We start from the raw sequence: 252,878 nt of genomic DNA, 5'->3' as shown, positions 1-252,878 counted from the left end.
GTTCTCACGAGCTATGGCATTTAGCTGGACAGGACGAGGTGGTGGGTTATTTTTTTGCCTTGGTGCATCGCACTGATTTGAGAAATGTCCCACCTTCCACAATTGAAACAAGATCCTAGAATGCGACGTGGCTTTGGACAAGCATTAGACATGTGCCCCGTTTCTCCACAGTTGAAACACCGAATTGGGCCTCTTGCTACCTCCTTTCCTTGTTGAGTTAATGTTGTCGGCTTTTGAAATGCGTCTCTCCTTGTTTGCTGATTCCATGGTTGTCCGCTTTTCTGGTTAGACATTGGATGACTTCTCTTTCCTCGGAAGCCATTCTCTCGCTCCTTCTCCATGCGGTATTTTTGATTTTCTTCCTCTTGAGTTAGGGCTTTGTCCACAGCTTCCTCGTACGTGATTCCACGCTGAGTGACCATTCTTCGAATATTGGAGTTCAGTCCTCCAATGAATCGTCTTGCCTTTTTGTCATCGGTATCTACCATGTGTGGAGCAAAACGAGAAAGTTTAGTGAATTTGGTCTCATACTCAATCACAGTCATCTTTCCTTGGGTAAGTTGAATAAACTCTAATTCTTTCTTGTCTTTCTCAACTTGTGGAAAATATTTTTCCAGAAATTTCTCTTTGAAGACAGCCCATTCCATGAGTTCCATTGTTGCAGGGAGTGTGACACGTTTGACTGTGTCCCACCAGAAACGAGCATCTCCTTCTAAAAGACAAGTAGCCACTCTTCGTAGCTCTACTTGGGTACAGTCCATCATTTCAAAGTGGATTTCCAGATTGTAAATCCATTCTTCAGCCTCGTGAGGTTTCCCTCCAGTAAATTTCGTTGCTCCTAGACTCCTTATGTGTGTTACTAGTCGTCCTAGCCTCCCACCGACTTGATTTGCCTCCATCCTTCTTGCGAAGGCTTCGACGAAATCATCTGCGTCGACAGGTGGATTTCTTCTATCGGCCATGGTCCTATTTAAAGAAAATGATCTACATGGTTATACTCTAAACCAAAATATTCTTAAATCAAATATTTTATATTAAACATATTACACATAGGTCAGAAAAGGCTTCTAAGAGCTATTTTCTAACATCAACTTGACTACAAGCATTATTGAAACACAACGATCTTTTCATGAAATGAAAATACAAACAACAAATTTCTAGGGTCTCCCCTTATTTTAAGAACTACCCTTCTCCAGAACCACATTAGGACTAGAGGTATCTGTTTCCTCCATTCCGTCATTTAAACCAGGAGTAGGCATAAAACCAAAAGGAATAGACACATGGGGGCGAACACTCATGTATGCTTTGATCTAATATGTGTATGAACATGAGAAGATGATGGTGCAGCAACATCTTTGACATGTTTAACACTAGGAGATTCTACTGACTCTTCAGATTGAGCTATTTGTTGGTAATTGGGTGGTCCCCAATCTTTCATCCTAAGCATCCCATTTGCAATGGCCTCATCATGTAGAATCATCGTGTTTTCGGGATTACTTAAAATCCATCTAGCTTCCATGTATAGATTAATTCCTTCATTAACATACAAAGTTGCCATGTAGTACTTATCATCAAGGTTGATGCCAGGGTTGTTTTGGGAGATGTCAATACACATGTTATATGCTAGTTGCCTAGCCTTGGCATGTAGTTCCGAATACTCATTCCCATATTGGACATCACTTCGCAAAGCTTCTACGTATCGATAATCCATACTGTTAAGTGATCATTGATAAATAGATACATAAGTAACAAAATTCAAACTAAAACATTAATGATATTAATATGATTCAAACACAAAACTTCAAGATGCAACAAACTATATATAAATAAGAATTTATACACAACTTTTACGTGCTGAACGATACACATAAATATAACCCTCCCCGTTCTTGTTAAGTTTTCCAAAACTAAGTTAATTTTTTTTTTTTTTTTTGGTTGGCAAAACTTAAGAGAACGAAAGCTCTGATACCAATCTGTCACACCCCAAACCCGAGACCAATATTATATTGAAATATGGTACCCGAATTCGTGATGTGGGTTGTTTCAAACAAAACTTCCTCAAAGAATAAATTAAAGTAAGAGAATTTGTAAATAAGTCTGAATAGTGCTTTTATTAGGAATTGAAATTATTATTTTTACAATACTGAAGTTGAACAAAAATATATTACATTATTTCTCTTGAAATAGTAGTAGAAAATAAAACATTCATTTATTTAGAGAATCACCCCACTTTCCCCAAGCGTCTACTCGTTACCTGAAAACAAGAAGGTGTAGCATCATGAGCAACACAAGCCCAGTAAGTACACAACTTACATTCTTATATTAATGTGTCTTATAAGAAATCAAACTTGGACAACCAAGTTAAAATGTACCAAGAACCATTTATAAGTTAATACGAATTCTTAAATATGTATATGTATACACACAATACACACACACATATATACAAATATATTCATTCGTGTGAATGGTTTATGAGACTGGTAATAAATCACTTAATCACATCTCCTTATTGAACCAACAAATATTGCAGCATTAATATGTGAAATAAACTTTAAGCAATACATGCTTGATTCTCTTTTCACTTAGCATCATAACATATTGATAAAATATATCGCAGACAGATATTTGATCAAAATAATATAAGTACACTTCTCTTCTTAGTGAATTTTCGGATTAACTGGTAACAAAACACAAATCCACGTGTTAGGGTCCGACGTACTATACCCAAAACACGGGAAAACCAGGTTGATTGGTATCAAATCATAAATCCACGTACTAGGGACCGACGTACTATTCCCAAAGTACGGGTAAGCCGCAGCATACCAAGGACACAACCAAGGCATGTATACTCAAAGTAAGCACCCTTCCTAAGAGTATAATAGTGCACTATCTGTAGGGACTAGGGCCCAAAGCTAACTTCCACATAACACCAAAACACGTTTACCAGTAATTCACTTAAGCACGGGGTAGTACTAATCACCCGGCTTCACAATTGTACTTCTCAAACATAATCAAATTCACAAAATACAATCTTTATGAATTATATATCGTAATATATATGTATATGTACGCACACATATAGATACATATATTTAGCAATAATCTCATATGAAAACATATGTAACATAATTGTATAACACAAATAAGTAAATTCACTTGCAAGCAACATATATAATAAAATAAATAAGCTTATACATAATTGAAATCAAGTAAAATAATAAAGCACAAACATTAAATGAGTAACTATACACAATTAATAAGCTTGTAAATAACTGAAATAAAGTAAAATAATAAAGTGCAAGCATTAAATAAGTATACACAATTTAACAAAATTATATTATAGTTAGTATTTCAGTTCTTATGTCCAAATCCATTGAAGTTCATCAACCATGTTCATGATTCTCCGATTAGAGTCATCAAACTTCAAAATGTGTTATATTGTCCATCACAAGTCCGAATTAGTCAAATGAGTACACCATTTCAAAGGATTTTTCACAAGGAATTCAATGGAATAAGTCATGTAGTCCAGATCAGAGGGATATAGTCCAGAAAGGGTGAAGAACCATAACAGTACAGAAACCGATATTTTTGATACTGACCTTTGATGTTTAAGTCTTTACGTACGGTGTATTTTACCATTAATTCTCAAACTTTCCAGATCACAAGTAGAGGTCCTAAGCTTCAAATTGATATAAAGTTTGTAGAAAACGGATAAGAAATGAGGGAGATATGAATTTTTGAAGTTGTGATGGCTGTATGAGATTTCCAGCGAGTTTAAAAGTTGAAAACTTTGATTAGCCATAACTTCTTCATTTCTTAACCTTTTTGAGTGATTCAAAAGCCTAAATTGAAGAACTTTTGATGAGGAATTTAATACTGTAATTATTTTTGACAAAACAGAATTTGTTATATACGAAAATACGGGTTTGCAGCAAAGCAGATCCTTTTCCATTTTATCATTGATTATGCAATTTGATAAATCTTAAAGACAAAAGAATATAGGAATGTAATCATGTACTTACTTAAGGAACTCAGAAGGTGAGGTGAAGATTTTGGTCTTGAAATCAAGCTTGGACTTCTTTGACAAAAAGGGAATTTCTTAAGAGAAAAAGAGTGAAGGATTTGTGTGAGAATCTTGAGTTTTCTCTTCAACTAAGGAGGCTTCAAATCAGTTTTGCACTTGATTGTTAAGCTTGTAGGAAAATATGATAGAGATCATGTGTTTATATAGGCTAGAAATAAGCATAAAATAAGTAAGTGACTAATTATTGTAAGGTGAATGGCTAATCCACTAAGGTGAGTGTCTAATTAGGATAAATGAGAAAAATAAAATTAAAAAGATAATAAAAGAAAGAAAGCATAAATCAGCTTGCTATATATATATATGTATATATATATATATATATATATATATGTATGTATGTATGTACACACATATCCATATGCACATTTACCCAATTAATAAGTAAAGAACTTTAGTGCTTTCTTAAGGTAAAAAAAATAGCAATAATTAGTACTAAAATAACATGCATCACAAAAATAACATAGATAATAGTCTTGGGTTTGAAAACAAATATCGAGTGTACACAAGTAATACGAACTAACGTATTTTAGAAAGTTTACTAGAACTCTAAAAATTTACCTATATAACTTGTAAGTATAGCATGTGGTATCATTGGTTTCTAAAAAAAAAGTGCTTAGAAGATACTTGGATTACTTCTAAGTTTAAGGTATCTTAGAGTGCTCTACAGTGATACTAAGTTTCGGGTTATTACATACTCAACATCTGTGACATGCTCTAAAAACACAGATTCACATCAGCACATGAACAATTAATCTGATATTAAATTTGAAGGCATAAAACCCATGAAAGCAAGAGTTAGAGATCAGTTTTTAATCATGGACAAAATCGAATATTGTAAAATTATAAAGATACAAAACATTCGTTAAAGCTTTCTCAATCGAAAGCTTTATATATATAGTCTGCATACCAACAATAATATTAGCAAATAAAAAAAAACAATTGTAATGGGCATAATTAAGTATAAGAAACAGTAGCCATTGATGCCCATGATTAATAGCTAGTGATGGTATGTAAAGGAAACATAGGTAATTATGAAAACCTAATGAGGTATGGCGGAACCTCAGTAATCAAGGACGTTTCATTGAACATGAACGCTAACGGGTCATCATGGTATCATGTATATCCAAGCAATTCGATAGACACACATATATATAAGATCTACGGGTATACTCATATACTAGATAAAGAAGAACATGTAGATGATAAACCCAATAAAACAAATCATATGTATCATGCACTGAGCTATCGTTATTGATAATCCGAAGGTTTGATCAAACGAGTTTGCGATAAATAAAATCAATATACAAGATAAAACTCATAGATCAAAGTTATTGGTCAAAGCAATAGAATTGCACCATTAACCCCATGGATCATCATAGAGTTAAATAAAAACAAAATAGAGCAAAGCGTGCTGATAACGTGTTATAAAGTAGAGAAAAGATAAAGAGAGAATAGTTGGGAGGAAGTAAAAGTATTCTCATTCAGTCTCATTAGCCTCCTTTATATAGAGGTAGGGTTTACATCAAAGTACACAACTAATGAGTATTTACGTGCACAGCCATATAGATAATAATATTTACAACAAAAAGAAAAGATGTCCATGAAAGATCTCAAATGAGAATAAATCTCTTGGATCAAATCTTGGGCTTTGATACTATAATCCATTGACAAAAACGATCAACCCAACCCAGACCCATTTGAGCTAAAAAGACGCGAAAGAAGCAACTACAAGACACGGCTGTTTTTCATTACACCGCCTCGCACTGGAACACCCGCTGCAATTAGGGTTTCCAATTCGTCCCCTTTCTTCCTAAATCCCCCAAATTCCTCAATTTTTCTCAATTCCTCTCGAAAATGAAGAATCGAAACCCAAAATACGCTGCAATCAACAGAGAGAAATCCGACGGCTCGAAATCGGTGTACAATAAGAAGAAGAACCCGAGGAGATTTGGTGGGCAAGGCCGTTCTCTCGAGAATTCAACGAACAGCTACTACAACCCAGCCATCATAAGTATGAAAGCTCTCTCCTTTCATCAAATTTCAATCATATTTTCTCAAAGTTTGAATCTTTACTTGTTGGGTTTTTGTTTCTTATTTCCTCTGTTTCTGTGTGTGTGTATTTTGTAGTTATGATTTATATGTCCTAGTGAGACTTGAAGAAGATAAATGCTAAAGTTTTGGTTGCTTTGAAAGCAAGTGTAGGAATAGAATGAGCATATAATTTGAGCCTCAATGCAATAGGAATAGAAACTTGGAATGATTAAACATTTTATGCTTCTGTGAAGTTGGAAACAGAGTATTTGGATAGCTGCCATCAGCTTAAAAAGTGAAGAAATGTACATTCTAATGGCCAATAGTGCATTGGAGTTGATTGCACAATCTAATCAAATTGGATACTGGAATTCTCTTGTCGTAAAAGTGGACAGGGGAATTAATTCCCTCTTCTGTTTTGCCCTTAATCTTAAAAGGTTTGCATTCTGTTTTCTTTCAGAGAAAAAAAGGGAGTTCTACGATAATGCCAAGCACGTGAAGAAGTATAAGAAGTTGGTAAAGCAACAGCCGACCGATGTTCCATCAGCTATAATACCACTCGAGGTTTGATACCAAATTCGGAATGTGTTTTTCCATGTTTGTTTTGTTGAATTTTCTTTGGAAACAGTTTGACAGATAATAAGATGTTAGCAAAACTATTGGAAAATTTTACTTATATTTTATATACATACTTGGTGGCTGGTGCAGGAAGAAAATGAAACTGAAGATGGTTGCAAGATGAGTAAGAATAACAAGAAGAGAAAAGATAGAGAATCACGTAATTTAATAGAAATATATGAGAAGAAACATGAAGAGATAGAGAAGGCAAGAATGGAGAAGGAGGCTAAATTTCAGGCCAGAAAGGAAGAAAGAGAGAAGTCTGAAGCTCGGAGGAAGGCTATTAGGGAGAAGATGATGAAGAAAACGCATAAAGGTCAGCCTGTTATGAAGTACAGAATTCAACATCTTTTGGAGACTATTCAAGGCTCCATGAATAAATCATAGTTTGCGAATGGATCAGACTGTTTGAGTTATGTACAAGTAGTTATGTACAAGTATACTATTCTATTGCTGCTTGAATTCTGAAATCAACTTAGCTTGATAAGGGCAGTTTCAGTTCCCCAAGCAATGCAAAACAATTTTGGTACTATTAATGTGGCAAATCTGTAGTCTTCTTGTAGTTCTTATTTGCTCTTGTAATAAATTGAAACGTGCACTTTTATTTCATTCAGCTCTCTTTATAATGAATTAAATTGGCACTAGCATAATGATAAGATACTTCCACTGCAGTTGAGTCCTAGTGCTGAATCTGATGAAAGCCGAAGATTGTGCAGCGTTTCCGAAAGAAAACTCTGCACAGATATTGAGTTATTGCCTTATAACAGTGGTTGGTTGACCACAGTAGATCTAGTATACAGTGATTGCCATCATCTGAATGTAACTCTGGTGAAACCTTTCAAAAAAGAAGTGGCACCCATTCTCCCTCTTTTGATATTCAGGCATTTTGTATGGGTAGATCAAGACGAATACTGCAGGACCAGGGGGTCGGTTTCCAAAGGTAGAAATGGACGATGATCCCATTTTGAATCCTTGCCGTTTTGTGGTTGTAGCAATGTGTAGTACTTCTGATTACACCTTGGCTTTCATTAAAGGACGATGATCAAAGAAATCGACTTGTATCAACGTAGAAATGGACTCATCTATTTAAACCTGGAGGTAAATTATTTGCATGTTGGGTCGAAGATATGGTTTATCTTGTAGAATCAATAACGGGAGATCTATACCATGTTCGAAGAGCTATTTTGATAAGTACTGCACCAAGAGCTTCCTGGTTAACAAGGTGGTGTTCAACGATAAAGACAGAAGGTCACCATAAAATTGGAGTGGTTGGAGAAGCACCATTGGATATGGGTATCTTCAATTTAGATGATAAAACCATTACCCAGCTGTCCCAACATTACTCTGATCTAAATCTTTGGCACGCATAGGTGAACATCCCATCTGCAATTTGCACTATCCCCCCATTTAAAGGACTGTAGATCAAAGCTAGCTAAGCTAGTAGAACTATAAATTATCAATTTCCTGGCGGTAACTGTGTATTTGGCGAATATATATTTTCATTTATTTTCTTAAAATATATAGAGAACTTTGTTGTTTAACTGCAACGCTATAGTACATAACAAAGAATACATTCAATCCTTTATTTCACAAGTACTATGTAACTGATTAATTTAGAAGGGAACCATAAAACAGTGTTTATGAAACCATTGATCACTTTCATAACTCAAATTTCTCCACTGGTTACAATTGCCTCAGTATACAACATCACATCTCACAAAGCAGGTTAAGGTTTTGACTGAGATTGATATGAGCAAACAGAACATACTACAGAAAAACTGGGATAGCAAGAAACAATCAAGTGTGGGAAACTGTAAGCGGGCGATGTTGGACAGCAACTAGACAGTACTTTGGAGCTGGTTTGCAGATGGTCAGGACCACAAGAGCTACAACAATCACCACTAGAAGTGTAATTAGATCGGAACCGGCTTCTTCTTTTTCTGAGCAAACCAACTTTCCCATGGCCAAACTTCAAGTTTGAGCTTTGGCAACAACAACTCTTGTCGCTGGCTCGCTGCTAAAATGGTGAGAAGGGAAGGATGACAAAAACCAGGAACTTGAGCCAGTATTTAAGCTCTCTTTTCAAGTCAAGGGACTCAAGTCTTCTCGGAAAGTTCTAGTATGGCCAGTTTGTCTTACATCAAGTCATCAACGGTTTCTTTCCAAGGTTAGGGCTGCACGGCATTGACTGCAATTCAGTGGGCTAGTTGGGCCGACTACAAATGCATTAACGATAATCAATTTTGCTGAAAATAGGGCCCTTTTAGTAAGGGATCTTTTTTTTTATTCTTTTCTAGGGATAAAGCATTAGACCAACTTTTCGATCATATTTTTGTATCTCAACCGTTCATTTTTTAGGTCTTAATGTGTAGATCACTTCTGCAAATTTTCAGTCAAATCGGTAATCATTAAGGTATCGAACTAGATTAAATCAATGGACGAACCGAATCTGTCCAACCTAAACCGTTCATACATATAATTGTAAATCGCAGTTTTGAATGCCTTAACGATAATTTAGCTGAAAATTTGCATAGGTGATCTACACATTAGGACCTAAAAACTGAACTGTTGAGATGCCAAAATATGATCGAAAAGTTTGTCTAATGCCCTATCCCAAAAAATGAATCCCTCACTAGAAGGGCCCTATATATATATATAGGTCCTAATGTGTAGATCACCTATGCAAATTTTCAGCTAAATTGATTATCGTTAAGGCATTCAAAAATGCGATTTACAATTATATGTATGAACGGTTCAGGTTGGACAGATTTGGTTCGTCCATTGATTTAATCTAGTTCGATACCTTAACGATCACCGATTTGACTGAAAATTTGTAGAGGTGATCTACACATTAAGACCTAAAAACTGAACGGTTGAGATTGTGAAATGTAATCGAAAAGTTGGTCTAATGCTCTATCTCTAGAAAAGACCAAAAAATGGATCTCTTAGTGGAATGGCCCTCTATATATATATATATATATATATATATATATATATATATATATATATCAGATAATCAGATCATATCTATAGCGGAGCTCCGCTTTGAAATTAACGTGTGAAGTTCGAGTTTTTGGTCATTTTTCTGTCACATATCCACATCTCGACCGTTCGATTTTTAGGTACTAGTGTATAGATCATCTCTGCAAATTTTCAGCCAAATTGATGATCGTTAAGGCATTGATAACTGCTTTAAAGCTAGTACGATTCAGGTTGACAAATTCAGTCCGTCCATTGGTTTAAGCGAGTTAGATACCTTAACGATCATCAATTTGGCTGAAAATTTGTGCAGAGATAATCTATACAGTAGTACCTAAAAACTGAACGGTCGAGATGTGGATATGCGACCGAAAAGTGACAGAAAACTCAAACTTCACACTTTAATTTCAAAGCGAAGCTTCACTCTGGATAGGATATATACATATATCCTATCCAGGGTGAAGCTTCGCTTTGAAATTAAAGTGCGCATTTAGAGTTAGGGTCACTTTTCGATCGCATATCAACATCTCCACCATTCAGTTTTTAGGTACTAATGTATTGATCATCTCTGCAAATTTTCAGTCAGATTGATGATTGTTAAGACATTGACAACTGCTTTAAAGCTAGTACGGTTAAGGCATTGATAATTGAATCTATCCAGCCTGAACCGTACTAGCTTTATGGCAGTTATCAATGCCTTAACAATCATCAATTTGGCTGAAAATTTGCAGAGATGATCTATATATTAGTACCTAAAAACTGAACGGTCGAGATGTGGATATGTGAACAAAAATTGACCCCAAACTCTAAATGCGCACTTTAATTTCAAAACGAAGTTTCGCCCTAAATAAAATATATATATATATACACTTTAGTTATATGTTTTCAAATTATCAACTCACTTTCTCTCTATTTAACTTTAGTCAAAGAGAAAAAATTCTAGCCCACCCCATTTTTCAATCCTAGATCCGCCACTGACTGCAAAGGCCTATATACAATCGTTGCAAGATAGAACGATAGTATGCTTAGTCTGACTTGATGAATGTGAAAGCCTCATTTTGTTTATGTTGAATGACTTTGCATATGTAAAGCCTCTAGGCTTTTGTCTTGTGGCATGACTACTAAAAGATGGGTGATCACTACAGTTTAAGGGTTTGTTCGACATTGCTTCTTGATTTGTCAAAAACGTTTCAATTTGTGTCTTAAAATAGTCGGATTGTGTAGCTGTTGGGAAGCATAAAGATCAACTAATGTCCAAATTGCAACGCATTTAGATGAAGGTGTTTTGTAGGTTACAAATTTTGGTTCCATAAAAGTTTCTTAGACGCATTCCGAACTTGGATAAAAGTTTATGAGCTTCTGATAAAAGTGTTTTCAACAAAAAACTATCCGAACGAAGCACTTTTATAAAATAAATTACATAAGAGACGGTCCAAAAGTGAAATTCATAATCCAAATCTACTTGGGCTCAACTTAGATTTCAAAGTTCTAATAACCTATTTAAGACAAAGCCCATTCTTTTAGTTTTATATTTGAGGGCTTTCTGCACATTTGGAACTTAGATGAAAGTCTTTGTGCTTCAACGCTTCCAACTCCAAAGTACCACGTGTTCGGGACAATTATTATGTTGTCTTAGACTATCACGTGTCTGTGGTTTCGATAACTAGATTACTGAAATACCTACATGGAGGGGAAAAAAATAATGAAAATAGACCAATCATTAGTGAAGACCACATGAAGTGATGAAATAATTAGATTGTCATGAACCACGGACACATAGTAATCTGAAATTGCTAAATCTCGCAATGGGCCCCTAGATATGCACAAGGGTTGCTCCAAACGCAACTTCATAGTCCAAATTCTTTTTGGGCTTGACTTAAGATTCAAAGTTTTGAGCAAACTATTCAATATGAAGCTCAATTCTATAGACTATAGTTACAGATTTGGAGGCTGAGGAGAGAAAGAACTAAAGCAAAGAGACTTAGGATGCCTCAATAATTCAGTTTGCTCATTCCCTTTCCCACTAGGGTCACTTACTTGATGTTCTTGGGAAGAAGCATCTGAGAGGTACATTACAGTTTCACCATATTAGTACAAAACTCCAAACTCCAAAAGAGCTTGAGGGCCAGGCCACATATTGCACACACTGATGAAGGCACCAACTTTAACTGCTGCTCCTCACAACTTTATAATCATACAGTGGGGGAAGCTAAGTTAGATTGCTTTGAAATCATGATAGGCTGAGGATGCAGAAACAGTAAAAATCAGAGAGCATTATCATGGTAAATAAAAGGAAGAGAATAAAAATGATGAACATCATCAATACCCCTCCCACAAAAACGTGTGGTCATCATCAACCAATGAAAAAATCCTGCAAATTTTCATTGCCCCACAGTCACATTCATCTCATCCCAACTAAATGAGTAAGTCTTCAACGCAGATGCAGGAGTCGTGCCATAGAAATTAGAACATGTTCGCTAACCATATTCAAAATAAGATAATACCTCATAACTAAAAACACCCTCCCATTTTATTCACACACACTCAATCTTTAGTATTGGCCGTCTTGCTTGGTGGCATGAAACATCACACTAATTACATTGCATTAATTCTAATAACATATCTCTCATACTTAAAACAGCTCATATTTTACGCACAGAAAAAATATCTAAAATATCATTACTTTTTATGAACTTATACGCGTCATGATCTTTTACTTAATAATTGTACCATAGATTTGTCCGACCACAATGTGAGATCTCCTCATCTCATCACCCTCAATCTTTTTTACCAACATCTCTCTTTATTCATTTTCTAGGGGTCAGTTTTCAGTAATGTGGTGGTGGGGAAGAGAAAGGGGGTTGTGTCTGTGTTAAGTTGTTATCAATCTATCTGTCTTTATTATCTTTTCTGTGCCCTCTTTTGTATTTGTTAGCTTATTATATGAGAAAATTAATTTAAATAACTATCTGATATTCAAAGGGGGTACTGGGTTCTTCTTCTTCCTCCTCCTCCTTGGGTTGCTGGTACTGGGTCATCAGGTGGACTAGAAAAGAGAGCGTGAATGAAGCAAAAAGTTGTGGACACCATCCAATGTCACCGAATCTAGCACGTGGCTCATCAGTCGAGGTCTCTCTCTCTCTCTCTCTCTCTCTCTCTCTACCCAATGATATTAAAGCTTTTACCAACTTACTTGCCAATGGTTACTGCGGCTACTCTGAGAGGCCATTTACCAAAGGACTTGGCTTTTTCCCTATTCTTCTACTGAACTGCCTCTGTCAAGTTTCCTTTTCTTACATTTTTGGGTTGCTGGGTTACTCAGAATCTATGGTGGACAGTGAAAGAGCATAGTGATTTTGCTTCTCCATGCATTTCTTTTCCTCTTTTACTTTCCAATCTACCCAATGGGAATCGTCAGGACACGGGAGGAAGAAAATGCAAAAGCTTCCATGGCGAATCAAAGCAAAAATTCAATTATTCATAGTCAAGAACAATTAAATTAGTCACTGTTGACAGTGACAGTGTGTTCCAACATTCTGGAATTTCAATATAGAACACCGGAAAGATGAGGCTCAATGCTCGCCAGATACAGAATGAAGATGAAGAAGTGAAGTGGAATATGAAAAGCTTTATTTGATGAGAAGCTAATAATGATGATACAAATGGGTTCCAAATTACAACTTCCTGTTGAAAAACAGGGCCACATAAAAATATACATAAACATGCAGCAAAAGGTCCTCTGCAGCTAGTATACATGGTGGCTCTGTGCCGAAAATAAATAACTCTGTTAATACATTACAACAACAGGAGTCTAACCTCTAAATCTCTCTTTATTAATAATAATCACTAGAAGCAAAGCTGGTATCCCATAAGCTCTCAGCCAATGGTAAAATGAATGGCAGTTGAGCTCTCGAGCCTCTGTATACCTCTCCTCCCATAGCTACGATTACGATGATATTTAAATGTGAAACAATGATTGCCATATGAAGCATTTACCTGCTATGCTGCTATATACCCATCCATGCATTTACCAGCCATATTCAGGTGTCATGAAAGGTAAGCTTCAATGCCGAATCTTGAATCATGGGAATATAAATAATAAATCCAAGGGTGTTCCATCAAGTGATCAAGTGAGCCTCAATGCAGAGTTTTCATCCATGGTCCAAACAAAGCCAGGCATGTCAAACCTTGGACCAGCAACAGACCTGTATATATAGAGCTTCTCAACAGGACAGCTCTCCGGCCTCGATTCTGGGTGTCCCCTCTCGTCAATAACTTCCACATTAAGCCGGGGCAACTTCTGACCTAGCAGCTTACATGCTCCATAACTCACTGAGCAAGAAGACATCCAAAGGGATCGCATTGTCTCCAGCTTTGCAGCATTGGCCAAAAGAGCCTTGTCACCAAAAGGACAGTCCCTAATCTCAAGTTTCCGAAGATTATCACACCCCGATAGCACATGATGAAGTCCCAGGTCAGAATCTCCAGCAAAGGCTAGCGAAAGCATCTCCAACCTTTTGCCATAAGTACCAATGTACTCAAATGCGCGATCAGTTAACAGACCAGAAACAGACAGGCGCCGGAGATCTTTGCAGTGCTCAACAATGGCCCCGAAACCCACATCAAGTGGCTCATGCGTGAGATAGTCCGGAGTTCGGGGCTCAATAATACAAAGGCGAAAACAAGTAAAGTTAGGTTGATTCCTGGCAATGGTCATCAATGCATCATTAGACATTTGTCGGCAGAAGTACAGAACTGACTGTAGCTTTGGACAGCCCTCAGAAACAGAAATGAGGCCTCGTTCTGTCAAGGACACATTTGCTTCCGCCACAAACGGATCAGATGGAAACACCCTCAACTCTCGTAGATCCTTGCAAGACGCCGCCAAGGCATCAAGGCCAACATCTTCAATATAATCCAATACCTGTAGGCATATTACTAATTAGCAACATAATGGAATTGGCAAGCATATATCTGTACGCTGAACCATAAGAGAACAGAAATTGAAAAAATTGCCAGGATAGTTACAAAAACAATACATGAAATTAAACATACCCAAAGGCGCTGCAAATTTGGGCATTGACTGACAAGCTTTATAAGGTCAGGACTTTGAATAATGGCATAGCTCAAATTCAGTGATGTTATCCCAGGGCAGATAGAATACACAGCTGGAAGATAAGTTGGGACCACATCCCAAAACCCAGAAAGGCTCTTGAGTTCCTTGCAGGCCGAGAGGGCACTTGATAAGTTCGACAACACATCAGACCGCAATTCAGCTGAGTAGGCCCCTGTCCCCAACTCAACCAGCTGAGGCGCACGGTTAAGTAGATTAGATAGCCTGTCAAGGGGCACTGCACGGTTGAGCCTGAGACTCCTCAGGTTGGGACACCTACCCACCAGGCGCTCGAGGGCAGAGAAACTAACCTCAGAGCCCAAGCATGCAATGTTAAGGGAGACGAGTGATGTGTAGGTATCAGGAAAATGGCTCAGCCAATGCCCACTCAGGTCCTCCACTTCACTCTCATGCAAGTCCAACTCCCGCAAATTCCTGCATTAGAAGGGAGGTTTCACAATATAAGCAACATTAAGAATTGTACCTAATGCAGCTGCTTTAAGTAATTTAAGGAGACTCGAGTGCAATTATTCAACTAACTTTCCACAAATCAAAGTACATGAAAATAACTTGACCATTTTGTACCAAAAAAAAAAAAAATAACTTGACCATTTAAGAAAGAAAAATTCACAATTCTCTGCCAATCTGAGTTTTCCAAAAACAAGAACTAATAATGAGAAAGTAGATCAAAAGAGTCTTTGACAAGTAACTTGAAGGATCTTCACAGAAGCTTACTCTATCAACGAAAAGAGGCCTTCCTTTACTATAGAAACAAAAAGTAAGAAAAAAAAAAAAAGAACATGGTTGAAAAATTCAAAATGAATCTACACTGTCCAAAGAGCAACCATCCAAAATTTGAAAAGAACCTTACACCACAACAGTCCAACACAAACAAAGTATCCAAACAGAAAAAGTAACCCAGGTAATCTTGCCTAGATTTTGCACATTAACAATTGACAGAACAATGAGTTCCACTCAGATCTATGAAAAACAAATGCAGAAAATGAGGGAAATAACACAAGCAACAGAGCTTCACCTTCATTCCAATCCAATCACTGAACGTCAATAACAGACCAAGGAATACTAGCAAAAACTGGGATAATACCCCCACTAACCCATCAAAGGCAACAATGTGAAGCTCAACTCAAACCAAATCTGATACCTTTACTATCATTGACCCCTTAAAACCATAACCCACAAGTACAAAAAACCGCTGCATCAAAATGTAGCAGAAAAGTTAAGAAATTTTATCATCTTCAAATCATGAGTTTTACTATTTGAGGTCTTTACTAAATTTGGAAATTAAACTCCAGCAGACTGTACTTAAGTGCTTAATTAGTAAAGTCCACCCATTTTCCCTAAAGGAAATCCACAAGATCCAAACTTGTATCATTTTCCTCCTTTTCCATCGTCCTCGGAATCCAAACATAAACACCAAAAGCTCAAGAAAACCAACCAAAATCAAATAACACCAATAACACACAAAGAAGCAAAAAAACTTTGGAATCAAACCATACGCAGTGCAATAGAGAGAGATGAACCTGCAATTAGCGGCAATGGAGGCAAGGCCATCGGTACTGAATCCCTCACAGGACGAAAGCACGAGGAGCTTGAAATTCTTGAAAGACTTGGCAATCAGCTCCAAGCTCTCGTCGGTGACGACCATCCTCTTGAGCCTGATCTCCTCGAGCCACGGATAAGCACTGGCCATGGCGGCGATCCAGGGATACACGTAGCCACCCCAGCCCTCCGGGACCAGATTGAAGTCGGCGAAGTGAGGCTTCCCTTTGAGCGTGATGGATCTAACGTCTGGGAACCGTCTGATCAAAATCATAGGGCTCACAGCGTAGCAGTTCCCAACGAATATCCTCCTCCTGCACCACCGCTCGATCTCGTACCACGACTTGCACACCAGCGAGATCGAGTTCCGGTCGCCGTCCGACTGCAGGAACGAGAACACGTGCTCCAGCACCTCCTCCGGGAACGACCTCTCCATTTTCAGCATTTCCCAAACCTCGAAAATCGATTTCAAATCCGAACGCTGAGGGCAGAGAAACAGAGAAGAGGAGGAAGAAGAAGAAGAAGCAGGAGGAGGAGCTTAGAGACTGTGTTTAGGGGTGGGTGTGAGATTTTAGATCTGAGACTCCATTGTTGAGACTTGAGAGCTTATTGGTTCTCACAGTCTAGAAGAAGAGAGAGAGAGAGAGAGAGGAGAAAGAGAGAGAGGATAAGGATTTTATGTTGGGGCTGGGGGCGAGGTTAGCTTTTTAACCATGGTTAAAAACTAATGGTGGGGTTCTGTGCGACTGGTGCTGGTTCACTCCCGCGATCTCGACACGTGTAAGTCATGATTTTCCAGCCGTCGGATGCGCGGTGGCAGTGGGGTGGTCTTATCCGCTGGGGCGACCAAGGGCAGCCGCAGAAAACGGGTGTACGTAAGGGAGTGGAGCCAGGGAAGCGATATTTTTTGGAGGATCTCGTCGTCTCGTGAAATTATCGCGAGAAAATGGAGGAGGAGTTGGGTTGGGGTAAAGTGTTGTGATGTGTACCGTAATGGGTAGTGTGTGAGGGCGGGGGAATCTCATGATTCGCATTGCACGGCTGGATCTGTGGGAAGAGTAATATTGTGGGGACCACGATTTCGCTAGGGTAGAGATGGGGGTTAAAATAATAATAATAATCGTTAATTGGTCTAAAATAATAAGGAATGATTTGATGTGAAGTCGCCTGGTTATCATGACATCACGGCCGTCCAATCATGTGTGACTGTATCATTCTATCAGTTCCACAAATCAAATCCACAGTGTACCCCCTTGTCAATCATATGTATTATTACTAGTTTACCTTCTTTCTTTGAATGTGGATAAATAGTAACAATTTGGCTCCGAGTAAAATTTTACTATTTCTTGGAATTTCTGTACCGGGAAGGATTCAGTGCACTGACGTGCACTTACACCGACATAAATGAATAGTTAGATTATATTAAATACACTTTTAGGTTATTAATAAAAATATTAATTATAAATATCAAAGATTGAAATCATCTTATAAGTGTTGGGTCATTTATACCGTCGGTGCATAAAATAATTTCGACTATTCTACTAGTATATACTTCAAATCTTTCTAATAAGATAATATATGCGCAGTTTTATTCTCCCATTTTTACTTAACTTCCGCTAGACTCAAAAAAACAATAGTATTTATAAGTATTGTAATTCACTAAATTTAATTTTTCGGTGTTACAGTGGAAGCTTCCTGAACTAAACCAATAATAAATGCAAGTGGCCAAGCTTTTGATTCGCGAAATTAGAGCATCGGAAAATAAAATTTAATTCTTCACAAAACTTGTCTAAAATGAAAGTTGTCAAGTTTGGCTAAAATGAAAAATAAATACACAAAAGTTGGGTCTTTTTATTCTTCATATGCGACAAGACACGTATAATTTGTTTATGGAGAAAAAAGAAAGGATAACCGAAATAGGAAAATTAAAAACTGTAGAGATATAATAGTAGCTAATAATAGCATATCACTTATTATCCAATTGAATGGTCATGATGGGCAGGGAAATTGTTCAGAGGTACTTCTACTAAAAAAAACTCCACGTGGCATGTTAAACAAAGACCATTCGATGTGGACGTTTTTAACGGTGTACGGTAAAAAGACGAGTAATACATACGGAAGCTTCTGTGGGTATTTAATTTTGCGTACCGTAAAAACGGTTAAAAAGCCGAATAATTTCACTAACGGCCGCAGCGTACGAAAATACCCTCCTAGGATCACAACCCAATAACTATGCTCGCGAATAAATGAGGGGTAGAAATGTCAGTTCAAGAAAGGACATGGTACTATTGGGATCCACTGCCACGGCATGGACTACATAGACCTTGTCCCTTTTCGTGTCGAGTTGGAAATGAACGGTTCAAATTTGGAGAGAGGTTAATCTTGACCGTCCGTTGGCTGAATGGTAGAGCTTGTCTCTACTCGGTATTAATTTATTACAGGAACAGCAAAAAGCGTTTCCAGAAAAATAAATAAATAAAAATAAATTTCGCTCAGAAACTTAGGTCTTAATCAGTTAATTAGTTTTTTAATCTTCAATATTTAAATGGTTAGCTGAGTTGTCATGCACGTAAAGATGATTTTTTATTGGTGAAAAATCGTGATTAAGATTTAAAAAATAATATATTTAATAAAGAAATCAAAGGATTTAATTATTAACCCCACGCTCGGTTCTCCGGGAATCTCTCATCTTCTCAAGTGTAATTGCTTGCTGTATTTCGGTTTTGAAAACATTTTTGCTGCATCAATCACTCAAATGTTCACGTATTTAGTTTTATTTTCTTTAAATAAATTTAATACAATTCTTGAGTCTTAAATATTTATGAACTGTATGATGTTTATCTTAATATTCAACAATATTTGAATGATATAATACACAATTTTTATCATGTTAACGTAATGACAGTTAGCCCCCCCCCCCCCCCCCCCCCCCAAAACCCAATTTTCCTTTCAAAATGTTTTCTCTAAGACGAATTCTAGGAACTATAAATAATGCAAAGATAAATAATGAAGAAAAATTGTACTCTTCCCCAATTCTCAATGCAGATGTACAATTATAATAATCCAAACTTATGACTTTGTTATAATGTTTTGGTACTTAAACTGATAGTATATTTCCAATTTTCACCTACTAAGGTTTTGACGTATATTTTTTTTTGTTAATACCCATACAAGTGAAGCAGCACGTTCAATGGGGATGATTAAAGAAACCAAACTATGTAGAAAAAAGATTAGTAATAGCATGATACTATGAGCAAACCTAAGTTGTGACAGCTGAGCGAAATGTATGCTGGCACATATAATTCAGGTAAGGCACTGTAATTGTTTGTATATTTTAAATAAGTTAATGACATATTATTCAGCCAAACTATCGTTATGATTTAACAAAGTAAATTTAAATTCTCAAACAATCTAACAATAATTATTTTTCCAGTGAAGTTAAAAATATGAAGAAAGTAATTATTTCATGTATAAATGTAGGCCCTTAGATACCCATTTTTGCATAGGAATCACCTTTACTGTCACACTGTGCATCTCCTAGGTCCTTTCTCATGTACGCTATTCTACTGTTTGGTATCGATCTTTCCCCAAGTGGGTAGGCTGTGGACACTGGACAGAGAGGTTCAAAAAAGAAAACTGCCATATCCCTCTAACCTCGTACACAACTACTAATAAGAACAACATTAGGCTTTTAACATTTTCTTAAATCCCAGTAATTATGAAGGATTATATTGTAAACCTTCTTCTTCTTTTTTGGACTAGTGGCCTAGCTATCGCTTTCAATTCGGAATCCAATATATTTGAGGTTGATAATTTATTTATTTTCTTACGGGAATAAATAAGTATTGTGATGAACATTTCTTTTAAATATAATAAAAAAAAAACACGCAATAAGTAACCGTGCACCGAATTCTCACATGTACTTTCAAACACTCATATTAACTTTCACAACTTGTATTTACAAAATGCTTTTCACGTTGATCACAAGTGTAACACTCCCTCTGGTCTAATTGTGTAAATCTGTCTTTTATAATTGAAAATTTTAAACTCAACTCATGATTCATAAACATCCAATTGTTAAATAATGATAAAGAGAAAAGCAAGGTTTATTGACGTATGAAATGTGAAGCAAGCCAGTAGGATCAAATGGCAACAGAAAAATCTGAGGGACATGATTTCATATGGAGATACTTGGTCTAAATTAATGAACACTTTAATGTAATTGAAAGCTATGATATGATGCCCCATGACTTGTTTGCGCATCAAGTGATTCATATCATAGATATAATTATACCTCTGCACGTGATGGAAACCTAAGTTCGATAATTTGTTAATGACATTTGATAATATTGTCAATTTCTTATATGTTAGTGGAAGAGTCTTTATCTTATCATTGATTAAACTTTAATCACCCTCTCCATCTATTTCATGACCAATCAGTGCTTCCAGCAAAGTGTGAATCAGTATACTATGGATGGTATGTAACACAAGACACCAATCGAATTCGAGCTATATTTTTAATAGAAATGTATAATTTTCATCGAGCTATATTTTTAATAGAAATGTATAATTTTCATTAAAGGAAAAATTATATCAAGAGAGACAATAATAAATATTGAGAAACTCAGTTGTTATACATTTTTTTACTGGGAAAATTTCAAGAAGAGTACATGAAGTATCGGCCATTCTAACCTTTCGTGAATCAACTTTCGAAACTATCAAAACGGTACATCAAGTTCAAATTTCTACCCAATTTGAGTACATGCTGTTACGGACACCGTTAACTTTATATAATTATTCATTGATTAAAGGGTAATATAGTATTTTTACAGTTTCCTCTCTCTCTCTCTCTCTCTCTCTCTCTCTCTCTCTCTCTCTCTCTCTCTCTCTCTCTCTCTCTCTCTCTCTCTCTCTCTCTCTCTCTCTCTCTCTCTCTCTCTCTCTCTCTCTCTCTCTCTCTCTGTCTTCCTTCTCAAGTTCCTGGGCTTTGTCTCTTGGTTCTCTCCTTCATTGCTAGTAGAGCGATGGAAACCAATTCCCCATCATCTTCTTCACATCCCTCGCCCAAATCTAGGGTTAGCGCTCTTCCAATTTCCCTAACCACTCATTTACAAACCCATAATCCCTATTCACTCCTCTCTTCTTCTTCTTCTTCTTCTTATTCTGCATCAATTTCATCCCCACAGCTTCAACCTTCAACCACATTCCTAATCTTGATCAATTATACTCCAAACTCTGCAACGAGGTCGTTCCCAAATCGGAGACAGTCTCCAAGTGGTTCATCACCACCTTCTCCATCTAAGACATCGTAGTTACTGCATCGGAGATTGGCTTCTCAATCAGACCCAGAAAAGCTTCGATGACCACAAAGCTCTCATCTTTCTGCCCAACTACATAGCTCGACAGTTCCTCACCACCTTCTTCCTCCATGCTGCGACTACCGCATCTCCTCCACTTCCAAATCCACACCCACCAAACCAAACTACCCTATGTAGGATTGGTTGACTTGCTGGCTCCTTGATAGATCAGATTGGGGAGATCGCGGTGGCTGTCGGTAAGGTGAGGGAGATCGCGGAGGTTGGCTGGGATTGGTTCGCTAATTGCAGGCCCGGCCGGCGGCCTGGTGTGCTATTGCAGATTCGGAGGCGGTCTGATGGGGACGAGGTCGGGGCGACGTGGCGTGGCTCTGATCAGATTGTTCCGATCTGGGTTGGCTCGTTTGCCTACGATCTGGGTATGGATCCGATTTATAGGGTTGCTGCCTCCTCGAGGCGTGATGTGGCTGCCAGAAAGTTGATGGTGGCGGTCCAGCTGAAGTGGTGTGGTGGTTTCGGTCAGTACAAGGGAGGGAGAGAGGGTGCTCAATTTAGTTGAGTTTTTTTTTTTTGTTTTTTTTTCATCATCCTTGAAAAGACAGATTTATCCTCAGAAATTTGACAGAAAACATATTAATTAACGGAGCATGTAACGGCATACACCAAACTTAGGTCAAGATTTGAAATTCATGTACCATTTTGATAGTTTCAAAAGTTGATTCACGAAAGGTTAGAATGGCCGATACATCATGTACTGTTCTTGAAATTTTCCATTTTTGACTTAAAAAGGCTCAAACCATAACCACCGAAGTTGATTATTTGCATAGGTTATCAAAAACAAGTACTTCCAACAATCTTGAACAAGTTCTCATAATTAACAGCGTCCCACTTTTATATCGTGTCCTAATAGACTACATTATGTGTGAAGACCACTCGTCAACATATTGTACAACAAGAACATATGAATGATAATACAATTAGTCTCCAAGAATAATAACATGATCATGGCTCCACACTAAAACCAAACCCTAGCTCGACTGAATACGAGTTTATTTGAACTAGACAACAACTAAAACGCAAATACCTCAAAAAAAAAGAAAAAGAGTGAGTTAACACAATCTGCTTTACTCTTCTAAAATGACGATTATAACCTATCAGAAAGTCAGAAACAACCTTGGTAACACACCACGCAGTGATCTATCGATCACATGAAATTAGTTGCCGAAACGCTCACCACCGCCATATGAGATAAGGTTCAAAACTTGACCAATTAACAACCTTGACACCTAAAAACCAAAAAAGAACAAACAAAATATATTTGGTCACAACCACCACACGCTGACGAGGCAAGATGTATATGAGGGATGTGATTAGGTTTTTTTGTTGTTTCCATTATAGCTGGAGTGATCTTAGTTTATATTTATTTATTTATTTATTTTGTTATGAAAAGAAAGACATACTCTTATGAATTAATTCAAATGAAATGTTGAGGACACAAAAGAAGTTACAAAATAAACTAAACAAGAACATTGTGATTTTTTTTTTTTTTGTTCAATAGAGCTTTGATACCTTGAACCAAGTTACTAAGATGTTGACACCCCAGGAAATGGAGCATGCACCTATTGTCATGGCTATAGTGTCTTCCTAGAGCTATAGGGCTCGGATGTTAGTGGCATCAAATAGGAAATGTGGCAAACTTTTGTTGACCACAACTTGCAAAAGAACAAAATGTGGATAAGAATTGTTAATCGACTCTGGTGCATGTTAGATGGCTCCGACTAATAAGGAAAATCAGAAAAAGTAAAGCATGTATCATGTATGTGTAGTTGACTGGCTATGAATTTGTCCTCACGGGGGTTAATCAACCATTAACCATGGAAAAAATGCTTATCCAATGAATGAAAGTTCTTGTTATTACTTAACAACGTGCAAATATAGGCTAGAATGTCAATCTCTGCCCACGAGAGATATAGTACTTCTGGTTTAGAGCATTGCTCTAATAAGCAACTAAGCTCTCTCGATCTAGTCTCCCCTAGAATTCCGGATCCTCTAGTAAATGTTAGATCTAAGACATAATTAGATCTGTGTTATTTTCTCATTTCTGTAGAATTTGGGTGAATGTACGGCTCCGATCAAGTCATTATGGACGGAAAATATTATCAGATGTCAATTGATTATAAAATAAAACAAAACGAACTATGTGCATTTAGAAAAATGAAAAATACACAATTTCCACAATGCACTAAATATAGTCTAGGGCATGGGATCCCATTGAGGGTAAATACCATATCACCCGCATTTGCGAGGTAAAGGTAAACTGGTAACTGGTAAACTGATAAAGCGCGCAAAGCACCAGCTTACACCGGAGACAAGAGACAAACAACCAAAGACCTAAAGACCAGAATTTGTGGGGGGATGGGGGGGGTCCCTAAACAAGAGCTGGCCGCGTGAGTAGTACGTACTTTGTAGTTTTAGAGATAGAAGAGGAGGAGACTAGAGAGGGGGCGGGGTGGCCTCCAAAGTCCAAAGTCGGCCTGCCCTAGTCGTGCCGGCCTGCACTGTCTAATCAAAACTTCAGTGACAGACACGACCTTTTTCCTTTACCTCTCTCTCTCTCTCTCTCCCCTCCTTGGCGTGAGCTTTTTATCTTTGTGCATGATCTGGAGCTGTGGTTTTGACGGGTGCAAGAAAAGCAACGGCACACATAGAAAAAGCAAGGCAAAGAAGCTTAGCTTAAGCTTAGAGCTTTACGAAAGTAATAGCAACAGTAAGTCAGTAACAGTGCTGCTTTGACAATGGCTATATCATCACCGACGGCGATAATCTCTCTCCTTCTTTTTACGTGTTTACCAGTACTGACGTGGCGGCTGCTGGTTGGGCGGGTCTATCTACTTAATCTGTATGGTTGACTGTGGTTTACGCTACGTCCAATTTAATCGTTATCATTGTAAAATTCTTTTATACAGTGATTTTCCACACTTACGTTGAGCTTTTGAAAAAGAAGGTTGCAATTTTACCTAATTTTTCGGCCTTATGAATGTGTGTTTGGCACGTGGCATAGTAGGTATAACTTTTACGTAAAACTAGGATTTGATTGGATGTTATAAGTACACGATTAGAATGTGGCTTTTGTATTTTCTTAAAGCGAGACTTATCTTTGATTTTTGTACGAAGGTGTTGTTTTCTCCGGGTTAAAACAAAAATTTGGATAGAGATGATGAGAAACCTTTTATAACACGCCGGATAAAGCTCTCATTAGCCCTGTCATGTTGACTAATCCTACAAAAAAGAAGTTAGATGAAGGAGGGCGGATAAAAGTGCATTTATTCGTAATTCCGGATTTTGTAATCATATCAATAAAGAATGTTAGTACTAAAAATGAGTTGTTCAAAGCAAATCGACACACTTCTTATCCTTTTTTTTTTTTTTTTTAACTATAAAATTTTTTACTCTTTTAATGCAAGATTTTACCTAAAAAATATTTTTTTACAGACCACGTGGTGAAACTTGAAGTCGATTTATGAGAACATGTGCGGCATGAGTGCTACGTCAACTCACGAACAATTTTGTTCTAATATCATGAATAATTTCAAGCATCAAACTCAAAATCAATTAGTAATAATAGATCGGCTCAATTCTTATAAACTCGATCCGTTGCAAGAGGTATATATGACAATACTTCCGATAATGCAAGATATTACTCTCGATACTTCTCCATTCCCCTTAATGATTTTGTCTCTAATTCGTTAATTCCTACGTACCTCTTTCGCGTCACAACTTGACAATGTACATCTAAACTAAAAACCCTAGACAACTGAAGATAGGTACCGAGATAAACGACAATAGATTCCCCCAACAATGCAGAACTTACGTGATCGAATACAATTCGTACCCAACTATCTGGTATGCATGGAAACGCTGCCATTTTCAAGCAAGCCGGCCAGTCGTACGTACGAACTGGGATCCAATTAAGTTAAGCCATGCAAGCTTGCATTATTGCAGTTGCGCATGCAGACATATAAATACATGTTCTACATATTAGATCGATATATGAATTGGTTTCCATCAAAAGTAGAGGCACCATGTTATATCCGCAGCCTTCCTTGAACCTTTCTGCTCAGTTTCTACAAGAAAGACAAACTAGGATTCGACACGCATGCTGCACGCAATAGCTAAGAATAGCTTGAGCCCATGAAATTCATGGTTTAATTGTTTATTTGGAAAGGAAACAACATTAGCCATCAATTAGAGATTATCTTTTGGCAAATCTGTTCCATTACGCCATTGCTTCGTTGCTTCGTGATCGATACTCATTCGGACAGTGCATGTATGCCATAAACTTTTAAATTTGTCCTATATGTGAAGAAAAATTAGGCATCTAAAGAAACTTGCGTGTTCTTGGTCAACATATACAAGTCATCGATCATTCCTTATGAAAACAAGTTCAATGATAGTTATTCCAACTCGTGATTGTTATCGTCTCGCATTTATTGCATAAATTATATTTTGTTTCATACTTCAGATTATTTAATGACTTTGGATTTGATTAATTTATTTTTTTGGATCTGATTAATTTATTATTGCAGCGTATATGTCGACACAAACAACTAATTATTCAATACAAGTGCATTGAGACTAAAAAGAGAGGGATCCACAATAAAAATAAAATCTTTTTGCAAGCGCGTGTTTTTCTTACATTCAATATTTATTCATAAATTCATTAAATAAGATATGAGATTCATTCTAATTCAATAACTCAGATATGAATAAGAGATAGTGTTTGAACAAAATATACGCTATATCTCATTTACACAAAGTAGGAGCTATGCATGAGCTACCATGGAAACACGTGGGTACAATTTCTACCACATTCAAGAATGTTACAGTCAGATCTAGCCAACGACAACAACTTCTCAAAATTTTGTATTCGTAAGAAAGCTGTTTGAGTTGTTCCGAACTTAAGCACTTTAAATTTGGGTTAGCGATCCACCTTACTGATCAAAACTTATGGCTCTCAGCTTGCCCTCACTTCTCGCATCCCGGCAAAACCCGACAGCGGAGAACCTGTGCTAGCTAATACTCCCAAAACCATAACTGGTACCACGATCTCCAGCTTGCTCCTGCAATACGTTCGTACCATATAGCATGCTTTGTGGGGTAAAAGAAGCTGATTAATGGGCAGCATCATTTGCCATAATGCTCATGTTCTTCAATTAAGGACCACTTTGGTGGGTGAGATCAAAACCTCACTCACATGACCAAGCTTGCATCTTATATTACACATGACTTTGAGTTATCAATTCTTATCTCTAGCGTTTCGATCAGTTCATTTCATGGGCCAGCTGCACCTTTTTGGTTCTAATTACATAGCTGTCCAGGTTCGTGGTCCTCACCATGGAGGGTTGATATTGATGGGATCCCGCTAAACCAGTTTGATCAGATGGCTATAGTTCATTGATTGAGCTAGCTAGCAAGGTACGAACTTCGTTATTAGACATTTGATGGTCCAGCCAATAATGGACCACCCATTCAAGGCTTAACCTGTCCCTCAGCTTTGCCGAATCTGGGACCATATTTCTGATGTTGATATTGTTCTTGAAAATGAGAGATAAATTGAATTAGGGCAACTAAGGTTGGGCCTTTTGGGCGCCTATGTATCCAGGTCTTAAAATATAAAGAGGCAAGGACCGTAGCATGGAGGGCCACATTACAGGGCCTTTGCGGCTCTCTCAAACACCTCTACATTTTTAGGCCCAAAATGTTGATTAGTTTTTTTGGGTCAATAGACTGCGGTAACCAAAATCAACCAAAAAAAAGAACATCCTCTTTGTCTCCAATGATAACAAGAAGGGAGAACTTTTTATGTCTAAAATACTTGAACATGGCATTTCTGCCTCACTAAAGATTTTTAGTATTGTTATATCAGTATTCAATAAGCAAACAACTGAACCAAGTCTTATGGTTAAATTTTAAAAAACTCAAATTTTGCCCTTACTTTATTAAAGCTCTATAAGGAGCTAATATAATATAAAAAGGATAGGGTGGACAATTGAAAAATATGAAAAATTCAAAAATCAAAAGAAAGGATGAGAACTGCTATGCAGCTATTTCTCAAAATCTCAACTGCAACTGCAGTTTTTCCTTTGTTTTTCTTTTCTTCGTTGAATTTTAGTTTGAAACAGAAAACAAATTATCCAACTGAAAAATAGGAAATAAAAAAACAAATTTACATATATGTGAGCATGCATGTGTAAAGAGGCTAGTAATTCTTTATGCTAATATTGAAGATAATTTGTCAAACATTAAGGACCGAGAAATATTATTTGTGCAAATTGTCTCTAGAGACCTTAGAAGCAGCAATGCGGTTCTAAACAGATAGGAAAACCATAAAAATTAGGCATAATTGCCAAAATACTCCCTAAATTTAGTTATAATTGTCAATTTGCACCCAAATTTGCAATTCCGAAAATTAACCTTATGAACTTAGCGAAGTATCCCCTCCATTAATTCTAACTTTTTCCATCCAAATGTGAGGGATATGCCCATACACATAAGGAGCAATATGGTCATTTCATTATTTTTATTTAACTTAATAACAAATATAAATTAAAAAAAAATAATGCGGAGATTTATGGCCTTTCACCTATTATTAACCAACATACTTTGCAATTTTTAGCAATTAAATTACATTATATTATGTTTCTGTGTGAGAATACGGAACGGGAACTAAGTGTGGATCATGATGGGGAGAGAGAGAGAGACACACAAGCATGTATAGTGGTTCACCTTGCCCTTGAGGCAAGGCCGCAAGGCTACGTCCACTTAGATATTTCTACTATGAGTGAGGTCAAGTAGCCTTTGTTGTGATACAAGTATGGGGATCATGGATCCCTCCTCTCTAAGAAGGGGAGGACTTCCTCTTATAGCTAAAGGAAGTCTCATTCTATTCTATATTTCCAATGTGGGATACAATACATATATTGCTTCTCTTGAAGTCTCTTGGAGAGCATGGGAGGGTGGCCTCCTAGCAAGGTACCGGCCGACCTCCACCATAGCGAGGTAGCTCGAGTGTCGGATTACCAGATGCATGTCGTAGGCGGGATTAGTCATGTAGCGGGGCCCACCTAAGAGGTCGTTGCTTATGCTTGGCGGTATGTGGTATAAGTGATATTAACAAGTCCCCCAAGTCCCCGAGTAAGAGGCGCTTCTTGGTTGGGGAGTTTAAATATGATGCCGCCAAGTATGAGTGATGACCTTGTTGAACGCCATACCCATATTAGTCCCCCAACTCCGTAAGTAAGAAAGGACTCTACGGGTATGTTGGTGCCCCGGGGCCCTTATCAAGCTAGTACCTGCAAATAAGATGAGTGCACACAAAACATATTGATTGTGCTAAGGGCAATCTAAGTGACATTTGAGTCAAATGCATTGAGGTGCATGAATGTTTATGTGAGATGCATGTTACACATGGTGTGGATGCTCATATTATGTAATGTTGACATACGACGTATAAGTCAAAAATGTATGTGGTTGTGATAGCATACAAAGTGCATATGATGCAAAGATGTGTGATGAACACGATGACACTTAATGATATGTAATGTTGTATGCACGTGATACATATGTGTTGGGATCGGGAGTGTTATTACTCGCCGAGTCCCCCAAGTCACGTAGTTAGTAAAATCGAAGTTTGGACTTGAGTTCGCTCGTGTTCAGCGGGTGATAGATTTTGTGAGTTTTGTCCTATGGTCTTATTAATGGGATGTAAAAGAAATTTAATTGTTGCGAGCAACAATAGGCGAAAAAATTTCAATATTTCAATTAATAGACCGTAGCACGAAAAGTATGAGCGTGAAGCTCAATGATAGTCCCGGTCGGGAACTACCTCTACTTGTGATAAGTGGTATAAATAAGTCCCCCAAGTGTAGAGAACGCTCGGGAGGTGGGATGACTCAAAAGCAAGGGATTGGACCTTGGCTTACCCCTTGGGGGTATCTCGCTCGGGGCAAGGATTATAATGCAAGGGACTGGACCTTGGCTTATGTAAGGGAGCTACCCTCTAGTGATCCTGTTAGGATACCTCGCTCGAGTAGAGGATTTATGAGGGCCTGTGGGCCTCGTGTACTCGGTGGAGTAGATAGGCTTCGGGCCTCTTGTACCGGTTGAGGTGAATGAGGGTTTGAGCCTCGTGTACCCGGTGGGGTAGATGAGGGCTTGAGCCTCCTTAACCCAATGAGGTTGAATGAGGGCCGGTAGGCCTCCTTTACCCGATGGCGTGGCCCCGGGTAGAATGATGGCATTAGCCTCGTAACCCCGTTGGGGTGTCCGGTGACTTTGGCGTCCAGTACCCGGTGGCGTGGCCCCGGGTAGAATGAGGGATTGTGCCTCATAACCCCGTTGGAGGTACCAGGTGGGTTTGGCCTCCGGTACCCTATGGCGTGGCCCCGGGTAGAATGAGGGATTGTGCCTCGTAACCCCGTTGGGGTACCTCACATGGTTGGAGGATTTTATGCAAGGATTTGACCTTGATTTACCCCTTGGGGGTACCGCGCTCCGGGCGAGGAGTTTAAGTGCCGCACGTAACATGTTGTTTAGTGTCACATGTATATATGTAGCAATTTTAATTGTTTGCAATTAAATTAAAGCATGACATTTGTGAGGGAGTTTTTTGCGTTTTAGATCTTTTGCAGCAGGGCCCTCTTGATTAAGCGAGACTAGGCCCAAGATTGATCAAAGGTTGGACCTGAGAACAACCTCGTTGTGACCAGCTAGATGATAACGACAGTGATTGCACTAGATAATAACAGCAGTGATTGGATTGGATGATAACAGCAGCGATTGGATTAGATTTCACGAGAACATAACTTACAGGTAGATGTGGTGTGGGAGCTAGATGCCTGGGAGTTTAGTAGAGAGAGAGAGTTCCAGCAATGACATGATTTCTGGGTTTTGGGTTAAGGTTGATTGGGAGGAATTGATGGCTAGGGATTCAGAGATAGAGCTTGATCTCTTGCTTGATGTTTCTCGGTTGTTGTGGCTTGGTTTCCAACGGCAGTGAACCCGCCTTTTATAGCGAAGGTAGGCGAAGAAGATCGGTGATAAGGACCAAGGGTTCTGAGGGAGTATTCTCAATATTGGGAAGATGATTCCCAAGCTTTCAAGTTTTGTTTTCCCCATGGAACTAAATGGGTGAAAGCATGTTCAGGCTATGAGGGTGAAGGTCGGTGGTGTAAGCATAGGGTGCTGAAGATCCCAGATTTTGTGCTGCTGTGATCTTTGAGGGATCCTAATCCCTTATTTCCTGCTATTGTAAATTGAAATCACAAAGTTTGAGGGCTATTGGAAATTGAAATGGGATTGTTGGGTATATGAATCAAAAAGCCTCTCCATGGATTCTGGGTTCTTGCCAAAAATGGTGAAGCATCAATCCCAACAGCAATTTTGGATAGAACGACATTTTGGTTTGGGAAGAAGATGGTTTCAACTGGCTTGGGCTAGAGGCTGATGTAATGGGCTTTTGGTAAGGAGGTAATTCTAATGGGCTTTGAGTTTTGTTGGGCCTGTTTTCATCTCTCTACTAGCCCATGTTAAGATTTTGGTCCATCAAGCGTGAATTTTGGTTCCCAAGTCCAAAATTATCTATGAGCCTTATCGTAACAATGGGCCTCACAGGATCCATTACCTTCCACACCACATCCCGCCTTATAAGCCCCAAACGTAGCTTGGGCCTACGTGTATTGCGTGGTAATTAAGCGTGTCGGCTGCTTTCAAGAGGCACATTAGTTGTTTGAGAATTTGGGCTTGTTGTATTTCTTGCTAACTAGAAGGCTTCCTTTTGGCATGAAATGGGCTTGTTTGAAGGCCCAACTAGGTTATGAGGTTGATGACTCACCTTCTTCACGTGTCACTTATTAAATTTGAACTCGTGGAAATTTGGGTGTCAACAACATTAATAAATAGGCATAATGAATATGCTATTGAAAGTATCAAATGTTGTAGGCATATGCTTAGATTATAGAAATCGTTATTGAAGCATGTAAAGCATTTGTATTAGCTCAAATTTAAAAGTGTGAATGAGAACTTATCTTTTGCTGATTGGAGAAGTTGAAAATTAGGATTGATCCGAATACCAAATCATGTTGGAGTTGTCCAACCTCATGGTACCTGATGGCTCCCTGGAGGCTTGGGAAGGTGAGGGAAGCTCATGGTACCCGATGGCTCCTTGGAGGCTTGGGAAGGTGAGGGGAGCTCATGTACCCGGAAGCTCATGGTACCCGATGGCTCCTTGGAGGCTTGGGAAGGTGAGGGAAGCTCATGTACCCGATGGCTCCTTGGAGGCTTGGGAAGGCGAGGGGAGCTCATGTACCCGGAAGTCATGGTACCCGATGGCTCCTTGGAGGCTTGGGAAGGTGAGGGGAGCTCATGTACCAGGAAGCTCATGGTACCCGATGGCTCCTTGGAGGCTTGGGAATGTGAGGGGAGCTCATGTACCCGGAAGCTCATGGTATCCGATGGCTCCTTGGAGGCTTGGGAAGGTGAGGGATGCTCATGTACCCGATGGCTCCTTGGAGGCTTGGGAAGGTGAGGGAAGCTCATGTATCCGGAAGCTCATGGTACCCGATGACTCCTTGGAGGCTTGGGAAGGTGAGGGGAGCTCATGTACCCGGAAGCTCATGGTACCCGATGGCTCCTTGGAGGCTTAGGAAGGTGAGGGGAGCTCATGGTACCCAATGGCTCATTGGAGGCTTGGGAAGGTGAGGGAAGCTCATGGTACCCGATGGCTCCTTGGAGGCTTGGGAAGGTGAGGGGAGCTCATGTACCTGGAAGCTCATGTACCCGATGGCTCCTTGGTGGCTTGGGAAGGTGAGGGAAGCTCATGGTACCCGATGGCTCCTTGGAGGCTTGGGAAGGTGAGGGAAGCTCATGTACCCGGAAGCTCATGGTACCCGATGGCTCCTTGGAGGCTTGGGAAGGTGAGGGGAGCTCAAGTACCCGGAAGCTCATGTACCCGATGGCTCCTTGGAGGCTTGGGAAGGTGAGGGAAGCTCATGGTACCCGATGACTCCTTGGAAGCTTGGGAAGGTGAGGGGAGCTCATGTACCCAGAAGCTCATGGTACCCGATGGCTCCTTGGAGGCTTGGGAAGGTGAGGGGAGCTCATGTACCCAGAAGCTCATGGTACCTGATGGCTCCTTGGAGGCTTGGGAAGGTGAGGGGAGCTCATGTACCCGGAAGCTCATGGTACCCGATGGCTCCTTGGAGGCTTGAGAAGGTGAGGGAAGCTCATGTATCCGGAAGCTCATGGTACCCGATGGCTCCTTGGAGGCTTGGGAAGGTGAGGGGAGCTCATGTACCCGGAAGCTCATGGTACCCGATGACTCCTTGGAGGCTTGGGTACCCGGAAGCTCATGGTACCCGATGACTCCTTGGAGGCTTGGGAAGGTGAGGGAAGCTCATGTACCCGGAAGCTCATGGTACCCGATGGCTCCTTGGAGGCTTGGGAAGGTGAGGGGAGCTCATGTACCCGGAAGCTCATGGTACCCAATGGCTACTTGGAGGCTTGGGAAGGTGAGGGAAGCTCATGTATCCGGAAGCTCCTTGGAGGCTTGGGTGAGGAAGGTGAGGGGTGTTTGCGTATACCCGGATGACTCATGTACCCGGATGGCTCCTCAGAGGCTTGGGTGAGGAAGGTGAGGTGTCCTGCGTGTACCCGGATGGCTCATGTACCCGGATGGCTCCTTGGAGGCTTGGGTGAGGAAGGTGAGGTGTCTTGCGTGTACCCGAATGTCTCATGTACCCGGATGGCTCTTGGTACCCGGATGGCTCATGTACTCGGATGGCTCCTTAGAGGCTTGGGTGAGGAAGGTGAGGGGTGTCCTGCGTGTTCCCGGATGGCTCCTTGGAGGGTTGGGTGAGGAAAGTGAGGGGTGTCCTGCGTGTACCCGGATGACTCATGTTCCCGGATGGCTCCTTGGAGGCTTGGGTGAGGAAGGTGAGGGGTGTCTCGCATGTACCCGTTGACTCGTGCTACCCGTACATGACCCTTGCTCAAGCTGCGGGGTGTCTTGCACATACATGATTGGTGGTACCCGTACATGACCTTTGCTCAAGGTCGGAGGCTCGTACCCTAACTCCTAGGGGCCCTCCTTCTAGCGCCAATGTTTCTGTGTGAGAATACGGAACGGCAACTAAGTGTGGATCATGATGGGGAGAGAGAGAGAGAGACACACAAACATGTATAGTGGTTCACCTTGCCCTTGAGGCAAGGCTACGTCCACTTAGATATTTCTACTATGAATGAGACCAAGTAGCCTTTGTTGTGATACAAGTATGGGGATCATGGATCCCTCCTCTCTAAGAAGGGGAGGACTTCCTCTTATAGCTAAAGGAAGTCCCATTCTATTATATATTTCCAATGTGGGATACAATACATATATTGCTTCTCTTGAAGCCTCTTGGAGAGCATGGGAGGGTGACCTCCTAGCAAGGTACCGACCGACCTCCACCATAGCGAGGTAGCTCGGGTGTCGGACTACCGGATGCATGTCGTAGGCTGGATTAGCCATGCCGCGGGGCCCACCTAAGAGGTCGTTGCTTATGCTTGGCGGTATGTGGTATAAGTGATATCAACATATTATATTAAAAAAAAAATTACATTATATTATCCCAATAAAATAGTTTTATTAAAAATTAGCACGTAATCGGATGAATGTTGAAAATTATCTAAACTTTTTTTTTAATTAAATTAGTAGTTTCTTGGTGCATGATAATATCAATTTGATAATTTTGAACTTTTATTCGTATTGGGATCATATAATGTAATTTTATTAATTAAAAGGCGGAAGCCATAAATTTCCACTCTAAAAAAAATCTTTTTTTTAAATATTTATTCTTAATTAGAAAAAATAAAATATTATTATTATGAATTGACCATATTATCCCTCATGTACAAGGCGCATGCCTCATAATTGGAAGGAAAACATTAGAATTAACGGAGATGTTGTAAATTGGCAATTTTCGTCAAGTTCAGGAGGCTAATTTTCGCAATTGCAAGTTCGGAGTGTAAATTGACAATTATAACTAAATTTACGGGGTATTTTGGCAATTAAACCTAAAAATTAACAACACTAGGTATACATTATAAAGTGTGAATAATTCTTCTTCCTATACAAAGTTGAAGCAAATTATGGAAGTGGTATTCTTTGCAGCAATAACAGTATTGATGTTCATAATACTAGAAGCACAGGAAGTCTTTCTAGTAGGAGAGGACTATGGTTGGACTGTGGTTGGACCATACCTCCTTTATCAGACTTCTACATAGTTTGGGACTTTGGGCTAAGCAATATGCTACTGGAGATGTATTAGTTACAAAACTCTGTGAGTTATACGCTTACTAATTGAACAAAAAAGAAAAAAACACTTAGTCCAACCAATTCATTCCGATTATTTAGTCTTTAAATAATTTTTTCTTGTTAGTGAAAGAAAAGTTATTACACACATTTCATTTATTTTGAAGAAACCAATTTGTATATTAACTCATTTCCACAAATTTCTACAAAAGAAATTAAAAAACCGATGTGGCTAGACTCAACCAGAAAGACTATGAAAATTGTACTGTTAGTAATAGATATCGTTCGAAGTTTGGACAATCTATGATACAATTGAAACACGTATACCAATATTGTTTTAGTAGCGCCTTTCTAGCCCTTTGCAACAAAGGGCAAAAGTTTTATGTTTCTATCGAATGTTATCCACAAACTTATGTTCACTTTTTCAACAAGAAGAAGAGGTTTCATTAATCTCATAACTAGAACATCACATACAATAATTTCTCATACTTGCACACTGTATCACTGATTAAGTAGTTTAAAAACAACTAATATCATCTACTAGAACATTGACGCCTACAAGACTATGAGTTTATGACTAGTACTTCTCTTACATAAAATTAAAATTAGTTGTAACAAAAATGATTCAAAACCAAGAAGCAACAAAACAAGACCCAGAATTTCAAATTGAACAAAAAAGAAGAAGCTAAGATTCAATAATTTCTCTAAAATATAAATCGAAAAAGAAACAAAAACTTTTGAATTGAAATATTCGAAGAAGGACAAAAAGATAAATTCACAAAATAAAAGAAAAAGAAAAGAAATTTAACAAAAAAAATAAAGGGTCTTACTAAATGTATCCAGCAAATTTCTTAGTATACCCAGCTGTGAAAATGTACTCATTAATTTCCAACTTTACCCTTATTTAAACCTAGCACTCACTCATGGTGCTTACCGACTGCCGCCAATCGACCAACTTCAACTCATCATCCTCTCTCTCTATATGTATATATATATATGGCCGAAACATAAAACTTTTGGACAAATGTGTGTATGTAATGTGAACCAATTTATATATATATATATATATATATATATATATATATATGTGGCCGTTTCACTATGACCTCGTTTGGATGCAGAAAAGAAAAGAAGAACTATAAATGAAAAAACCAAAATATTTAAGGGTTAAAACCGAAGGAAATAATGGGCAAAGGGCATCAGTGTAAATCTGCAAAGATATAAACAGGGAAAGCTGCAGCCACAACAGAAGGCCTCAAAACCCTTCGACGGAGTTCCTAGGCTAGTTGGCTGCTTTGGGTTCTAAATTTTCCGAAAGATCCAATCTTTTTTCGTATTTTTTTTTGTATAGAATTGATGTGTGATCTTCTTTTCCTTTCTTCTGGGATCGAAAGGGTTTTGCAAAGGTGTTGTTTTGGGTCACTGGAATTGTGTAATCGCTGATGATGAGAAGCGTTGAGGCCATGAACCAACGACGCCGTTTTTGCGCAATTGTGTGGATTTCCTCCCACAATCGGTTATCGTTGGCGTGAGGAATGTGCCAAAATGCTAATCTGAGGCCTTCTTTCATTTCTTTTTCCCCTTTCAGTTCTAATGAGTTATTTGGTTCCTCAGAATTGCACAAAAATAAAGAAAAGATAAGATCTTTTTTTTTCTCATTAGTAAATTGCAGATAAAGCTACAAATTTATGCACTGAATTCACGTGAATTGAGCTCCAGAAGGCTTTGAATACCATCATAACCCAATTCTGATAATAACTTGGCCAAATACATATAGGGTTGGGCAGGCAATTTTTCAATGCATATGGCAATGACACCATTGGACCTTTCAATTTCTTTAGTGTAGAATCTTCTGTAGACTTGAACACCATCTTCAATGGTTTTCACACCAGGGAGACCTTTCTCTAGGCTCTCTGCCTTCAGCATATCAGAGAACGAATCATACGATCGGACTTCCTTAACCTCGACAATCAGGCATTTGTTGAAGAGGATCAGTGCTCCTGATCCGATTCGACTATAGTTACCAACGTTGCACCTTCCTTCGACTGTCTTTAGGCCGTCTTTGATTTGTGTGAAAAAGGGCTCCTGAACATGGAGTTCAAAGTCCACAGACTTGAGAGTGTCTAGTAATTGTGAACTCTGATCCCAACTATGTGTCCCTGAAAATGCATTAGAATTGATGGATTCATATAGGGCTAGTGCTAGTTGCTTGTATAAAGGATATGGGGGTTCTCCCTCTGTAGAATTGGTGCCTATTTTCGGGTTGTTGAGGAGGCAGAAGTCAGTGGGCAAGGCTAGATCGATAACCAGGGTACCCTTTATGTGAGATTCAAGGGTGAACTTCAACAGCTCTTCCATGCACTCTTTCACATTGGGTTCAACCATTTTTATTGCTGGGTTACAAATGTGAAAAAGCTCAATACAGAGGTATACATACAACCCTAACACCAATCAAATACCATAACTAACCCCAACTTTTAATTACTAAACTAACCTTGATTCTCTAACACAGATGGCACACACATGTTGTGCAATATTTAGACGATGATTGTTCTCTCTGCAGCAGAATTAGTATGAATCAGTAGGTACATCCGTACATGCATGAACTCTGTGTTTGTTTCTGATCGAAACTTAATAAACTTTGATGAGTGATATGAACTCTTACTATCCTGGATGTTATTTCAATCAGTTGGGGGGGTGGACTTGTACTTGATGTTGAATCTTTAAATCAAATGTTCAGTTGTTTGTTAGTACTGATATAAGTTGGAAGGGTAAGTAGACTTGTTGAAAGAAGGGTAGGTGTTGTCTGGTTTGACTTACAGGTTAGAGTTCGAGAAGTTGATAGAAGTATCTTTATGTAGGATTACAATCAAATGATCTTACCCTTGTAGCTCAAGCTCTGGTACTCTTTTTAGGATCAGCTACATCCGGAGTAATCTGGGAGAGGTTCTTTTGCTTGCTATATTCATGTCACTTGGCTACCTGGGTATTTTAGCTGCGGTGGTGCCAACATTCTGATAAAGGGTTAGTGATGCATGGTCCGGGTGGAGGCGGCGGTCCAGGAGGAGGAGGGCCTGGTGGAGGGGGAGGACCGGGTGGTTGGGGTGGAGGTCCAGGACCGGGAGGGCCGGGAGGACCAGGCTGGGGTCCAGGTCCCGGAGGACCAGGTTGGGGTCCAGGTCCTGGAGGACCGTGGGGTCCTGGGCCTCCGGGACCTGGCGGACCTTGGGGTCCGGGATTTGGCGGGGGGTGGTGGGGCGGACCTGGTGGCTTCTTTGGTGGGTTTGGCAATGGCATATGTGAGATGATATCTTCTTGGTAAGTATGAATAATGTTTGTGTTTCTTGTGATATGTTTTTGTTACTGCTGGCAATGTGTCAAGTACATTAGACTGAAAACTGAATTGTGTTGTTATTGGCGGAATTGCAGCTTCTACTGCTTGTGTTGCTGTTGTTTGCTAGATGAATGCTTTGGTGGACCTCGTGGCGGATATGGACCTCCTGGAGGACCTCCTCCTCCATTCTGATACAGTTTGTTTTACTACTGAGGTTGGCTGCATCTGTATTTCAATGTAGTACCTAATAATTGAGAGCTCTATATATTATTAGTCATGCAAGTTACAAAGTCTCATGGACACAGCTTATTAAGACCACGCTGCATTTTGAGTCTTGTTAATGTCAACTTATTATTACCATATTGCATTTCGAGTCTTGTTAATGTAGAGTTTAATGATGAAAGTTGGATTGTGAGCTTTATGCTGAGTTATTCAGTTACACTGTTTCGAGAACCCTTGTTGTTTACTTCCAAATTGAAATGAAACACTTATTCATCCCTATAATCAATCCTTTGAGAAATGATTTGATTATTCAATGAGCACCTGGAGAATGATCTTATATTGAGCTATGCAAGTACCAAATTTTGAAGACTAATACACGCACTACAAAATCTACTTCCCTTTCTGTCAAAGCAATCATAATTTGGAAATGAATCAAGTCCAATTACAATTTGATTGCTATTTACAGTATAGTATATTCTTTTCTTTCTTTGACTCTGCATAATGTTTGCATATGTACAATACTGGTAAGTAAAATGAGACCCCATTGTCGGTGCTTCAGACTCATGAGGATCGAAGTCGACTGCCTATAAGTTATAGTTTCCAACCATTTACAGAAAACTTTGGCCAAGAAGTATACATCTACAGTGTAAGGCAAACAAAAAGCCTGACCAATAATACTATTAAGGGTTAATATATACTTTCTGCAATGTTTAGATGATAATTGTTCTCTTGCTGCAGAATTAGTATGATCAGTAGGTTGATGCATGAACCCTGTGTTTGTTTCTGATCGAAACTTAATAAACTGTCAGTCCATTGATAGAGCAATTTGGGCCTAGTCCACTCCCAATAAACTTCGATGAGATCCGAACTCTAACTATCCTGGAAGTTATTTCAATCAGTTGGGGGGTGGACCTGTACTTCTTGTTAAATTAAAAGACTCATTTATCAAGTGTTCAGTTGTTTGTAGTAGTGATAGAAGTTGGAATGGTAAGTAGACTTGTAGAAAGAAGGATAGGTGTCTGGTTTGACTTACTGGTTTGAGTTTGAGAAGTTGGTTGAAGTGTCTTCATGTAGTCCTAGCTGGGATTACATCAAATGCTTCAAGGGTAAGCAAGCTCAAGCTTTTGTACTCTTATTAGGATCAGCTACATCTATAGTACTCTTAGAAAAGTTCCTTTGCTTCCCACGCTCATTACACTTAGCTGCCTGTGTTTGCTAGCTGCGGTGGTGCCAACATTGAGATAAAGGGTCAGTGATGGATGGCGGAGGTGGAGGTGGAGGTGGCGGTCCAGGAGGAGGAGGGCCTGGTGGATGGGGTGGAGGGGGAGGACCGGGTGGTTGGGGCGGAGGGCATGGAGGGGGAGGGCCGGGTGGTTGGGGCGGAGGTCCTGGAGGGGGTGGTCCTGGTGGATGGGGCCATGGGCCAGGAGGACCGGGAGGCTGGGGTCCAGGTCCTGGAGGACCATGGGGTCCTAGTCCGGGAGGACCTTGGGGTCCTGGGCCTGGCGGACCTTGGGGTCCGGGATTTGGCGGGGGATGGTGGGGCGGACCTGGTGGTTTCTTTGGTGGGTTTGGCAATGGCATATGTGAGATGATATCTTCTTGGTATGAGTTTTGGTGTTTCAGTATTTCTTGTGATTTGTTTTTGTTACTGCTTGCAATGTGTCGAGTTTATTAGGCTGAAAACTGAATTGTGTTGTTATTGGCGAAACTGTAGCTTCTACTGCTTGTGCTGCTGTTGTTTGCTAGATGAATGCTTCGGTGGACCTCGTGGCGGATATGGACCTCCTCCTCGTTTTTGAATTCTGATACAGTTTGTTTTACTACTATACAAAGGGTGTCTGCATCTGTATTTCAATATAATCACCTAATAATTGAGAGTTCTATATATCACTAGTCATGCTTGCACAGCTCACAGCTAGATGATGTTATTACCACATTGCATTCCATTCTTGTTAATGGGAGTTTAGTGAAGAAAGTTGTATTGATTGCTTTATGTTAACCTTGTTATTCAGTTACACCGCCGAGAACCCTTGTTGTTTACTTCCAAATTGAAATGAAAGACACTTATTCATCCCTGTAATCGATCCTTTGAGAAATGATTTGATTGTTCAATGAGCTCCTGGAGAATGATCTTATCTTGAGCTATGCAAGTACCAAATTTTGAGGACTGATAGACGCACTACAAAATCTACTTCCCTTTCTGTCAGAGCAATCATAATTTGGAAATGAATCAAGTCCAATTACAATTTGATTGCTATTTACAATATAGTTTATTCTTTTCTTTCTTGACTCTGCATAATGTTTGCATATGTACAATACTGGTAAGGAAAACGGAGCACATTGTCGGTTGTTCAGACCGATGAGAAGGGACTGCCTAAAAGTTATAGTTTCCAACCATTTACAGAAAACTTTGGCCAAAAAGTATACATCTACAGTGTAAGGCAAACAAAAAGCCTGACCAATAATACTATTGCTCAAGAACAAGGGTATGCTATTCCCACTTTCGGTTTGTTATCCTGCAATCCTTTTTGATTAAAATAGTGTTGTAGGATGACAAACCGGGAGTGTGAATTGCAGCTGCTGAGTTATATATTACTCTACTATCGTATGCTGTTCTGGAAGTAACCGTTCATCAAGAGAACTTTGGTTTGGTGAAGAAATATGTGGAACAAATCCTCTACCCCCAAATACAGGACGCATGAAGGAATCATCAAACATTCGCAAATAATAATGTAACGATCGAGTTGGTCTTGTCAAGAGCATACACAGATTAGGTGGATGGCGATCACTCTCAGACATGCTGTCCTGTTTTGGATCTTCCCTATTAGTGAGGACAGGTAGAACTAGAGACATCTCAGATGATAATTCCGAGGACATTATGTTACTCGATTGTTTAAGTTGCGGTAACAAGAACCTCATAAGAGGCTTTGTCAGTAATCCACACACCTACAATGGGCAAAGACCAATTAAGAAAAATGTTAATAATAAACTAGATTATGGGATCAGACCGACAAGTTAATTGTAAAGCGGGATGAAGTCTTTTACCACATTAGTGAAGAGAACTACTGTAATTGTACTGGTGATCATAATAGCATTTCCAACCTGTTTAGTATGCTTTTTTTTTTTTTTTTTTTTTTTTTTTTTTTTTTTTTTTAAGAAGGGGTTTGGAACCCAGCCTAACTGGGAGGCTCAGCCCCACGCCCGGATTAAATTATTGAAAAAGAGAAAAATTACAAAAGGGAAAGGGGGACTAGACCAAAACCTTTCCCATAAAAAGAAAACAAAAGAGAAAAATCCAACCAAATCAACGATAATGGAGGACTCCTAAGGCATCATTACGAAGCTTAGAAAAAATCTCCATTGGAGGCGTAGGGAGCCAGCAAAGAGAAGGAAAAGTCAATCCCAAAATCGCCAAGCAATCTGCCACTGAAATGCCTTCCCTATGAATATGAAGATCTAAAAGTAGAGACAAGGAATTAGCTGCACTGTCCTGGTCTTCATGTAGATGCTGATGAAGCTAACTTTGCGCACAAATTCCTGGGGTTCCTGGGAAGGAAGCCTCTGAATATGAATATGACAGGCCAACATAATCATCTCAGCAACCTGTGAAGCGATAATTTGGGAGTCCCAAAAAATCAGCCTGCAAGTACCTGTGAAGCTCTGCAGGAGGGCTAGGATACCAAGTAAATGAGTGCTTTGAAACACCTAAGTTTGCCATCTTATCAGCAGCTGCATTCCCTTCCCTAAAAATATGAGTGCTCCGAAATTGCATTTGTTGAATGTTCTTCAGGCAGTTTTGCCATCTAACTCTCAAGTCCCATGGAGGAGAGAAAGAAATGGAGGAAAGAGATGCTAAAACACTAGTAGAATCGCTTTCCAACCACAGAGTAGTCCAACCTCTGGTGAAAGCAACTTCAATAGACACAATAACCGCACAAAGTTCAGCATAGAAGGATGAATTGCGACCAAGAGGTTGACAAAAACTCCCTAAATAAACCCCAGAGGCATCACGAAAGACTCCCCCACAAGCTGCAGGACCAGGATTACCTTTCGCCAGACCATCAGTGTTAACTTTGACCCAAGGAAAGAGGGGGGGATGCCATATGACACGTTGAATCTTGGGCGCATTACGGGGCTTGGGGCACACCCCAAGGGAGGATAATAGGCGGGAATCAAGGACGCCCTTAAAGTGACCAGGAACAAGGGAACCAAATTGCCGAAGCCATGCCATAATTGAACAACACAGTGTAGAAAAGATAGGAGATCGATCATCAAACCTGAGTCTATTTCGCGCCTTCCAAATTTCCATGAAAGTAAGCAAGCCAGCTGCCAACCACAAATTATAAAGCTGAGGGGAGAAAACCTTGTGACAAAAGCCAACCCAAAAATCCAACAGAGAGCTATAAGCAGGAAGTGAGGTTCCAAACTGAGTTGCCAGCCATCCCCAAAGATGTTGGGAAAAAGGACAATGTAAAAATAGGTGCAACGCTGACTCTGCCGAACTGTTGCATAATTGGCAGATGGACACAACCGGAATCCCACCTCTTTTCAACCGATCATCAGTGGGCAAGCGATCAAGGAGAATCCTCCAAGCCAAGAAAGAATAGCGCGGAGGAATGAAGGAATGCCAAATAGTAGAAGCCCAGTCTCTCAAAATAAAGTGACGTCTAAGCAAGTTATAAGAGTTAGTGAAAGATAACTCTCCAGAGGCTGTAGACTCCCAAATTAGCATATCAGGTTCTGTGTCTAAAGGGAGACAAATATCAGAAATTTTTCTGTACAAGTCTGGAAAGGTATCTAGGAAAAAAGAGGGGAACTGCCAAGACTGATCTGAGATGAAATCTGCCACTCGTAAATCACTGAATCCTGACCAGTCGAAAAAACCCAAAATTTTCAAAATTGGATCCTGAAGCCATTTATCTTTCCAAAAGGACACTGAACGACCATCTCCAATAATCCAACGACAATTGTGGGTGATATGAAGAGCAATAGAACGGAAGCCTGGCCAGATTGATGATTTGCGATAACTCACTTTGGAACTAGATACAATAGGGTAACGAGTTCGCATATAATCACCCCATTGATTCAAAGAAGTGAAAGAGTTCCATGCAAACCTTAGAACAGCCGCAGAATTAAGAGTTGCCAGGTCACGAATACCAACCCCGCCCTCTTTTTTCGGAGCACAAACTTGAGTCCAAGCAACAGTGACAATTTTCCGAGTCTCAATATTTCCGGACCATATAAAATTACGCGCCCAAGTAGATAACTTCTTCACAAGGTAAGCAGGCCATTGATACACTGAAAAACTATGAAGAAGCATACTTTGAAAAACAGATTGCACAAGTTGAGTACGCCCAGCCATAGAGAGAAGCCTCCCCTGCCAACCCATTAACCTTGACTTAGCTCTATCGGCAATAACTTGGAGATGACAGCTGCGGGGTTTTCCACAAAATATAGGAACTCCTAGATAAATAAAAGGTAGACGCCCTGCATGAAAACCCAAAATACGTTGAACTGTACCTTTCCTATGACGAGACCTAACTCCAAGATAGAAAGTACTTTTCTCCGCATTAATGAATTGCCCTGAAGCTGCACTATAACGGTCAAAAAACCCACGCAGACGTTTAAGAGAGTTTTTGTCCCCACGGCAAAACACCATGAGGTCATCTGCATATAACACATGAGACGGTGCAGTGCAATTTCTGGGAAAAGAAATTGGCTTCAATTGACGGGTTTGGAGAAGTAGGTGAAGACCCCGGCTGAGAGCCTCCTCTGCAAGGCAGAATAAGAGTGGAGAAAGAGGATCTCCTTGTCTAACACCACGAGCACACTTAAAAAAACCTTGAGGAGAGCCATTGATTAAAAGAGATAATCTAGCTGAGTAAAGAATAGAGCTGACCCAACTAGTGAAAGTAGGAGAGAACCCAAAATTGCTTAAAACTCGGAGCAGAAAATCCCAATTCAGAGTGTCAAATGCCTTTGCTATATCGACTTTGATTCCCACATTTCCACCATAAGCCTTTCGGTCCAATAAGTTAAAACATTCCGAAACCATACCAATACAGTGATTGATACGTCTACCAGGTAAGAAGGCAGATTGCTGAGGAGAAATTATGCGTGCAGCAATAGACCCCAAGCGAGAAGCCAAAATCTTCGGAATGATCTTGAAGAGAAAATTGGCTAAGGCAATTGGGCGAAACTGAGTAATAAGTTGAGCATTTGGGACTTTTGGAATGAGAACTAAAAAATTGCAATTCATGTTGGGGAGGATCCAGTTTTGAAGAAAAAATTGACGAACACATGCCACCACATCAGTACCAACAATATCCCAACAAGCATGATAAAAAGACCCTGAAAAACCATCAGGCCCTGGAGCACTAGAACCATCCATAGAAAAAACTGCGCTTCTAATTTCCTCAGATGTAGGAATTGCAGATAGCACCACATTTTCATCGTCTGTCACCAAAGATGGGATAACAGAACAAACCTCATCCACGTTTGTAGAAGGGGAGGAAATATCATAGAGATTCTGATAAAAAGCCACAGTATGTGCTGCAATGTCTGAAGGGTCAGTAAGTAACCGCTCCCCCACACGGATAGAAGACATTTGACCCTTTGCTGCACGAACCTTGGCATAAGTATGGAAAAAAGATGTACTTCGATCCCCATCAGTAAGCCACTTAACTCGAGCTCTATCTTTCCAAAAGGTTTCTTGCAACCTGAGAGCATTTAAGACTGAAGACTTTGCAGCAATCTCATCCTCAAACTTTTGATCAGTCATGCCACGGGTCGCGATATCATGTTGTATGGTGACTAGATTTTCGCGAGCAGCAGCAACATTTTGATGGACATTACCAAAGACCGCTTTGTTCCAATCACGCAGACACTGTTTCAGAGCCTTTAGTTTCTGCAAAGCAACAAACATTGGGCAGCCACAAAGTTGAAAGGAACTCCAGCAATTAGACACTACTGCATGAAAATTTGGATGCTGCAACCACATAGACTGAAACCTGAAAGGCTTAGGACCACTTGGGGAGAGTTTTGAAGCAGAGAAAATCAGTGGAGAATGATCAGAAACAACACGGGGAAGAGCAACACAGCTAGTAAAAGGCCAAGCTTCAAACCAAGTGGTATCACAGAGACATCTGTCCAGACGAAGCTCAACATGGCCACGGGTGCTCCAACCATTTGACCAAGTAAAGAACAAACCTGAAGTATCCAAATGAACAAAATCACAAGTATCTGACATACTTTGAAAATCTGCACAAGAGAGGCGAGAAGGAGATGGGCCTCCCGATTTCTCGTGGGCTCCTAACACAGCGTTGAAGTCACCAATTACCATCCATGGGATAGACGTTTGAGGACGAAGAGCATAAAGATGTTGCCATAAATCCCTGCGTTTGATATAAGAGGTAGAAGCATATACAAAAGAAAGTTGACTGGGCTCATTATCAAGAGGAACCTGAATTGTAACCTGCTGCTCGGAGTTGGAAATAATCGTCGGATTAGGAATATGAAAACTCTTCAACAACCAAAGATTTGGAAGAGCCGCACCACAATCATTAGTTGCAACAAGATCCAAATTCAAAGAAGACCAAAAAACTGCTGAAATTGAGGTGAACTTTACCTTTGGCTCAGCAATGCAAACAAGATCTGGTTTGTGAATACGGCAAATATTGGAAAGCTCGGATTGAGAGTCATTGTTTCCTATTCCCCTAATATTCCAGTAAAGAACCTTCATTGATTGTACTTTTTATTCTTTGTTCTGTCCCTCTTTGGATAAGGGTTTTCACGAGCAAGAGCTAGAGTAGCTTGTCGTCTTTGTTTCTTCTGTTGAGACTTAGAGAGAACCGGTGTGAAACCATTCTCTGTATCTCCGTTATCCCCATGACCAGTAATTAATGAGACATCCTTGGCTAAAGTTGCAACATGTTCGAATCCCGGGGGAGCAAGACCCGTAGCTAAATATGCCAGATCAATAATATTTTCCTCTTCCACCATATCATGCCAACTCTGACCACTATGTGAAAGGGGGTTGGTTGGCTGTGCAGTACTATAAGCATTTAGCTCCATGTTGGAGCTCACATCATCATCACACATCTGAACTTCATCATCCTCATCAGAAATATTGACCGAAGGGTCCTCCAAAATAGTTGGACCAACAACTACAACAAAATCATTAGGAGTAGTGTCAACCCCTGCTTCAGTTTCCTTATTTGCAAGGATGACAGAATTATTCATATTGATAAGAGGAGTTATGTTGCCTCTACAACATCCAGCCTTCCCGTTGGTTATGGGTTCAATAATGACCAAATCTGCAATACGATCCAATTCCTGGTCAATGGCCTCAGTGAGAACATCTTCTGCAAATTTAGTAATCTGTTCATGGTTTGCAACATCAGGGGAGAGTTGCACCTGAGGAGTAGTGTCCAAGTTTTGCTCAGAAACATTGTTTACAGCCGTCCTGGGACGATACTCTTGACGCCCAATGAGAGAAGGCTTTTTAACTGCCTTTTGTACTTGAGCATATTGCTCTTTGTTAGAGCTCTTCAAGGCCCTGCATTGGTCAGCCATGTGGCCAACCCTCCCACAATGAGTACACACATTCTCATAGACTACTTCAATTTGAAAACAATGAGTTTCACGCTCAACCATCAAAGAAGGTGGTAGTTCACCAGCAAGATCCACATCAATTAAGACTCTAGCAAAGTAGCCAAATTGTCTTTCCCTTGTGGCTTTATCAATTTGCAATGGAGTTCCGACCCCCCGAGCAATCTCCATAAGATGTTGTTGGTGCCAATAATCTTGGCTCAGACCATAAAACCTAACCCAAATTTGAGCATGAGTTTGTGGAAAGGAAACTCCAGGTACAAAATCTGGTTTCCACTGAGTTAGGCGAAAAATTCCATCCGGAAGAGTACAAGTACCTCCACTCCATACCCTACGCAGATCCTCTTCTGTGGCAAAATGAATGTCAAAGTAGCCTTTACCAAGAGGCACAAGACGCCATGGCTTTGAAGGCTGCCAGAGAGCAGCTAGAAATCCTTTTAGGGCATCAGCCTTAAGAGGTCTAGAACCCTTACGTAGAAGAAGACGACCAATAAGATTGGTTTTGAATTGCTTCAATTGCTCCTGATATAAGGATTCATTGATCTTGACATAAATTTTATCCCCGCGAACAACTGGGGATGGTAGTTGGCAGAGAGATATAGCAGCCTCTGTTGAGTTGGCGAGAATAGATGCAAAAGTGCGTGATTTTGGGGCTGTTGTAGGAGACGCAGAGGCCGTGTCCAGGCCTCCCAAGAATGCCCAGGGACATGCAGCCATATGATGCTTGAATACTCAAATTATATAGTTTTCCCAATGCTCCCAGCAATACAGATGCATTCAGTTTCAATTGCAGAGAACACGAAAGACATCCAAGGAAAAATTAAATTTCATCCGGTCACCATCTACGCTAGCCTATGTGCACGCCGGGAATGCTACTAGAGTTGTTGTGCTCCACATTTAATAGAAGGCGAAATTGAATCTAGTTTTTCTGGAAACTAACCTGACTGCAGGTCGGTGGTGTGTCGCAGATGAGCAGTGCCGATTAGCAGAGACACATAAAGCCTTTGCGAAGTGTGCTCCTAGTGAAGATGATGGTGTCCATCTCACCAAGATTGGAGGCCGGACGGCATCAGGGGAGGTCGCCTGAAGGTGACGAGTCGGTGGCGGCGAGGATGGGATCTGATTTGGGTGTGCTCAGAGCCGAATGAAAGTAGGAGCTCGATCCCTTCCTGATATACTTCAGCCCGGGCGCGTCTGCTTCTTTCTCTTCTCTCTTCTTCCGCCGTCGTCTGGATTGCAGGTGGTGGCAGGGCTGCTGGGGCGCTGCAGCTGGGATCGGGGCAGAGGCACCGGGGAGCAGGTCGGGTCGAAATCGGTTTGCTGCTGAACAGGACGGAGCCGGTGTGGGATTGGGGTCCCCGATCTGGACGGAGACGGTCCGGACGAGCTCTCAGGTTTTTCCTTCAGGAACCCCCTATTGTAAACTGCAAAACAAAGTATTCAAACTTTGTTACATGAAAGCACATTTGCAGATGAATAGCAAGAGCCCACAAAGTACGGTTAAATTACCCTAACATCCTAAATAAAAAGGATTGCAACAGACCCCCTAATCCCCTATGCAAAATTTACTCTCAGGTGGACAACGATCCAAAGGGTCTTTCTCCTAGTTAATCAAGGAAATTACTGCTAAAGGGGATTCAGATTCATGATGATTAATTGGGTGGCATGGAAAATGGAGTTCATTAAATTTGATCTATTCCTTACCCAGTTATAAGCTAGAGCCACAGATACGGCACCTCGCATGAGTCCAGCCCACCATACTGTTATCTGTTCGAGTCATTGTAATGAAGTCACCAAGTAATTTAAGAGATGCAAAGTTTCAGTGACAGACGGCAAAAGAAATCTACCTGCTGCTTAAACCCAATTTTGTCACTCTGAGATTTCCTAGTTAAGTTTGAAAGGAAACACAGAGGAAATACAGAAGTTGCTCTTCCAACCAGAACCAGGAGAAGTAATATTGAACTGACCCCAATTGATTTCCCAGGACTGTAGAGCATGAAAAATACGCCAAATCAAAAGAAAATACAACATATGTTCCATTTGCAACGACCAAGTTATGTTTAACAAATTGAATGGTCTGCAATCTTTCTAATACGACTTTTTTTAACAGGTGGAGGGCTTTGGGATGCAGGGCAGTTGATCAACAACACACACACACACACAAAACAGGGAGATTCGACTACCAAACTATCCATTCATTTGCATATTAGGGCGCTACCTCTTGCTTCCACTTCCTCGATGTCCAAGGCATCCATACCAACGTACAGAAAGATGAAAATCTCTGAAATAAATGACAGTGTTGCAAAGCCATGCCTGCAGATGTGAAAAAAAACAGATGAGAAACAGACATGAATTCTCTTTCGACGTGTGTGTACATGTCACATGACAACGAAAAGTGAATTCAATTTTCAGTGCTTTGAAAAACCATTGACGGGGTTCACTTACTTGGTTGTAACACGAGATTTTTCAGTTACATTATGCCAGGTGTAGTGTGACAAGACAATCCCACAAAAGAAAACAGTAAGAATGCTGCTTAGATCAAATAGCTGAAAGACAAACAGAATTTGTCAACAATGTCTAGACAGTGTAAATCTTTCAGTCCAAAGGGGTAAATAAAATCCTTACTTCTGCCATGTATGAAAGATAAGCCATTAGAATCATCAGTTGAACTTCATGATCAGTAGAGTGCCTGTAAAAAAGATAAAATCCATCACAAGATTAAGTTGAGCAATCATCAATAAATTCGATGCAAATAACCTTATTAGTATAAGCTACCTGCACCCAAAAGGAAAACGAAAAACCAAAAAAGAAAACTAAAAAGGAAAAGAAAGAGAGTGCAAGCTGTCCGCCAAGATACAACCTTTTTATATTTTATGCAGTAAGCAATCCAACCTGCAAGAAAACAAGATGTCACCAACTCACCATAACAAGTAATGCCAATTCATTTGATACACACACACATCACATAAATAAATATACCGTCGCCGCTCGATCGAGGCCGGAGGAGCGACGTCCGCACTTTTTCTGAGGTTGCGGACGTCCGCTCTCGAACGGCTCCGTATATATATATATATATATATATATATATATATATATATATATATATATAGAGAGAGAGAGAGAGAGAGAGAGAGAGAGAGAGAGAGAGAGAGAGAGTCACAACTATACCAAGCACGGTGCTTGTTAGAAACAAATAAAAGAAGTTGACAAAGAGCTCCATGGCGACAGTTGAGGTAATGTGGGAGAGATCAAACCGCTGGATTGCATTGAAGAGTACCACAGATGTAGCATCATTTACAACACCTTCTCCAAAGACTAGACTGTACAGTAAAGGTGTCTCATCTTGATTAAGCACCTGGAACATGACATGCAAAGTTAACAATGAAAAACTGTTTTTAGTATCCACTCATATTTTGCTTCTGTAATCCCGGTCGTGGGATTGAAATAATACATACCTGCAGGGTGCAAACAGTATCTGTAGCCGAGAAGATAGCTCCTAGTGCTACAAGTTGTGAAGTGAAACATATATAAGAGCACATAAAGGGAAAAGCAACAATGTGATACATGTCTCAAATACATCACAAATTATGAACTACTATTGAAAAGGCTCTGCAAGAGGCAGGACCTTTGTTTCTAACCAAACACAATATAACCAACTATTAGACGTAAAATGTTGATCATGGAAAAAATAACAATAATAATAGTACACATACAGATATTCTTGATAAGAAACACGTATATAACTGCAAAAGTCTTCCAATGGAATTCATCATCATAACATGTATATGTGTCAACATTTCAATTTAAGTCATGCAGTGAGGCAGAACATGGAACTATATAGCAAAGTTTAGGGAAATTCGTAGAGAGATTACCAAGATAATCCTTGATCTCAAGGAAACCAATGTCCAAGTTTTTGAATAAGAACGTCGTACCTGGATCAATATTTTGAAGGTTAAAAACCATGATAAACCATAGCTTTGATGAGCATCTGTTGTAATATACACTTACCCAGCCATATAATAACAAATGATATCAAACTGCCAACTGCACCCAACAAGGAGATTGCGATAAAGTTCTGGAAAAACTGCTTTTTTTTCACCTGGATTCTGGTATTGGAGAACAGAAAAACCAAGAAACTAAGTACATACGAGTGCTGACCATAGCAAAACCATCAACAACGCATCATGTAAATACACATATCAGAACACAAAGTGAAAGCTGAGATATGAAATAGCATTACTCACCCGGCTTTAAATATAATAGGCGGCAGAAGATATACGAAGAAAAGATGTTCATCAAATACAAAGAGGTGTGAGCTTTTCCCCTTGGTTGTTACTAGAATTAAAATCCCAGTACAAAGACCCTGCAATAAACCATAACAACAATCACCCTCGTTCTTCTAAACAATTATATTGTATATGTTTGCATAATCTAACTACAGAAGATCATATACTCATATACAAAACTAAACACTTACAATGAAAAGTGCAGTAACAGATTCAGTCATCCATCGACTCTTCTCCGGAAGATGACCAATCAACATGCACAAGTATAGAAGCACCAAGAATAGAGTAATAGGGATTAACTGAAGCATCCATCTTCATAAAAAAAGTGGCCCAATCCATGGCTGGGCTCAATCTCGACCCTGTCCAAATAAAATCCCCACTGTCACGAAGACCCAACACAATTCAAAGTCAACAAAATGTTCATATCTCTAATCATAAAACCCAGGGACGTGTTTGGGGCAAAAGTTGTCAAGTATATATATAACCCAAATAAAAAAAAAATTATTATATAAGTGTTAGGCCCATCAATGATCGACTTGAGGAGACTAGGTCTCAACACTTTTTGTCTCAGTCATCGTCTGACTGTCTGAGTAAGTGAGAATCACTCCTGCAGTCGCTGCGACTCTGTCTGAGACTCAGTCCCGCAGCGACTTCCTCAGTCCCTCACCGCGACTCCCTCTGACTCTCTGAGGCTCAGACGCTCAGTCCCATCAACGAGCCACCTCAATTGCTCCACGCAGCCATGCCTAGCTCCTGTCTCTAGAGCTCAAGGTTCTCTTAAATCTTAATTGATTGTTTTTCCATCTTCGTTTGGAGTTATTTGTTGTGGCAAGGCCGCCCTGAGGGCCTGAGGGCTGCCTCCTGAGGCAGCCGTCTCAGGCCACAGGTCTTCGGGGGCCTCCAAGGTTTATATATATATATATATATATATATATCATTTTGAAAGAGAATAGTCTTATAGCAGCGGTAGCCCTGTTACTTTGATTGCCTCACGACCTGGGTTTGAGCCTCAACTCTGATTTTTACTATTTTCTTCTTTTCAATGAATCAATAATTTTCTCCTTTCCTTTTCTTTTGACACCTTGCGGCCCAGTTCACCTATTCCTTTACCATATTTTTCTGAGAAGATATTCCTTTACCATATGAACCTTGACCAATAGCACTAAAATGAGCTAAAATTATCCCACTTACCACAACAACAAATTTTTATTCCCACTAACTCAATTTAACATCAAATGACCATTTTGTCCTTAATTTAATTAACAAACTACGTCATGCCACTCTCTATCTCTCTCCTCCCTCCGAAACCCCCTCTCTCTCTCTCCCTCCCCACCCCAACTCCGATCTATCTCCAACAGTGACAAATCCGGCTCTCTCTCTCTCTCTCTATTTCGCTCTTGTCTTCCTCCGATCTCCAGCTCCAACAGTGACAGATCCGGCAAGTTCCAAAAGGCATAATCTCAGAGCCGGCTGCTCGTGATTGCCTGCGCTTCGGACAACTCTGACGATCTGATACGTCAACTGGTCGGCGTCCTCGAGTCTGATTCGATTGAAGAGCAGAAGCAAGCGGCGATGGAGATCAGGCTTCTCGCCAAAAACAAATCGGAAAACTGCCTCAAAATCGCGGAATACGGAGTTATTCAGCCGTTGATTTCACTCGTCTTCCTCCATCTCCGCCGGGCATTCGACGTCTGTGACGCCAACCTCTATAACTCCGATCTCCTCCCCAACGACATCGTTTGCTTCAGGTATATCGTCCTCTTAACCACGTCGACGAGCTTCCTGTCGTCGACAATAGCGTTGTGCACGCTTCCCGCCGTGGGCCGAAACCCGACGAACAGAGGTAGGTTGTCGCGCTAGGTTCCGGATCTGAAACCGGAAAGAAGAGAGAAGAGGACCTGGGTGCCCAAATTTTTTTTTTTTTTAAGTAATGGGACAGAAGGAAAGGAAAAAAAAATGTTTTGAATGTCTATTAGGGGGCAATAGACGTTTTGAATTGATATAATCTCCTTGTTTTTTTTTCTGTAATCAAAGTTTTATTTGTCTAAATTTAGGGAGATTAGTTCCCATTCTGGCGACTGAAAGTTCTATTGGGGGGGAATACATGGCTGATAGTCCGTCTATTGGGGGGCAATACATGGCTAATAGTAGTCTATTGGGCGGCGGCTGGTGACTGGAATCCGGCGAAAGTTGGCCGGATTCCGGCTGCAGGTGACCGGGCTCCGGCGAAGTCTCCTATGGTTTCTCTCTCTTCCATTTTCTTTCTCTCTCTCTCTAAGTAACAAAGGGGTGAGGGTAAAATGGTATTAAAAAAAAATTAAAAACAAAAAAAAAATCTTAATGGGGTATTAGGGAAGACCTCCTTAGAGTGTTTTTGGTAAGAGGGAATTAAAAAAACTTAATGAGGTAAGTGGGAAAAAAATCTCTAAAAATGAGGTAAATGTACAAAAACCCTTTTTATATTTCAAAAAGTTATGTATGAATAAAATTTTAATATTTTCGTCGTTTCAAATTTAATCAGAACATGTCTTTTTTTTCGATTGATTGAGTTCAAAACACATGATTTTATATTGTCATTTTTCAAAGAATATATATATATATATATATATATATATATATATATATATATATATATATATATCTGGCAGGCCACATTTTAATTCTTCACCTCAAGTCATTAGAATCTCAGGACCGGCCCTGTGTTGTGGGTTTACATTAATTGAATACCTCAGGCTTAGTTGCTTAGAGGCAGAGGCGAACTTATAGTCAGGCCTGGGAGGGTCCAGACTAGGGCTGTCAATGGGTCGTGTCGGGTTGGGTTCGTGTCGGGTCAAGGTATTTATCGTGTCGCAAGAGACAAACCCAAACCTAACCCATTTAATAATCGTGTCAAAAATTTAAACCCAAACCCAACCTATTTATTAAACGGGTTACCCGTTTCCAACCCGCTTAACCCAATTAATAAATAGGTCGTGTAGTGTTAAACAAAATGACCCATTTAAGGTTAACAATACGACCCATTTAACTAAAAAAAATGCATAAATTGATTAAATTCGCTAAAAACTCCACAAGACGAAGAATATAAATAATTATATATAATTCATAAATAATTAAATCCAATAATTATAAAGCAAAATATTTCAAATTGTTTAATCCTATGATCGATCAAATACTCCCAATGTCCAAAATTTCAAGAAGAAGTACAGCATAATTGGGTTATACGGGTTCACTTCGTGTTGACGGGTTGACCCGTGGCCGACCCATTTATTAAATGGGTCATGGTGGGTTGACCCACGGCCGACTCGCTTTTTAAGCGGATTTCGAGTCGTGTTATCGAGTCGTGTCGGAATTGACAGCCCTAGTCCAGACCCCCCTTGGTTTCCTAAACAATCTAACTAAGCTTCATTGTTTACCTTAATTATAGCTTATTTCTTGCTCAAATTCATTAATGGACCCCCCATAGATTAACAAAAACACATTTGTTTCCAAATCTAATAAAGAATATCTATTAGATCTTTCCTTTTGTGTTACATTATGTTAATTAATTATATCAAATTTGAAATGTTTATTTCATTTTGTTTTTCCTATTTGTATTCCTTAATAAACATAATAGAATTGATTTTTCGTTTTTCATATACCACATTTTGTATTCTATCTTAAAAAAAAAATTAATTTGGACCCCCAATCCTAGAATCCTGGTTTCGCTCCTGCTTAGAGGAACTGAATACATTAATTGAAGTAAGGGTCAATTAGAATTGCTGTTCGTTTGGGTTTTAATCGATTTTCTTTGTATATGATGCATTGATGTTTGTATAATCAAAGAATCAAAGTTCGATTTCCTTTGTAGCCATGGCTTCCTCCACGGTTTCATTTGGGTTATAATCAAAGTCTGTTTGTATGATGCATTGAATACATTAATTGTCTGTTTCCATAGACTCCTCTATAACTCCATTGGTGTATATAATCAATTAGAATGCCTTACATTTGTTGTGCAGATGGTGGTAGTATTCAAAGGGAGCACTGGAGCAATTTAGTTGGGGATTTTATCTCTTTTTTTTTTTTTTTTTTTTAGGGCAACGGCAGACTAATCCATTGATCGAAATCATGACGACCTCACTCGGTCAAGCATGAAGGGTACAAGCACCCCTCATATTACAATGCAAGCTCACGAAGAGTACTAAATCCAAAAGAAATCTATACTTGAAAACTAAAATCCTAAAGGAACTGCTGAAAAAGAAAATGCATAATTGAAAAAACTCCCTAATCCTACACTGCCCGAAAATGGAACCAATGTCCTGAACATCTTGACGCCTAAGACCCTTTTGGTGTACGTCGCAACATTCAACACACCCATAGCAACATTCTAGGAACAGATGCAGGACAAAGAGCAGGACAGACCACCCCCAAAATGCCCAAACCCGACCCAAGTGGGAGAAAAATAGGGGAATTGGGCAAGACCAATTCTCTAGACTACATCCCTGTAACCCAGAAAGGCAGAGGCCCAAGGCCCACTACCCACACCCTACGCGCCTCACACCCAGCCGCCGACTCTGGCCATTTCGAGAAGCCGCCCGTCACCGCCAAATCAGTCCGGCGGCCTCCCCAGGCAGGAGACCTTGGCAACCATCTCGCCGCCCACCAAAACATGTGCTAGCGATTGCACTAACCGCCGATCCGAACTCCGATCTCTAGCAGGGAAACGCCGACCTCGCTCCTCCTCTAGTCCCGAAACCGCGACCGAACTCCTCCTCGTCAAACTCGATGCCACCAACGTAAAACGCCGATCGCTTTTGCAAACCCACACCAAGGTCTGTGCTTCGCCTCACCAATCCAGAACCCGACGTCTACACCCGTGCGTCAAAGCTCTACCTCTGAGCCACGACCTTGGCCTCTCCACCACCAATCGACGGGAGAAGTCTTCCCCGCCTACTTTATCGAACCGAGAAGGCGACGCCGAGCGTCACCAGCAAGCAGACGAAGCCGCCGCCCTACTTCACGAAACTAGGGTTTCGGAATGCAGCTCCGTGAAAAGTGGAGCGATTTTAATTTTTTATCAAACTAAATTAAAAGCGGGGATTTTATCTCTTTAAGTCTTCATCTTATGAGTTTAATTTGGCACTAACTTATATTCCCCCATTGTATGTTTTTAATAATAAAGGCGTGATGATGAGTCTAGCACTAGATTTTAAATAATAAAAAAATAAAAAAAAGTTTTTTCGCACAATTTTTATATAGCTAAAATTAGTCCAACCCAAACTCAATTCCTGACTACGTCCCTCATAAAACCCATCTGAAGCTCAATTTCAGACACCAAACTAAATCTGCATCAAATAAACCATATAATCCTAAAACAGGAAAAGTTTGAGACTTAGAGCCTAAAACCTTAAGGCTTAAGAATGATGAAAAGCTGCAGACTTTGATTAATGAACAAAAAAAAAAATAACAAAGGGCTCACCTGTGATCGCTACAGTAGCAATCCACAGCGAATTGGGATGTCAGTGACTTTGTAAATTAAGCTTGGACTTTTGGAGAATGAAAGAGTTTTCAGAGAGACAGAAACTGAGAAGGAGGAGAAGCCGAATGGGATTCCTTGATTGGCCAAGCAAGGAAGGAAGGACTCTCACCTCTAAAAGACCCTCTGAAAAGGAGCGAAAGGTGGTTTGCAATACACGGTGCAGTAGCAGATACCGTAGGCTGTGGTGCGTCGTGGTTAACTAGCCGTTGATGTTGCCGGCGAAACTCAGGAGTCTCTGTGAAAATGCCTTGTTGTAGACTCCATGCTACGGTTGACACGGTTAGAAAGTAAGTAGGGTTCTTAGGAAGGGCGGGTGTCAGTTTTGGAGTGGCTTTGAACTCTTTAACTTGGTCGTTGTTGTTGAGAGGAAGACGACAAAACTTCACCGAGGTTGAAGTTCTTCAATTACCCGCTCCGGTTTTTTTCGTGTTTTTTTTTTTCTTTTTTTGAGGAAGAAAGATAATATTATAAGGAGAAATACTAAAAAAAATCAAAATTAAAAGCGGATAAAGCTGAAAGATACAGCTTGCTTCCAACAAGAAGATATCTTCTTATTAAAAGTCAAATTACTTGCCTCGGTTTCTGTTTCCAACTACTAATCTTCTTATTTTATGAGACTAATCTTCTTTATAAATAAATGACTTTTCTCTGTTTTGGATTTTTGGTAATTGTCAAAGCCTCAAAGGTTATGGATTGTTGGTCTTTTTTATTTTCCCTAACACATAGAATTCTATTGTACGGAATGAAATTTTTATTTGTGTATCGTTCTAATGTTATCGGATGTTCCCGTAAAAATACATAATAAAAAATTTCTAGACATATATGCTTCTCATCTCTTGATTTTATTGAAATATTAAATGATGTTATTATTTTGTTCCCAATTGATCATCGTTGACATGCTATTATGTATCGTTTCAATTTTATCGGATGTTCCCGAAGGAACATAAAATGAAAAATATATAGACGTACATGTTTCTTATCTCTTAATTTTATTGAAATATCAAATGCTATTATTATTTTATTCTCGATTGATCGTCGTTGACATGCTATTGATGTGGTATCCATCTGGTAGCTTATTTTCATGCTAGTTGTGCTCCTTATGATATTGATTTTTCCTTTTTGGAGATGGTAAGCTCAATTCAAGGTCCTTCTAATTGTTGAGTATGATCTATATTTGTTATGTCATTTGTTACTAGGCATGCTAGTTTAAGAACATTGCTACAAGGCCGTTCAAAAAAACCCAAATATAAAAGATAGAATTAAATTTAAAATAAGAATTGAAACTTTCAAACCTCCAATAATGTAGAAATAAATTTAACTAGAAAATAACAAAGTGATTGAAAACAGCACACCAAAATCTTTTTTTTTTTTGACGAAAGGAGGTCAGCCCATTATATAGATTCAGCAAGCAGTACAAAAACGAAACACCCCTAAGGGGTCGACAGAAAGAATCGTTTCTCAGAGTACCCTGAGACTCCTATTCTAAAACAAGAACAGGAACCCACTATACCCCCAGTACACCCACCTTTTAGACAGTTCACGCACTTTAATTCCAAACAAAAATCAGTAATCTTCGAAGCAAGATAAAAAACCCTCAGAGATTATGAAATTTGCGACCTAACAAAAGGAAATAATAATTCGAGGTTGTCGTCCTGGATCCCAAATCTTTATAATAAATCCACCGGGATCCCAAATGCGAATCCAGAATAGAAGAAGCCCACATTCTGCAGCCTTAGACAACTCATTAGGGCCCAAGCCCAAGTCAGAAAAGTAGAGCCAAGCCCAAACCCAGTTAGGGTTTACCATTGTAGCCAACGCATTAGTGACTCTGGTCGTGCCGCCATCGCCGCATCCACCTGCCACCATGCCTCCGGTCAACCTGCCCCAAGGAACCAGACAACTCCCTACTCCAACGCCACCAGATGACAAGTGTGAACCAGTCGATCTAGCCAAACCAACGACCCTGACTTCCATAGCAATAGCCAACCCAGACAGAGAGATGTCGCCTGCATCAACAGCTTGGGGAGACACATAGCCCCCGGAAGAGTAAGCCTCTGGCTGCCCTTCATCTTCCCCACAACTCCGGTAGCCTTGCATCTTCTCCACATGTCGGACCAAGTGAAAGTGCCTTCGTCGCCATCCCTGGAGAAAGGACTCCAACCAAACCCGATCCAAATCCGGCTCAATTGAAACCGTGAAAAGTCCTGGGTCCCAGATCCTCCAACCACCAGCAACCACCAGTTCAGTTGGCCGCCGAATGGAACTCAGCCTCAAGCCCTGTTGTGAAACAAATTGAGACGAAGGGAAAGCCCCCGATCTCACCTTCAAGGAGAAAAAAGAAAAAACGGGAAGGACGGCCTGGACCGTACCCGAAAACTGCGACACCAAGGGATGGGCCGGAATTTTTCTCCATCGGAGATGGAGGCAGGTACAGAGACGCCTAGCCATGGTCGGCGCTCCCTCAAACCCTAGCAGAGAGTTTTAAGTTTTGGAGTTACTTAAGAGATAAAATGCACACCAAAATCTATAGTTAGTGATAAAAGTATAGTTGAACCCCATTAATTTTTATTGGATTAAATACTTGTTACTCCTCAAACTTTTGCCTGAAAAACAGTTTAGTCCTTCGCCTTTCAAATTAAACTGGATAGTCATTATTCTTTCTAATTCTCACACAACAGGTCCAAAACAGGTCTAAAATGACTATTCTACCCCCAATATCATTTTTTATATTTTTTTCTCTCTCTTTTTTCAATTTCTCTCTCTTTTTTTATTTATTTTTTCTGCTTTTCTCTCTCTCCCTCTCCACAGATTGATCTTCTCTCTCTTTTTTCAATTTCTTTATGCTTTTCTCCTTCGCCCTCGCCCTCGCCCTCGCCACTAAATGGGTCTTTGTCTTCCTCGCCCTCGTCTTTCGATTCAACTCCCTCAACCGGCTCAGCAGCACCGCCGCCTCCGACGACTACTCTGATGAACCCAACCACCAACTCAGTCAAATCTCCACCGCCTTCTTTGGCTCCAACTGGCTCGGCTTCAGCTTCTAGTACTAGTACTATACAGAAGAACAATAAGCTTCAGCTGAATCCGGAGAAAGAAAGCGATGATCGGAAGCAGGGTCAACCGACGGTGTCTTCTAACATTACGAGATTGCCTTTTGGTTAGTTCTTCAACTTTTCCGACTAGTTTTATCAATTGTTTGTAATCTGGTAGTTTCAGTGTGTTGTTATTGCTCGATCTGATCTGGGTGTTTCTGATCATTCGTAATATGTTGGATGATGATAGTGAGGTGGCTTATTGGTGGGAGTGGTGGAGGATGAGGAGGAGGAGAGGTGGCTGAGCTTAGTGGGGACGACGACGGAGGTGGAGATGGAATTGTGGCGGCGGAGCTTCCATGAGGGGTGCCCTCGCCCACCAAGCGCTACAGAGTGGTAGTGAGTGCGGTGGATCGAGTGGATAAACTCGAGGTCGGATACGAGCTTGGAGAGAGAGAGAGAGAACCAGCCAGAAAAAAAATAAATAAAAAAAGAGAAAAAAAAATAGAGAAAAGATCGATCTGTGGAGAGGGAGAGGGAGAGGGAGAGAGAGAAAAGCAGAAAAAATAAATAAATAAAGAGAGAGAAATTGAAAAAAGAGAGAGAGAAAAAATAAAAAAAGGATCTTGGGGGTAGAATAGTCATTTTAGACCTGTTTTGGACATGTTGTGTGAGAATTAGAAAGAATAATGACTATCCAGTTTAATCTGAAAGGCGAGGGACTAAACTGTTTTTCAGGCAAAAGTTTGAGGAGTAACAATTATTTAATTCATTTTTATTCAACAAGTGAGATAACCCCATTAAGCATTATTCCAATCACAAATTATTATGTTTGCAAAATAGTAACAACCATTTTATGTCAAAACAAGTTGAATTGTGGTATAAACACTATGCCAAAAAGGCCTTCAGACGACACGCATCAGACAACATAAGTTTTGTTTTATGTCGTCTGAGTTTTTCAGACGACATAATTTTCTTTTCTGTCGTCTGAATATACACTAAATCATACTGGTTTAATTTGGAAAAATGGTGAGCATTCAGATAACACATTTGTGTAGTTGTAGAAGGTGGTGATTTCATATCTCAAATTTGGATAAATGGTAAGCATTCAGACAACACTTATATGTTGTTTGAAAAGATGGGAAAAAACCTAGCAGAAATTTTAGATTTCCCTCCAACAAGTTGAGTCTTTTCCCTCTTAAGCGCCCAAACCTTATAGTTGACTAATTAATAGGGTGATATTCAGACAACATATAAGTGTTGTCTGAATAAGGTGAGTTTGACTTTTTTTGTTTTAGGTCTCTTTTGGCATAACATAAACCTTTCGTGTTTTTTTCATTCCTACAAATTCTGTCTAAAACTCTCTGTCCTTCAGCAAAACCCCGTCTTCCTCTCCATCTCTCTCATTTCCTTCCCCAAACCCCGCAACCTCCCCAACAGCCACCGCAATCACTCTCAATCAAAAACCAACATGCCCCAAACTCCGCCTCTTCCTCTTCCGGCTCAACCCTCCGTTCAGATCCAATCCCCAGAAGGCTGCTCTCCCAAAAACAATGGTTTTTTTAATTTGGGCATTTAGGGTTCTTCTGATTTTGGGGTTTGTCTGGTTTCTTACATTTTTCTCATGATTTTTCTTACTGCAGATTGAAATTGATGAAATCTCTCTCGCAAAGGCAATGCTTCGAGGCGTGGCTGGAGGAGGTGCGACCAGGCCTGGACGCGTGGGGCGAAGGGAAGGCAAAGTGGTGAGGAGTGTCGACCACTTTGCTGTTATTCATTTGGGCCTTGCTGACCGTTAAAACTTGTAACTCTCTCTATAGTCTGGAATTGAAACAAAAGAAAAACAGAAAGCCGGAAACTCCGTGCAGAGGCTGTAAGGAGGATCCTTAGCCTCGCCTTCGCTCTGCCATGGATTCTCGGCACGCATCTCTAGGCCGCCGAACGGTACCGACCTCTTCGCCGTCAACTTTTTTGATTCTCTATTCGTTATTAAACTTTTGATATATGGATTCGGAATATCCTCTCTTCCTTATTTGCATTTGGTTCAATTTTGCATTTGGAAGAAATTCGTCAAAAGCGAGCTGCAGAAAGATTGAGCAAAACTTCTTCGGGATCCGATCTCAGCCAGATCCCACCTATCGGTCCGTTATTTATATTTTCTTCAACTTCTCTGTTAACTTTGGAATTGAATTTTACCTTCTATTATCGCTCATAATTTTCTGTGCACAGATAATGGAGGAATGAGAAAATCGGAGAGCGCAAATCGACTCTCTGAGGTAGGAGAAAAGAACCTTTTTTTTTTTTTTTTCAAGTTTATATGATTTGATTAACAATTTGCAATTCGCTGCAGAGATAGAGAGATATTCGTATAGAATCTTTGCATAATTGGTAGTTTAAGGTAATGGTTGAGTTCTATTAGTTTGAATTTTGATTTTGACTTGAATGTGTTCTTTTTATGCTTGTTTTAGATTAGGTTTGCCAACCTCAAGTAGTTATTACAAAACCATACTTATGTTTGCAAAGTGCTGCCGTGATGGAAACTTGGCCTTTTGATTCTATGAACACGGATCACCTCCTTTGGAGTCTGGGATTCGCATACATCAGTTTTTGAAGGAGTTTTGAGCACCACTTTACTTGACAAGTCACCCATATCTATGCCATCCAGTAGATGGGTATTCTGCACATCGATATTTATTGCGGATTGTTTTGCAATTTTAATGTTCCCGGATTTAATTTATTGAACACTTAAGTGGGGTTATATACACTATCATATCTATTTAGAAATTAAATTTTGTGTACGAGTATGATTAATTAGTCATTCATGATATAGTTTTCAAAATGATACAAGAACGGTGCTGATGTACATAGATATTAATCACTATCTTAAAACTTTATTATTCTAATATTTATAACTAGTATATAGAAAATTTTGCTGGTAGTTTGCATTAAACTGAGTATGTACTGGACTTGCTGTTGGACCTAACTACTTCATGACTTCAAATTTTACATTTTCTTTTGTTATAAATGAGTAATTGAAGGGAACAAGTTCTCAATATTATTAGCTCAATGGTGGATATCAAGGCAATATAAACTGTCCCTAAAATCATTTGGCCAAAATAAAAAAAGTCGCTTCATTTTTGTGATTTGTAAATATTCTACTTTTACCAGTGTTTGTCTTGGAGTATAGTGCAAATGTGGAAGCTATCTAGCTGCACAAGGTATATAACAACAAAGTTTTGTCCCCTTTTCTAGGGCCACAACTCATGTATTTTTTGCATTTGAAACATGCTAAGAAAACACTGAAATTCTTTTTTTTTTTTTTTTCTGGTATCTGGTTAATAGTTTCTTCATAGGAATTTGAAATACAGTCTCTTTGATGTGCACTGATATACTCATGGTCATGTTCTTTTTCTCTTTTCCCTTTTCTTTTGCAGTTAAATGCTGATAAAAGCCCTTTCCAGCTAACCTTTGTTAATCAGGTATCCACTCGATCTCTTTGACTACAGTTGCAATGTCAATGTTTTGGACAGCAGCATCTTGCTTAAATAGTTTCACATTTTCAGTTTTCAGAATGTTTGTATATACTTGTATGTTAAATGCTCGGTTTTTGCAATTTCCTTGGTATTGAGTGTAACAAGTCTACCAGTTTTTTTACTTGCATGACATGAAGTTTAAGTAGCGATCTAGAAGAATAAGTAAGCGATTGATTACTCTGTTGTCCAACATTTAAAACTTGATTGTGTATGCTCCCATTGTGCTTGTTTAACAAAGATAACAATTTATGGATTTTAAACTAGGGCATGATTCTATAGTATGTTTTCTCCACCTGCAATCTACACTAATTGAAAAACTGTTTATGTACTTATAAAATTCATAATTCTGATGACATCTGGAAGTTGAAACCAACTTCATTGAAAAGTTACTGATGATTGTTTTATCATCATAATTCTATAGTTGGTGGCAAAGTTGTTCACAGTTAGCAATATTATTTATTTTATTTGTTTCTATTTTTGTGAGGATTTCCATAGGTGAAGCGATGTGCAGAGATGTCAAGAAAGTTGCGCTTTTTTAAGGATCAAATCAGTAAAGCTGGTCTGCTTGGGTCTATACGTCCAGTTTCACAACCAGATATTGAGTTGGAGGAATTAGAGGTCTATTTCTATATCGCTGCTCTAGCATTGTTCTTCCTCTTTCTCTGTCTGTATTCCCTCCCTCTGAGTTTTAAGTTTGCAAGAGTAATAGTAATGTTAAGCTGGAACATATTGTTTAAAATGGCACTAACCAATTGCACCCTTATCCATGGAGCAATTTCTTGTAAACTGATAACATTCATGTTTGTATTTCTTAATTCCAGTTTCAACTTGGTGAGCACGAACATGAGCTAATTGAAATGAACTCTAATAGTGAAAGACTTCGACAATCATACAATGAGCTCCTGGAGTTCAAGATGGTATTACAAAAGGTAATTTTCCTTTTTATTTTCTCTCCATATTGGTGGTGTATTTGCAGCCTCGCATCAGCTGTTCTGTTTTTAGTAGTTCATAAAATATTTGTGCTGCATGTGTGTGCATGGGTTAATTGATTTTGTTTTCCGTTTCCGTTGGTTTTGAACTTTCAGGGGTTTTAATCTTTCAGGGGTTTTGTTTGTGTTGGAGTTTCTGATCGTAGTGATCAATTGGCCTGGTTTGAGGTAAGTTGTTTGCTGATTTGAGTTTGATTTTCGGTTGGTTTTTGTGGTAAAGTTATAGTCTTTGGCCATTTGAAAACTTTCATTGATTCTATAGCTCAGAGTATTCAGATAAACAAGAAGCCTTTGATTTCAAAGGTAAACTAATTAGGTCATTGATGTGTGATCTGTGCGTGACCTATGTAGTTTCGCAGCAGGAGATAGTTTCTCTGTACGAGATGTTCTGTCAGCTCGATCATAGTGGCGGAGGTACGTGACCTAAGGTAAAATTCCAGTTTCTTGCTGTCTAAACTCACTCAGTCCTTGGCTGCTTTAAACAATTTTAGGCTATAACTTTAATTTCAGTTTTGTTTAGGTGCTGTACTCTGTATACTAACTTTCTATGCGAGTTTGCGTCTTTCAATATAGCTAATTCTATCTACTTGGATCATTCTCTTATGACAAGGCAATCCAAATATGGTCATGGCACTAGCTGGGAATAAAGCAGATCTAGTAGAGTCAACTCTCGGTCAATATGCACTTGTTGCTTTATTTTAGCATTCTTACTATTGTGTTTGAAAGCTTTTAAATTTTTTATTTTATTCTTTTCTTATAAGGGAACACGTAAAGCCATGAAAGATGTTTGTTTGAAATATAATCGATGTCAAGATTTTGCTTCTAGTTAGTTTGTTAGTCATGAGGTATCATCTTGTTTCTTGCTATGTTCTTGCTCTAATTGGGCTCGTCGTTTGAAGGTTTTTGTTGTTTTCTTTCAAGCTAATATGTTCTCTAATCTATTCTCTGATTTGCTTCAAAGGGCTGTAAGACATCATTTTGCTCTTTGTGCTGGCTTGCTGTAAGAAAATGGATCCTTATTTACTGGCTATCATTTTCATGGATGCCCACAATAGCAAAGACAAATTTAATCATGCTTTGGTAAGCTTTTTTCTTTTCTTTTCTTTGGTAAGGACACTTGAGTAATGTGGCTTGATGTTTTGCTATTTTGTTTATTATTCTACTAAACTGCTTTGTCCTTGGTTGCATGATATCTGATCCAGCAAAACAAGGATATAACTTCATTCTATGTGCATATTATCTGCAGGGTTATGCATATATACTCACGCACCCCGGAATACCTTCCGTCTTCGATGACCACTTCTATGATTCGGGTGATTCCATTCATGATCAGATTGTGAAACTGGTACAGCAGTATGGCTAGCTAGTTCTTTTATTAACTTGTGTCTAGTAGAAATTCTTCATTCTTTAAGCATTTGGACTTGTCTGCATGTCCAGATTAGTAGATATGGGTCATTTTGAATTGATATTCATGATTAGGTTTGTGTATATGAGACAATGGTGGATTAATGGAAATTGTAATGAATGATTTTGGATGTAGATTTTATGGTTTCGTACTTTCATGAATGGGCAATTTTAGTTTCCAGAATGTATGCATACCAATTGTAACGGGGACAACTAATATGTGTTATCTCAAATTGCAAGCTACAACAAAAGCACACCAAAATGTGTGGTTGCAACTGCACACAAACAACACAAAAATCAATTAGAAGTGTATTGTCTTTTTGGCGTTCGTACAACAGAAAATTGTAGTCTGAATGGAAAAACAACAGTCCCTTTGATATTCAGACCACAAATATTTGTCATGTTAATAACCTCAGACGACAGAAATATGTCTTGCAAATATGCTTCACACAATAGAATTTATATCAGAATGTAGTTGTTTTGTTTCTCATACAACACAAAACTGTTGTGTGATTACTTTTAAAGATACATATCGCAATGGTCCTGAAATGCAAAACTCATCAGACGACACAAGATTTTTATTTGTTTATGTCGTCTGAAAAATCAGACGACAGAAGTGTTCTGTCGTCTAATACCCCCAAGTTCTGTCGTCTGAAAAATCAGACGACAGAAGTGTTCTATCGTCTGATACTCCCAAGACACGACACCGTACTAGACGACATATTTTGGTTCATTCAGACGACAGAACTGTTCTGTCGTCTGAAGGCCTTTTTGGCATAGTGAAAGTTGCAAGCGCAGTGAGAGAGTGACAAAGGAAGTGCTCGTGCTGCTCAATGACAATAACGCCACTCATTCTAATCACATCTAAAGCGTTTAACGGTCAAAATTAACAGTATTTTAAATTTTCAAATTTAATTCATCTATTTTGCGCTCGACCGAATTTTTTCAGCGCTATATTCTTTTCATACCAATTCGGTATCAAATTATTGATCAGATGTCACCTTACAACTTGCATCCATTGCTCAAATTTTTCGTATGGTTCCTTCTTCCTTTGATATAAAACCATCATCATTGCTTACCATTTCTTGTCTTTGGGCAAAAAGTATACATCTACAGTATAAGGCAAACAAAAAGCCTGACCAATAATACTATTGCTCAAGAAGTAAGAAGTTATAAGGGTATGCTATTCCCACTTTCGGTTTGTTATCCTGCAATCCTTCTTTATTAAAATAGTGGTGTAGAATGACAAACCGAGAGTGTGAATTGCAACTGCTGTGTTATATATTACTCTACTATCGTATGCTGTTCCGGAAGTAACCGTTCATGAAGAGAATTTTGGTTTGGTGAAGGAATATGTGGAACAAATCCTCTACCCCCAAATACAGGGCGCATGAAGGAATCATCAAACATTCGCCAATAGTAATGTACTGATCGTGTTGGTCTTGTCAAGAGCATACGCAGATTAGGAGTAAGGCGATCACTCTCAGACATGCTATCCTGTTTTGGATCTTCCCTATTAGTGAGGACAGGTAGAACTAGAGACATCTCAGATGATAATTCCGAGGACATTATGTTACTCGATTGTTTATGTTGCGGTAACAAGAACCTTACAAGAGGCTTTGTCAGTAATCCGCACACCTACAATGGGCAAAGACCAATTAAGAACTAAACAAATGACATCATAAGAAAAAAAGTTAATAATATACTAGGTTATGGGATCAGCACGGCAAGTTAATTGTAAAGCGGGATGAATTCTTTTACCACATTAGTGAAGAGAACTACTGTAATTGTACTGGTGATCATAATAGCATTTCCAGCCTGTTGAGTATGCCCTGACATTGTAAACTGCAAAACAAAGTATTCAAACTTTGTTACATGAAAGCACAGTTGCAGATAAATAGCAAGAGCCCACAAAGTGCAGTTACATTACTCTAACTTCCTAAATAAGAGGATTGCAACAGACCCCCTATGCAAAATTTACTGCAGGTGAACAATGATCCAAGGACTCTTTCCTAGTTAATCAAGGAAATTACTACTAAAGGGGATTCAGATTCATCACGATTAATTGGGTAGCATTGCCAAGGAAAACAGAGTTCATTAAATTTGATCTATTCCTTACCCAATTATAAGCTAGAGCCACAGATACTGCACCTCGCATGAGTCCAGCCCACCACACTGTTATCTGTTTGAGTTATTGTAATGAAGTCGCCAAGTAATTTAAGAGATGCAAGCTTCAAAGTAGATGGAAAAAGAAATCTACCTGCTGCTTAAACCCAATTTTGTCACTTTGAGATTTCCTAGTTAAGTTTGAAAGGAAACATAGAGGAAATACAGAAGCTGCTCTTCCAACCAGAACCAGGAGAAGTAATATCGAACTGACCCCGATTGATTTCCCAGGACTGTAGAACATGAAAAATAAGCCAAATCAAAAGAAAATAGAACATATGTTCCATTTGCAGGGCAGTTGATCAACAACACACACACACATAACGGGAAATTAGACTACCAAACTATCCATTCATTTGTATAAAGGCGCTACCTCTTGCTTACAAATTTCCACTTCTCAATGTCCAAGGCATCCATACCGACGTACAGAAAGATGAAGATCTCTGAAATAAATGACAGTGTTGCAAAGCCATGCCTGCAGATGTGAAAACAACAGATGAGAAACAGAGATAAAATCTCTTTCCATGTGGGTACATGTCACATGACAACAAAAAGTGAATTTAATTTTCTCTTTGAAAAACCATTGACAGGGTTCACTTACTTGGTTGTAATTCTTGATTTTTCAGTTACATTATGCCAGGTGTAGTGTGACATGACAATCCCACAAAAGAAAACAGTAAGAATGCTGCTTAGATCAAATAGCTGAAAGACAAACAGAATTTGTCAACAACGTCTGCTGTCACAATGGATTTTTCAGTCCAAAAGGGTAAATAAAATCCTTACTTCTGCCACCATGTATGAAAGATAAGCCATTAGAATCATCAGTGCAACTTCACGATCAGTAGAGTGCCTGTAAAAAGAGATAAAATCCATTCACAAGATTAAGTTGAGCAATCATCAATAAATTCAATGTAGAAGAGTCCTTATTAGTAGGAGCTACCTGCACCCAAAAGGAAAAAGAACAAAAAAACTAAAAAGGAAAAGAAAGAGAGTGCAAGCTACCCGCCAAGATACAACTTTTTTATAATGTATGCAGTCAGCAATCCAACCTGCAAGAAGACAAGATGTCATCATAACAAGTATTGCCAATTCATTTGATACAGAGAGAGAGAGAGAGAGAGAGACTCACAACTATACCAAGCACGGTGCTTGTTAGAAAGAGATAGAAGAAGTTGACAAAGAGCTCCATGGCAACTGTTGAGGTAATGTGGGAGAGATCAAACCGCTGGATTGCATTGAAGAGAACCACAGATGTAGCATCATTTACAACACCTTCTCCAAAGACTAGACTGTACAGTAAAGGTGTCTCATCTTGATTAAGCACCTGGAACATGAAATGCAAAGTTAACAACGAAAAACTGTTTTTAGTATCCACTCATATTTTGCTTCTGTAATCCCAGTTGTGGGATTGAAATAATACATACCTGCAGGGTGCAAACAGTATCTGTAGCCGAGAAGATAGCTCCAAGTGCTACAAGTAGTGAAGTGAAACATATATAAGAGCACATAAAGGGAAAAATAACAATGTGACACGTGTCTCAAATACATCACAAATTATGTACTGTTGAAAAGGCTCTGCAAGAGGCAGGACCTTAGTTTCTAACCAAACATAATATAACCAGTAGCCAACGACTTGACGTAAAATGTTGATCATGGAAAAAATACCAATAATAATAATACACATACAGATATTCTTAATAAGAAACACGTACATAACTGCAAAAGTCCTCCCATGGAATTCATCACCATAATATGCATATGTAAACATTTCAATTTAAGTCATGGAGTGAGGCAGAAATGTAACTATATGGCAAAGTTTTTTTTTTTTGAGAATAACTATATGGCAAAGTTATGTACATTAGGATGGGAAATTTGTAGAGTAATTACCTAGATAATCCTTGATCTCAAGGAAACCAATGTCCAAGTTTTTTAACAAGAATGTCGAACCTGGATCAATATTATGAAAGTTAAAAACCATGATAAACCATAGCTTTGTTGAGCATCTGTTGTAATATAGACATGATAGCATACCCAGCCATATAATAACAAATGATATCAAACTGCCAACAGCACCCAACAAGGAGATTGTGATAAAGTTCTGGAAAAACTGCTTCTTTTTCACCTGGAATCTGGTATTGGAGAACAGAAAAACCAAGAAACTAAGTACATACAAGTGCTCACCATAGCGAAACCATCAACAGCGCATTATGTAAATACACATATCAGAACAAAAAGTGAAAGCTGAGATATGAAATAGCATTACTCACCCAGCATTAAATATAATAGGCGGTAGAAGATATATGAAGAAAAGATGTTCATCAAATACAAAGGGGTGTGAGGTTTTCCCCTTAGTCGTTACGAGAATAAAAATCCCAGTACAAAGACCCTGCAATGAACCATAACAACAATCACCCTCATTCTTCGAAACAATTATATTGTATATATTTGCAAAATCTAACTACAGAAGATCATATACTCATATACAAAACTAAAGACTTACAATGAAAAGGGCAGTAACGGATTCAGTCATCCAACGACTCTTCTCCAGAAGATGACCAATTACAATGCAAAAGCAAAGAAGCACCACAAATAGAGTAATGGAATCAACTGAAGCATCCATCTTCATAAAAAGAGTGGCCCAATCCATGGCTGGGCTCAATCTCGACCACGTCCAAATAAAATCCCCACTGTCACAAAGACCCAACACAATTCAAAGTCAACCAAAATGTTCATATCTCTCTGCTAAAATCATAAAACCCATCTAAAGCTCAATATCAGATACCAAACTAACTCAGCATCAAATAAACCATACAATCCTAAAACAGGTTGAGACTTTGAGCCTAAAACAAGTTCATTTGTTTACAAGTCACAGAGCGACACAAACCTTAAGGCTTAAGAATTTATGATGAAAAGCTGCAAACTTTGATTAATGAAAAAAAAAAAAACAGAGGGCTCACCTGTGATCGCTACAGCATATCAACCCACAGCGAATTGGAATGTCAGTGGCTTTGTAAAGCTTGGATTTTCAGAGAAGGAAAGAGTTTTCAGAGAGAGAAAAAAGGAGAAGCCGAATAGGATTGATTCCTTAACGGGAAAGCAAGGAAAGGACTCTCTTCTCTGAAAGACCGGGAAAGAAAGGACTCTGAAAAGGAGAGAAAGGTGGTTTGATACGGTGCAGTAGCGGACACCGGAGGCTGTGGTGCGCCGTGGTTTACTACACGTTAGATGTTGGCGGCGAGACTCAGGAGTCTTTGTGAATGGTTAAAGAAAATGAAGATGCCTTGTTGTAGACTCCACGCTACGGTTGACACGGTTAGAAAGTAAGGTTCTTTGGAAGGGGCAGGTGTCAGTTTCGGAGTGCCTTTTGAACTCTTTAACTTGGTCGTTGCTGTTGTTAGGAAGACGACAAAACTTCAACCTCGGTGAAGACTCCCTTACCTGCCTCCGGTTCTTGTTTCCATCTACTAATCTTCTTATTTTATGAGACTAAATCTTCTTTATATCGAATAAATGACTCTTCTCTTTTTTGGTAATTGTCAGAGGTTATGAATTGTTGCCCTTTTTAGATCTTCCTTTGACCAAAAGCACTAAAATAAGTTAAAATTATTCCACTTACTCAATTTAACATAAAAAGACAACTTTACCCTCATCCTAATTAAAAAATTACATCATCTATCTCTCTCCCCCCCCTCCGTCCTGCACAGTCTCTCTCTCTCTCTCTCTCTCCCTCCTTCGTCTTTCTAATTCTCAGTTTCCGAGCGAATTAGCAAAACGCAGATCGAAATGGAAGAAGATCTGCACCAATCGGAAATGGAAGAAGTTTTGTCTGTCCTGCACAGTCTCTCTCTCTCTCTGCTGTCGCCGTACATCCTGCACACCGGCGAGTTTCTCAGGGACATCCGGCTCGTGTCGTCGAGCGTGGTGGTGTCCGGAGCTTGAGCGACGTCGTTCAGGAGGAACTTCGTGTCCGGGCTCGAGTTCGTCGACAGCCAGGGGATGGACGCGGCGGTGCCGGGCTCCGAGATGGTGAGGAAGATCGAGACCTTTCTGTTGAGGCCGAAGATCAGGCCTCGTCTTCTCTTTCTCTCTGTCTCTCTCTTCTGTGGAGTTGTTGATTTAAAAAAGTTTTTTGTTTTTTTTTAGTTCTAGTTTTTTTTTTTTTTTTTAATAGGGGCTGAAGGCCCAGAAAGAAAGAGAAACCCAAAGAAAAAAAAAAAAAGTTTTATCGGTGGGCAATACAAGGCTATTGGGGGGCAATAGAGGTCTGTTAAATGTCTATTGAGGAGCAATAAATGTTTTGAATTGATATAATTTCCTCTCTTTTTACCTTAAATCAAAGTTTTATTTGTACAATTTTACGGAGATTAGTTTCTATTCCGGCGACCGAAAGTTCTGTTGGGGGGTAGTACGTTTATTGGGGGGCAATACAGGTTTCAGGGGGCAATAAACCTCTCTGGCTCTATATGAGATCTCCGACAACCTGTTTGGTGACTTCCGGCGATGTTTCATAAACCTCTATTGCCCCCCAATAGACATCTATTGGGGGGCAATAGAAGTTTATTCACCCTCTATTGGGGGGCAATACAGGTCTATTGGGCCAATAGACGTCTATTTGGGAGCAATAAACCTTTCCGGAGACCTATGAGATCTCCGACGACCTCTTTGGGGACTTCCGATGAGGTTTTCAAAGAAGTCCGTTGGGCGGCGGGCGGTGACCGGGCTCCGGCGAAGTCTTCTATGGTTTCTCTCTCTCTCTCTCTCTCTCTAAGTAACAAAGGGGTGAGGGTAAAATGGTATTAAAAATAAAAAAATAAAAACAAAAAAAAATCTTAATGGGGTATTAGGGAAGACCTCCTTAGAATGTTTTGGGTAAGAGAGAATTAAAAAAAACTTAATGGGGTAAGTGGGAAAAAAATCTCTAAAAATGGGGTAAATGGACAAAAACCCTTTCCAACACATTTAGAAATTCTATGCAATATAATGAAAATTTTTCTCAATATCGTTCTAATTTTATCGAATATTCCCTAAGAAAAATTTTTCAGTATTGTTATAATGAAAAATTTATGAACATATATGTTTATCTCTTGATTTTGCTATTATTATTTTATTCTCAATCGATCATAGTTGACATGCTATTGATGAGCTACCTATATCATAATTTCATGCTAGTTGTGCTTCTTGTGATGGTGATTTTTCCTTTTTGAAGATGGTAAGCTCAATACAAGTCAAGGTGTAACGTCCCGAACTTGAATTTACCCGTTTACTAGTCATTTGGACGGTAAACGACCTTTACTTTCACTTTTACTTTCGGTTTAGTGCTTTTAGTGGCCCTAAAAATTGACTTTTTGTTCGAGTCAAAATTTGAGAAAATGTTCTTCATGAAAGTTGTAGGGGACGTTAAACCGAGCGCGTGCATATGTGGTTCGTAAAAATCGGAGCTCGTATGCAAAAGTTATGAGCGAAATAAGGAAGTTACTGTTCATGGTAAATTTATATATATTGAAATTTTACTGTGGTAGGTTTCCAAAACCGGAAACCCACCCTTTCTCTCTCTTTCCCCCGATCTCTCCCTCTTTCCCTTTCGGCCTCTATCTTCCTCCTCTCAATTCCCCGCCGTCCGGCCACCTGGGGACGAGCACCGATCATCACCGGCGCGCCTACTCCCCCTCTTCACGCTAGTACCCGTGGGTCACGCCAATTTGGCCGGAGAAGCGAGAATCGACGGCGAGAAGCAAACTGTAGCAGATTGGGGTTTTCTGGCAATTCTTTCGTTTCCGGCCACCATATTAACATCGAAGGTTCGGTTTTTGACATAGATCATTTCCCCTAAGGTCTTTCATTTCAATTTGCATTGTAGATGTCGAATTGACAATTTTTCATTTCTAGGGTTCTTGAAGTTTCGGGCTTTTCTTCACCGGCTTGATTCGACCACTTCGAGGTAAAATTGGATTACGTTGTAGTTGAGAAAGAGATTAGGCTTGTTGAGTAGGTGGTGCTGCCAAAATTTGGTGGCCATCAGAGGTGATAGCCGCCGGCGCGTGGGCCCCACTCGCCGCCACTGTGGGTGGCGCGTGGTGGCGCATAAGGCTGACATTTAATTCCAATTTTTAGCCCATTAAATCCTATAATTTGAGTAGAGCTTGTATGTGAAGTTTGGTGAATTTTGGAGGGGTTTGGAATTATTTGTGAATTTCCGAAGTTTGAAGTTTTGTGATGGAATTGTGGGAAATCCGGCCGTTGGATTTCCCTCGTTTTCATTGTGGAATATGTAGATTGAGGAATTGGTATTGTGGAAGAGATTTGGGTGGAATTTGAGAAGTATTGGAGATAGAGATTTTCGGGTTTCGTTTAGGTTCGTATTTATTTTATTCGAATTGTCGTTTATGGAAGTGTACTTGTGTACAGGACGATATATTGAGCTACCGCTTGACGAAGGAACTCGTTTGCGTGGTCGCCCATTAGTACAGTGAGTGGACTTTTGTTTTCAAATAAGTGATGCATGCATTTATTTAATTAACATATTATTTTCCGAGCATATGAATTGATTTTGGAATTTGATTTCGATTTATCTCGTGGATTTGCTTTCAATAATGATTTTCATGAAGTAATTATGATTTATACCGGTTGTGAATTTCGGTTATTAATTTGTTATGCTCGGATTCGAATTTATAATTGATGTTGAATTTCGACGAATTATTTTTCCGAGGTGATTTCCGGAATTAATTATATTTCTATTCGTTGTTTTGAGATTTCTGGAAAGCTTTTCGAAATGGGATTTCGATGCAGTTATTTCTTATTTATTTATCGATTTACGGTTTTGGCATTGGGAATGCCTCATTGATGATTCTGGATTCAGTTTTGTTTCGGAACTGCGATTTATAATTGATCTAATTATTTTCTTAGCGTGTGGGACACGCTGTCGATTTATACGACGTTTTACGAGAATTTCCGGGTACAGTTGGGAATCGTACCCGCGTTTTTCTTTATTCGTGGGACATGGGGAAGCCTTAAGGATTTATTGGATTTTATTAGTTTTTACCCGCCATACCTGGGTCGTCATATTTATTGCTAGCTAGCCTATTAGTACTCCTCCCTGCTTACTATGTGTTTGTGGGTGAGTAAGAGCAGAGCATGGGATGCTCCAGAGTGTGGGACACTCCGACCCGAGCCTGGGAGGCTCCCTTCTTTCGTATGGTGAAACTTCTTCCCCATATTTTATCGTTGCTTGACTAGCGGGGCTAGTTCGATTTTCACTGTAGCCAGCGGGGCTGGTCTTATCTTTTTGAGAAACGAGATTTCGGTTTTACGATATAGTTTTCGAATGTCGTGACTAGCGAGGCTAGTTGATTTATCGTTTTGGAATTTTTGGATTTAAAGCTAAATGTGTTTTTCTAATTGTTGCATGCATCGGTTTTTATTGAAATAAATGAGGGAAAGTATGAAATCCTTTTTCTTTTAAATTGTTTAATTTTGTCCACTCACGCTAACGTTTTTCGTCTACTTTCCCCTGGGCCTTTCGGTTTCTAATGCCCAGTTTGCAGGCGCTATTAGTTGAGGTCGGACGTACATGGATCGAGGCATAGTTGACGAATAGCTTCCGCACTTCTTTGTTTGGCTCTGATCTATTGTGGGTTACTATTTTGGGTAGTCCACTTTAGGGGTGACTCGACCAGTTCTCGGTAGAGTTATCTCTAAGGTGGGCCCCGCAGGGCCACCTCGGATTTCAGGGTGAAATTCGGGGCGGGTCCTGTCACAAGGTCATTCTAATTGTTGAGTATAATGTATATTTTTTATTTCATTAGTAACAAGTTTGAGGCACGTTAATTTAAGGACTAGTTTGGGAGAGCTGTGATTAATTTAGAAGCAGTTGTAGTTTTAGCTTATAAAAACTGTTATTTACTAACTTCTATAAGTAGCAACTTAATAACTTTTAAAATAATTTTTTTTTTAAAATTTCACTAAACACATTTTGCTACTTAACTGATAGGTTAAGCAGCTTTTTGCACAGCATAAGTTGTGCCAAACTGGGCCCAAAAACATCACTACAAGTCTATAAGGCTGTTGAAAAAAGCCCAAATATTATATATAAAACCAAATTTAAAATAAGAATTGGAACTCTAAAATGGTAAAATCTCCAATAACGTAGAAAGAAATTTAACTAGAAAAGAACAAAGTGATTGAGACACCACACCAAAATCTATAGTTAGTGATTAAAAATATAGTTGAATCCCAATTAATTTTTGCTTAACAGGTGAGATATACCCATTAACGGTTAGAATAAAACTCAATCATAAATTGCTAAGTTTGTAAAATAGTGGCAACCGTTTTATGGCAGAACAAATCGAGTTGTGGCATAAAGTCACAATCGCAGTGAGGGAGTAGCAAAGAAAGTGCTCGTCCCGCTCAATGACAATTATGTCATTTATTCTAATCACATCTGAAGCGTTTAACGGTCAAAATTAGCAGTATTTTAAATTTTCAAATTCAATTCAGCTATTTAGCGCTCGAGACAGGAAACATCTGTGCCATATTCTTTCCATACCAATTCAGTATCAAATTATTCATCAGATGTCATCTCACAACCTGCATCCATTGCTGAAAAATATCTTGAATGGTTCCTTCTTCCATGATTTATGATGTCTCCCATTTCTTTAATGTTTGTCAAAAAAAGGAAAAAAACAAAACGAGACCAATTCTTTTTGTTGGGCCAAAATAGCACAGTTGAAAACCTTTTGAATCCGAACCCAATCCTGCCAAACTATCCAAACCCGGCACCAATTGGATTCAGACAAGTCTACAAGATAAGGAAGAGTGCATTGGTATCAGGACCCATTGAGCCATCACTGGTCTTGGGGACTCCAGCACAGAGGAGGCACACACATACATACACGCTCAGACCACAAACCCTAATTTACGGACCCTCCTCTTTGCTCGCATTTCACACCCAACCCCTTAGCAATCGCCTTCACCCCAAAACCGGTCTTCATTTCCTGACCTTGTTGTGGACGCGGTTTTCCGAGGGTCTGTGTGGCTCAATCTCTTTCATGGGTTTCCGAAAGGTTAGCCCTTTTAGCCTTTAGTTTCTCTTAGACTGATTTGGAGAGAGATCCATGGAAAAAAGTATCAATCTTTGATTCGATTTGGCGGTTTAGTTAGTTGATCCTTATCAGTTTGTTTCAGTTATTGGAAAATTAGATCTTAGACAGTGTATCTGTGGCTGAGATTGTATGACATTTCGGGAGTGATAGAAAAAGGGAAGAACTTTATGTGCTTTAGGTTGGTCTATCTGAGAAAAAAGTATAGGGTTTGAGCAGTTTAGTTTTGCTAGTTTTGTGATGAATGTGGGCTAACTTGGAAGGATTGGAGGTTGTTGATACAAGGTTTGGGGTTGTTTGAGGTGTAGATAGGTGAGGGAGAAAGGAGGTTGTGATGTCTTTCAAGAGTATACTTCAGGATATGAAAGGTGAGTTTGGGAGCATTTCGAGGAAAGGGTTTGATGTGAAATTTGGGTATGGGATGAGATCGAGGTCTCACCGGGTGGTTCAGGATACCTCGTTCAGGATTGATGCTTTGAAGCAGAGTTGTTGGGCTAACATGCCGCCGGAGCTTTTGAGGGATGTGTTGATGAGAATTGAGGCGTCTGATGATACATGGCCTCCGCGGAAGAACGTGGTCGCTTGTGCTGGTGTGTGCAAGAATTGGAGAGAGATCATGAAAGAGATTGTCAAGTCCCTAGAAGTTTCGGGGAAGCTGACGTTTCCAATCTCCTTGAAGCAGGTTTGTGATGCTGTGTCTGATTGTGTTCTGTCTTTTCCTGGACTTTGATTTGTAGATTAAGGGAAAGATTCTTATGTTGAGTGTAGCAATTCTAGTGTCAAATAGAATGTATGCCTGATCATGATGTAAGGGAGCCTGTATGCTAGGATGCATATTTAATTCGAGTAAGGTTATAAGTTATAAAGCTCGAATGACAAGTTCAATTAGATAGGATAAGCTTAGACTAACTGGCTCAAGTATTGATAGTGTGGAACATTTTGGATCTTATTTGTCAGTTTTCAGAAGACCATTCTTTTTGTCGTTGTGAATCTTAAAGTTTGGCATATATTGGGATTGTTGCAGAATGTTGTATGGTAAATAACTATGAAAGCTGCTTCACAAGTCTTCTGTAAATTGTTGCATGGCATTTTTTTCTCTTGATTAATATCTCACTAGGGGGCTGACATCTTGTTGTTATCAATAGATAATTTTCAGTTGTATCTGCCGCTTCTCCATTGAACTAACAATTGAAACCTTTTTGTTTATAATCTGCAGCCTGGTCCCAGGGATTCCCTTCTCCAGTGCTATATAAAGCGGAGACGTAGCAACCAGACATATTATCTTTTCCTGGGCTTAAATCAAGGTGAATTACTGAATATTTGTCCTGTCTGATTGCGCTGATCCAGTTTTGCTCTTCCTGGGATTAATATGCTATCATGAGTCCAAGTGCTCATGGTAAGAGGTTGATATGGTTTTTAAAGTTGATTTGTTTGTGTAATTGGATTGGTAACAAGTTTTTAAAACACATAGAAAACAAGGTCAGGTGTAGTAAGACTCCTTTCTGTGAAGTGAGATGTAAATTTTGAATTTTTACCTTTGTTGTCTGTTCTTGCCAGCTTCAACTGATGATGGGAAGTTCCTTCTTGCTGCGAGAAAGTGTAGACGCCCAACATGCACAGATTATATCATCTCTCTGAATTCTGAAGATGTGTCAAAAGGGAACAGTGCCTTTGTTGGAAAGCTCAGGTATGTTTATCTGGCCTGACATTACTAGCTCTTGACCATCTTTCTGGGTTACATTCATCGTCTTATTTTCCTTTACAACAGATCAAATTTTCTGGGAACCAAATTCACAATCTATGATGCGCAACCAACTAATACTGGAGCCAAAGTCACTAAATGTCATTCCTCCAGACTTGTAAATATGAAACAAGTGTCACCCAGAGTTCCTGCTGGCAACTATCCTGTGGCCCACATTGCTTATGAGTTGAATGTCTTGGGTTCCAGGTATGAAAATATTGTTAAATTGACGTTGAAGATAATTACCGAAGCTTTAAGACATTTATTGTTGAAGATATTGTTCACTGGCCAATTTGTGGTTGATCATTGTTCAGTTGCTAGTTTCTATAGTAATATTTATTATAAATACTAACATTTGTATCATCTTGATCAGAGGTCCAAGGAGAATGCAGTGTGTAATGGATGCCATCCCTGCCCGTGCTGTTGAGCCAGGAGGTGTGGCCCCTACGCAGACTGAATTTGTTGATAGCAATTTGGATAGTATTCCATCTCTCCCGTTCATCAGATCAAAATCAGGTCATGCAGAGAGTGTCCAATCTGGACTACAATCTAGTCAGAATGAAGGCATACTGGTGTTAAGGAACAAGGCACCTAGGTGGCACGAACAACTCCAGTGCTGGTGTCTGAACTTCAATGGACGAGTAACCGTTGCTTCAGTCAAGAATTTTCAGCTGGTTGCTTCTCCAGAGAACGGAGTAGCTGCTGGCCCAGAGCATGAGAATGTCATTCTCCAGTTTGGAAAAGTTGGCAAAGATGTATTCACAATGGATTACCAGTATCCAATCTCAGCCTTCCAGGCATTCGCTATTTGCCTTAGCAGCTTTGACACCAAGATTGCTTGTGAATGAGTGGGAAGCAAGTTACAATCTAGTACCAGTGTTTGGACTCACAGTGTTTCAACTCACAGTAGTTTGTACTTAAATGATGAAAACAAGTTCTTCTCTCATTTCCGTTTTCAAGAGTGCTTTTGTATTGTCTAGATGTTTGATGACTTGATCTTACATTCGCCGCTAATGATACAGTCCCTCGAGTCTCCTGTATTTTCTGGTTTTCATGTAATATGGATAGCAGACTCAGAAACAGTAATGTCTTCCAGAATGTTGGAAAGAGAGACAACGGTTATGCAAATTGGATATTCCTGACATAGAAAAGGCTTCATTGTAATTATCACAGTTTTGGGATTTCTAATTTAGCGTTTTGGGTATATGACTCATATGAGAACCGAAAATATCTGAAGATGATCAGCAAGGAAGCCTGAACTTGATGACCAAGAGTGCCTTGCATCCAGGCTTGGTTGGCTACTGCTCATACTGTCGTGCAGAAGCTCTCCCCTCCTGTTACAATCTACTCGTAGAAGAATCAATCTCCCATACTGCCTTTGCCGCCCCCACACCCCAAAGAAAAAAAAAAAAAAAAACTCCTATATTGCAACACTGCTGTCGGCACCACAGCATTTGCCCTCTGACCTCTCCCGACTGCAGTGTTTTCAGCATCAGGTCGTACATCTAGTTTCCCTAGCTGGCTTCTGCCAGTCGACCAAGAAAGCTGGACTTCAATGTTTTTGCAATTGGTCCAAAATTGTGTGGTGTTCAGTCTGTTACTGATGGACCTTATAGGCTCTGTTTGGTTTGTGGAAAGGAAATGAATCATTTTCCTTTCCATTGAGAGTGAATCCTGAGAGGGGGGGGGAGGAGGAACCAATTTCCTCCTCTTTTTCCTTTCCTTTGGGAACCAATTTCCCTTCCTTGGCTGTACACGGCCTTTGGATTGATATGGATGAGTGGCCGCTTTCAAGTTTCAATGCCGGAACTGGGATTAGGAATATCCTTCCTAGTGATAGATTCAGGACGGTTTGCACCCTTATGGAGTAGATGAGAAAACACTATCAAAAATTTAAATAAAAAAGTGTAACCTGACTCAAGTTGGTCGAAAATAAGAGCATTTATAACTATAGGAGGCAAAAGGTCTCCCAAAAATCTCCATTTGAGTTAGAATATCCAAGGTTTGTCAAAGCATCTGCCATGAAATATGTTCTTCTAAAAACATGATTGATTAAGGTTGAGAAAAAAACTCTCGTTATACGTCTTATGTACTCCAATACAATAAATTTTAATTTTGAGGAACTTTACAAACTCCCTTAACGTAATCAATGATTAGCTTCGAGTCTCCTTCAGTAAAAATGTTCTTAAGCATCTTCTCTCTGACTTTAAGCAACCCTTCTCTTAAAGAAATTGCCTCAACTATTGGCATGTTTTCTTACCTAATTCTTCTAAGACCAGCAGAGATAGATATGCCATTATTGTTTTTAATTATAAAACCAAAAGCTATAGACTTGTTTTGAGAAAACAAAACCATCAAAGTTGATTTTTGCCGAAATGGTTATAAATATTATGAAAATGAGTGTCTTATCCATGATTTGACACGCCGTTGGATTATATAGCTAGTGGTATGCATCGATAGTAGATTCAATTAATAAAGTTTTATTAAAAACATTATTTGTTGCGCTATCAATGAAATATCAATGAGGCTAACAGTTTTTTCATACAATTTAAAATTTAACAAATAATTATGTCTCTTGACTTCAAGGCAGTCCCATCAATTTGGGGCACGATTACTAGCTCATAATGGGAATTGAAATAAACAGAATGATTCTCATTCTCCTTCAATCATGTATTAATTAACACACCAAGAAAATCTAATTTTCAATCAGGTCCACAAGAAAATCTGGAATAACTCATTCATTTTCATTTTGACGAGCAGACTAGTTGTGGATTCGGTCCTAGCGATTCTTAGTCATGAATGAATCAATTTTTCATATCAAAATTATGTCAATCCTAGACTCCAAGAACGCAAATTATTTACCAAACAGACCCTATTTTCTTTTCAATAATCTAAAAATACCCATGTATTCATACTCCCATTTTGGATACTAGTAAATTTTTTCCATTACACTCTAGCGTGGCTTCCATTAAATCAGTGGATTAACAAATATTCCACTAACACATTGATTAACTATCCATAATCTCCATCCAACATTCAAAAAACTCTGACTCCCACTCTCACATGACGTGGCATCAGATCTCATACCCTCTTCAGACCGTTACAAATTTATGCACCTTCCTCTTTACACCATATGCGTGCTTTATACGTGGGCCCCACACGAGGCTCCCCCCACCCTCGATTCACTGGAACCCAGTCCACCAATACAGTGAATCTCACCCGAATTTCCAAAAATGCCCCTCCACATTCCCGGTAGAGAAAGACAAAAATTAAGCAATTTCGTAAATTGCGAGAAATTTGAATCCTTCCACTATCCAAATTTTGGAATATAGTGATAACTCCAAAGCAGGGGAGTACTACGTGTCGCGGTGTGATTGGTTGGGGTGATAATCTAAGTAAGTAAGTACATAATGACAACAATTACGGAGGCCGAGGATTTCCATTTAAATTCTCGCTCACTGTTTCTCTCTGAGCTGAGAAGAAGGTAATGAGACAGAGAGATTCAAATCCCTAAGCCCTCTTTGAAATCCCAGGTACTCTTTTCTCTGCTTATTTTTCATTTCTGGAATCTGGGTTTTTAAATTCGGTGCTTTTGAATTCTTGGGTTTTTGATTTTTTATTTATTTTGGGTGGTTGGATTTTGAAGTGTTTTGGGGTTTAATTTGAAGATAAGGAGGAGGAGGAGGAGGAAGAAGATGAATAGGCAGCAGCAGGCGTCGCACTACTGGTTGTTTGACAGTCGCAGCAATTCGAGGAGGTCACCATGGCTTCAATCGACTCTGGCTGGTACGCTCTCTGTTCTTGTTACTTGTTCTAGATCAGGGAAAGGGGTTGTGGTTTTTGACCGTTGCTGTGTGTTCTGAGCTTCTGAGATTTGAAAGTTGGGTTTTTTTTTTTGAGTTTTTGTGGTGGGGAATGGGGGACCCTTTTGTGTAAAGTTTGAAGCTTTTAGGGAAAATGAGTGAACAGAATTGGGGGGACTGGTGGGTAAGATTGGGAATTGAATACCCAAGTGGTATTGTTTAAACTGAACGGTGTCGAATTGCTCATCTTCAATTCTGTGTGTGAGATTCATGATCTGTGTTCTGAGGTTAAATAAAATGTGGAATTGTTCAGCTTTTGTGAAATTTGAGTGAACAGAATTAGGAGGACTGGTGGGTGAGTAATTGATTACTCAGTGTCATTGTTTAAACATAAATATGTTGAATTACTGGCCTTTGGTTATATAAGAAATTAGATGCTAAGTTTCATACATTAGTTTATTGTTTACCAAGGGTTAAGACTTAAGACTAACTGACCACCTCTCCCAATAAAATATGTGAAACAATAAAAAAAAGATTGGTGCAGATGAATCCAAAAGGTGGTTTGAGCTCTGCGATATGAGAAATGCTTAGTTATGGTCACCGTGGCAGGCGGGAAGTTCCACCTTTTGTTTATAATACGTTTTTGTAACTTTCAAGCTTAGTTGAGCTTAGGCGTTTCAAGGTTAACTTTCCCATTGACAACTCCCAATGAGTGCAATAATCAATTACAGAAATCTTTTGATGAAATATGTTCTTTGACTTAAATGTCTTAATAATTTGTAAAGACACAAATTAATAACAGTGCCTACGGATGCTTAACTTTGTGGTTGGCCTAATTGGCTACACTGCCTATAATAATTCATCATTAAGGTCCTCTTGTGGTCCCCTACCACAATGGAATGGTAGACTAGGATTGTTGGTGATAGGTCTGGTAAAATTAACGATGGTCCTTCAACCAGAGGTGTACTCTGATCTTCGTGGCTCTGGTTCTGGCCTTCTGGGTTCTCTAGTCAATGTTTTGATGATTTTATAGAGTTCATCAATAGTGGGTTATCCATAGTGTTTAAATAGTGGGTTATCCATAGTGTTCTCCATGGTGGTCCTCACTGCAGTTAACAGAGGACCACATTCCACAGTAAACCCTTTTTGTATTTACCTTTTAGTTGATCTCTCTTTAGCTTGAGATAAGATATCTATAGCATCCTCATGTTTTTTAAAGAACCTACAGGAACCTAGTTTTTTTAAAGAACCTTCCTTAGGCACACATTATTGATTCCATTAGAACAAAGATAAGGTCTGTGGGACTCAAAATTAGATTTATTAATGTGCCCAATATCATTTTCTCTCTCTTTTTGCTTCCTGTTTTATTTTTATTCAGCAACTTTAAAGCTGCAGGCCTGAACATGATTTTATATATCTAAGCCTGGAGGGCTTTGCGCCCATCAAACAAAACTAACTGTATATCTAGGCCTCAAAAAGACTGTTAGCATCATATTGATGCATGCACCAAAATGATGTTACATTAGAATTTTGATGGCTGTTGCTAAGAAGGTTGTATAATACTGTATCATTTTCAATTTGTTCATATGCACCACTATCACTTCACTGTATCATTTTCAATTTGTTCATATGCACCACTATCACTTCACTAAACGGTCTTTTTTCTTTGATGGCAGAGCTAGAAAAGAATACGGAGGCCATGCTAAAGCTGATTCAGGAAGATGCAGATTCCTTTGCCCAACGTGCAGAGATGTATTACAAGAAGAGACCACAGCTAATCGGCATGGTTGAACAATTTTATCGAGCTCACAGGTCATTAGCTGAGAGATATGATCTAGTTAAGTCTGATTCGGGAACGCGCCTCCTGACAACATTAGGGTCTCCATTCTCAACCAAATGCCATTCAGAGAAGTCGATGAGTGTGGTGGACGAAACCTACGACAGCCTCTCCGAAACCTGTGAACCTGAGGAGTACACCGAGTCTGAAGTTGATGATCCCGACCTAGAGGATGAAACTTCAGTTGATAAAGTAACAGAAGAGAAGGTTTCATGTGGGGTTAGTGACGATGAAGTGAGAAAGTTAAGGGAAGAAATAGAGAGGCTTCAGGAAGAGAATAGAATTCAAAAGGATCAACTAAAGCAGAAAGATGATGAGAAGAGAGAGGTAATAAGACAGTTGAGTATGGCTGTGGATGTTTACAAACAGGAGAATGTGAAGCTGAAGAAGTATCTTGCCCGAGAATCAGCAGATAATTCGAGTCCCTTCTTCGAGTTTAACAAATTAAAGGGTACATTTCTAGGGAAGTTGTTTAACAGATCCCCACAATCTCATGCTCCCATTGTTGCACTCTAGGTGTCTGTTAACATGTTTTCAATTAGTATAAGTTATAGGACACAGTTTATATAGATGTCTATATCGGGGAATTTCCCCTGTAATTTATATTAGGATTCTAGTATTTCCTTTGAAGACTGCTTCTTAGACTTCCTATGTTGTTCGTGTGTTATTCTGCATTGATTGTAACTCAATTACATTGTTATAAATATAGTAGCCCCAAGTTTGTCCTTGTTATTTATTGTTAATTCAAGGAACTTATGTGAAGTGCATCTATGCAGCAGATGCAATGGTCATTTATGCTTTCATAATTCAGATTTTAATTCATGGATGTTCCAATAGTGAGAGGTTGATGCAACATAAACAATAATAATCTCTAGAGATGGAGATGAAAAGAAAATAAGGATAGAGAATGAGATTAACAAAATAGAAGACTGATAGTATCACAAAATAGAAGCTTTTATTTTTCTAAATTCTTTTGGATACAATATCCTATCACAATTCATAGGAATGACAGAGACTCCATTTACCCTAACATCACACTACAGCATTCTATATACTACCAGACATAAAGTGAAATCACTATTACACAATAATTGAAGCTTTTCCAGTTCCACCAAGATTACAAAAATGAAAAATCTCTCAAACACCAGAAACCTGCATTACATAGAAAACCAGAAACCCAAGAAAGAAAATTCCATGTAGAGGCAGAGATGAAGTAACAGAAACTGAATGAGAAACTGGCATTGGAGACCCAGATGGTGAAAAACCCAATTCTGGTTCAGGAGCAGCAACAGTAGCTTCAGGGTTTGGTGGGCTTGGGCTTGATGGAATTGTGGGCAGTGATGACTCACTTGGAGAAATTGGCACACCAGAAGGTGAAGGAAACAAAGGAGAAATATCTGGGGATAAGGTTGGAGAGGAAGATAGTGGGGCTGGAGCATCTGGTAAAGCTGCAGGTGCTGCAGAGATTGAGGAAATCTTAGTAGCTAGTGAAGAAGAAGAAGAATAAGCCATTAAAACCATGAACATTGCCATGAAGGACCAAAAGGAAGCCATAATTAATGATGATATGGTAGTCAATCCAGTTCAGAATAGTAGAGCTTCAATAAATGTGTTTTGAGTTTGAGAAGGAACAAGGGAGATGAAACTATAGTAAAGAGTTGGGGGAGAGGTATGTAAAGCTTAAAAGGGTGAGTGTGATGAGAAAGTGGTTGGTGGGGACAGAAACAACACAAAGGGCCAAAACACACAAATGGAACCTGCAGCTGCTATTGGTAATACAGCTCTACGTGTTTTGCTAAGTGACAAGATTGGTGTGTGATTTTTCTTCTGTGAGAACATGAACATGAACATGAACATGAACATGAGGTGTCTAGCTTCCTTTTCATCTGAATATGTTTAAATTTTCTACAGTTGGCCCGTGAAGCTTTTGTTTTAGGCTTTTAATTAAATCTTGGCACCCAGGCATTAATTAATTCATTGTGTTGGTGCCTTGTGATAACTAAAATGCCAGATGGGTAAGTACTTTTATACTCTTTGTTACTTTCAGAAATACAGTAAAAAAATTGGGTTTAGGTAATTGTTCTAGTCATTGAAGCAAAAAGTTGTAAAATTTGCTGCTTTAAGCTTTCTGAAAGGAGCAAATATGTTATTGTTGATTCTGAGGTTAGCCATAGGATAAGTCATTTCTTTATTGGAAATGGGGTCAGAAGCTTAATAATGAAACAATGATCACTGAGGAGTGAGGATTCCACTTGATGGTGGTTCTGAATCTTTCTGGGTTTGTTTAATATTCTGATGATGGGCGTGGCTTTGCTTTTGAGACCGTTAGAGCAACCGTAGCTGATTCCGGTAGTCACTAGCCAGTAGTGAATAATTGGTATGGTGAGGAAAGGTGAGTAGGGTAGAATGATGGGTTGTGTTATTTTGGAAGGATATTGGAAGGGGCAGACAGCTGAGAATAGTAGAGCATGCATGTGGTCTTCTCTTTAAATTATTTGCCAGCTCCTTTAGAATGTGAGATGCCTTTATGAACACTAAAATCTACGTTGCTTTTGTAGTAGGGTTGGAATAGGCTCGGTTGGGAGGGATTTCTTTTACTACAAGTCTATAACCATGAATCAAAAAGATCCAGTTAGCTGAATATGCAATAAGCTAATGTCCAATATACATTCTACGGTTGCATTCTCATCAAATTTTATAAGAGAGAATGGAGAAGAGAAATGATTTTGTGGTTATAATGGTTGGTCTGCTCAAGCCAAATCATCGACTAAATCAAAATAATGGTTTCACAGAACAACACATTTCTCAATGAAAAACGTCACCACTATTTTTTTTTTTCCTAAGAAAAAAAATGTCACCACCATGGAAGTTGAAATTTGAAAATGATAATAGAAGAATTGACAATGATATACTGAGTACCAAATTGCTAGAGATATTTCTTAATTGAACCACACACCTAATAAAAACTCAAATATGTACCATGAAATTACATATTCCAAATCCAAAATTGACTAAAGGCATCAAACTGCACAATAATCCAAAAACGGTGTTGGCTTGTGCAATTCGAGGTTTCGGATACTTGCTTTAGAGAGGGCAATGGAAAGACAGGTGATGGTGGCTATTTATTTATGTATCATGCATAACGACCATCGATGTTGATATGGCCGAGTTGGTCTAAGGCGCCAGATTAAGGTTCTGGTCCGAAAGGGCGTGGGTTCAAATCCCACTGTCAACAATTTATTTTTGAACTTTGTCAATACAATTTTCCCTTTTCCTTTAATGGGCTAATTGGGCCTCACAAATATCTGCACTCTCCAGTTCTCCAAGTACATACTAAAGCTCAATGATCATTGATCCGGATGATCGTGTTTGCAGTTCGGCTTTTCCTCGATCATGTTGTATCTCAGAAGCTCACATTTTGTGCAAGCCGACTAATATCACCCTTTCAGTCGAACACTTTGCCTTACTCACATTTTTTTTTCCTTCAACTTTTTTGTATTGAAATTTCCCTTTTTCTTTTTTCTTTAATGGGCCAAGTTCCACGTGCCTACTTGTACATAATTGGACCTTAAAAATTTCTGCACTCTCTACTTCTCCAAGTACCTTAAAAACAAAAGAGTACCTACTTGTACATAATTGGGCTTTACGTCAATTATAGGGTTTAAATCATTCCATTTTGAGAAAATTGGATATAGACTGAAAAATATAAGCTTCTATTAAAAAAAATTCATAGATATTCTTCTTTCAATTTACACCCACTCTACATATATAGAGTATATGTCTACAATTAATAGTTTTTCTCATTTATTTGATATATCTAATTTGTCATTCTGATTATAGAGAGTTAAATTAAGTATTTTCCTTAATCTTAGTGTCGATCGAGGCAGCAAAAATCGACTCATGATTCATCAACATGTCAAACTATAGAGATGAAAGAGCTTATAGTTAGCACCAGACTTCCTTCTATTACTCTACCACAAGACCAGTGATAGCTTTTCAAATTAGAAAGGAAATCGCAATACAAGTTTAACTTACAAAAATATACGAAACTTAAATTGAACTGAAACAAAGTAACGTAGTCGAGTAAATTATGGCATATTCATCAATACATCTTGCAAGAAAGAAAGATGACATACAGCAATACACAAACTAGAAAACCGTGTAGGCATTATTGTGAGATTGGGAGAAAACCGCTAAAGTACAAGTTGAATTTAAGTGAAGATGTCAGTAACAGAGTAAAAGCCTCTAACGCTACCGCCATGGCCCAATCTGGAATCGGTCGCAGCGCCGAAAGAGGCGTGGTAGCACCACTTGCTCAGGCTTGATACACATTTATGTATCCTCGGTCATGTTGATGTCCACCTTGCCAAGTGAGATTTTTGGAAGATATGCCCTATATGAGAGTGCTATTGTTGCTTGATTTATGCTCCCTGCAAGCAAGTACCATTAATATATCCTCTTACCCCCACATGCAATACCCACAACAAAATATTGTCTCAGATAATTTTGTGAGCATTGCATGCATGGGTAGGGCAGGATCGATGGTGATGCGAGCTTATATATCCATGGTGGCACCCACCCCCGCCCAAGGGAGACTGTGACTGTCACCAACTTACATGCACCTCATGTTGGGGTATATTTGCAGATCCTTCACTTTAAACTCGAAGCTACCATACAAGGCGAAATCAACATTATTACAGTATTTGGCGGTAATCAACTGATAAAAGTAATTTCTTGCTTTGTTCGACGCTATACAAGGCGAAGACCTCTTTGGCTCTTTGCATTCATTGTTACCATACAAGGTGAGGTGATGGTAAGGTGAAGTCAATACTATTTCGCATGTGGACGTTTTTGGCGAGAATGAACTGATAAAGTAATATGCAACTGAAGAGCAACTTGCAGATATACTTACCAAATGAGTTTATGCAACTGCAAGTTGCTAAAGGAGTTTCCAGGACGGCATTTTATGACTCACTAAGCAAGTTGGGCATGGTTGATGTGTATGCACCAACTTGAGGGGGAGTGTTAGAGTGAGTCATGGTGTAACATTAGGAATGCAATATATTGTAATTACAGTGTAGTTAATACTTACCTATTCTTTGTATGGTAGAGAATAGAGACGTAAGTCAATTGTATTCCTTTAATCCACTTTATATACCTCCACTGTGAGATGAATAAAATATCTGAAAATTCATTCTCTCAATCTCGTTATATTTGACTAGTTTTACATCCAAAATCAATTGATAATGGATGGAATGTCACAAATTCATATAAGGAAAAAATACAGTTTTAATCACTCAACTTTCGCTTGATCTATACTTTGGTCACTTATGTTTATAAAATCTCACTTTAGTCACTCAACTTTAATTTCGACTATCACTTTTGTCCGCCGGTGAATTTTTCCAATAAAAAAAGTCACATAACGCCTCACATGCCATTTTTTAAGGTTATTTTAAGATGTTGAAGAGATGTGAGACCTTTGGTTTGAATATAGATTGAAATTTTCTGAAATTATAGGACGAAAATAACCCTTAAAAAATGGTATGTGAGGCGTCATATGACTTTTTTTATCAGAAAAATTCACCGGCGGACTAAAGTGATAGTCGGAGTTAAAGTTGAGTGACTAAAGTGAGATTTTATAAACATGAGTGACCAAAGTGTCAATCAAGAGAAAGTTAAGTGACTAAAACTGTATTTTTTCCTTCATATAAACCCATACGCAAGGTTTGTCTTTTCCGATGTGGGATTCATACCCTCAAACACGCCCCCGCATGTGTGGCAAATTTTCAAGCCATACACGTAGATAACATATATGTACGTGGTGACTTGGAGCCCGTTTGGCTATGAGGCATAAACACATGGGATAGCATGCTCTGATACCATGATAAAATAATCTGAATTTCATATATAAAACTAATTGGCAATGGATGAAGTTATTCAAATCCTTACAAATCATTATGCAAAGTCCCTTTTTTTTTTTTTTTGAATATGCAAAGTCCCTATTTTTCCCATTTGGGATTCATACTCTCAAGTTTCAACATCAACAACATGGGAAGCTGCTGCTTGTTGTGACATGATGTAAAGCGGCGGATTGCCAGTGCTTGCAAACTGCACCAAAGCGAATGTTGACGGTGATCGGTATCACTTTTTCTAGAACCAAATTCAGAAGGCCGCCTGGAACTCTGGAAGCCATGGCCAACAACTGCCGGTAGAAGCTACGGTTAATGGTATTGAATTTTCCATAATGATTGCTGGCATGGCTAAGCCTAAGACTTTTGGACGTTAATTTTTTCAAAAGAGAGAGAGAATCTTTGCACTTCATGTAATTTTAATTAATCTCACACAAGCCCTAGATCACTTTCAGACTTAGAATTCCCAATAAACTCTAACAAACTTCAACGCATATGATTTCTTATCTGTCTAATCCTACTTTTGAATACGATTGATGAAATAGTGAAACTGCAACTCTATATTTATGTAATATTGAAACGCAAACAGTATAGTTTATATAGTGAAAAATCACCAAACTGGCAACATAGTTGATATGGCCGAGTTGGTCTAAGGCGCCAGATTAAGGTTCTGGTCCGAAAGGGCGTGGGTTCAAATCCCACTGTCAACAGACTTTTTTTTTTTAACTTCTTGTTGGTTTATAACTGTCTTGTAGATGACTATACATCGGTATTATTGGGACCCAATATGTGGATAAAGTTATTGGGCTTCAAACAGTTTTATAGATAAACTATATTTCGGAATTAACGGGTGCCCCAAAATGTGGATTAAGTTATTGGGCTTCAAACAGTGGATGAAATTAGTTTTTCATTTTTATCCTATCTATGTAGAAAAGATTTTTCTTATTTCCGAGTTGCAAACCATGCATAAAACTTAGACAAATACAGATAAATTCTTTGGCTTTTGGTTGCCTTAATGAGCAAGAAATAGAAGTCATTGGACTAAGTCTTTGTCAAGTAGCTGAAAATTAAGGGACTGAAAATGACTAGCTACATTCTAACGAGAAGCGCGTGAGACCGAGTCATTTGTTTTTTTTTTTTTGATCAGGTGAAATATCATTCATTAAAACTGCAATTACAGCACCCAAAAACGGGCTTACAATCGAGTAAAACAGCAACTGACTAGTACTGCGCATACTTACTCTGAAAACACTAAACTGGTATGTCAATGAATCCAACGACGAAGACTGAATTGGATGGCTAATCGAATTAGCTAGGCCAAAATAAGTCGCATTGACTGGGATGGGGTCAAGCCACAATAGATAACTATTGGGCGGGCCATCCTAGGATCTCCCGGAAACCTCAGCACAGGCTGATAATAAAATGCACGGCCAAAAGCCGACAAAAGACTGGATCCTATTCACCCTAAACCAACCATCCAACTCAAACCATTCGTCAGAATCCATGACACTAACCCTAACAAGTAGGGACTTATTAACACTGCAAAAAACTGAAAAACACAAACCAAACAAAACTAAAAACAAATAGAGGCCCAAATAGCCAGGCCCTAACACAAAGGCCCGGCCCAACCACCACTCCCCACAAAACTCCAGCGCTGCAATCCACCAAGGCTGCCGCCAGTGACTGCACGCTCCGCTGTCCCTCCACCTTGCACTGCCCCGCCGCCGCAACGCATCCCAATGCCACAGCACCGTCACACCATAAAGCCAACCACACGAGAACCTGGCTGGCGTCCGAGATCGAACCTCGAGAAGAATCAGAACCCCACTGGGCTCGATTCCATGAAATCGAGAACCCAGCCACCGTCCAACATCCATCCTTAGCCGAGACACCTGCAATAACAGACAAATCGAGCCCCGCCGGCAAATCGCACCACGCCGGAAGTCCTTGCCAGCTCTCACCCACGATCGACGAAGAAAGGAACCAGATCGGTTATCTCCGCCACGATCCAAGCTGAAGCCGTCTACTTCCATCCCTGAGCCAGGCCTCCGCTATAATGTATGATAAAAAAAAAAATCTATCCCTCTCTCTAACATTTCAGAAATAATTAGAAATACTTTTTTAATTAGTTTTGTGCATTTTGTTTGTCTTTTAACTAGAAATATTTTGGTCAATTACCATTTACACTTAAATCCAAATAGGGTGAAAAGGAATATTTTTAAGTTTGACTTGATTTATTCTTCGTATTTGAAGCTAGACTCTAGTCTGTAACGAGCTAGAAGATATACCACTTGAATTGTAGAGCCGGTCGGGTGCATACTTTTTTTTCTTGTATACAGATTTGGTAAAAATGGGGATGCCCAATTGTCGTAACCAGGCCAGGGTGAACACCCATCTCGCCTAAATGCGATATTGACCACTCATCATATCTGTTTTTCTGCCTGTAGGATCATTGACGGGGTACATAATTTCTCTCTACTTTTTATTCAAGATAGGAACAATAAGATATGATCGTATTTTTCTTCAAAAATACACAGAAATCTTCAGCAAGTGACATTGATGTAGTGATCCTAATATAAGATTTTCAAGTCAATGTACCGTAGTCAAACTATTTATACGATGTATAAGTTTTCAACTTTTCAAACGCACTTGAATAATATGATCGAGGCTTAACCATAGTTTAATATGGAGAAACATCAATAAAAACATAGAAAAGCTTTCCCTTGTTGTTTCTAATTGGCCCCAGTGCAGGTAGTCGATTAATGTCTAAATTGTTTAGAGTTATGCTCTTCTTGACGCTAGCCTCTTCAATGCTAATACTATTACGCTAATATTCTAATAACAAACATTTTTCTAAATTATTCGTTGAGAATGATTCAAAGATTAACCAGACTACCTATAGATGCATATGTCATCATCATTTTTTTTTTTTAAGGAAAATATGTTAGCTAAGTATAATCGTGGTCCATGATTTCATGTATTCAGACTTTGAAGATACTCAACAACTGCTGCATTACTTTGTCATAATCATTCTTGATAGAGTATGAGTATGCAACAAGAAAAGAGAGAGAGAGAAAAAAAAAACAATTATGAAAAAGAACGACTAGCTAGGTTTCATGAAGAACAACGTAGCGATCAAACACAATTATTACTTTGTAATTATATGTTGGCAGGAGTGGCAGAGATTGCTATATTTGGAATAAAGGAGCTAGTCAGATCGGAATACTATATCATATCTTCCTTTATGGGTAGGTGAAGGAGTTTATTGCTTATTATCATAACACTGGATCGACGCAACAACAGTCGATGTTGCCATCCATGCAAGCACCATATATTGATGCTTTCGTTAAATCTGCGAATGCAAGCTTCAACACACATCTGTTTTGAGTTTTGAGCAGTTCATTACGTGGATACGATATTCATCCGAGCATATTTCTTCAGCATCTCCTCCACGATATTCATCCGAGCATATTTCTTCAGCATCTCCTCGAAGTGTACCTAATCTCGATCACCAAAAAATTAATTAACAAACCAATTAATGCCAAATTAGGGCGGAGAAATTAGTTTTAGTATACAAAGAAGCCCTTCTATATACTACAAGAGCTTAGCAGTTCTAACAAGCAGTAAATCTCGATCAACCACGTATATTGGCATTTTTCTTCACATGCATGGTATTTTTAACAAAGGATTAGGTAAAATTAGCACACAACATGTATTGTTGTTTTGAATGGCGGTGCTTATTAGTCGCAACTGTGAAAGGGTGACCATCAATTCTAGCTAGTGCACCATTACCCCATTGTAAATTAATTAACAAAAACCAATCGATCAATAAGCAACCACACGAGCTAGGGTGATATATATATATATATATATATATATATATATATATATATGATTTTTCTCAGGTAAGGATGTCCTTAGTTTTTCTTATGGAACGGATTTACTGTTTTCACCCACTTTTCGATCACATTTTCACATCTTAACCGTTCAGTTTTTAGATCCTAATGTATGGATCACCTCTGAAAAATTTCAGCCAATTTGGTAATCGTTAAGGCGTCCAAAACTGCAATTTACACGAACGAACCGAATCTGTCGAACCGGAACCGTTCGTTTACATTGTTGTAATTTGCAGTTTTGGATGCCTTAATGATCACCAATTTGGCTGAAATTTTGCAGATGTGATCTATACATTAGGACCTAAAAACGGAACGGTTAAGATGTGAAAATTTGATCGGAAAGTGGGTGAAAACCAGAAATCCGTACCTAAAAAAAACTAAGGACGTCCTTAGTGTAGCCGGACTGATATATATATATATATATATTCCTAGCCTAAAAGCAATCATACCTTTATTGATTAGAAGTGCTGTTCTTCCAGATGATTTTGGTTCTTGTTAATGGAAAAGGACAGAGTCGTCTCAAACTTTTCAGAGGCCCTGTGCGAAAGTTTAAGATGCGGCCCTCCAAACTTCAATCTTATATGAAATTTATAATCAAACAAACTCACAATGTAAAATCAAATAACCAATAATATATGATCAATATAGCCTACAAAAGAGGCTAAATATTCAATACAAACATAAAGTTTGCAGCAAAAAATAATTACAAAAAGATGCTTTGATCTGAAACCCTCAAAATAACACATTCTAGCAGTGTTGATTGATATTCATTTGAAAATCCATCTCCTTGCCTTCTTACCTGCAAACTGATCAATTAGCTTATTACAATTTTGTGTTCTAATTTTGAACCGTGCAAACAAGAACAAAAATCAAGATTACTCTTTCAATAAAATTAGTATCAAAACTCGGAAATCTAACTGTAAACCTAACCAGGTATCCAAAAGATCCCCAAATTTAGATATCGGAAAATCAGAAATGACTAAAGCAACAAGCTTTCAAGTGAGTTTGAATTTCCAAAAACAAATCAAAGCATTCATCCGAGCTGTAATTGCAGGAAACAAGATCAATAAGCTTGAAATCAAGAAGAGATAATCAAATTCATCGGAAAACCTAACAGAGTGAAAGAAAGAAAAGATGACCTGAGGCGAAGGAGTCAATGAGGGAATCGTCCTCGCAGGAAACGTCGATGAGGCTGAGGAGTCTGGGTTGGGTGTCGTTCTTGTTAAGCAAGTCGGAATCTTTGATGAGAGGCTAAGTAGAGAGGTACTAAGGTCGAATGGTCGATGAGAATTGACGAGAGGATAGCTGGAAGAGAGACAGAACGCACAAAAAAGAGGAGGATAAGGTTTGGTCGTGTGGCACGGTGGCACCTAATTTCATCTTCAATTTTTAATATTAATTTATTTAAATATAAAACCATGAAAAACAAAAATGGGCCCTCTAAATTGAGAGGTAGGTGTCAGGTGTGTGAAGTTTTTTTTTTTTTTTTTTTTTTTTTTTAAACCCCACCCCAACCCACCCATAGTGGGGCTCGAACTCCTGACCTCCCAAATGAGAGTTCAGAGCCTTACCACCCCACCAACACACACACACATCAGGTGTGTGAAGTTGTGAACGAAGAAAAAGGATTATGGGTCCTATTTTATATTATTTATAGTTTTTAATATTTATTAATATATACATAAAACACATAAAAAAAAAAAATTGGGGCCCTCACAATTAGGGGCCCTGTGCTGTTGCTCTTGTTGCACATGTTGAGAGCCGGCCCTGGAAAAGGAAATAATCAAGACATGGGGACTAGGTCTCTGAAAAGACTTGTCAAAAAAGAAAAAAAAAGGTCTCTGAAAAGTAGCTGGAATTTAAGGGACTGAAAATGACTAACTAGCTAGCTACAATTTTTATTATATCTTTTATTTATTTATCAAGTTGCTAGCTACAATTCATACAAGCGAGATCAAACTAAACTATCTCATTGTGAACTTCATTTATCTTTGTTACACAAATAACCAAAGAGACTTCTATGGACCAAGGTCCACCTGCACCTAGGCAAAAAAATTAGATATTTTGCCACCAAATGCCCCATTTTGCCCTTTATTTTGCCTATGGTCCACCTACACCTTGGTCCATATTAAAATTTTTGCACAAATAACCTATATATATATATATATATATATATATATATATATATATATATATATGTAGAGGCCCCTTCTAGTGAGAGATATCTTTGTTTGGTCTTTTCTAGGAATAGAGCATTAGACTAACTTTTCGATTATATTTTGATATCTTAACCGTTCAGTTTTTAGGACAAGATTACTTCTGCAAATTAATTTTCAACCAAATTGATTATTGTTAAAGCATTCAAGACGATGACTTAATATTATAAGTATGAACGGTTCAAGTTTGACAGATTTAGTTTGTCTATTGATTTAATCTAGTTTGATACTTTAACGATCACCGCTTTTGCTGAAAATTTGCAGAAATTATCTACACATTGAGACCTAAAAACTGAATGGTTGAGATGCCGAAATGTGATCGAAAAGTTGGTCTAATGCCCTATCCCTATAAAAGACAAAAAAAAGGGATCCCTTAGTAGAAGGGCCCTTATATATATATATGTGTGTGTGTGTGTGTGTGTGTGCGCGCGCGCGCGCGTTTGCGTGGAGGACTTAGCTAGAGAGGACTTTCTCAAACTTGAAAAGTGAGAATGCTTTTATTTTTAGCATGTAGTTTAATAATTTAAACCATTTATTCTCTAGTTACATACAAATATGAATCATGCAAAAAATTAGCCAAATCGGAAAACGTTTACCCATTTTGATCAGCACAATGTTCGCTTTAACTTTATCTAACAGACTACATTTGTTTACACAATTTTGATGACTAAATGAATATGGATTTGGTCGATTTTTTTTAGACACAATTCTTACATAGGAATTTAAAGAATCAACAGTTTAAATCATTGAGTTATGTCATATATTGATGTAAATAATAAAAATCCTCAAATTCTTAAAGTAAGGAGGTGCACACACACACACACGTACATACACTCATTTTATGAAACTACTACTTTCTTACCTTATTTATGAAGAGGAAAATAACGAGTACAATGCAAACCTATTCTGATTTACACCGGTGAACTGCCGTGTCGAAGGTAGCAATAGTAGTCGTGGTCAGCCAATCGCAAATTTGACTACATGATCGACATGCTATCATCGACTCTGTTGCAGACCAATTGATACTATTTCTATATTTCTATACATGATAGGAACAAAATATTATATGATTTTCTTTGTTTTTATTTCTATTCAATTAAAGAAAAGGAAAAATTTTAAGAACAGTACATGAAGTATAGGCCATTCCGAAGTTCGGTGTATTTGGTTTCAAAGAATTAACTTTGGTACATGACGTTACAATCCCGACCCAAAATCAGTGTATGCCGTTACGGCCCCCGTTAGTCAATATGATTTTAGTCAAATTTGTAAGGGAAAATTCGTCTCTTCATGAATTAATAAAAAAAATTGCAGAAGAAGGAGAAGGAGGAAGAAGGAGAAGGAAGACAAAGAAGAAGAAGAAGAAGGAGGAGGAGAAGGAAGAAGAAGAAGAAAAAGAAGAGGGAAGAAGGAGGAGAAGGAAGAAGAAGAAGAAGAAAAAGAAGAGGGGAGAAGGAGGAGAAGAAGAAAATCATATTTGGGTGTCCAAATCAAATCGGGGAGGGAGGGAGGAAGAAGAATGAAGAAGAAGAAGAAGAAGAAGAAGGAGAAGGAGAAGAAAATTAGATTTGGTGTCCAAATAAAACTTGATATCGGAGAGTGTCACATCCCAATTTTTTTTTTTTTTTTTTGAGATGCAACTCATACTCCAATCATGGAAATAAATTTCCGAGATCGAAATGTGAATAATTGGAAAAGAACGATACTAGACAAGTTTCCGAAATTGAAACACAACCTTTATTACAAGGGGGGTTTACACCAACATTTACAACAAAAGGTCAACTATATTCCAAGTTCTTGTCTAGGAACCCAAGCATGATTAACCATAACACACATGTATATTACATTATTAAAAACACCCTTGCAGTAAAATAACTTCAAACTTATTTATTCGTCACCTGCAAAAGATAAAAAGGGGTGAGCAAACATTGCCCAGAAGGAGAAATAAACCTCTTGGAGAAGGTTACGTGGTGTACACAGATGCTTCTTTACGCGGATTGGGATGTGACAGAGAGGGAGGGGGGGGGGGGAGGAAGGAAGGAAGAAGGAGGAGGAGGAGAAGGAAGAAGGAAGAAGAATAAGGAGGAGGAAAAATCAAATAATTTGGGTATCCAAATCAAATCGGGGAGGCAGAGAGGAAGAAGAAGGAATAAGAAGAAGAAGAAGAAGAAGAAGGAGAAAAAGGAGGAAGAAGGAGAAGGAAGGAGAAAGATACCCAGAAATGGGTGTCTGAGAGAGGGAGGGAGAGAGGAAGAAGAAGGAATAAGAAGAAGAAGAAGGAGAAAAAGGAGGAAGAAGAAGAAAGATACCCAGAAATGGGTGTCCCAGAGAGAGAGAGAGATTAAAACCTAAAATTACCCTTTGAAAATTGAATAATTTCATAGGTTTAACGGTGTTATTGACGTCATGTACTAAAAGTGGGTCGGGATTGGAACTTCATGTACCAAAGTTAATTCTTTGAAACCAAATACACCGAACTTCGGAACGGCCTATACTTCATGTACTGTTCTTAAAATTTTCCCTAAAGAAAATGTACATATTGAAATCTTCAATATGAGTTGATGCATGATGTTGTACGTGAATCAATTTCAAGAATTCGAAGTCAACGTACCATAAAATTAATCATACATATTGAGACGACTATTGATTCATTGTTCAAGATTAGTTTAACATTGGTGAAGGTTACAGAAACTTAGAAGATAGAAAGTAGTACTAAATTATTATCTAAATTATATGAAGAGGGTAATATTTTAAATTTTCTTTTGACATATATTGTAAGTTATCGTATTATCAAAACATAAAAGTCTCAAGTTTTTAGCCAACTTATTTATAAAAATTAGATTTATTCGTGTACTACCGTGCATGTGCTATAGAAGAAAATTTCTTACCACTTTGGGTCACCATTTGTTTTATTTCTATATTTCTATACTCCTAGCTCTTCCTTTAGTCAGTTGGCTTCCATTTTTTTTTTTTGTTTCGATAGCTGAAGTAGTTTTTCTTTTTTTTGGGACAATCGATGATTAATTAGTTGAAAACATGTAGATGGTTTGTAGTGTACTCTTTTTTCTCCATGAAGAAAAGCTTGAGTACGTAAAAGAGTAAAAACTATATATGCAGAAGGAGTACATCTATCATTACATAAACTGAAATCAATTATTGTCAATTATATGTACGATCGATGGAAAGCGTGACTGTATATGAGACACAATTATTAGAATCAAATGAATAATTGTCGATCACGAATACGGTTGCTTCTAACAATATAAATAGGACTGGGAGCTGGCATCTTTGACATCATCAAAAACACGTTAATTTCACGGTTTAAGCCCAAAATTTTTGGTTGAACCAAAAATATCTTGTAAAGAATACATTTTGTTGTTCTTTATCAAAAGCTAGCACAAGGATCAAATAACATCTTAATATACCTGTATTCTTTAAATTTGTTCATGTACGAGATTGTCTGGTCGGACAAGTACCTAATAAATCTAATTAGCTCGACCACTTCATTAATATCATACCCTTGTTTTATGCATGCTTATATGATAGAAGGAATTTCATGATCTTCACGCGCAAATGATTTTTTTTTTTTTTTTTGAAAAAGAGCCGGTGTACGTGCTGCTCTCAAGGCTTAATTAATGAAACAGCACAATGTTTTTCTTAATTGAATTTAGTGATTTGTTTAAGCATTGTCATGTGATTAATTTGGTAAATCTACCTAATCCAAACTCTAATAATTGGGAGATGATTCAGAGCACCGACGTGCACTTGCACCAACATGAATGGATGGTTAGATTGTATTAAATAAACATTTTGTCTTTTAAAAATAAGGTTGATAATTTGCACCGTCGGTGCATTGAATAATTTCTGTTATTTAGAAGCTTTTCATTTCTTATAAACACAGTATATATATATATACTTGCACACGAAATATGCTATATTTAAACACAGTTGTCGGCAAAAGCACCCACAATTCTTTCTCTTATTGTGATTTGTCGATCATGGCATGGTATCCAAGTTGAGAGAGATAAATTGAACAAGTATGGACGCCCCCTATGGCCCCATATTATAAGTTTTGTTTCAAATTCAGAGGAAGATACTCAAAATTAAGAACAATTTTTAGGTTCACTCTTAGGGTGAACGAGCATATTCACTCCCATTGTCGATTAACATATTCTTACTTAATAAATTTATAATCCAAATGTCCATATCTTAAATAAGCCTTTAAAGGTCCTTTTTGTAAAAAATCAATCGAATCAGAAATCGTTTAATTATCTAATTGAATCAAACAAATAGATGGTTCTAACTTCTAACAACACTTACTATTATTATGATGAACCGTCCATATATTTCATAGAAATGAATAACTAAAAGGTCTTCAATTTGATTGATTTTTTACAGAGCTAATCTTTGTATTACGTTATACAACATGAATTGTCGGATTATAAAATTATAAAGTTATTATGCCTTAATCGCAAGAGATGATGAATATGCACATTCACCTAAGAGTCACACCTAAGACTTGTCCCAAAATTAAAGACTATGGTATAATATAATTGCTTCTTTCTGTAGCTGTATTTATTAAACCCTAAATAGGAGCAAATATGGCATGGACAAGTAAATGATGAGGGTGAGAGCCAACCATATGAATCATAAATGAAGCTTTTGCAGGGCTTCAGAGAAATCAGGGTACGTTTGTTTGGAAAAGGAGATAGCAGGCATCTAACAAACGCTAGAGTTTTCAATGAAACAATAAAGAGGTATGGTATGATTCAAGCCCAACAATATTTACGTAGATTATACTCCTGGACAAGTCACCAGTATTAATGTCTCTCATTCCACACCACATCTTCCTAGACCCTAGTTTCGTTTTCAATTAGAGGAGAAAAAATAGTGATAATACGCGAAAAATGATATGATGCGACATATAGGGGTGTAAATGAGCCGAGTCGGAGTGAATACCGGGGTGATCATGTTCGGCTCATTTGTTTTGGGTGCGGCTATTGTCACCCTACTGACTACTTTGTTCACCCTACATGCTTTTCCTCACCCTACATAAAATTTTTAAATTTCAAGTTTACTTTGTTCACCTATTTGCAGTACCCAAAATACCCTTGCAGCCATTGTCACCCTACTAACTACGTACTTTGTTTACCCTATATTCTCTTCTCACCCAACATATATTTTTTAATTTCAAATTTACTGTAATATTCTCAATAAATTTTAAACGTATTCTGAATACTTTTAGTCTGAATGCAACTCTCAGTTCATTTATTCTGAAATTCTATCATTATATTGCTCATCAATCATCAATGATTCTTTATAAATTTATATGTAATTATCACTTTTGTTGTTTCAAGGAATGGTTGTTTTATGGTTTACAACAATAATATCCAAGCATGGCCAGTCCATTGTGATTTGCTATTCGGAAAAAAAATGTGTTTCACTAAAGCCAGCACAACCTCATTTGCTCTCATGCCATCAGATCCAGTGGTATCAAACCTTGTTCGATGGCTTTTGGTGCAAACTAATTGGAAAATCCTGAAAACCCGAAAAATGCAATCATGCATCATGCATAGCTTCTTCAATTGTAATATATTTTACTTAAAATCTCAGATTCTCTTCTAATTGAAAAGGAATGTAATAAAAAAAATTCAAGATTTGAGATTAGAAAAATTATATTTTTATTTATACTATAAATTTTCATGAGTCGAGCTTTAATAAATTCGAGCTACTCATGAGCTAGACGAGCCGAATATATCCTTGTTCAAGCTCAGCTCGTTTTTTTGTCGAGCCTAATATTGAGCTCATACTCGGCTCATTTATCTTACGAACACGAGCCGAACTAGCTAAAATCGAGCCGAAAACGAGTCGAACACGAGCTGTATCGAGCCTATTTACAGCCTTAGCGACATATTATCTGTTACATCATTCAATTTAAAATTTAGAATTGAAAGAAAGTGATTAAGCTAATTTAGAATTTGAAATTGCAACTTTGCACCCAAAATATCCCAGTCGTTGATGTTGTGAAACATATATATATAGGATTTTTCTTAGGTAAGGATATCCTTACCTAAGCTTATGGAACGGATTTCCAGTTTTTAGCCACTTTTCGATCACATATTCACTCTTAACCGTTCAGATTTTAAATCCTAATCTATAGATCATCTCTGCAAAATTTCAGTCAAATTGATGATTGTTAAGGCATCCAAAACTGCAATTTACACGAACGAACCGAATCTGTTGAACCGGAACCGTTCGTGTACATTGTTGTAAATTACAGTTTTGAATGTCTTAACGATCATCAATTTGGCTGAAATTTTGCAGAGATAATCTATACATTAAGACCTAAAAACTGAACGGTTAAGATATGAATATGTGATCGAAAAGTAGCCAAAAACTGAAAATCCGTACCTAAGCTTAGGTAAGGATGTCCTTAGCCAAGAAGGACTGTGTATATATATATATATAGGATTTTTCTCAGGTGCGGATGTCCGTACCGAATTTCGGTATGGATTTCAGGTTTTCACTCACTTTCCGATCACATATTTTAATCTTTACCATTCAGTTTTTAGGTCATAATGTATAGATTATCTCTGTAAAATTTCAGCCAATTTGGTGATCGTTAAGGCATCCAAAACTGCAATTTACACGAACGAACCGAATCTGTCGAACCGGAACCGTTCGTGTATATTGTTGTAATTTGCAGTTTTGGATGCCTTAACGATCACTAAATTGGCTGAAATTTTGCAGAGGTGATCTATACATTAGGACCTAAAAACTGAACGGTTAAGATGTGATCGGAAAGTGGGGGAAAACGGGAAATCCGTACCGTCCGCACCGTAGCCGGACCGATATATATATATATATATATATATGTATGTATATTGTTCGTGGCAAATGATGCAAGTCAGTGAGCACATTGATGCATATTACGCATTTGCAAGTCAGTGAGCACATTGCGTTTTCTCTTTGAATAATTAATAAGAATGTGGTAAAACTAAATTCGGTGAATCATGCCTTTAATCGTGTAGGATTTACCTTTAGGTAAAGTAGTGTAGGCAAACTAATTACCACATATAATGTAGGTGATTAAACTTGCTAATTACTTCAGATAAAACTATTACCTAATTATAAACCCTTAAAGGTAAGGAATTGATAACTTTTATTTCTAGTTTGATTAATATTCGATCAATACTAGATACAAGGTTGGCCAAATGTATGTTTCCATTGTTTTCACAGTGTAGTTACGTTTCATGCATTAATGCAATTCATTTGAATTTTTTTTTTTTTTTGAAAGGCTTCATTTGAATTTATTTGTTCCTAATTCAAAGTTGCATCTCATTTTTACCACAAAGCATCGATACATATAGTAAAAAGATAAATCAGAATCTGGTAAATCTTCCTTTTGTTTAATAAGAATATGGTTATTCTCACCTTTAATAATTAATAGTGTAGAAGCCTTTAAGACTTTCCAAATGGTGCCTCTACTAAAAGTAACCTACTCCCAATCTTGCTGCTCATGTTAAGAAAGCTATATATAGAGACTAAGATTAATCCCTTCCTTGCTAAAAGTGCACACTACTACTACACACAACCGAAAGATGCCGGAAGCGGTGGTGATAATAGTCGGGGCCGGCCCGTCCGGCCTCGCCGTGGCTGGCTGTCTCAGCCGGCTCGAAATCCCATACCTACTTCTTGAAAGAGAGGACTGTTTTGCTTCTCTTTGGAAGAAGTACTCCTACGACCGTCTCCACCTTCACCTTCAGAAGCAATTCTGTGAGCTCCCCCACATGTCATTCCCGTCCTCTTGTCCCACGTATCTACCCAAAAAACAGTACATTCAGTACTTGGATGACTACGTTGCACATTTCAAGATCAGTCCCATGTACCAGAGAAATGTCGAGTGTGCAAGTTATGATCAGGATTCTGAGAGATGGGTTGTGAAGACGATGAACAAGGAGGAGGGCTGTGGTGGTGAGGAGGAGGAGTTTTTGGGAAGGTTTTTGGTGGTGGCTACTGGTGAAACAACAAATCCATATGTGCCAGAGATTGAAGGGTTGAGTAGTTTTGATGGGGAGGTTCTTCACTCGACCCGATTCAAATCCGGGGTTGAGTTCAAGAACAAGAATGTTTTGGTTGTCGGCTCTGGGAATTCCGGCATGGAAATTGCTTTGGATCTGGCAAACCATGGTGCAAAGACGACTTCAATCATTGTTCGAAGCCCGGTAAATAGTCAAAATCTGACTTGCCTTCATTTACCATGTATGATATTTTGTGGTTAAATATACGATTTAGCTTTACATTATATGAAATGATCGATGTGATATGCAGGTTCATTTTTTGTCACGGAGGATGGTTTACTTGGCCTTGGTTTTGTTGAGATATCTTTCATTAAGCAAAGTGGATTCTTTGATGGTTTTGCTTAGCAAGCTGGTTTATGGAGACCTGACCAAGTATGGGATAGCCAGGCCAAAAGAGGGCCCTTTCTTTATGAAGATCAAGTACGGCAAGTATCCGGCCATTGATGTCGGCACCTGTAGTAAGATCAAGTCCGGCGAGATTCAGGTAAACAAAACAAGATCCTCTGCTCCATATATACGCATTTTTCGGTTTTATTGTCGATAACAAGATAATTAAATAGAACTTGCAATGCTTTTTTATCCATGCAGATTTTACCCGCAGAAATAGGCAGCATCAGAGGAAACGATGTGGAACTCAAAAATGGGAAGTCATACCAGTTTGAGTCCATCGTTTTCTGCACCGGATTCAAGAGATCAACAAGTTTGTGGCTCAAGGTGATTATACTAATCAATTACAATAAACAAAGTGTAGTTGTTTTTTGGCCTCAATTCATATGGATTTATTTATTTTGACTAGGGGGATGATTATCTTTTGAAAGAAGATGGGATTCCAAGACCAAGTTTTCCAAACCATTGGAAAGGACAGAAGGGTTTGTATTGTGTGGGACTATCAAGAAGAGGACTATACGGATCTAGGGAGGATGCTCAAAACATAGCCAATGATATCAAGTCGTCTCTGTAATTTTCAAAAGCAAGACAAAGTCAAGGTCAAAGTCATAGCTACCTTCAATATATTTCTCTTCTTTTTCTAATGTTCTGTGGGGGTATGTATAAAAAATAAGATGAATGTTAATTTCTACAAAATCAAAGAATGAATAGCTTATAACTATTTTGTTACAGTAGCAATTACAACAAGGATCTCCAGGCTGACTGGAGCAACTTATGGATACAAAATTACAATTTATGCTACCTCAAGAACAGATGGGAAAATTGTTACACTCGGCTCTAAGAAAGCTCAACAATCAATAATAAGAATAATGCTAATAATAGAAGAGAATAATATAGGCCTCAAACTTATAACTATCTTCCCACTGATGGCTTCACTTGCATTGGGAAAAATCTGGTTTACCAAGGAGATATTAAGCCCAAATAAGTCCATCAAAGCCAATTTCCAGATTTGAAACCGGACTGTCACCCAAATCCTCCTGGTCAGCTTGGCCGTCCACAACTGAATCTATGTAGGGCTCCAACAGATCGGAAGATCTTTCAGCTGGAATCCCGTAATCTTTGAGAATGCTGGTTGAAGAAGCTAGTGCAGCTTCTCTTTCTAGAACTGTTATGTAGTTGTCTTCAAATTCAAAGACCAAGTACTTGTGCTTGCATGCTGATTAAAAGCAAAGCCCCAACCATTAGAATCAGAGTGGGATAAATTGAACAGTAGATACTTAAAAAAGGGTGTTGCTACTTACAATCTACAAGGTGCGCTAAATGACGAATATTCTTTATTGGAGTTCCATTTAACTTCAAAACCTGAAATTAGATTTTTGTTAGGGTGAACGCATTGGTTGGCTGATTTGTACATGGTAACAGAAAACTTGCCTGTTGATTGCTCATATCTTCATACCCTATATTTACTTCATTTGCTAAGACCTATCAATGAGAAAGACTCAAAGGATGAGAAAATATAAACTCAACTGAAGAAAATTGCATCAAAGAGAAAAATGTATAGATAGAGTAACGTAAAGGAATACTTCTCCTAAAATCTTATCAAAAAATGAAAAGAGAAGGGAAATAAATTCTCCTAGACAGGGGAGGCCCAGATGGGACAATAACAAGGACATTAGACATTAGCTTTGATCAACTCTAAAGCAAAACCCCAACATTAGTTCAAAAATTCTATGCAGCTAACCTGTGATAGGATTACAATCTGTTCTCCTTTGAATCTAGCCAAAGAGTAGCGTGCCTTTGCCAAAAGTTTCAACTGACCAGAAAAGAAACCAAAAGTAATCAATTTTGAAACCATAAACATGCATCTGGTGAGAGAAATTAAAAAGTTAAACAGAGATTTTGTCATCAAGAGTGTTCTCCGCAGGTCGTAACTTACTCCTATAGAGTCGTCACACTCCTCACTGCCAAAAGAACATAAGAAATGGTTAGTTTGAAATCATCACAAGAAATTCTTTACAGCAAAAGAAATAAATAAATAAAAATAGCATGTTTCTGAGTTTCAAAGACGCGTGTGACATACTCTATTAATGGTTCTGAGAGTGGGGTAAACACCAAACCAGCAATAATTAAGTAAGAGGGCTGCCCTCCATCAATATGATAAGGAACCTTGGTGGGGAAAAAGAAATCAAAATAATTAGCATGAAGATAGTAAATAAGACTGTGGGACTGACATTATATAACTTTATGGGAAAAGGAGCCAAATTTCTATTAACTTACCAAATGCACTCGTGGGTTCAACTCTGCTTTGACTTTCATGAATTCTCCGGCTCTAATAATACCAAGATCTGCAACATCACCTGCAAATCTGTATAGAATATAGCTTATAATTGTGCCTATAAACAAACAAACTAGAACATGGATGCATACTCTACAGTAAGGAATCAAGATGAAGAACATGACTTGTAAGAGATGGGATAAGGCAAATGTGGAAGAACATGACTTCCCGATAAATGTAAATAACTTGCAACAAGCAATCTAAAGAAAACATCAGAGGCTAATGATTCCTAGCAATTGGGATCAAAGTAGTGACAAAGTCGAAGAAACATTTAGGGAAGGCGGGGCATGTTTTGGTTTGTATGGGTAGAAAGAAACAGGGGGGTTGAAGCATTATGTTGCCATCACATGTTGGGAGTTGGCTTTCTGAGTGGTCTAATCAGACCCTCTTGCTTCTTTTCTACTGTTGGACTTCATTTTTACTTTATATTTATATTCTTTAGTTTATACAGTTTGCATACATGGATCCGCCATTAGGCCTATTTAGTTCTCTTTCATTTATATAAAATATAAGGTAGAGCCACGCTCCACTGGAGGCAGTACAATGCCAAAGCATTTTTTTTGGTCTGGCATAACTGTAGGAGTTAGGAGCTAAACAACAGACCAAATATCATTACTGAAACAAACAGAAAGCATATGAAAACAAAATGCAGTTTTAAACATAAATTCTTTTCATAGAACCAGGCCCTTACTTCTGGCTAATAAGGTAGCGGAATGCAATGCGCTCGTTTGATCGAAATGGTACTGTTCCTTCACACCCTACATGCACATCATCGAAGCTTACAATCACGTCACCCTGGAAAAGCACAGGTTCCATTAGAGTTCTTAACAAATTTTCAAAAGTAAATACGTGTCAAATTCCAAGAGTGTTCTAGTGAAAACGTGAGGACAGATAGTAGTAGTCAATTTGTAAAGCATACCAAAATTGACTATGGAGAGAACATTTGCAAATTAACTCTTCATTTATGATAAGCTTTTGCCTCTCCAAAATTAGTTCAGGAGCCTTTCCTTACAACACATGCTATTGCTGTCAATCTATTTCCAATTCTATTAGTTCCCACTTCACATTTTTGCTCTCCTATTTTCATTTTCATCACATAATATACTAACAACAAATGATTTCATAAGCTGATTGACTGAGAAGCACTGAAAAGTTGCTTAAAAGTTTCTGTTCATGGCTGTTTAACAAGTATGCAACTCAAGTAAAGAAACTGCTCAAGATTCAAACAGCCAAAATACCTCCTTTAGTACATTATGTGCATCACAAGTGGGTTCTACTCTTCGCACCAGTACACCCTGCGCAAGCCAGATGAGATGGGGCAAATGCCTAAGAAAATTAACTAATTAACAGATCACAAGCCAGATGAGATGGGGTAAATGCCTAAGAAAATTAACTAATTAACAGATATGAAGTTATCATTCTACAAAACCTAAACATGGCCCGAGTATTATATTCTTAAATAGTAAATTACTACATGCTTTGCATGGTCCTCATGAACCTTTAATCAAAGTCTTTAATATTTGTTGTTCACAAAATTATTTAAAAACATTTTCACTGCCTCTTCATATTCAGCTGCAGTTACTCTGCTTATCAAAGACAAAAGTGAAAAGTTCAAGTAGATGACAATTTTATATGTATAACAAATGTCTATTATTACACTAGCTGATCCAAGAAACACTTAAATAAACAAAGAGACATACCTCAATAGACTCTACTTTTAAGCATGCTCGTAATGCAGGATTCTCCAGCTTTTGCAACATAACACCAAGGCAAGGGAAACCTGGACATCAAAGTGTGACAAATGATTGGGTTAAGTCCGCATGAGTTGGCAAGATCTAGATAAGTGTTAGGTTGTAATCACAATAATCACATTGCGGTGCAACTAATTAAATTAGATAAAGCGATAACACTGTATGCCACCAAAGAAGGCAGCATGTATTATACATTCCTGACAGAGTGAAAATGTATCCACAATCAATTTTTACTCTAGTATATTAACACCTTGTTTAGGTCTGTAGCTTGTGACATATCTCTAACCTTAAACAAACTAGATCATGGTTTGAGAATAAAGAGAACCCATTATATTCAGGCCAAACAATAGTTCTGCTTTCTTGATGCTTGATGCACCGAGCATAGATGAGCAGAGGAAGATGTTGTCAAAACCAATGCACAGACACAGCATAAATTCAACAGAATACAAAGTCCATGCACCGAATAATTTTGCTTCACACAGATGAAAGTTAAGAACAGTCCTCACCTGTGTACTTCCCGTTCCTCTCATAATCATTCAAAAAGTGAGAGACAACTGTAGTAGGAATCACATATCCAATATTCTCGGCCTCTTCAGATCTGTAGACCTAAAAGAAGTGTGTTAAAAAGAAGAGATAATTTTTGACACAGAATTTTCTTGTATAGCCAAAAAAGTAAGACCAAGTGGATAAACAAACTTTAACAGCAAGCCAGCAAATTTACCTGAAATGCCACACCAATGCACTCTCCTTGGTCATTGAATGCAGGACCACCACTATTACCTACAATCCAGAAAATTGACACAAAAGTCTATGAGAAAGATACAAATAGTCTGTAAAATAAGGATCTTAATCTTCAGGCAGCCAAGTGACTTCCCAAAGAACAGAGAGTTCAATTGTAAATTTGAGTTATACACTGACCAGGATTTATTGCTGCATCAATCTGAATGCCCAACAAATCAGATGACCCATGAGCATATGACGTAACCTGAAGATATAAACTGTAAGAAACTTGGTGCCTTATATATCTGTAAGTCTGTAACACAGCTTTGAGAGATGGCATAATTAACATCAAACTGATTATCAGACCTAAAGTACCATCAGCAAGCAAAATATCATACAAGTTCACTCAGGTAGGGAAAACCAAACCTCTATACGCGATACAACCCCCTTCGTTACTGAAATGGTATCTCCTCCAAGGGGATATCCTACAACAGTCACTGCTTCCTGATAATTGTAAAAGCCCGATGAACAGAACTTTAGAGGTTCATCCAAGTGATGGTAGAGCAAGAATGTAGAAAATATGACACTTAAATCTAAACCTTCAAACAAAACACTCAACTTCTGCAGTTTCTGAATAGCCGAGCTACACTAGCTTGGTACAAGTGGTAATAAAATGGATGACATCAGTAATCAGTTAGATTGTGTAATACTAGATCTGAGATTTAATTCAGGTGGATGGTCAGTTCACGCTAATATCAACAACTGGAGATAAAATGGTCACACATGCATTCTAAAATTGTTAATTATGAGACAGAAGTTAGTTTCTTTTGACACAATTTTAGCAGTCACAGTCGCTACCTCCATAATAAGTCTAATTTTGTTTTGTTAAAGGTACCTGACAATAAATTCTTGTCAACCAAGGTATCAGGTATATATATATAAAAACTTCCAAAGTTCATGTATTCATATTAGTTAGTTCATGGGCTATTGCAAAATGAACTAACCAAATTGTCACAAGCACTGAATAATACCATACAAGACCATTACAAAGGGAAAGGGGTCTAAACCTGAAGATGTGGCAAGCTTCCGAAATGGAGTGGCTCTGCTCCTTTCCAAAATTCCTCACTTTCTACTGTAAGTAAGGCTATATCACAATCAACACCTCTGGCCAAAACCTGCAAGTTAAGTCACTAACAGTAAAGCTACATCACAATCCCCTCTACTGATAATAGGCTGTGGCATCTTAATTATCTCCAAGATATTGAGAAACACAATGTTAATTTTATGAGGATCAAATACCTTAGCCACGTATTTGGTATCATCTCCCCTTCTCTTCACTTTAACCTGCAATAATTAAGAAAAGGAATGATCATAAGTTGAAAACAATGATAAATGAGTGCATTTTGCACTCTTGTACAGAATATGAATAGTCGTTGTATCCTTCAGTTTTCTTGATACATCACTTTCCCTGCAGGTCATATTTTCTACACACTAGATAGATGATATGATTGGAATTTTTGATTATGAGAACCTAAACCCTTAATAAGTATCACATAAGATGCAAATTTTAGCAAATGTGTATGTCATCTAAAGGCAAAGTTGATATACATGCAACTAGAAGGTTAAGCTCTTCAGTAACCAGAACAATTTTCACCATTTCACATTTCTAAGGGTAATTTAATGAGATCTTGTACCTATTTTACTAACTATACACAATTTCAGACAATTAAGTACCTGAGTATAATGTTCAACACAATGGGCATTTGTCAAGAGTTTACCATCACCAATCATAAAAGCACTGCATCAAAAGATTCAGATGATAAGTTATTAAAAACACACACATGATAGGGACATGGAAGACAGGAGAAGAGTTTGAAACTTGCCTGCCTGTACTTGTGAATTGTCTTTGCTTTTGCCAAGGAAGGGAATAGTCAGGAGCGGTATGGGTGCAGTACACCTAAAGATGCATTGAAACAATCATTAGCTACGAACCAAGTGCAAAATAGATACTGCAAATTTTGAGATTGACGTGATGATACAACTAACATTTTTTTAACCGAATCAGCATCTAAGTGAAACAGACATGCACCAGCAAACTCCAATATGAATATAAACCACACCAAACACCAATTTACCAAGAAGGTACAAAGTTAGAGAAAGATACAATGTCTGGCTTCAACACTGGGCAAGATGTTACAAAATTATATAACCAAACCTGAAACAAGGATAACAGCATTTACCTTAACGACGGCATTGAGAAAATCAGCATCCTGAAGATTTCTCGCTTCAACCTGAATCAAACTCAACCACCTCATCAACACAAATAACTCAAAAATCAAAAGGTTAAACAGTGAACATTTCTTTTAAACCGGTCCGTCAATAGCGAAAGACAGTCAATAACACAAACTGAATCCTGAAAAGGAATCTAGCATAGAGAAAACCATACCTGCTTCTCCTTTCGATCAACTACAGACTCTTTCTTCTCTTTTCTCTGCGTTCCGAATGGCTTATAAGCCGCAGGCTGGGCCGGCCCCTTCTTCCCTCTACCACTCCCAATGTCACCATTTCCAATAAGCTTCTTAGCAACACCTTCTTTCTGCATTTCCGAAGCCAATACTCTCGTAAATCACCCAATCCTAAAACAATTCACACTGACACAGAAATTAGGGTTTATATTTTTTTACCTCCGACCGTGATTTATCCCCTTTCCGTGAATTCGAAGCTCCGCTACTGCGGCAAACCGGTTTAAGAGTGTGGCAGCTACTACTTGACCACAGCGACGCGGAGAAGCAAGGTTGGGCGGCGGAACGGAATTTAACGGTGGAGGTGACAACGGAGAAGTAGCAGTTAACGACCGCAACGGCCATTTGGAAATTGAGAGCTCAGTAGTCAGTAGCTTAGTGCTTAAAGAAAGAAGGAAAAGGGGTCTGGTCCTGCGTTTCCTTATCCGTAAATAATCGAACGTCTCCTATGGGTTTTCTCTGGGATGTTTGGCGCCTATGGGTTTGTACTTCGAATGGGCTAGAAAGGGTGTGGGTTGGTATTGGGCTTTTTTCGAATTCGAGGGGTTAACACGTGTCGGCTTCTGAACTGTCTGGTTTGGTGGGTGGGACCGCAGCAGGAACTTGAACACGCGTTTATGTTGCCGGGTAAAGGAGCCAACGAAATTAATAGCTCGAGGATGCTTAGGAAGACACGTCGTTGTCACTGTCTTAATTGCTCCTGCCTCCTGACTGTGTCAAGTTTAGAATGATCTCGATCCAAGAAATTAGAAAACGAAAGCCCCTAGTTACCAAATATATCAAAATTAAAAGTGAAAAGAGCCGAAAGAGGGAGTTCATTCCTCTAAAATCTAAATACAGCGCTCATGAAGGACAAACATGTCTGAAGGAGATTGAATCAAATCTTCTAGCCATGTCCGATCCTTAATAATGGATTGTGTAATGGTTGCATTGGCTCGTACTTACCCTTGAAAAGTATAATAGGATCATCACCCTCTATGCTTTTAAAATTGATCCTCTTAGTTATATATATATATATATATATTGAAGTAAATACTAACATATTAATCAAAGTAAGCTGTGAAGCTCAGGTTAAAGATTGATTCACCATCCAACTTTTATCATAAGGTTCTTGGAAGTGACATGCATATCGTGGTGGCGTATGTACATTCTATAGTTTTGTTCGGGTTTCGTGTTTAGGTTTTTGGTTAGTTCAAATTTCTACTCCATTGATCGAATTAAGGTCTTGGGATATTTTATGGTGTTATTTTCAAGGATTATCTATTGTAAGCTTAGAGTTTTCTCGTTATTAACATGCTGGTGAGTCGCTAATGTAAAAGAAATGGTGAAGTTCATCTTAATGTTGGGTACGTGAATGTATCGCAACTCTTAGAATCAGTGGTTTTATCACTAGCCCATAGATATCACTAGCCCATAGATTGTGGTTAGAGTACCGTTGGTTTCATAATAAGAAATTTCATATTCTATTTTACTTATTCTTTAAGTTTTAATCATTTAAAGAATAATTTTTTTGTTCTTAAAAAAAAAAAAAACATTATTAAAAAAAATAAAATAATAATAACAAAACTTACTAGAAATGACCCAACAAGAATAGAGTAGAATACTAAGAACTAAAAACCAGCGGATCCAAATTTATTATTGATGTTCCCCCCGCCAAGTACTCTAACATCGGTGTTTCAGTCCAAATGATTTGTTACCAGCTAAAACAAACCAACATACAACACATCGAAGCAACCCTGTCCCAAATTACCCAAGCTCCCTGCTCCCTTAACCCCTCCTCATGCACACATAAATCCAAACCCCGCCATGATTCCCTACGCCGCAGCTCCTCCTCCACCCCCGCGGGCCCCACCCCAACCAACGGTCCCGATAGCCACACGACAAATCCGCAGGCATCGGAGTTATCGTCGCAAAAAGTAGCGAAAACATCGCCACCAGGCGCCAGTACGTACGACCCCTGCCGCTACGTACCGGTACCACCCACCACTATATCACCCCCTTAGCCCGCACCACCCTTTCTCTCCCTCCCTCTCTCTCTCTCTCTCATTTGGAGCGTTACAACAACATTGCTCACGCAGCACGTACCCTTTCGGTTCATCTCTCTGGCGTGCCGAACGGAAACGGAGTCTAGAGAGAGGGAGGTTGGGTGTTAAAAAAGACGTACGGCTGCACCTGGTTCTCACCGCCCAAATTTGTCCTCATCATATCCTCCGTCATCTTACTATTCCATTTCCATCTTTCTGTTTTCTCCGGTCTTCTGTATTTTCCGATTATTATTACGTTCTGTAAAGAGAAACAGACATATGGCTGGTTCAGTCAGTGGGGAGCAACAGAGCGCCTACCCTGTTAACAACCGCCAAGGTAGCATCATTCATTCCCCACTTCTTTTTTAATTTCTTTCTTTCTCACTAGCTAGTTTTATTTAGTGTATCATTTTTCTGTGTCTTTACAGTTGAACCAGCTCTAGTAAACTCTGCTCTGAATAAATGGCTTATTTCGATAGGAAAAAATTTATTTTATATTGGGCTGGGGGGAGAAATTTGTAGCTGGGCTCTGTTTTTCAGTTCTATTTTTTGTTTTCTTTTTCATTTTTATTAGAGAAAATGAACTCAAAACCTTATTATCAATAATTTTTTAGTATAAAATTATTTTATTTCTGGGTAATGGAATTATACCACCTCTAAAGTCTGAACCTTTAATAGGCTTCAACTTGTGATTTTTTCTGGGCAGTGGGATGAGTTAATATTATCTGCAGAATCTTTGTGGTTTTTACTGTTGTTGTTTTTTGCTGAATTTATTTTGGTTTGTTTTATGAATCTGCTCTTGGTGTTTAGGTGATAGAGATGATTTGTACACCCAACTATGGCATACATGTGCCGGGTCTAATATCTATGTCCCACGCCCTGGAGACAAAGTTTTCTACTTCGCTCAAGGCCACATTGAACAGGTTCTGTTCTCCTCCCCTGACCTTTATTACTTGTTAATTATGGTTGCTTCACTCTCCCTTACTCTGTTTGAGAGCCCAGAAATTGAAATAATAGAGGATGTGCTAGACTTATTTCATTGTGTGATAAGAGTTCAATGTCAACATTGAATTTCAATCCTTTTGGTTTTTGTCCGAGGCCCCCATATGTAAGTATGTAACATATTTGCTTGTTGATCTGGAGCAGGTTGAGGCATATGCAGACCCAGACAGTAATGCGGCCATGCCAAAATACAATTTGCCTCCCAAGATTCTCTGCCATGTTGTTAATGTGCAGCTAAAGGTATATCGTTTTTCCGTGCTTGTATTTTACCAAAGACTAAAAACTGCATTCAATATGTGTTCTGATTGAAAAATTTAATGGCTCACAATTTGTGGGAGTTACTTTATTGTATTGGATGACTGATATGCAGGCCGAAGTTCACACAGATGAAGTCTTTGCTCAGATAACCTTGCTTCCTGTGACTGAGGTTGTTTTCTTGCCCCTTATTTGAACTCACATAATGTCATGCTTTCGAAACTTCCCCATCTAAATGAACTTTATCAACATAACTTTACTGCTTTGCCACCTTGCAGCAAGACCAGCTAAGTTTTGAGGATGAAAATGCTCCATCTTTGCCTCATAGAACCAGAACATGCTTTAGCAAGATACTCACTCCATCTGACACAAGCACCCATGGTGGATTCTCTGTTCCAAAGCGACATGCCGAGGAGTGCTTTCCACCTCTGGTTAGTATCCTTTCATGGCTTCCATCAAAATAAACACATTTTAGAATATGTATGACATGCATCTCATTAGGAACTTCTGTAACCAATGGCAAGGCCAGAATAGAAGAACTTTTAAGAATATAACCAATTAATTTGGATTATTCCCTCAAAAAAAAAAAAAAAAAAAATTGGATTATGGCTAAGTTTACACATCCCAGATTGGACAGAGGAGCTTCAATTATTCTAGTTTTGCTTTGATCTCTTGATAATGGAAGAAATGAAATTCACAAAACCAGCCAATGTACAAATCTACCATTTTTCTCGAGTATTACGTACAATGCTGGTTGCCTGGTCCTTTTGATTCAGAGTGTCACAGGCAATCTACTATTTTATTCTTCACCTTTTTCCAATCACATATATTTCATAAGATATCCATCAATGATGTGTATTTGAGTTCAGTATCTCCGATTAATTTGCATATAGATGTTCTTGCAGGAGATGTTTCATCAACCACCAGTACAGGAACTCACTACAAAGGACTTGCATGGAGTTGAATGGCACTTTCGTCATATATTCCGTGGTATCTTTACACTCAGACACTTGTAAACATCTAGCAGTGAAATTTATATAAGCATCATCACTAGGACTTAGAGAATCAGAAATCACATCTTAAGTTTAGATGTTTCAAAACATAAATTTGCTCATTGGTCCAACAATGCAATAATATGCATCACATCTGTGATTATTACATTAAATAGGACATATTTTAGGATATCCCAGAAAACCTGTTATCATGGAAGGCAATTGCTTTGGTCCTACTCATAAATGGTCACTAATGCTATGTTCTTTACATTTATGATTTTATTTCTCATCATCTTCTTAATCTTGGTGAACATTGCTAGTCCTTGTGCATGGTCATCCTGTAACCTTCTATGTTGAATTCTAAGCTGTATGTTCCTCAATAAATGTAGGTCAGCCAAAGAGGCACTTGCTTACTAGTGGTTGGAGTACATTTGTGACTGCCAAGAAACTTGTTCCTGGGGATGCATGTATCTTCGTCAGGTACCCTCTCTTGCTCTCTCTCCCTTCTCCATTTCTGATGGACATTCTCAGTTTTATTCCAGACGTTTCATTTTAAAAGGTATCTGTCTTCAGTTCTAGGTTTCTAACGATGGTAATATTGGTTTTGCAGAGGAGAAAATGGAGAGCTCCGTGTTGGCATACGCCGTGCGACCAAAACACAAGACAATGCAACAGCTTCCCTCATTTCTGGCAATAGCATGCAGCATGGCATCCTTGCGAGTGCCTTCCACGCCATTTGTACTGGAACCATGTTTACCGTGTATTATCGCCCTTGGTAAGCTACTTGAAACTCAGAGCTGTAGGGTTTAGGTTGAATGTCTAGCCGTATCTCTGGGTATACTTATATAGCTTTAGGTTCTAAGCATGAAACCTTTTTGTGCACATACAGGACCAGTCCTGTGCCATTCATAATTCCATATGATCAATACATGAAATCACCCAAAGATGAATATTCTGTTGGGATGAGATTCAGAATGTGGTTTGAAGCTGAAGAATGTGCAGAGAAGAGGTAATAAATCCATGACTTGTGAGTGCAAGAATGGATGGACAAAAGTGCAGGAGGCATTGTTCTTTTTCCTTTTCGTTCCAAGTGTTATAGTTAAATGAATTTTTTTATTGTTTGAACAGATGTGAAGGTACCATAATAGATATTAAAGATAAGGATCCTGTTAGGTGGCCCAGTTCTGAATGGGGGTGTCTGAAGGTACCAAATCCCTTTTTATGACCCTCAAATCTCCAAATGTGCAATTTCATAGTTGAGATCATTGTCTCTTTATGTAACTAATTATTTGACCAAGCATTATTCCCTTGTAGGTGCAATGGGATACCACATCAGCTACGCTCTTGCATTCTGAAAGGCTTTCTCCTTGGAACATTGAGCCTGCAGAATCCACCAAGACGAAGAGGACTTCTTTCCCTGTCCCACCTCATAAGAGACCACGTATACCTGATCTATCATTACCTGTGTTTTCTGGGTTGGCCAGGAATGGTGGGTAACTCTCGTATATCTCCTTGTGGAATCTTTCGTCAGATTTTGAGAAAAGAAGTGTCCCTTCATTCATCATTAGGTCCTAATATGATATCCAGTTCATTCATGTCAAAACTAATCAATTTCTCTCTCCCTTTTTCTTAATAGCCCCAATTCCATTAATAATGCCTCAAAGACGAGAAAAGGTCTTTCAAGGTCAAGAAATAAGCGAAACATATGCTAATGAACTAGGTGCACCAATGTATGATCCGCTACACCAAAGTCCTCGCAGTTCAATAGCATTTTCCAGTGAAAATATGCTGACTCCAGGCCACATTAACCAATGGTCATCACAGTTGACTACTTTTGGGGTCGTTGACAGTGTTCCATTTAGCAGAAGCATGTCGGTTCCAAATATCAACTCCTCTGGATTCCAGGAATTAAGCGCCTCTAAACAGAGGAGTGAGACTCAAGGGCCATTTGTTCCATCAAATACCCTCATGCTTTTTGGAGTCAATTTAGATAACAGTCACTCGGAGCTCCCTTCACCACAAGTTGCCAATTCTAGTGGACACTTAAGTCCTTGTTCTATTCCTCCAATTTCTCAGTCAAGTGTTTCTGAAACTGTCCAACTTTCAGAGACATCTAAGAGTATTTCTTGTGTTCTTTCTGAGACACAATGCAAGAAATGTTGTTCTGTCAGCAACAGGAGTTGCATAAAGGTAAATTTCATATAAAACTTCTTCTGGCTGTCTTTGCAAGAAAATTCAAAGATAAATTGCTGCTAATTGGATCACTTCTATTGCACTTACATTCTAAAATATTCACAATAGCTTTAGGTGATTCCAAGCTACTTACACTAGTCATAACATAGCAAAGGTCTCCAAGTAATTTTCTACAAACTTACAGAGATCTGTGTTTGGTGTGATTTTGTGCAAGTTGTTCATGACAAGCATGTTTATTTATTTCAAGTTGCATTGGCACTAGAAGGGATATGCACTAAAGTGTAAAGCGATTAGTATCCTCTTAATGAGGTGAAGCTAGTCTTGTTAAAATGTCAGCATTCTTTCAGGTGCTCAAGTATGGAGCAGCCCTTGGAAGATCAGTGGACCTCACACGCTTTGATGGGTATGGTGAGCTTATTTCTGAGCTTGACCAGATGTTCGATTTTGAAGGAAGGTTGATCGATGGAAGCAGTGGATGGCAGGTAACCTACATGGACGATGAAGGAGACATGATGCTGATAGGAGATTATCTGTGGCAGTAAAGAACTTGGAACTCAAACTGTGTCTAAAAGTTTTTAATTTCTGTTCCACTCTAGCATCTAATCTCTTATTGGTCTTTGCATATGCAGTGAATTCCTGTCAATGGTGCGAAAAATGTTCATCAGTCCAAAGGATCAAGAAATCGACAGTCAGAATCCAGGCTCTCCAAATGCAACATCCCTCTAAGTTTTTCTTCATCCGTTCATATCAGAGAGAAAGATGTGTGTATCAATAAACAGGCCTGCATCAAGGCCCATTTTCGTTTTGCATAATGTGTGTGTGTCAATGTCACCTGTACAAATTAAAGGTGCAGCTATCCATTGTATAGATCTGTGTCTTCTCTAGAGGATGCTTTTGTTTTTCAAGAAGGGAAAGCCTAGGATTGCTATCCTATAAATTCCAGATTAAAGTTGCAACCTTTTCTGGTAGAATAATTGGATGAACCCTTATGATTTTATGGTACACTCTGGCATAAATATGATTTGAGCCTCGGGTCCTGGTGGGCCCCCACAGAGCCTAATCCAAAAGGAACCAAACATTGCAGGTCTAAAACCATCAACAGGCTCTCACCTCACCTGTGAATTCCAGGCAAAGAAAACACTTGAGTTTATTTCCCGCCACCAAAAGCCATGAAATCCTTGTATGGAGCTCGAATAATTACAGCAATTCCAAAGCTCAATTCTGCCTCTACCAATAAAATTCCAGCAAAAACCAATCTTGCTGTGCCTGCACTCAATTTCTTGGTTCCATCGCAGCCAATTCTCACAAAGACTCTTGTTTTCAAGTCACAAACAGCTCCAAGATCTCAGTCTGCCTCAAACCCAGAAACCCATGAGCAAGAAATGGGTGAAGAAGAAGACCCAGATGACCAAGTTCAAGACTTGACCGTCCCAGAACATTACTTGGTCCCTTCCAAGGCCTTGGAGGTATATGACTTCCAATTTCCTCGGTACCCTTTTTGTACTTTACAAAATTGAAGTTGTTTCCAGTGTTTATTTGATTGTTTTGATATGATTCGATGTAGGAATCAGAGTGGTTGAGGGTGACTTTGCATAAGTGGTTGGATGATGAGTACTGCCCAGAACCAACCAACGTGGAAATCAGCAAGATTGCTGCTCAATCATACTACAAGGCTTTGCTAGAGAAACAGACTGATCTGGGTGAGATTTTGTTGAAGATGGCAATGGACTTGGAATCCATTTCTTATCAGGAAAGTTTTCATGGGGCATTCTCATCAGCCAATGCAGCTGTGAATATGATTGCCCAGAGGATAGAGCAGGCATAGTTGTCAAAACCCATTGAAGGTTTTTGCTTTTCGTTCACTCAATTTATCTTCTCTGGCATTTTTGTATGTACCAGTAAGCTTTGATAATTCAATGTTGCTTGAGGGTTTAGCTTGTTTCTTTATTCTCTGTGAATCTTCATAAAATAGGAGAAACTAGAAAGTGGTTTGAATTGGGAACTTTGATCTTTGCATTACAAGAATTGACATGGAGTGCTTAAAGCACCTGATCTGGTGCAGGGAAACTAAAAGTCTTGAAAGATGTAAAACCTCCATCTACAACCAAATTATGGCCACTAACATATTTAGCATCAGCTGAAGCTAGGTAAAGTGCAGCATTGGCAATGTCATTGGGTTCACAGTTTGCTCCTTCTAAGGCCCCAGAGCGATGTATAATTTCAATTAACTTCTCTTCATCAGCTCCTGGATAAATCTGACTCATTTCTTCGATTACAAATGGGGTTGGAATGGCAAATGGGGATATGCAATTGACCCGGATCCCATGCTGGCGTAGCTCTGCAGCCAGAGACTTGACAATGCCTATTACAGCAAACTTGGACAGAGAATAGGTGTGCTGTGCTAGTCCTCCCATTAGTCCTGTGACGCTGGCTGTGCAGAGAATTGAGCCAGTTTTGCGCGGGATCATCACACGTGAAGCGTGCTTAATTCCTGCCAGGACTCCTCGCACGTTGATGTTCATGACACGATCAAACACTGCCAGGTCAAGGTCCACAATGCTTGGAGGAGATTTACAAGCTACACCTGCATTGCTGTGCATAATATCAAGCTGGCTGTGCTTAGAGATGGTGAAATCTACAGCATTGGAAATGTCGGATTCTTTTGTGACATCACAGGCAATGAAGCTGGCATTAGGACCAAGCTCCTTTGCTGCATCTTGGCCAAGCTGGTGTTGGATATCTGCAAGAACAACCTTGGCACCATTGCTGATGAATTTTGATGCAGTTGCCTTTCCTATACCACTTGCTGCTCCTGTAATCAGTGCCACCTTTCCTTCAAGTCTGCTTTGACAAGCATTTGATAAAATGTAATTAAATCACGAAAAGACAATACGTACGATTTAGCTCATATCCAGTCAAATTGGCTTACCTTCCACTCTGGGATGAATACCCCATCTTGAAGCAGCTTGGAGAAACCAAAGCTCTTGTAAAGGTAACATGTTTTCTGTTCAAAACTTCAATTTACATCAGTTCTCAGTTTTGCTTTCATCAATTCAGTATAATCATAGTAATACAAAGCCAGCAATTTACTATTCACTCATCAAAAGTTTAATCGAAAGAGAATACCTCAACCACAGAGAGAAGAAACTAGTATAGCTATCAACTGTAGTATATGACTAAAAGGAGAAAATCAAAATGGTAGAGAAGCCAACCTTAATCCAACCCCGAACATACTTTCTTTAATTGTTGATGAAAGATGGATTTTGTTTTCTGGTTCTAGCTTCACCCCACTTTCTTCAGTTCTTGAGCTCTCACTATTCTTGGTCAATTTGTGTCTTTTCTGGTGCTTAATATTATGAGGTGAGAAGAAGGAATCAAAAAGGATTTAGAAATAGAGGACAGGATGTGGGTCCTTCTTTGCATATGACATTACACGCACAACATTGCTCATTGCTCTTGTTGGATATTATCACGTGTGACAGAACTGGTTTGTATAATACATTGCTTCTGTATTCAATTATGTCGACTATGGAACAGTGAATAGATTAAGATTGATGTGAACACAGAATAATAAACCACCTACAACTCTGCAAGTTCCATGTACTAGGTTTTTTAATTTTTTTATTATAGGTTTAGTCTCCAAGTCATTTTTTTTTATCACAACAGTAGCAATACATTCGCTTGCAAGCTGCTTTAATTTCTGCAGATTTGCAGGAATATCTGGAATGAGAACTTTGGAAGTTAATATAAATCCAGTCCTGTATAATGCTAATAAGGAAATTTGAGTTCCATTTGGCAAAGAACCAGTAATCAAGTTCACCAATAATCAAAAATTAAGACCCCGAAAAACCAAAAGCTTGGAGTTCTCAAGTGATCAATCGAGTAGGACTAGTAATCCTGAAAACAGAAAATGACAGACCAGAACTATTATAATTCCCCTTAAATACTTAATCCAAACAAATTGATTAGGCACACTCTGAATTACCAACTCAGACTTGGTAGAACCTGGGGTGGATCCAAACCCCTTTAAGTTGACGTCTCTTGGATTGGTTGTCAGCAGCATCAGCAGTAACGCTCTCACTGAAAACAAGTGTGCCATCAGTCATCTGTGTCCCACAAGTAGAAAGTGAAACATTCTCTGCCAACTCGAGCTTATTCTTCAAGTTCTCTCTCTGAGAATAATGTATGAAATATTTAAATGGTACTTCTTCTATATCTGCTGTTCCGGGAGAGATTATGTTAAAATAGCGCCAGCGTAGGTTCTTAGTAGAAAATGTGAGTGACTTGTCATCTGGATCGAAAAAGTTGAACTCTCCGTCCTCTTTGTGATAAGCAGCACCTTTGATTGTCTTCAGTTTTGAGTAACCAGAATAATTATGTTTGGTCCATTCATTGGCTCCCCGACGAAGTAAATTCAGCTCCCATTCATCATTATTGGTACGGCTAATGACACAAAGGATGCAATCTTGGGAATTCGGAGGAGATGAAAATGCTGCAATATGGTCGGAGAGTTGTGAGGCTGGGAAGTTGGGAAGGTCTATTTTCGCACGAGAGAAGGGGCAAAACAAAAACAATGAGCCCGAGCTTTCTTGGAATACAAGCAACCATCCTTGGGATGAAGCAAGACAAGTTGCTCCATCCAGTTCTGGAAGACTGATGGTGTACTTATGATCACTTTAACTCAGCAACTGGCACTCAGAATTGTTTTCCCCATACAGTAGAAACCAGGGTTTAGTTGAAGATTGAGCTGAAGCTGTGGATGAAGCAGACTTCCAAGATTTGCACACGCTGACACGCCACGAAAACCCAGAAGATCGATTAGGTCTACGGACTCTGCAATTGGAGATAGAAGTTCAGGAGGAAGATCAGACCATTGTGACATACACTTTTTTCTCCGGTCGGTCATTGCTACTTTGCTAGGATTTGGATATATAGAGTGTACTGCTGCAAAACAAGAGATCTATGTCACATTCCAAGGTACTATTAAAAAATCAGAAAATTAATTCCAGATATATAACCCGTACAAATGACAGTATTTGAAAGAGGCTAGGGTTTAGGGTTTTGAACTAAAAATCTCGTGCCGCGAGGCTTTAATACCATGTTTAAAGAGAAGCTTAATCTATTAGAGAACAGGCCAAAACTGTTTTCTCAAATTTGCAAAACCCCTTTTGCAGATTCATTCATTCAATGGAGCTTTTTATTTTAAATCTCAAGAATGATTAGATATCTTTAATTGGCAGACCACATCAAATTCAAGATTGAGAAAACAACGACGACCGGTCATGGCAAGTTTGGAAAGGATGAGGAAAACAAACATCGCCCAAAAATCGGAAATCAAAACAAGAGAGATAGAAAAACATACTGATACCTTCTCAAATCAGTTGAACAAACGCCCTTCTGAAGAGAACATGAACTTTTGAAGTAACTGTATGTGCTATTGTGCTTATACATACAACTTAATTAGAGTTCTAATTTTTAAAGGGTGTTGCTAAATGAACTTAGCAAATATTTTAGTATACCCGGCTCACATTTTCTATTATTTCCTACTTTACCCTTTAACAAAATTGTTTATTCACCTATTCAAAAAAAAAAAAAAGTTTATTCACACCATACAACCTACCTCGACTACTCCATCCCTTCGATCAGATTTTGCCATAGCACCGTTTATTGTGTCAAGATGGCATAGAACCCTTCTTTGTTTCATCACAATGTTTAATTGTTCATAGGTGCCTTATTATTGCTAACTAATTCAGTATAATCCTAGTAATACAAAGCCAGCAATTTACTATTCACTTACCAAAAGTTTAATTGAAAGAGATTCAACAAAGGTTCCTCTTCTATACGGGGTCGTTTTTCTACCCGATGATCATATACTCCCTCATCTATATGGTCTGGTGTACGTCAGTTTTGGTCTACTGTCGAAAAGAATTCCCAATGGTTGATTGGCTCGATCAGGTGAAAAAATTTCTTTTTGGAGGGACAATTTTCTTGGAAGGCCTGTTATTGATTTCTTTGGGGATAATGCTGCGTTGTTTGGTGATATTGACAATTCTGTGGCAGACTTTGTTGATAATGGTTATTGGAATTTTCCTGAGCTTTTGGAATTACATTTTCCTGGTTTGTGTGCTATGATTAGACAAGTTCCAATTGCTACTAATCCTGAGATGGAAGATAAGTTAATCTGGTCTTCTTACTCTTCTGGGGAGCTAACGGCAAAGCAAGCTTTTCAGTTTATACATCAACCCTCTCCTTCTTTGCCATGGGGTAAGCGTATATGGTCCAAATTTATTTTGCCTCGAATGTCCCTTCTTACCTGGAAGGTGCTGTGAGGTAGAATTATTTCTGATGATTTTTTACAGAGAAGGGGAGTTTCATTGGCTTGACGTTGTGTTCTTTGTGGTGTTAACACTGAATCTATTAGCCATATTTTTCTTCAATGCTCATTTACTGCTACAATATGGAACAACATATTTTCTTTATTTGAACTAGGTTCAGTTCCTTTATCCATTTTGGAGGCTTTTGCGAGGGGTCTGGCTAATGGACGTAGTTCTCAGCTTAAAGAATTATGGTTGATTGGCTTTACTGTAGTTTTATGGTTTGTGTGGCATGCTAGAAATAAGAGCAGATTTGATGGAAATAATTTCTCAATTGCTGAGATTGGCAGGCTTATTTCTAGCCATATACGTGCTGCAAGTGGTTTGGCCTGGGGTACCATGCATAACACCATTAATGATCTGCGTATTTTGAAAGGTTTTGGGGTGCAATGTAGGCAGCAGCGTGCTCCGGTAGTCTGGGAGGTTAATTGGCATCCTCCTATAATTACGTGGGTCAAGATCAATATTGACGGAGCATGGAAGCATGAGACAAGCAAGGGGGGTTATGGAGCAATTTTCAGGGATTATAGAGGTGGCTTTCTTGGAGCTTTTGCTTCTAATATTGATATTCCTAGCTCCGTGGCAGCAGAGGTTATGGCGGTTATTAAGGCAATTGAGATATCTTGGGTTCGTGATTTGTAGATACCTCTACTAGCATGACTAGTTTGCTACTTTGCTATCTCACCAAGCATAAGTAACACCCTCTTTGGGACACCCACAAGCCATGGTGAGGCCCAACCGCTACTTGCATCTTGTAGCCCTATGTTCAAGCTACGCTACGGTATCCGGAAGTCGCAAATACGTTGCCGGGAAGCCACCTTCCCGGCCTTGCCAAGTTGCCTCCATAATAGGCCTTTCTAAGACTAGAATAGTGGGTTCTTGTACCACATCTAAGAAAATGTAAAGGAGATGGCTTCCTTCACCTATAAAAGGAACTCTCCTCCCACAACTCAACACACTCCATTACATCTTTTGTAATCCCCTTGGGCCGCAAGGCTCAACACACTAGTATAATATTCAAGTGGACGTAGTTTCCCGCTAAGGCGGGAGACGAACCACTATACATCTCGTGTCACACACTCTCTCTCTCTCTAAAGCTAACTAGAGACCCCCTCGGTCACTAACGTTAACATTGGCGCCGTCTGTGGGAAGCCAACACAAAGGCTTCGTCACTTACCATTGAGTTAAGTCATTTTAACTGAGCTCAAAATAATTTCTTTCTTTGAGTCATATAATTGATATTCTTAGCGGCAACTTATGCCATCTACCAAGTCAACGCCGGTCAGGTCTGGTCAACGCCCATCAGCACCGGTCAAGGCTTGGTCAACTCTGATCCAGGCTAGTCAACGCTGACAAGGTTGGTCAACGCCGAGCTAGCTTGGTCAACGCTGATTACAGCCGGTCCAACGCTAACCATGGATGGTCAGCGCCAGCTCAGAGTGGTCAACACACTAGTGTAACATTCAAGTGGACGTAGTTTCCCGCTAAGGCGGGAGACGAACCACTATACATCTCGTGTCACTATCTCTCTCTCTCTCTCTCTCTAAAGCTAACTAGAGACCCCCTCGGTCACTAACGTTAACATGATTAGAAGCATATTTGGTTAGAAGTAGACTCCTCCTTGATAACTGCTTTAAAGCTAGTACGGTTCAGGCTAACAGATTCAGTCTGTCCATTGGTTTAAGCGAGTTAGATACCTTAACGATCATCAATTTGGCTGAAAATTTGCAGAGATGATCTATACAGTAGTACCTAAAAACTAAACGGTCGAGATGTGGATATGCGACCAAAAAGTGACCCAAAACTCGAACTTCGCACGTTAATTTCAAAGCGGAGCTCCGCTCTGGATAGGATATATATATATATATATATATATATAGGATTTTTCTCAGGTGCGGACGTCCGGACCGAAATTTCGATGCGGATTTCCTGTTTTCGACCACTTTCCGGCCACATTTTTACATCTTAACCGTTCAGTTTTTAGGTCCTAATGGATAGATCACCTCTGCAAAATTTCAGTCAATTTGGTGATCGTTAAGGCATCCAAAACTGCAATTTACCATTATAAATACGAACGGTTCTGGTTCGACAGATTCGGTCCGTCCGTGTAAATTGCAGTTTTGGATGCCTTAACGATCACCAAATTGGCTGAATTTTGCATAGGTGATCTATACATTAGGACCTAAAAACTGAACGGTTAAGATGTAAAAATGTGACAGGAAAGTGGGGGGAAACGGGAAATCCGTACCGTCCGCACCATAGCCGGACTGTGTATATATATATATATATACACACAGCTCGGAGTTCTAATTGCAGTAGCTCACAAACAGTTGCATTGTAGAGATACGAAAATTCCCTTAGAAATCATTAAAAAAAACAAAAAAACTCTCCAGTCATATTGGGGATTATTGGCTAGAATTTAAGGGGGTGTATTCATTTAAGAGTTTACAAGTTTTTTTTTTATATTTTGAAAGTCTATGGGTATTCAATTGAGATTTTAAACAATCCTTTAAAATCTTGATGTATTCAATTAAGATTTAAATTTATCCATTCAAATATGCAGATATCTAAAAGTATACAGATTTTTAAGGATTTCATTAAATGCTGGATTTTGGTGGATTTTATAGTGCTTTTTATACATATCAAAACTAAAAAACAATCCAACCACTTCCCAAGAGATCCATCAAACTTTCTCACTCAACAAAAAATGAAGAAGCTCTTCACCAAAAAAATAAAAACAAAACAAAAAGAAGAAGAAGAAGCAGCTCTCAATATGTGACACTCATTCATTTTGTCTTAGACCTATCTTCCCACTATCCTCCCCTGCCTCTACCTCTGCTCTCATCTAATAATTTATTTTTATTTTTATCACTATAGCTCTGGAAGTCTTAATCCTTCTAGCTAGCTAATTAAGCTCACTTTCAATGGGTATTGTTAAGATGATACATACACACATGTTTCTTCTTTTTTTTGAATCAAACCGGAAGCCGGGTGTAGATATATATATATATATATCTAAAGCCAGAATAGGCCGTTACATACACACATGCTTCTTTTGTAAATTAGATATGAAATAAATAAATTATGTCATTAGTTTACTACTTTATTTTTTGTGTAACATTTTGGTTGATTAGTTTTCTCTTATTATTCATATATCATTATACACAACATAAAGAATGGTAGATTGCCACACACACACACACACACACACACATCGGTCGCATATCCACATCTCAACCGTTCAGTTTTTAGGTACTAGTGTATAGATCATATCTGTAAACTTTCAGCCAAATTGATGATCGTTAAGGTATCTAACTCGCTTAAACCAATGGACGGACTGAATCTATCAACCTGAACCGTACAAGCTTTAAGGTAGTTATCAATGCTTTAACGATCATCATTTTGGCTGAAAATTTGCAGAGATGATCTGTACACTAGTACCTAAAAACTGAACGGTCGAGATGTGGATGTGCGACCGAAAAGTGACCAAAAACTCAAACTTCACACATTAATTTCAAAGCGGAGCTCCGCTCTGGATAGGATATGTGTATATATATATATATATACTTTTTTGTCACTGATATAGCATTATAGTTGGATCCATACATCCATTGCTTTTAAAGAAGAAGAAAAAATTAATCTACCAAAAACATCATAAGTACTTGTAAAATCTAAACAAATACCAGTAAATCAATTTATTAGAATCAATCATAGTCCATATAGAATTTTTTTTTTTTTTTGGTCCATATAGAATTTAAATAATACGTGGATTAAGTAAATCCATAGATTATAAAAACTCAAACAAAAATTTTTAAAATCTAAATTAAATACACCCCCCTTAGTTCTCTTTTTTTTTTTTTTTTTTTTTTTTTTTGTCCTTCTGATTTATGCCTACGGATCGACCAAAATGAAAAACGATACAGAAGAGCAGTGAACCTTTTTTTTTTTTTTTTTTAAACCGATAGGGGATTAGGCGATATTAGTTCCTCGGAGGTAGACAATGTAGGGAACAAGTCCCACCCTCAATCCCAAAAGAGAGGGGCCTACCACACTCTGGAAACCCACCCCCCGTCCCCTTATCGTAAAATTTTATTAATGAAAAAGCTAAAATTACAAAAACATGGGACAAAAAAGTACCCCCAAGTACAATGCAGAAAAATAAAATATGGAAAAACTGAATTCCATCTGCTAGTGTAATTTAACCATAAACATGTGGTGCTGCAGTAAATCCTTGCTTCAATGGAACCATGAGTCCACCAACTTTTAGGAATCACGCTGATAGGGAAAACCCAAGTCATCCATTCGAAGAAAAAGAGAGAGAGTAGGCGGTGGAACCTCATGCCATACCAACGAAGAAGAAGCCAAACCCAAGTTTGTCATTATGTCTGCAACAGTATTCTCTTCACGAAGAACATGAGGGCAATAAAATGATATCAATCGGATGCGTGATAAGCAATTTAACCATGCAATACGAATAGGCCATGGTGGAGAGAAGGAAGAGGAGGTAATGCATGCAAGAACACTAGTAGAATCACTCTCAAGCCAAATATAGTGCCAACCAAACTGAAAAGCATAGTCAATCCCAAGGATAACTCCCATTAATTCGGCAAAGAAGGCAATTTGGTTACCTAGTCCATGACAAAAACCACCAATGTAATGACCAGTACTATCTCTAAACACACCACCACAAGCTGCAGGCCCAGGATTACCCTTAGCCAAGCCATCAGTATTAAGTTTAACCCATGGAGAGACTGGGGGATGCCATAGAATTACCAATCTTGAAGCAGTGTGAGACCTTGAGGTAGGCTGAATACCCAACCCAACCCAATCAATAAATTATTATCTAAAATACCACTTGAGTGACCGGGCATGTGGGGAGCAGCGAAACGAAGCCAAGCTTTAGTGGACCGGAAAACTCTCATAAGAGAAGGAGGTTTATCATCAAAGCGTAGCCTATTGCGTGTCTTCCATATAGCCATTAATACATAAAGACAGCCACCAATCCAAAGATTTTTCAGTTGAGAAGAGCAGTGAACCTTACTCCAAGTTGTTTCATACAATATAGTTTTCAGTTGTAATGATCGAAAATAAAGTCAGAATTAAGAAACTCTGCAATGTGCTTCAGTTGCTGAAACTTTGGGGTTTCCTCTAAATCTAGCTAGCTAGTCTTGTTTTGTATAATTTTTGTTAGCTGATTTCTGCCTGACTGAGGCAACCAACAGTTTTTACTGAATGGGAAATAGTCATGTACATTCTCACCAGTATTTTTCAATTTTGATGTCTGTTGTGAATCTCACCAGTATTTTGCATCTCTTTGCAAAACCGGCTTCCATGAAAGGATAACTAGGTGATTACAGACCTTAAAAACAACCAAATTCTCATATCATGGTAAAACAAAATATAAAAAAATGATAAACAAGTGCCGGTCAACACAACTCGATCTCTCAATATGGTTGTTAGTATTGTTTGAGTTCAATTCTGCATGCAGCAAAAATAAAAAGTTCACGAGGAAAAGAACCCCAAAAACATAAAACGAACTTAAAACGAATTAAGAATGAGAGTCAATCAAAGTTTACTACAATATATAGGAAGAAATGATCAAAGAACTCATATTAAGTTACCAACTCTGCTCTCTTGGAGAGATTTGATAGAATCTCGGGTAGATCCATACCCCTTTGAATTTCCGCGGGCTATTGGACTCTTCATGATGATTACTGATACTATAAATCTCATTATATATAAAATAGTCGGTACCATTATACTCTGCTTGTGTTCCGCAAACAGAAAACGAAACATCCTCATGAAGATCTGCTAACCCCAGCTTGTTCATCATGTCAGTTTTCTTGAAATATTCCATCTGATAATAAAAATTTCCTGGTAAGTTATCTTTCGCCTCAACTACTTTATTATTCTTCCAGCAAATTTCTCTGCTGTCTGTAACTGATAACTTGAGTTTGTTATCACTATGGTCCAAAAAGGAGAATTCTCCTAGTTTGCTATAAGCAGCACATTTGATTGTATCAATGGAGAATCGCGGACAGTCAAGCTTGTGTTGGATCCATCCATTGCCTCCTTCGCGACAAAGTAGATTAAGCTCCAACTCATTGTCATTGCTAGGACTGCGGTTGATGACACAAATTGTGCAGTCAGGAGATGTGGGAGGAGATGAAAATGCTGCAACATGGTCAGTGAGTTCTGAGACTGGGAAATTGGGAAGGTCTATCTTTGTTTTTGAGAAGGGACGAAAGAAGAACATTGATCCGCCTTGTTTAAATACAAGAAGCCATCCTTCATACGATGCAATGCAAGTTGTAGTTTGATCCAGTTGCGGAAGATTCATGGTAATGTTACCACTTTCAGTAGTTACCAACTGACATTGGGCAGAATCATACCCATAATGTAGAAACCAAGGTTGATAGTTTAGTAAAGATTCAATTTTAGCTGAAATTGTAGAAGAAGCAGAGTTCCAAGCCTGGCATATGCTGCGGAACCTCACAACCTCGAGTAGGCCTAGACGTTCTGCTACGTCTGTGATAAGTTCAGGAGGAAGATCAGACCATTGCCTTCGCCTCATCTTTGACAATTTTCCACAGCAGTTGCAGTATCTGCTGCTACCAACACACACAAACACATATAAATATAATAATCTAGGAACATCGAAACCAATGATTTAGGATTACCAAACAACATAAACATATAAACACCTCATCTCTATACGTTCATACAAAGCATAGTAAACTCCATCTAGCTAGCATTGAACATATGGTCAAATAACTTTTCTAACATGCAAGTCCAGGAGAACAAGTTAGTGTATCGATCAGGGGCATACATATTACTAAGGACAAGTGGGGCATGAAATTTTCTAAGAGATGCAGAATTTCATCATCATCATCATATGATTCACATATCACAACATTAAGGTTGAAATAGATAAAAGTGATAACAGAAAAGAAAGGAATCAAATGATACATATCAATAATCAAGGCAAGTTGAGAAAGAATGAGCACACATCAGAAACCCTACAAGAATGAAATCAACTACTACTAAAACTTTTGAAATTGATTAGGGATTCCTATGAATTAGAATAAAAACAAATGGGAAAGGAGCTCGTCAGAAAAATATACTAGTACCTTTAGAGCTTTGTAGATGAAACACTCCCAAAAAGAACAAAGGTCATTGGAAGATGGATTACAGAACTGTCTAGCTAGTACTTTATATACAGATCAGAGTTCTAATTCCAGTAGCTTACAAACAGCTGAACTGTAAAAGTAAATAGATAAGCATTAACTAAAAGGATAAATCACAAGGTTGAGATAGATGATACATATCATAATCAAGGCGAATTTGGAAAGACTGAGAATGAAATTAACTACTGCTGAGAATGTTCAGAAATTGATTATGGATTACTAAAAATTAGAATAGAGAAGGAAAAGAGCTTCAGAGATTGTAGATTCTCCCTCGAAAGAGTAATAGGCCATTGGAAGATGGATTACAAAACTATCTCGTACTTATATAATACAGCTCAGAGTTCTAATTTCAGTAGCTCACAAATACGTACTGTAAAAATAAATAGCTAAAACTTTAAAGGATAAATTATAACAGAACTCTAAAATCATTAAATGTGGCTAGGATTTGGAGTATTTTTGTCTTTCTAGTCTACGCTTATGGATCAAAATTAAAATCAAAATGGAAGATCAGTTAACCTTAATCCAACTGTGAACTACATTCCTGAAGAAAGGTGCATTTTGTTTCTTTAAACGTACTAACTGAATCTTGGTTCTACCTTGATTCCAATTCTTTTACAATTAAATATTGGAGTTAATGTAAGGGTTAGTCATTATTGAGCAATGTTTAGTGCATGATTAGTTCCTCATAGTAGTGATGTTGGAAAACGAAGTCATAAGAACCTGTGCAATGTGCTTCAGTTTATGCAGCTTTGGGTTTTGCTGTAAAATCTAGTCTTGTTTGTATGATTTCTTTAGAGAACTATGTTGTTCACTAGCTGACATAAAAGATTGTAAACAGAAGCAATTATTGTAACCTGAGAGATATTTAATAAATAGAATACCACTTTCAAAAGCCATCAAAATGGTTATCATATTTTCTTATGAAGAGGAGTACTCAGTATTACTAATTCTGGGCTTCATTATCTTTTGTACGTTGATGGGTTTTGTTTAAGTCTTGGTTGCATCCATACCCCTTTGAAATGGTTTCTCTTGGATTCTTCCGCATGATCACTAATGATCTCATTAAAAATAAACTTGGGCAAGCCTTCAGATAGTGTTATTGTGCCACAAGTAGAAATCGAAACACCTTTTGTCAAGCCCATCTTCTTCTTCATGTCATCGAACTTTTTCTTCAGCTCACCCCTGTCAAACAATAATGTTCCTGGTCTCGACTGATTTTTCGGGGAGAATATTAAGTTAATGACACTCCAGTTGTGAGCTCGATTTTCAGTAGATAGGGTGAGAATTCTATCATTTCTATGGTCGAAAAAGCAGAATATTCCAGTGTGATATACAGCAAATTTGATTGTACCAGTGTAAACTCGGGAACGAGAATACTTGAGTTTTGTCCATGCCTGGTCTTCTCCAAGGTATAGTACCTTGGCTTCCAATTCAGCATCATTGCTACGACTAATAACACAAACCATACAATCCTGAGACGTTGGAGAACATGAAACTGCTGCAACATGATCAGTGAGTTCCGAGTCTGGGAACTGTGGAAGGTCTATTCTGCGACGAGAGAAAAGGTGAAAGAAGAACATGGAACCACATCCTTGTTGGAACAGAAGAAGCCATCCTTGGTATGTTGCAAGGCAAGTTGTTCTATCCAGTTCTGGGCGACTCATTATCAACTTCTTGCCACTTCCAGTTAGCACCTTGCACTTAGGACTTTTATCATCATATAGTAAAAACCAAGGTCCTTGGTTTAGTTCTGTCTCAAGTATCTGAGGTAAAGCTGCAGAAGAAGCAGAGTTCCAAGCCTTACAAACACGATGGAAACTCTGAAGCGCGAATAGGCCTGCACGTTCTGCTATGAGTGAAAGAAGTTCAGGAGGGAGATCGGACCAGTCCCTAATTTCCTTTTGCTTCTCTGGACTTCTGCGACCTCCTTTGATCGCATAGAATGTTGCTTTCTACATGTGTTAAAATTAGGAACATGGAAAAGAAATACAGTTTAAGAACTGAGATATTAAGGTTAACAAAAACTAGCTCATTCTAGATGTATGATGTTGAGAAGGATCTGAAGTTTTTATGAATATGTCGTTGGGTATACATTCTGGATTTGTTGGACCAAAAAGAGAGAAAAAGAATACCAAATTAAAGGTAACCTAAGATACAAGAATTTTTTCAAACCAGGAGAACCAGTTTGAAATCAAGGAGTCATTAGTACTCACAAGGCTAGGGCTATTTCAAGTAGGACGTACATGAACTGAGATATGAATGCAAAATCAGTTTAGTCTACCGTCTGTTGATTCGAAACAGAGTAATTGGTAAGAAGTAAAAAGGAAAAGAAAAATGATCCAAAAATATAGCATTAATTATATTCAAGTTTAATTTTAATCAATCATCAGTTTGCTTTTATTATATACTTCTCCTCAGATTCAAGACATCTCTGTCATCATCAAATCATATTCAAGGTTTTCATATAGAAGTGATGTTCAAAGTTCAGGGTTATATATTAAGCGTTTTTGCTTATGGTTTGGTATTGAGGATTTATATTTGAAAGACAATCAAATGAAGGTCTTCACAAATCAACTACAGAAGATCAACCACTGTAATCGAATCGGAACTTCGGACTCGATATATTCATTGAAAGTATAGGAAAAAAGATTTACACAAGAAGAAAAAATCAAAACTGATTCTAAGCTTTTTGAAATTGATCATGGATTCCTAAAATGCAATAAAAAAGGAGATAGAACAAAATATATACTATAGTATTAGTGCAGAACTGATGATTACCTTTAAGATTCTTGTGAAGAAACGGTTCCCGAAAAGACCCGTCATTGGAAGAACTGGATTAGTGCAGAACTGTGCACGCACTATACTCTCCTCTTATATATAATTATACTACTCAAGAGTTCTAGTTTCAGTAGTTCACTAACAGCTGATCTGTAAAAATGAATAGATAAAGCTTAATTAATTAAAAGGATAATATCATAAAATTTTCCTTATAAAAAGTGTTTTAAACTTTCAATTAATCTAGTAGTCACAGAACATAACAAAAATCAAACGAAAATCTGACCAATTCCTACTATGAAAATGCAATGCTTTTAATCCTTCTCTTACTAAGTTACTTCCCTATTTTCATGTTCTTTGGAAGCAACACACGAATTCAAAAAACACACATTATAAATAGCAGATCAACAAGATGTGGGGGAAACAGAACTGTTTAATTAATTAGTGAAAAAAGCCATATTCAGAGGAAATGCCAGTAAGGAAAAGGAAATTGGTTTTAGAATGCTTGTAGCTTTACTGGATTGTGCAAGAGTGCAAGACACTGATTCATGTGCAAGATTTTTCTTGTTCCTAACCAGTCTGAGCTCCTTCCATCTTCAGCATGCATCAGCACAGTCTTGTGTCATGTTATTGTGGCAGGGTGTGCAGGACTAGATTCAGGAATTTGGGCATTTATATTGAAACTATCACAGCTAAGCCTCTGCTTTTTGAAGCCGTTGGAATAGGTTGATACATCGGGGGTGTGGCACCGGCCATTTGAAGCATTGGGAGGTGCACTGGCTGGAACGTGCAGGTGGTGGAGCTTTGCATCATGGATTGGTATATATACTACTGCAAACACCAGGAAAAAAATCAATGCAACACATGTGGCCTCGTGAGAATCGCATCGATCATGAATCTCTGACAAGAACAATAGAATCAAGATTAAATTATGGACCCTTTATACAAATGCAGACCGCCATAGGATATTAAGTGTGCCAGATTCGCAGCAAGTACTTCAAGTCAATCACCATAGAGTTGTATGTATCAGAAACCTAGAAAGCAACATGATATATGGAACAATAGTTCCAAGCACAGTGGAATGAGATACGAAAACAATGTTGTTTTATACTGCAGACAGAACAGGTTACCTGGAAGCACCAGGAATACGTCTTTGCTAAACAGAACAAGAGAAATGTTACCAATTCCTACTAGGAAAAACAACTGCTTGCCCTTCTGTTACTTGACTATTGTTTTCTTTTAACTTTCCAAAATGTTGGTGGCTGGATATCTAAAAGGATTGGGAATTTATACTCTTGTTCATTCCTATAAATACACAAACATCCTACAAGCAGCTAGCAGAGTACTTCATAACATAGTCTTGCAATCTTATTCCGCATCCTCATCATGGGTCTGAAATCGATGAACATTCTGGCAATACTTTTGCTCTCATTTTTAGCATCCACCGCTGTAGCTGATCAATCCAATGTCTTCGATGTGACAAGCTCAAAATATGGTGGAAAGCCCAACTCGGATATTTCAAAGGCATTGACAATGGCATGGACAGATGCGTGTGCATCAACGTCAACGAGTACTGTCCTTGTTCCGAGGGGAACATACAAGTTATTACAAGAAGCAAAATTTGAAGGTCCTTGCAAGGAGCCTTTTCAGTTTCAGCTCCAAGGAACATTGCAGGCTCCGAAAGACCGGAGCCAACTCGATGACTCTTGGATTTCCTTTAACAACATCGACATGCTCACCTTGTCCGGCGGTGGAACTATCGACGGACAAGGAGCCCTTTCTTGGAAGGAGAATCATGACTCTACTCCCGTTGATATTAGGTTCCAAACTGTCAACAATTCCACAATTAGCGACATAGCTTCAATCGACAGCGCAAAGTTCCACATTAGTGTTCATGGCTGCAACAACGTTACGTTCCAACGGCTCACCATCACAGCACCCGAAGACAGTCCTAACACCGACGGAATCCACATCTCTAGTTCGACCAAGATCACAGTCTCCGACTCCTACATTGCAACCGGTGACGATTGTGTTTCAATTGGCGATGGCTCCAACCAAATCCTAGTGTCCAACATTACTTGCGGACCAGGTCATGGAATAAGCATAGGCAGTCTAGGAAAGTATCCAGACGAACAGCCGGTGGTCGGCGTCACGGTCAAGAACTGCACGCTTACCGGCACAAGCAACGGCGCGAGAATCAAGACATGGCCTGGTTCTCCAGCAACAAGCGTTGCTTGGAATATACTCTTCCAAGACATGGTCATGGTGAATGTGAAGAACCCTATCCTCATCGACCAGAACTACTGTGACAAAGGCAAGTCGTGTAAGCTAATGATTCCATCCAAAGTCCAGATCAGTAACGTGACGTTCAAGGATATCAGGGGCTCGTCTTCGTCTCCGGTTACCGTCAAGCTCGACTGTAGTCACAGCGTGCCGTGCCGGAATGTGGAGCTGTCCGATATTGATCTCATTTACAGTGGAGACAAAAAAGACGAAATCACGTCTGTGTGTAATAATGTCAAGCCGAGAATTACTGGCGTGACTAAGGCTCTTGCTTGTGCCAATCTAGGTGACATACCAATAGATAATTCACCGCCGCCGTCGACTTCACCTCCTCTTCCACCGCCGATGCCGGCTGCACCTCCTCTTCCACTGCCGCTGCTGGCTTCACCGCCTCTGCCGGCTTCACCTCCTCTTCCACCGCCGCTGCCGGCTTCACCTACTCTTCCACCGGTACCAGTACAACAGTCACTACCCCCGCCTCCGGTAGAAAAACACCATTCCCCTTCTCCGCCACCATTTTCGCCTCCTCTTTCACCGCCGGCGCCATTTGCTTCACCTTCACCGCCACCATATTTACCTCCTTTTTTGCCGCCGCCATTTGTTTTACCTTCTCCACCACCATCTTCACCTCCTCTTTCGCCGTTGGAGCCATTTATTTCACCTTCACCGCTACCATCTTTACCTCCTCCTTTGCCGCCGCCATTCGTTTTACCTTCTCCGCCACCATCTTCACGTCCTCTTTCGCCGCCGGCGCCATTTGTTTTACCTCCACCGCCACCATCTGTACCTCTTCTTTTGCCGCCTCCATTAGTTTCACCTTCTCCTCCACCATTTTTACTGCCTCTTTCGCCGCCACCATTCGTATCACCTCCTCTTCCGCCGATGGTGGACACACCTCCTCCCCCTACGGTAGCATCAGACGATTCGTCTCCGCCGATAATAATGGTGTATGGGTATCCATATCCTCTGTCTCATACTGATGATGGTGGTTTTGGACCAACATCCTCCGCCGCCGGCAGTATTTTGGGGCAAAAACCGACAGTCAAAGTGATGGTGCTTAGTTCCGCCCTGGCTTTGTGGTTGCTGCACGCCTTGTTATGATCTGCATGGCTCTTTTTCCACTGTATAGGTGTTCTGCGAGGAAGACTAGACAATGGTACCAAAACAAATTGAAGCACTATCAAATTGTAATGTAGATAATCAATTAAACTCTAACTTTGTAATTGTAATGTAAACAATTTTACAATGTTAAATGAAATATCTTCAAAGTACTTTGTACTAATACCTCTTTCTTCTTCTTCATTGAATTTGTTACCGGGAGGGTCATTTTCAATGTTTTTTTTTTTTTTTTTGAGGTTTGGACGACAGTAGTAACCACACACACCTTCATGCAGTGTATCCCAGCGTAGCCGGACTAATCACTGCATCGCAGACGCACGAACCTTGGTATTTAATCAACCTAGGTCCCTTAAATCTGCTGGCCACAGGGTGGGTCATTTTCAATGTTATTCCAATCCCCTAAACCACCCCATACTTGTAATTAAACACTAACCATCTACTTACAAAAAAAAAAATTACACATATGTTGAGTTGCCACATCGCCCTTTTAGCATGTTCATCGGGTAAATTATTGTACACTGGTTAACACACACTATTGAAACATTAAAAAATTGAAACAAAAAAAATAAAATAAATTAGGGGGCATTCCGAGAATTGAACTCGGGACCTCTCGCACCCTAAGCGAGAATCATACCACTAGACCAAATGCCCATTTGTTATTGGTTACAAACTTTGTCTTATCTGTACGAATCTCGGAAACCCCAACTACAAAGTGTGTCCGCCTTTTTGATTTTCCCTCCAAAACCCTAAAAAACTCAAAATCAAAAATTAAATACACCTTCCCCAATTTCCATATGGGTCTCCTCTAATTCCACTACTACAGCGATCAAATTTCAGTCTTTCAGATCGCACAACCCTTCTGGGCCATGGCTGTTTCTCACGCCCAGACCCACACCTCTGATTCTCACTCTCACCCATCTGGTAATTTTTGTTCATCACTAAATTAGATCATTCATTTTTATGTTTTACTGCGATTTTATTAGCGAAATCATGTTTCTGATTCTATATCTTGCTACTTTGTTTTGTATTTCGAAGTGGGTTTTATACTTTTATTGATTAGAGTATTTGTTGGCTTCTGATTAGGGTTTAATAAGCTCAAAGATGAAGATGATCAGAACCACCCCCAATTCCAAGACACCGAGCCCTTTGATGAGACTATGGTGCCTGATAGCCCATTAATGGAGGAAACCCAGTTGGTGGATGGTTCGGATTGCGATGAGAAGACGAGGACTGGTATGAGTGGGTTTGAGGATGAAGTGGTGCTTGACAGTGAGGATGAGGAAGTTAATGGAAGCCGAATAGTGACTGTTAGAAATTTGTCTTCGGATCGAATATGCGCTGCAGGTTAGTATATTTGCATTGGAATGAGATTTTTGATTTGGGGCTTTTTCGTTTTTCTTTTGTTGTTGTAATCTTGTTCATAGAAGTTGGTGTTGAATTGTGTTGATGATATGAAGTTATTTGTGTTTAATGAATGCTTGAAGAAGTGATCTTATGAAAAATCTTTGCTTTGACTAATTTGAATGACATGTTACTTGAACTAATTTTGATACAATTGAGGGGTGAAGGATGAAAGGTCTGTGCTGTTGCAGGGTTAAGCTACGTTGACTCTCAGGAACCAGGGGAGGAATCCCAAGCCAATGCACTTGATTTTGTGGATCATTTTGTGACGTTGAACGACGATCTTAGTTTTTATTCTCCAGGAACTGCCAACAGGAAAACCACCAAGGTGAAATCCCCTCCTGTTACAAACACAAAGGGGACTCATAGTTTGGCGAGGTTGGTTGAACTCAGGTCTCAAAATGAAAAAGCCAAAGCCTTTGAATGGGTTGATCCTGAGGAGAATGGAGCACTTCGTTTTTTAGACAAGAAGATGGAATCATCTTTGGTTAATCCTGAGGGCAAGGAGAGATCTGGTGTTGCAAGGAAAGAGAAAGTCAGGCATGCTAATGATACAAAATGTATTAGCTCAGGTGATGGGGGCAAAAAAGAGAGGAGCATAATTCGAAACCTCCATAAGGAAATCACAGAATCTGAAGGCAAGATTGAAAACGAGTCTGTCAATGCATCAGAAGATTATTTATATGCAAAACCAACAGAACTCCAGCTGGAACCTAGTGAGGAAGGAGGAAATATAGTTGACATGTTTGATATTGGTTTTAACACTCAAATTGCTGCTGAAGCTATGGAGGCCTTAGCATATGGGGGCCATCCTGGCTGCAATACTGCGGATGTTGGTTCAGGAGGTGCTAAAGAGAATACAGCTTCTTTGGAACATTGCTCTCCTCAAAAGAGTGATTTTTCTAATGTAGCAGGTATTAGCACAAATGTAAACCGAAGAAACCGCTCCACTAGAGTACCAAGGAGAGCAGGTGCTTCATCTCAAAAACAATCTAAGAAGCAAGAGTTAGATCCTGATTTGGCGGCAGTAACAAATGTGAAGAGAAGCAGATTTTTTGGTGAGTCTTGTAGTAATTTTGCCGAGGCCAACGATAGTTTATGTATAGAATCTCCCAAGTCTGTCAAGAAAAGGAAGCTACAGAGTGCAGCTGATTATTCCAAGGTTTCTTCTTCTGGAAAACACCAGACTACCCAGTCAACGTCAGGGGGTAGGTCAAGAAGGACCGAGGATGGATCAAACAATGGTGTGGGGGATGGTATTGTTACATACAGAAGAAAGAAGAGATGTTTAAAAGCTCAATCACCTGAAATGATCAGTAGTTCTGAGGCTGGATCAGACGAGCCAGTAGAAAAGAAGAACAATGTTAAGAAGGACAACATTGTCACATACAGGAGAAAGAGAATAGGTGCAAAAGAAAGTCGTTCAGTTTATGTTTCATCGGAGGGAAATAGTAGCAGAGAAGCCTGTAGCTTAAAACTAGGTCTATGGAGTCATCCCAAAGGGAAAAGAACAGGTCGCAATGCTCGAAGCAATTCCTGCAGAGCTCCTGTTCCTTCTACTCCATTTCCACTACTTGACAAAAAGGACAGTTCCCATTCTGATGAAAGGCCAGAAAGCAGCAACAATATGGCGGGGAAAGAACAATCATCGTATTGCCCACCGGTGCTTTCCTTAGATAACAACTCTGACAGAACCTTGTTTGAATTGCAATCTGGCGAGCTAGTTGGGACAGATCCTACATCTTCTGGTACGGAATGTACTGCGCCATCTAACTCTACCACTGGCATAAATGTGGGATCATCCAAATATGTATCTCATGACTATCACAAAAAGCCATGCAACAAAAACTTACCCAAATCATCTCTTATGAAAGAGCTTATTGGACTAGGTGTCCCTGAGTCGATGCCAGATTTTGCTTGGAAAGATTTGAGAAGGCGAAGAAGTATGGCCTATGTTCAAGTTCTGTTTAGCCAGCATTTGGATGATGATATCATTAAGCAGCAGAAAAAGGTACGTTTTGAATTTGTCTGATTTTTAAACAGCTAAATGGTCCACATCTAATGTTATATATTTTCTGCTTATAGATCATTGCACGACTGGGCCTATCCGTTGCTTCATGTTCTATGGATGCAACACACTTTATAGCAGATCAATTTGCACGTACAAGGAATATGTTGGAATTCATTGCTCTTGGTAAACCAGTGGTAACACATTTGTGGCTTGAGAGTTGTGGGGAAGCAAACTGTTTGATTAGTGAGAAAAGCTATATTCTGAGGGATGCCAAAAAGGAAAAGGAAATTGGTTTTAGCATGCTTGTTTCACTGGACTGTGCAAAACGGTGTCCGCTTCTAAAGGTGATGTGTAAGCTTTTTCTCATTCTTAACTAGTCTGAGCTCTCTCTCTTCTGCATTTGCACATTCCTGTGTTGCGGTGGTTCTATTTGCCAGTGTCCAGTGTGCTATGACGTCTTATCACCTATTTTCCTTTCTGGTGCCTATAATGTATTCTCTTCCTAGCAGGGTCAAAAAGTCTTCATTACTCCGAACATAAAACCTGGAAAAGAAATGATGACCAGCTTGGTGAAGACAGCTCAGGGCGAGGTATCTATATCTGCCGTTACATATGTGATTTAGTTGTTACTTGTTAGTAATTCATTACTGATTTCCATGATTCTCCTGGATTACCATTCACCCTTTTTGTTTATGAAATCTCAATAAAATGTTGTATTGGTCAGCCAGTGGAGAAAGCTCAGATATCTGCCGCAAAGGGTAAAAAGATTTTCAATGAATTATTGATTCTTTCTTGTGAAGAAGATGAAGCAATCTGTCTACCTTTCCTTGAGAAAGGTATTTGATAAACCACCCATCTTCTTTTTTTTCTTTCTCTTTTTTTCTTTTTTTTTGGGAAATTCATCACTCAGTAAGTTAGATTCTTGTAAATATTTGCAGGTGCAGCAGTTTACAGTTCAGAACTTTTACTAAATGGTATAGTTATCCAGAGACTGGAATACAAGAGGTCAGTGTGGTGTATATGCATTTTGGGTTTTAGCAATTTATAAGTTTTTCCATTAGGGTAGTGAGTAAGGTGCATTTGTTGTGAGAAATGATTCTAACAAGTCCTTGCTTTGCAGACATCAGCTCTTCACCAATGTTGTCAAGAAAGATCGGCCTTCCACATAATGAGGAGGACTGTATAAAACCATGTAGCTAATTTTGTGTCTGTCATTTTTGTTCGGAATGCTTTTCCTTACAAATGCCATGGTTATTGTTTAACCTGGTATACAGTTTGGAAATTTTTGGCATGGTGATGGCAATTTGTAGCATGGTATTAGCTCCTGTTGTTTGTGTTGTGTGGTTAAGCCTGGATATATATGTACAGTATTTAAGATCAAGGATCAGCTTCCATCACTTGTCTCTGGTTATTTTTTCTTTCTTTTTCAGATGGTATTTATTGGAACAGTAAACCGAATTCGGGACAGGAAAAGGGGTGGACCTAGAGTGTATAATAGTTGCTAAAATCCATCACTACATGTCTAAGGCCATAACATGACCCTTTGAGCAACCGAACCGAGCCCCATTACCATTGCATTGGTATTTATGGACTCCTGAAAAACAAAACAAAAAATCAAGAAACTAAATATATACAGAAACCATGACTAAATGGTTGCTTACAAAAGCTTGGTCTAACAGAACAGTAGCAGTTCAAATATGATAGCCATTTATAACAAGACCTCCGTTTCAACAACGTTATCCATATGTTAAATGTTTACAAAAATGTTAATCGCACAATTCACAATTCTCTACACTGGATAACAAATAACAAGCTTCTCATTCACATCACATGCTGCAAACCATGGGAAAAAGTCATGGCAGAAGACTTCTCCAACAGAAGTGCTGCAAGAAGAGTGATCCTGGTTTTCTCATGATTGCCTGTAATGAGCAATACCATGGAAGTCACAACAATACCATATTCATAACACAAAATCACGGTGACAGATGCACTTTAAAAATGCAATAGCTGTTACAAGTGACTTTTATAGGTGCAAGTGGATTCATGCGATGTGAAACTTCCAAAACTAACGTGGAAATTCAAATACCTTTGGCACCAGTAATACAAGTTTATACACTTGAGCAGGAAAAAAAGAACCATAGAAGAAAACGCCAATAAACTGAATTCTTGACAGTGTGCACACACTGCAGTAATTTTGCACTTAACTTTGTTAACAGATGGTGTTCTTTTAGAATAAGCACTATGCAGGCAAGTGACAGAAGTAGATACAACTGTTCCATTCATCATTAATTTCCAATCTACTCTCATAACAATCAATATCCAATACATAATTCCAAGATGCTTCAGTTTTCAGAAGTATAGAAATACAACATACCAATTGAACTACATCACTGACTAGATTCAGGAGGCTGTGCATTTAAATTGAAACTATCATAGCCTCCGCTTGTTGGCGCTGTTGGATTAGGTTGATACATTGGGGGTGCAGCCACAGAAGGGGCACCGTTAGTAGCATTGGGTGGTGCACTGCCGGGAACTGATGGTGGAGCACTCAAAGTGGGAGGCCTCATGGGAATATTTACTTGACCAGGCATCCCAGGAGCCCCAGGTGGAGCCATCATTTGCATCATGGGTTGTTGTTGGTATACTCCTGTCAACACCAGGAAAAAGAGTCAATACAAGACATCGTGGGTATTACATATGGTCAAATTCTGCTGGCAACGGTTATAATGATTAACTGATGGATGTCTGGCCAGAAGAATAGAATCAAGTGTAAATTCTAATCCCTTTATACAAAAATGCAGATGGTTGAAGAACAGTAACTAGGTGTGCATGATTTGCAATATAATCAAGTCAATCTCAATAGCGTATACCCATCAGAAAGATAGATAGAAACATGCCAGAACATTAATGGCATTGGTTTGGTGAAGCAGCACAAACTACAAAATGTGCGCTTCTATATGCAAAATGCACGCATAAATTAACAAAACACTCCACTGATATAGTGATATGATAACGAAAACCACGGAAATAAGCAATCCACATTACCTGGAGCCATTGGTGGACCTCCAGGTCTTGGCAAAACAGGAAGTCTAATCCCTGGAGCCATTGGTGGACCTCCAGGCATTTGTGGCATCATAGGGTTTGGTAGAACAGGAAGGCGAGGCCGAGCCATTAGATGCTGATTGTAAGCTGCGCCAACTTGCCCGTAAGCTGCAGTCTGGCCAAGATGTTCCTTAATCCTTTGGTCAATCAAACTCTGAGTTTGTTGCTCCTCAAATTGCTGATAGTACTGCCGCACATTTGCCTGTGCAATTATACACCAAATTAGCAAAAGGAACAGAGAAAAACACAGTATACATTACACTAACGACACAGAAACAAAAACCAGTATTGCCTTGTGTTTGTAACCCGCATTGTGCTGCTTTCGAACCGAAGGCTGCAAAACACCAAGAAACAAAAACTTGAACATGGTCAATCCACAAAACTCGAAAAAAAATATAAAAAAAAAAATAACAAGAACCAAACTTTAATCAGCTAGCAGCTACCCTATTCTCCCATTTAACATTTACTAAACCCAAATCCTCTTTCCAGCTTAATCTAACCGTCTTTTAACTCTTAGCTTCTAGAAACAATGAAATCACAATTCAAAATTCGATCCAAAACAAGAAAGGGACGGAGAGGTGTTTACCGAATCGTGGGTCAAATACGTATCGCAGTAATCGCAGTAATACCTGAAAATTGGAACCAAAAAAAAACAATTAGATGCGAAAATCAAATATTCAGGATAAGAATATTCTTGAAGCTTAGTACTTGATCGAATGATAAAGAGGTCTTACCGAGGCATTGCTCTGAATCTTTGGAAATTCGAGAACTGAGAAGCACTGAAGTGATGCTAAAACCCTAAGCGCGAGAGAGAAGAAGAAGAAGAAGAAGAAGAAGAATGACGATGCTTCTGGGCTTTTCCGACTATAAATTTTAAAGTCGGTCCATGTTTCTCAGAAGGCCCAAAATGGAGTGCGCCAAACGACGTGTCGTTTATCATTTTTGGCGGAAGAGGATATAAAAACCGATGCGTCGTTTTGGCATCCGAATTTTCTTATTCGGACAGGGGCGGCGAAAAGTCAAGAGAGAGCTCCAAGTTTGAGGGAGAGAAACTCGGAAGCTCAAATCTGCGTCCGGAAAATCTGGGTTTTGGTTTTGGTTCAGGTTCTGTGATTCTTCCACCTCCGGAATTTCACCTTCTGTTTTATTTAGAAAACTGTGGAATATCTATCAACGCTTTATATTATGTGTTTGTTGGAAATGAAACTAAGCGGAAAAGTTGAAGTTTTTATCCTAAGGCTTCAACTTTCTTTCGGATCTCCAACAGAAACGTAGAATTCAGTATTTGAGGGTTTATGGTAATTTTCAGGGAGAATGAAAGCGGATGAGAAGCTGAGTTGGGGTTTGGTGTCACCGTCCGGGGTGGCCTATCATTTCGGTACAAGTGGACTTTCCGTTGCGGTGGCTACCGCAGTAACTCACCCTTTAGGTAATTTCTCAGGAGAAGAAAAAAAGTACAAAAAAAAAAAAATTACTATCTCAGCTTCCAATGTGTTTGTTTGCGTTATGGCACTCTTTGCATAATCTTTGTGATGGTGCATTGAGATTGAAACTCGAATGTGGGCATAGTTTCATACCTCAAGTTTTGTTATTTATAGCTTTTTATTATGTTGAAAGTTTCGTTTGGTTGGGGTCAATCGAATCGGTATTGCTCTGTCTTTCGTATAGTTTTTGGTATCAAGATTTGGTAACAAATTAGGTACAGACATCGATTGTATGAATAAATCGTTACCAAGCTTCATGTTGGCTTATAGAAGCAAGGATTTAAAATTTGTCTCGATTTGGGATGCAGATGTGCTCAAAGTTAGGCTGCAAATGCAACTTGTTGGGCAGAAAGGTCCTCTAACTGGAATGGTACTTTTCCCTAGCTAGACTTTTAGTACTTGTATTCTTGTTTGAACGGATCGATGTAGATTGATTATGAGGGTGTTGTACAGGGACGATTGTTTCTTCAAGTTCTTAAGAATGAAGGACCAAGATTTTTGTATCTGGGATTGACGCCTGCATTGACAAGGTCTGTTCTTTATGGAGGTCTCCGTTTAGGCTTGTATGAACCCTCAAAGTATGCCTGCAATTGGGCGTTTGGGTCCAACAATGTTTTTGTTAAGATTGGATCCGCGGGATTTGGTGGTGCAATCGCAACTGCACTGACGAATCCAGTTGAGGTTTTGAAGGTAATGGCACCATGCAAGACATTATTAAACTTATTTTCTTCCTGTTTCCAAACTCGACTTAAAAATCATTTGTCTCCTACCATTAGGTGCGACTACAGATGAATCCGAACTTGAGGAAAGGTGCAGCTGGAGAAGTGCGTGCAATCATTGGTGAAGAGGGAGTGAAAGCTCTTTGGAAGGGTGTTGGCCCTGCTATGGCTAGAGCTGCTACATTGACTGCATCACAACTTGCAACCTATGACGAAACCAAGCGGGTCAAGTTCTAAGCATGCTATTTTTCGCTTTCAATATCCACCAAGTAATTTCCAGTTTCTAATCATTAATGTTTGATTGCTAGTACAAACAGTAATTGTGTTTAACTTTCTGTTAATTCTATCAACTTCCTATTATTGCAGATGTTGATTAGGTGGACACCACTTGAAGAAGGATTCCATCTACATCTCACGTATGACACTGCATATTTATAAAAATTATTGTCTGAGATCTTTTCATTTCTTCAATTGAAGTAGATTAATGTGCACTGAAAACCTGACATCTTATAAACAACTGGAAGTCGCTGTCATTGAAACACGCATGCAAACGCACATGCAGAAAGAAGTGAAAACTGAAGAAATCTGATAATATATATTCTTTTTGGGACAAATAGTTGATTTGGAAACTTGTGTATGTTTATTGACTTATTCTGTGTGAGATACTGTACTTGTTTTTGTTTAGAATATGAGCTATTCATGTTCTAATATAATCTAAAAAGTCTGTCAAATTCTTATTTTTGTGAAATTTATTTAGCAAAACTGACTATACGCTGCACCTTATGAAGCTCAAGCACAGTTGCAGGCATGGTGAGTACCCTCCTGACAGCACCTGTAGACATGATAAAAACCCGTCTCATGCTGCAACAGGAATCTGAAAGAGTTGGAAGCTATAGAAATGGATTTCATTGTGCATATCAGGTAATGAAGTCGACTGAAATGCTTTTTTACTGCACAGTTTTTGCTTTCTTTTTATGTAGCTGCCCGTTCATTTGCTCCTATGACAGAGTTTCACACATTAAATAAATTGTTTTGGAAAAGCTATCACATGCTCCTATAGACTCTGTGGATCATCTTGAACCTCACGGTCTCAAACCTAACAACTTGACTATGTTCCTTATCTAATGTGTTGTGATGTGTGGTTTCAGGTCCTGCGTACAGAAGGCCCAAGAGGTCTTTACAAGGGGTGAGTTTCTTTTCAGGCCCTGGACACTGCCCTTGCATATTTGGTTTCGTGCAATCTAAAAACAGTACATATTTTTCAGGAGCCTTGCAATGTTTGCAAGATTGGGTCCACAAACGACAATTACCTTTGTAGTCTGTGAGAAGCTACGTGAGCTTGCTGGATTGAAAGCAATCTAATCTAGCCTTGGGATTGGGAGTCTGCAATTGCCTAATCTGACTCCTATATATGAAAAATTTGATCTCTTCAAGTTCTCAGATCATGAAAATACCCATTTTTGGTTTGTCATTTTTTACTAGCGGCTTTGTTCGACTTTGTAGCTGATTTTTGAAGTACCACTATGAAGGGAATCTGTTTGAGAATGATGTCCCTGCATATCATCATACCCCATTAGGAGGGTCCAATTATTTGATCAGGTTATTTTGTGTACCATAATCCATCCAACATTTTTAAATCACCTGGATGTATCCGATTGAACAGAACAGTATCTTCAAGAACTGTTATACTTCTGTCTTCATGTTATGTTGCAATAAAAGAAATGTAGTTTCATTGTGTTATGCTGTCCTTTCATGGTTTTTTTTTTTTTCGATAACAAGTGAAAATTCCATGACTTGCTGTCCGATCGAGTATAAAAATCTGAAGGAGATACATGTAGGAGTTTTGAACTTTTGATTACCTAAAATGAACTATGTATTCATCAAACAATGAAAACAAGCCGCCCTTGCTATCTAGCAAGTGTTTGTTGAGGACCTGGAAGTGTACAAGGATCTCAGCTGCCTGCTGATAAGCTTACTGTTATGCAGAGCCAGCTGAAGTTCCAAATCATCAGAGCGCCATTGCCCCCGAGCAAAGTAAGCTCATGTATATTTAACACCTCAAGGACTGCGGAATGAAATTATGTGTTCTCTGACCCAGTCTCAGGTTCTTAGAGGGTCCATATTTCTTGCCTAGGTCTCAATGGATGGTGCAGTAGTGAATGACCAGCCAACTGAAGCAATTTAAGTTAAATTCATTTAGTCTAATTATCTAGTTGGATTATGTTTACTTTCCTAGTTTAATTCAAGATATTGCCTATAAATGCCCCTATGAGGAGGAGAACAAGATTCTTATTGTGCTGATTGCATTGTGAAAGGCTGGGGAGCTCTTGATAGTTGTTTTTGATCCATTAGATGTGTTACTTGATGATCAAGGCAAAGGCAAAAGTAGTAAGAATATGGGCAAGAAATTTGTAACTGGTATCCCGCCGTGGGGTCCATGGATTGATCGCTCTTTACTTGGTCCTCCAGAGGTGAGCTTTTACTGGTTTGCAAGCAAAAGCCTTGGGTAAAGAAATTTCCATTCGATTTTTCTGGGTTCAAGTTAGATACCACTAGTAGTTCTAAACCCAAATGGGAAATGATGCATGGTCTTAGAGGCCAGATGACCTTTGCAGGCTACCACCAGACCTTCTCGATTCCAATGGCAAAGCTGACTAAGATGGCAGGCAGGGCGCTACTTGGTTTTGGTTTTGGAGAAAACTGCAGCTGCTATTGTTACAGAGAATATGAGCCAGTTTTCATCACCAAGGAGAACCTAAGGAAGTTTCTATGACTTGGCTGATGGAAGACATGAATCTGGACATGGGAATCGACACAAATTTGGACACTGGAATCTTGGGATTTGGTTTACACAGAAAATGTGGTGAAAAAGTAGAATAGTAGATTAACCCATTCTCCACTAGTACTAAAGATTGAAGGTTTCTGAGACTAGCTAGAGTGAAGCCTGAAACTTTTCAGTTTTAAGAATTCCTAACACTAGTCTCCAAAAAAAAAAAAAGACTAGTGTTAGGAAAATAACTGCTGATATCTAACAGTAGAGAACACCTTATAAAATAACAAATTAACAATATATTGAAACTAGTCTATGAACTTCTTCTAAAGATTTGATCATTCTTGTTCCTTTTATCTTTTTCTGTAAGCATGAAAGACAAACTGGAATAGTGGAGAAGTATTAGTCCAATAGTACAAAATGAAAAAGGAACAGAAAGCTCGTCACTTTGGCATTTCGGAGAATAGAACAGAGTCAGTACAGACTGGTGGGTTAAAAAAGTAAAAGTAACAATACCCGAATAGTGGTCTGAACCATTCCAACATTTACCCACAAAGCCTTGAATTGCAGAGCTTCTTGCTCTGTTTTCTTATTGGAGCTCAATCTTGTAGGCTGCTTCTTCAGAGTACCAAGCAGCCGAGAAGAGCATGAAGATAACAAACATGAAAACACTGATGGAAGTGCAGCTTCTCATGATGGACCTTATTTTATTTTATTCTAAGCAAATGGACATTATGAATTAATAATAAGAACAATTTATTAATCAAACAATGAAAACAAGCCGCCCTTGTTATCTAGCAAGTGTTAGTTGAGGACGTGGAAGGCTATGCAAGGATCTCAGCTGCCTGCTGATAAGCTTACTGTTATTGAGAGCCAACTGAAGTTGCAAATCATCAGACCACCATTGCTGTAACCCATGTGCCTCTAGAAACCTTTGATTTGGCTTCGACATCACAAACAGCTTCGCGGCTACTTGTCCATTTGTTAAATTCCGACACACATTCTCCTTTTCGCCAGCATTGTTTCCTTCTATTCCGTCGTCAACGTCAGCATAAAAGCAACAGATGTAGTCACTTTTATTCACATACAAATGAGGCAACCATTTTACCAAACCTACACCACGATTCTTCAAACCCGAAAATTTTGGTATCCAGTTCTTCAATCCAAAACCACTAGTCCACTCATTACCCCTAACTATTACTTCACTGTGCTTAACATGACTTTGATCAGTCCTCAAATGAAGCATTGACATATACCTTTTCCAAACAAATCCTGCTTTCTCTCTAATATTCCTCAAGGTCATTGCTAGCGAAACTGAAGGCGGATTGAACAAATGAGTCTCTACATACATCCCTCGTTTAGCTAATGCTTTTCCCACTTGGAGAGCAAAACCAGCTCCTAATGAATGGCCAGCAATGCACACATTGTCACTTCCATACTTTTCGGCCACTGATTTCAAAGCCTCCAAAGCTACTCCAAACCTAACAGAACCCTTCAAGCTCTCCCAAGCAACGTACCGAAGGTCATCCTCGATGTCCCTTCTAATCGTCGGGAACTTCAGCAATGTGCCTCTAAGAGCTAAAACCGCTCTTGATGCGCCACTTGGTCTCATGACAACAAAATCACCAAGTGCTGCAGATTGATCCCATTCTAGAATTGCACCAAAAATGGATCCATCTCTTTCGTCAACAAGAGTTCGGGTCAGTTTATACTTGAAGGGCTTCCACCACTTTGGAGCAAGAGCAGCAGCTGCATCTCTCTTCTCTTGTCTGTCCATCTCGAGCAAGTAGATTGCTTGTGTGAAGCATGCAATCACAGTTCTTTTGTACTTGCCGTCGTTCCAACTTGATCTGATCAGGTCTCTCCAATTGGGGCGTGACACATTGCGAGGACCACACACATGGAAATCGTCCGGATGATGAGGCTTTGCTTCGACTGCTTTCTCCTTGGCTACATCCTGATCGGCACCACCGCCGCGGCGGCCGCCTCCGGTTATCCAATCTAGGAGGAAGAATACACTCTCGAATTTACCTGGTTTTGCGGGAAGAAGATTTTGTGGCTGAGAAATAATCTGCCCTTCAAGAGAAGCAGCTCTGGCGACGGCGGCCGGCTGCCACACGAAGTGGCAGACTGCCTTGCAAACGGCTTCTAGCGAATGCAGACCGCCTCTTACGAGTCCGTGAGCTATGTTCATCATGGTGATTTCCTAGCGATCTTCGTAAGTTTCGACTTTTATCAAGTCGTGTGGCACCTGTAGTTTTAGGGATAAATTTCATTCCTCAATCAAGAAGGTTTGGTTCATTCCCAATACTAAGCAGTAAAGGGGAAGTAAGGAACATTCTTAGGGTTTTGTAACCTTTTTATGGTCGACTTTCTATTAATGTGACAAATTGAAAAGATTTTTTTTTTTTAAATAGTAAAAATAAATTCATTATGATCGACTTTCATATTAACATTAGTCAAATATATGAGAATTTAAATATATGCGTGGCTCCTTAACTTCGACGGAACCGAGCGAGGGCTAAGTATTGCTGCAACACCCTCCATTATTTTTTTAGGGGAGTGAAATTCACTCCATAATATGTAGTGTATCTTTTCTTGTTTGGTTAAAATTCTCATAAAAATATAAAATTTAAATTAGTAAAGACAAAATTTAAGTTACAAAAAAATGAAACTTGAAGTGTGGATTGTAAAATGTGAAGTGTGGATTTCACTTTTTTTTTTTTTTTAATCAATCAAAAATCGTGTCTTGATTTCATTCATCACGAGCCAAAGTGGTCATTACATACCCTCCTGCTGCTTTCTTTCCAAACAGATCAAGAAGTTGTGGTAATAACGGGTGGTACATAGAAATAGGTCCACTTATTAGACATCAAATACGTAAACGTAGCGGGAATTATCCTTTGGTACTACTCCAGAGGCGCTAGAGGTACATAGAGTGCACACATGTGCATAGCTTCCTAAATATAAGGAAATTATTTTAATTAGACAAAAACTAAAAACATAGAGATGGACCTAGGGCAAAAAACACCAGCCCAATGTTGTGCAGTCCAAAGTAGCCCAAAAGAAGGCCCAACAGGCCTGGCTTGGCCCAAGTCCAGCCTCCACCTCCAGACCACCAAGCCATCCCAGCGCAGATCCACCACTGTGACTACTTCGCCTCGAGTCAAAACCGCCACGACCCATATCACGACAAACCACACCGCCACAAGCCGCTTCACCACGAACCGGCTCCGTTTTCAGTGTCTCTGATCCTAGCCGCCGCCGATTTCGAACCGCACCATCAATCCAAGCCGCCAGCAAAACAAGATCGGCCACCTTCCAGAGATGTAGCACCAAAACCAGAAGCCAAACACCTCCGGGCAGAAAGCTTGAGCAACACCATTCACAAGGGAATAATCGAACAGTCGCATGCAGTCCCCATCCGACAGCAAAACTGCGTGGCGTAGGCAAGACCAAGGCCGCTGCCGGACGAGAGTGGTTTCACAATTTTGGCCGCCGTCGAGTTAGGGTTTCTCGAGGACAATTAAAAAAAAAAACCTTTAAGAAACTAAACTTTAGACAACACGTGGATTTTTTTTTTTTTTTTTTTTTTTGGTGAAACTGGAGAACTAAGCAAAGGCAAAGCCCTTCTTAGTTCCAGAATTTATTAAACTAAAAAGAATACAAGGGAGGGGAAACAAAGCCAACCTCAGAGACCAAAAAGAACTATGCAAGCAAATTAACGAAAACGAAACTTTGGAAGACCTAAACGATCGCTATTACAATGTGCTTGAATAAAGGATGGCGCCGAGTTCCACCACATTAAACCAGGGGAGGTAGAACCAAAATTTGCCAAAGCATCTGCCACTTCATTACCCTCTCGAAATATATGCGAAGATTTGAATTGCATTTGAGACATTCGGTGCAAACAATTACCCGTCGTATTGCAATGAAGGTTAAGTGCACCACCCGTCGTATTGAGACATTATGGCAAGCTAGGAACAAATCTAAACATGAAGGTTATGTGCACCATGTGTCTCATGTTTGCCAGCTAATTTCTGGCCACATTCAGTCTACCAGTCGTATTGCAACTGGTAGCATGCTTAACACTGTGAATGATCTTCGGGTTTTGAAGAGTTTTGGAGTTCAATGCAAGCCCCGCCGGGCTCCTAAAATTGTTCAGGTTATTTGGCATCCTCCACCCTTTGGATGGATCAAAATTAATTCTGATGGTGCATGGAAGCAAGATTCAGGGCTCGGAGGTTACAGCGCCGTCTTTCGGGATTACAAAGGAAATTATCTTGGTGCTTTTGCCTCTAATTTGGACATTCCAAGCTCTGTCGCTGCGGAGGTAATGGCCGTTATTAAAGCAATTGAACTTGCTTGGGTAAGGGACTGGAAGCATATTTGGTTAGAAGTAGACTCTTCTCTGGTTCTTGACTTCATTCGCTCTCCTCATTTGGTCCCTTGGAAGCTTCGTATAGAATGGAGACAACACGTGGATTTCACTTCCCTAATATCTAATATATATGTATATACGCACGGCAAAAAAACAATGAACTTGAGCAAGAACAAAAAGCACCCCCCGGGCCCGAACTTGATCATAAAGCATTCAGGATTGTAATATAAGCACGTGAATTTTCTGCCTCATAGGTTAGTTTTTTGACGACCGGGTGTGATTACAAAGCTTGCCAGCACACAAATATATAATGATCATTGATACATTGGCTCTTATTTGACTAATATGGTCGGAATGTGGACCAAGAGGGAACCATCATTGGTGTGAACATACATTGTATGCATGTTTCTTCAACAAGGTTCAGTGATTATCACAATAAATTATATTGAAACGCAAAGTACTTTAAAATATGAAAATGAATGAAAACAAGATTGAGAATAACATTGTCCAATTTAGTGACATAAGTCTCATATTTATAAATGGGAGATCGTGAGTTTGACTGAAAAAAGACTAGTTGATATGGTCAAAAAAAAAAATTGGGAATAACGTATATATAAATAATCGATACTAGCTCACAAAACAATTAACTAACATAGTTTAAAAACAAAGGGTGAAAAACCTAGGATTCTAGTGAGGTTTAGTAGCTAAAATGACTATGAAGCGTTGTTAAAACAATCATTTCAATGATCGCTTTACATTCGTTTCAACAAAATTCTCGCCAATATCTTATTTTGATATTTGCCAGATTCAAGAGTTGTCATTCTGATGGAGGTAGAACAAGGAGGCCTACATAAGCAACATATGTCTATTTGATTAGCAATAGTGATTTAGGAGCTTAGGTACAGCTAACTTGCAATTTGACTTTTATGTGTGTAGTGATTTTGGCCAAACTACCAATAGTTCTATTAAATCCTTAAGCGCTCATCACGTCAAGTCGTATGGCTCATCAAATCATTGAAAATGTGAAAGGAAGGCTCGAGTCATCCTGGGCCCACTTTGCAGTTTGACCCAAGATATAGTCCCTCATGGCATGGAGGGGATTGGGCCCCATTTACGATGTGAGCTGGTTCTTGGTGGCGTCCAATAAATCAACTTCTTAATTTCTTATTCAATATCCTCCGTGGATTTTTTTTTTTTTAGTAGGAATATTACTTACTGGCTTTCCTTTTCAACTTTGTTTGGCGGAACAAAACAAGAAAAACTCCATAAAAATTGATCTTTTTGAGAGATCTACCAAAAAAATTATAAAACATTGATAAAGAGAGAGTAAATCCATTCAATTCTTTAAGCACTTGGAGTTGAGCATAAGAAATTGGATTAAAATTATGTTAAGTTATGGGGTCTACGTCCCTCTAGTGTAACAAAAGAAAAAAAATTCATACAAAATTTTCCCATTTGATAATGTAGCTTCTACTTCACTGCTGTAATTTACTAATAACTATTTTAATTCAAGACACAAGTAGTTAATGTGTATTAGAAAATTCTTAAGGATGTGTGACTTGATGTGTGAAAAATGAAATTTTCACGTAAGAAAAAAGACAAAAAACTATAAGAAATTGAAATAGGTAAATTTACTCCTAATGATATCTAGACATTTTGGAACAAAACCACACAACAATAAGTTAAGGTGGTGGCATTTGTGCTTTGTGATATCACTATTAATGTGCCACACATTCTATTACACAACACTAATTAATTTGATATCAAGCTCTTTTTTTTTATCAATCCACATTCAGAATTAGGTTGTGAATAAAAAATCGTTTACCTCCAAATCATGTTAAAACTCAAATAATAAAATCATCTAGAACCGTATTAAGGAGTTGACTACTTGATTTTTACAATGATTTACATTATGATGATCAAAACATATTTATGTTTAATACATTTGATGACTAGTTATTGCAACAACTCAAACCATCACATTACACTACTCAGTGGAAAATAAGCTAACACACAACTGACCACTGCGTATTAATTCGAGTAACACTATTCATGACAGTTTTGCATGTAACACGTGAACAAAGACGAGGAAAAAAGACTTATGACGCTGACTAAACGACAAAATTACATTGCTGGCTTGCAACTGTCTTTGGAGCTACTTAATTTGTGTCATGAGTGCAGATAAAGCGGATTACGTTAAACTTTGATACATCTGATGTAACTGAAAATTGAAAACGCATTATCTTTTGATTTGCAACATAGAAAGATCAACAAAATTGAAACTAAAATCCCCCCAATAAAATTTGGCTCAAATTATAGGTCTCAAAATCAGAGTTAACTTTGTCTGGTTTTGAGTTTTGACCACTGTGTGCAGAAGTAGTGCAAGTTGTAACGTTACATAGTGTGTTGAAGTGGCGCTACCTTGGAGGAGAAGCAGCACCAGCACCTCCAGTAGCTGCTTTGGCGGGACAGTCTGGCGTTCTTATCCTTTTGCCACCGGCTTTCACGCTTAACTACTCTCCTGCCCCTCCTCCCCTTATTTACCATTTTGCCCCTCCTCTCTCCCATCATCTTTTCCATCCCTTTTCACCTGAAAATGACCTCATTTTTGTGTTCTTCTTCAGTCAACCACTCAAAATCACCAAATTACCCCGGGTAATTGCTCTTTCTATCATTCTTTTTTTCACTGATCATTAATGGTGTGTTTGTTACTGTTTCTGCATACATAGGAATGGACTGTATAGGTAAAAACTATGAAAGGTGGCAAACATAAATGGGTATGGGATGGGGGGCTTCTTCTTGGTCCAATATTGTATCGCCCAAATGGAGCTACGTACCTATTGACATGTCACTTTTGTGAATTAAAAATGGAAACCAAGTGGGGGGGGGGGGGGGAGAACTTTATGTGACAATGATTAAATTCTTACACAAATAGAAAGTAATCAAAAGTTTGTCTTGCTCTCCTTTTTTTCTTGTTATAATTTGTATGTATAATTTTATCTCTATTAAAATATTTGTGTAACTCTTAAGTAATTGAGATTTGAAAATGTTGAATGGTTATCATGTTTGGATAACCCTACTCATTTTAGAAAAATCTCTAAACGTCTTTAAATCATGACTCATGTATTACAATAAATGTTAAATGATTGATGCTCATCTAACAATATTTTAGTATCTATACATGTGTATGTAAAAATCATGATTTCTTTTTGTTAGTTTAACTCAGATGCTATTAAAACCAACTAATTTTTACAAAATATGTAATCATTTATATTTTAATTTCATAATAATTAATTTTTTATAAGTCAAATTTACAAACTCCTTCTTACAAAACCAACTTATAGAAAAGACTTAGGGTGTGTCCTGTAACGTTTTATGAAACTATTTTTGTAATACTGGATTGTAGAATGAAAACAAGGAATTAAACTACAAGTTTTTAAGATGTAAATACATGTTCGGCACAAGTATTTCAAAATTTGAAATATTAAAAACATATCTATCACTCAGTTTATATATATATATATAAAAAAAACATATATATCATGAATCCTTTATTGGTTGTATTGATCATGAAAGATTGACTATTTTGTTTGTATTGATCATGAATCCTTTATTGGTTGTTATGAGAAAAGAAACAGAGTATTGTGAAGGAGATTGAACAAGAAGAACCAAATCCCTCAATTTTGTTTATAAAATATATCATATAAAATTGCAAGCTCCTGAATCTTTAGTTCAAAAAGATAATTCAATCAAATGTCTCAACCTTAATTGTTAATTCCTCTAGCCCATGAGATAATCCAATTATATTGAAGCATAAAATGCCGAAGCTTTCACCCTAAATCATCCATATAAATTAGATCTGACACATGAAAGAGGGATTTTCTAAATCCTTCATTCTTCTCCACTGCATGATGATCTGCAAGTTTCAATTGATTAAAAAAGATGGGGAAGAAGAAAGTTAAAACAGCAGATAAAGTAGATGAGATCATGAGAAGAGAAGATACGACTTAATGGAAATTGTGGGAGAGAAAAAGAGAAAGATCAAAAAATAGGAGAAGAGTTTGTGGATCTATGTGTTTAAAAGTAAAAAATAAAAATAAATCACTTTCTCTAATTGCAGGGTGGGTTGTTTTCAGGAAACAAGGAAAACGTCAAAAAGTCATTTCCCATATTTATTCATAGTTTCTGAATTGTTTCCTAAAATTTGTTTTCCTTATTTTTTAAATTTAATGCACCGAACGCAAATTACATAAGTTTTTGAATTCGTAAAATAAAAAACAGTATCGCAAAATGATACCGAACGGGCCCTTATTTTCTATGTCACTGTCTACCAAACAGTGTTGCCCTAGTTCTAGGTCTTGTCTTTAAATAAGATAAGAAGAAACTAAAAACCATTTATCCGTAATAAATACGCAAAGAGTTTGGACACATCGTAATGTCCTCCGTTAAAGACAATGCAAGGGCAAAACAGTAACTTCAGCCAGCCACAGTCGAACTGCAATGGCAAAAGCGTCGATAATTGAACTTAACTGGAACTGCTGTGAAGTGGCATCCCCGTAAATAAGTGATAAATCCGAGGGCGAGAAGAATAATTTAATTACGATAAATCGAAAAACGGAAGAGATCCGAGTTTGCCATTTTATTCAGAAACCCCCAAAATTTTGCCTGCGACGACTCCACGAAGAAAAAAAAAAAGGAAACCAAAAAAAATCGAAAATCCTTTTTTACAGGGGAGAGAGAATCTAGAGAGAGAGAAAACGACTTAGAGAGAGAAAGCTTGACGAGAGTGAAGAAGGAGAGTAATGGCGGAGGGGAGGAAGGAGAGGAGGCCGAGCAGCGAAGAGAGCGTGAAGCTGTTCGTCGGCCAAGTGCCCAAGCACATGAACGAAGCTCAACTCCTCGCAATGTTCCAAGAGTTCTCGCTCGTCGACGAGGTCAACATCATCAAGGACAAGACCACGCGCGCGTCTAGAGGTTATCCAATCCCTCTCTCTCTCTCTCTCTCTCTCTCTCTCTCTTGCACTCGCTGATTTCGTCTCTCAGTACAGAATGCGTGTTTGCTTTTGATTTGGTTATCAGCAGAGAATGTGTTTGATTTCGGAGATTTTCGAAGATTTTGTGCCGAGATTTGATTGCATGTACAGGTGTTTTCGAGCCCTAATTGAATGCTTCATTTGCAGGGTGCTGCTTTGTGATATGTCCGTCGAGGGAGGAGGCAGATAAGGCGGTCAATGCATGTCACAATAAGAAGACCTTGCCCGGGGTTAGTGCAATTTGGATCTCCGTTGGTGCATTTCTTGTTTTGTGTTCTAGTTGATAGCTTCGATAAGTTCGATGTGATTGGAATCTATGCCCTTAAATAGAATTACTGGTTTTAAGTTTATCTTAATTACACTAACTTTAAAACTTGTGGCTTAGAGAAATAGCAACCGTGGAGTCTCCGAGTATTATTTCATGACATTTGCACTTTAAAATGTGTATTGAACTTTTAAGTTTTAACAATAACCGAAGCATATACTGTCAGTTACTTAATATAACAATGCCACGACTTGTGACTAAAAAGTTTTCCAATTACTATCATACTGAAAAAGGTGAATTTACCTGGTTCATATCCTATTTTCCTTCCTTGAAAAATTGCGGTAGGCTCCTGTGCTTACGCTTCATCTTTCATGCAGATGGCTAGCAGAATTTCTCTTTAGGTATATAATGATTTGTACATGGTGATGCGTATTAGGCCACTGACAACTTGCAGTGGAATATCAGAGCATTGCCATGGACGTAGAAATGGCCTACATTTCCCACAAAGTAAAAGTAGAATCTGCTCATGTGAACTAATTGAAGCAAAAAACTGATTTTTCTCTGTCAAAGTTTTATGGAGCATGATATCAAAAAAGTCACTGCCCATTGAGAAGAAGTGATCGAAATTGAGGTTAAATATGGTTCTAGTGTCAATTTATGTAGAAGTTAGTTTAAGAATGTTTATGGTGGTTGTTTCAGGAGAACTGATGAAACACAGTGATGTTGGTCAGACCATATTAGAAAATATTGAGCATCTGAAACCTGAATCATATTTTAGGCAATCTTCTCTTGGCATAGTTTACCCGCTAGAAATCATGATTGGCAGCTTGCTATATCAACAACTATATTTAAAGCATTTTCGTGGCATAGGTTTTAGAGCAACTGGGGGATCTATGTTGGCCTTGCTGGACCTTCAAGCGGTTTCCCATGCAAGAACTGGGCTCTTGCCTATGCCTGCTGATGAATTGCTATTCAACTAAGAGTGAAAAACTATGGTTTTATTGATTTACATTAACTTGATTGAACATATAATGTCAACTAAAACTGTATATGTGGTCTAATTTATTTCCCTAGGCCAGTGGAAAGTGTTTATAACTTCTTTTAATTAATTATACTCATTCTGATTGAAAGCTGCTCTGTTCTTTTGTCCAATTCAGGCATCAAGTCCTTTGCAAGTGAAGTATGCTGATGGCGAGTTGGAAAGACTAGGTTTAATATTAATTTGATAATTGAATTACTCACTTTTCCCTGAGACTATTCATAGGAAGTTTTGTTGAACCAATAATTCTTGTATTTCATTTAATTCATTTAGTTTTTATGCTCTATTACTGAACGGACCCTGATAATTCTCCAACTGTCCCTGCAATTCAGAACATAAGCTCTTTGTCGGTATGCTTCCAAAGAATGTTTCCGAAGTTGAAGTATCCGATCTTTTCTCTAAATACGGAACAGTAAAGGACCTACAGATATTAAGGGGTTCTCAGCAAACGAGCAAAGGTAAGCTGCCTTTCCTGTATGGTGGGTTTATTGCTCGAGTAGCGCAAAAATATACTGGTCCTACACTAATAAGTGAATATCCACATATGCTTTTTTTTTTGCTATTTGGCAGGCTGTGCATTTTTAAAGTATGAGACAAAAGAACAAGCACTTGCTGCCCTGGAAGCCATTAATGGAAAACACAAAATGGAGGTCTGTTGCTAATACAATCATTCACGTGGCAGTGGCTGGAAATGCATATTGAAAATTGTTTATGTGTTCTTAGTTCTTGATGCTATGCTTTTATTACTGACTTCCCTCTTTTTGTATTTATGAAGACACACTTGTTAGTAGAATGGTCTCTTTTCTGATTGATTGAATTATGCTGATAGTTGATGAGTCAGCAATTTGGTTGGTTGATAAGTCAGCAATCATATTGTATCAAATTAAATAATAGTCTTCTATATTGGTCTCTGTCGTGTTCAGTTGAATTCATCATTGGTATTTCTTGTGTTATCAGGGTTCAAGTGTTCCTTTGGTTGTCAAATGGGCAGACACAGAAAAGGAAAGGCTAGCTCGGAGAGCCCAAAAAGCTCATTCTCAGGCTGCTAATGTGCCAAATTCTGATTCACAACCTCCATCTTTATTTGGAGCCTTGCCTATGGGTTACGTTCCCTCATATAATGGGTATAGTTATCAGGTGAGTGCAATTCCTATATCTCCATAAATAACTTCCATTTTTATTTTGTTTATATCTCCCAATAGCAAGAGGAACTCATGAGCATATTTGTAACTGTACTCGAGAATCTCAAGGATTAGGCCCTATATGTGAATTCTTGACTTAATGTCCCAATAGTCACATTAAGCTTGCATTCACATATAGGGCCTAATCCTTGAGATTCTCAAGTACAGTTACAAACATGCTCATGTGATTCCCAAAAGCATTTTTTTAATTTTTTTTAATTCTTGTTCATCAGTATAGTAACTGATATAGTGAAGCAGTGTATAAATTGATCATCATTCCATTCCCACTGTAGGCTCCTGGAACATATGGCCTTATGCCATACCGCCTGCCAGCACTGCAAAATCAACCAGGTTTCCATAATATGATACCCCCTGTAAATCAAGGAAATGCTTTACATCGAATTACACCCGACCTTCCTCCTAATATTGCCCCTAGAAATTTTGCTATGCGTCCAAGTTACCTGGGTTCTGGTTATGCTGCGGTTCCAGGTCTTCAGCATCCGATGGTATATCCGGGAGGAATGGTGAGTCACCGGCCATTGAGCGCCTCACCTGGTTCATTGTCGCCTCTAGTTGTGAACAGTAACCCAGCCACATCCTTAGGCACCAGTAGAAGTTCCGGGGGTCAGGTTGAAGGTTGTTATCTATACATGTGTTGATTTTTCAAATTAACGATAAAGTTCTTGGTGGTGGTATTTCGTCAATCATTCTATTTTCTCTGACTTAGGTCCTCCTGGTGCTAATTTATTTATCTACCACATACCTCAAGAATTTGGAGATCAAGAGCTTGCTAATGCTTTTCAAGCATTTGGTAGGGTTTTGAGTGCCAAGGTTTTTGTTGATAAAGCAACCGGTGTCAGCAAATGTTTTGGTGAGATTATGTCTCTAGCAAAATTTGATTGTGATGTGAGTTGCATGGAAATGTTGTTCTCTAAGCAGTTTATATTTGCAGGATTTGTAAGTTATGATTCACCAGAGGCTGCTCAATCTGCTATCACTGTTATGAATGGATACCAATTAAGTGGTAAGAAATTAAAGGTTCAGCTCAAGAGAGATAACAAGCAGAACAAACCCTATTAATTTCAAGGTGAGTGATGGAAGGACGCAAGTTCTTTATAGCAAGTGGTCGCATGCAAATTGGATGTATGGAGTCGCTGCATCAACATTGTGGGATGGATTTAGATGATTTGCAAAGATATGGTTTATTTCATCCGCTTGTAATTTCCTCAAAGGAATGAAAGGCCTGAAAACTTGTAATTCATGGTGCGTACTTCACCAATACAATCTGTAATTTGTGTATCATGAAAGTTCTTTTAGACAGTAACTATCAATTTATTCATTCTTCTCTCGCGAACATCTCATTGTATAATTCGTGGAAACATTCATGATAATTGATCCCTGATTCTTTTGTTTCCACAGTTCAAAGACCTGATTTCATATTTTATTTCATAACTGTCTGTTGTATACGTGGAATGACGTAAGATATACAGTAGGTTTACAGATGTATTCTTGTTGCGATTAATTGCTTTTCCAGTTATATAGATGCCTTGGAAATTAGAAGTATTATCACATAGACATGATTAACCCTTCTGTAAATGTATTAGGTTTAATTAGGCATTGCCAAAATCGATGTGATATGAAGTGCTTGTCTATGTCGTTCTTATTAAATATCTCTTGATGTTGTGCATCTGATCTATATGTTAATACTTTTCCATATTCTTACTTATTTCTGTATTTGTTGAGCAATTAATAGATAGTAGAGATTCTTTCTGTGAATCTATGGGTTACTATATATACTTGTCTACCTATGTTGTTGAAGTCTTTTGTGGGCTTGAGTTAACATCTGGCGTGCTGATATGCTCTTGGTCTTGTTTTAAATTGTTGAAGAAGTGTTTCCTGGGCTCATTGGCGTCATGATGCAGGTAACTTGATTGAAGTTTGAGCATGTTTCTATAATTCTATTGGTTAGCTTTTGCTCATGAGTACTAAACTCGTTAAACACCGTTATTATTGCAGGCTGCATGTAGACCACTGCATCTGTGGTCTCAGTTGTTGCTTCTTTTGGTTTGAACTATCCGTGAGATATGATGACATGACCAAACAAAAAGTTACCTGTTGAGATTGTGCCTCATTGTAGAGAGGAAAGTATTTAAAGCGCCTTTATTGCAGCTGACAAAGGTATGATCCACAAACCTTAGAAACCCCATTAATTCCTTTGAGTTAACTTAATGAGGCTTTTCATTCTTACTATTCTTGAAACACAAGTCTTTAGTTTCTGTTATTGATACATCTCTTTTATGATAAGTATGTATGTAGGGTGGCTTTTTTTTTGGGTATCCTTTCATGTGTAGTCTTTGAATTTTTATTTTTATCTTCATCTACCGAGTCAGTAGCTGTTATGTCATATGAAATCATAGGTTGGCTTATGTGTGGGGCACCTATACTCTTCAAATTTTGGCCTGAAAGTTTGGCATATCGCATGTGTTTGAATTTGAAATTATCATCGTAAAATGGGTGATAATCTGTCCCCACAGATAGCATGTTGTGATTGGCCTACAAAATTCTTGTTCATAAGAGCACCGCTGATGCCTTTTTTATCGATATGCTCATATCTCAAATGAGGACATGTTGAATGCTACTGATGCCTCTAGTTGAAGGCTTCATGTACTGAAAAAATACATAATGACTTGTAACAACTCAGCATTGAACAGTGTAGCTAGGGAAAGGAAAAATGGGAATAATGGAATAATTAGGTCACTGGGATTGAATGGCTGATTAGAAGTCGAAAAGTTTCCTAGGGTGAAAGTATATGCCATAAGCTGGGAATGACAACAGTTGTTCTCTCAGGAAAGAAATAATGTAGTTGATGTTGATAGTTAGTCTTGCATATGATTTTCATTATGCCATTGCTGTGCCATAAGAGTAATCGGCTAAAATTACTTGCAAACTGGCACATGTAGATTTCTTTATCATTATTGGGTACATTATAAGCTTTCTAGTGTTTGAACACTGCTATTCTCATAAGTTGAACACTGTCTCTCTCCTTGCATCCCTTCCTCGTCGATCTTCTGGGGAAATTTTGAAATAACATGTATGGAAATCTATTTTATAGTGACTTTACTTTGAGATCAACAGGTATTCTGAATTTCTTTGTATCTATTTTGGCATGATGCACTATCCCTCCACAGCCTCTCGCTAACGCTTAATGATCTTTTAAGGACCAAGAAGAACTCTCATACATCAGTCGTGGGTGCTTGTTTCATCCATATGTTCCAACTCTCTAATAGTTTAATCCATATGTTACCGACTCTGGCTCCTCTTGTAAGCAGAAGTTATTGTGCTTGTCTGCTTGATACAACAATAGTGCTTTTTATTTAATTTTGTTGAAAGAAATTTGGTACTGTATTCTTTGTAGTTTGGTGTTGAGTTAAGTTACTCTAGTGCTATTCTTCCATTTCTTCATAAGACTAGAACAAAATTATACATTTATGATAACCAGTAGCCTTTAGGAGCATGTAGTTGTCTCCAATTTAGGTAAATAGCTAAGTTTTAAGCCAACAAAATCTTCAGCTTGTTTGGCAATGCAAAAGAACTAGAAGCATGATGAAATAATCAGATTAAAACACAAGCATTAACTTCATTAAAATACAAACATTGACTTCACCAAATTCCAAGTTGAGTGAATTTGACAAGCTCCCTAAGATGTTACTGAAAAACTTCCACACAGATCACCAAATATGGTAACGGGATTAGACTCCTAACTATCAAACATTTTAAGTAAATGTTACTGTTAGAGGTCCTATTCTATTACAAATCAATCACATCAAGCACGAGTTCAGCCCAAAGCTGAACTCAAAAAGCTGACAAGTCACAAACAACCGCTAGAAGAAGAAAGAGAGTGGTAAATTGGGAGCACCGGAAAATTGAAATGCCAGTCAAACAGATCCAGTAGATGCAGTCAATGGCATAGGCAAAACAGACTCCACAGATCTGTCCACCATCTCCATTTCATTTATGCTTCTATGGTTTTTAATATCAGAGTCCTGTGCCACAGCTATGATAGATTTCGCAGTGTCTTCTTCTTCCCCGTCACTTGTACTCGAGCCAGAATCCCTATTTTTGCTATCAGTAAAGGATGTGGCGGACTCCACATTAGAGCAGCACTGAGGACTGAAAGACTCACCTTGCAACTCGCATGTTAGTTCACCCAACATTACCAAGCTATTTGTTGAAAGTTTATTCTCATCCAATTGTCGTAAGCATTCTTCTATGTCATTCAGTAACTTGACTTCAGATTCATCTTCACTGTTGTTGCTGCTGCTGCCATTTTCATCATAATCTGATGTTGGTGAAGTCTTGATTAACGCGGAGCTGCTTTCAACCTCGTGCTGACTATCAAAGTCATCTGTTTGACCCTCAGATGAACAAGATGACATTGGTGACTGTGAATATGATCCGCTTTCAGTCTCTTCACGCTCATTTAGTGTTTTCGTGATCAGGGTCTTAAGCAAATTCATTACTTGAACCGCATGCATCAAAGCCGTTAATGGATCAGACATCTGGTATGGAGAATTGCAAGCGAATTAACAATATATCTTTTTGAGCGGTACTAACCAAAAGTAGAATCTTTCCGATAGATTTAGATTACCTGAGTCATGTTTGGGGCAAAAACCATAGCGATGTTTCTTGCATTCATCTTGTTGAATTCTTCTTCCTCAACAACATCGGCCATCAGATCAATAGCCCAATTGAGCAATGCAGCCTCAGTTGGCTTTAACTGCTTCACAAGCTCAACGCAGTCCTCTTCTGTCTCACACTGAAGAACTTGTTCGGGGGATAGTCCATCTAGCACTCCTGAAGGAAGCTCTCGAAACCAGGCCTTAATCAGACCAGACAGACAATGAACATCAACGTCATCCGGCACAATGCCCCTGTTCAATTGGCCTCTCACAATCTCCTCTTGGCCATTCTCTGGGTTTATACGAAATATTCCTTCAGCCTACAAAAACCAAATTCGAGAAATTCACACGTGCACAGCACAAATGATGCTATTGAACATTGATACACAGAAATCACAAAATCGTGTACCTTCAATCCTCCTTGTGCGTATAACCTCTCCTGCATTAGAAGCAGAATTGTAGGCACACTATTCCCTTTTGAATCGAAGGACAGCTGCATTGAATCCACTGAGACTCCAAACACACTTGCACTGTAAAAGTAGATCATTTGCGAGTTGGATTATATATGCATAATACACAGCGAAACATACCCGCAGAGTAACTCCTACTTCCCTTTTGTTAGTTAGCTCAATAGTAACATTAGAAAATATGCTCCTAACTCCCTTTCTTAGCTAGCTCACTTAGAAGATAGAACACCTAGTTTCCTAAATTAGCCCAAATCTAACTAAGTCATTGGCTCTAGAAGCTTTCTCAGAAACCAAACATGTACTAAGGATTGGCTAAATGGATTGAAATGCAAGTCACTCTCATAATTAAACCCACACACTCATCAAGCTACTTACTTCAACTATCTCAAAGATCTAACTTCCAAAACAGGCAAAAGAACAAGTAACTCAGCCTTCTAAGCAAATTTTTCACAGACTTTAACACCACCCAATAACCAAAGACAAGATCTTTCCTTACCTGGCACTCGGAACACGACCAGGAATCTCAACCTCAAACTCAACAGGAAGTCCCAGAAACCCATTGAAGCGGTCGAATGTGACATGCGTAATGTGCCGGACATTGGTGGGCCACCCGATGTCCAAGTTCTGGACGGCCGAGATCATTTCCTCACCTTGCTCAACCCGGCAAGCCACCATGGATTTCCTTATAGCAGACAAGAGAAAGTCCACCAGAGAGAGCTGGTTCTGCTCCTCCTCCTTCGTTGACCCTCCTTTGACCCCTTTCAAATTACCACCGCACCCTCCTCCCCTCGTCACCATTACAAGCCCAGTCATCTCTTTCTCTCTCTAGAATGTAGGAATGAATGTTGGTGTTGAAGAGAAGAGAGAGAGAGAGAGAGAGTTCAGAGCACAGTCTTTCACAGTGGTTGGAATTGAAGCCGTTGGTGTTTTTGAAGCTTACAACTTCTATAAAGTTCAAACGGCCACTCGTTTCAAATTTCTTGCTTTATCTACAGTGCTTGGGGATTTGACCTCAGTGATGAAGGTAATAACAGAGGTGCCACTGCAGATACCAGCCAACTTTCACGTGGAATTCATAATGTCATGGAAAACGACATCCTTGGATCATCGTTGGTTACAATTTTGATATTTTTGAGAGAATCCTAGATGTCATTAATTACCTTGCACAAAGGAAAGAACAATGGATTCCTTACCTAGCACAAAGGCAAGTTCTTGGTTTTCTTTTCATTTTCAGTTCTGTTATCATGTAGCTTCCCTCTTGTAGTCTTATTCTCCAAAATATTTGTCATTTTGTCCTGAAACATTAGGGACCATGAGTGAATTCCCTTTTGAATTGAGAGAGCTCCATGGAGGGTATAGGTTTTTGGATGCTTTAGATCCACCCACTACCTTACAAGTTTGTACTTCTTTAATGATGAGACACATTAATCTCTTAAAATCATTGCTCGTGCGAATTTGTAAAACCCGTCAACAATATTTAAAATTATAAGAGTGTGAGTTTAATATTTATCTCTTGAAATTTAAATATAATCACACATGATAATTAAACTTTAATTCAGATAATGAGCGAACAAAAATTAAGTTTTTTTGATCGAGTATCATTAATCAGGATTAAAATAGTAGCGTTATGTGCTTACCTTGTTGGAGCGCTTGTAGAAAGAAAATCTTAAGTCACTATAGTGCAATGAGTCTAATGCTTTGTGAATATGTGAACATAGTGGTTAGGGTGATTTGTAGAGTCAATAACATTTGGAGCGTATCATCATCTTTACCAAAGCGGTACCACCTTGATATAGTTTATTGGTAATTTGTTGAAGTGAGGAGCATGCATAGACTGGTAGAATCTTGGTTGGATCTGTTTGGGTACTTCGGTCTAGTAAAGTAGAGCAAAGCATTAGACACTGTCGATACTAATACTGGTCCCACCCACCAATAATATGAATCTGAATCTACCAGGCATGATTCGAAAATTCAAAAAATTCAGATGCCATCCCTCCCAAAAAAAAAAAAATCAGATGCCATCTGGATCGAGCCATCGGGGCTTCATTTCTTATTTCTGGACTTTAATCAGATGAACATTGAATTCACAGGTACAGCATGCATTGTTTTTCATCTTTTCTCATAATTTAATGAAGTTTACTTGGATTAAATGTTGTTCATGTTGTATGACTTGTACTGAATGAGCTTGGATAGAGACTGGTCAATGCCTACAATCTAGTCCTTGGGCTTGGGCCTTAGGAATGGAGGCCCAGTATATTGGTGGACCAGAGATTTTATCATTTTAGCCCAATTGAGCCCATCTTAAGATACCCTATTCTTCATGAAGTTTTTTGTTTTTGTTTTTTTGTTTGGTGTTTTTTGGGTCAAGGGAAGAATGAGACTGAAGACATTCCTTCATTCAATGATTTGTGCTCATTCAATGGTTTGTGCTTAAATGAGACTTGACATGGTCTAGTCTGATGTAGACTTGTAGAGGGTCAAGCTTTGAGAGAGGATGACCTTGGGAAAGGGTATACCAATTTACCAAGTTTTTAGTCTGGAAAAAGACTTTTGAAATGTTTGAATTTATGGGTGAATTAAGTATTACTCCATGTTTAAGCTTTTCCTAACTTATTGGCGAATCCGTTGATTTTTGACTTCCGTCTAGCTCGTGACATGCCTTTATATCTTGATTTTGTTAAAACTTGGTTGTATTGGAGGCTCTCTTTTTCCCTTTATTTGGTTCTTATCAAAAAATGAAATAGAATTTCAGACAGTCTTACAAAAATCTATGAAGTACTAAATCACTAATTAATCTGAATTACAGAACTTTTTTGTTTTGGGGTTTTTTTTGGGTCAAGGGAAGAATGGGACTGAAGACCTTACTTCATTCAGTGTTTTGTGCTTAAATGAGATCGGAGATAGTCTAGTCTAATGATGACTCTAGGAAAGGGTATACCAATTTACCAGTTTTTAGTAAAGGAATTTATCTTGGAAAAAGACTTTTGAAATGTTTGAATTTATGTGTGGATTAAGTACTACTCCATGTTTAAGCTTTTCCTAACTTATTGGCGAATGCGTTGATTTTTGACTTCCGTCTAGCTCTAGCTCGTGGATACTAACTCTTTATGACAAACTATATACATTGACATTGAAGTTTTGAACTAATTAGCATTAGATCACATTCGCTCGTTGTTTAACATTGATAATAAACTACCTATTAAAATCCCTCGTATTCTAATGAACAATTATTGTGACAATATATAGTTTATATTTTTGATGGTTATGAACATAACTTTTCACCGTCGTTTGCCAAGAATCTCTCTAGAAAGTAGAATATGTGATTTGGGTTGCCATCTAATACACCTAATTCAAATGAAAGAACTCAAAACTATTACAACTTGTACCAATTTGTATTGAATGATACAATCATACAACTTTCTTATGTTACTCTCAATTATATATAGTTGTCATGCCAGATTCAGATCTAGCCTACCACAGAAAAAGTCAACCTTATAGTACCAAGTTTTAGACCAAAATTAATCAAACAATAAAACAAGGGTAATTAAACTAAAGTTGCACTAATTCCTACCACCCACCTACCAAATATTTTCCGAGTTTGATTATGTGCCGTCTCCTTCTCTCTTCGAAATCAAGCTCTGAGAATTTTGCTGCACCGTAAAACACACGTTTCAAAGGTGTAATAATATTACAGGTTTCATTCTGGAATCTTTCAATCTTCCGTGTGATTAATGGAATATAAAGATTTTCATGTCCCACAATTATATTTTGCTTCTGTAACTTTCGCCAAATATAACAACCAGAACACTAGGAAACAAAGTAGATTTCTAGATTGAAATTAACGATTGGAACAGCAGAGAAGACCAGGCAGTTCTAGTTTTAATAAGAGCCAGTTGTATTCAACCCTATTTAACATGTAATTTCTGTGCGGTCCTGTTCAGGCCAACGATATTATATATTAGTCTAAATCTTTGAGTAGGGTTTTGTTTTGGTTGTAATTGTTACATTTTTTTAACAGTTTGTATCTGTACGGCCTTTGATTACCAGTAAAATGGGCAAGCTCTAGATGAGAAATTGATAGGAGTATTTTAATGTGGTATTTTAATAGTTAATTCCTCACATTTTGCTTAGTTAATTCCTTAACGAATCGATTTTTAACTCAATTTCTATTTTCTTAGGTACATTGGAGTAAATGATGGTGAAATGAGCATTAGGTCCACACTTACCTATAAATGGTGGAGAAAAATGGAAATGTACTAAAATGTCAATTTTACACATTTTCCTACTCCGGCTAGGAGAAACCAAGCCAAGCAAGGAAGAAGGAGCGGCCGCCGGACCAAATGAACTTCAAATGAGCTGAAACTTTCCAGATCCATTCTAGACATCCTAAGGATCGTTTCTTATGAAGAGTGCCAGAGCTAGAATTGAGCGGAAGGCCTTCAAACAGTCAGCCCAATTTCCTGCAGAAGCAAAACTGAAAAACTGGACCTGTAAGAGGTCCAGCAGCATTTTCGGCCCAACCACATGGAATAAAAATATGAAATTTTACCAGGGTGATCTACACTCATAATGGAACATTTTTTTATGAAGAGGTCATAGTGAAATTGGGAATGCTTGTTGGAGAAATAATTGAAGGAATAAAGGGGCAGAAACTGATCTAAAAACAGCTCAACACCACATGTTCATGTTTCCTACCCACATGAAGAAAGCTAGATGCTTTTCTCTTTTTCCTTGGATATATTTTTCTGCTCCAATAGATCATCATCACTTCCATACTTCTACACCTTCATGCCTTGCTTTCATTTCATCATTACTCCATCTTTTCCATATTTTACAAACCACTTTCATTATTTTTCTTCCATTTATCATTTCACTCTTCTTTTTCTTCCCTATATAAACACCTTCTCCTCTCACTCTAAAGAGGATTCCTTCATCCATTCCATCTTCTTTGTCTCTCCATTTCCTTTCCATTTTCCCACACATTCCTTCATCCATTCCATCTTCTTTGTCTCTCCATTTCCTTTCCATTTTCCCACAAAATTCCTTCATCCATTTCATCTTCTTTGTCTCTCCATTTCCATTCCATTTTTCTCTCCATTCTCTAGTTGCAAAATTCTGCGTTTTCAAGTAAGAAGAAGAAGAAGAAGAAGGAGCCGGGAATATCATATCCTCCATCGTCCACCTTGAAGGCTTGCTTCCAAGATTCAAGATTTCAACGTTTCAAGCACTCCATCTCCATCTCCAACTCACGGTGTAATTCATTCTTTTTCCTTATTTAATTTCGTAGGAATTTGTTTCTAGTTAACAATAACATTAAGGGCAAAGTTTAAGCCCAATTTCTATGTTTGAATAAAAATTGTGATTTCTTTATGTTGATTTTTATGTTGCTTATGTGAGATTGCTTAATTGATTTTGGATTATGGAAAACTTTTATATGTATGTGTTCTTTGATGGCCAACTTAGGATATATGCATGTAATTGGTGCTAGATTTAAGTAGTAAAGGCTTTGGACAAAAGTCGAAATCAATTAAGGAGGATTGCAAATAGATGGACTTTTTCATACTAGGTTGTGCACTTTGGTTGACATCCTTTCTTTGTTCTTCATGCATTGAATGTGTTCTTGATTAGCTAGTTTTCTAGACTATGATTGCATGTTCAATAGGTTTAATTTAGGTGCTTTCACTTAGATTAAATATTCAAGGAAAGTAAAATATGGGAAATCATTTGCTTCGAATGTTTCACATGGTCAACTTATTTCTCATGACATAGATAATCAACTATAGGAATTGTAATTGGATTTCATTCATATGATTGTAGTTTTGATCTTTGTTTCTTGTGTTCCACCCTTGTATATGTGTTTTTACACTTTCTTTATTTCATTTAATTTTAATTCCAATTCTATAATCTCAAAACCCCCCTTTTTATATTAACTTGTATATATTTTTATTCTTTATTTTATTTTTGTACATAATACTTTTTACTTTATTATTTTAATTCTTTATTTGTTTTTTTTTTGACAATGACAGGTGTACCCTCAATCCCCGGAATAGAACGATCCCTATTTGTTTATACTACTAACGATGTTTTCAGGGTTAAATTATGCGCTTGCTTTGAGCGTATCAATTTTTGGCGCCGTTGCCGGGGATATCAATTTTTGGCGCCGTTGCCGGGGAATTGAAAAATCACTTGTTTTTGTTTTTAATTGTTGTATATAAACTGTTTGATACTTAGTTTAAATTAACTAGGTTGTTTTTTTTTATTGTTGAATACGAGTTTAATTGTGAGTTGTAAATTAAAGAAGGAATAGGTGAAGTCGTGTTTATTAATATTGGCCTAAACCCCTTATTGGTACCTAGTTCAGGTCCCTTAAGGTTGAGGGCGGCCTTTATTAACATTCATTGAACTGTCTAACACACTTAGGACCTTTTACATCCTAGTAAGAATATCCTATGTGAGATGGTGTCTAGGAAGGGGACAACGTTCATGACGGGTTTTTGAATCCAGAAGTGCTTATAAATGGGCTTAGCTCATGCCAAAATGGATTTTTCCTCTCGTGTTCACCCTCCCCTACCTGGCCATTTCAGTAAGGTTGCCCAACGGATGTAGGAGGGACTTTGTGTCTAGACGACTATACTTGGGCCGCACGTCCACTTGATTTACCGCTTGGAATTAGATTTGATATCAATAATGTTTATAACAAAAGAAATACTTGTGCATACTCTTTACGTGTAAATTATTTTGTTGTTTCACACTTTATACTTGTAAAAATACTTTTTACGTTTTATACTCACTTGTGTACTTAACTTGTGTCTTATGTACAAAATACTTGTTAATTATACTTGTAGTTTGTAATTCATAGTTACTTGTTTATTTTTTTTGTATTTCTTTGTTAATATTAAGTTACTAACTTTATTTAATGTAGGTACCGTCTGGCTGCAAGACGTAAAATACAAGCGCTGCTTGGGAGGCAACCCAATTCAGAATATAATCAGATTTGCTTTCTCTTCCCCTTTTACTCCTCCATTTTCTTTTTGTTTTAGTAGTTATTTTCGTAAATTTCATCCCTATATGCTTACTTATTTCATTGCATGCTTTTAATTGATTACATTGAGGATAATGCAATATTTAAGTGTGGGGGAAGGGATTTATATTTTTGTCTTTCATTTTGAATCCTATAAATATTTTTGTCTTTCATTTTGTGTCCTATAAATATTTTTGAGTCCTATATTTTTTAATAATAATAAAAAAAAAATAAAAAAAAATAAAAATAAAATAAAAATAAAAATAAAAATAAAATAAAATGCATTCATTCAGTCTTATTAAATTCAGCTTTTTACAAAAAAAAAATAATAATAATAAAAAAAAAAATTTAAAAAAAAAATAATAATAAAAAAAAAAAAAAAAAAAAATGCATTCATTCAGTCTTATTAATTTCAGCTATTTACAAAAAAAAAAAAAAAAAAAAAAAAAAAAAAAAAATAATAATAATAAAAAAAAAAAATAATAATAATAATAATAATACTCTATACTAAGCCATGTCTGCATCTCTGTAGGAGTTGAGGCTGAGCTCAAGGGAAATGTGAGAGCCACCGCCATAACCGCTACCTCCCTTGGAAGTAGTCTTCATGATGCCCAAGATGTCCTCACCATGCATGGGGAACAATGGAAGAGTTTCAATCTCCTGGTGATCTCCTCCTCGTTGTTGCAGGGATGTTTGTCCTCCTGTTGTGCCAAAAGAGTTGTACTGGTATTAGTGTTGAAGTGTGAGGAAGAATATGAAACAAAATTTAAATCAAGAAATCCTTCATTACCAGTAGAATCGGTGGAACCAAAGTTGAGATTAATGGATCTACCATCATCAGTAGAACTAGTGGACCCAAAATTGATGTCAATGGATCCACCAGCTGGCCCAAAATTGATGTCGATGGATCCACCAGCACCAGTAGAACCAGTGGACCCAAAATTGAGATCAATGGATCCACCAGTACCAGGAGAACTAGTTCCCATGGGCACTTGAGCAGCCTGATTGCACCTCTTCATCTGCTTCTCTCGAGCCCTGACATTCTGGAACCAAAAATAAATGTTCTTGCCCTCAACATGTCCATACTGGTTCAGCTGGAGACAGATCTCGTGAATATGCTCTGTAGTTGGGCGCTTAACTCCCTTGTCGTAGTAAAGATCCTTGAGGATCCTTATTTGATCTGGAGTAGGAACCCACCTGGCACGGCTTCGCCAGAAATCTGTGTTGGCACTACTCCCGGCTGCTTGGTTGTTTCCTCCATCCTCGATTTGTTGCTGGGTTTGTAGCTCCATCAGTTGCAGAGTTCGTGGTTCCATGGTGATGGGTTGAGGGGATGTGAAGATCGAAGAGTAAAGTTGTCGAGTGTTTGAAGGAGTTGTTGTTAAAGGGATTAAGGATGATGATGGTGTGTTGGAGATCTGAAAGTTCAGAGGAAAGATGGGATTGAATCAACTAGATGGGAGAGAAGATCAGAAGAGAAGGATTGAATCGAAGAAGAAATATTTTGAGTTTTGAAAGAAGAGGAAAAGCTGAAGAGTTGGGAGAGAGGGGCTGGAACTCAGGAGAGATTTTCGTTCCTTTGGAGTGAACAGTTGCGCCCTCAGAATGCACCTATTTATAGAGCGAGGTGAGCAGATCTCCACCGTTGGATGGACGATTCCTGTGATTCATTCTACGCGTTGGATTAAAGTCGCCCTGAAACCCGGAAAAGTTGTTGGCGCGTGGAGAGCGTGTAAGGGGACCGAGGGAATCTCGAGGCGCTGTGGCGGACAGCTGTAGCCGAAAGCAGATTTGACTGCCGTAAATCACGGAAGGGATAAGCCGTGACACAAGTGGGCCGTACTTGGGCCTGTGTCGGATCAAGGCATCACTGTAGCTGTGGGTGGAGGCCTGATGGGCCGAGTTTCTGAAACAGTTTTGGATGAGTTGGGCCGGATTTCTGTAACAGTTTTGGATACGTTGGGCTGGGTTTCTGCAACAGTCTTGGATGTTTTGTGCCGAATTGTTGAAACAGTTGAAACAGTTGATTTAAATAAAAGGATTGGTATGGATAATAACGTGAGCAGCCGTGCTCGAGTGGTTGAGTGTAAAGTTCGTGTACAAGAGGTCTGAGGTTCGAACCTCGCCTCTCGTTTATTTTTATTATGTTCGTTTATGACATAATAAGTATAAAATTTGTACACATTATATTAAGCACAGCTTGTGCTCCAGTGGTTGGGGACAAAGGTTTCGTGCAGCAAGTTAAGGTTTCGAACCTTGCCTCCCCCGTTTTTTTTTATTTATGTCACTCCATCAGAACCCTCCTCCGAAGGCTGAAACCAGCAAGAAGGCTGCCACTCGCCCGCATACCGCTCCTCCAAAGGAGTAAATGGAGGTACAAGTCTAGGCTGAAAGACTTTAAACATTAAGCACTGCATGGGAGGCAACCCATTTCAACCGTAGCTGTGGAGGAGCCATCAACGCAGATTTGCTCTCTTAAACTCTATCTCCTCTATTACTATTTTCTGATTGTATCTTTGTTATTTGCGTTTTTAGTTTTTGTTTTTAGGTTTTCTTGAGTTAATCATTCCATTCACATGATAATTGTTCATTGCATGCTCTAACTTGTTTAACATTGAGGACAATGTATGATTTAAGTGTGGGGGGAAGGATTAATGCTTGTAGTTAGTTTTTGTCATAAAAAGAAAAGAAAACAAAAAAATCGAAAAATGTCAGAAATATAAAAAATTTCGTTGCTTTTGTTTTTGTTTTGAGTCTTAGGATGCCTTTCAACTGTCTGGGATGATTCTATATCTCTGAAATCATGACTAAAAGAGGATCACAACATTGAGATGATTTTAAACATGGTATTCTTTGGTTAATTGAGATATATGAAAAATGTGTGCCTTGTAGTGGATATGGATTGCATGACCTTGGTACAGAATATGAGCATGTTAAGATGAGTTGTGATTCATAAAGCCATGTGAGATAATTGAACCATGTCCCTTTTTCTTGGAGTGAAATGAAAAATATATTCTTAATTTCTTGGCGATGTTTTGATGATCTCATTATTCTTTCATCTTGATTGACTGCTTGCCATAGATTAAGTTTAATGGACTAGAGAATGCTAGAATTCGCTCTTGTGCTTGTTGAGACGTGATATCAATACATGGCCCTGATTCTGGAAGGGATAGAGGTTCTCTATGAATTACCACCATTGCCAAATAAACTTGTGTCCCCATTTGTGCCCGTTGTGGGACCCCCCTAGATAAGCCCATTTGAGCCTACATTAAGCCTTTTCGTTCATCACCCTTAAAATCCTTAACCATGAAGCTTAGTATAGTTACAACCCTACCCTTTGTTCTAAGGACTTAGTGGAGCTATCTTTTGAGACATACTACATGGGTTTGGTGCTAAGGATGAAGATTGAGAAGAGGTGAAAGTTCAAGTGTGGGGATAGACTTGTCCATAAAGAAAAAGATATGTTGAAGCCGTGAAAAATGAAAAGAAAAGAGAAAAATTGTGTACGGCTAAAAAGAAAAAAAGAAAAAAAATATATATGTTTATGGACTTTCATCCCCCATACTTAGTGATTTTGGAGTTTGCTTTGAATTGAAGGCCCACTACAGAAAAATTTGGCCTTTGTCCATTTCACTAGAGTTCAAGGGAAGTTTATATTGAAGATTGGGCCCAACATGAAGACATTTGGCCCTCTTATATTACCTCTATGGGGAAGTGACGTTTTTGCAATGCCTTGGTGAAATATTTCGAGATCTCTACATTCATATGAGCTCTACTAGGTTTTTAGGACACTTTGATAATCCTTACCTTTCATTTCTTTAAACCTTGAGCCTTAGCCCCATTACAACCTTTGAGAGGACCTTCTTGATCCTTAAGATGGGACAGCCTTTGATGTGGAGATGAGTTACAAGAGTTGAACCTATGGCTTGGGTCCATTCGTGCAAGTAGTTGATATCCTTCATGAGATCTTTTGAAAAAAAAAATTATATTCACAAAGTGCTTTTCGTTTCTTATATATGTGAGCTATTTGACTGCCTTAAAATATGTTCTCTCACATATAAATGAGTGATTATAAGCTTTTAAGCATTGCCTTGATCTGAGAGAAGAAAAAGTGGATATACCTTGTGAGGATATGAATCATACTTGTCTGAAGCATGCTAAGCTAAACCCCAATCACCATTGTTACAACCAAGTCCTACTTGTGTATGTGTGGATCATATGTTTTAATTAACTCTCGAATGCTTAACATTGATTCTTGGTTGAGTGCTAATCTTGGTGTTGTGAAAGTAAGAGATTTCTGAGACAATATGTTAAAGGGCAATAGAGGTCTTTGTGATGTCAACATCTTGGTCTTTGTCTTTGAATTTACTCTTTTATGTGTGACGTTTTTTTTTTTTGTGTTTTGCTTTGTGTTTTACGTTTTTGGTTTCTTTGAGTCTTTGTGTTTTTGTTTCCATACTTAGTCATTTTTTTCGTTGGTTTCTTTGTTTTGTGTCATAGTCTTTTTGGTTTGTTAGTTTTTGATTTTGCTAAGGGACTAGCAAAAGCTAAGTGTGGGGGAATTTGATAGGAGTATTTTAATGTGGTATTTTAATAGTTAATTCCTCACATTTTGCTTAGTTAATTCCTTAACGAATCGATTTTTAACTCAATTTCTATTTTCTTAGGTACATTGGAGTAAATGATGGTGAAATGAGCATTAGGTCCACACTTACCTATAAATGGTGGAGAAAAATGGAAATGTACTAAAATGTCAATTTTACACATTTTCCTACTCCGGCTAGGAGAAACCAAGCCAAGCAAGGAAGAAGGAGCGGCCGCCGGACCAAATGAACTTCAAATGAGCTGAAACTTTCCAGATCCATTCTAGACATCCTAAGGATCGTTTCTTATGAAGAGTGCCAGAGCTAGAATTGAGCGGAAGGCCTTCAAACAGTCAGCCCAATTTCCTGCAGAAGCAAAACTGAAAAACTGGACCTGTAAGAGGTCCAGCAGCATTTTCGGCCCAACCACATGGAATAAAAATATGAAATTTTACCAGGGTGATCTACACTCATAATGGAACATTTTTTTATGAAGAGGTCATAGTGAAATTGGGAATGCTTGTTGGAGAAATAATTGAAGGAATAAAGGGGCAGAAACTGATCTAAAAACAGCTCAACACCACATGTTCATGTTTCCTACCCACATGAAGAAAGCTAGATGCTTTTCTCTTTTTCCTTGGATATATTTTTCTGCTCCAATAGATCATCATCACTTCCATACTTCTACACCTTCATGCCTTGCTTTCATTTCATCATTACTCCATCTTTTCCATATTTTACAAACCACTTTCATTATTTTTCTTCCATTTATCATTTCACTCTTCTTTTTCTTCCCTATATAAACACCTTCTCCTCTCACTCTAAAGAGGATTCCTTCATCCATTCCATCTTCTTTGTCTCTCCATTTCCTTTCCATTTTCCCACACATTCCTTCATCCATTCCATCTTCTTTGTCTCTCCATTTCCTTTCCATTTTCCCACAAAATTCCTTCATCCATTTCATCTTCTTTGTCTCTCCATTTCCATTCCATTTTTCTCTCCATTCTCTAGTTGCAAAATTCTGCGTTTTCAAGTAAGAAGAAGAAGAAGAAGAAGGAGCCGGGAATATCATATCCTCCATCGTCCACCTTGAAGGCTTGCTTCCAAGATTCAAGATTTCAACGTTTCAAGCACTCCATCTCCATCTCCAACTCACGGTGTAATTCATTCTTTTTCCTTATTTAATTTCGTAGGAATTTGTTTCTAGTTAACAATAACATTAAGGGCAAAGTTTAAGCCCAATTTCTATGTTTGAATAAAAATTGTGATTTCTTTATGTTGATTTTTATGTTGCTTATGTGAGATTGCTTAATTGATTTTGGATTATGGAAAACTTTTATATGTATGTGTTCTTTGATGGCCAACTTAGGATATATGCATGTAATTGGTGCTAGATTTAAGTAGTAAAGGCTTTGGACAAAAGTCGAAATCAATTAAGGAGGATTGCAAATAGATGGACTTTTTCATACTAGGTTGTGCACTTTGGTTGACATCCTTTCTTTGTTCTTCATGCATTGAATGTGTTCTTGATTAGCTAGTTTTCTAGACTATGATTGCATGTTCAATAGGTTTAATTTAGGTGCTTTCACTTAGATTAAATATTCAAGGAAAGTAAAATATGGGAAATCATTTGCTTCGAATGTTTCACATGGTCAACTTATTTCTCATGACATAGATAATCAACTATAGGAATTGTAATTGGATTTCATTCATATGATTGTAGTTTTGATCTTTGTTTCTTGTGTTCCACCCTTGTATATGTGTTTTTACACTTTCTTTATTTCATTTAATTTTAATTCCAATTCTATAATCTCAAAACCCCCCTTTTTATATTAACTTGTATATATTTTTATTCTTTATTTTATTTTTGTACATAATACTTTTTACTTTATTATTTTAATTCTTTATTTGTTTTTTTTTTGACAATGACAGGTGTACCCTCAATCCCCGGAATAGAACGATCCCTATTTGTTTATACTACTAACGATGTTTTCAGGGTTAAATTATGCGCTTGCTTTGAGCGTATCAGAAATTCTTATGTAGGGCAAACGTACCATGTGGCTGGTAGGGCTGTCCAATCAGTGAACATGTAAGGGGGTGTTTTGAGTATTTTATTTTTAATAAGTAAAGATAGTTTAAGAACACATTTAAAATTTTCTAGATTTTGATTGGGTTGCCCCACTGCTATATGGTACGTTTGCCTTATGTAAGAATCTCTCTAAATTTAATTAAGACGGCAATTTGGAATTTGAGACATGGATGATTATGATTGTTGGTAGTTTTTGATGGGATTTTGACAAGTGTTTGTTTACTTTTCCTGAACAAGTTTGAAGGGTTTCCTTCAGAGATTTCTGAGCTTCATCATTGTCAAATAGTTAATGGAAAATTGACATGGTTTCTTAATGGTCTAGGTCATCTCCTAGGTCATCTTCTCTCTATTAATCACAAACTCGGTTTTTGTCTAAATGAATAAAAGCAGACTCGTTTTCCATAGGTCAAGGTCTTCACAGATATCTAGAGTGTTTGTTTATGGACATGTACATGTGTTTTAGGATCAGTGGTCGGAGATGTTGCTAGTGTTGATCATTGTTCATCATATGGTCGGTTCTTTTGAAAATTATTGCAGTAATATCAAACAATAGGTCTATAATTTGATTGAACGAGTTCTTTTATTATGACATTACCATCCCCGCCTCATCTCAATTTGAGAAATCGAATACTGGAGATGCCCGTCTCCGTTACTTGATTAGCCCCGAATCTCTCTCATTAGAGTCGAATGCTCGATGAGTATCCTACCCGCTGAGAATTTTTATCATCCCTATTTTTAACGACCTTAAATCATTCTTAAAGCAATCTACTAAAAACCACTTTTTTTTTTTTAATCAAAACATCTAAAACCCAACTTCAATTTTGTATAAAACTGTTTTTTTTTTTTTTTTTTTTTGAGAATGGTATAAAACTGTTGAAAAAAATGGGGTAAACAAACAATACTAGTAGCTTCTACTAAACAACACAACTTGACTCAATGATTGTAGATGAAGTATTCTACTATAACAAAAATATTGTTAAGACTCTTCTAGTACTAACGTCATGGAAAGCTAGAAACTTGACCTATAAACAACTTCATCCATAAGTTTACCAGAAATCTTAGTCAACTAAAACTTGTTACAATTCTACCAAAAAGGTAAAAGGAAACTTCACTAACCCACACGGTAATAGTAAAAACCTGAAAAACATGGAAATTGGGTGCCAGACACGTGGAGAAGCAATTTCTTGGTGGGTTTGTATAAGACGACTATATACCGTGTGAAGTGTAAACTGTAAACCCTACTCCTCAACCATCTAGAAGAAGATTAGGTTGGCCATATATAGCATTATACCAGCTTAGTTGTCTTCCCCCTTTTAAGCTTCTAGAAGGCGGGCAGCCACCAGGTTTCAGTATATATGAATTTTGGTGAAATGGGCGTCCTTGCTTTTCATTTCTTTATAATATATCTGATCTTTGATTTGATTGAGAACAAATTAGCAGTATTTGTTTTTGGCCCTCCACGACTTTCTTAAAGTGTCAAACCAAGACAGCCTTAAGAGAACTATTTGGTTTTTTTTTTAAGGTCCCTACGCCATTCTTGTGCAGCCTTAAAAGAATTCAATGCTGGGAATGACTCAATCCTACTATTCATGCTTTGGCATGGAGAGAAACATGGAGTTGGTGATGAAGAAGCAGGGCCAAGCTAATGTGGACGTCTCCCCTTTCTTGCTCTTTGAGGACAGTGGGGATTCTGAAGCTGCTGCTGAGGTTGTTTTTGATGTTCCCTTGGCCGAGGATGATGCTGAGTCATGCAGCTATGACTCGGCTGATATCTCCAGTGCGGATGAGCTCATCGTAAATGGTGAAGATGATCATGGTGTTCGAGAATATCGGAGTTATGTTGATGATCATGAGGAGGAAGAGGAAGAGGAAGAGGTAATGTCTTCAGTTTATCAGAGATGGGGGCACCAGCTGAAATCAACTGTTTCTGTTGATTCAACAAAGGAGTTTGAGATGTTGAATGAGGTGGAAAAGAGCAAGCTATTTTGGGAGACTTGCTTGGCATCCTGATACTGGTTGGCTCTATATATCTTTTTCGTGAGTCAGCTTCTTCATCAATTTCTCTCTTTCTATACTTGCTTTGCTCTTGGAATTTAGTCTGGGAAAAGCCTGGATAAAAGCAAGCAGGCAACGAGAATCAAAAGGGTTTGTGTTACACATTCTATATTTTAAATGCTAGCAATTGTACATAACATATTACAGATTCAGATATATATGATCACTGTTTACATCTATATGCCCCCACCCCACCCCCCGTCCCTCCCTCTCTCTCTCTCTCTCTCTCTCTCTGTATATTTGTTGTGTGTGAATTATAGGTTCTGGAATAAACCCAGAAACTAGAAGCTAGAGTTGCCTCTGGTAATTAGACCATGACCGGCTAGTTCTTGTTTTGTACCAGGAAATATATGTATGTGAGAGTTACCAGAAAAGTGCACTTTTAAATTATGCTTTGAAGTTAATTTTGCTGGTAGATATAGCAGTTTGTTCAACAAAATTTATGGTAGAAAGAAAAGGTAAAGTGTTTGATCATTGTAATAGTTCTCTGTACTGCAAACTGCCTACAAGGCACCAACATAATGAATTAAATTTTCATAGTGATCGACAGGTGCATATTATTAACTAGGAACAATGATTTATTTAATGAAATAAATAAATAAATAAATAAAAGAACAAGAGAACTAGGAACAATGATTCAGAACTGAAATCATGCGCTTCTCTTAATTTCTTCAAAGTTGAGTGATACTACTATCATGTCATGATACTACAAGCACAATTTCGATCAGATAAAGCTAACACAAGCTCCCTAAGATTTCACTGACTTTCACACAGAATACCATCAATATGATGGTGTAGACATCTGAAATGTCAAGGTTAAAGGTCCTACACTATTACAAATCAAGCACAAGTTCAGCCCAAAGCTGAACCCTTCCTTGCTCGGTCTAACTACAACCAAACACTCCGACGCTTGGTCCAACTAGATCCTCACTGAAAGCATCCACTAATTTACAGAAGCAAACATGACTGGACAACAAACCGAAATATGCTGCGTATAATCCGAGCACTGTGGAAATGAAAATGACATGTCAGTTAAGTAGATGCAAACAATGGCCTAGTTGAAACAGACTCCATTACTCTGTCCTCCATATCCATTTCCTTCAAGGTTGAGCATGATACTGAAGGGCTCTCCATATCAGTGCATTTTCCAGAGTCTTCCCCATAACTTGCACAGAAGCCAGAATTCCCATTTTTGCTATCAACAGAAGACGTGCCAGATTCCATGTTAAAGCTCGAGCAACTTTGAGGACTCGGATACTCACCAAGTGACTTACTGGTTGGTTTATTCACCATTGCCATGCTATTTGGGGCTGTTTTCTTCTCATCCAATCGTCTTAAGAAGCATTCTTCTATGTCACTGAGTGGCCGAACTTCATCTCCATCTTCACTGCTGTTGCTATAGTGGGCATTTTCATCATAATCTGATGTTGGTCCTCTCAATTCAGAGTTGGTATCCATGTCTGGATGACTATACAAATCTCCATTGGTATCCATGTCTGGATGACTATACAAGTCTTCGTCTGATTGATGATCAGATAAACAAGATGACATGGGTGAATATCCTCCAGTTTCATCAGTCTCTTCACGTTCCCTTAGTGTTTTCATAATCAGGGTCTTAAGCAAATTCATTACTTGAACCGCATGCATCAAAGCCGTTAGTGGATCAGACATCTGTTCAGGAAAAGAGTTGGAAAAGGAATTGGTCAGCCAATCAAGGTTAATTTGTACCACTAGGCAAAAGAAAGATCCATTCTTGTGTTATAAAGTACCTGAGTCATGTTTGGAGCAAAAACCATAGCAATATTTCTAGCATTCATTTTGTTGAATTCTTCTTCCTCAACAACATCAGCCATCAGACCGATAGCCCAATTGAGTAATGCAGCCTCGGTTGGCTTTAACTGCTTCACAAGCTCAAAGGATTCCTCTTCTGTGTTGCACTGAAGAACTTCTTCAGGAGATAGTCCATCTAGCACTCCTGAAGGAAGTTCTCGAAACCAGGCTTTGATTAGGCCTGCCAAGCAATGGACGTCAATGTCATCAGGCACAATGCCTCTGTTCAACTGGTTTCTCACAAACTCCTCTTTGCTGTTCTCTGGGTTTATACGGAATATTCCTTCTGCCTGCAAAAGTTTCAAAAGAAGTATAAGAACAATAATATGGAAACAAGAGAAAATCACATATACACACAAAAGAGTATTGATATCCAACAAAATCTTGTACCTTCAATCCTCCTTGTGAGTATAATCTCTCCTGCATCAGCAAGAGAATAGTAGGGACACTATTCCCTTTTGAATCAAAAGACAACTGCATCGACTCCGCTGAGACCCCAAACACACTTGCACTGTATAAAGTAGATAATTCAAAAGTTAAACATGAAACGCAGTGAATGTGATTATGTACTTTATAATTTTCTACCTACTTATTATATAAGCTACATCAGTGAAAGTTCTCAAGGAGTTAGATCTCCCACTATGGTAATACCAATTGAGAACATGCAAGGGCCAGAAAATATTAGGAAAGGAAGTTGCATACTGAGCAAATTCAACTGTATGGCTTTGGAAACTAACTTAACTTTACTAGAACACCGACTAAGAGAAGATCAACAATTTCTCAGTAACCAAGCACGTAATAGTTATAAGGATTCGCCAAAATACAGTATTCAATGCAACCCCAACCTCAAAACCCTAAATCAGAAGCTTAAAGAGCAAACCAACCAAGCAGCCCAATTCAGGTCTCAAAACCTCTAGAAACACCCTAAAAAACAGTAATCCAAGCAAAACCCTATTCAAATTTCACAAACCCAAGACTACCCAGAGTAATTCAAGCATTATAAGCAAAACCCAATTCAAATATCACAAATCCAAGACTACCCATTAACCAAAGCCCAGAGCTTTCCTCACCTAGCACTCGGAACCCGACCCGGGACATCGACCTCGAACTCCACCGGAAGACCCAGAAACCCGTTGAACCGGTCGAACGTGACATGCGTCACATGCCGGACATTCGTGGGCCACCCGATCTCCATATTATTGACGGCGGAGATCACCTCCTCGCCTCGCTCCACGCGGCAGGCCACCATGGATTTCCTCACCGCGGCCAACAGAAAATCCACCAGAGAGAGCTGGTTTTGCTCTTCTTCCGAGCTCTTCTTCCCCTCTTTGCAACCACCACCGCCCCTCGTCACCATTACGAGCCCCGTCATCTGTGTGGGTTGTGATTCTGGGTTTGAATTGTGAAACCCAGCGAAGCTTTCAGTTGGGAGTGAAGAGTAGAGAGGGTTTGAATATGTGATTGGGTCAGAGGAGATGGGTTGCTTTGATTTGCATTTAAGGGTTTTGGGGTTTTTGAAGTTCCAACTTCTTTTCTCTTCCATTTCAAACGGCCACTCGTTTCAAATTTCTCTTTAATCTACGGTGGTTGGGGAACTTCACCTCCTCCTTGGAAGCTAATTACAAAGATGCCATTCCCACCATTGTTCAAAACTAGCTAGCAACTTCCGTCCATATTTTCGTAATCAAATCGCATCGATATCGTTCAAATATCTCAGATATGGTCAAAACTAGAATTTGTTACTGATATTTGTCAATAGTGAGAGAGAGAGAGAGAGATTTACGTGAATGATGTATTAATATGTTTTTCTTTACTTAATTGTATAAAAATTATCAGTTACGACACTGTATTCTAGTTCAGTTACTGATAGAGTTAAGAGATCTGTTATTTATTGAAATCTCTTATTTCATTAAAAATTATGATGTAAAGTGTATTCGTCTGTTTTAGACTTTCTTTATGTAATGTTTTGCATAAATCTACCATTTCTCAATTATATTACATTCCGCATAAAAAATTATCAACTGTTAGATAAAATTTTAACTGAATTATGTAATTTAACTTTCTTAGAGATCTTTAACTATTATGAATCGTGAAATTACCTTCCATTGATAAGGTCATTTTTCCAAGACATCCTTGGACCATCCCTCATTGGAATTTAGAATATAAAACAAAATTTTCTCGTTTATTGCTATAGAAGAAGAAGAAGAAGAAGAAGAAGAAGCGGAAGCAGAAGAAATTCAAATTTGGGGTGGGATCCGTTGGAGAATGATGAGTGTGACTACCCCACAGATAAAGACACAACGGGATTAAATTCTTTTGTTTCTTTTTTTAACCAATCATATAATATAATTGGAATAACAGTATTCTATTCATTCTTTTCCAAAAACATTGTTTGTCTTCTAGTTTTGTCATGAAGATCCTGGTTTTGATTCGAGAGCTGGATTATTTGTTCAACTTCTTTTGGATTCATGCTTTGCTTTAGCTAGATCAAGTGATCCACCAGCCTGCACAACATTGAAAATTTGTATTCTAGTGTCGACAATGTTTTGGGTTCCAAAACATAAAACCTAGTCCATCCATTGATCTCACCCAACTGACCCAACCGACCCAACCCAACCCAACCCCAAGTTGTTACTTCATTTGAAGGCTTGACCTTCATGCAAGCTGAACTTCGGAGTTTTGATGGAATCTCCTACATTGTTACAGATATGATTGTACCCAACGTCATTTGAATACTTGACCTTTTTATTTTTATTTTTTGAGAATAATTTGACTACTTGACCTAAATCCAATCACAATCACAATCCAAAACACAAACACAATTTATAGATGAGAGAGTCGAACTTGGAACATTTTACCTCAAGTCAGTTGAAAAAACAATACTTATTTACAATTACAATAAATGTTAGCCGGCTGCTATTAGAAACTTTTATTTGTAGCTGATTAAAACAACAAATTTGATACCTTTCAAAAAAAAAAAAAAACAACAAATTTGATATGAAGCAAATCATATTATGAGATACACGAACATATATTTCCTTGCTTCTGTATTTTACCATGCAATTTGCAGCGATCTAACTAGGCTTGTGGATATGAACAGCTAATTTTGTTCTCCCATGCAATGCTCCGGAATGGTTACTTGTAAAGCAATACATGCCAGATTTATTGAATTAATAGAAATGTCGTTCATGCCATACGCTGAATGGATTATTGATGTTACAATTCTTGAAATGCTTCCCGTTAACTTCAGCTAGATTAGTGGATCCATTTTCATTATGGAAATGTGGGAAAAAAAAAAAAACACCAAATTTGTATATGACAACTATCAAATTCACAATGGTAAAACAATAAACAAGAGTCAAATGCAAAAAAAAAAAATCAAATGTTGTAATTTTTTTTTTTGGGTATCAGAATAGAAATGCTTTAATTAAAATGAATCTCTCTTTCTTTATTAAGTATGAAAAAGTTCCCAACAAAAAATTGATATTGTGATGCGCGAATCTGATAAACGAGCAACCTTAAGCTTAAAGTTTACACCTAGATAAGACACTTACTTTCCTTGTCTTTGTGACAACTATATCATCTAATTAAAGACAGTATAAGTTCATGAAGAACGCACTTGTTTATGAAATTCACAAGCATAATGTTTGAACCAAGGGGTCATGCATACAACAATGTTGTCTTTTATATCCAACTCATATTCAAGACATTTATCTTTAAAATCTTCAAGCTACTTTCTAGTTATCTATGCTTATGAGCTCTTTGGTTATATTCTCATTTTCTTGTTTGAACTAAAGTTTGAATGAAAAAATATGCTCTCTTTGAGATTCCCAATTGAGATAATGGAGTACATTGAAATATAATTATGCGGTTTGCAAATCAGTTGTTCGTTGATCAAAAATTAGTTAAGATTATTAGTATGTATTTGTCTAGTTGATCATAGTTCTATCTTTATCCGTAGAACTAGAACTAAGGCGATCAATGTTATGATAGTTAGTATTTGATCATAATTAGGATATGGATTCTTGGTGTTTGATCCTTGTATTTGTGAAATTACCTTTTAATCAGTGAAATTATTTTGCAATTGCCTATAGTATAGAACTATGGATTGTAATCCACATATCTCTCACCCTCTCAAGTGAAAATGAAATCCATGCTAAATTTTGTTCCTATTCACCGTCTCGCCTTAAGCTGTTTTATCTTCTATCTACCCACCAGTTTCACAACTCCTACAATTCAATCTCTCACAAAAAGGAGGAGGCGGTAGGATGGATTTCATTATCGATAGTGAGTAACTTTTGTTTTTGTAAGTATTATTTCCCAGCACCTGCTTATTTCAATTTCAAAAGTTGAGATTAGGGACAATTCAAATTCGATGGGGACGAAATGGATTAACGGCAAAACTTTATCCAGCCCTACTAAACTAAAAAACTAAACCTGATCGAATTGCTCTCAGTTTCTTTATGTCTTTTATATCCGAGAAAATAGCGATAGAAAATTGGGTTTGTTTCATGATCCGTTTATTTTTGGCCCCATTTGTCTTTGACCCTTTTAAAAACCTATATATCGGTTATGTTTGAATCGAAGCTCAAATCCTAGAAGCTACCAAGAGATTTGTTATTGTGATCTTTGATGCAAAGCTACACGAGTCATATAAAAGCTGTCACCAACTAATTGATAGCATGGATTGCTGAGCAGCATCATTGGCTTTTCCAGATGCTAGAGATTGAGCACACATTTTGGCACCTTAATCTCATCATTAGTACAGTTCTCAGGTTAATAGGCAAGTGATTTTATCTCTTTACTATGCATGAAGATTACTCCAATATTTGAAGCAAGAGCCAACCTTAGAGAACTCGGATTCTCTGATGGCAAGCTTTCTTCAATGAAGTCTGGAACTCTGGATTGGTGAATGTAATGTGAACCAAGTTAGCAGCGTGAATCCTGCAGAGCAGAGTTATCAGGTACTAGGTACAAGACTTAATAAAATTTATGGATTTTGTCTGTGTTTTCGTGAATGAGCCAATATAAAAATGAAGAAGTAGCCAGAAGAGCGAAGTGTTGATGAGTTTTTCATAAGCTGGCAAGGGCCACACCAGCAATCTAAGAAGCAGTATGGTTGTATTTTCATTTATAGATATGTAAAACAACTAGAGCTCATCCTATTTCCTAATGAGCCTTGGAAAAATGAAATGCTTAATTTGTTGTGGCTAAAGAGTCCAGGCACCATGTTGACTTTTACAAGTAACTGGAATGAAGCCACAACAAATATTAAGAAGAGGATCAATTTGAAACCGAGATGAGAACTGCAAAAGCACCAATAAAACGTGTGTACACTAATTTGCAAAGTAAGAATTCATTTAGGAATCTAAACAAATAATTACAGGTCATCCCATGAAAGAAATTGCCTCAGATGATGACAATGAACTAAGGAGGATAAACCAAAAGCACAGGATGGACTGGATAGAAGAAAACGTTTTGCTCATCCAGTTTCTAGCATTCACAGCAAACTAAATAGTTCAGTAACACTACATCTCTAATTTTTTGAAAGCACCAACACAGATGAACTGGTGATACGTCAAACAGATCAAACTATGCAAGTTGCTAAGCACTTGAAACAGAAGAGCATCCCAAACCTTCACCACTTAATGAACTGCAGGAATCTTTTAACAGTAGTCTCTTGCATTTCCTTTAACAGATCTTCTCTGCACCATTCGTCCATCATAATAGACTTAAATGAAGGGCATCCAAGCGCTACTTGTTCCAAATCAGCTCCACTAATTCTACAGCAACAATGTAACAGATCAAGGGATTGCAAGCACTTGTGACCCGAGTATGCACGAATACCAACTCCAGTCACCCGCATAATACCATTCAAAGTAAGCACCTCCAAGGTGAGGCAATTCTGAGCAACAGCAACAAGGGTCCGGTTTGTCATGCGGCATGACTCATGCCAAACACCTCACTCAAGTTCAATTTCTTGAGGGTCCGAATTGCGGAGATTGCCACACCCTCCAACGTCGGTGACTAGTTTACATTCAGCCAAATTCAGCTCCTCCAATACACACATGTTCCGCAAAAGCAAGACGCCCGAATCAGTGATATCACGGCACCCCTCAAGGACCAATTGCTTCAGGCTTTTCGAGCAACGTACTAGAGGACCCAACTGCTTTAAGGGCTTGGACAGTAACCGAAGCAGAGTTTTTCAAATCCAAAACCGTCAAAGTTACGTGCTGCTGAAGTTATGAGGGACACAATTCCAACCAGCATCCCAACCTTTCTATTATGAATCACAATCTTGGACAATTTGGGACACCCATTTCCCACAGCGCACAGACCTTGGTCCCCAACCTGCTCAAGGGCCTGTAATTGCGCCACTACTGTGGGAGACCCATCACTCAGTGCATCGAGCCAGTCTTCCCCAAGTTGCTCCATGATGGATGTAGTGTCAACTCTATGAAGGACGATGGCCTCCAGTTTGGGACATGATTGGTAATCAAAATAGAATGATGCAATTGTAGGTTCTCAAATTCATGCATATATGAGGCAAGAATCTCGTTTTAATTGATTCTTCTATTAGAATTGAACCAAAACGTTTTATTCAACTTACCGAGTCATGAAGAAGAGGCAGCCAAAATCTCGTTGCAATTGCTGAGTTTTCTATTTCATTGTCTATGCTATAAGATTATTTACATAATAGCTTTTTCCATTGAGTCCCTGTGTTCGATCTTATGTGTATTTCTTATGAAAAGACACCCCTTTCGTAGCAAACTATACATGTAGCCATTGAAAGGTCAATGAACCTTGCCCTTACTTGACAGCCACTAATTCTAGTAATTGAGGAGACAATCATTCTTGCATAAATTGGTTAATTCTAGTGTATGTGTCAATGAATTATGGGGAGGGGTATCAAGCTATCAATCATGTGTATGGCTATGTGCTACATGCTTACAAAGTTTCAAGTTACAACCACTCATGTTTACTGTTCACAATACTACCAAAGTCAAGATTCTTAGAAGAAAATAAAAATAAACTTAGGGGTAACAATGGCTAAAATGAATGTTAACATTTTGTTAGTGGTTTTTGTAGTACTTTCTGGGATTCTTGGGGATTGCCAAGGAGGCCAACTGAGGACGAATTTCTACAAGAAAACCTGTCTGGCTGAGGAAATTGTCAGAAATGTCACTTGGAACCATGTCACCACCAATCAGATCTTGCCAGCGAAGCTCCTCCGATTGCATTTCCATGACAGCTTTGTTAGGGTACTTGTATATGATGCATGCGCTTATTTTTACACTATGATTCAGACGGTACAAATTAATTTACAGTGTGCATGCCAGGGTTGTGATGGATCAGTGTTGCTGAATTCAACAGCAAACAACACAGCGGATCGGAGAAGGATGTGCTTCCGATGTTATTGATGGTATCAAAGCAAATGTAGAGGAGAAATGTCCAGGAATGGTATCTTGTGCTGATACTTTGGCTGCTGGGAACTCTGTTTCATTCCAAGTATGACATATATTTAGGCAACACTACTGTTCAACTCATTTAAAACAATGCAGTGGAGTAATATTTTATATTTGCATGTTATATATAATTTTTCAGATCAAAAAATAAATGTGGGAAGTGCTCACAGGTAGAAGAGATGGAACAATCTCAACAATTTGGGAGGCCTTGCTTTACCTTCCGGCGTCTGGCTTTAACTTCACCAAACTCAAACACAACTTTGCCAGCAAGAATCTTACTGTGCATGACCACCTTGTGGTTTTATCAGGTACATATCTTATATATATTAATTAATCAAATTTAGCTCAATGGAATTGCAACTGATCCTAAACTTATTTATTACCCGTGAAGGTTCACACACAATTGGAGTAGGCCACTGTAGTAGTTTTAGCAACAGGCTCTACAACTTCACTGGAAAAGGTGATTGTGACCTATCTCTGAATGAGTGAATATATATATAGGAACTGACTTAATAGCTAGATATCTTTCTCTCTTGCTCGACCATCAATCCTTGTATCTGTGTACCTCATGTGCTTCTCACTCTTTGCATCAAAAGTGGACATGTGCTGTGTGAGTGTGTCTGCTCCACCAACATATCCATGAACACAGTCTGATTCATCCCATGATGCAAGTGCCCGACAAGAGCCACATTCCTAATCATACACGGATTCAACATGAGATCCACAAGGAACTGGGTTTCAACATAGGTTGCCGATCGAAGAATCCTTGACACCAACCTCAGACTAGTTGAGGTAATGGGGCTTGATAATGGGGTGCTCAAGAGGTTGTGCATCTTCATCCATGACCAAAGTCGACTCAACATCCGATCTTCACCATAAACCTCTTCTGCTGTAGGATAATACTTTTTCTCCTCACCAAGAACATGTTGAGAATCGGTCAATATGTGAAGTCGAAAAACACAAATAAACACAGCACACCAAGAGAAACAACCACAAAGATACGAGCACAAGAATACAGATTTAAGGTGGTTCAGCAAAACTTTTGCCTACGTCCACCGGGCAGAAAACGATCTTCCACTATATTTATAATGGGTACAACCAGAAAGAATAAGAAAACAAGGACTCTCTCTTCTCTTCCTATCTCTCTCTTCTTTGCCCTCTCTCACTCTCTAACTCCGAGAATGGAATACACTTTGCTCTCTGTCTTTGTGATGCAAAACCTAGAGCAGAACCCCTTCTTATATAGCCATAAGGATATTAACTTTCTTCACCAATTAGGAAACCTATTCCTATCGGTGGTAGGCAATTATGCCTTCTCCTTCTCTGTAATCAACAAGGATTACATGTAATCCTACATCAATAAGGATTTTCCTTCCTTATTGGAACTCTATTCATCAGTAGGAATCCAAAACCTACTGGGTAAACAATTCTCATACTCTAAGACAATTATCTTAGGAAAGACTCATGGGCTGGAAACCCAACAGAACAATCTGGCCTTCCATGTCAACATCACTGAAAGCAACAGTAAGCTAATCTCAAAAAAGAGAGAGAGGAAGAACCGATACCACTGTTCCCAGAGAAAGAGAGAGAGGGTTTATACGTTCTTGAGAGCTTTTAAGGATTATAGCTTAATTTGATTTCAAAATTTTTTTATCAGATTGTATCTTGGTGACCTCAGAGTGTTTTAATCTTTTGGACTCTAAATGTCACGGGGGCAATGTAGCAATTAAAGCAGATATTACCAAGGCTTTTGACACTCTGTCCTGGGATTTTCTTCTGCATGTTCTTAATGCCTTCGGTTTTCGTGAGACTTTTGTGCAATGGGTTCAGGCTCTATTATTATCTGCTAAACTTTCTCTTCTCATCAATGGTAGGCCAGTGGGTTATTTTTCTTGTGGGCGAGGTGTGAGACAAGGTGACCCGCTCTCTCCTTTACTCTTTTGCTTGGCAGAAGAGGTTCTTAGCCGTGGTTTGTCAATGCTTGTATCTTCTGGACAATTGAAGCGCATTTCTTCTCCTAGAGGCACTTTGGCTCCTTCTCATGTATTATTTGCAGATGATGTTATTGTGTTTTGTCGGGGGAATCGGCAGAATTTATTGAGGGTCATGAATTTCTTTGATGAATATGGTGGTGCTTCTCGCCAAATCATTAACAAGGAAAAGTCCCAAGTTTTCATTGGGAAGCATATGCATAGTCGTCGTCATTCTATCTCAAATTTCTTGGGTATTCCATTAGGTACTGCTCCATTCATGTACTTAGGTGCTCCAATCTTTCATGGAAAGCCTCGAGTTGCACATTTTCAAGCTATTGTGGACAAAATCAGGTTAAAATTGTCGAGTTGGATGAGTTCATTTTTGTCAATGGCTAGGCGTCTCCAACTTATTAAGTCTGTCATCTTCAGCATGTTTGTTTATACATTTCAAGTGTATGAATGGCCCGTGTCTTTATTAAGACGAATTGAGGTTTGGTGCTGTAACTTTCTTTGGTCTGGTTCTATAGATAATTAAGCGAGGAATTCCCTTAGTTGCTTGGAAATCTTGTTGCGTGCCAGTTGAAGAAGGGGGTTTAGGACTTAAGCAACTTGAGATTCTAAACAAGTCCCTCTTGCTCAAGCGTTGTTGGGAGATTTATACCTCCTCATCTGAAGGTTGTTCCTTTATTAGAAATTGATTTTCACGACGACGTTCTTATGCTCCATCTTCTATATGGCCTGGAGTGCGTAAGTTTTAGGGTGTAGTCCAAGAAAATACTTGGTGGTTGATTGGTCCTGGAGTTAATATTTCTTTTTGGAGGGACAACTTCTTGGGTACGTTAGACCTCTCATTGAATTGTTTGGTGATCATGGTGCTTTGAACCATAATCCTTCCTTGGTCTCAGATTACATTGATAATGGATCTTGGGCTTTTCCTCCTCTCTTGCAAACTAATTTTCCGATGTTGTGTGATTTGATTAGACAAGTTCCCATTGTAATGGACCCGATGCTGGAGGACAAAATGGTTTGGCAGTCTTCTTCTACTGGAGAGCTTACTGCTAAGGATGCTTTTTCCTTTATGAGACAACCTTCTCCTATGGTGCCATGGGGTAAGCATTTATGGTCTAAATTTATTTTGCCTCGGATGTCTTTGCACGCTTGGAAGGTTTTGCGAGGTAGAGTAATTTCAGATGAGTTTTTACAACGACGAGGAGTGGCTTTGGCATCTCGTTGTGACTTGTGTGGTCACTATACTGAAACTCTAAACCATATTTTTCTTCATTGTTCTTTTGCTGCTTCAATATGGAATCACTTCATCTCTATTTTTGAAATTGGCATAGCTCCTACTACAATTCATGAAGTTTTTAATTTGGGTATGGATATGGAGAGGAGTCCCCAGCTTCAAGAGCTTTGGTTAATATGCTTCACTATTGTTTTGTGGTATATTCGGCATGCTAGAAATCAAATCAGATTTGAGAGTAGGGCATTTTCAGTTCTTGGAGTTTGTCGCAAGTTTGTCGCCTAATCTCAGGGCATATCCAAGCAGCTAGTCGACTTGCAACAGGTCATATGCATAATACAATTCAAGATCTACGTATCTTGAAAATTTTTGGTGCTTGTTGTAGACCGCGACGTCCTCCTAGAGTGGTTGAGGTTAATTGGCATCCCCCCATTATTGGGTAGATCAAGATTAATTATGACGGCGCTTGGAAACATGAAGAGGGTATTGGAGGTTTCGGAGCTGTATTTCGTGATTATAAAGGTCAGTTTATTGGTGCTTTTGCTTCTAACCTGGATATTCCTAGTTCTATTGCGGTAGAAGTAATGGCAGTTATTACGGCTATTGAGATTGCATGGCTTCGCGATTGGAAACACATATGGCTAGAGGTAGATTCCTCTAATGTATTGGATTATATTCGCTCTCCTTCTCTTGTGCCTTGGCAACTTCGAGTACGTTGGTTAAATTGCTTATATAGGATCTTACAAATGAACTTCAAATCTTCCCATATATTTAGAGAAGGGAATAAGGTAGCAGATGCTCTAGCTAATCATGAAACATCTTTGTCGGAGCAAGTATGGTGGGATATGCCTCCTTCATTTCTCTTGTCGTTCTATGAGAGTGATGTTTTGGGTCTTCCACAGTTTAGATTTCGTTGACTTGTTTGTTTTGCTTGTTTATTATGGAGGTTTTGGTTAGGTCCCCCTCCATTTTGTCATTCGCATTTTTTTGACTTAATAAATTGGAGTGTTAGAGAGGTTGCTCCTCTGCTATCACTCATTGCAAAAAAAAAAAAAAAAAGATTTATAGCTTAATAGAGAACAGTACGTAGCAAAAAAGTAAAAACCAAAACATAATCGGATTCTGTTCTGTTTCTTACTTCTTGGCAAGCTTTGGTTGATCAGCTGGGCCAAGTTTTTGCGTAAGCCCAACCGAACTGTCACTGACTAGTCAGCCCACTAAGCCCAATAATACTACTCGTCACTCTGAAATCTTTACCGTCTTCTTCTTCTTGACAACGCTTTCAGTTTCGAACTGATTCTTCTTCTCCTTTTCCCCTTGAGCAAGTTTAGTAAAAGTCCCAAACCTTTTGCTTTTCATCAAGCTCAGGAATCGACTCTCGTCAAAACCCAACCAAAATCACGGCCCCATCAATTCCGGCGACCATGTTGCTCAGAATTCGCAGCAGAGACGGCCTGGAACGACTCACAGTCGAAAACCCACACGCCACGGTGGCCCAACTCAAAGCCTTAATCCAAACCAACCTTCGAATTCCTCTGGAGAACCAAACCCTCTCCACCAACCAAAACCTTCTTCTGGCGAAGAGCGCCGACGACCTCACTCGCTTCACCGACATGGCCAACCCTAACACCCCTCTATCGGCGCTTAATCTCGCTCATGGTTCGATTGTTTTCTTGGCCTACGAGGGCGAGCGGACCGTCGCCGGGCCCAATTTCCAGCCGGCGGGGTCGTTCGGCCGGAAGATGACCATGGACGACCTCATCGCCAAGCAGATGAAGGTCACGCGCCAGGAGACTCCGCATTGCGAGCTCGTCTCGTTCGATCGCGACTGCGCCAACGCGTTCCAGCACTACGTGAACGACACGCTCGCCTTCGCCGTGAAGCGGGGAGGGTTCATGTTCGGCACGGTGTCGGAGGAGGGCAAGGTGGAGGTGGATTTCATCTACGAGCCGCCGCAGCAGGGGACGGAGGAGAATCTGACGCTTTTCCGGGACCCGGAGGAGGAGAAGGCGGTGGAGGCGATTGCGTTAGGGTTGGGGATGAGGAAGGTCGGGTTTATATTCACACAGTCGGTTGGGCAGGACACCAAGGACTATACATTGTCGAATAGGGAGGTGCTTCAGGCGGCGGAGTTTCACGCCGAGAGTGGGTTGAAGGAGTGGGTGACTGCAATGGTGAAGTTGGAGGTGAATGAGGATGGTGCTGCTGATGTGCATTTCGAAGCTTTTCAGATGAGTGATATGTGTATTAGGTTGTTTAAAGAAGGGTGGTTCGAGACTGAGATTGGGGAGGATCAGGATCCCAAGTTGTCCAAGATGAAGAAGGATGTTGTTGTTGGAGTGAAGGATGTTAGAGAAGTGGACAATGATTTCTTCTTGGTGGTGGTAAAGATCTTCGATCACCAGGTAACAATGTTCTATACTTGTTTGTCTTACTTTACCTGAGCCAGTTTAATCTATTTAGATTGCTGTTTTACCTTGCTGCTGATCCTTTATCCCCTAGCTGATAGTTGATATATCATATATGATATAGCCTGGTATAGATTGTGTCTCATTGTGGTATAGGTGTTTAGTCCAAAGAACTATGTTTGCACACTGTTGCTGCTGCTGTGAACCTTGTAGAGCCAATAACCCTTTAGCTTTGAGCATGACTGCTTTTAAGAGGCTTATAACACGGGGAAACTTTGTTCATGGAGTTTGTAGCTGGGGGAATGACTACCCTCATCCTTAGCTAGGTATAGCTATGTAGGAACTGCTGGAACTTGAAAGGCAATAACATTGCTATGAAAAAGTAATTATGGGTTCCAAAACTATTTTCTTTATTAATCCACTGTTCAACGTGCACTGAGTTGTTGGCTTGGATACTTGTAAGAAAGACAATAAAACTTGGTAAGTTGATACTTTTCTTGAGCTTATAAGATGGGATGTAGAAAATTATTGTACTTTTGCAAGTGACTGGTCTGAGTCACAGGTTAAGTGACTAAGCTTTCCCTTATTTTGTCTCATTTTTGCTATCTCGTTATGGACATTCCTTTTCTCCTAGCATCTTTCTGCTTGTTGTATATCATCATAGGTGCATCTAGGATGGTACATATTTTATTTTGATAGCTTATGGTTTAATATAGCTTTTGGTTCTGCACTTCTATGCTAAGCCTTGTTCTGGTTATTTTGTTCGTTTATATTGATTTTGTCTCAGCATTTGCAATTCATCTGGTAACTTCAGTAGATCATTTTGGTTTTGTTTCAACTTAAAGGTCAATGGGGTTTTGTGGTTTATTAGCTAGAGTTTTAAGATCTGTTGTAATGGGTGGAGATAGAAATTTTGAACATGTTGTAATATTGGCAGTTTAAGAGACAAGATCTTTGCATCTCCCCCTAATTTGGCTTCTTTAAGCAGAATATTCTTTGCTTTTAAAATGGATGGCTTTTGATTGCCTTCAAGGCTTCAACTGCAAACTATGTTTGCCATGTGAAGTTTCTTCAGCTTACATGTTTGGTATATTAGGAATATAGCAGATCCAAGTTTGTGCGTATGGTAGACTTAATTCTAGTTTAATCAATAGTGGAAATGTATTATGGGGGGAAGAAAAAAATCTGATTTGTTAGGAAACAAAGAGCACTCAACACTAAAGCCTATAGCTTTGCTCTACAAAGGCTTCCTTAGTGATGGCAATATCTTTCAGAATGGTATGGACACATCAGCAAAAATTAAGGGTGTGTTATGTTCTATATGGCTCAAGGATTAGATTGACTAGGTTAAAGGTTTGAAAATGATGAGGGTGAGAGGGATGCATGTGTAGTGTACATGTTATCATTTACTGAATAGTGAGACGTTATGCACTTGGTAATGATTGATTTATAAACTTGATGCATTTTGGCTTCCCTATTTTCTCTTGTATGTTGTTTCTTATTGTGTTTATACTAAAATGAACAAGAACTCATCTGTACTTGTATTATGATGCAGGGGCCTCTTTCATCCACCTTTCCCATTGAGAATCGTATCACCCCAGTGACGTTGAGGGCTCTGAAAACCCATATGGACCGTGCTAAGAGTCTTCCATATGTGAAGCGAATTGCAGATTTTCATTTGATGCTTTTACTTGCAAGGTTTTTAGACGTAAATGCTGATGTTCCTGCTTTGGCCGAGTGTGTCCGTACACAGTCAGCCATACCAGAAGGCTACCAGTTACTAATTGAGTCGATGGCCAATTCTTCTTAATGCTGCTTTGTGTACCCCTAGGGAAATTGATACATTCTATGATCTAAATGGTTATGGCCAACCAATGATCCTTTACTGTGGTTAGCTGCGATGCAGTAATCCATGTTGCTTTCTGGTACCATGTATCACTCAAAAGATGGCTTTGCTCCTCAGTAGGTTCATGTTATAACATGTTTTTGCACAGGAGCTTTTATAAGTTATGTACCCTTAACATTCAAGTGTTATATTGCATCAAATAGTATGGATATTTATGCTTGTACCCTTTATTTATAGTCAATATGTTCTGATTAAGGTGGTTTGTGTGCAATGCATTACTCAAATGGTGGCTTTGTGCTTCCCATAGTTACTTGAAATTTTGTTGTGAGGATCGGTTCATGTGACACATTTGAGTGATTTGACTTATAAATGAAAATCCCTTAAATCATATCAATCATTTGATTGCATATCTTACAATTTTTTTTGAGAACTAGTTAAAACTCAACTTCTCGTATGTTCTTTTTGTTTTCAACTCTTATCACATTTAAAATCTTAGGACAGACATTTTCTATTTTGTTTTTTAAAGTATTAAGTCAGTATCTCACACAATTGTGGGTCTCTTATTTAGTCTTGATAATGAAAATTTTTCCGATCTATTCAATTTTTTGATAATGCTTTCTAAAAAAAAAAGAAATTTGATAATTAAAAACTTAAAAAAGACTAGACTCCAAACACACCCTATGGGTGTGAGTAATTATGTGGGAAGTTATTCTATATAATGTGGAGAAAATTGCTACACATATTTTATTTTTGATTTTTTTTTGTTAAATTTCTTTTGTTTTTTATTTATTTGTGAATTGACCATTTTGTCTTTTTCAAATATTTCAGTTCAAATGTTTTTTAATATTTAAGGGATATTTTGATAAAATTTTTCTGTTTTGGCTGACAAACTCTCTTCTCTTAATAATAGTTGTTTTTTATTTATTTGTGAATTGACCATTTTATCTTTTTCAAATATTTCAGTTCAAATGTTTTTTAATCTTTTAGGGTTAAATCTGTCAAAATTTTCAATTTTGGCTAATAAAGCCTCTTCTCTTAATAATAGTATAGATAGATGAAGCCCGCCTTCCCGAAAATATAATGCCACGTAAGCACGAAGGCGGGTCAGCGTGCGTCGCCGCTCCATGACTCCCAATACAGATTAGAGTATATAAAACGCTAAATTATCGTTGGCCTTCAGATCTTAAACGTTCCGTTTCCCTTGGGCGGGAGATTTGCTACCTCCTTTGCTTCTTCTTCCCCCTCTCTCTTCTCTGTAATTTAGGGCAAATCTAACTACTCATAATCAGAAGGCCATGGAGGAACCAGCCACCGGCGGCCGCGTGAGCTTCATTTCTCGCTTCTATTTCTCTCCCTTCTCCAAATTGACTTCGTAATTTGACCTTATTTACTTTGTCTTGTTGAGTAGCCGAAGAGGACTAGGGCTCACACTCGAACCACCACTGAGAACAACGCTAGCGATGCGAGTGAACACGTGGACCGCGAGAGCTCGCCGGACGATTTCGAAGCGCCTCGTCCTAAAGCTAAACGAGGTCGCCCTCCCAGTGGCTCCACCGCCGCGCCGCCCAAAGCCTCCGCTCTCACTCTGATTGGTACTTCCGAAACTCTCTGCTGCTCTGTAAATAAAAGATTCACTATGAATTCCTTGCTCTGTACTCTTTTTACTGAATTACTTGATTTAACCGGCTGTTTCGATTAGTTGTGTACAAATTTTTAACAATTAAGGTTGATTAGGGATCTTGTAGCTCAATAATTATGCTTGTACATTCTTTCCTGGTTCTTCGACCTCTAGATAGTAATTATGGTGAATAGTCATTTGGCCTGAAACACAAGAATCATGTAGTGTTATCTGGTGTGGTAATATTGATGCTGGGACATGACTAGCATAGAACCTTTATACTCTTTTCTTTTTAGAATTATCGTGGAGTGTTTAAATCTTTTAGCTCTGAAACATCTTTACAATTGGGCTCATGATGTTAAGCCTATGTGTGTGGAGGGTAGTATGTCCATGTAGGCTATTAACATTTTCAATCTCTGCAGAGGTCGTCAAGGGCAACGGGAAACTTATTCCTCAGGCGGTCAAGCTCTGGGTTGAGCGGTACGAAAAGGATGCTAAACCTGCTACTGTTGAGCTCTTGACAATGTTGTTCGAGGTAGTTTGGAAGACATAGATTGGTTTTCTAAGTACAGACTTTACTAACAAAAGTAGCCTGCAACTGACTAGACTTACTTTTTCAGGCATGTGGAGCTAAGTATCATATTAAAGAAGAGTTGCTGGATGAGACTAATGTTGACGATGTCGTGGTTGCTCTTGTCGAGCTTGCTAGAAGTGTATCCTGCATTTCTTCCTTATTATGATTATCTTTCTTCATGTTACTCTCGTATGCCATATTATGCTTATTTGTGTTTCACTTTTTGACACTATTTTTCTGTTCATACTGAAAGTAAATGATCTGAGCTATCAATTGATCATATATCAAGATTTTATCCCAAACCTTTTCCTTCACTCATCTAATCCTAGGGTAACGTGGATGATTACCAAAGTTCAAAAAAGGAGTTTAAAAACATGAAGGACAATCTCCAATCATTCTGGGATAAGTTGGTCTGCGAATGTCAACACGGGCCATTATTTGATCAGATTTTGTTCGAGAAGTGCATGGGCTATATAATTGCTTTGTCATGGTCAGTGTTTGAATATTTGAAGTTGCTCTTTTTAAAGTAAATGCATTTATTAACTACACTGTGGCTGGGCTTTCCTGGTTTTATGTTAAGCAGCACTCCTCCAAGAGTTTATCGCCAAACTGCTACTTTGATGGGTCTCCAACTTGTTACTTCATTCATAACTGTTGCTAAAACACTTGGTGTTCAGCGTGAAACTACTCGAAGACAATTAGAGGCTGAAAAAAAAAAACAAGCTGAAGGACCTCGTGTGGAGTCACTGAACAAGAGGTTCTCGATGACTCATGAAAACATAACTATATTAGAGCAGATGATGCGCAATATATTTCAAGGGTAGGACATTCTGACTTAGATTTGTTAGTAATAAGTAGAGGATACTAATCTGATTTGATGAAATTCATGTTTTATGATTAATCCTATAATTCTAATTTTACTTACTAATGTATAGGTTATTTGTGCATCGCTACCGAGACATTGAACCAAATATTCGGACGTCGTGTATAGAGGCACTCGGCGTGTGGATTTTGTCATATCCATCAATGTTCTTGCAGGATTTGTACTTGAAGTATCTTGGATGGACATTGAATGACAAAGTAAGTTTGAGCTTACAGACCAATTCGTGAATTCATTTCCTTTAGATTTCTGCTAATGATCTAGACAAACCTCATTTATTTTTCTCTTTTACTGATTCTAAGAATGCTGGTGTAAGAAAAGCATCTGTGCTTGCATTGCAAAATCTTTATGAGGTTGATGATAATGTGCCAACTCTGGGCCTATTCACTGAAAGATTTTCTACTCGGATGATTGAGCTTGCTGATGACATTGATATTTCTGTGGCTGTATCTGCCATTGGCCTTGTTAAACAGCTTTTAAGGTAAATGACTGTTTTGGGAAACTTTTACTTAAATATTAAATTGGTGATTTTGTAGGTATTTTTGCAAAGGGTCCCCTTTTTTTTTTTTTTTTGGGCTTTGTCAAAGGCTCATTGGTTTTCTTATGCTGCAGACATCAGCTTCTACCAGATGATGACTTAGGTCCTTTATATGATTTGCTTATTGATGATCCAGCAGAGATCAGGCATGCTATAGGGGCATTAGTGTATGAACACTTGATTTCTCAGAAGTTCATTAGTTCCCAGTCTGGTGCAAAAGGTTTCACTTTTCTATAGAATCTGTTGTATGTTATGTCATTGATGATGTTCATTGCTGGAGTTTTGAAGTACTTTTGTTCATGATAATACTCTTTCTAGGTGTTGAGAACAATTCTTCTGAGGTCCAGCTTGGCAGAATGTTGCAAATTCTAAGAGAGTTCTCTGCAGATCCAATTCTTAGCGTTTATGTAATTGATGATGTTTGGGAGTACATGAATGCCATGAAGGTTTGTTACTTTTAAAAACTATGAAAACAGTACACCCAAGTTTTATTCTTATATTTCAATTCTATAAACGAAAGGTATTATTGCTAACCATTCTTTCATACTTAGAACTTCACTCTAAAATGTCTCCGTCCTTTCATAGGTTTTAATACTTTGAACTTTTTATGCAAATTAACCCTTTTTCTTTTTCTTTTTCTGTTGGAAAGTGGCTACTATCTCTAAAAAAGTCCGTTTGAATTATCTTTTGATTGACATCATGATGTATACTCTAGAAAATAAAGTGCATTTAGAGTGAGGGCCAGTAGATACTTACTTCCTGAGCCTGGTCTAGGTGGATTGCACTTAAAACTAAATCAACAAAGTCCAGGTGACCATCATGTTTTATAAATCGAATTTAGGATTGGAAGAATGAAAATGGGCTGAATGCGCTTATTGTTATTTCCAGTATCTTAAGTTGTTATGGACAATATGTCAGTCTTTAAAAATTGGAAGGGTCAACCTCCAAGCTGAATTGAAAGCTAGCTGGCCAAATAACATTCACAAATCAATCCTAAGAATAAAATGTAAAAATGGAATTGAATGTGCATATTATCAACCCTCTTTTTATTGTTATTGTTTCTTATCTTAGGATAATTTTTCATATTTTACTTGTAGGATTGGAAGTGTATTATCTCAATGCTCTTGGATGAGAATCCACTGATTGAGCTTACTGATGAGGATGCAACAAACTTGGTACGGCTTCTTTCTGCATCTGTCAAAAAGGCTGTAGGAGAGAGGATAGTTCCTGCTACTGATAATCGAAAGCCATACTACACTAAAGCTCAAAAAGTGCGTAACTTTTCACTTTACCTTTCATTTCCTTCCTTTGTTTTCAGCACAGTTTAAATTAAAAGTGGAATCTTTGTCCTTATTGTCCACCAATATAGTGTTTTCTGCCTGATTGAATAAGCCTAGTGTACTCTTCAATTGTTTTTCCAATGTTCTTGCCTGATTGCTTATTTTCTTCTGACTTTGCTCCTTTGTAACATTAAATTTCATAGTTTACTTTATGTGATTTTTCTAGCTTTTTCTTTGTCAAAGCTAGCTAGTGCATCATTGGGAGAATATTTATTTCTTATATCATGTGCTTTTCTTGAACTTAACTGCGCTGTTTGCTCCCTCTTTGTCCTTATTGTGTTTGGTTTAATTGACATATACAATGACTACTGAGTTTTTAGTTTTTAATTCTTTCCTTTAATCGTATTAGGATGTATTTGAGCACAACAAACAGGATATAACTCTTGCCATGATGAAGAACTATCCACTACTTCTCCGTAAGTTCATGGCAGACAAAGCAAAAATACCATCACTGGTTGACATTATTCTACACATGAATCTTGGGCTATATTCCAAGAGGAGGCAGGAGCAGGTGGAGTACTGATTGTTTTGCTTGCATGCTATTGAATATTGTTATACAACTTATTCTCAAAGCAAGTGCCTGTATGCTTTCAGAATTTTGAAACCGTCCTTCAACTGATCAAAGAGGCATTTTTCAAACATGGTGAGAAGGAGGCGCTGAGATCTTGTGCAAATGCTATCATGCTTTGTTCAACAGACAGTCAAGGGGAGCTAAAAGATACGGCCCGTAATTTAGTAAAGGAACTTCATGATGAGCTTATTCATAATAAGCTTAAACCTGCGATGAAAGAAGTGGCGGTATATTCTCAACCATACTCTTTTCCTTCTTAACTTTCGAAGGATAACAAATTGATGTGAACTGTAACTGCAGGATGGTGGTGATGAATATCCTCTTCTTGTAAATTTGAAGAGAATGTATGAGCTTCAATTGTCAGGAAATGTGCCTATCGAGAGTTTGTATGAAGATATGGTCTCAACTCTTCAGAGCTATACAAACAAGGATGATCAGGTGTTTTAAATGGACCTTGCAAAAGATAAGCTCTATGTTTGTGGCTTTTGAGCTTTGTTGCAGTTGCTCATTATTTTGTTGATACTCATTTCAGGTTGTCACTTTTCTGCTTCTCAACATGTATATGCATGTGCAATGGTCTCTGCATGCCATCATACATAGTCCTACTATCTCAGAGGCATCTTTATCTTCTATATTAGCGAAACGTGATTCTTTGTTAGAGCGACTAGAGTACATCCTTAACAGCTGTCTTGAAATGGAGGGTAATCGCTGCAATCAGCTAGCTCGCTGGGTACAGATTTGCATCCTTAATTCTGTCAAAGATAGTGCAATGGTTTAGATTCAATACTTTTTGAAACTTCAGATCTCAACTAACGAATGTAATATTTTGACTAATCTTTATGTCCCAGGTCTGTGTTATACTCACTGATTTGTCTAGACTGTTCAAAAAGACAAACTTTGCTTCGTCGAAGCTGGAAAAATTAGGATATTCTCCAGATGCATTGGTTCTTCAGAAGTTTTGGAAACTTTGTGTGCAGCAGCTCAGTATTTCAGGTATTCAAGTTTTATAATTTTTTCTACAGCATAGTAGTGATATTTTGAGTTCAGGCTCTCTTATTCACTTACGATTGACCTTTTAATCTGAGTGAAATACGTTTTTAGGGTGTTAGATGACCAATTGCCAACTCCTTTCCTTGCCAACTTTCTAAGGATTAAATAGATGTTCATGTTCTTCCTCTCTAATTTTACTTTGCAATTTCTTTTTCACAGATGAGACGGAAGATGACGATGGGAACAAAGAGTATATTGAGGAGACAAATAGAGATACTGTCATGATGGCTGCTGTACGGTTAGCTGTTACTGATAAAGTTTATAAGGTGAAGATACTAGTAACTAGTATATATATGAAACAGTCAATTTTGTTCTCTTAAATGGCCATCATGTGTAGTCTGGTGGGCTGTGCTTTGATATCCTAGCATTTACTTGCTCATGTGTGCTTGTATAAGTCCCAGAATGTATTATAATTCTGGATAGATTTAATACATCAATTTTCTCTAGGTGCGCCTATAATAGATGCTTAATGCAGGAGTACCTGGGTCCAGAGATTATTTCTAGATTTGTGATGCATGGTACAAGTGTAGGGGAGATAGTTAAGCATCTGATAACTTTTCTGAAGAAGAATGATGATGATCTTCCAAAAACTTTCTTGGAAGCGCTGAAAATGGTATAACTCATGAATACTGGCTAAACCTACTTTAAGACTTATTCATTTTATTCGCATATATAGATAATTTATTATTTTCCTGTATTGACTAGGCCTACCATCGGTATATGGTTGGACTATCTAGAAGTGAAGATGAATCTTTAGCAAGCAAGCATTTTCTAGAGTTTCAAGAACTAGCTGCTCAGCTTTCTGGGACATTTATAGGTGCTTCCAAGAACAAGCACAAATCAGACATTTTAAAAATTGTTAACGAGGGAATTGAATATGCTTTTATAGACGCTCCAAAGCAGTTGTCCTTTCTGGAAGGTGCTGTGCTCCATTTTGTGTCCAAATTGCCTACACCTGATATTCTGGAGATGTATGACATTTTCTTTTATATACATAAGCTATCATCTTTAGAAGCATTCCAAGTAATACTTTTATTATCTCCTAGTTTAATTTTTATATTTCCTTCTGCAAGAAGTAACGTCAATATTCAAAATCGAACGGAGAATGTAAATATGGATGAAGATCCCAGTGGCTGGCGTCCTTATCACACATTCGTTCAGACTTTGCGGGAAAAATTTGCAAAGATTGAAGGTATCCAAGGTACAGCTAAAATGGAGTTGGATTTTGTATTGCAATTAGTCTTAATTGTATAATCTTTGCATGTAAAATATGCATATTAAACTCCATACAATTTTATGTTTTAAGATGAATGCTGCATAATTGCAGAAGAAAAGGACGGGACCTCTGTAAGGCGCAGGGGTCGTCCACGGAAAAGGCGTAATATACAGGGAAAGAGGCTGTTTGATGATCATGGTTCAAGTGAAGAAGAGGATTCAATTAGTGGATCTGACCATGAAAATGCTCAAGATGAAGAAGAACAACAAGATGAGGATGAAGATGATGATGACGATGAAGACGTTCCTTTGATAAATCAAATTAGGTCATCATCCAAGTTGAGATCGCTGAAAGTTTCACGAGAGGGAAACAAAGGCCAGACGTAGGCGGGATACATTTTAGAAGATCTAAGATAAATTAGCAGCTTCTAGGATGTCAGGTATGAAATACTTAATTCATTTGGGTGTAGAATTGAATTTCTTTTTATCCTTGGAATTTCTGAATAAGAAACATTTTGATTCGTTGGTACCTGTTAGAATGTGATGTGCATGTGCGTGACTTCTGAGTGAGCATTAGAATTTGCTTCCATTTGCTGGCTGATTGGATTTTTAAGAAATATAGGGTCAGTAAATCTGTCATATAGTCTCAATACTGTCACTATTTATGGACTTCTCCATCCAAGAATAATTTGAAATTTGCTTTGGTTTTCATTTTGGCATGCATATAAGGTACATTTCTTCCGTTGGTTTTCATTTTGGCTCGCATGAATTGAGCTTTTGCAATTGCTTCTGTTTGCTGGTTGATAAAAGTGGAATCTTAAGTAATATGGGGTCAACACATCTGTCATATAGGAAACTACTGTCACATTTTATGGACTTCTGCATTCAAGAATAAATAGAAATATACTTTTGGTTTTTATTTTGGTGTGCATATAAGATGAATTTGGCATATGAATTATTACAGTTCTTTGAGCAAGTTAATTTTTGATTGGAAGGTTTTGTTGTACTGGTGTTTATTGCGAGTTTGTGGCTGAACCTGGAAATATCCTGCATTCAGTATTCACCGCACATAAAATTTATCTATTGGGGGGTCAAAGCTGATTCATACTTTTCGTTGCTGCAGGGTCCTGTCTACCTGCATATTGTATATTTCAAGGTACATAGCTTCCTAGCAACATATTTTTAAGCCTACGATAGAATCATGTAATTCCGCTTGAAGTTACTATAGGAAAAAAAAAAAAAACACGTGCTTTATGAATCCGGGTTCTGGGTGAAGGATAAGGATTTTGCAATTTCACTTTATGTTTATCCTTTTCATGATTTTGGCTGCGTTGTTGAACACTGAGACTCGATCCAATTAAAATGTGGATCTTTGTGTTACTGCATAACTGAGAATTACTTCCGACCACTTTTAACTGTAGTGTAGAACCATACGTGGCTAGTTTTCCATAACGAATAGAATACTAATTTAGCGAAAGACGATCATGTTTGTTTAAAACGTGGTCATATTTTGGGTACTTTTTCAAAACCTGACATTGGTTGATAAAAATTGACCACCTGTAACCTTGGTCACCAAAAGATGATCTTCCAGGATTGTCAATAGGTAAAAAGTGCAACATGTTTTGAGTGATGTTATAATGTGGTCAAGAGTGGTTCTTCCTAAAACCCGGAAAGGAGAAATGCACAGCCAGAGACCCAGAAACATAATTTTTGAAATCTCCTCTAGGACAAGAGGGGCCAAATTCCTCCAAAAGATATAAAGAAGATAATTTTCAAGGAAACAACATGAATTTCTTTAGAGTGTGTTTGGATGAGGGAAAAAATGATGGAATTTAATTGAAAGTGATGATTTTATAATTCCTAAAAGCCAATTCCCTCGTTTGGCATTATCAGATTGGAAATTTTAAATTTCTCTGTGGAAAAAAACGAAGGAATTCATTATTTAAATTCCCTACTTCAATTTCCACCAAAATAGATGTCATTTACGAATTCCTTTGCAGTATTCAATTTTCATTTCCAAAACAAGACTTTTTTCTATTTAATTTTTTTATTTGTTTTAAACTTTCTTAATTCAAATCCTAAATAGATAAAACCAAACAATAGAAATTGCAATTACTGGAATTTTGGATTGATGGAGTTAAAGATTCCATCATTTATAAATTCCTACGGATTTCATAATTTTCTCATCCAAACGCACCATTAGAGAACCAAAATTGAAGTCGTCTTGACGAGGTTTCTTTAGGAGTTTAGGTATACAAATAAGAAATACTGCCTCATGGTTAACTCTGAAAAAGAACATAAAAAACATCAAGTTTCATCTTCTTCCAGCAATCCTCAGCAATGGAGAAAGATCTCCCTTATCTTTTGCAATGATTGTTGTATTCGTATTCCTCCTCAACAGACCGTTTAATGTTTCCTAACATGAAACTTCAGCTCCTGAGAATCTCTAATTTCTTAAGCCTCATCTCAACAACCATCTGTGTCAACCGCATCAACAATCTCGAGTACCTTGGCACCGTGGAGTGCTTCTGCAAAAACACCAGCAACAGTCCCAGCTCCTCCAGACCCAAATTCGAAACACATTTAATCAACTTCTTTCTCGACACCAATTCCTCCATCACAGCCACAGCATTCTCCAAATTCTTACTCCCCCCCAACAAAGAGACTAGAACTTCCTTATGCCTAAACTTCTTCGACAGCTTGTCATGCTCCCCCAACTTCACTTTCTTCAGCCTCATTACCACATAATCCCTTTCATAAGGCTTCTCTGCTTGCCCTCTATGAAAATATCGAAACCCCAAAGGCTTCAAAACCCAAACCTGTGGCGCCTCCACAGGTCCCAAACCCAAGACATCCCTAGTACCCAACTTCTTCAAACTCCTCCCATACTTTGTAAGCTGCTTTTCATCATAACCTCTCTCTACATTCTCCTTGCTCTTCCTCCTCCCAGCATATTTGGGGTTCGGCCATTGAAGGAGCTCGAATTTGGCGCTTAATGGCACAAAGAGTTTTAGCAAATGTTTAGATAGAGGGTTTTAGTGGGAGATGAAACATTGGTATGTAGTTTCACTCTTAAAATTACTTCTGTGAGTCTCAAACAGTACATGCATTATAAACAGAAAACAAAAACAGGCTTCAGTATCAATTTATTTTCATAATTTACATGTACATTCAGATCTGTTTTGTGTAAATCCAATCATTTGGTTCTCAAACTCATCTTCTCCTTGCAAGAGAGTTATTGTGCATGTCAAGCAATGTTGCAAGGTCTACGAGGGACCAGGCTTCCTCTCTTGGTTTCCGGGCATACACCTTTTGATTGACAGAGTCCACTATGATGTTTACATAACCCAATGCATATATCTGGTGACCGTCTTGCCTCCTCTCGGGTTTAGGCTTAAATAGCAAGCTGTGCTGTTGCGCAAAGGCTTCGATCACATCTCTCAAGCTCATCATTGTCTCATTGGAGTTTGCTTGGTTTGCTGCTGCTGTTGCTGCTGCTTTTTTCTGTGCCTCAAAATCGGATTGTCTTTGCTCCACATGGCAAGGTTCGACCAAGTCCCTACCCTCAACGGCCCGGTTCATCATGTCAAGACCCCAATTGAGCTGAAGGCGGATGCTTTCATTTGCTTGAAGCTCCTCTGGAATGACTTCTTTCCAACCCTTGTACCAATGCAAAATCTCTTCAAAGTTGGGGTTTGATTTCAGCCAGTAAAACAAGACGGTTATCCATTTGGGGAAGAAAAACTTCACCATCAGATCGGCTATCATATGACTGGGAATAACATAAGCCCACCTCATGACCCAATTGAACTGATCAACACTCTGGTTTGCAGGGTTCACATGGAACTCTTCTAGGACAAGCTGCAACTTGGGAACTATGAACCTATGCATAAGTTGTTTCCAACTTGCAGAATCAAACACATTCTTCCACGGCGAGAGTATGGCATAAGCAGACGCGTCGCTTGGGTGCCAAGCACTGAGAACATTACCCAACTTGAAACGTATTGTCGGATACAACTCCTCCAATCTGTGTCCCATTAATGGTAGCCATGGATGCACCCATACATGGATGGGAAGAGTGTCGCGGCATGGTTCCCAAACACCAACTGCATCCTTCAACTTAGGCAACACTAAATGATCCAATATGTCATTAAGGACACAAGGGGGCAGCAGCTTCTCCCAAGCCTCTAAAAACCGAAGCATGGGTTCAGGATCCTTGGCCTGCCAATTATCTGCACCAGAAATCCTCACAATCTCAAAAACCAACTGCGCATAAGGCGATGATGTTGAACACTTATTTCCCTCTCCATGAAGCAAAGCCTTCCAGGAGGACACGAAATCCAAGCCATACAAAGGATACTGCAGTGCATCCCAACCTTGAATAGTACTCATAAACAAAGGCAGAGCAAAGGAACAAGCAATGCATGACAACTTACACAACTTATACTCATCTGCATACCGTCTCTTGAGCTCACCAAAGCTATTTGCAAGCGAGTCCAGCGTCAATGTTCCCATGGATTTCTCTTCCTCCAGTTGGTCCAACACAGTCTGAATACTCTCCATACTATCCAAATGTTGCTTCTGCCTCTCTTTCTCATTCTTCAATCTAATTACTGCCTCCCTCTCATACCTCAAATCCCTATCAAGTTTCATGATATCGAGCTCAGCCAAGTCCACAAGCAACTTCAAATTGTGCTGTAGCTCCGGCATGAAAGCACCTTCATCTTCTGTATCTTCCTCTCGCTCATTCAAATCGTCCAAATTGCTCAACACTCGAACTTGAGGTCCGCGCATATCAATGACATTGTGAACAAAAAGACTGGAATCACTCTCTTCCTGCTTCTTGGCTATAAACTCCTCGGCAGAGAGATAATGCTCCTTGCTAGTCCTCATCTTCTTCTTCCAAGAAGGCTTCTGTTTTAAGGTTGTAGGCTTGTTAGGTTTGTCTTCTAGCAAACTCTGGAGCTTGGTTTCTGTTTCCTTGTAGTCATTGAAACCCATGCCCATATTTTTCGGCCTCAACTTTACCTCAATAGGGCTCACAATGCCTTGCTGATTCTTCCCGAGTCCGCCTCCTGTGTACCCCATCTTCTCAAACATCTTCCTTCCTATGCCCTTGGTGTGTTTCTCCAAATCCCCAATGCCTCCTTCATCTCCATCACATTTTCTAATCTCATTCTTGAATTTCAGCTTTTCCTTCTTCGTACGTCTCCTCTCAGCTCCGTCCTTTATCTTCCTCCCAAACTCTGTCGCCAGAAAACCATCACCATCATCATCATCATCATCATCATCATCTTCAGCTTCATCGCGCATGCCAGTCGAGTTAAAGCCAATGACAGGAGTGCCGTGATCAGTTTTCTTCTGATCGGAATTGTTGTCCAGCTTTTCAGTGGAGACAAATTTAATGGGCTTGGTGTAGTCGACGTAGCGATCTTTCTTCCTGCGTTTTCTGGATCCGTCTGAATATTCTTCATCTTCTTCATCGGAGTAGCCGTACAGGGCATCGTCTTTGGACTGTACGCGTCTCTCCTTGCGCTTACGGTAGAAGAACTCGCCGTCGATCCATTGGCCGTCCTCGTAATCGTTCTCCATTCCAAACCTCTCCATATGTGATTCTAAGGAGAGAGAGATTAGCCTACAAGAGTACGTTTATATTTTCAAAGCCCTCATCTATTTTACACATGGATTCCGTTGAGATGGGAAACGGTGGATATGAAAAGACGGATTTCTCAAAAAGGGATAATCCTAGTCCAGAAAGGAAAGGGAAACTGGTTTTCCTATTTCTCTAAGGATTGTACGTCAAATATGTGTGAAATTAGTATAGGAAACAGAACCTATATATAGCCTTTAACTATATGAACTCACAGACTCTCTTTCTCTGTTTGACTTACTTTAAGCTTTTGGCTTCTCCACCTTTGGTTAATTTGTTTTGTTGAACTTCTAGCAACTGAAGAACAGAATGTTTTTCCATATAGTGTTGGAGAGGAACATGCAGCTTGATCCTCGCTACTTTGGTAACAATCTCCGTGAAAATCTAGTGACGTAGCTCATGGAAGATGTTAATAAAGGAATTTGCAGCAGTCAACATGGGGTTGTGGTTGCAATAACGGGAATAGAGAACATTGGGAAAGGGCTGATTGTTAATGGGACGGGGTTTGCCTCATTTCCAGTGAGATACCAGTGTGTTGTTTGCAGACCATTTAAAGGAGAGATCTTAGAAGCTGTGGTTACAATGGTGAACAAGATGGGATTTTTCGCTGAGGCCGGTCTGGTTCAAATCTTCGTTTCCAACCATTTGATACCGGATGATATGGAGTTCCAGTGTGGAGATATGCCAATCTATACCACATCTGACGGATTGGTTAAGATTCAGATAGATAGCGAAGTGCGGTTGAAGATAATTGGAACTCAAGTAGACCGCACACAAATTTTCTGCGTTGGTACCATCAAAGATGATTTCTTGGGTGTCATAAACGATCCTGCGAGTGTTTAGCAGCCATAAACTACCAAAAGAAAATCTTATGTGATCTAGAACAGATAGACCATCTAATGTATTTACTTTTGAGTTGGGATGAATTATAACAAAATGTCACAAACTCGCAATTTCTTCTCTTTGCGCTCTTCTATCTCATATTAGTGAAATTTTTATATCATCATATGCATAAAAGTTCATCAAATTGTTTTTGCAGATATAACTCCGATTTGGAGAACATATACATAACATTTAAAACTCTATAAACCTCTTCTGATTGAGGGTGTGACTTATCAGCAGCAAAGAATTCATGAAACTGACCCTGAACCTCTATCAAGCTATGCCCAGGATTCTTCTGCACTCCCCTCTCTTTCATCAGGCTTCTGACATTTCTTACATCCACCCATCTTTGCTTGATAGCGCATAAGTTTGCCAGCGACACATAAATTCCACTATCTTCTGGATCCAAGTCTAATAGTTTCTCAGCAGAAAGCTTAGCTAGCTCAACATTCCCATGAATTTTACATGAATTTAGAAGGGCGCCCCATGCAGACGCACTCGGTTCCATTGGCATTTTGTTTATCAACTCATATGCTTCTTCCAGCAATCCAATTCTTCCAAGTAAATCTATCATGCAAGCATAATTTTCCTCTTTGGGCTCTATTCCGTAATCCCTAATCATGCTTTTGAAATGCTCTCTGCCTTCAGAAACTAATCCGCCATGGCTGCAAGCAGACAAGACTGCCACAAATGTGATATGGTCAGGCTTCGTATCCGTGCTTTTCATTTGGTTGAATAGAGTAAGAGCTTGCTTAGCATGGCCATGAGCAGCGTATGCAGCAATCATCGTATTCCAAGAAACCAAATTTTTCTCTGGGATTTCATTGAAAAGTTCTGTAGCAGAAGTTAAACTCCCACACTTGGCATACATGTCTATCAACGCATTCCCCAAAATCACACTAAGTTGAATATGATTTCCATGGACATAATACTGGTGAATCCACCGACCCAAATCCAGGCAACTTAACTGACCACAAGCAGAGAGCACACATACTAAACTGTTCTCTATCGGAGCAAAACCCGACTCTACCATGTCATGAAACAACTTCACCGCTTGAGTAGGTTGATTGTTCTGAGCATAACCAGCAATCATCGCATTCCAAGATACTACATTTCTATCAGGCATGTCATTAAAAAATTGTCTTGCAGCATCTAACTCGCCGCATTTAGCATATCCATTAACCATGCTAGTCCATGTAAACACATCCCTCACTTTCATGTCATCAAAAACCTCTTTCGCCGCAGTCAAACAACCACATTTCACATACATATCCAACAAAGCATTAACCAAATTCAAGCTACAGTTCACATTCTTCTTTCTCATATACTCATGAATACTCTTCCCCATACCAATATCCCCCTTATTCGAGCACGCAGAAAGCACTGCAATCATAGTAACCTCATTTGGCTCAACATCACTCAACAACATCTCATCAAACAACTCCACAGCCTCATTCGAATAACCACACCCCGCATACCCATCAATCATGGTGGTCCAAGTTACAACATCCCTCACAGAACTTTCATCGAACACCTTCCGTGCATGACTCACAGACCCGCCTTCAGCATAATAATGCACCAACCCATTTCGCACCAGCAAGTCAGAACCAAAACCCATCTTCCAAATCACGCACTGTACCGAATCTCCCAGCAACCCACATGCCTTGAGCGCAAAGACAAAACTCCGGCAGTCCATTTCGACGCGTTCACGGACCATTCGGCTGAAAAATGAGAATCCAGTTGTGTTAACTTGAGCTTTGGAGTAGCCTCTGATCATTGTGTTCCACATATAAGTATTGGGTTTTTCAATGCGCGTGAAAATAAGATTAGCGTAGTGAATGTCGCCGCCGTCGGCGATAGCACAGAAGGCTAGGACTCTGCTGACGGGAAAGGTGTGGTGAATGAGGCCAGTGCAGGTCATTTGGGCTTGAATTTGCTTCAACTGGAGCATGGTGGTGCAAGACTCCATGATGAGCAGAGTTGGGTTGGTGATTATGACGTTGGTCTTGGAGTTCCATTTGGGTTTTTTGGTTGAGGGTGATGAGAGTGAGTGGACGACTTGGGGTCTGTGAGTCTGAGCAGAGAACAAAGAGTGGAAGCGGGACTTCATAATATTCTTGAAAAATGCCAAAAAATTGAATTTAAACTTGCCTTTTTACGATATTTTATTTTGTGGAAGCATTTTTAAAAACGGGAATTTTAATATTTTTGGCCTTTTGGGTTTAAAAAGAAATTGATCCATATGCCTATTACCATTTGGTCTTGTGGTATAAGTCTCTCATTTGTAAGTGAGAGATTGTGACAAAAGACTAGTTGTTGATATGATAAAAAGAAGAAAAAGAAATTGATCGATATTTTTGGGTTATGTTAATTGGAATATAATTTAGAAAATTACATTTTACATCAATGAACTCATAATACCAAGTCGCTGGCGGAAGAGGTTGTGAATTTCACGCGCCTTGACGTTGTCGGTGATTCAATAGTTTTGATCTCAATCTCAAAAGTAGACTGAGAATGATTATAAAATCATCATTAAGTAATAATTGAAATTGAAACTCAAAGCTCACTTAAATGCCTGAAAAGAAATAATTAAATTCACTAAAAATCAAAAATCGACTAGAACACGACCGATGCAGATACCTTGGTAGCACAATTCAAGTGAGTGTTCTTCCAAAAAAAGCTTTTGAACCAAATCGAAATTGAGGGAATTTAATTTTCTTCTTTTTCTTTTTATGGGATGATCATCCACCTTCCCTCTTTTTGTAGTCGGTAAATTGTGGCGAGCCATCTCCAAATTGTGCAACTATAACTTCTCATGTTCGTGTTCAGATTGTGATTTTTCTGGTTAGTTATTTCTGGCGAAGTTGGGAGCTATGAGTTGAGTGAGTGAGTTCATGAATCTTCCACGTCAATCTCTCTTTTGGTATATGAAATTGTTTTTGTACCGTAATAACCTCGGTGTTTGTTTGTCAAAGCAAGTTAAAATATGGCTAAATTTGGTGACGCTTTTGAACGCTTCGCTTTACTTTAAGTCTGTAATAGAGATGTAAAACTTTGAATAAAAAAAGAATTGACATGATTTGCAGATTTGACATGTTTGGAAATGTTACGAGATCACTTTTTGAATTGACATGTTTCACCTATATTTTGATATTATTTTTTTACTACTATATATAGCAATAATTTGACTACACGAGAAAAAAGAAATATTTTGTGTAAATTTGAATTATTCATTTGAAGTTTTTTTTTCAATAAGCTTAAAAAGTGTAATTGGGGTCAGTAAAATGTTAGTGAGGGTCAGTAAAGCATACTTGCGGTCAATACAGTGTTTTATTGGGGGTCATGGGCCAAGACACCGCAATTATACATTCTTAAGCTTTTTGTTGTTCTTTATCTGGCAATAATTTGACTGCACGAGAAAGACAAAATGTTTTGTATAAATTTGAGCTCTTCATTTGGAATACCGGTGTTATTAGAAATTTGAATAGCTTTTCTTACCCAAAATGATAAAAAAGAATTTAATGGTCACTGCAACGACTAGATACTTTGACATGAGAGATAAGATTGTTCCTTGAATCGAAACAAGTCTCTTGGAATAAAATATCGTATTTGTTATCTCAAAGTTGTTCTCACGTGTCATTTAGAGAGGTCTTGAAGTATTTTGGCAAAAGCATTAGATTTGAATGGCTCTTCTTACCCAAAAAGAAAAGAAAAAAAGAAAATGAATTAATAGCCTCTGTAATGATCAGATACTTTGACACAATGATAAGACTATACATTCCTCAAATTGAAGCAAAGTCTATTTAGGATAAAATTTCACACTAGTGATCGCAAAGTAGTTACTTGAGAACAATATCGATGTTATTAATAGAGGTCTCAGAGCATTTTCGACAAAAGAACATCATTTAGAGCTTTAATTCATTTATAGAGATAAGACGAGACAAAACCAAATAGAAACACCAAATCCAAACATCTCAAAACTTTTTATTCTTCCGGTAAGCTCCATTATTAATTCAAACCGATGATGAAATTACATGGTGACATGTTAGATCTCATTGTCTTATCATTGTATCTAGCAAGTGATCCTAAAATATTGGTTTGAAAAGGTGAACTATATTCTTTGTACCTGTGCAAATTTTCTCTGCACATTTTTGTTTTTCCATCTATGCCATATCTTATTTATTTTATCCAATTTTGGAGTCACAGTAGTCACTAACCTGCAATTATACATTCTTTCGTTTTTTGTTTTGTTTACTATATGACAATAATTTGACTGCACGAGAAAGACGAAATGTTTGGTATAAATTTGAGCTCTTCATTTGGAAAACTGGTGTTATTAGAAATTTGAATAGCTTTTCTTAGCCAAAATGATAAAAAAGAATTGAATGATTACCACAACGACTAGATACTTTGAAATGAGGGATAAAATTGTTCTATTAATCGAAACAAATCTTTGAGATAAAATCTCGCACTCATTATCTCAAAGTTGTAGGTGAGAATAATATTAATCTCATTGAGAGAGGTCTTGAAGTATTTTGGCAAAAGCATTAGATCTGAATGGCTCTTCTTACCCAAAAAGAAAAAAAGAAGAAGAATGAATTAATAGCCTCCGCAATGACCATATACTTTGACACAATAATATGACTATACATTCCTTAAATTGAAGCAAAGCCTATTTAAGATAAGATTTCACACTCGTGATCGCAAAGTAGTTACGTGATAACAATATTGGTGTAATTATTAGAGGTATCAGAACATTTTCGGTAAAAGAACATCATTTAGAGCTTTAATTCGTTTATAGAGAGATAAGACGAGACAAAAGCAACACATACCGAAACTTTTTATCCTTCCGGTAAGCTCCATCATTACTTCAAACCGACGAAAGGACTTTGTTACATGTTAGATCTCATTGTATCTAGCAAGTGATCCTAAAACATTACTTCGTTACATATTCTTTGTACCTGTGCAAATTTTATGTGCACATTGTTGTTTTTCCATCTATGCCATATTATACTTATTTATTTTATCCAATTTTGGAGTCACACTAACTTCCTAAAATAGAGGTACAGAGGGTATTTATACACATCCAAAGCAATTAGAAAACACCAACAAGCAAAATCCTAGTATCAATTTCTACTCTCTCACTCTCATTCCTTTCTCAATCATCTTCCAATTCTCAAATCCTTCGCTCCCACCCAAAACAAACACCCGCGAATTTTCCCTCTTTGCCTCTTCTTCCTATTATCTTTTCGTATTGCATTAATCTCGTCGCCGGTGCAATTCTCCGGCGAGTTCTCTGCTCAATCTCAGGTCTGGTTAGTCGTATTCAAGCTCAGGCCGATTTCATTTTCATGCTGAAACTGTAACCGTTTGTGGTGCTTTTAACTTCCAATTCAGTTTGATTGCCGTAAACTTTGGGTTTTCTGATGTGGGTTGTTGAAAAAGAGTTGATTTTTATGCTTATTGGAGTTGTCGTGAGAGTAGTTTCGGATCATTTTTGCTGTGATAATTGAAAACTCGAATTCCATGATAAAAAATATTCCTGGTCCTTTTTTTTGAAGTTTCGATTTTCAAAGTAAAAGATGTAAACTTTACTGTGTTTACCCGATAGTTTTTCTTATAAGCAAGTGCAATGTTGCTGTTGTTGTTATTAACTGTTACTTTATTTTTAGACCCTTAGACAGAATGCTTCTAACAATCTGACGGCTTGCATTCTGAATAAATTTACATGAATGTTCTTATCTTTATCCTCATTATCATGTCAGTGTATGTTTGGTAGAATGAAACCGGTTAAAGAAGAGCCGTCGTCATGCAATGCTTCACAAGTAAGAATCTCAACAACTAAAAGCTACCTGCATGAATAATGTCGTTTTTTTTTTCTTCCCATGTTTTGGTCATTTGTTCATTAGATGGCCAATTAGACTCTTCTTTCGACTTGAGTTTGTTAGCATGAATTACTTCAAGTTTGTTTGTACAAAACAGGCCATTGACTTAGTTTCAGCGGTGAAGGAGTTACATGGGCTTAACTCTCAGGAACTGGGTAAATTATTGAGGGACTCTGAAAATTTTACCATAAACTATGGTACTGAAAAGGAATCAAGTCTAAAGGTCAGTCATTACCGTATTGCTATTGCTGTCGTGTTCTGCCTTTGTATCTCTCCCTTTTGTGGACGTAACATTTCTTAAGTTATCTTGTCTTTCAGATTGACGTTGAAAGGCTTGCCAGTTCTCTCCCTCTGCACCTTATTGCAGTGCTTATATCATCTGACAAAGATGAAGCCCTATGCAGATACTTAACATGTGGCGTCAGGCTCTTGCACTCCTTGTGTGATTTAGCACCTCGAAATGCCAAACTTGAACAGGTTTATTGTAGTACATTCCGTCTATATTTTAATTTTTCTGCGCTGTTTTCTGTTTAGTGCTTTGCATTCCTTTTCTTGATCTGTACATGTTTAAATAAATAGTCAATTTTGATTCAATGAAAAAATCAAACAGCTGAACTGCATGTAAAAGTAAATAGATAAGTATTAACTAAAAGGATAAATCATCAAATGGCTAGGAATTAGTACTCAAACTAATTCTGAGCTTCAATATCTTCTGAGGGGTTTTGTGTGAGTCTTGGTTGCATCCATATCCCTTTGAAATGGCGTTCATTGGATTCATCAAAATCATCCCTTCGAAGATTTTGAGATTTAAATTTAAGGAGTCAAGAGTATTGCAGTTAATAAATATGTGCTCCACTGCCATTTGTGAACAACTACTGTTTAGTGAAACAAGCAGTTACAACCATGTTAATTGCAATGTGCTTAAATACCAAATAGTCATGTCATGCCTCAGTATTTTGCATGTGTGTATGAAGTTCATCTGATCACCAGTATTTGCTTACAAGGTTTTTTTTTTTCCAAGTTCTCATATCATGGTGAAAAAAAATAATAATAAATGTTCATGTGTGCTAAAACAACTCTGAATATGGTTGAAACTTGAAAGCACTCAAATTAAGTTATTGTGAAGATTTCAGCATACTGCATGCAACAATAAAAGTAATCCTAAAAACGTAAAGGAAGCGTGAAAGTAAATCAGGTTGCTACAATAGGAAGAAATGATCAAAGAACTCAAATAAGTTACCAACTCTGCTCTTTTGGAGAGATTTGATAAAATCTGGGGTAGATCCATACCCATTTGAATTTTCGGTGGCTCTTGGATTCGTCAACATGACCACTAAGTATGTTCATAACTAGTGTGGCTAGTTGCCTAATTTTTATTCTTAATGAAGTCCATTATGCCATTAATTTTATCAGTTCATAATTATTCTGTCAATATTAGAACATGACAATGAGACATTGTTCTCTCCTGATTTTATTTTTGTTTATATTGTATCATTTATGGTTACAGATTTTGCTCGATGATGTAAAAGTGTCAGAACAGCTGCTTGACCTGGTGTTCTATATCCTCATTGTTTTGGGTGGTTATGAACAGGTTTGTGTTAATCCTGTTCTTTTAATTATGCTCCTTTCTCGTTCCCTTCACTGAGACTTGTTTTTGTAATGCAGAAAAATAACAATTTCAGTATGGCACCGCTGATGCATTCTGCACTAGTGGCCTGCAGTTTACATCTACTTACTGGATGTATATCTTCACAGTGGCAAGATCTGGTTCAAGTATTGCTTGCACATCCTAAGGTGCTGTTCAGAAGAAAATGATCATTCTAACCTGCTATACATAGGGTTTAATTGGAATTTTGGCTAGTTATAGTTTTTCTGTTTTCACTTTCATGGGATTGTTCTGACATTTTCCAGTTATTTTCTTGCTGACATGTCAATGGACATGCTGACTGTAAAACTTTTCCATGACAGGTTGACATATTTATGGAGGCAGCTTTTGGAGCAGTTCATGTTTCCATCAAGTTTCTCAACCTCAAGCTTTCATCTCAACATACCGATTTCTATACGAAATCAAATTTGACTAGTGAACAAATAGTTCATTCTCTCTGCCAGCAATGTGAGGCCTCTTTACAGTTTCTCCAATTGCTGTGCCAGCAAAAATTGTTTCGGGAACGACTACTCAGGAATAAGGTTTCTGAATAGAATCTCTCTTTTTAACTCTTGAGCAAAGTCTAATTTCAGAGCTGTCTTGTTCTTGTTTGCTGTAAGTTTGTAGTTTGAGGTGAAAGGACAAATGAAGAAAGATATGAGAGTAGTCAAACTGAAAGCTGAAATCTTTAGTTGCATTCATATGTATGCACTAGTTAGTGATGTGCATACAGTTAGAAATGTAAGAGAAAATATCTTGATCTGGGTCAGTGCAATTGTGAGACAATATTCAGATCATTGAAATATCTCAGGGATTTCATGAATAGATTGTAGTAGAGAGTAGGGCTAGGGCTTGGGCTTGGGCTTTATGTTAATTTTTAATTTAATTAACTTTTTTTTTTTAAATACCTGTTCACGATATCAAAATTGTGTCATTTATGTTATCTTCTTGTTTTGGTCCTGTACAGGAACTATGTGGAAAAGGTGGTGTTCTCTTTCTGGCTCAAGCCATCTTGAAGCTAAACATTGCGCCTCATTTTGTAGCATCTGCTAGAATAGTGGCTGCTGTATCTAGGCTGAAAGCAAAAATACTCTCAATTGTGAGTCCTACAGATGAATGTATAGTTGTATACTTTCTAAAAGTTAAGAATTTACTTGGGGTTTAAGCTGCTCAGAAGTTAGTACTGCTCATAGCTTTATGTATACTGCTGTGCAAAAACTCACTGCTCTGCTTGTTGCAGCTGTTGAATCTTTGTGAAGCAGAAAGCATATCTTACCTGGACGAAGTTGCCAGCTCCCCAGGCAGCCTGGATTTGGCAAAGTCTGTTGCATTGGAGGTTAGCTTTCTTCGCATATGTCAGGAATGCTGGCAATGATAGGCTCCATTTTCTTTTTTGGTTTTCCCTTCTTTTTACAAAGCCTGCTCCAACTGTCAAGCTGCTTGCTGTTAATTTAGTTTTGATTATGCAGATTATTGAGTTATTGAAGTGTGCTCTGGGTAAAGATCCCAGATGTTTTGCTGCTTGTTCTGATGGAAGTTATCCGATGGGGCTTGCCCAACTCAATGCCATGCGCCTAGCTGATATCTTATCTGATGATTCAAACTTTCGATCTTACATTACAATACATTTTGTAAGCTATAATCATTACTCAGTCCGGATTTAATTTTGTTATCCTCATTTAACATTATCTTGCAATTTTTTCTTTTTCTTTGTTCTTTCGTTGCCCTCATTTTTCTTTGGTATTCTGAAGCGATTGCATTATCTACATGTCATATTGGTGCATTTACACAAGCATCGTGCATAGCTTAAATATGTGAAAAAATCAAATCTGTGACCATGTCTTTTCTATGTCCCTCCAGACAAAAGTGCTGACTGCAATATTTTCGCTCCCTCATGGAGATTTTTTATCCAGTTGGTGTTCATCTGTACTCCCTGTAAAGGAAGAAGATGGCACTATTGAGTATGATTCCTTTGCAACAGCTGGATGGGTTTTGGATGTAGTTTCATCTATTGAACTGCATAATGCACGAAGTTTAGAATTTTCTGTAACTCGCAACAGTATGACCCAGGCTTCTTATGCACATCAGAGAACATCATTATTTGTGAAAATAATTGCAAACCTCCATTGTTTCATTCCCACTATCTGTGAAGGTTTGTTCTTGATTTTGTCATTCTATGACTACTTCCTTTGGTACCTGTCATTGTTGTCATATGAATAAAAATTCCATGTTCTAATTCACAGAACAGGAGAGGAACCTTTTTGCTAACAAGTTTATGGAGTGCTTGCAAATGGATCCATCTAACTCATTGCCTGGAATTTCCTTTGATTCTGATACTCTGAAAGCGGCAACTATCAGCAGAAATCTTTGTAATTATAACTCTCCAATGAAGTTTAGTAAAGTGATTGCAGAAGTTATTCCCTTCCTTACATGTGAATGTCTTTGCAGGTTCATTGCTAAGTCATGCCGAATCTCTAATTCCAAACTTTTTGAATGAGGAGGATGTACAGCTCCTGAGGTGATATACCTTCATCCATGCTTCTTCCTTCTTGCATTTTATGTAGAATCTACGCTTCATGATGCTTCAAAGATGACAAGAGTAACTAGTAACTTTAAAATAATGCTCGTTCATAACTTTGATGCAAAATAACTTTTTCACTAATATTTGTTGTGTCCATATGGGTGGACATTGGTTTATGATTTATTTGTTTTTTACATAATTAACTACACCAGCCATATAGTATTGCTTATTGTTCTAATAATGTTTTACATTACAGGGTTTTCTCTAAGCAATTTGAATCACTACTCACTCCAATGGAGGTAAAAGTTTAATTATCTAGAAATATAATATTGTCTGTTTGAAAAAAAGAATCTCCTTTCTACCCCACCCATTACATATGTTTGAATGTTTTCGAGCAGGAGAAGAAATGTGAGGAGTTAAAATATTGGGATAAATTTGCTAAACTCAACATCAGCGAACATCATCAGGTAAATTACAGTAGTTTTACCCATCTTCATGGTGGCCTGAAATGCTGATTGTTGGTGATTGTTTTTTTACCATATTACACTGTTTAAACACGCTATTAGGGTGATGTGCTTTAAATGGTACTTTATCATGCAAGTTCCACATATTCCATATACAAGTAATATGAATAATTATGAAAAGCACCATCCAACTTTAAGAAATACATTATAATGAATTAAGTCATTGTTACATGCTGTCTTCAATCATTATAAGTGAAATAGATTAGTCGATTCTCATAGTTGTTTAATAGTGATGTAGGTAATTGAGTTTTTTAATAGTAAACTAAGACCAAGTTCCTTGTACTCTTGTAGGAGGTTACTGGAGGATGCTCACCACTACCTTCAATAAGACAACTACCTCTTAGTTTTAGTCGAAGAAGTGGTAACTTGGAGGAAATAAAGTCCGAGAATTCTGCTTTTCAAGATGTGGACCAAGTTGATGTGAACAGTGAGCATATGGATCAGAAGGATGATGCAATGACGGAAGACAAAGGTACATCTGCTAGAAGTGCATCTGGACGATTTACACCAATCAACAGAGATATTCATAATGTTGAAACAAGTGGTTCAGACACAAGCGAAACAAGAGGTAAAAATGCTGTTGATCCAATGGGAAACAGTGAATTTCCAAAGTCAAGTGAACCCATAGAAGAAAGTGGATATGGAGGAACTCGAGAGGATGAAAAGAGTGAACCTCTTCAGTATGAAGAAACGCAGAGAAGAAAACGGAAACGAACAATAATGAATGATGAACAGGTGGCGCTTGTGGAGAAAGCCCTAATAGATGAACCTGATATGCAGCGCAATGCAGCATCACTACAATCATGGGCTGATAAATTAAGTTCTCATGTATGTTGAATACCTCAACCTTTTTCTGTTCTCTACATGTTAAAAAGTTACAAATTTTTTCCCCTGAGAAGTCTTCTGTTGTGTTTTCCAGGGTTCCGATGTGACATCTTCACAGCTAAAAAATTGGTCAGAATCCTTATCTTTTCCTGCACTCTTCATTTTCTTTTGCCATTGTAAATTCAAGATGAGTGAACATGTGTTCTTGGGAACTTAATCACTGCTTAGTGAACATGTGTTCTTATGAACTAAATCATTGTTTGAATGATGCTTGCACAGTCACCACATTTTTTTTCTCAAATTGCACGTAAAATTTCTTCTTAGTGCACAAATAAAAAAAATGTCTATTTTTATATTTTTGGGTGTTTGTTCTCAAAACTAATATGTTTTTGTGTGTCAACAGGCTGAACAATCGAAAAGCCAGGCTGGCCCGTACAAAGGATGTTCGTGCAGTACCAGAGTTCAATGCACTACCAGATAAGCAAGGTGTGCAAGGACTGAGGTCCAACAACTCAGCCGAGAGCCCTATTGGAAATGCTTCTGCACAACTAAATGTGAGGAGTGATCCTCAAATGAAGCTGAATAGTAGTGTAGTCCAGATCTCTGGGACAAAAGCAGCAGAAGCTATTGCCCGTGGTCCTTCAGAATTTGTTCCATGCAAGCAAGGTGACTGTGTTTTGCTTAAATATAATAACGGAGAGGAGGTTGGCATAGGAAAGGTGTTTCAGGCAAGTGGCCAATGGTTTGGGAGGAACTTGGAGGAGTTGAGGGCATATGTTGTGGATATCAAAGAGCTTAAAGTTAGAAGAGCAATGAAGCTTCCATACCCATCTATGGCCACAGGTGGTTCATTTGAGGAGGCTGAAACAAAGATTGGCTTAATGAGAGTGTTATGGGATTCAAGCAAGACTTTCAAATTGCCTCCTCTAAGGTTAAGTTAAATGCCCTTGTAGAAGTCGTTTTGTCCCTTTTAGAAATGGAACCACATTAATGATGCTCCAGATAATCAAAATGTGTAGATGATCTTTTAGGATGCAGAGTTCATTCACTTCATTTGTACCTTAAACTTCTATTGAATCATTATGCATGGGCTTTCTTAGCATTCCCAATTATAAGGTGGTATCTGAAATTTCTGCTTTGTGAAGTCGTCTCTTGATCATTTAGAGAAGAAAAAGTACAGAAAGAAAGGAGATTCTCAGCATTGCTGGTTAAAGCTGAGTTTGTTTCCTGAACAAGTTTTACTTAATTTTATTATGTTCTATATTTCCAGTGCTCAAAAAATTGTCGGAGTGGCTTTCATGAGTTAGCAAGGTTGAAGTTCCAATCCACGAGGGAAACCAAGATGTTTGGATGCTCAAACCTTACTTTCTTTTGCTCACATTCTAACCTGAGTAATTGTGTGTGTGTTTTTTTTTTTTTAATAAATAGTTGGTGCGGCTACCCTCAAACTTTTATTAATGAAATTGTCAAATACAAGGGGAACATAGAGCCTAAACCCTTGATTACAATAAGCATCAGAGTGTCCTGAAATAATATCAAGAGTCTATCAAATAAATGTATTCCACTAGATACCACTCAGAAATGACTTTACATCACCGAATAATAAGTCAATGTTGGTTGTTCAAACGGTGGTTATTGCTTATGTGACGTGCATCTATTGTGTTGGTGTGGGTGTAGTGAGACAAGAAGCGAGGACCTTTTTTTTCGCTTCTTCTTTACAGTTATATGTACATATTAACTCCTAGGAAGTGTATTCAGGTAACGCATACTTAGTTAGGACGCGCTTTTGTTTCTTGCTTTCCAATTTTTGGGTAGAGGATTAACCACAATGGTGAATCCGATGTACTTATATCTGTTCTAAATTGCTTATAAATGCAATTCTTTCCTTCTTCTCAAAAAAAAAAAAAAAAAAAACTAGACACCAACTAGCTAAGAATGCACTATTGGCTCCTCTATTTGCTTTGACATAACAGAAAGATAACTAGATATGTAACTTGATTACGTACAACGTAACATAATTACCAATAACACAGCTTTCCTACTATGTTGCCGCCGGATGATAAATCCGACGACAATTAGCTTCACCCTACTACTAGGCGGTAGCGACCATTTGACAAAGCAAAGAACTCGCCGCCTACCTAGAGCAGACAAGGCACTTTGAGTGCACACACAAGCACATAGCCCGACTAGCCCTACATAACAAGTATAGGGACTTATTACTCGCAAAACGCACAACCAAACTAAACAACATAAATAAATAACAGCATTAAAGAAAAAACTAGCAAGAGCAGTGGCCCAAGAGATGAGCCCAACCCCAAATTCCAGCCCAGATCGGGCGCACAGGCACTATCCAGGCCCAAAAACCAAAACCAACAAGGCTATGTTTGTTTCATAAGACTATTATCCCCCATCTTAATTTCTATAACAGTCCAAGACTCCACTAGCCTGGCTTATGTTATACTAATACCTGACTCATGTTTGGTACCTTCTTCCCTTCGTTTCAGAAGACCAACTTCCTACAAAGCGCCGAAACTCTACCGGAATTGGGGGAAAAAGAGGAGAGATCTCGGATCGTTTCGCCGATCAAGTCTTTAAAAATGAGGCGTTCAATGTCCAAAACGGCGTCAAACATTTCGACCGAGCAGTCACCCCAGTCGTTTATTGTGTCACCGGCAAGGTCCTTCTTCAATACTCCACATATGACCTCGAACAAGTCTGCGGATTCATCCCTCTCCCGGATTCTCTGAAACTCGGACCAAATTTCGGACACCGAAGTCTGCCTCGAGACGGCCTTCCACGGCGGCAATTGCCGGTTTCGGTCGAGAATCTCGTTGATAATGTCAAAGATTAGCTTCCTTTCGAGCGTCAAAACTCTGGATGTGTTTCCCTTGAGCGATATCCCATGTTTGATCGCATATTGGACTAAATTAATTTTGGATACCACAATATTTTTGCTTTTGAGCAAAAAGTTATCTATTAATAAAAGATAATATTTCCAATGTAGTTTCGCACCTTTTTTTTTTCCTTATCAATAGGAAATAAGTTCATTAATAAACTGTGGACATACAAGGCATCCTAAAGGGTCAAAATGGCCTCTACAAAGTAGATAGCCACCCTTATTCATCAACCAGACAAATCAGCTAATACATACTCGTTGAACAAAGGAGGTCCAAATTCCTTCCAAAACTTTATGCTATCTACTTTTACAGCTTCGTTGGCTATAACAACCCAAAGGGCAAAGAAATGCCTAAAATAGCAATGCAGGGAAGCAGCTTGTCGTGGTCTGAGAATATTATCTTGTAAAGACCCATTTTATTATGGAAAAGAAACCAACTTGAGAGACAGAGCAAGAATAGCATGGACAAACAATAAACAAGCAAGGTCTATGTGCTTGGAGAGTCAATTACATAAACAAACAGTAAGAGGACTCCAAAAAAAAAAAAGAAAAAAAAAGGATCCTCAATTACAAGAAACAGATAGTCAAGCGCCTCACATAATCTTTATTTCATATTGAACAGCAATACCATCATACAAAATAGTTTACATCTTATGATGCATATTTCACTCTACATGCACTTGCTCTGTATATTTCACTCTGTCTATTAACAAGTTTACATCTAATTCCTTATGCTTCTATGGTCTAACTTTTCAATTATGGTTACAGGTCTTTTTATGATGGAAGAGAATTCATAAAGATGTATTACCACTCTTTGAGACTCTTTCTTCTTTCTTTGAAACTCTTCCTGCATGCCAAATCTGATAGGAAAACAGCATCAGCAATGGGTTTCAAATTTCCTGTGCTTCAAGTCGCTCCTTTGTTCATAAACCAGGCATATCTGAGTACCTTCACACATATATTTAAAATATCATGTTGAATTATTCTAAATATATTTAAAATTAAGGATTTTCAGTTGAGTTTAGAACCGATGTGTAGTGAATGGTAGACTAAATTTAACAAACACAACAAAATAAACAAGCCAGTAAACTAAAATTGACAGAACTGATATTTGTTCTTGTTAGCCAAGCCTTCCAGAAAGTCCTGCTTCTGAGTGGAGGAACTTTACTTTCAGCAGAATAAGGCAATTTGTTCTATGGCTGATTCCTGTACCAACAAAATGACCCAATACAACGTGAAATGTAGAGAAGACAAACTGCCTATGAGAAGATTGAACTGTCCCAATTTGTAAGGAGTAAGGAATTGAAAATGTATAGCAATTCTAACTCAACAACGTACAGCAATTCCAACATCAAAAACAAGCAAGAGATTTGTGGAAAATTTAATTTCTTCTTGTATAGTACTTCATTGAAAAGAACAGATTACAAGGATACAATATATATACAAAGAGTAAGCCGGTTTTTATGCTTTTAGCCTCAACTCTACCAACTAAGCCCATAACTAAGATTAACAACTAAGGTAAGGAATGAATAGTAGAAAGTAATGTACAAATCAGTAAACCATGCTAGTTAAGATAAAACAGTAAACCAACATGACCAACATGGTAGCCATACTGCAGCCATACTGTCAATACTCCCCCTCAAGCTGGATCAAGGGGTTCCATTGATCCAATCTTGCCCAAAATTCTGTGAAAGTGAGAAGTAGAGAGTGACTTAGTGAAAATATCAGCCAACTGGTCATGGCTTCGAGTGTAATGAGTAGCAATGAGCTTTGATTTCACTTGAGCTCGAATGTAGTGATAATCAACCTCTATGTGCTTGGTTCGTTCATGAAAAACTGGATTAGCAGCAATGTGCATTGCAGCTTGATTGTCACAGAAAAGAGACATTGGTTGACTACTAGGGTATCCTAGATCAAAGAGGAGACTTTTCAACCAAATAAGCTCACAAGCGGTTGAAACCATAGCTCGGTATTCAGCTTCTGCACTAGAACGAGCAACAACAGTTTGCTTCTTGCTCTTCCAAGTAACTAGATTACCACCAACAAATGTACAGAAGCCAGTAGTGGATTTTTGATCAAGGGAGTTCCCTGTCCAATCAGCATTATCAGTATATCCCATTATGTGAGAGTTTCCATTATTTTTTTTATCAAAATTCCTCTTCCAACAGAACTTTTGAGATAACGAAGGATTCGCTTCACAATGTGGAGATGAGCCAAAGTTGGAGCATGCATGAATTGGCTGACAATGCTTACAGCATAGGAAATGTCAGGTCGAGTGATTGTGAGATAAATAAGCTTACCAACTAACCTTTGATAGGAAGTTAGATTTAAGAAAGGCTCACTCGATACATTAAGATCCAGCTTGCTGTCAAGAGGAGTGCGAGATGGTTTGCAATCCTCCATATCTGGATCTTGCAGCAGATCAAGTATGTACTTTCTCTTATTGAGAAAGAGATCTTTATGAGAAGTAGCCATTTCTATGCCAAGAAAATACTTAAGAATTCCCAAATCCTTAATAGCAAACTTGCTTCTAAGAGATTGCTTGAGATACTGAATCTCTTCAATATTGTCACCTGTTACTATCAAATCATCAACATAGATAAGCACCACAAGTTTACTAGTTGAACCAATCCGAACAAACAAAGAAGAATCTGCATGGCTTCTATGAAAACCAACTTCCTCAAGTACTGAACTAAGCTTGGCATACCAAGCACGAGGAGATTGCTTTAAACCATAAATGGACTTGTGTAACTTGCATACCATCTCAGGATCATGAGATTAAGGATGACCAAGAGGTAACTTTATATAGACCTCTTCTTCAAGATCACCATGTAAGAAGGCGTTTTTCACATCCATCTGGTAAAGTGGCCAAGAATGATTTACTGCAACTGATAACAAAACTCTTACTGTACTCATTTTGGCAACAGGAGCAAAAGTCTCCTTGTAGTCTACTCCATATGTTTGAGTAAAGCCACGAGCTACTAAACGAGCTTTATGTCTCTCCACAGAACCATCAGAATGAAGCTTCGTTTTGTAAACCCAACGACTACCTACTGCCTTCTTTCCTTTAGGAATTCAAACAACACTCCAAGTATGATTGTCATGGAGAGCTTGAAGTTCATCTGCCATAGCTTTCTTCCATACATCAATATGATTAGCTTCCTCAAAGCTTTGAGGTTCATGAGTATTATCAAGATCATTTAGAAAAGCAGAATGAGTAGAGGAGAACTTTTTATAGGATATGAATTGTGTCATTGGATACCTTGCATTATAAGTTTTGTAGTCATTTAGCTTGGATGGAGGACCTCGTTCTCGTGGAGGATTCCTCCAAAGAACAACTGCAGGTGGTGATACCAGAGGGTTTCTACGAAGAACAATTGCAGGTGAAGATGGAGACTCAACAACAAGTTGCATATCAGTTTCTATATCAGAGATTACTGCTGGAACTTCTTGAACTTCTTGCATACCAATTTCTGTATCAGTGATTACTGCTAGAACTTCTTGAACTGAAGTGTTAGGATTGAAATACGAACTGCAATCCTCATCAACAGGAAGGTTAGGAACTGGGAACAAATCAGATAGAGACTCTCCCTGACCAGAATTACATGATTTTCTAGTGAAATAAGGAGTAACTTCATCAAATCTCACTCCCTGGAGACAATGAGTTTCCTAGTAGCATAGTTATAGCATTTATAACCCTTTTGAGTAGATGAATATCCTAGGAAAACACACTTATCAGCTCTAGGATCAAGTTTATCACGTTGAAGAGCTTGGATATGAACAAAACATGTGCAGCCAAAGACTTTCAAGTGAGACAGATCAATCTTTCTACCTTTCAATACTTCAAGAGGGGATTTGAAACCAAGTACTCTACTAGGAAGTCTGTTGATGAGATGTCACGCCCCGGATTTTGAATAACAAATTCAAATCCGAAACATGAATTAATACAACTCACATAAATACAACCTGAATTTTTTTCTCAAAACAACCACACCTCACATCGCTCGATATTACATAAACCAAATCTCAAATTTGTTTATTACAGCACACTCTCACCAAATTATAAATGTAGCTCAATGAGCATAACACACCTCACAAAAGAAAGTCAGATTCACACAAATGCAGCTACTCTACGCAGCTCGATCACCTTCTTGATTTTCCTGACCTGTAGGATTACCCGCTACACCGTTTGAATAGTGTACCGGGATTGCAACAATACAAACCCGGTAAGCTTTTTGCAAAGCTCGTATGAGTAAATGAAAGGATTGCACGATTTAAAGTAACCAAATCAACTCAAGCATAAATTCAACTCAAGTATTTTCTTTGCATAATAATTGAAGTGTACAACGTCACTTCAAGCATCAATCAACTCACATCTCACAATGACTACTCAAAAACAAACAACTTCTTACTCAATATATACTCACAGGCTTATGATTTATTTATATAAATCATCCCATTCAGTATATCATACTTACAGGCTTATGATTAATTATATTAATCACCCCATTCAGTATGTCATACCCAAGGGCATATGATAACTCGTTTATCCCCCAAGCAGTATGATGTACTCAAGGGCATACGATAACTCAAGGTTATCCCCCTAGCAGTATAGTGTACTCAAGGGCATACGATAACTCAAGGTTATCCCCCAAGCAGTACAAAGGCAGACAGACTAAAGCTCTAACTGAATCGTAGAGTGTCACCTTGGCCAAGGTTCACCCTTACGAAAATATTTGCCTCAAATCACTCGACTCCTCATTTAACTCATCTCAACGACTCAACTATAGCACTTTACTCAATTACTCTTTATCACACTCAACTCAACCTATAAGATAAATTATATCTTCTAGAGAGTAATGCTCGAATTGTAATTCAATCGCATCAATTCCACACTTCACCAAATACCACACATCCAATATATATTCCACGTAAATATATATATACGTAGTCACCCACACAAGAATGACCACTAATACCAACTATAGTTCACATGCATTAAAATCAGGAAATTCATTTTTATAGTTTAAATACATTTTACTTACCTATGGACCGTAGTTGAGCAAGTCCATATAATTTAAAACAAATATTTATTTTCATAAAACAATTTCCACAATTTCCCAATTAAATAAAATCACCGAATTTCGGTTCGTGAATGAACCATGTGCGATTTACTCACCTCGATATTCCCGCTGCGTCTTCAATTCAACACAATACACACCGAAACCGCTCACCCAAGGGAGACCGTCAATCACCTAATCAAACATGACCTTAACTTAGCCAACAACTCAAAAACATACTCAAACGACAATCCAACGGTCGGATCGAAATTAAATGATGATCCAACGGTCGGATCCTCACAGATCGCCTTAGGATCATCCTCCAAAAATCATCACGAAGATCCAACGGTCGGATCTTCCTGAATCGTCCTTACTAACATCTTCACAAATTTATACGAAAATCCGACGGACGGATTCTCACGAATCGCCTCCCTAATCACTATTTAGCAATTATACGAAGATCCAACGGTCGGATCTTCGCCCATGACCACACAAAGCCACTGGGACAGTCATAAGTCATAAGATCAACATATCAAAACTATAATTCCATCGGGCGGTCCGATCTTCACAGATCACAAATTGAACGATCGACATCGTAAAATTCATAACTTAAACATACGATCTCTAAAAATTATGAATTATATCTGCAAACGATCGTATCGACACGTAGAACACAAAAATGAACAGAAACTGTCCTTAAGGTGGCCGGAGGTCGCCGGAAACCACCATCACAGTGGCGGCGCCGCCACCCATCCAAAGTCAAAATTTGACAAAACTCCCAACATCAAAGTCCTTCATCTCAACTCCAATTTCACTTTTCATAACTACACCAAAGTCAGATTATAAGCCAAAAGAGTCGAATTTTACCTCACAACATTTTCAGATCGGATGAACCCTAGTTTCCAAATCGTGCGAATTCGATCACCACAGCTCGATTTGATGCAACCCACCTTAGGATAAATGATCTACATCCTCAGCAGTGCAGAATCCCTTCAAGAAAAATGGCAAAAGGTGACCGGAGGAGGGAGAACAATAGTGGCGAAGTGAGGCGATTTCCAACTCGGCTGCACCATGTTCTTCGACTTGCAGAGACCACCACGATGGTTATTTCCCATCGATGTCTTCTTGAAAGTTTTAAAGGACTTCAGGGCGAACGAATTTGCTTTTGGAAGCAAGTCGATTAGAGGTCTATGGAGGGAGATATGGCCGGACAAAGGAGAGCCCAGAAAACGGTGGGGGAAGAGCGATTTTGTCGTTGGCAGTCCCACTTCTCGGTCTCAATTCTTCTTCTCCAGCTCGTTTCAAGTTCAATTGGTTGCCCAGACTTCATGTATAGACCAAGGCGAGCAAAAGCCCTCCAAGAACTCGGCCAAAGGTGGCCGGAGTTGGGAGAACGATGGAGGCGAAAGGAGGAGGCGCGGCTGGGCTCGGGAGAGAACTAGGGAGGGATTTCTGGAATTCTGGAAATTCTGTCCTTGTTTGCAATTTCCGGAAATAGAAATGTATTTATACCAAAATGGAAATATCTTCAAAAATCCATAACTAATTCACACGAACTCCGATTTTCGCGTTCTACATATGCACGAGTTCGTATCGACGAGCTCTACGACTTTCATGAAGGAAATTTTCCCAAATTCCGTAAGCATAAAAAGTCAACTTTTCACGAGCCCCTAACTTATGTTCGTTTTCGAATAAAACTTGTTTGAACTAATTCCACCACTCCTCCGAGCTTCGTACTTTCTCCCATGACCACAAAATCATTTCCAAAATGTCATCGGAAATTAACTTGAATTTTCGGGGTATTACATGAGATATGTGGAAGTAAGAACAGCTTGAGACCAAAAAATTTTTGGAACATTCATTTGAAGCATAAGCCCTTTGGTTTTTTCAAGAAGGTCTCGATTTTTTCTCTCGGCAATCCCATTCTGTTGAGGAGTACCAACACAGCTAGTTTGATGCACAATGCCTTGTGTGCTCAAGTAATGTGACATGTTATTGGACATATACTCAGAGCCATTATCGGATCTTAACACATGAATGGATGAGGAAAATTGAGTGATGACAAGTTTATGAAAATCCTTAAAAACATTCACAACTTCACTTTTGAATTTCAATAGGTACAACCAAGTAATCCTCGTAAAATCATCTACAAAGGTTACAAAATACTTAAATCCATCATAGAATTCAAGAACTGGACCCCAAATATCTGAATGAACGATTTCAAAAGGATTACTAGCTCTAGAAAGAGAAGAGGCCGGTAAAAGGCAGCCTAGAAGATTTTGACAGATGACAGACACCACATTGATTGTTTGCTTTGCACATATTTGGAAACAAAAAAGACAACACTTTCTCTGAATGATGAGCCAAGCGTTGATGCCATAGATGATGATCTTGTGCTGATCTTGAACTGACTTGGAAAACCTTGGAATCAAAAGAATTCTTGGACAGATAATAAAGACCATTCAAAAAGAAACCTTCACCAATCGTCTTCTTGGTGATGAGATCCTGAAATATGACATTATAAGGAGAGAAGATGACAAGACATTTCAATGTGTTTGTAATTCTTCCAACAGATAGAAGTTGAAAAGGAAAAGAGGGAACATAAAGAGCAATTGACTCAATAATATTAGAGAGTAATTTGATTTTTCCTTTTCCTAAAACGAGGCACCTTTGCCATTTGCTATAGACACTTTAGAAGGAATAGACGTTTTTTCAAACTCATGCAAATTTGAAAGTTTATTTGTCATGTGATCTGTAGCCCCTGAGTCTATATATAATCCAATAATCATCCATAGCACACACATTGAGAGCAGTAGAGAAGGATTTTAGAGTACCTGAAGCTTCTTCATGTGGAACACAATCAGTCTCTGCAAGGAAGCCAACAAATTTTCCAAAGAGTGCAGTGTGGCCTTCAATCCCAGGCATGGCAGTTACTTCACCTCCACCATGCATCTGCTTCTTGCTGAGATAGGCAGCAAATTCATTGATTAAAATAGTAGGATTGGAGGTGAAATTCAGCATACCCTCAGAAGGAGTAGTAGTTGCTGCCAGGTTTGCTTTTGGTGGATTCCAACTCTTTTGAGAACCTTTTCCAATTCCTTCAGAAACTTTGGCTTATGTTCAGGATAGAGAACCCAACATCTATCCCTGACATGTCCAATACCCTCATAGTAGCTGCATTTCAAGTCAGGTCTCTTGCCTTTGTACACTTTAGCTTCAACTTGCTTGTGATTAGCAACATAAGCTCTAGTTACAGATGCACTTGTCTTAGTCTCCATATTCATCACCTTCTTTTGAACTTCTTCTATTTGAATAGTAGCACACACATTGTTGAAAGTGGGTAGCTCAGTATTCATAAGAATATGACTTCTCAAAACTTCATATTCTGAGCTTAAGCTTGCAAGGAGTTGAAAAATCTTGTCCTCCTTAGCTCTTTTTAACAGAACACTAGCCTCGGTGGTATGAGGTCTATAAACATCTAACTCATTCCACATACTTGTAAGACTACCAAGATGTTGAACAAAAGGCTTACCTTCTTGTTGAAGATCAGCAATATCTCGTTTCAGTTGAAAAACCTGAGCAGCATTGTTCTGATTTCCATACATCTCTTTAACATGATTCCAGAGATGCATAGATGACTCAGAAAAACTGAAAATTTCTGCTATTATGCTCTCCATAGAGTTGAGCAGCCAAGACATAACGAGTTGATCCTTGCACAGCCAAGAATCATATGTAGAGGAGTCAGCTTTAGGCTTCTGCACAACTCCATTGACATAGCCAAGCTTAGACCTTCCTCCAAGAGCAAGTGTAACAGCTCTAGCCCAAGAAAGATAGTTGCATTCATTCAACAAGACAGAGCTAAGACGTTGGTTTGGATTAAACTCCACATCAGAAGAATTTGCAAGAGGTTCATCATCTTTATAACCAGATTTCCCAGCCATCTTAAGCTGGTAAACTCAGGAACTACACAAGAAAGAAAAACAGACTCAGGCCTTGAATTCCTGCTTTGATACCATGAAGAAAACAAGCAAGAGATTTGTGGAAAATTTCTTCTTGTATATTACTTCATTGAAAAGAACAAATTACAAGGATACAATATATATACAAAGAGTAAGCCGGTTTTTATGCTTTTAGCCTCAACTCTACCAACTAAGCCCATAACTAAGATTAACAACTAAGGTAAGAATGAACAGTATAAAGTAATGTACAAATCAGTAAACCATGCTAGTTAAGCATAAAATAGTAAACCAACATGACCAACATGCTAGCCATACTGTCAATACATACTTCTTAGCATATCAAGCGACCCAGACACCAAATCCTTAATCAATCCGTAAAATATCACAACCCATAAACAAATTACAATAGGTAATCACTCCATAGTCTTTTATAAAACAAATTATAGTTGACAGAGAAAGAAGAAGGTAGAGGGGGTTGGAAGGGGAGAGTGAACAATAATCAACACGAGAGATAGAGCATGAGAAATTGTACCTGAAAAAGGGCAGCCGAATGAGACTGAGACGGAAGAAACAAGTGAGTGAGAACGATGAGGCTCAAGCCAAGAGCGACTAAGAATGAGATTTTAGCGTTGTAGAAGACTAGCTTCCACAGTCCGGTGAATTTTGGGGTCGCTGTGTTAGAAGGTGTTGGGAGAGTCTTGGGGATTGCATCGTCTCATTTAATCGAATCCTTATTGTTGCTTAACATGGGATAACTCCTGTTATAATAGATAAGCCCGTCCAGTCCTGCTTAACAAACGTGCCCCAAGGGTACTATTACCATCTCACCCGGCCTAAGTCTGTAGCCGCACCTAGGACTGTTAATTTCGACACGACCCGATAACACAACTCGAAACCCACACGAAATAAACACGATTAAAAAGCGGGTTGGCCGTGGGTCAACCCGCCATTACCCATTTAATAAATGGGTCGGCCACGGGTCAACCCGCCAACACGAAGTAAACCCGTATAATCCGATTATGCTATACTTCTTCTTGAAAGTTTGGACGTTGGAGTATTTGATCATAAGATTAGATGATTTGAAATATTTTGCTCTATAATTATTGGATTTAATTATTTATGAATTATATATAATTATTTATATTCTTCGTTTTGTGGAGTTTTTAGTTAATTTAATCAATTTATGCATTTTTTTAGTTAAATGGGTCGCATTGTTAACCCGTAAATGGGTTATTTTGTCTAACACGACATGACCTATTTATTAAATGGGTTAAGCGGGTTGGAAACGGGTAACTCGTTTAATAAATATGTTGGGTTTGGGTTTAAATTTTTGATACGATTATTAAATGGGTTGGGTTTGGATTTGTCTCTTGTGACACGACAAATACCTTAACCCAATACGAACTCAACCCAACACGACTCATTGACAGCCCTAGGGACCGCACCCACTCTACCGCCCCGTCTTCCAACCCATCGCCCAACCACCGGTGTTGGCCCGCCATCAAGCCGTCGTTGCCAGATCGCAGTGCCAAACAGATCGCCACCAGCCAACGAAACCAACCCGACCTCCATCCAGATCCTAAGACCAAACTAGGAGGTACATCGCCCATCTCAATCCTTCCCCTTACCCGTGATAGCGCCTCCCCTAGTCCCGTTGCGATTCCATAAACGTGCACAACTCCGATCCCTCCCTACAACCACAACCCGGAGACTGGTGCAGCCACCTCGTTCACCAGAGCCCGATGAGAGAATGAACCTCCCCTTCTCAATCTCGATTTCTGAGCACCAGATACGCCCACCGACAACCCAGCCCGTCCGGCAGCACGTATCGTGCATCGACGAGGCTAACAGCCCACGCCAGCGCCGAGGTACAGCAGGACAGGCGCACAGAGTGACAACGGTGTTCTCTCTCTCTAGAGTGTTTAGCTTTGACTTCTGTTTTTCTTTTTGTAAGACGAGATGCATTTTTATTATTAACCATATACTACTTGAATTTGGTTTGAAATCCAAATGATGACTCCAAATCCTTGTTGAATGTAGTCAGATACTATTATTTATATTTATATATATGTATAAATATATATATATATATATATATATATATATATATATATATATATATATATATATACAGATCCTATCTAGAGCGAGGCCTCACTCTGAAATTAAAGTGCGATGTTGGAGTTTAGGGTCACTTTTCGGTCTCGTATCCACATCTCGACCATTCAACTTTTAGGTACTAATGTATAGATCGTCTCTGCAAAATTTCAGCCAAATTGATGGTCGTTAAGACATTGATAACTGCTTTAAAGCTAGTACGGTTCAGGTTGGACAGATTCAGTTCGTCCATTGGTTTAAGCGAGGTAGATACCTTAAAGATCATTAATTTGGCTGAAATTTTGTAGAGATGATATATACATTAGTACCTAAAAACTGAACGGTCGAGATGTGGATATGAGACCGAAAAGTGACCCTAAACTCCAACCTCGCACTTTAATTTCAGAGCAAGGCCTCGCTCTGTATAGGATCTATATATATATATATATATATATATATATATATATATAATCATTCTCAGGTGCGGATATCCGCACCTAAGAAAAAAGGTGCGGATTTCCATTTTTTCCCCACTTTCCGATCACATTTTCACATCTTAGCCGTTCAGTTTTTAGGTCCTAATGTATAGATCATCTCTACAAAATTTCAGCCAAATTGGTGATTGTCAAGGCATCCAAAACTGCAATTTACACGAACGGACCGAATCTGCCGAACCGGAACCGTTCGTGTACATTGTTGTAAATTGCAGTTTTGGATGCCTTAACGATCACTAATTTGGCTGAAATTTTGCAGAGGTGATCTATACATTAGGACCTAAAAACTGAACGGTTAAGATGTGAAAATATGATCGGAAAGTGGGTCAAAACTGGAAATCCGCACCAATGAAAAACTGCAGACGTCCGCAGTGGAGAAGGCCTGTATATATATATATATATATATATATATATATATATATATATATATATATATATATATATCTCTCTCTCTCTCTCTCTCTCTCTCGTCCGTCAGTCTTTGAGCTCTCTACTGCAGCTACCTATTTATTCACTATCAAACCTACCATTTTCCATTGCCAATTAAGAATTATGGGTGGCAAGTGAATGACACAGTTGATTTCAACTGGAAGAACCTACTTCTGCAGAGAAAGACGGATGAAATAGTTCGATTGAATGGCATATACAAGCATTTATTGTCGAATGCTGGGTTAAAGTGTTTGAAGGAGAGGGTAAGCTAGTTGGTCCCAATGAAGTTGAGGTGACCCAGCTAGATGGCACTAAATTGAGCTATTCAGCAAATCACATATTGATTGCAACTGGCGCTAGGGCTCATCGATCTGGTATTCCTGGTGATTAATTGGGTATAACATCTCATGAAGCATTGAGTTTGGAGGAGTTTCCTAAACGCGCTGTGGTGCTTGGGGGAGGAATGGAGGATACATTGCCGTCGAGTTTGCCTCAATATGGCGTGGGATGGGCGCTTCTGTGGATCTTTTCTTCATAAAGGAACTTCCGTTGAGAGGCTTCGATGATGAAATGAGGGTAGTTGTTGCAAGGAATCTGGAAGGTAGGGAAATTAATTTACACCCAAGAACAAATCTGACAGAGTTGATAAAAACAGATGATGTTATCACAGATCGTGGTGAAGAGCTGATAGCGGATGTTGTATTGTTCACCACTGGTCGGGTTCCTAATACAAAGAGGTTGAATTTGGAAGTTGTAGGTGTTGTGGGACTTGGTGAAGAACAGGCAGTAGAACAAGCCAACAGTGATTTATTAGTTTTCACATCAACCTTCAATCCAATGATGAACACTGTATCTAGACGGCAAGAAAAGTCGGTTGTGAAGCTTTGTGGTTGATGCTGAGACGGATAAGGTTCTAGGAGCATCCATGTGTGGGCCAGATTCACCTGAGATTTTGCAGGGCATTGCTGTTGCACTGATATGTGGAGCAACCAAGGCACAATTTGACTGTACAGTAGGAATACACCCTTCGGCTAGCTGCAGAGGAATTTGTGATCATGCGTTCAGTGACAAGGCGTGTTTCTGCAAGTGGCAAACCAAAGACAAATCTATAAGGGTGCAAACATTAGGATGAAAGAGGAATAGTATACAAGATCTGGAGGAGACAGTCCTGTACTCCCAAGCTTAGGTAGTCCTTTCAAATTGGCTATAGGAATGTAGACATTTGGAAATAAAAAATTGTTGGATTTTGTCCCAATAAAAATTTCACATTACTAAATGGAGAAAGATATGTTTTAATGAGTCATGAAGATACAGCTTCTTTCATTTCTCTGGCTTGATGTGATGCGAATTCATGTAGGCCATGTTTGATTACATGATATGATATCTATATTAGTTTTGTGATTTATATTCTCTGCTGCTGCTGCTATGTATGAAATAAAGCCTCTATTTTACTCGTCTTGACTAAAAACAGGATTATGACCGAAGTAAGATTTAAAAAAAAAAAAAAATTGGGTCGCCAATCCATTAATAGTAATTAAGAATGTAGATAACAACATAAACATGACCCACCCTCGCGGGCTACGTCAATATTGAGTCATGCAAGGTAACCCTAGAGCTACCTAAATGTCGCTACCCTAAAATCAGCACCAGAACCAAAGTAATCATGACAATGTTAGGGTGATGGACCAAGGTCCTCCCTAACTTATTCGAAATCACCTAGGAACACCCTACACAAAGGGGGGCTTCCCCAAGGTCTAAACTACCTAAAAAGGCCCAAAGACACCAATGTACTAGGTCAAGCCAAATTGACCCTAATCCTGACACTAAGCCCAAAGCCCAAGTCCAAAGCAACAACCCTAGTAGCAAAGCCGACAGACACTACTAGAATTTTGTTCATAGACATCGGTTCTGGACCGATGTTAAACTAATTTTCGACCGATGTCTTAGTGGGTGTAGAGAAAAGTATAGACATCAGTATAAGCGCGTTTTCAACCGATGTCCCAGACAACAACCAACATCGATTCTAAAAAACAAATCGATGTATAATCGTTATAATCATCATATTTTTGTATGTTAGGTATGTCTAATTCTTCATATTTTCACATTTTATGCTTAAAAAAGTATATGTCGAACAATACTTATTTGAACATTTGCATCGATTTCTATTCCAGAAGCGATGTCCAGTACACTTGTAGACATCAGTTCCCATGAGTATTGTTTGTTCGTAAAACCGATGTTCACCTTTTGACCGCACATCGGTTTGCTCCATGGTAGGTGATTTGTATGTTCATAATAGATTACGGTTTGGTGATTAGAAATCAATGTGCAGTAGTTTTGATTACATCGGTTTTGAGTTACAATTCGATATATTGATAATCATAGGACATCGATTTCATTTTTGATACTGATTTCTAATCTCTCAACTGACTTCGCTTTCCTTGGCATTACTGTTTTATTATGTTTTAATATACTTCACTTCATTTTGACAAGCATGATGTGAAAAGTTTGCATTTAGCTATTGCTGGGAAAAAAATTGCATTTCTCATCATCCAAAATTAGGGGCTTTCCATTAATTTTCTTTCCAAATTCATGATTCAACATAATTCAGAAAATAAACCCCTAAACTTACAAAAGCTAGCTTGGAAACATATGAGCAACAATGTACAAAAGTTCCACACCAAGATTTGCTTCAAAGCCAAAACTAGCTAGCCTTACTCAAAAAACATCTTGGCAGTCACAGTCCTACATCAAACTCTGTATATAATCAGCCACTTCAATGCGCACCTCGTCAATTTGATTTTGGCTATATGATTTCCGCGTCTTTACCGCCCACTAGAAATATATAAACATGCAACACACAAGGCACAATGATTGGGTAAACAAGCTAATGAAGATAATTAGTTGCAAGGTGTACTATATTTTGGATTTGATCACTTACATATCAGACTAAGATAAGAGTACGTACTGACCTCTTCTTTTGTCCAAGGTATTGATTGTTTGATTATACCAGTGATTCATCCTGTATAGCAAAAGACATAATTGATCCAAATATCAAACAAAGGATTTCATCCACCAAGTAAAAATAGAAGGTAATTAGCTATAAGGAGTGTTGGATTGATTTATAATAGAACCTACAACCTCTCTGTGTACTAACTTTAACTTTTCTTGATATCAAACAAGGGATGTCATCCATCAAACAAAACACTACAATGCTCATAAGCTAAAAAGAGGTTCAACCATATCCTAGGTAGGGAAAATAGTACCTGCCACTCTTTAAGGCCTTGAAAGTCTTCTGGGTTCCATTTCTTGAAGGCCTTGAAAATTCTTAGTAGCAGTCTTCAGCTCTCTGTAACTGAAAACTCTTGAGTTGGATGTCTCGGAAATATGGCCCTGAGGCTGTGCCTCTCAACATGGATTTCGGCCTGCGGTTCTGCTCATGCTTGAGACTTTGTTCCTGCTCTCATTTCTCCACCTTCCTAAACATTGGCACAGCATATCCATAATCATATATGACTTTGATGTTAAGAGGAAAGGAAAGAAAGATGCTCAATTGAAACTGCAAGAATATGGAGTCTTATAATAGTATAATGAAAACTTTTGAGTAAACAAAAGCACATCAATAAAAGCTTATAGCCCGTAACCAAAACGTTTTGGGTTGGATTTCTAGGTGAATGCCAATATAATAGTTTGCCAAGAAACTTCCCTGAATGTGACCTTTGTGAGGACGAAGTAACGTTCAATTAGCCTGACCAACATATTTATTTTCCTTGCCAAAGTTAAGGTCTCCTTCTCATCCCTTGCCGATTCAATAAGTTGGTCACCATTCTTCCAAAGTCTCCATTCCATCCCTCACTCCTTGTTGCACCTTTAATACGTCAAGCAGTCTTCTCAAAGACTCATCTAGTTCCACAAGTTGGTCCGTGTAGTAAAACTTCATGCAGTTTCACTTACCATAACCATTCTCTTGGCTGCATGAAAAACAAGAAGATGAAGAAGAAGAAGAAGAAGAAGAAGAAGAAGAAGAAGAAGAAGAAGAAGAAGTTAGAGCAGTTGGAGACTACTGAACTTGAAATCGATCCAATAACTCAAGTGTTAGGAACATGGGCCTATTTCTTATGGATTACAGAAGCAAAAATAATCACATACAGAAACTTAGCTGCTCCAAAGGGTTTACTTGGGGAAGTTCTTACTTCTTAGTTCTTACTATAGAAGAAGAAGAAGAAGAAGAAGCATATACGTACAAAGATATATTAGTTTTTCTCCCTTTCTATATATCTGATTCTTGCTATGCTATGATTAGTCCAAGTCTATGCACTGACTGATCAACAAATAGAAGAACGGGATCAGAGAAAATGATAATTAGAGCATGTCAGTCTCCGGGAAGCTTTCATGCATGGTAAGGAAATAAAGTAACAAAAAAATAGCACCTACGACATTGAAAAAGGGTTCTTTTGTGAGACAAATTCAAATAATCCAACTATATAGTATGCTTTTGAAGAAGATCAACAAAGAAATACTTTGATATAGAAATTGGTACCTAGCTAGCTAGCTAATTCATGTTGACTAGCTCTATAATGCCACAGGTGGCAGCTTATTGGAGTTATGTGATTTCCTAGAAAATTAACCAAACTGGTGGCAGGGTTCAAAACAAAACGAACCAAACACAAGCCTTGATAGCCCCCACTTGGAATTAGAAAGCAAGTTTTAAATGAAACAACAAAATAGAATCCCAATTATCATGACCCCTGTGTCTGCATAGTGCTCAGAGTGTAAGAGATCAGATAAGCTAATGAAAACTGTATGGCAATAAAAATGACTTACTTTTTCCCTTCCACATCGACACCACGTACCAGAAACTCGTCTGCATACTTGGCAAGGAAGTCTAATATTTCCTTGTCAAGATACACGTCACTGAACTTTTGCCATCTATCTGTGATAATTGCATATTTACCTTCCTGCACATAAAAGACCAGATACACATTAAGGCCAACGAATAAAAGAGGGCCTTGAATAAATTAATGAGATGGCGAATGTGTGACAGTTGCTTAGTAGGCTAAAGCACAAAAGCCTATTATATACTAAACATGGTACTTGAAAATGCTTAAAGAAAAAAAAAAATACAATAGTTCCAGTAGCTTGCTGCAAAACTCGTCCACTGTGTTCTAGCATTCATAATATGATCTGAGTTTTAATAAACTGATATTTCAAAGGCAATAATTAAAACTGCTCAAGAATACTACGTAGTCTAATGAGACTGCTTAGCCTCGTAAAGAAAGTGAACAAATGAAGGACATAAGAGGTATAATTCTGGATAACTTCATACCCTCTTTCTACAACTAAGGTCTAAAACAAGCCATTCTTTTCCAACAACACAAACAAGATCTTTAAGCCTTTCAAGGTCCATTTGCCCATTATTAAATACATACTGCAAGAAAACCAAGACAAGTTTTACAAAATGTTTTCCTGATATCAATTGTTCTAACAAATATACATGGTTTTTCAATTTTAGAAGAGGAGAAAAACAGAACTCACAGAAGTGACAATGACGTGGCTAGCCCCTTCTTCTATGTATTGCAAAGAATTATCTGAATTGATCCCACCTCCTACCTGCAAACCACCTAGATTATACCAGTCCTTGCAGCAAGTTCAGCAGAGGAAAATCTGTAAGTTTAAACATATCATCAATCATAGAGAACAAAGTGAAATAGCACACTCACAAGGTTTATACTAATCTCAGCATGTGCAATGAATAATGAGAAATCTGATCCTTTTGCAAAGGTTGGCACCTCTTTGATATCAATTTCCCTAAACCTCGCAATCCTAACTGATGCAAGTTAGAATCTTTAATCTAATTCAACTATTATATCCAGCCATATTACTACCAACCAAAGACAAAAGTGTATTTTCGTATACAAGAACGACTATCTCTGCTTACTAAAGGAATACTTACTACAAAGACTATTACATCAATGGAATCCGAGAATCAATTTAAAAGTATAAAAGACCAAAAGAATCACAATAACAAGAAGGCACCTAGCAATTAACCCACCAGGATAGGCATGCAGAGCTTCAATGGCCGCAGCTCTACTCAAAGGATCTGCCCCCAACATTATCACATGGCCACCTGTAAGCCCATCTTCCTTATACATCTTTGCATACTCCCCCGCCGACTTATCCGACTCGAAATTGGTAACCAGAGCCGGCCCATATTCCTTCCAATCCAAAAGCGTCGACCCAACAATCTGTTTTACTTGCCCCTACAAACAAAAACCCACAAAACAATCACACAAATGTAACAATACACAAACAGAGTTTTAAGTCCCAAAAGATTTGAACTTTGAATCTCCAATACCTTGTGTATATCAATACAGGGTCGGAAACGAACAGCACAGCTTATGGGTACTCGCCTTAACCCGATAACTAAATAACAACAAAAATAGGTTCTATGTTATTACTACATACAAAAAGTTACAGACCAAAAATGGAAGCAGAAACTTACTGAACATTGCAGATGGCCTAGACCCATCAAACTTCTTTTTACCGAGACCGTTCAATCTCAAAAGCATAACAAAATCAATAGTTCAAACTCAAGGTGACCATACAATTTCATAGATCACAATTTCAATTGGAACAAAGATTGGAAGGAAGCAAGAGAGAACATACCCAAGCTAGACTTGACAAATTAGCTAATATTGAAGCCAACCACAAACTCTCGCTTCGTAAACTCTAAAGAAAAACAATCATACTTCAACAATAGCCCACAAATGAAAACAATAGTCCACAGAAACAATTATACGTACAGATTTGGCGTACAGAGAACGACATACCCAAGCTGGACTTCGTCTCCGACCGGCGTCGTAATTGAATCCTTCCTCCCAAACTCCAAGCTTCAATTCGAGAGAGTAAGACGGAACGGTGCCATTTAGAACTGCCTGGATGATGTCCTCGTCGACTAATTTGGTGAGGCGAGTGAGATGAAGGACTGGACGAAATCGATGCTGAAGAAGCCAAGGAGGTGATGAGTTCGAGGGAGGAGGAGGAGGAGCTCGGGTCTGGGTTCAAAATGGAGGTCGAGAGTGGAGACTGAGGTTAGGGTTTCTAGTTCAGTTTTGGTAGAGTCGAGGGCGCTCTTTTTCTGTAAGTGTGAAAGTTTTAAGTTTTAGTACCCGCTTCCTATAATTCACTTAAACACTTAGCGCTTTCAGGAAAATGAGGTTCCCGCAAATTTTCAAACGAAACATTTAACACCGGTCATTTTAGGAACCGATGTTAATGATACACATTTAAATCGGTTTCTTTCGAAAACGATGTTAGCTTAATTTTTTACATCGTGTGCAAGTCTGACCGATTTAAATGATGGTGATGTAAATGAACAGATTTCTAGTATTGAGAAAACCCAAATCTACTCCGCCACCAGCAATCACCACCGCCAAGCTGTCGAAGATGGCTCTGCTGCTGGCAAACACCACAGAGCCTCCGCTGAAGCCGTCTATCTCAGCACGGACGTTGGCTTCACCAACGAACCCACCACTCAGAGGGACGCCACCACCAGCAAGACAAGCGGCAGAAAAGCCACTGTCCCCAGCAAAATCGCCTCTACTACCAAAAGTCCACCATCCTTCAATCGGCACAAGTTGAAAAGCCACTGTCCCCAGCAATACATTCATCGGCACAAGTTGTGTTTTTTTTTTTTTTTTTTAAATTAAAAACCCACTATTTCATAGGCAAATCCACTGATACTGGCAAATGTTCATCGGCAAAATTGTTTTTGAAAAATTAAATAAATAGTCACTGGCAATACATTTGCCGCCAAAAGTTAGCTTTAAAAAAAATTAAATACCCAGAAAATCAAGGAGGATATTGTTCATTCAACTTCTGCACTCCCATTTTCTTGCTCAGATTGATGGGAGAAAATAAAAGTGGCAACTGAATGATAAAAGAAACTACAATCATCTAATTTTAAAGATAATTATCATAAATTCTCAAATTTCAAGCAGAAAGTTTTGCATATACCGTATCCTCAAGAATTAATGTTCAGGAATCCTATTTAGTATAAGAAAGTAAAGAAACCATATTAAAATAGGAAACTAAGTCAATACGATAACAGAGAATAATATCTGAAAGATTTTTCCTTTTGGGGGGCTAAAGTTTAGAACCCTAATTGATTTTGAATTCTATATATTCCACCTAGAAGTCCGCAAGGAAATATCACTATATAAAGCAATACATCAAGTCCTTTATATTTGTGTCTTGCTAGGGATTAGAACCATAACAGGGAGAGGCTTCTACATCTGCCTTTACGAGGTAAATTTACTTCTCTTTCGTTCCTTCTAACTAGAAATTTATTTTAAGTTGTCTGTCTCTAAATTTTTTTTCTATTTTATGAGCTTTTTTCTTAGGTCGAAACATTAGCTCTCTTTTACTGTCAAATTTTCTTTTTCTTTTTTCTTTTTTGCTAAGAAAAGAATTACACCATGTACGAAGCTCAGGAACCTAAACAGTTATAGTTGAGGGACAAAACAACCTCTTTTTTTTTTTTTTTTGATATTTTGCTTTCAATGTATTTTTTGGTGATGAGCTGTAGCCTGTTTTTTATATGTAAAACCAATATGAAGGTCACAGATTCGAATGTCATAAGTATAAGGTGATAGAGTGAAGTGGGGATTATAAAGAAGAAAAAAATAACCAATATTAGGGTTAGAGTTTTGGTGGGATGTGGGAGGATGACAATTTTTTTTATTACACAACTGATTTTTTTTTTTTTTTATCGTCATGGTTCTATGTATTTTTTGGTGATGACCTATAACCTGTTTTTTATTTGTAAAATCAAAATGAAGGTTACAGATTTGAATCTCATTGGCATAAGGTGATAGAGTGGGGTGAGGATTTAAAATAAAAAATAAAAAAAATTAACTAACCATTAGGTTTAGGATTTTGGTGAGATGTGGGAGGATGCCAATTTTATGACTAATCATCTTTGAGTCAAACACATGACGTCCCACTTATAAACTTATGACACTAAACCATATGGTCGAAGACAGGAAGGCATGTCTTTTTGTCTCAATCAGGTTGACAAACACAATTTTCTAAACATAACTACCATAACATCCAAAAAAGGGGTTATATTATTAAGCCTTCATGCTTTCTTTTTTAATTGACAAAGTGAGTTCTCTTTATATATCGTATGTGTTAGTACTTTGATTAACTTTTTTTTTCTTTTTCTTTTTTATGTAGGGTGTTATTGTACTTTCTTTCGAACAAAATCATTATGGCTATCGTGAAAGTACGTGGAACCCTAAAAGACGGTTTATTTACTCCAAAATCGAAGAGGCCAAGAGTGGATGATTTTGGAAATTTTCCCAATAGGCGTGGATCATATAGAGTTATGGTGCAAAGTAGTGAAAGTGAAGATCACAATTCTCTACTTGATCGTGATTTGGTTAAATCATCAAAAAATCTCCAACAAGGTAAGAGAAATGATGGGATTTCGCATTTTTCTATTACGGCTGCACCACGAGAAATTTTGCCCTCACCACAGAGTGTATTGAAAAGTAACTCTGTAAAGAGCAAGGAGGATCAGAACACTAACCTATCAATCCGCCAAGGATTGAGGAAGCGACAGCCTTTGTCTGATGAATACCGACCTGAAAGGATGGCTGTATGTGGAAATTTTGATTTTAGTCACCAGCATGTGCATAATTTGGAAGATAAAGATAATACCGAGGTGAAGAAGGATCTTGATGTGATCAAAGATACTTTGGCCAACTCGAAGAAACAAAATTGGAGCAACGAATATCAGCACAAAGCCAACACAGTGTCCAAAAATGTTGTTACAACTTTTAATTCAAAAAATAGGCATTTCGTCTTGGGGAGAAAGAGACAACCACTGTGGGACCACCAGCAACCTTACCAGACGAGTATGCATGCGGAGTTTACAAGTCAAAAGTCGGTGGAAGTGGAACATAAAGATCGTAACAAGGTCAAGGGGGCTTTGGAAGCCTATAGAGAGATATTGACTAAATCCGAGGCACAAAACTGTAATTGGAGTTACATTAAAGCAGCAATGGATCTCAAAAAACAAGGAAAATGGGTTAACAAGATAAAGCAAGTAGGATCGATTGCAGGAGTAAAAGTTGGTGATAGATTTCGACATAGAGCTCAACTAACCATTGTTGGTCTTCATCGACAATTTACATGTGGTATTGATTATATGTGGAGGAATGACGGAAAAATTTTGGCCACAAGTATTGTTGATTCTGGTCGCTATGTTAACAATTTGCAATCTTCTGATATACTGATCTACTCTGGTCAAGGTGGAAAGTTTCTGTTTCGTAAAACTAAACCAACAGATCAAACTAAACCGACAGATCAAATAATGCAAGGTGGAAACCTTGCATTAAGGAATAGCAAAGAAGAAGGAACTCCTATAAGGGTAATTCGAAGGTTGAAACATTCTAATGGTTCGTGTTATGTTTACTATGGATTATACACCGTAGAAAGAGTTCTGCAAGAAAGACAACTTGGTATTATGATCTATAAATTTATGTTGAGAAGGATGTCGGGACAACCAGAGCTTTCATTTGACAGTAGTTGAACAGTCTACATATGTTACCTTCGGTAAGTTTAGCCTCCGATTTTTATTTCTTGAATATCTTATTTTGTTTTGTTACTTTTCAAGAATCCGAGAAAGTCACGTACATTTTCTTTCACAGAAGTTTGCCTAAAAAAATTTGGAGTAATGTTAGATGAACCATCTTTTTTTCATCTCACTAGATCACACTTCATGTGGCAGCTCATGTAGCATAGCCACAACATTTAACGTAATAAGGTGGTTTACACGCCGCATGATCTAGATCAAATGCAAAAATATGGCCCACATAGCATATATTATATCTTATCGTATTTCATTAATACTTTCTTATGTTTTCTGAATTTAAATTTTTTTTTTATTTTCTATCTTGCTTTATAGGAGCATAGTTATATTATTCCTCCATATTTTCTTGTTAGTTTCTTATATTTTATAGGTTTTTTGAAGCAACGAAGAAGAAAAGAAGCTAAATCAGCAAATGTGCCTATGAAGATCAGTCAACCACAATAGAGTATAGAGATCCTGAATCGTAACGAGAAGCCCTAGGGAGGTCGTCATCTATTTCCTTCTCCTTTCTTCTAGTTTTTGTTTTCTTTTCTTCATATTTTCTAATTCTGAATTCTTTAGTGTGTCTAGCTAATTCTCTTATAGCTAGAGGCGATTTCAAAGCCCCAAACATGTTTAATTGATGACAGTTCAATTTTTAGTTTTCTACTATTTATTTTGCCGTGTCTACAAGATAAATCATTGCTTGTTTGTTTAGGTGTGAAACTAAATGAACAATTTAGGGTTAGATGCTTGGGGTAAAGCTATGGTATGTTAACATTTCTCATACATCAACTATTTTTACCACTTTAAGGACTCATGTTACCACTTTGAGGACTAATATTACTATTTTGAGGACTCATTTTACCGCTTTTAAGGCAATTGTATGCATGTCATACGTTAACACATTGTAGAATTTTCCTAGATGCTTGATTCGTATATGTCTTGTGTTTATTCCAATGACTCAAACCGTAGGTTTAGCAATACTACCAACGTACTTGTGACCCTATAATTATCCCAAAATCTTTTCATGCTCAACGATTTTGATATGTTATATTTAGTGAGCTTATTTATAGGTTTCATAATCAGAAATAAAGTGAGTGGTGAGCTTGTATTCACTTAACGAGGAACCCAGAAAGGTAAATGTAATTGAGCTTAGGAGACCATAACTGGCATTGATATGATTAAGTGTGCTTGGTGGTAGAGAATGAGCCTTTAGCTTCGTTTTATCAAATTGTTTTCAAGTCCCAAAATATGTTTATGTTTTCTTAACTTTATGTTTAACATCGGCGATAGGGCTGGCTTCATTGGGGCAGAGTTTCTCATTTTTGCTAGAGTTTTCCCCGATTGGGCTGTGGGCCTTCTTTGGGTGTGGTTTTGGGATTTTTTGGTCCTTGGTTTTCTATTTTTTTGCTTTAGTTTTAGGCTTACATTCTTTTTTACAAAAGGATATCAGGTCTGTTTTCATTTTTTGAGTGGGAAAGATCGACAAGATTCTAGGAGCCTCTTGGTTAATTTAATTTGTTTCTTGGGGTTACTTAGGTTCTCGTTTTTGCGCTTAACCAAAAAAGGTGGGTGTGCTAGGAGTGTGCTGAGTAGTATGTTTGTGTGAGGGGTGTGCTAGTATAGTGTGCTCTATGTAATGGTTTTTTCTGACAGCCCTAACAGGCAAGCCATTATTGTACTGCTTGCTGAATTACATAATGGACGACATTTTCAACTCAAAAAAAAAAAAAATTATGTTTTCTATTTCGCGTTAATTATTTCTTATATCAAATCAACTTTAAATCCCTTGAAATTTTGTGTACATGTGATTCAATGTGTCTACAGTGTCCTGTACAACTTTTTAAAAGATCCCATTCATTCTAGGTTAGGTAAACAATTTACTTTCGTTGTCTATTTAGTATAGTAAT

At 38.4% G+C, this 252,878-nt stretch overlaps 34 protein-coding genes, 3 long non-coding RNA genes, 4 other non-coding genes and 3 pseudogenes across 58 annotated transcripts; 22 read left to right on the top strand and 22 right to left on the bottom strand.

The window, feature by feature from the left end:
• Positions 1-20: 20 nt before the first annotated feature.
• Positions 21-962, bottom strand: LOC133737818 (uncharacterized). The gene has a single exon (XM_062165306.1). The coding sequence runs from the start codon at positions 960-962 to the stop codon at positions 21-23; it is 942 nt and encodes a 313-aa protein (XP_062021290.1).
• Positions 963-5,768: 4,806 nt separating this feature from the next.
• On the top strand, positions 5,769-7,345 carry LOC133740806 (uncharacterized). The gene is made up of 3 exons (XM_062168747.1): positions 5,769-6,098; positions 6,579-6,682; positions 6,827-7,345. The coding sequence occupies exons 1-3, from the start codon at positions 5,942-5,944 to the stop codon at positions 7,121-7,123; spliced, it is 558 nt and encodes a 185-aa protein (XP_062024731.1). The 5' UTR covers positions 5,769-5,941; the 3' UTR covers positions 7,124-7,345.
• A 5,978-nt stretch (positions 7,346-13,323) lies between these two features.
• On the bottom strand, positions 13,324-17,065 carry LOC133735838 (protein TRANSPORT INHIBITOR RESPONSE 1-like). Its single transcript, XM_062163263.1, has 3 exons — positions 16,370-17,065; positions 14,771-15,263; positions 13,324-14,639 (listed from the first exon to the last, which is right to left on the bottom strand). The coding sequence occupies exons 1-3, from the start codon at positions 16,831-16,833 to the stop codon at positions 13,842-13,844; spliced, it is 1,755 nt and encodes a 584-aa protein (XP_062019247.1). The 5' UTR covers positions 16,834-17,065; the 3' UTR covers positions 13,324-13,841.
• Positions 17,066-36,326: 19,261 nt separating this feature from the next.
• On the bottom strand, positions 36,327-37,685 carry LOC133738165 (uncharacterized). The gene is made up of 2 exons (XM_062165619.1): positions 37,546-37,685; positions 36,327-37,444 (listed from the first exon to the last, which is right to left on the bottom strand). The coding sequence occupies exons 1-2, from the start codon at positions 37,574-37,576 to the stop codon at positions 36,738-36,740; spliced, it is 738 nt and encodes a 245-aa protein (XP_062021603.1). The 5' UTR covers positions 37,577-37,685; the 3' UTR covers positions 36,327-36,737.
• On the top strand, positions 37,464-40,725 carry LOC133738166 (glycine-rich protein 5-like). Of its 3 annotated transcripts, none has more exons than XR_009860002.1 (4): positions 37,464-37,478; positions 37,913-38,369; positions 38,481-40,212; positions 40,325-40,725. XR_009860002.1 is itself a non-coding variant. In XM_062165620.1 (2 exons), the coding sequence occupies exons 1-2, from the start codon at positions 39,863-39,865 to the stop codon at positions 40,407-40,409; spliced, it is 435 nt and encodes a 144-aa protein (XP_062021604.1). In that variant the 5' UTR covers positions 39,848-39,862; the 3' UTR covers positions 40,410-40,725. The 3 variants fall into 3 exon arrangements, 1 of the variants encoding a protein (XP_062021604.1); XR_009860001.1 differs by having other exon boundaries at positions 37,564-38,369; XM_062165620.1 differs by lacking the exons at positions 37,464-37,478; positions 37,913-38,369 and having other exon boundaries at positions 39,848-40,212.
• A 129-nt stretch (positions 40,726-40,854) lies between these two features.
• LOC133738167 (sodium/hydrogen exchanger 1-like) lies at positions 40,855-41,719 on the bottom strand. The gene is made up of 2 exons (XM_062165621.1): positions 41,656-41,719; positions 40,855-41,556 (listed from the first exon to the last, which is right to left on the bottom strand). The coding sequence occupies exons 1-2, from the start codon at positions 41,695-41,697 to the stop codon at positions 41,203-41,205; spliced, it is 396 nt and encodes a 131-aa protein (XP_062021605.1). The 5' UTR covers positions 41,698-41,719; the 3' UTR covers positions 40,855-41,202.
• A 4,628-nt stretch (positions 41,720-46,347) lies between these two features.
• LOC133737817 (uncharacterized) lies at positions 46,348-48,627 on the bottom strand. The gene is made up of 2 exons (XM_062165305.1): positions 47,694-48,627; positions 46,348-47,567 (listed from the first exon to the last, which is right to left on the bottom strand). Exons 1-2 carry the CDS (start codon positions 47,935-47,937, stop codon positions 46,348-46,350), a joined length of 1,464 nt encoding a protein of 487 aa, XP_062021289.1. The 5' UTR covers positions 47,938-48,627.
• Positions 48,628-49,082: 455 nt separating this feature from the next.
• Positions 49,083-50,107, bottom strand: LOC133738168 (sodium/hydrogen exchanger 1-like). Of its 2 annotated transcripts, XM_062165622.1 has the most exons (5): positions 50,081-50,107; positions 49,846-49,909; positions 49,666-49,766; positions 49,439-49,533; positions 49,083-49,206 (listed from the first exon to the last, which is right to left on the bottom strand). In XM_062165622.1, the coding sequence occupies exons 2-5, from the start codon at positions 49,879-49,881 to the stop codon at positions 49,109-49,111; spliced, it is 330 nt and encodes a 109-aa protein (XP_062021606.1). In that variant the 5' UTR covers positions 49,882-49,909; positions 50,081-50,107; the 3' UTR covers positions 49,083-49,108. The 2 variants fall into 2 exon arrangements, with proteins under 2 accessions (XP_062021606.1, XP_062021607.1); XM_062165623.1 differs by lacking the exon at positions 50,081-50,107 and having other exon boundaries at positions 49,846-50,022.
• A 14,878-nt stretch (positions 50,108-64,985) lies between these two features.
• LOC133741506 (uncharacterized) lies at positions 64,986-66,125 on the top strand. 2 transcript variants are annotated; one of them, XR_009861973.1, is made up of 3 exons: positions 65,305-65,417; positions 65,534-65,652; positions 65,819-66,125. It is a non-coding gene; the product is annotated as an uncharacterized LOC133741506 (long non-coding RNA). The 2 variants fall into 2 exon arrangements; XR_009861972.1 differs by having other exon boundaries at positions 64,986-65,652.
• Positions 66,126-66,990: 865 nt separating this feature from the next.
• Positions 66,991-71,447, bottom strand: LOC133740739 (sodium/hydrogen exchanger 1-like). 2 transcript variants are annotated; one of them, XM_062168680.1, is made up of 15 exons: positions 71,100-71,445; positions 70,643-70,829; positions 70,410-70,528; positions 70,174-70,271; positions 70,030-70,089; positions 69,567-69,613; positions 69,272-69,466; positions 69,145-69,191; positions 68,926-68,992; positions 68,744-68,844; positions 68,516-68,617; positions 68,237-68,375; positions 68,096-68,158; positions 67,738-67,821; positions 66,991-67,614 (listed from the first exon to the last, which is right to left on the bottom strand). In XM_062168680.1, the coding sequence occupies exons 2-15, from the start codon at positions 70,787-70,789 to the stop codon at positions 67,261-67,263; spliced, it is 1,623 nt and encodes a 540-aa protein (XP_062024664.1). In that variant the 5' UTR covers positions 70,790-70,829; positions 71,100-71,445; the 3' UTR covers positions 66,991-67,260. The 2 variants fall into 2 exon arrangements, with proteins under 2 accessions (XP_062024664.1, XP_062024665.1); XM_062168681.1 differs by lacking the exon at positions 68,096-68,158 and having other exon boundaries at positions 71,100-71,447.
• Positions 71,448-76,965: 5,518 nt separating this feature from the next.
• LOC133740740 (tubby-like F-box protein 3) lies at positions 76,966-80,152 on the top strand. The gene is made up of 5 exons (XM_062168682.1): positions 76,966-77,919; positions 78,454-78,541; positions 78,795-78,924; positions 79,006-79,185; positions 79,352-80,152. The coding sequence occupies exons 1-5, from the start codon at positions 77,572-77,574 to the stop codon at positions 79,824-79,826; spliced, it is 1,221 nt and encodes a 406-aa protein (XP_062024666.1). The 5' UTR covers positions 76,966-77,571; the 3' UTR covers positions 79,827-80,152.
• Positions 80,153-82,390: 2,238 nt separating this feature from the next.
• Positions 82,391-85,348, top strand: LOC133738248 (protein NETWORKED 3A-like). 4 transcript variants are annotated; one of them, XM_062165728.1, is made up of 3 exons: positions 82,391-82,511; positions 82,647-82,764; positions 84,458-85,348. In XM_062165728.1, exons 2-3 carry the CDS (start codon positions 82,674-82,676, stop codon positions 85,132-85,134), a joined length of 768 nt encoding a protein of 255 aa, XP_062021712.1. In that variant the 5' UTR covers positions 82,391-82,511; positions 82,647-82,673; the 3' UTR covers positions 85,135-85,348. The 4 variants fall into 4 exon arrangements, with proteins under 4 accessions (XP_062021712.1, XP_062021711.1, XP_062021713.1 ...); XM_062165727.1 differs by having other exon boundaries at positions 82,625-82,764; XM_062165729.1 differs by having other exon boundaries at positions 82,415-82,514; positions 82,656-82,764.
• Positions 85,349-85,554: 206 nt separating this feature from the next.
• On the bottom strand, positions 85,555-86,293 carry LOC133739447 (classical arabinogalactan protein 26). Its single transcript, XM_062167222.1, has one exon. It carries the CDS (start codon positions 86,170-86,172, stop codon positions 85,756-85,758), a length of 417 nt encoding a protein of 138 aa, XP_062023206.1. The 5' UTR covers positions 86,173-86,293; the 3' UTR covers positions 85,555-85,755.
• Positions 86,294-87,772: 1,479 nt separating this feature from the next.
• Positions 87,773-87,853, top strand: TRNAL-AAG (transfer RNA leucine (anticodon AAG)). Its single transcript has one exon. It is a non-coding gene; the product is annotated as a tRNA-Leu (tRNA).
• A 3,303-nt stretch (positions 87,854-91,156) lies between these two features.
• TRNAL-AAG (transfer RNA leucine (anticodon AAG)) lies at positions 91,157-91,237 on the top strand. Its single transcript has one exon. It is a non-coding gene; the product is annotated as a tRNA-Leu (tRNA).
• A 1,626-nt stretch (positions 91,238-92,863) lies between these two features.
• Positions 92,864-92,959, bottom strand: LOC133741561 (small nucleolar RNA Z279/snoR105/snoR108). Its single transcript, XR_009862006.1, has one exon. It is a non-coding gene; the product is annotated as a small nucleolar RNA Z279/snoR105/snoR108 (small nucleolar RNA).
• A 618-nt stretch (positions 92,960-93,577) lies between these two features.
• On the bottom strand, positions 93,578-95,779 carry LOC133740540 (uncharacterized). The gene is made up of 3 exons (XR_009861290.1): positions 95,563-95,779; positions 94,873-95,465; positions 93,578-94,025 (listed from the first exon to the last, which is right to left on the bottom strand). It is a non-coding gene; the product is annotated as an uncharacterized LOC133740540 (long non-coding RNA).
• Positions 95,780-104,160: 8,381 nt separating this feature from the next.
• On the top strand, positions 104,161-105,825 carry LOC133738450 (probable indole-3-pyruvate monooxygenase YUCCA10). The gene is made up of 4 exons (XM_062166001.1): positions 104,161-104,861; positions 104,968-105,201; positions 105,306-105,431; positions 105,514-105,825. Exons 1-4 carry the CDS (start codon positions 104,238-104,240, stop codon positions 105,676-105,678), a joined length of 1,149 nt encoding a protein of 382 aa, XP_062021985.1. The 5' UTR covers positions 104,161-104,237; the 3' UTR covers positions 105,679-105,825.
• Positions 105,786-112,889, bottom strand: LOC133738449 (protease Do-like 2, chloroplastic). Its single transcript, XM_062166000.1, has 21 exons — positions 112,595-112,889; positions 112,357-112,506; positions 112,151-112,201; positions 111,794-111,867; positions 111,645-111,708; positions 111,210-111,254; positions 110,978-111,085; positions 110,337-110,414; positions 110,109-110,175; positions 109,912-109,970; positions 109,697-109,796; positions 109,140-109,219; positions 108,678-108,734; positions 108,131-108,234; positions 107,382-107,469; positions 107,185-107,270; positions 107,041-107,065; positions 106,846-106,917; positions 106,536-106,586; positions 106,406-106,466; positions 105,786-106,320 (listed from the first exon to the last, which is right to left on the bottom strand). The coding sequence occupies exons 1-21, from the start codon at positions 112,775-112,777 to the stop codon at positions 106,076-106,078; spliced, it is 1,848 nt and encodes a 615-aa protein (XP_062021984.1). The 5' UTR covers positions 112,778-112,889; the 3' UTR covers positions 105,786-106,075.
• A 1,301-nt stretch (positions 112,890-114,190) lies between these two features.
• Positions 114,191-119,856, top strand: LOC133738096 (auxin response factor 2-like). 2 transcript variants are annotated; one of them, XM_062165539.1, is made up of 14 exons: positions 114,191-114,793; positions 115,267-115,379; positions 115,603-115,698; positions 115,829-115,885; positions 115,992-116,144; positions 116,607-116,703; positions 117,095-117,185; positions 117,316-117,480; positions 117,595-117,714; positions 117,834-117,909; positions 118,020-118,194; positions 118,342-118,895; positions 119,246-119,436; positions 119,528-119,856. In XM_062165539.1, exons 1-14 carry the CDS (start codon positions 114,736-114,738, stop codon positions 119,622-119,624), a joined length of 2,043 nt encoding a protein of 680 aa, XP_062021523.1. In that variant the 5' UTR covers positions 114,191-114,735; the 3' UTR covers positions 119,625-119,856. The 2 variants fall into 2 exon arrangements, with proteins under 2 accessions (XP_062021523.1, XP_062021524.1); XM_062165540.1 differs by having other exon boundaries at positions 114,192-114,793; positions 116,619-116,703.
• Positions 119,857-119,920: 64 nt separating this feature from the next.
• On the top strand, positions 119,921-120,845 carry LOC133738097 (uncharacterized). The gene is made up of 2 exons (XM_062165541.1): positions 119,921-120,364; positions 120,463-120,845. The coding sequence occupies exons 1-2, from the start codon at positions 120,068-120,070 to the stop codon at positions 120,721-120,723; spliced, it is 558 nt and encodes a 185-aa protein (XP_062021525.1). The 5' UTR covers positions 119,921-120,067; the 3' UTR covers positions 120,724-120,845.
• A 29-nt stretch (positions 120,846-120,874) lies between these two features.
• Positions 120,875-122,274, bottom strand: LOC133738098 (secoisolariciresinol dehydrogenase). Its single transcript, XM_062165542.1, has 3 exons — positions 122,111-122,274; positions 121,828-121,902; positions 120,875-121,739 (listed from the first exon to the last, which is right to left on the bottom strand). The coding sequence occupies exons 1-3, from the start codon at positions 122,128-122,130 to the stop codon at positions 120,938-120,940; spliced, it is 897 nt and encodes a 298-aa protein (XP_062021526.1). The 5' UTR covers positions 122,131-122,274; the 3' UTR covers positions 120,875-120,937.
• Positions 122,275-133,418: 11,144 nt separating this feature from the next.
• LOC133737816 (F-box/kelch-repeat protein At3g18720-like) lies at positions 133,419-135,282 on the bottom strand. Its single transcript, XM_062165304.1, has 2 exons — positions 135,238-135,282; positions 133,419-134,411 (listed from the first exon to the last, which is right to left on the bottom strand). The coding sequence occupies exons 1-2, from the start codon at positions 135,280-135,282 to the stop codon at positions 133,419-133,421; spliced, it is 1,038 nt and encodes a 345-aa protein (XP_062021288.1).
• Positions 135,283-136,620: 1,338 nt separating this feature from the next.
• LOC133737814 (exopolygalacturonase-like) lies at positions 136,621-138,618 on the top strand. Its single transcript, XM_062165303.1, has one exon. The coding sequence runs from the start codon at positions 136,621-136,623 to the stop codon at positions 138,616-138,618; it is 1,998 nt and encodes a 665-aa protein (XP_062021287.1).
• Positions 138,619-139,215: 597 nt separating this feature from the next.
• TRNAP-AGG (transfer RNA proline (anticodon AGG)) lies at positions 139,216-139,287 on the bottom strand. Its single transcript has one exon. It is a non-coding gene; the product is annotated as a tRNA-Pro (tRNA).
• Positions 139,288-139,398: 111 nt separating this feature from the next.
• LOC133739855 (uncharacterized) lies at positions 139,399-143,431 on the top strand. Of its 2 annotated transcripts, none has more exons than XM_062167662.1 (8): positions 139,399-139,557; positions 139,720-139,980; positions 140,229-142,048; positions 142,123-142,392; positions 142,558-142,638; positions 142,773-142,884; positions 142,967-143,053; positions 143,169-143,431. In XM_062167662.1, exons 1-7 carry the CDS (start codon positions 139,503-139,505, stop codon positions 143,017-143,019), a joined length of 2,652 nt encoding a protein of 883 aa, XP_062023646.1. In that variant the 5' UTR covers positions 139,399-139,502; the 3' UTR covers positions 143,020-143,053; positions 143,169-143,431. The 2 variants fall into 2 exon arrangements, with proteins under 2 accessions (XP_062023646.1, XP_062023645.1); XM_062167661.1 differs by having other exon boundaries at positions 139,400-139,557; positions 142,987-143,053.
• Positions 143,432-143,721: 290 nt separating this feature from the next.
• Positions 143,722-146,000, bottom strand: LOC133739290 (U1 small nuclear ribonucleoprotein C). Its single transcript, XM_062167033.1, has 6 exons — positions 145,885-146,000; positions 145,737-145,779; positions 145,443-145,484; positions 145,094-145,352; positions 144,423-144,695; positions 143,722-143,967 (listed from the first exon to the last, which is right to left on the bottom strand). The coding sequence occupies exons 1-5, from the start codon at positions 145,890-145,892 to the stop codon at positions 144,436-144,438; spliced, it is 612 nt and encodes a 203-aa protein (XP_062023017.1). The 5' UTR covers positions 145,893-146,000; the 3' UTR covers positions 143,722-143,967; positions 144,423-144,435.
• Positions 146,001-146,133: 133 nt separating this feature from the next.
• On the top strand, positions 146,134-149,093 carry LOC133739289 (uncharacterized). The gene is made up of 9 exons (XM_062167032.1): positions 146,134-146,254; positions 146,460-146,579; positions 146,943-147,004; positions 147,088-147,324; positions 147,411-147,578; positions 147,720-147,769; positions 148,142-148,274; positions 148,502-148,539; positions 148,619-149,093. Exons 2-9 carry the CDS (start codon positions 146,465-146,467, stop codon positions 148,713-148,715), a joined length of 900 nt encoding a protein of 299 aa, XP_062023016.1. The 5' UTR covers positions 146,134-146,254; positions 146,460-146,464; the 3' UTR covers positions 148,716-149,093.
• Positions 149,094-150,594: 1,501 nt separating this feature from the next.
• Positions 150,595-152,513, bottom strand: LOC133740888 (GDSL esterase/lipase At4g10955-like). The gene has a single exon (XM_062168830.1). The coding sequence runs from the start codon at positions 152,318-152,320 to the stop codon at positions 150,914-150,916; it is 1,407 nt and encodes a 468-aa protein (XP_062024814.1). The 5' UTR covers positions 152,321-152,513; the 3' UTR covers positions 150,595-150,913.
• Positions 152,514-159,138: 6,625 nt separating this feature from the next.
• On the top strand, positions 159,139-163,447 carry LOC133736954 (RNA-binding protein BRN1). Its single transcript, XM_062164568.1, has 9 exons — positions 159,139-159,478; positions 159,685-159,767; positions 160,960-161,011; positions 161,174-161,299; positions 161,412-161,491; positions 161,799-161,978; positions 162,316-162,658; positions 162,750-162,893; positions 162,975-163,447. The coding sequence occupies exons 1-9, from the start codon at positions 159,307-159,309 to the stop codon at positions 163,100-163,102; spliced, it is 1,308 nt and encodes a 435-aa protein (XP_062020552.1). The 5' UTR covers positions 159,139-159,306; the 3' UTR covers positions 163,103-163,447.
• Positions 163,448-165,639: 2,192 nt separating this feature from the next.
• Positions 165,640-168,129, bottom strand: LOC133736953 (rho GTPase-activating protein 2). The gene is made up of 4 exons (XM_062164567.1): positions 167,665-168,129; positions 167,111-167,231; positions 166,671-167,021; positions 165,640-166,581 (listed from the first exon to the last, which is right to left on the bottom strand). Exons 1-4 carry the CDS (start codon positions 167,979-167,981, stop codon positions 165,958-165,960), a joined length of 1,413 nt encoding a protein of 470 aa, XP_062020551.1. The 5' UTR covers positions 167,982-168,129; the 3' UTR covers positions 165,640-165,957.
• Positions 168,130-182,183: 14,054 nt separating this feature from the next.
• Positions 182,184-183,459, top strand: LOC133736955 (uncharacterized). Its single transcript, XM_062164571.1, has one exon. The coding sequence runs from the start codon at positions 182,422-182,424 to the stop codon at positions 182,869-182,871; it is 450 nt and encodes a 149-aa protein (XP_062020555.1). The 5' UTR covers positions 182,184-182,421; the 3' UTR covers positions 182,872-183,459.
• Positions 183,460-183,552: 93 nt separating this feature from the next.
• Positions 183,553-186,409, bottom strand: LOC133736952 (rho GTPase-activating protein 2-like). Its single transcript, XM_062164566.1, has 4 exons — positions 185,817-186,409; positions 185,137-185,257; positions 184,686-185,036; positions 183,553-184,587 (listed from the first exon to the last, which is right to left on the bottom strand). The coding sequence occupies exons 1-4, from the start codon at positions 186,287-186,289 to the stop codon at positions 183,949-183,951; spliced, it is 1,584 nt and encodes a 527-aa protein (XP_062020550.1). The 5' UTR covers positions 186,290-186,409; the 3' UTR covers positions 183,553-183,948.
• A 5,392-nt stretch (positions 186,410-191,801) lies between these two features.
• LOC133737813 (peroxidase 24-like) lies at positions 191,802-192,701 on the top strand (annotated as a pseudogene).
• A 3,984-nt stretch (positions 192,702-196,685) lies between these two features.
• Positions 196,686-199,890, top strand: LOC133738909 (NPL4-like protein 1). The gene is made up of 2 exons (XM_062166588.1): positions 196,686-197,830; positions 199,389-199,890. Exons 1-2 carry the CDS (start codon positions 196,850-196,852, stop codon positions 199,641-199,643), a joined length of 1,236 nt encoding a protein of 411 aa, XP_062022572.1. The 5' UTR covers positions 196,686-196,849; the 3' UTR covers positions 199,644-199,890.
• Positions 199,891-200,840: 950 nt separating this feature from the next.
• Positions 200,841-208,853, top strand: LOC133738447 (sister-chromatid cohesion protein 3). 6 transcript variants are annotated; one of them, XM_062165998.1, is made up of 22 exons: positions 200,841-201,001; positions 201,088-201,271; positions 201,720-201,832; positions 201,918-202,010; positions 202,201-202,361; positions 202,455-202,691; positions 202,807-202,951; positions 203,054-203,232; positions 203,364-203,509; positions 203,608-203,735; positions 204,387-204,464; positions 204,979-205,140; positions 205,224-205,427; positions 205,501-205,638; positions 205,733-205,930; positions 206,049-206,193; positions 206,410-206,516; positions 206,726-206,863; positions 206,956-207,221; positions 207,324-207,451; positions 207,557-207,905; positions 208,589-208,853. In XM_062165998.1, the coding sequence occupies exons 1-21, from the start codon at positions 200,975-200,977 to the stop codon at positions 207,850-207,852; spliced, it is 3,273 nt and encodes a 1,090-aa protein (XP_062021982.1). In that variant the 5' UTR covers positions 200,841-200,974; the 3' UTR covers positions 207,853-207,905; positions 208,589-208,853. The 6 variants fall into 6 exon arrangements, with proteins under 6 accessions (XP_062021982.1, XP_062021981.1, XP_062021980.1 ...); XM_062165997.1 differs by having other exon boundaries at positions 204,387-204,560; positions 207,327-207,442; positions 207,578-207,905; XM_062165996.1 differs by having other exon boundaries at positions 204,387-204,560; positions 207,324-207,442; positions 207,578-207,905.
• A 1,803-nt stretch (positions 208,854-210,656) lies between these two features.
• Positions 210,657-213,078, bottom strand: LOC133735184 (septin and tuftelin-interacting protein 1 homolog 1-like). Its single transcript, XM_062162593.1, has one exon. It carries the CDS (start codon positions 213,070-213,072, stop codon positions 210,679-210,681), a length of 2,394 nt encoding a protein of 797 aa, XP_062018577.1. The 5' UTR covers positions 213,073-213,078; the 3' UTR covers positions 210,657-210,678.
• A 346-nt stretch (positions 213,079-213,424) lies between these two features.
• Positions 213,425-213,958, top strand: LOC133735186 (DNA-directed RNA polymerase II subunit RPB7-like; annotated as a pseudogene).
• A 128-nt stretch (positions 213,959-214,086) lies between these two features.
• LOC133735185 (pentatricopeptide repeat-containing protein At2g22410, mitochondrial-like) lies at positions 214,087-216,107 on the bottom strand. The gene has a single exon (XM_062162594.1). It carries the CDS (start codon positions 216,105-216,107, stop codon positions 214,119-214,121), a length of 1,989 nt encoding a protein of 662 aa, XP_062018578.1. The 3' UTR covers positions 214,087-214,118.
• A 2,977-nt stretch (positions 216,108-219,084) lies between these two features.
• Positions 219,085-226,506, top strand: LOC133739062 (nodulin homeobox). 3 transcript variants are annotated; one of them, XM_062166776.1, is made up of 18 exons: positions 219,085-219,307; positions 219,777-219,822; positions 219,980-220,105; positions 220,201-220,359; positions 221,390-221,473; positions 221,548-221,676; positions 221,851-222,069; positions 222,495-222,626; positions 222,768-222,863; positions 222,997-223,158; positions 223,388-223,679; positions 223,771-223,896; positions 223,976-224,045; positions 224,305-224,347; positions 224,447-224,515; positions 224,864-225,400; positions 225,492-225,526; positions 225,801-226,506. In XM_062166776.1, exons 2-18 carry the CDS (start codon positions 219,778-219,780, stop codon positions 226,336-226,338), a joined length of 2,862 nt encoding a protein of 953 aa, XP_062022760.1. In that variant the 5' UTR covers positions 219,085-219,307; position 219,777; the 3' UTR covers positions 226,339-226,506. The 3 variants fall into 3 exon arrangements, with proteins under 3 accessions (XP_062022760.1, XP_062022758.1, XP_062022759.1); XM_062166774.1 differs by having other exon boundaries at positions 219,763-219,822; XM_062166775.1 differs by having other exon boundaries at positions 219,085-219,312; positions 219,763-219,822.
• A 12,007-nt stretch (positions 226,507-238,513) lies between these two features.
• On the top strand, positions 238,514-241,800 carry LOC133737812 (glutathione reductase, cytosolic-like; annotated as a pseudogene).
• A 1,008-nt stretch (positions 241,801-242,808) lies between these two features.
• LOC133735704 (uncharacterized) lies at positions 242,809-244,072 on the bottom strand. Its single transcript, XR_009859230.1, has 3 exons — positions 243,596-244,072; positions 243,302-243,351; positions 242,809-243,164 (listed from the first exon to the last, which is right to left on the bottom strand). It is a non-coding gene; the product is annotated as an uncharacterized LOC133735704 (long non-coding RNA).
• Positions 244,073-245,149: 1,077 nt separating this feature from the next.
• On the bottom strand, positions 245,150-247,999 carry LOC133737811 (1-(5-phosphoribosyl)-5-[(5-phosphoribosylamino)methylideneamino] imidazole-4-carboxamide isomerase, chloroplastic-like). Its single transcript, XM_062165302.1, has 6 exons — positions 247,729-247,999; positions 246,685-246,752; positions 246,382-246,589; positions 245,865-245,950; positions 245,656-245,757; positions 245,150-245,287 (listed from the first exon to the last, which is right to left on the bottom strand). The coding sequence occupies exons 1-6, from the start codon at positions 247,997-247,999 to the stop codon at positions 245,150-245,152; spliced, it is 873 nt and encodes a 290-aa protein (XP_062021286.1).
• A 1,601-nt stretch (positions 248,000-249,600) lies between these two features.
• On the top strand, positions 249,601-250,926 carry LOC133737810 (YDG domain-containing protein At5g47150-like). Its single transcript, XM_062165301.1, has one exon. It carries the CDS (start codon positions 249,601-249,603, stop codon positions 250,924-250,926), a length of 1,326 nt encoding a protein of 441 aa, XP_062021285.1.
• The last annotated feature ends 1,952 nt before the right edge of the window (positions 250,927-252,878 follow it).

Source organism: Rosa rugosa, chromosome 3, assembly GCF_958449725.1.
Source record: "Rosa rugosa chromosome 3, drRosRugo1.1, whole genome shotgun sequence".
Classification (NCBI taxonomy): domain Eukaryota; kingdom Viridiplantae; phylum Streptophyta; class Magnoliopsida; order Rosales; family Rosaceae; genus Rosa; species Rosa rugosa.
Note: the sequence above shows the minus strand (reverse complement) of the source record. Positions and strands in the feature narration are given on the sequence as shown.

Excerpts from the sequence above, each read along its gene's own strand:
- LOC133739447 (XM_062167222.1), bottom strand. The coding sequence starts at position 86,172 with ATGGCTTCCTTTTGGTCCTTCATGGCAATGTTCATGGTTTTAATGGCT.
- LOC133736952 (XM_062164566.1), bottom strand. The coding sequence starts at position 186,289 with ATGGAAGAGAAAAGAAGTTGGAACTTCAAAAACCCCAAAACCCTTAAA. Across the intron at positions 185,258-185,816 it reads GGTCGGGTTCCGAGTGCTAG|TGCAAGTGTGTTTGGGGTCT; the intron begins GTGAGGAAAGCT and ends TACTTTATACAG. Across the intron at positions 185,037-185,136 it reads ACTCACAAGGAGGATTGAAG|GCAGAAGGAATATTCCGTAT; the intron begins GTACAAGATTTT and ends AAACTTTTGCAG.
- LOC133738097 (XM_062165541.1), top strand. The coding sequence starts at position 120,068 with ATGAAATCCTTGTATGGAGCTCGAATAATTACAGCAATTCCAAAGCTC. Across the intron at positions 120,365-120,462 it reads TCCCTTCCAAGGCCTTGGAG|GAATCAGAGTGGTTGAGGGT; the intron begins GTATATGACTTC and ends GATTCGATGTAG.
- LOC133740739 (XM_062168680.1), bottom strand. The coding sequence starts at position 70,789 with ATGGATTGGGCCACTCTTTTTATGAAGATGGATGCTTCAGTTGATTCC. Across the intron at positions 69,467-69,566 it reads ATACTGTTTGCACCCTGCAG|GTGCTTAATCAAGATGAGAC; the intron begins GTATGTATTATT and ends TTCATGTTCCAG. Across the intron at positions 67,822-68,095 it reads TGGCTCTAGCTTATAATTGG|TTTACAATGTCAGGGCATAC; the intron begins GTAAGGAATAGA and ends TTTGTTTTGCAG.
- LOC133735838 (XM_062163263.1), bottom strand. The coding sequence starts at position 16,833 with ATGCTGAAAATGGAGAGGTCGTTCCCGGAGGAGGTGCTGGAGCACGTG. Across the intron at positions 15,264-16,369 it reads TCCATTGCCGCTAATTGCAG|GAATTTGCGGGAGTTGGACT; the intron begins GTTCATCTCTCT and ends CTTCTAATGCAG. Across the intron at positions 14,640-14,770 it reads CAAATTTGCAGCGCCTTTGG|GTATTGGATTATATTGAAGA; the intron begins GTATGTTTAATT and ends ATATGCCTACAG.
- LOC133739290 (XM_062167033.1), bottom strand. Across the intron at positions 145,485-145,736 it reads CGTATTTGACCCACGATTCG|CCTTCGGTTCGAAAGCAGCA; the intron begins GTAAACACCTCT and ends GGTGTTTTGCAG. Across the intron at positions 145,353-145,442 it reads ATGCGGGTTACAAACACAAG|GCAAATGTGCGGCAGTACTA; the intron begins GCAATACTGGTT and ends ATAATTGCACAG.
- LOC133737814 (XM_062165303.1), top strand. The coding sequence starts at position 136,621 with ATGGGTCTGAAATCGATGAACATTCTGGCAATACTTTTGCTCTCATTT.
- LOC133736955 (XM_062164571.1), top strand. The coding sequence starts at position 182,422 with ATGCTGGGAATGACTCAATCCTACTATTCATGCTTTGGCATGGAGAGA.
- LOC133738096 (XM_062165539.1), top strand. The coding sequence starts at position 114,736 with ATGGCTGGTTCAGTCAGTGGGGAGCAACAGAGCGCCTACCCTGTTAAC. Across the intron at positions 116,704-117,094 it reads CTTTCGTCATATATTCCGTG|GTCAGCCAAAGAGGCACTTG; the intron begins GTATCTTTACAC and ends CAATAAATGTAG. Across the intron at positions 118,896-119,245 it reads GCAACAGGAGTTGCATAAAG|GTGCTCAAGTATGGAGCAGC; the intron begins GTAAATTTCATA and ends GCATTCTTTCAG.
- LOC133739855 (XM_062167661.1), top strand. The coding sequence starts at position 139,503 with ATGGCTGTTTCTCACGCCCAGACCCACACCTCTGATTCTCACTCTCAC. Across the intron at positions 142,049-142,122 it reads TCATTAAGCAGCAGAAAAAG|ATCATTGCACGACTGGGCCT; the intron begins GTACGTTTTGAA and ends TTCTGCTTATAG. Across the intron at positions 142,393-142,557 it reads AACGGTGTCCGCTTCTAAAG|GGTCAAAAAGTCTTCATTAC; the intron begins GTGATGTGTAAG and ends TCTTCCTAGCAG.
- LOC133735184 (XM_062162593.1), bottom strand. The coding sequence starts at position 213,072 with ATGGAGAGGTTTGGAATGGAGAACGATTACGAGGACGGCCAATGGATC.
- LOC133738167 (XM_062165621.1), bottom strand. The coding sequence starts at position 41,697 with ATGATCACCAGTACAATTACAGTAGTTCTCTTCACTAATGTG. Across the intron at positions 41,557-41,655 it reads TAGTTCTCTTCACTAATGTG|GTGTGTGGATTACTGACAAA; the intron begins GTAAAAGACTTC and ends TGCCCATTGTAG.
- LOC133735185 (XM_062162594.1), bottom strand. The coding sequence starts at position 216,107 with ATGAAGTCCCGCTTCCACTCTTTGTTCTCTGCTCAGACTCACAGACCC.
- LOC133739062 (XM_062166774.1), top strand. The coding sequence starts at position 219,766 with ATGTTTGGTAGAATGAAACCGGTTAAAGAAGAGCCGTCGTCATGCAAT. Across the intron at positions 219,823-219,979 it reads CGTCATGCAATGCTTCACAA|GCCATTGACTTAGTTTCAGC; the intron begins GTAAGAATCTCA and ends TGTACAAAACAG. Across the intron at positions 223,680-223,770 it reads CATTCCCACTATCTGTGAAG|AACAGGAGAGGAACCTTTTT; the intron begins GTTTGTTCTTGA and ends TCTAATTCACAG.
- LOC133738248 (XM_062165728.1), top strand. The coding sequence starts at position 82,674 with ATGAATAGGCAGCAGCAGGCGTCGCACTACTGGTTGTTTGACAGTCGC. Across the intron at positions 82,765-84,457 it reads GCTTCAATCGACTCTGGCTG|AGCTAGAAAAGAATACGGAG; the intron begins GTACGCTCTCTG and ends CTTTGATGGCAG.
- LOC133737818 (XM_062165306.1), bottom strand. The coding sequence starts at position 962 with ATGGCCGATAGAAGAAATCCACCTGTCGACGCAGATGATTTCGTCGAA.
- LOC133740806 (XM_062168747.1), top strand. The coding sequence starts at position 5,942 with ATGAAGAATCGAAACCCAAAATACGCTGCAATCAACAGAGAGAAATCC. Across the intron at positions 6,099-6,578 it reads CTACAACCCAGCCATCATAA|AGAAAAAAAGGGAGTTCTAC; the intron begins GTATGAAAGCTC and ends GTTTTCTTTCAG. Across the intron at positions 6,683-6,826 it reads CAGCTATAATACCACTCGAG|GAAGAAAATGAAACTGAAGA; the intron begins GTTTGATACCAA and ends TGGCTGGTGCAG.
- LOC133740740 (XM_062168682.1), top strand. The coding sequence starts at position 77,572 with ATGTCTTTCAAGAGTATACTTCAGGATATGAAAGGTGAGTTTGGGAGC. Across the intron at positions 78,542-78,794 it reads TTTCCTGGGCTTAAATCAAG|CTTCAACTGATGATGGGAAG; the intron begins GTGAATTACTGA and ends TGTTCTTGCCAG. Across the intron at positions 78,925-79,005 it reads GCCTTTGTTGGAAAGCTCAG|ATCAAATTTTCTGGGAACCA; the intron begins GTATGTTTATCT and ends CCTTTACAACAG.
- LOC133738450 (XM_062166001.1), top strand. The coding sequence starts at position 104,238 with ATGCCGGAAGCGGTGGTGATAATAGTCGGGGCCGGCCCGTCCGGCCTC. Across the intron at positions 104,862-104,967 it reads CAATCATTGTTCGAAGCCCG|GTTCATTTTTTGTCACGGAG; the intron begins GTAAATAGTCAA and ends TGTGATATGCAG. Across the intron at positions 105,202-105,305 it reads TCAAGTCCGGCGAGATTCAG|ATTTTACCCGCAGAAATAGG; the intron begins GTAAACAAAACA and ends TTATCCATGCAG.
- LOC133738449 (XM_062166000.1), bottom strand. The coding sequence starts at position 112,777 with ATGGCCGTTGCGGTCGTTAACTGCTACTTCTCCGTTGTCACCTCCACC. Across the intron at positions 111,086-111,209 it reads ATACCAAATACGTGGCTAAG|GTTTTGGCCAGAGGTGTTGA; the intron begins GTATTTGATCCT and ends CTTAACTTGCAG. Across the intron at positions 109,220-109,696 it reads GAGGAACGGGAAGTACACAG|GTTTCCCTTGCCTTGGTGTT; the intron begins GTGAGGACTGTT and ends TTTGATGTCCAG.
- LOC133738166 (XM_062165620.1), top strand. The coding sequence starts at position 39,863 with ATGGATGGCGGAGGTGGAGGTGGAGGTGGCGGTCCAGGAGGAGGAGGG. Across the intron at positions 40,213-40,324 it reads TGTGAGATGATATCTTCTTG|CTTCTACTGCTTGTGCTGCT; the intron begins GTATGAGTTTTG and ends GCGAAACTGTAG.
- LOC133737811 (XM_062165302.1), bottom strand. The coding sequence starts at position 247,999 with ATGAATGTATTGCTGGGGACAGTGGCTTTTCAACTTGTGCCGATTGAA. Across the intron at positions 246,590-246,684 it reads CCTGTATTGATATACACAAG|GGGCAAGTAAAACAGATTGT; the intron begins GTATTGGAGATT and ends TTTTGTTTGTAG. Across the intron at positions 245,758-245,864 it reads GCCACGTCATTGTCACTTCT|TATGTATTTAATAATGGGCA; the intron begins GTGAGTTCTGTT and ends GTTTTCTTGCAG.
- LOC133738165 (XM_062165619.1), bottom strand. The coding sequence starts at position 37,576 with ATGTGTGTGCCATCTGTGTTAGAGAATCAAG. Across the intron at positions 37,445-37,545 it reads ATCTGTGTTAGAGAATCAAG|CAATAAAAATGGTTGAACCC; the intron begins GTTAGTTTAGTA and ends TTTGTAACCCAG.
- LOC133740888 (XM_062168830.1), bottom strand. The coding sequence starts at position 152,320 with ATGATGAACATAGCTCACGGACTCGTAAGAGGCGGTCTGCATTCGCTA.
- LOC133736954 (XM_062164568.1), top strand. The coding sequence starts at position 159,307 with ATGGCGGAGGGGAGGAAGGAGAGGAGGCCGAGCAGCGAAGAGAGCGTG. Across the intron at positions 161,012-161,173 it reads TGGCGAGTTGGAAAGACTAG|AACATAAGCTCTTTGTCGGT; the intron begins GTTTAATATTAA and ends CCTGCAATTCAG. Across the intron at positions 161,492-161,798 it reads ATGGAAAACACAAAATGGAG|GGTTCAAGTGTTCCTTTGGT; the intron begins GTCTGTTGCTAA and ends TTGTGTTATCAG.
- LOC133738098 (XM_062165542.1), bottom strand. The coding sequence starts at position 122,130 with ATGTTCGGGGTTGGATTAAG. Across the intron at positions 121,903-122,110 it reads ATGTTCGGGGTTGGATTAAG|AAAACATGTTACCTTTACAA; the intron begins GTTGGCTTCTCT and ends AGTTTTGAACAG. Across the intron at positions 121,740-121,827 it reads TATTCATCCCAGAGTGGAAG|ACTTGAAGGAAAGGTGGCAC; the intron begins GTAAGCCAATTT and ends TTGTCAAAGCAG.
- LOC133737817 (XM_062165305.1), bottom strand. The coding sequence starts at position 47,937 with ATGGCTGCATGTCCCTGGGCATTCTTGGGAGGCCTGGACACGGCCTCT. Across the intron at positions 47,568-47,693 it reads TATTGGTCGTCTTCTTCTAC|AAGAGGATCTGCGTAGGGTA; the intron begins GTAAGGGTTCTA and ends ATTTTGCCACAG.
- LOC133738909 (XM_062166588.1), top strand. The coding sequence starts at position 196,850 with ATGTTGCTCAGAATTCGCAGCAGAGACGGCCTGGAACGACTCACAGTC. Across the intron at positions 197,831-199,388 it reads TAAAGATCTTCGATCACCAG|GGGCCTCTTTCATCCACCTT; the intron begins GTAACAATGTTC and ends ATTATGATGCAG.
- LOC133738447 (XM_062165993.1), top strand. The coding sequence starts at position 200,975 with ATGGAGGAACCAGCCACCGGCGGCCGC. Across the intron at positions 202,362-202,454 it reads TATATAATTGCTTTGTCATG|CACTCCTCCAAGAGTTTATC; the intron begins GTCAGTGTTTGA and ends TATGTTAAGCAG. Across the intron at positions 204,561-204,978 it reads ACTACACTAAAGCTCAAAAA|GATGTATTTGAGCACAACAA; the intron begins GTGCGTAACTTT and ends TAATCGTATTAG.
- LOC133739289 (XM_062167032.1), top strand. The coding sequence starts at position 146,465 with ATGAAAGCGGATGAGAAGCTGAGTTGGGGTTTGGTGTCACCGTCCGGG. Across the intron at positions 147,770-148,141 it reads GGATTCCATCTACATCTCAC|CTCAAGCACAGTTGCAGGCA; the intron begins GTATGACACTGC and ends CACCTTATGAAG. Across the intron at positions 148,540-148,618 it reads CCAAGAGGTCTTTACAAGGG|GAGCCTTGCAATGTTTGCAA; the intron begins GTGAGTTTCTTT and ends CATATTTTTCAG.
- LOC133737816 (XM_062165304.1), bottom strand. The coding sequence starts at position 135,282 with ATGACGGGTCTTTTCGGGAACCGTTTCTTCACAAGAATCTTAAAG. Across the intron at positions 134,412-135,237 it reads TCTTCACAAGAATCTTAAAG|AAAGCAACATTCTATGCGAT; the intron begins GTAATCATCAGT and ends TAACACATGTAG.
- LOC133738168 (XM_062165622.1), bottom strand. The coding sequence starts at position 49,881 with ATGATTCTAATGGCTTATCTTTCATACATGGCAGAA. Across the intron at positions 49,767-49,845 it reads ATCTTTCATACATGGCAGAA|CTATTTGATCTAAGCAGCAT; the intron begins GTAAGGATTTTA and ends TTTGTCTTTCAG. Across the intron at positions 49,207-49,438 it reads CGAGGAAGTGGAAGCAAGAG|TCCTGGGAAATCAATTGGGG; the intron begins GTAGCGCCCTAA and ends CATGCTCTACAG.
- LOC133737810 (XM_062165301.1), top strand. The coding sequence starts at position 249,601 with ATGGCTATCGTGAAAGTACGTGGAACCCTAAAAGACGGTTTATTTACT.
- LOC133736953 (XM_062164567.1), bottom strand. The coding sequence starts at position 167,981 with ATGACTGGGCTTGTAATGGTGACGAGGGGAGGAGGGTGCGGTGGTAAT. Across the intron at positions 167,232-167,664 it reads GGTCGTGTTCCGAGTGCCAG|TGCAAGTGTGTTTGGAGTCT; the intron begins GTAAGGAAAGAT and ends CTACTTTTACAG. Across the intron at positions 166,582-166,670 it reads TTGCCCCAAACATGACTCAG|ATGTCTGATCCATTAACGGC; the intron begins GTAATCTAAATC and ends TCTCCATACCAG.